The following is a 265,413-nucleotide window of genomic DNA, read 5'->3' on the forward strand; positions in this document are numbered from 1 at the left end:
TTAACTGGGGGAATTATGGGTCAATAAGGAAATCATTTTAGGTCAGGGACCCCATTAGGATCCACCATCTCAGTACTTCCTGAAGACCTGTTTTTTTCCCACATGGGATAGGCCACCTCCTCTAAGACCTCACCCAACCTTAGGATGACTTTCACTGTTTAATGGACCATTCCTGATTTTGCTCTTCAGGAGTCATTGTCATTGCTGTAGATGTTGTACTGTTATTATTATTATTTTTTTAATTCCACATCTTAAAAATAGTTGACAGAAACTCAAGTAAATAAATTCAAAACATCAAGAGGCTGGCAATGTAGTTAAATAATAGAGCACATGCTTAACATGCACAAGGCCCTGGGTTCGTTGCCCAGCACAAAAGAAAAAGAATTTACAGTGAAAAGAAAAATCTCCCTCAGGCCCTATCCATTCTTACCTAAGGGTACCTTTCTCCAGTGTACAGCCCCTGTTTCCTATGTTGCCTTTCACATTTATTCTATGCCATCAGTTCTCGATTATGGCTGCACATTAGACTCTCTTAGGGAAATTTCTAAAAGATACCAGTGTTTGGGTTCCATCTCCAGATATTGTATGTAGTATAGAGTGAGTTCACGCATCAATAGTTTTAAAAAAAAAAAACCCTCTCCATGAGTACACTTGGGATCAGCAAACCAATGTTCTATGCATATACAAGACTGCATGTGTATTTTTAAAATAAAAGTGGCATGTAGTATACACTAACCTGTACTTTAAAAAAGTAATATACCTTTAAGATTGTTTCATATAAAGGTACAAAAAGCTGCCTTTTGACTATATTGCTTAGTAAATCACTCTACAACTTAGAGAATTTATATATATATATATATATATATATATATATATATAACAGTTTCTGAGGGTCAGGAATTTGGTAAGCTCTGCCTGGTAGCTTCTAGCAGATTAACTCTAGAGAGTGGCTAGAAGTAGGGTAGAATTGGGATAGAAAAGGGGCTCAGTGCTGGGAGCCATTAGCCAAGTAGGTATGACAATTTCCTTGCCAGCGTACCCCATGTTGCAGTGACATTGAATGTAGGTGACCTTGCTCAAGGACCAGGGCAGATTAGGGTGTTCCTGGTTTAGGATAATTGGGTTTAGGGCATTCCAGTTTAGGGCGTTCCAGGTTTAAGATTATTCCTCCTGGGAATAGGGCGTATCCTGCTGCCTGAGTTTCCCTTGAGTTCTCACGGGATTCAGACAGTAATTTTTGGGAGATAGAAGCCCAGTGGAGGTGGATTTGGGCAGAGAACGTGGATTTCCCCAGAACGTGTTTGTAGACGGCTGGTGTGAGTTTGGGAATAAAGAGTTGCTGTTTGAATCTACAAGCTGTGTGGTGGCTCGTGATTGTGTGCCCAGCCAGACTGCGGCATTTGTGCCCAGCCAGACTGCGGCATTTGGCGTCCCGTGCGGGGAACTTCTGAAGCTTGGAGGTAAGTGAAATTGCTCGTCCCTGAGGAAGAGCAAAAGAATGGGTGACCATTTCAAAAAAAACCAGTGTGTTCTTGTTTTGATTTACCTTGTTTTTGTTTCAAGCTGCCTATCCCTAGAAATTTCTCAGGCAAACTGGAAAAAATGGTTGACTAAAGGTTTGAAGTTTGTTGGCCCTGAGGAAGAGAAAATTGATACAATGATTTTTTATTCCGTTTTTGTTTCATTCAGTTTCGGTTTTGTTTTGTGTTATCTTATTGGGTTGCGTTATCTTTATAGTAGATTAGAAATTAGTAAAAAAACAAACCGAAAAGATGTTAAGTAAATTGTTAGAGGTTCAGACCATGGAGAAAGACATTTTAGATCAAGCAAAAGAGAAGGTCTCTCGAGCTAGTCAGACAGAGGAAGAAAATTTAAAGGAAAAGGGGTTGTTAGGAAAAAGGCCACAACAGGAGGCTGTTACTAACTCCGTTTTATCACAAGAGGGCATAATTCAACCAACAGCCCCACCGATGGAGACAGCTGAGTGGCGCTCAAACCCCGTAGTTGATAAATGGGATCCTGAGACAGGACCTCAAAGATTAGCATGCCCTGTACTTGAACAGGCAGGAGGGCAGCGAATTCACCGTGCTTTAGATTTTAAAACAGTGAAGCAGTTAAAGGAGGCTGTAACAACCTATGGTCCCCAAGCTCCCTTCACGGTAAGCATGGTTGAGTCCATTACTAACTTGGACATGACACCAGCAGATTGGGCTAGCATGTGTAAATCTGTACTAAATGGAGGACAATATTTGTTATGGAAGGTTGCCAATGAGGAATTTTGTGCGGAGACAGCTAGGCGAAATGCAGCAGCCGGTTACCCTCAAAGAAATCTAGATATGTTGTTAGGAAAAGGACCTTATGAGGGTCAACGGCAACAAATTGAATATGATCCTGCTATATATGCACAAATTGCTGCAGACGCAGTTAGGGCATGGAAGACTTTACAAGGACATGGAGATTTACAAGGTCAGCTATTCAAGGTAATACAGAGAGCTAATGAACCTTACGCTGACTTTGTAGATAGGCTAATTCAAAAGGCTGCCAAAATTTTGGGGGATACATAACAAGCAATGCCATTAATAAAACAACTGGCTTATGACCAAGCAAATCGTTGCTGCAGAGAGGTTATTAGACCATGGAGGCATGAAGATTTAAACACATATATTAAATTATGTAGAGATATTAATGAACAAGGGCAGGTCTTGGCAGCTGCAGTACAACAGGCTTTAGATGCCAGGCCAAAAACATGCTATGATTGTGAACAAACAGGACATTTTAAAAGGAATTGCCCCATAGGAGGAGGGTTTAACAAAAGTAGGTATCAAAGGAATAGAATACCGGGTATTTGCCCACGATGCCGTAGAGGGAGACATTGGGCTAATGAATGCCGTTCTCAAACCACCATAGAGGGTACTCCCTTATCAAAAAACGGACAAAGACCAGGTATTTATCCACGATATCGTGGAGAAAGGCATCAGGCTCCATTGCCAAAAAACGGACAGGGGGGCCCAATGCTCCGGGGCCCACAACCACAAATATACGGGGCAGTGGAGGATCCCAGCAACACCATCAGGGTAGTGCCCAGGACACATTGTCCATTAAATCCCTCATCAGACAAACCCGAGGGAGCACAGGGTTGGACATCTGTGCCTCTGCCAGAGCAGTATTAACTCCAGAGATGGGAGTTCAAATCATTCCCACAGGAGTAAAAGGACCTCTTCCCCAAGGAACAGTAGGCTTATTATTGGGACGTAGTTCATCTACATTAAAAGGACTTATGATAAGTCCTGGGGTAATTGATCCCGATTATGTAGGTGAAATAAAAATTATAGCTAGTTCTCCAAGAGGTATATCAGTAATTTCACCTAGAGATAGAATAGCACAGTTGTTAATAATACCCAGCCTACATAATACATTTCCTAGTCATAGTGTAGAAAGAGGTTCCAGGGGATTAGGCTCCACAGGTGTAGATTGGGCTATGTTGTCTTTAAATTTAGATTCTCGCCCAATGCTAAAACTAAATATTCAAGGTCATGAGTTTAATGGGCTACTGGACACAGGAGCTGACCTTAGCATCATATCTCGTCAAGAATGGCCAAAACATTGGCCATTACAACAAGCCACTCAAACGCTTCGGGGCCTAGGAGTGGCGACTAATCCCCATAGAAGTTCTATGATATTAGATTGGAAGGATCCTGAAGGATGTGAAGGAACTATACAGCCATATGTATTGGATCATCTTCCTATAAATTTATGGGGACGAGATGTCCTAGATCAATTAGGTTTGACGTTAACAAATAATATCAATCCTAATGCGCCCACTACTAGAGCTAGACAAGGCTTTAGGAAAGAAAAAAGATTAGGAAAACAAGGGCAAGGTATAGCAGCACCAATACAAATAGATCAAGGAACAGACAGACATGGGTTGGATTTTCAGAAAGGGCCACTGAGACAATCAAAATTACTTGGAAATCAGAAAGACCAGTGTGGGTTCCTCAGTGGCCCCTGACTAAAGAAAAGACACAAGTAGCCCATGATCTGGTCAAACAACAATTAGCGGAAGGACATATACAACCTTCCATATCTCCCCATAATACTCCCATTTTTGTCATCAAAAAGAAATCTGGTAAATGGAGATTATTGCAAGATTTAAGAGCCATTAATAATGAGATGGTTATTATGGGACCTGCTCAATCAGGGATTCCTCAATTGTCTGCTTTGCCAAAAACCTGGCATGTTTTAGCTATAGATATTAAAGATTGTTTTTTTTCAATTCCAATTCATCCCGAGGATAGTCCACGTTTTGCATTTACTATCCCTGCATTAAATCATGAAGGTCCTGATCAGAGATATGAGTGGAAAGTACTCACTCAAGGGATGGCTAACAGTCCAACTATGTGTCAAATATATATTAACAAAGCAATCCAGCCACTTAGAAATCAAAATCCTGAACTACAAATATTTCACTATATGGATGATGTATTATTGGCACATAAAGATAAAAACATATTGCTGGAATGTTATGCCACACTTACAAACTTATTAAAAAATTATAATCTAGAGATAGCAATAGATAAAGTACAATTAAATTTTCCAATTAATTATTTAGGAGTTCTATTATCCTCAACCATGGTCCATCCACCAAAAATTCAAATACGAGTAGATCAACTCAAATCACTTAACGACTTTCAAAAGTTATTGGGAGACATAAATTGGATAAGGTCTTATCTAGGTATACCAACAGGAGAGTTGGGACCTTTATTTGATATTCTAAAAGGTCCATCAGATCCAAATTCACCCCGCATGTTAACTCCTAAAGCAAGAAAGGCATTAAAAATTATTGAAACATATATGGAAAATATACATTTGGATAGAATTGATGTAAGTTTGCCTTTATTATTTATTGTACTACCAACAAAAAATATTCCTACAGGAGTATTTTGGCAAGAAGATCCATTATTGTGGATACATTTATCTTATTCTCCTAACACTATTCTTACTAGGTATCCTGAGGCTGTAGGACAATTAATACTCAAAGGAATAAAAGCAGCGAAGGGAGTGTTTGGAATTTCTCCCAATAAAATTATTACTCCATATACTATGGATCAAATTGATGAGTTAGCTAATGAGTTAAATACTTGGGCAATAATCATGTGTAAATCTAATGATACATTTGATAATCATTTACCATCTAATCCTTTGTTGTCTTTTTGGTCTAAGCATCCTGTAGTTTTTCCTAAAATGACAAGAAAAACACCTATCATGAATGCTCCAAATATATTCACTGATGGGTCTAATAATGGTACAGCAGCAGTAGTTACCCCAGATCGAACTTTTACATTTTTAGTACCCAAACAATCAGCTCAAAAGGTAGAGCTTAATGCAGTTTTACAAGCTTTTTTGATGTTTAAAGATTCTGTATTTAATTTATTTTCTGATAGTCAGTATGTAGTTAATGCTATAGTATCTCTTGAAGATGCTGGTAGGATTTCCCCTTCTTCTACTGTTTTCTCTTTGTTTTCCACTATACAAAGTCTAATCTGGGACAGAAAAGATCCATTCTTTATAGGACATATTAGGTCACATACAGGATTGCCTGGAGCCCTTAGTTTAGGCAATGATTTAGCAGATAAAACTACACATGACATACATATTTTCTCTACATTTGAAGAAGCTACAAATTTTCATAAAAGGTTTCATGTTAATGCTAATACTTTACAAAAGCGTTTTAAAATAACTAAGGAACAAGCCAGACATATAATAAAACAATGTCAAAATTGTGTGACATTTTTACCACAAGTTAATCTTGGAGTCAATCCTAGAGGACTGATACCTAACCATATTTGGCAGATGGACGTCACACACTTGCCAGAATTTGGAAAATTAAAATATTTACATGTTACAGTTGATACTTCTTCCGGATTTTTGATGGGCTCCCTTCATGCCGGAGAAAAAACTAAAGATGTTATAGCTCATTGCTTACAAAATTTTGCCACTGTGGGCATTCCTAAACAGTTAAAAACCGATAATGGTCCTGGCTATACCTCTACCTCTTTTAAACAATTTTGCTCATCATTTGGTATTACTCATATAACAGGAATCCCATACAATCCACAGGGACAAGGCATAGTTGAAAGAGCTCATCAAACCATTAAAACATACTTATTAAAGCAAAAAGAGGGAATTGGAAGGGGGTATATATCCCCCAAAGATAAACTTAAAATAACGCTTTTTACTCTAAACTTTTTAAATTTGGATTCATCAGGACTTAGTGCTGCGGAAAGGCATATGTATCCAAAAAATGTACATAAGCCTAAAGTACTTTGGAAAGATATTCTAACAGGACAATGGAAAGGTCCTAACCCAGTGATTGTCTGGAGTCGGGGGTCTGTTTGTGTTTTTCCACAGGGAGAACAGCAGCCGATTTGGATTCCAGAGAGATTAACTAAAACAATTTCTACAGATCGAAAAGAAGATGATTTGACTCAAATCCATAACCGCTGATATCCAGAACTCCAGCTTGGCCATTCTTACATCTGCGACAGTGATTAACCAGGATGCTTTTTTCAATAGCTATTTTATTATTGCATTTTTCCACATCATAAGGTTCTATTTTTATTTTTTGAGCTCATACAAACCTAGGTTAATGTTTTTCTGATCAGTTTTATTTTTTGACTGTGGAGTTTTTAAACATTGCAATGGAGATTTCACCCAGGTAAAGCTACAAGGCCTTTACTATTGTCTTATGTGTTGTACGTTTGTGTGCACTCTTCTGTTTTGTGTTGTATGTCTGTATGTGCGTATGTCCATTTCTTATGAGGAGTGCTCATGAAAAATGGATCCGAATTATTATTATTTTTTTTTATTCACGTGATTTAAATGGTTTAATTTAAATTAGGTAAACAGCTGTTAAGGATTGTTTTTAAAGGTGGTTAACAGATCTGTTTGTTTACTAATTTAAATTAGGTAAACAGCTATTAAGGATTGTTTTTAAAGTAGGTTAACAGATCTGTTTGTTTACTTTCACCTTTCCTTTTCATTATATTTAATAATTCTTTTCAGGATAATGTCTCTTTAGCATCATTGCCAGAATTCCTATCTTCATCCCAGTGCCAGTGAAGACAAAGATAAAATCAAACTACAGCTTCTATGATAGCTATCACAGTAAACTGTATAAACTGATGCATCAATGAATATAACTCAACAAGTAATGCTCAATCAAGGAGTCAACTTACTTTGGGAGGAAACGGATTTTGGGAGGAAATGGACATATTGATAGATTCCTCTGCTTTGAACTGCTTGCAGAACTTGCCTGGACTACGTAACTATCGTTTGGTGCAGCGAATTGTGTTAATGCTGGCATATCTTTGCTGATGGTGTCACTAGTGATGCAATTTTTATTTCCTTGCCAGCGCACCCCATGTTAATTGTGGTAGTGCTGACATATCTTTGCTGATGGTGTCACCAGTGATGCAATTTTTACCAAGGAGCCATCAATTGGCTTGGTGTTGTGGCATTTCTGTATCCTCCTCCCTTCTGCTAGTGATGGTCTAAAATTTGGGGGCCAATGGCTATATGCTGGACCAGTAGTCAGTGACGGGTATGATCCAATTGCAGTGGTATCAACCTAAGACAGGAGGCTGACGCCTAAAGGTCAGTTTTCCGATGACGGGTAAGAACCATATGTTGAATTGGACAACCTACCAGGCACGGTCCATAAGCCACATTAACCTCACTCCCCCACTGGCACCAAGGCAAAATTTGGGGGCCAACAGAGGTGAGGCAAAGAACCTCACCCCCCAACTGGTGCATAGACCTATCCACAAGTATGGCTGTATGCTGGACCGGTAGTCAGTGACTGGTATGATTCAATTGCAGTGGTATCAACCTAAGACAGGAGGCTGACGCCTAAAGGTCAGTTTTCCGATGACGGGTAAGAACCATATGTTGAATTGGACAACCTACCAGGCACGGTCCTTAAGCCACATTGCTTGTTGTTTAATTAATCAGAAGGGGGGAGATGCTGGGAGCCATTAGCCAAGTAGGTATGACAATTTCCTTGCCAGCATACCCCATGTTGCAGTGACATTGAATGTAGGTGACCTTGCTCAAGGACCAGGGCGGATTAGGGTGTTCCTGGTTTAGGATAATTGGGTTTAGGGCATTCCAGTTTAGGGCGTTCCAGGTTTATGATTATTCCTCCTGGGAATAGGGCGTATCCTGCTGCCTGAGTTCCCCTTGAGTTCTCACGGGATTCAGACAGTAATTTTTGGGAGATAGAAGCCCAGTGGAGGTGGATTTGGGCAGAGAACGTGGATTTCCCCAGAACGTGTTTGTAGATGGCTGGTGTGAGTTCGGGAATAAAGAGTTGCTGTTTGAGTCTACAAGCTGTGTGGTGGCTCGTGATTGTGTGCCCAGCCAGACTGCGGCATTTGTGCCCAGCCAGACTGCGGCATTTGTGCCCAGCCAGACTGCGGCAGCTCAGCCTTTTCCTTTCATGGAATCTCAGGGTCACTCCTGTGCTTCTCTATGGGCCAGTGTCAGCTTCCCCACAGCACAACAGTTTCAGGGCAGTCCATGCTGATGTGGTAGCTAAAGTTTTCAAGATCCAGTGTCCCTGCAAGTAAGGAGATCACAGCTTTTTATGACCTAACCTCAAAAATCATTCAGGATCATTCTATTGCAGTCTGTTAGTTTAACGTGATAAAAAGCCTTTCCAATTTCAAGGGGGGAAGGAAATATATATCAAGTGTCAATAGAAGAAGTGTCAAAATCACATTGTATAGGATGAAAAATATCATCATGGCCATCTTTGACCTCAGCAACTTCCAACATCCCATTGTTTGGATGTGTTAAATAAAAATCATAGGAGGCCATTGTTTTGGACTAAGATCCCACACTGGGCCCCAACAGACCAGACTAAAAATCAAAATGGAGTCACCCATGCTGAAGTTCCATATCATGCAATGAAAAATAAGTTCTTATCTGACCTAAAAATTCAGGAGAATGAGACAACCAAATTTCCCAAACAGTCCCATTGGTGTGACAATGAAGTTCCCTCTGCATATATCCTTCAATATTTTAATCCTTGCAAAAACTAACCTAGAGTAATCTGATATTAACTACTGAGTAAGAGCCTGTCTCAAAACAAAAAAATATATATATATTAAAAGGACTCGGAATGTAGCTCAGTGGTAGAGTACCCCTAGGTTCAATCCCAGTACTACAAAAGTAACTTTAAATAATCAATCTACTTTGTGGAGAAAGCAATGTCTTGATGTACACCAGTACACCAGGGATTCCGGTCATACAAACAAATTAAACAAACTAAACAAGCTAATGCTGATGATGTCACTGTTTCTACAGCCTAACATATAAAACCCTTCTCTCAGTGGCAACTGGTGTGGAACTGAGGGCACTGTGGGAAGGATACTTGTCACTTATCCAGCCTGCCACCACTGGATAAAATACCATGAAGGAAAGCAGGTCTGCGACGTGAATCACCTTGAGGAAAAAAAAAAATGCTATATTTTCAGCCTATCACAGCTAACTCTAATTGGAGCAGTCATTGATCTCTTGTAAGCTTTCCCTAATAAATCCTGTCTAGCATGCTGTCTCTGGGCACTTTATTTGGCCTTTCAGCCACCTACCCCATTAACCTGGCACAGCTGAATTGTGGACACTATTCCATCAAAACATTTATTCTATTTTATGGAGTGATAAAGCTAATCAAGATCTTTAAATTGTTGTGTAGTTCTGTCTTTTGTTGGGCATATTGTCACTTATTTAGGCATTGATGGACTTTCATGTTGCTTAGATTCTTACAAAATTCTTAGATTTTATAGTTGTTACTATTATAATTTTTGAGGTGACAGGGATCACACCCAGGGCATCACACATGGTAGGCAAGTGCTCTACCACTGAGCCGCATCCCCTGCCCCGTTCTTTTAATATCACAAATAGTGCCTTGCATTCATAGGTGTTTTTCTTCTGCTCCGTCTCCCACAATTCTGAGTAGGGATTGGTTCTTCATGATGACTTGTGTCTACTGTGTGGCAGGGGGAAAAGCAACCATTCTCGCTATTGGTCTTGAAGGGAAATTAGGCCAAATTATTCCAGAATGAGAGAAAATGAAAGGCCAAATAGCTAGGGAAAGAGAAGATTTTTGGAAGCTTCCCCCAAAACTGAAAAGGAAATTGAGTTTTTCATGATCCTTGAGTGAAGAGGCCCTTTTCCCTCTCCTGCATGGGTGGCTATTGGGAGTCTGGGAGTAGAAAGCCCTAGCCACAGCAAGAAGATTTGACCCCCCAACTGACAGCTGAACTGCTCCTGGCCTTTCAGGGCCCTGGATGAGGGGCGTATTTGTGGTAGCAGAGTGGACTGAAAGCCAGAGAGCTTTTATGGGACTAGACTAGTTTAGACCAGCAGGGCTTCACATGACCTGGGGTGAACCATCCGTCATAATAATCATTGGGATTGCATGTCCTGCCAGCACTGTTGGGTGGGGTATTGGAGCATATAAAATTTGACTTGGAGAAAGGAAAGAAATGTGACTCTTAGATCCAGGGGGAAGGGAACACAGATTACTTCTGATATAAATATTTAGGCACTGAAAACGATCTGTTATTTGACGTTTCATGGAGATGGCAAACCCTAGCATCCAGATCTCTTCTTTCAGAAACATGGGTTAAGAGCTGTGGGAAATGGTCACTCAAAATGAAATAGGATCTTTGCATTAACATACTGACTTACTTAGGATTTCTTTATATAAACTCAAATTTTTGGATGGCCAGGATAACATCTTAAAGAATTAGTGATGATCTTGTTCTATCTTTCTGGTCAAGTTTTTGGTTAAGAAGAAAAAAACAAATTTGCAAAGATTTAGTACACAAATATTTATTTATGAGGGGCTGGAGTTGTGGCTCAGTGGTAACTCACACGTCTGGCATGTGTGAGGCACTGGGTTCAATCCTCAGCACCACATAAAAATTAATTAATTAATTAATTAAATAAAAGTATTGTGTCCATCTACAACTTAAAAAAAGTATTAAAAAAAAGAAGAAAAAAATTAGAAACAGTCTAAATAATAGTTGTAAATATGTTGAATAAATTATGGTACATCCACCCAGTGAAAGACTATGAGGCCATTAAAAATTAATTGGTAAGCTCAATATGGTGACACACACCATGCTTGGGAGGCTGAGGTAGGAGGATTGTGAGTTCAAAGTCAGCCTCAGCAACTTAGCAAGACCTTAAGTAATTTGGTGAGACCCTGTCTCTAAATAAAACATAAAAAAGGGCTAGGGATGTAGCTCAGTGGTAAAGCACCCCTGGATTCACTCCCCAGTACCAAAGGAAAAAAAAAATCAATTGGTAAACCAGACATGGTGGCATATACCTCTAACCCCAGCAATTTAGGAGGCAAGCCAGGAGAACCAAAAGTTCCAGGCCAGCCTCAAAACTTAGTGAGACCCTGTCTCAAAATAAAAATACTACATGAGGATGTAGCTCAGTGGCAAATGCCCCTGGGTTCAAACTCCAATACCAAAAAAAAAAAAAAAAAAAAAAAATCAACTAGTAAAAAGGAACATTTAATGGCAGAGAAAGATGTTTATGTATTGTTAAACAAACAAACCACAGCACAACCATAGTTTTGTTTAAAAAATTATATGATTGGAGGGGCTGGGGATGTGGCTCAGCGGTAGAATGCTCTCCTAGCACGTGCAAGGCCCTGGGTTTGATCCTCAGCACCACATAAAAATAAATAAATAAAATAAAGATATTGTGTCCAAATACAACTAAAAAAATTTTTTTTAATTATATGATTGGGAAAAAAGGTTGCATATCAAGATGTTTCTCTGGGTTATGTTCTTTTTGTTTACCTATATTTTTTCAATTTTCTACACCACAAAGACATATTACTTTATAAAGAGATAATTAAATTTAATCATAAAGATAATTAAAGTTTTGAGTTTAAAAAATGATAGGGAGATAAATACAGCTGTATTACTTTTGCTTTCTACCAAGTATTACTGCCTCATACTTAGCTTACATTATTAATTTGCTACATTTATTGATAACCAGCTGTCAACAAGGTTTAATATATAATCCTCACAACAGTTCTATAAGTAAGTATCATTGTTCCCCTCAACTTGCAAACAAATATAATAAGAGCAGAGACTAATAGTTCTCCCCCAATCAAAGTTTGAAAATTATAGGAAAAGAATTTGAATTCAATTCAGCTGTCTCTGGTTCCAAAGCCTGAGTGTCCCCTTCTGTCCCTTGTCTTTTTGCTACTGTTGTCAAAACACATATATTTAAGACCTGATTATACCTGACTTTTCAGGATCACCCTACTATGGTTTGGATATTGTTTGAAAGTGTCCCCCAAAAGTTCATGTTCTAGAAGCTTGGTCCCCAATGTGATGGAGCTGAGGTAATGGAACTTTGAAGACATAGACCTAGGCTTTTCTTAATTTTAGTACTGAATTCCTCATTTTAACATAAGTGCTCTTTCTAATCCAAAAGTTATGTTCTTTGGGGATTCTATGCATGGGGTTAAACTGATGTTAAAATAGTTTGAAAAAAAAGCATCAGTTTAAGTCCTGTAATCATTTCAAGTGTATTATCCATCCTTCAAAATTAAGTTTATGAGATTTAAGACAATTATGTTTTCATTAAGTTCTTTTGTTATGCATGTAAATTTCTTTTTTGTATGATTAAAGAAAGATTATGATAAAATGATTAGTTCATTTATATTCATTTTTAGCAATTACATAAGAATTTGAATTTCCATATTTGAATTTGTTCATTCCTGTGAATGATTTTCTTTCTTTTTTTTGAAACCCTCAAAGATTAAAAAGAACTATCGGGTTTCCTTAAAAATTACTCATTCATTTAAAATAAAAAAGAAAGAGATGGGATCTAGTGGAAGGAGATTAGGTCATTGGAAGCACTGGCCTTTAAATGGATTAATGTAGATTTTGAGGTAACCTAAGATAGCAGATTATTATAAAAAGAGAAAGCCAGGTCCCTGAATCCCTGTGGCTCCCTGTCTGTCTCACATGTCATTAGCCAGAAAGTCCGCACTAGGGCCGAGCAGATGCTAGCACTATACTCCTGGGTCTCCAGACTATAAGCTAAATAAACTCTTTATAAGTTTCCCAGCATCAGGGGGTTTGTTTGTTTGGTTTTGGTTTTGGTTTTTGCTCGGGGTTCTTTATTTTTACAGTACTTGGGGATTGAACCTAGAGATGTTCTACCTTTGAACTACATGCTCACTTACCCACCCACCCACCCACCTGTTTTAAAATTTTGGGACAGGCTCTTGCTAATTTGCCCAGGCTGTTCTTGAACTTGCAAAACCTCCTATCTCAGCCTTCTGCGTAACTAGAAAACAGGCTTGTGCCATTGTGATAAGCTTCACCATCAGGTGTTTTTCTGTTATAGTAACAGAAAACATACTAAAACATACTCCAGTTTTCCAATGTTTTAATAATAGATTCCTTTGAGAATCTGAACTTGAAAAAAAATGTACATAGGTTAAAATGCACATAAGGACAAATTTTTAAGGCCTGAACCATGGACCCAGGTTAGACTCTTAAGGTAAAACAAAGAGGACTTTGCAAACCGGCTAAGCTCTACATATACAGACCCAACAGGAAATCCATCCAGCTGAATATAAAGTCACTAAGTCAGCAGGTGACCGTACAATTAGAAAGTGACATCAACTCAAGGTCAAGGGTAAAATGAATGCAATATGGAAGTGAGCCACAGAATGTATAAAAAGAGGGTGGAGACCAATAAGGGTATTCTGGAACTTGTAAGGGCTGGCTGACCTAGGAGGGAACCAGTCTCCTGTGGTTTCACAGAGGAAGAGGAGTTGGGCGAGCCATGGAGGAGAAAGGTCTTCCTTGAAGAAGTAGAGGCTAAATCAGGATATAATGCCAGGGAAGTGTCCTGAAGCAGGAGGCCCAGTGCTGAGTTTCCCACAAAGGCACAATGCACACAGATTCCCAAGTCCACACCACTGCTTCTCGTGCCTCCCTCTCCCACTCAGTCAGCATGTCCTCCACATTCTATATCTTGCTTCTACACTGTCTCAGTTCTCTCTCTTGTTTGCACCTGCTTGCTGACTTTTAGCCTCAGGTTTATCTGCCTATAAAAATACTTATGGGTAAATCCCCTTTACCATGTCCTCCTCTTACATACCTGCAATGGCATGACACTTACCCCCTATAAGGTAATCCAGATCTTTTATAGTGAAAATAACTAATATAATAATTATTGAATATCTACACTAAATTAAACAATAGAAAATCGCTTTTTGGGTAGGATGAATATAGTCATTGGAAGTTTTAAAGGGTTTGACTTAATATACACCAGGTACATAACTTTACATTATACCCTGCATTATCTCATTCAATTTTCATAATATCCATGTAAAGTAAGTCTAATTTTACAGATAAGCAAAGCTAGGTCCAGGAAAAATTGACTAATTACACAGCTAGCAGATATCTGACCCAGACTCAGTCCCAGGTTTAACACTAAACTATCTCTTTTAAGTACTCTGGGTGCTGTGTTTTTATAATAACCTATGCCTCTGTCCTGATAGCTTATCCTGCTCTCTAGAACCTTCCTGAACAAATTGGCACATTACCCTCACTTTCAATAGGTTTTTAGAATTTCCTTCTAGTTGAGCACCCCCAGCTTCTTCACCATGGCTCTTGGCAGAAGTGATGAATATCTTTTGTTATTCATACACATCTTCTTCTAGGCAACTGGTAGAGCGCTTCGTACCCCACACTGGAATCTGTGGCCACTAATATGTCCACCAGTCCATTCACATTCAAGCAGGACCTCAATTTCAGAATTCTATTCTTTCCAAATTGATACCTCACAAAGAACCTCTTCTTAACCCATTCATTCCTTTCTTGTTCCTGTTATTTTCTTCTATTCTATCTTATTTACCTCTAAACTTGGACTCCAAAAAAAAAAAAAAAAACACCTGTGGGATGAATGGATAAAGAAAATGTGGTATATATACACAAAGGAATATTACCCAGCCATAATGAAGAATGAAATTATGGCACTTGCCAGTACATGGATGGCAGAACTCTATATTTATGCTTTTTTAAAAAAGATGCAGAACTCAAAAGGAATGAAAAAAATATTCAGAAAATAGTGAATGTTTTTACAAGAAATATAAAACTTCCTTACAACATTGTTCATAATGCTATAAAATCAGAAACAACCTAAATATCTAACTAAGGGACAATAGTTCTCAATTGAGGTGGTTTTGCTTCTCGAGGGGCATTTAGAAATGTCTGCAGATATTTTATTTATGGGAGGGGGGTGGTTACTGGGGATTGAACTCAAGGCACTTGACTATTGAGCCACATCCCCAGCACTATTTCATATTTTATTTAGAGACAGGGTCTCATCAAGTTGCTTAGCACCTCACTTTTGTTGAGGCTGGCCTTGAACTTGAGATCCTCTGCCTCAGGCTCCCAAACCACTTGTCAGCAGGTATTTTAGTTGTCATAACTTTTAGGAGTGATATTGGTATCTAGCAGGTCGAGGCCAAGGTAAGCATTCTCAGTGTCCAGGACTGCCTTTCACAACAAAGAATTACTGAATACAAAATGTTAATAGTGCCAAGGTTGAGAAACCCTGCTGTAGAGGGTGGTACTGTGTGGCATTATGGTCCCTCCATACAGAGGAGTGCTCTGTAGTCACCAGAATGAATGGGAGATCCTCGGAAAGATGTTCATATTTAGCAACACATGTTACAGTCTAGTATAGATATGTATTCTCAAACTTTTTAGAGAGGTGGGAAAGAGCATTTGGACAGAGTGCTCAGTTTACTTTGGGAGTGTTTGAAGCTTTTTAAAAAAAAAAAATGATGGGTAGAGTGCAGTCTGGAGACACTGACAAAGGAGTGTAGGAGCAGTCGCAGCTGCTTTCCGAGGATGCTTTGGAGCTTTTAACTGAAACTAAGAAAAATCCAAAATAGATCCGAGTCTGTAAAAACAGAAGCTGCAGCAAGAGGATTCAGTGCCAATGCATCAACAAAAAAGACAACCAGAGCTAATGGAAGGAAATCTTCCTGTTTTTGTGTTTCCCACAGAGCTAATATTTTATGCAGATGATCAGTCAACACATAAACAAGTGTTGACACTGTACAATCCCTATGAGTTCGCCTTGAAGTTCAAAGTTTTGTGTACTGCTCCAAATAAGTATGTTGTCGTTGATGCTGCAGGTGCAGTAAAGCCTCAGTGTTGTGTGGATATTGTGATTCGTCATAGAGATGTTCGATCCTGTCACTATGGTGTAATCGATAGATTCCGTCTCCAAGTTTCTGAGCAAAGCCAGAGGAAGGCTTTAGGAAGGAAAGAGGTTGTTGCTACTCTTCTCCCATCTGCAAAAGAACAACAAAAGGAAGAAGAGGAAAAAAGAATAAAGGAACATTTAACTGAAAGTTTATTTTTTGAACAATCGTTTCAACCAGGTCTTATCACAATGGCTATACTTAGAACGTGAGCAAGGATTTAAACCAACTTCTGAGTAAATTTATCTTGAAAATATGAATGTGGACTGCCTTTTATCTCTATTTCACTCCATTAACATGCTACAAACTATTGAATGATTTCAAATAACTGCAAATGTATAATATATATTTTAAATTTCTCTATAATTTTATTTGAAGGATGCCAGCACATTATGTTACAGACAGACAGCAAGGCTGCTTCTGAGTGACACCTAGGAAACTATTTGAAGAAACTTTTTTATATCTATACCTGTTATGCAAAAGACTTTAAAACATTAAAAAAAAATGATGGGTAAATAAATTGTAGCTTATTCATCTAGTGGAATACTATACAGCAAGGAGAATGAATGAAATTACTGTTACACATAGCATATAGATGAATATCACAAACATAACTTTGAATCTGAAATCTCACAAAACTAATCTGCAGTGTTTGGAGTTATAATGTTAACCATGGGTCAGGTGGACACCTTTGTACACGGTACTAAATGTGTCCAATGCCCAAAGAACTTATACTCTACAACAAAAGAAGTAATCTACTTTCCAATAAAGTTCATTTACAAAGTTCAAAGTGCCAGCCACTGTTTATGATCATGCATTCTACAGTGGTTACAATGTAGAGACATCAAGGAAGGGAAAGTAAGGTTCATCCAGGAAGTAAAGTGTTCTTTTGCTCCTTCCTGGTGTGCAGGAGGGGCACTTCAACAAGGATTCTGGTATTTTGAGATTCACTGGAAATGATAGTCTGTGGACCACTGGGTGTATTTCTGATGGACAGTCCAAGAAGTTACAGGCTGGAGCCAGAGAAAACATATTAAAGGTCAAGTGCATTGAAGGGAAACAGATTTTTAAAGGTAGGCCTCTATGGAAAGGACAGATTGTCTCTGAGTAGCAGAATTATGGATGATTTTAATTATCTTCTTCATGCGATTTTCTACAGAGAACATGTATATTTTTGTAATAAAAGAAGAACTATGAAAGGTGTGTTGTTTTTATAAGGACCCTTAGAACAACAGAATCCGAATCATTGAAATCTAAGATTGAGAAAAACTTTTGCGCAGAAATTGTGAAATCTGGCCCCTCAAGTGCCAGACCTGTAATGGATAGGAAGGAAGCAGTCTGAGTGGCCGCTGGGCAAAGTGAAGGCAGATACCCAAGAGGCTTTGGGGAAAGGGTGGGGCCTGGAAGAGCAGAGGAGGCTGGTGGACAGTCATCTCCCAGCTCCTGTCATTTCTGCCATGGAGGAATGTGGAAAGGGCTGTTAGATCTCATGATTCTCCAGGAGAAGCCAAACAAATCTCCTAAATAGCGTTAGGCTTTTGTGTCAAAGGTTTAAGGAAACGATCTTAAAGGACAGAAGAACACATACATAGATAATAGGCTAGGCTGTTCCTGTGAGGCCTATTGCAACCTCCTGCTTGAGTGGTGTTTAAGTTTGCCTCCTGCTCTGTGCAGAAATCTCTTCTCTGTTTTAGCAGATCAAGGTGAAGAGGGAACTCTCACCTCCCACCCTGGGCCCAGCAGCATCTGGAACACACTGATCCCCATAATCCTTGTTCTTGGGAAATATTAATGACTTAATCTCCCAAGCTCGCTCTCACTCCTATGTGTCTTTCTTTCTCAGTGAGATTTCCATGCAAGACCCAGAGAAGTCCAGATCAGAGCAGGGCACGTTCTGACTCTACTTGCCACAGACTGCAAAAGTGCCCTCGGAAGTCCTCCGTCCCAGCGCCTCCAGAGAAGTAGCCAGAGGGATTCCCAGCCATGGGTGAGGTGACAGCAGAGGAGGTGGAGAAGTTCCTGGACTCAAATATTGGCTTTGCCAAACGGTATTACGATCTCCACTACAGGGCCAAGGTTATCTCAGACCTCCTTGGGGCCAAGGAGGCAGCTGTGGACTTCAGCTACTACCACCCTCTGAGCAGCGTGGAGGAGAGTGAAATCATCTTTGATCTCCTGAGGGACCTTCAAGAGAACTTGCAGGCTGAGAAGTGTACCTTTAATGTCATGAAGAAGCTGTGCTTCCTCCTGCAGGCAGACCGTATGAGCCTGTTCATGTACAGGGCCCGAAATGGCATCGGGGAGCTAGCCACTCGACTCTTCAACGTCCACAAGGATGCCACCTTTGAGGAATGCCTGGTGATGCCCGATTCCGAGATCGTCTTCCCTCTGGACATGGGTGTCGTGGGCTATGTCGCACAGTCTAAGAAGGTCAACAATGTCCCCAACACAAAAGAGGTACTCTGTTCCCCATAAGAGAGGGTGGTGAGATATTATTCAGTGTGGCTCTGGGTACAAATGGGTGGGGAGCTGCTGGTCACCAAGTCTGGGCTGATGACAACATGGTGCCTCTAATTATTTACTTATTTTATTTTGAAAAAGTTCAGACTTAACAGAAAAGTTTAAAATACTACAGACAACTGGATATTTTCATCCAAATTCACCAATCATTTGTATCTTGTCAAATTTGTTTTCCGACCCACTTGAGAGGAAGTTGCAGACATATGCCCCTTTGTCCCTAAGTACTTCACTCTGGATTTCTAGAACAAAGAAAGGTTTTATATCGCCACAGTATAATGTCTGAATTCAGGAAATGCAACATTGCTGCAGTATCATCTTCTAACCCACAGGTCACTTTCAGGCTGTGCCAACATCCCGGTCATGCTCTACTTTAGCCGGAAACAAGTCCTCAGTCAATCTTTGTTTTCCATGGGGCTGATGTTCTTGGAAGTCACAGACCAAAATATATTTTCAGAAATGTCCTTCATTTGGCCTTGTCTGATGTTTCTCTATGATTAGATTCAGGTTGTGCACTCCTGGCGGGACTATCATTGGGGTGATATTGTTTTCCTGGTTGACATCAGGAGGCAGGATGGATGGCTGACTCTCTGGTTCCTGGAAATGTTAACATGGATCTCTTGGTTAAGCACTGGGCTCCTTCTAAGAGTCCAGCAGTCCACTGGATTCTACCAACAGTTATGACAAAGTTCTCTTTGGTTACCGTGGGCAAATCATGTCTCCTTTCTGGACATTAGCTTTCAAAATCTGCTATGCAGGGTCCACATACTCCTCTTCACCGGCCAACTCCAACACATCCTTTTAGATTGCTGCTTAAAAGTCACTTACTCAGACTGGGTATGGTGGTGCATCCCTGTAAACCCAGTGAATCAGGAGACTGGGAGGCTAAGTCAGGAGGATTGCAAGTTCAAGGCCAGTCTCAGCAATTTAGCTAGGCCCTAATTAGCAAGAACTTGTCTCAAAATTAAAATTTTAAAAAAAATCGGGGTCGGGGTGGTGGTGGGGTGGGGCTGGGAATGTGGCTCAGTGGGTAAGCACCCCTGGCTTCAATCCCCACTACCTTCCCACCCAAAAAGTGTCACTTACTCAGGAAGGCTCTCCTGATTCCCCTGTTATAGAGTGCCCTTCCTGAAATCGCTCATCGCAATAAGCCCGCAGCCAGGGCCCATGTCTGTCTTATTCCCCAGGCATTTATCCTAAGATCCAGCACAATGCAGGTGAGGAAACACAGCATAAAGATCACAGCCAGGTAATTATGCAGTAAATGTCTTGAGCCCGTGTCACACCCAAAAGAATGACTGCCCCATAGTGGAAGGCCCATGTGGGGCTCACTTGCCATCACATTGGCCAAACCAGGAGCCCAAGTTCAACTATTTCCAAGATTCAGAACCTGGACTTTTTGTGACTTTGTCCCTACCTTACTATGGCCTTATTTCAGATGAAGGGTCTTCTTAAGTTAAAAAAAAAAAAATGGAGAGGCATGGGGGCATCAGAGATAATTTTATTCAACTGTTTTATTTAATATTTAAGAAAAACAGATCCAGGAGATCTCAGAAAGGGGATCGTGCAGGATCACCAGAGAGTTATGGCCAAGCCAGGACTCCATACCTACTATTGCCAGTATTCAAGAAGGTCATCAAGTCCAGGCTTGAGCCTCTGTGGACACACACCAGATGGACTCCCTCATGGCGTTAGTTTCTCCTCTTATTTCCCCTGGGGCTTTCAGTTTTTCTATTTTTTTTATGATGAATACATAAATTGTAGTTTACTCATCCAATGGAGTACCATACAGCAATGAGAATGAATGAATTTACCACTATACATAATAATATAGATTAATATTGGACTCCAGATCCTACTCAAGAGTCTTTCAGGAGGACTTGTCTAACTGGATTGGAGTCTGTTATCTCTCCAATTCTCTCCAGACTTTAATTGTACCCCACAGGATTATCTTATTGCTTTCATAACCTTTGATAGCATAACTCTTAATATCTCTGTCCTATAGATGATGAAATTGAAGGCCAGAAATAATATTAAATAACTTTTTCAGAGTCACACAGTAGAAAGTAGCAGGCAGGGATTTTAAACTGGCTTTTTTTTTTTTTTTTTGGTACTAGGGATTGAACCCAAAGGTGCTTTACCTCTAATCAATATTCCCAGCCCTTTTTTATTTTGAAAAATAGCTTATAATAATTGCTGAGGCTATCCTTGAATTTGCAATCCTCCTGGCTCAGCTCCTGAGTCACTTGGATTATAGGTGTGTGCCTAGTTACTCTCTGGCCTTTAGACCATGGTCTTAACTCTGATGTTCTATACTTTCTCAGTATCTAAAACATGAGGGCATGGGACTGTGTGTCCAAGAAAGGTCATTTCTAATCAAAGAGAAGAGAGTTAAGATCTTATCCTTTGAGATGAGATCTGGGTGTGAAATCTGTCACTTTCTAAGAATATGTGCTTGGCAAATCACTTAGCCTGATTGGATGGATTTCCTTATTTATAAAACAGTGATAAGAGAAGCCTGGGGCCCTTCTTCCTTTCTGTAGCAGGAGGTTTTAATCATCTGACTCTTCATATAACTCCTCCATTATTTTGGGGGACTCCTGTGCATATATAATTAATTAAATGATCTTTTCTTCTGTTAAACTGTTGTACATAAATTTAATTTGTAGCCCAGGCAAAGAAGTCAGAAGGGCAGAGGGAAGCTATTTTTCCCTCCCTCTATTGACTCTCGAATTTGGGAGGTCTGCTTCAGTTTCCTCTGGTAAAAGAGGTTGAAAACACTAACATGTATCTCAGGGTTGTTATGAGGATTTAATTAATTAAAATTTATACACAGAACAGTGATTGGTATACAGTAAAAAAAAATCAAAGATTTTGATAAATTCTATTTTGATAGATAAGGAAACTGGCACAGAGGGCTTAGGTAATTTGCTTTAGATAACAGCTAGTTGCTGGGCATGGTGGCACATGTTTGTAATCCCAGCAATTCAGGAGGCTGAGTCAAGAGGATTGCAATTTCTAGGCCAGCCTCAGCAACGTAAGCAAGGTCCTAAGCAACTAAGAAAAACCCTGTCTTAAAATAAGAAATGAAAAGGGCTGGGATTTAGCCTAGTGGTAAAGCACCCCTGGGTTCAATCTCCAGGACCCAAAACTAAAAGCGAACAAATAAAAAGCCAACCGCAATAAGAGTTATCATCCAGCATTGTAAGGATTAAGCAAAATTATTGTTTCTCATCTAGTAGTGTTCTTGGCACATTGTAATGGCTCCCATTGGTGGCTCCCATTCCTTATTTGTATTATTATGTTGTTAAGGACTTATTCTAAGTGATAGGTACTTCCCTGGGTCTCTGTGGAATATGAAGAAAAATCTAGTCTTATCTTTCTAGAGCTCTCGGTTCAGATTCTGTTTGTGGGAAAGCAGAGAACAAAGGTGCTGAGAGCTTCTGTAGACTCTGGCACTATGGGATGGAGGATCTTAGAAAGGTCCTTGGATTTCCCATATCTAAGCCTAACAGTTTATGGAGCCACCGTGCTAAGGGATGGCCTGTTACTTTCTCTTCAACCCTCAAAGTTCACCCTGGCAGCCAAGCCTGTCCTTCCCTGGAAGCTCTTGAGTCTGGGACAGTCTCCCTAGCTGTAACTCAACCCCGAGGGCGAAGTCAGACCAGTATTTGTGTGTTGTTTGCTTCTGTCCTCCTTGGGAAATCTTACTCAGTTCTTGCCTTTGGGCAGGACACAGTCTTGGCTGCCAAATAGAAACTGGAAGTGAAGCAGGGGAGGAGGAAGATGTTATGGACCAGGGTCTGGGTTGTCCCTGAAACCTCAAGTCATACTTTTAGCCCTCAGTGTTGGCAAAACCTGGGGAACGATTACAATCACTGCACTGTTGGGATAGGAAAACACGAATGGAGTTTTCCACGCTCTAACGTACCTCCCCACCCTAGAAGACTCCTACTTATTCTTGGGGTCTCCTTAGGAAGACTTGCAGTTAGGATTGCCAAGTAAAATATAAGATGGCCAGTTACGTTTGAATTTTATATAAGAAAAGAATAGTATTTTGGTATGAATATGTTCCGTGCAATATTTAGAACATATGACTAAGGAATTATTTATTACTCACCTGAAATCCAAATTTAACTGGGTATCCTGTATTTCCTTACTAAATCTGAAAACCCTACTTGGCACTCAATATTTATGAGTGTATTAAGCTTTAATTCTTTTTCCTAGCAGGAAAGCCCATGAAGCTGTCTGTCCCCAAGCACAGTTGTCTTATTCACCACAGGTGACCAGCACCTAATCTAGTGACTGGGACAGAATGAGACGCTCTTTGCAATTGACTGAGTGAGTGAAAGAGTGGACAGCAGCCCTTTCCCAGCACCTCCTGTGGCCAACCAGTCCCATTTTTGAAGGCTGAACCCTGATAGGACAGCATTCTAAGACACTCACGTTTAGTCCTTCCCTTCCTGGAGATCTGGGACCTGGCAAACTAGACAAGGAAAAAACCTCCAGAAGGGCCAGAGCCCTCACTCTGTTTTTGCCAAAGGGGAAACCAAGGCTCAGAGGGATTCCAACTACTGACAGTGCATTGAGTAGCTCCTAAATCCAATCCTAGAACAAGCCCCTCCCTCTCTGGGGCCCCAAGCATTACCCATTCTGTGAAGGGCTGCTTCGTATTATGGTTTGAATTGTATGTTCATGTTTTACAGGATCCCCTACTATACTGTGAGAACCCAATAACCTCATATTATTGGTCTTGGCATCCTAGTGCCTGACCCAGAGCCAGGCTCAATAAATATGAATGAATGAATGGACTGATGAGCAAATCAATGGATAAACCAATAAGTCAGTGAATGAATGAGTGGAGTGACTGTGGCACTTAGCAGTAAAGGAGTTGGCTATAAAATGAGGGGGGTGAGAGTGTATTGTGGCAGGGCTGATGTAAATTACTGAGGCTATATGTGAAAATTGTCTGGCCCTGAGCCTAGCCCATCATTACTAAATCATTAACAGATCTCATCATGGGATACAATAAAGCTTAGCACTGTGAATGTTTGAAAAAGAGAATTGGGAATCAGGAATGAGAAGGGTGCTACATTGCTTTTCAAAATCTAAACTGTAAAATAAATAAATAAACAAACAAATAAATAATAAAATCTAAACTCTACAATGTCCTCCAAGACCCTGATGAATGTGGTTCCTGCCCCCTGTCTAACTTCCTCGCCCTCCATTCTCCCTCTCCTTCTAGATGCTTCAGCTACGCTGATCTTTCTGCTGGTCAGAGCTACCAGGCTCATTGCCACCTCTGTCTTGCATTCTTTGTGCCCCTTGCCTGGCTCCTTTCAGCTCTCGGCTCAGCATCACTTCTCTAGAGAAGCCTCCCTGACCACCATCATTAACCAAAGTGGCTTCGGCCTGTCACCTCTTCCATCACTTCCTACAGCATCACCCAGTTTATTTCCTTCAAAACTGTTATACCACACTCTAGAGGGAGAATGCTTACCCTGAACCTGCTTTTTGTTTGTCTTTCCCATTTAAATGTAACTTTTAGCACCCCTCTTGTTCACGGGTATGGCCCCAGGCTCCAGAGCAGTTCCTGCATATAGAAGGCACTTTGTTAATTCTAACCAAATAAATGGATGACTTTGTGCTTTTCCTAGCCAGGCCTCTGATTCCTGAGCTTTAAAATAAATGGTTTGAGCTAAATGTCATCTAAGTCCTCTTCTGCCTCTGATAATCTGAAAGTGTATAATATGATCATTTAAAACGTACTGAACACATGCAGATGACAATGATTGCATAGATGCCAGTCAGTTGGTAGCTGGAGTGCTCATGAGGGAGTTCCAGGGCTGGTAGATTCATGGAAAAGAGGATTCTGGTGGATTTAGAAACATCTGCTTCAAATGCAGGCAAGGCTCAAGAGTCTGCTTTTCCTATTAGAGGCAAACTCACTGCATGAAATGAATGTGAGCATGCCTTATCCTAACCTATACTCAGGAATTTGTCAGTGTCCTTAGAGAATGACACAGAAAACTCTTCTTGGCTAATGCCTCTTTAGAGATTTTGCTTAATCCTCAAATGCTAATTCAAGTAGAATGTTACAGGCTTCTCTTAATTCCTTTACCCTTCACCTGGTTTAAAACAGCTTCACTGACAAGGGCATTGTCTATTTAATCTCACTCTAACCAGAAGAAATCCAAAAACGAAGAATATACCCTCAGAATTTTTGAATCATGGAAAGATTTGGCAGACTTGGTTTTAGAAAAGTTCTATGAGCCAGGCACGGTGGCACACACCTGAAATCCCAGTGGTTTGGGAGGCTGAGGCAGGAGGATTATGAGCTCAAAGCCAGCCTCAGCAACAGCAAGGCGCTAAGCAACTCAGTGAGACCCTGTCTCTAAATAAAATACAAAATAGGGCTGGGGATGTGGCTCAGTGGCCAAGTGCCCTGAGTTCAATACCTGGTAACCCCTGGAAAAACGTCAAGTTCTATGAATTGGCTCTGTGAAATACATTTCCATTCTCACAAAGGCATGTGCTGTGCATGTTTGGGTTGGCTTGTGTCCTAAGCCACACTGAGAGTTGGGAAACTCATGGAGGCACCAGCAGCAGAAAGGTGCATTCTTTCAAATTCAAGATAACAATCCAGGCTCTGTCTCTTCATTCTGCACACATGGACTGCACCACAGCGTCGACTGGCTTCCCAGGCTGCTTTCAGTGGGGGATGTGAGGGGATGTCTCCTCTGCATCCCTATAACTTTGAGTCAAGCTCTATGTCCCTATGTTACTATTACTGATTTATCCGTGAGGGGCCTGAATCTTAGTCATCTCATATTCCTGGTGTTTGGCAGAGGTCTGACACATAGTAGGGCTTCCATTGAGATTTATGGGGAGGGGATATCTGTTGAACTGGCTATGTGGTACTGAAACTAGATGTTAGAAAAGCTGAAAATAACAAATCCTTTTGTTCAATGACCTTGACCCCATGCTATCCACATCCCGATTTCTGTGAGAGGTAGCAGAACTGAGGACAGGTTCTGAAGTCAAACACACACACACACACACACGCACACACGTAACAAACATTAGCTTCGAGTTAGTTCCCCCTTCTGTAAGATGGGCTCATGGTACCTATTTCATTAGCTATTAGGGAAGAATGTCTTACTTAGCTTTTCATTGCTGTGACGAAAATACCCAACAAGAAGAACTTAGAGGAAAAAAAAATGTTTTTGACTCACAGTTTCAGAGGTTCAGCCCATGATTGTCTGAATCTATTGCTCCAGGCCCAAGGAGGAGCAGAACATCATGGCAGAATGGCGTGGTGGAAGAGAGAGCTGCTCAGCTCACAACAGAGGGGAAGCAGAGAAAGAAAGTGCTCTGCTCACCAGGGACAAAATATAAACCCCAAAGGCACAACCCCCTTACCTACTTCCTCCAGCCACACTCTACCTGCCTACAGTTATAACCCAGTCAGTCCTTTTAAATTATTAATCCATCAAATGGACTAATCCACTGGTTGGGTTACAGCTCTCTGATCATTTCATCTCCTGCATTAACACAGGAGTTCTGGGGGGGACACCTCATACATATCAGGAAATGAAAACGAGATGATGAAGGTAAAGCGACATGCGCAAATACCTGCAAGTGATCGTCATTATTATACTCATCCAAGATTCTATTTTGGGCTTAATTGTCCTGATCTCAAAAGCCTCCTCCAAACCTCCCTCTCTAGAATGTCCCCCCTCCCATCCTCAGGCCCCTACAGGTCTGTGTCTCAGACCTTCTGGATTTTGGAGACTTCATCTCTGGCAGGAGTCATCTCTGGTGGCCCTGCTCTTGCCCCAGGGGAGTAGATGGCAATGCCTTCATTCCCTCCTCAATGAAGGGCTCTGGGTCATTTTATTGTCCTCGCTCTGCATTTGCCTCCTCATGTTGGTCTCTGCTTTCCTTCAGGATGAGCATTTTTGTGACTTCGTGGACAACCTCACAGAGTACCAGACCAAGAACATTCTGGCTTCCCCTATAATGAATGGGAAGGACTTGGTGGCTGTATTGATGGCTGTGAATAAAGTAGATGGACCCCACTTCACCAAGGGAGATGAAGAGGTAAGAATGCTTTAGAAGCTGCTGGGGTGACCATGCTGGCACATTCTCCTAGCTCATGAGGTCCCCCAAACTGTGCTATTTGGCTGGCCTCAGTTTTCCCAACTGTAAGACGGGGATTGGTCTGAGGCTCTCTGAAAAGGTGGGATAGGATAATGGTGAAGACGCTAGGTTTTGCAGTCAGGAATAAAGGAAAAATTGTTCTTGCTTTTCCAATCTCTCACTGACTTGGGCAGGTCACATAGCTTCTCTGAACCTGTTTTCTTATTTGTAAAATGGTGATGATTTTACAGAAAGTAATAGCTGTCATTAATATCCTCACATCAACATTCTATATTCTGTGAGTTTTACATTCATAATGCAACATTTTATGAGTTTGCTTTCTAAATAATCCTTCTTCTTAAATCATTTCTGATGAAGCTTTTAAAATATTCAGACATTTGCTGATGGCAAAAGTGGCCAGAGTGTGGATTTTTCCTTCTCATCTGCTCCTCCTATGCTGTTTGATTTTTTAGATTCTTCTCAAGTACCTCAATTTTGCAAATCTACTCATGAAGGTTTACCACTTGAGTTACCTGTACAACTGTGAGACTCGGCGTGGCCAGGTAAGGGTTTGGCTCTAGGAATGGACTGGACATGTCCTTTTACTGAAGCACTGATGTGGTTAGAACTGGCAGGACAGGTCAGAACGAAGGTGCCTGGGAACCATTCTACAGTCTCCAGTGAGATCCCCAGTGGTATCAGGCAGAAGAGGTTTGTAAAGCTGAAACCCAGAGTGATTATATACACAAAGTTTCAAGTTAAACAGCTTGGATTTTAATTCCTGCTCATTACGTACTCCTACACCCTGAGCATATCAGATGGCCTCTGAGCTTTAGTCTTCTCTTTTGAAAAGCAGAGCTAGTTATGGTACCAACCTCAAAAGATTCCTATCAATAGTAAATTATGCCAGGCTGGATGGCATACACTAAAATCTCAGCTACTTTGGAGTCTGAGGCGGGAGGATCATAAGTTGTCCAACTTGGGTAACTTAGCAAGACCCTGTTTTAGTTATCTAGCATGCTTAAGGCCCTAAGTTGAATCCCCAGTACCACCACTCCCCCTCATCCACATAAATGAGATAATATATGTAGGGCATTTGTGTCCAATTAATATTCATTAGTTTTTTGGGTTTTTTTTGGTAGTACTGGGAATCAAACCTGGGGCCTTGTGCATGCTTGGCAAGTGCTTTACTACAAAGCTACATTCCCAGGCCCTTTTTATTAATATGTTTATTAATAACATATAAGATAGAAAACGTACAGAGTTGATCACATATAAATCAGCCAGTTAATTCACCTCTTCAAGCCTCAGTTTCTCAATCTATAATATCTATTTCTTCAGGTTATTCTTCTTCAGGTTATTGTGTCAATTAGATGAAATAAACTCAAAAAAAAAAAAAAACAACAACTTAAAAACTTTACAGGATTGTTATTTTTATCTAACTGAGTGAACTACTGCTCTGTGCCTCAAAAGCTCTGTATACTTTTTTGTATTTCTGTAGATACTGCTGTGGTCTGGGAGCAAAGTCTTTGAAGAACTTACAGACATTGAGAGACAGTTCCACAAAGCCCTGTACACAGTCCGTGCCTTCCTCAACTGTGACAGATATTCTGTGGGTCTCTTAGACATGACCAAGCAGAAGGTGAGAAAACTTCAAGGTCAGACATTTCCAAAGAAAATCACTGCCATGACCAGTGTGTCCAGTCTAGCAGGTTCTGGCAAGGGGCTATGGGGGATTAGAAAAATAAAGACTCACAGATGCAGATTTTGAAGATAAATAGCTTGGGATCAGGTGGAGTGCTGCTCTCTGATGGAGAAGCAGATCTAAAGAGATATGCCAGCAATCTTTATTTATATATATCTCATTATCAGGCTAAAGACTATGCAAGTATTATTCTTGGTATCCAGAAAGTTACAGGGATGGAAACATTTATGTAGCTTTTACACATTTGAAGTTTATCGTTGCAGTATTAGGAGCTTTGTGTAGTTCTCAAAAAAGTCCATTGTTTAAAATTACTGTTAAGTGGGCAGCTTCCAAAGCAGTGGACCTGGTGAAACACTGTTGTTGTCTAGCAGGAGAGTCCCTCAATTCCCAGGAACTATGTGCCTGATATCAATGTCGAGGCTGATAAGACTCGGCATCCTGCACCCTTGCAAAGGAACACTCCCAGGCCCTAGGCTTGCCACAGCCATGAGGTCATCAGAGACCCCATCTCAGACACTGTTCTCCATTCTCTGTCACTGCTTTCCCAAAGAAGAGTCTTTTTTTTTTTTTTTTTGTCACGCATGCCATCGCACAGGGAAGAGGCTGGGGAGTTTGCATGTTGTGAAATTCTTACACAGGTCCTAACTGAACATAGGCATTCTGGCCTTTAAAGGGGAAAGGTTACTCTAGAGCTCAGGTGGGTTAAAACAAGCCTACACTCCCTGGTCATTTAGAAAGGAAAGTGTAAGTGAGAAGAAGGTTGGTGAGGTGAGTGAGAAGTTTTATTGGCTGGCAGTCCAGAAGAAGATTGCCAACCTCTGGATTTCTTAGAAAATGTACTGAAAGCTGGGTATAAAACTTTCCTATAGTTTGTCAAACCCAAGGTCAATGGAAGTAGAGACAGGTGCTTCATCAGGTCCTTAAAATGCTCAGGGGCCAGATTTGTAGCCCACATGGCATCTAAGGAGGCAGAGTTTGATGCGATCCCAAGCAATGGTTCTCAACTATGTTCTCCCACACTAGTTCTCCCATTCCTTTATTCATCTCTCTACTTCCTGAGACTAATCATTTTCTGTTTTAGAGGAGAGCTTCTGATTGTCCAGATTTTTCCTGCACAAGGTACAGGAGGACTCAATTTCCTTTTATGTGCCTTGTTCTACTGAGCATGGTGCATAGACCATTGCGTACCCTCCTCATATGGAGTGGAGTGCATCACAGAATCTGGGGTTGGAAAAGATCTTAGTTTAGTCCAAAGGCCTCCAGATTTGACAGTTCATCAGAATCTACTGAGTGGCTGAGTCAAATTGCTGGGCCACATTTTCTGATAGTCTACATCTTTTGCTTAGTGTTTTATAAACATCTGTCCATACCAATACACATCAATTCTTTTTAATAAGCCTTTATATTGAAGCATAACATAGACCCAGAAAGGGGAATTATCACAGACTGAATATCCCTGTGTAATCACTATCAAAACTAAGCAATGTTACCAGCCCCTCAGCAGTTTCTTTCAAACCCTCTTCAATATTCCCACAGCTGCCTCCCTGAAGGTAACCACCATTAGACATTGACCACTATATTTGTTCTGCCTATTTTGAGGTACATTAAATGGAATCATACAACACACATTTTCCTGTGCCAGGTTTCTTTTGCCCAACATTTTGGTTATAAGGTTCATCTTTATTGATCTATGTAGCAGTTTAAACTTGTGGAATGTTCCAACATATGAATAATCCACAACAATTTATTGATTTCTACTGTTGAGGAAATTTGAATTTTCAGATCTCGAATGGTACGAATATTGCTATTGTGAACGTTCTAGTATGTGTCTTTTTTGATCAGTTGTACCTGTTTCTGTTAGGTATTTAGCTAGAGTGCATTTTGGGGTAATAGCTTTAGAAGCCATTGCCTATCTGATTTTCCAAATGATTGAACCACATTTTGTACTCCCACCAGCAACGCATAGGGTTTCCACTCCCATACTTGGTGTTGTCATTTTTACTAACTTTCCACTCTGGTGGATATGTGGTGTTTTTCCTTTTGATGGTAACATGTATTTCCCTAATGACTGATGAGGTTGAACACTTTTTCATGTTTACTGGCCATTTGGATATCCTTTGTTGTGAACTGACTGTTCCAATCTCTCCCCATTTTTAAAAATTATGTTGTCTTTTTAAAAAAATCATTGATTTGTAGATATTCTTTACAAATTCTGAACACAGGTCTTCTGTTGATTATATGCATTACAAATATCTCCCCGTGCTCTGTGCTTCATTCTCTTAATGATGTTTTTATTGTTGTTATTTGGTACTGGGATTTGAACCCAGGGGTTCAAATCCCAGTACCAAATAACCACGGAGCCATATCCCCAGCCCTTTTTTATATTTTATTTAGAGACAGGGTCTCATTGAGTTGCTTAGGGCCTCACTAAATTGCTGAGGCTGGCTTTGAGCTCATAATCCTGCCTCAGCCTCCCAAGCTGCTGGGATTACAGACATGTGCCACCATGCCGGACTTAATAGTGTGTTTTGATTAATATAAGTTCTGAATTATAATGTAATCCAGCTTATAAATTTTTTTATGGTTATTGATTTTTGTGCCACATTTAAGAACTATTTCTTATCTCTAAGGTCATAAAGATATTTTTCTGTGTCAACTTCTAAGAGTTGTATTGTGTTAACTTTTACATGTAGTTCTACAATCTACCTAAATTTTTTAATGTATAGTGTGAGTAAGGCAAATATTAATTTTTCCATATTGATATCTAATTGGCCCAGTACCTTTTATTGAAAAAAAGCCTCCTTTTCCTACTATTCAGTTGAAAAGATCATCTTTCTCTATCATACCTTTATCATCAGTCAAATATGTGGGGGTCTATTTCTGGATTTTTGTCTCATCGGTATGTTTATATATTCTTCTATAATACCTTACTGCCTTGATTTTTTAATTTGCAAACATACTTCCTAGTTATAAAAGTAGCTGTAAATTTTTTGCTATATGTTAGATATTTTCACCATGTTTTATGTCTCTTATATGACTTTCTGTATTTTTATTTTCATATTTTTGTTCTTCAACTTGAATATTTCTTCTGTTTTATCTTTTATTAATCACCTAGCCTCTCTTTGATTGTGTCTAATTGACTGTAAAACTTTATATTGAATTCTTCATTTCAGCTATTTTTTTTGTTATTTTGTTTTCTTGGTGTGAGGAATCAACCCAGGGCCATGCATATGCTAAACACTGGACTACTAAGCTATATCCCCAGTCTTCGTGTATGTTTTTTTCAATTTTAGATTTTCCATTTTATTCATACACACTTTCTCTTTCTCTCTGTAATTTTCAGTTTTTTGTTAAGATTCTCTCCCTTTGTTTTTCCTTCCTCCTCCTCCTCCCCCTCCTCCTCCTTCTCTTCTTCCTCCTCCTCCTCTTTCTTCTTCTTTCTCTCTCTCTCTCTCTCTCTCTATCGATCTTGCTCTTGCTCTTGCTCTCTTTGTTCATTTGTGGTGCTGGGGATCAAGCCCAGGGCTTTAAGCATGCTAAGGAAGTGCTCTGCTACTGAGCTATATTCCCAGTCCTCTATATTATATTTAATTTCTTAGACATAAACACGATTACTTTAGAATCTGAGCCAGCACTGTGGCACATGCCTGTGATCTTGGTACTTTGAAAGCTGAGGCAGGAGTATCACAGATTCAAGGCCAGTCTCAGCAACAAACAAACAAACAAACAAAAGACCAAGGTAGAGTCTGTATCTGAGAGCAACAGTATCTGTGGATACCTTCTATAGACCTGTTTCTATGATCTGTTTCCCTTCTTGATCTTTTAGTTAATTCTTATCTTTCACATTTCTAATCATTTTTGTTAGACCATTAGAGGTATATATGAAAAATTATAGAGATGATTTAAAACTCTGGAACAATGTTATTTCCTTCCAAAATGGATGATTTTACTTCTGGCAAGCAATTAGGTTGCTTAATCAGGGATTATGCTGCTTTCAAGCGGGTTTGCAGTCTCTGTGAGAGCTGGTCTGCTTCCGGTTCAGTTGTACTCCAGGATATAAACTTTGCAGGAGGGTGTGGATCCCAGCCTAGGGTGTTTTCAAGGATTTCTCTTCCTTGACAGGTCCTGAATTACAATTTTGTCCTTGACCAGTGAGTCATCTGTCAGCTTTTATCAGTTTCTTAGCTTCTCAACACCTTTGGCGTCAGCAAGTGGGTTGAAATGAAAAGTAGAATCTGGTCAGGCTTCTAGCACTGGCATCTTGGCTCATTAAGTGCTTGCTGCCTTGCTAGCTCTATGATTCCTTAAATCAATGTTTTTACATACATACACCCCAAATTTTGCAATTTTCCTATTGAGAGGCTTGATTTGAAATAAATAGCCATGATTAATCAAAGTAAAAATCCCCTTCTTTGTTCTGTAGTTCATATCTGAGGTTTTTGAATAGTCTGGTTAATTTATCTTTCCCCTGTTGTTGGGCATTAAATGTATTTCTAAATATTCTTGCAATTAAAGACAAAGCTGCAATAACAACCTTAAAGTTGAGTCCTTATGTACTTAAGTGAAAATGTCTATAGAGTTGTAAAAGTGAAATTATTAATTTTTATTTTGCTTTTCTCAAAATTTTTTGTCTAAGGGTTATACAATTTTCATTCTCACTCATACTGCATTAGAGTCTTTTTTACCAAAACTCTTACCACCCCCTATTCATATGGGTAAAAACTGGTGTCTTTTTTCTTCCAGTTGTTTTTTTTTTTCCACTGATTACTCAGAAGAGGAACTATGTCCTTTTGTTTGTGATTTGATTTTTCTTTCTCCGTGCACTTCCGGACATATCACATGTCAATTGTTAAGAGTTGTCTATTTCTTGTTAATTCATAGGAGTGCTTTGTATATGATGGAGATCATACATCTGTAACATGTGCTGTAAACTTTTTTTTCCCTATAAATTATATTTTAACTTTGTTTATGATATCTTTCAACATACAGAAGATTTAAAATTTATTTTATGGCTTCTGAGCTCTAGTTTTTATTTAGTAAAACTTCCTTACTGCCAATGTTATAAAGATAATCTGAAAAAAATCTCATGTGTTGACTTTTAGTGTTTTTGTAGTATTTTGGGTGGTGGTTGTTGTTTTGGTACTGGAGAATAAACCCAGGGGGTGCTTTACAACCTACATTCCCAGGGATTTTTATTTTTATTTATTTTTTTTAATTTTGAGACAGTGTCTTGCTAAATTGCTGAGATTGGCCTCAAACTTGTGATCTTCTTGCCTTAGCCTCCCAAATTTCTGGGATTACAGGTGTGCACTAACCCAGCCTTATAGTTTTGATTAATATAATTTAATCTTTTATTTATCTTGAAATTAAGTTTATGATGTGAGAGAGGGGTATATATTTTTTTCCTTCTATGTTTCTCCACTTAAAAAACAGCCTACCTTCAGGATTGGGGATTCAGTGGCAGAGTGCTTGCTTTGTACATGAAAGGTCCTGGTTTTGATTTTTGGCACTGAAAAAAAAATAGAAGAAAAGAATGGTCTACCCTTTAGCCATTCTTTAGCATGCCACCATTTTGAATCCTCTTTATTATATATATTGCATTTCCATGTACCACATAGGCTTATTTTTCTGATTTTACCTTTAAAAATAAATAGCTCCTTACACGATTCTGGTGTAGTTGGCCATATACTATGATATTAGTATACGGACTCTAATTCTAGTGCAAATATTTATATGACTTTTATACTCTTGAGTCATATATTTTTGCCAAATATTACTAATTCCAGCAATATACTCTTGGCTTCTCCTTCAGGAAGTAGCAAATAAATTAATCATACGGATAAATGATTCCTTTTTAACCAAAATAATTTGTTTTCCTACCTTTCCCGCCTTCCTTCTTTCCCTTCTTATTTTAATTTAAAAAATTTTTTGATAGAGTCTCACTATGTTACCCAGAATGACTTAGAACTCCTAAGCTTAAGTGATCCTAATCCTGAGTAGCTGGGACTATAGGTGTGCACCACTATGCCCAGTTCTCCCCCCCCCTTCAGCATATTTATTTGCAGTACTGGGGATTACCCCCAGGGCCTCGTGCATACTAAGTACACAGTATACTACTGAGCTATATTCAGAATGCAATCAAAAGAATTTCCAAGCTGGGCACATGCTGGTAATTCCAGCAACTCTGGAGGCTGAGTTAGGAGGATCATAAATTCAAGGCCAGCCTCTTATTTTTGAGACCCTGTCTCAAAATAAAATAAAAATGTGTTGGAGGTGAAGTTCATGGTAGAACACTTGCCTAGTATATGCAAAGCCCTGGGTATAATTCTCAGTACTGCAAAAACAAATAAACATCAACAACAAAAAAATTCTGAATAGTCAAATTTCCACCAGGCGCACACCTTAATCCCAGTGGCTCGAGTGGCTGAGGCAGAAGGATCAAGAGTTCAAAGCCAGCCTCTGCAAAAGCAAGGCGCTAAGCAACTCAGTGAGACCCTCTCTCTAAATAAAATACAAAATAGGGCTGGGGATGTGGCTCAGTGGCTGAGTGCCCCTGAGTTCAATCCCTGATACCAGGGATTGTATACTTCAAGTGGATTCATTTTATAGTATCTTAGCTCAGTTTCTGTTGCTATAACAAAATTCATGAAGCTACATACTTTTTAAAGAAAAGAGGTTTATTTAGCTCATAGTTCTGGAGCTGAAAGTCTTAAGATTGGGCACCCCCATCTGTTTGGCCTCTGGTGAGGAACCAGTGGCAGACAGGAACACATGTGTATAACATCACATAGTGAGAGAAGCCAGAAAAATCCAGGGGCCAGGTTCTCTCTTTATAACAACCTGGTCTCTCAGGAACTAACTCCGGTCCGTCAAAAATTAAATGACAAGGGCAGCATTACATATTACCTAGCCACCTTCCACAAGGCCCCACCTCCTCAGGGTTCCATTACCTCTACATTGTCACACTGGGGACCAAGTCTCCAGCACAGGAAGCTTTGGGGGATATACTGAAAGCATATCCTAACCATAGTCTATGATACATCAGTTGTATCTCAATAAAGCAATTAAGAACGAAAAGAGAAGAAGGGAGGGGAGGGAGCAAATGAGGGAGAGAAATTTGCCCCACTCTCCACCCAACCCTGCTTGGCCATTCTCTTCTCCTGGTACAGCCTTCAGATCCACTCAGTGTTTGGCCACACAAAGCATCAGCCCAATGTACTTGTTCTTCTGGGCTCCTCTGGCCTCTCCAATCTCCTTCCACCACTGTTTCAGTTCTTGCTCCATCTACCTGAGTACTCTATTGTCTCCTTTGTGGAGTGGTGAGTTCCTCCAGGAATAAATCGTGCCTTATTTATCTCTGTATATCTAGCAACAAACAGGTTGTGGGGCTCAGCTAGGCCCCAGTTTAGATCTTCATTCAGAACTGAATTTCTTCCTGTTGCTAGTCATCTAGAAAAAGGGCCCAACTGGGCAGAAGGCTGAGGACATGAAGGCTGAGTTCCATGTGGACTCCCTTGTGCTTGTCCTTTGGATGGTATGAGAACAAGCAAACCATCACGCTAAGATGTGTTGTTCAAACAGGAGAGAAGCAAAGGAAAAGTGCGGTTGGCCTCCTACCCATAATAACCCAGGCTAGCCAAGTACAGTTTGTGCCTACATATTACAGCTTAATGAACAGCCCTGGAGGTGGGAGGACCCAGACTTGACCCAACACAAGGTTTGCAGCTCTGCCTGCAAAGGAAACCCAGCGCAGTAGCAGGCCAGAGACTGTGTGGGGTCCCACTGGCTTCTCCTCTTGAGACTGCGTGACCATACAGATCCTCTCCAGGCTCTTTTCTCTCTTCTCTGCCTGTCTTGACCATGTGAAAAGAAAACTTGAGGATAAAATTGATGTAATAGAGCTTTCTTGAGTAAAGAATGATTCATGAATTGGGCAGCACTCAGGGCCAAACGATGTCCAAGAGACATCTGTTCTGCAGCATGCTCACTGAGGTTTTTTAGATTGAACTAAGAGGTAAAATACAGACATAACTTGACTTGTTAAAGGTAGACATTTGCCTGATTTGGACCTGATCCAGTCAGTTGGCTGCCTGGGATTGGCTGAAACTTCTATTTGCTGTGAAAATATGTTCCTAAATTGGGTTTTTGTTCTTTTATATAATAAGTTAGGTTTCACTTTGTATTGTGGGAACTCAAATTGCTATGCAGGAACCCAAAGCACAGAGACAGCCTCAGGCTAATAACCTCCTACTTATTTTGATTTAATAGCTCCTCATTTTAGAGGCCGCAACCTTTCTTGTTGGATTTATCTGTTACATTTGGCACCATTGTGTATTTTTTTCTTTCTTTCCTTCTTGTTTTTTTCTTTCATTCTTTCTTCCTCCTTCTTTCCTTCCTTCCTTCCTGTACTCAGGATTGAATTGACTGAACCATATCTTCAGCCCTTTTGGCTCAGGGTCTCACTAAGTTGTTTAGGGACTAGAGCCTCATTTGGTTGCCAAGGCTGGTCTTGAAATTGCCATCCTCCTGCCTCAGCTTCCCAAGTCCCTGGGATTGCAGGTGTACACCACTGTGCCCAGTTTGGGCACCTTTCCAATCAGTACACACACATCTGTAACATCATTTTTAATAGATTATTATCTACTAATGTTGTTAATAATTATGTGCCATATTTATTTTAATAAGTCCATCTGGTTGAACATTTAAATTGTTTCTTATTTTTCACTGCTATCAATGGTATTGCAGAGGGTAATTCTTCCCATCATGTGTTAGTGTGTCTTTATGGTAAATTCCTAAGCCGTGGAGACCCCACTTTCCCTCTTGCGTCCCACAACACTGAGGGTGCCCCAACTCAGCTCCAATGTTTTGGCTAACAATTAGACAAGCCCGGTTCATCAGTATTTTGTAGGGCAGATGTGATTATCACGTAACTGCAATTAGTGATTCTAGTGAGTCTCACTGCTCTTCCATGCTTGGATCCCAGCAAGCTCTTCCCACCTTCTGGATTTTAGTGAACAGATGATTCATATCTGTTAACCTTCTTTTATTAGTCTCTTTTTCTTTTTTTTTTTTTAAATATTTATTTAGTTTTTAGTTTTCGGTGGACACAACATCTTTGTTTGTATGTGGTGCTGAGGATCGAACCCAGGCCGCATGCTTGCCAGGCGAGCGTGCTACCGCTTGAGCCACATCCCAGCCCAGTCTCTTTTTCTTTACCTATTTTCAAAACACCTAAACTGATTCCTTCATTCCTAGGAATTTTTCGATGTCTGGCCAGTTCTGATGGGTGAAGCACCTCCCTATACCGGTCCCAGGACCCCGGATGGAAGGGTAAGTCTCTCTCTAGCCTTTTCAATATAAACAAATGCTTAATAAAATTCAAATATAAGACACAGTAGACTGCTGAAGGACATTTCTTTTTTACACAGGCTTTTATCTTCTCTGGGTTTGTTTGTCTCTCTTGAGTTAGAATAATTCTTCACAATCACCCAGGCCTGTCTTTTGCAGGGTTATCTTTAAAAACTTACTGAAGTTTCACAGTAACCTGGTGACGTAGATTAAGGAAGAAATCAGTATCCTCATTTCACAGGTCTTCTAAATTCTAAATTCTAGAAAGACTTTTTTTGTTGTTGTTGTTCAATGCTGGGGTCAAATTCAGTGTCTCATGCATGCTAGGCAAGCACCCTACACCAAGCTATATCCCCATCCTGCATCTTGCAATAGGGGCTCATTCTAAAAATGAGGTTCAATATTTAGAATGAAAAATTGAGATGCCAAAAAGATGTGCATGGGATGTGGATGTGACACATGGCACATAGAACTGGCACTCAAACGGCCTACAGAACCTGTTGAATAACTGAAGAAGCTTAGCAGGAACCTCAGAGGATCAGAAAATGTGTTAGTCAATTTTCCATTGCTGTGATAAAATACTTTATAAAATCAACTGAAAGAGGGAAAATTTCTTTTGGCTCATGGTTTCAGAAACTTTACTTCGTGGTCACTGGACTCTGTTGTTTCTGGCCCTGTGGTCAAGAAGACCATCATGGCAGGGAGCATGTGGTGGAGTAAAGCTGCTCAACTCATGGTAGCCAGGAAATGGGGGGGGAGAGAGAGAGAGAGAGAGAGAGAGAGAGAAGCCTTATAACAAAGGCCCTCTGCCCAGGCCCACTAAGCTAGGAATCCATCAATGGATTAATCCATTCTTGAGATCAGACCCCTCATACTTCCATCACTTCCCAAGGCCCCCCATCTGAACATGGCTGCTTGGGGACCAAGTCTTCAACACAGGAACTTTGAAGGAACATTTAAGATTCAAACCAAGCTGGGTGCCATGGTGCACACCTACAATCCCAGTGCTCAGAAGGCTGAGGCAGGAGGATCACGAGTTCAAAGCCAGCCTCAGCAACTTAATGAAGCCCTAACAACTCAGAGAGACTCTGTCTGTAAATAAAACATTTTTATAAAGGGCTAGGGATGTGGCTTAGTGGTTAAGTGCCCCTAGGTTCAATCCCAGGTATAAAATAATAATTATGATAATAATGATGACCATGATGATGATGATAAGATCCAAATCATAACAGTAAGAAAGACAGTCTTATTCTGAATTGAGTATTAGTTCAGCTCTCTTCCCATAAGAATCTTCATTCTGTGTGAAATAGTATATCAATTTCTCCCAGAGGCCTGATTCCACCCAAATAAAGAGCCCAGAGTGTGCACTCACACATGCCTGTATGACTGTGAATGATAAAGAGTCTTAATTCAAACTCTGGAAATTCAAAATTAACACCTTTGTGAGCTTCATATACACGACAGATGAGATTTCAAACTTGGAATTTATTTTGTCTGCTATATTTTATCCAAAATGACCTTTGTAATCTGTTGCCATCCAGTTTCAAATTATGTTTTTGCCCACACAATTTTATGATTGCATTTCCAAGGCTGAATCAATGCTGGGGATGTAGCTCTGTGGTTGAGTTCTTGCCTAGCATGTGCAAGATCCTGTTGTACCATCTATGGGGGCTGGCTTCGTAGTCTCCATTTAGCAAAGAATTGAAGAACAGTACACAGAGACAGCAAATAGGAAGTAGGCTTATTGCAAAGATGACAGAGATACAGAGATAGACATCTCCCCAAAACCCTAAAGCTGGGAATCCAGTGGGGGAGTTTTGGCCTATTCTTTTTATGGACTCTGGAATTTCCTCCTTTCCTTATCTACTCCCTTGTCCATGTGCTCCTCACTATTATTGATTAGTGCCTTCTCTGTCCACGTGTCTGTTTTTGTTTTTCTGTTGGATCCCCCACTTAGGAGCACAAGTACAGAATTATCAGTTTGTTTGGGTCCCCCATTTGTGTCCATGAGCACTTTTATCAAGCAGGAAGTTGACATCATCAGAAGACCTTCTCCATGCTCATTTGTTCTGGCCCAGCTCCCAACCTCCTCACTCGACATCTTGCCCTGACCACCTAAGCACTTCTACATCTCCCTCACTGGGTTTGCACAAAAAAATAAAATAAATTTTTTAAAAAATGCATCATGTCTTGCTGTCAATACTATTTCAAAAATACTTTGTCACGATGGGCACGATGGTGCATGCCTGTAATCCCAGCGCCTTGGGAGGCTAAGGCAGGAGGATCACGAGTTCAAAGCCAGCCTCAGCAAAAATGAGGTGCTAAGCAACTCAGTGTCTCTAAAGAAATACAAAATAGGGCTGGGGATGTAGCTCAGTGGTCGAGTGCCCTTGAGTTCAATCCTAGGTACCTCCCACCCAAAATATTATTTGGGTTATCCTCCTTTTTTCTTTTTCTCTCCTTTGGTGCTGGGAATGAAATCAAGGGCCTTGCACATGGTAGGCAAGTGTTCTGCCACTGAGCTAAGGCCTCAGCCTGATGCCTTTCCTTTTCAAAGACAGCTTTTAATGTGCAGCTTTTCCATGTTGGCAGAGTTGATGTGTTCTCACAGGGCTTTTTTTTTTTTTTTTTTTTTTTAAGAGAGAGCAGAGAGATAGAGAGAGAGAGAGAGAGAATTTTTAATATTTATTTTTTAGTTTTCGGCGACACAACATCTTTATTTGTATGTGGTGCTGAGGATCAAACCCGGGCCGCACACATGCCAGGCGAGCACACTACCGCTTGAGCCACATCCCCAGCCCTCACAGGGCTTTTTCTCCAGCTCATGTACAATGTGAACCTATATATTTTGGAAAGCTAGAAGCTGGAGAACTGGAATAGAGATCCTCATAACGTTCGACAATACCAGCTTTAATACACTCTCATTGCCTTGGCTGCGTTGATATTCAGCTCTCAGAGCTGAGCCCTTAGGTCAGAGGTCAGAGACCATCTCCAGCTCCAGGTCAGCCAGAGAAATGTCAGGAGCTAATTCTTCACCCTCAAGCAGATTGCAGCACGTGTAGTAGCCTAGAGCTAGGGAGCCCCCCACCCAGGACCCAGGAGGCCAAGAGGCCCAGGGGAATCTGGAAGATCAAGAAGCTCTTAAGAGCTTAGAGGCGGCCATGCAATGGCACAGCATGATATCATTGTCCAAGTGGCAAAAATGTTATCTGATGGCTTTGGAACTACATCTAACATGAAGTCACAAGTAGACTGCCTTTCAGTCCTGCAACAAAAGGAGGAGAGGAAAAGAAAGACAACATGGACTTTGACCCTTTCAAATCAATTGATGTGTCGCTTTATTGTGTGCCAGGAAGTTCTATATAGAGGCTCTTACAGCACTGCTTTCAGATCATGGTCAAGTGCAGCTCCACTGGAACAGATGGCAGTGTGTGTTCTGGGGTGAGTTCCAAGGACACCTGAGAGAAGTCCTGCACAAATCCATGGTGAATCTACTGAAGAAACACAGCAGAGGAGGCCAGTCAGCCTTGCATTTTGCCCATTTAAGAATGACACGTAACTGTGTTCTGAAAGTAGCAGAGACTGCAGACAGCTGTTTATTTCTGGGGACAAAGAACGTGATTAGTCCTGCTTTAACTGGATCAGCTGATTTTATCATTCTGATATGTTTGATCAGAGGTCACAATGAAAGCTTTAGAATTAATGGATGCAGGTGCCAGGCTTGGTGGCACACATCTGTAATCCCAGCAGCTTGGGAGGCTGAGACAGGAGGATCACCAGTTCAAGGCCAGCCTCAGTAACTTAGCAAGGCCCTAAGCAACTTAGCAAGGCCCTGACTCTAGATAAAAAAATAAAATAAAAATTGCTGAGAATGTGGCTCAGTGGTTAAGTGCCCCTGAGTTCAATCTCTAGTACAAAAGAAAAGAAAAGAAAAGAAAAAATTAGTTGATGCATCCTATGGTAGTGAAACGGATCCAACCAGCTATTGAGTTACCCACTGAAATCCTCTCTAGCTTGAAATCATTCAAGAGAAGAAATTAATAGACAATATAACCATCCAGGACAGGGACAAGTACTCTTGGAGTTAGAGATACACTAAAAGCTTTTGAAAATGGAAGCTATAGAGATTCTAATAGTCTGAAAATTTGGATATATTGAGATACTTTCTTCATTGCTAAAGCATGGAAAAGGACAAAATTCTCCAATTCTGGAACAAGAGAATGATAAATCTCACTTCACAAAAAGGACAGAAACATGGGCTGGTTGAGAGCACACCTCTGTTGGAGTAGTTTGCAAACAACTATAAAAAAATGGGGGCTACATTGAAAATTGTCACAAACTGAGCATGGTGGGGCACGCCTGCAATCCCAGACACTTGAGAGGCTGAGGCAGGAGGATCACAGGTTCAAGGTCAGTTAGAGCAACTTAGTAAGTCCCCGTTTCAAAATTTAAAAAAAATGAAAAGGGCTGGCATAAAGCTCAGTGGCAGAATGCCCCTGGGTTCAATCCCCAGTACACACACACACACACAGAGAGAGAGAGAGAGAGAGAGAGGGGAAAAATAAAGAAAATTGCTACAGTTAAGTCACAAGAAGGATCCCAGTTTGTGAAAGAATTTGGTAGAATTACAAGTATTTCACAGTACTGAGCAGACTTCCAGGGAAAGGGAGACCAAAGAGGAGATGATAAATGCTTTGACCTTGATGACCACTAGTAGTCAACATGGGTCCAGTGAAATGTGCCTCGCCCTCCAGCGTCTGTCCCAAGGAGCATATCAGTGGTAGAATCCCAGCAGATCCCTGACTTACAATTAGAATATATCTAGAACTTAATCCATGAGCTTTGACTGTTAAGAAAACCGGAACAAAGCCAGACCCAACCCTACACTTTAGTTTGTTATGGTGTTAGCACAGCCGTCAACGATGAAGATCCTAAATGCCACTTTGGACAACTTAAAAAAGAGGATTATCTTACTTTACCTTTACTCCATGGTGAAATTGTTCTTTTATCTTGTGGGAAAAAATGATTTTTAAAAAACCTTCATACATACAAGCAAAAATACTTTTTATCTGCTATAAATCTTCAAAAGTTAATAGAAGTAGTGAAAAAAAAATTTCTTTCCTCAAATCCTTCCCCATCTCAGTCATCTGAGGTTTAGTCTTTGCAAGAGTAAAGTTGTCATGGAAAAGACCATGGTCCAGGAAACGAGGATTGGGGTTTGGCTGGTTGCTTGATTTTAGGCTGAGCTTGACCAAATAGCTCCTCAGGTCCTCCACCTCCCCAGCCACTGGGTGTTGTCCATGAACTCATCTCTGAAGTCAGCCCCAGGCCTTAGACACAACTGTGAGGAACACACGCAGGGGCCTGAGCTGGGGACCAGACAGATATCCACAGGACTGGCCAGAAGTGGATCTTCTGGCAAGGGTGTGGGCTTGGTGGGAGAAAGCCTGAGTTCTAGCCTTTGCTCCACTAGCTCATCTCTCTGTCTTGGAGAACAAACCTCCAGATGGCTGGCCTTCCTCATCTGACACACCTGCCAATTAGGCTTACCTAGCAGGGCCTGGTTCTAACTCAGAATGCTTTTCCCTGTGGTAACCGTAATTGCCATCATGCCTTTCATGTTCCCTGTTATCATTGATCAGGACTCTCACATTCATCTCCCACATTCATCTCAGAGATACGACTTTTGTTTGGGAGCGGTGGTGCATCCCTATAGTCCCAGTGACTCCAGAGGCTGAGTCAGGAGAATCCCAAGTTCAAGGCCAGACTCAGCAACTTAGCCAGGCCCGACTCAGCAACTTAGCCAGGCCCTAAACAACTAAGTGAGACCCTGCCTCAAAATTAAAAAAATAAAAAAGGCTGAGGATGTGGATTATAGCTTATATATCTTTTTGTTTGAATTCCAACCCCTTGAGTCTCCCCAAATCTTGGATCTAAAACTCCCTCATAGCAGCTACATCTTGCTTCATCTCCTTTAAAAATTAAAATGGTGTGTATTTTTTTTAATTATTAAAAAATTATATAGGCTAATTAGGCTTCATGAAAAAGCAAAGTTTTTTTAAAAAGCGTTAGTTTTTAAACTGCTGCATCTCTGTGCACCATGGTCTGGCAACAGCTATACTGGTGACTTTTCCAAAGCTCCTTGTGTTACAGTGTTAGTCACTTAGTTCAAGGTAACAAAGGTGCCCTTGATGGTTCTGTTTGGATTTCCCAGAGTCTGGTGAATTTGAGTGTGAATGTGGCCTTGTAGGCAACAGACTAAGCTATAGTATGTTGAAAAAGTCCTGTTTACCTAAAGCACACTGGTTTTCTTGTTGCTTTTTCTGAAAGCACATTGATTGATTCTGCTGTGGGTTAAAAAAAAAAAAAAACCGTTCTAGAGAGTCTCATGGAGACATAGGTAAGGCAGCTTGCCAGGCACGGGAACCTAGGGCTTGCTGGGGAGTATAGCAAGCAGCCAGACCAAGGGCAGATGGCCTTAAGGCAAAGACATGAAGGTAGTCAGGAAGGTCCTAGAACTCCCTGGCCAGGGGGAAACAGTTTTGCCAAAGCCCCAGCAGATGACATGACTATCTTTTCTTTTCTTTTTGGCACTAGGGATGAAGCCCAGAGATGCCACTGTGTTACTTCTCAGGTTCTAATTGTTTATTTTGAGACAGGGTTTCACTACATTGCTGAGAGGCTCACTAAATTGCTGAGGCTGGCCTCAAACTTGTGATCCTCCTGCCTCAGCCTCCCAAGCTCCTGGGATTACAGGTGTGTGACAGGCACTATCTTTGCTTTTTTAGAAAACCATTTACAGGATGCAACTTGACTATTTAAAATGCTTTGAGTTAGAGGGAGCTCAGTCATAGGGTGTTTGCCTAGCATGCACGAGGCCCTGAGTTTGACCCCCAATACCTACCTCCCCTCAAAATTCTATACTATTTATTGAAAAAGCAATACATGAGCACAATGAAAAGCTCAACTCTTACACATTGAAGCTTCCCTCCCTCCTGTTCAGCCTCCCCAGGCAGCCACAGTGCTAGATCCATCTTTCTGGGAACGTCTGTCTACACACACATCCAGATATTCAGAAGTACGTATTCTACCATCACCACCCTCAATAAATGTGGTGATTCTATTTTGTGCCTTTCTTTCTGAAGTGCATATCTGGGCATCTTTCACTATCAGCACAGGTGCAGCTGGAAAATTGCTAATCATCCCTGTATGGGCACAGATAGTTCGTGGCTTATGATGGTTCAGCTTACAATTTTTTGACATTAGGATGGTGGAAAGTGATCTTCATTCAGTAGAAACTGAACTTTGAATTTGAATCTCTGTCCTGGGCTAGCACCATACAGTATTGTATTCACTCACAATGCCGGGCAGCAGCAGGGTGCCATGGCTCCAGCCAGCCCCCGGGGTCATGAAGGTAAACTGCTGACACTCCTGTTGCTAGGCTAGAGTGTTCAGTAGGTTGGGTGAATTTAATGCATTTTGACTTAATGATATTTCCAACTTACAATGGGTCTATTAGGATGGAATCCAGCACAGATTGAAAAGCATCTGTACTCAATTTTGTTTAATCCCCTTCCTAATGATAGATACACAACTGTCTCCGGGCTTTTTGTTTTATTTTATTTTTTATTAGTTCATTTTAGTTATACATTATATTGGGGTTCATTTTGACTTAATTATACCAACATAAGATAAAATTTGCTCAATTCAGTCCCCAGTACTTTCCCTTCCCTCTCCGCCTCCATCCTCTGTTCCCTTTTCTTTCTTGATCTTTCTTGTATTTATTTATTGCTTTTTTTAAAATTTGCATGCTATGGAGATACATAAAGGTGAAATTCACTATGGCAAATTCATGTATATGTACTTAGAAATCTCCAGGCTTTTTAGAGCAGTGTGGATGAGACCCCTGGATGGGGCAAACCATACTTCCACTCATAGTTGGGGATGTATCTACAGGATCACTGCCATATGTGGAGTCACTAGCTTAAAAGAAATGTGCATTTTAATCTGGAGGGATATTGCTAACTATTCAACTGCATTCTTAGGGTCACAGCTGGGAAGAACTTTAAAGATTATCCAGTCCATTTTTTTTAAATCTCTTCCATTTGCCTTTAAAACAGTCAAGTTGACTGGGCACGGTGGCACACTCCTGTAATCCCAGTGGCTCGGGAGGCTGAGGCAGGAGGATCATGAGTTCAAAGCCAGCCTCAGCAACTTTGTAAGGCCCTAAGCAACTTAGCAAGACCCTGTCTCTAAATAAAATATAAAAAAGGACTGGGGATGTAGCTCAGAGGCTAAACACCCTTGGGTTCAATCTCCAGTGCCAAAAAAAAAAAAAAAATCAACAGAACAAAACAAAAAAACAGTAAAAGTTGGCAGCAGCTGCCTTGACCAGGAGAAAACAGAGAGGAGGAGGTGAGGAATAGGAGTGGGAGAGAACACAGAGAGCTACAGGACCTGTGTATCCAACTTGGCTTCTATTTTATGTACTTTATGTGATAAGATCCTGAGCTTTGTTTGGCGAAAGAGGTCTGCTGCTTAGCAACAGCTTCGAACACTAACTTAATGTTACAGCTGGAGACACTGAGGCCAGAGAGCGCGCATCATACAACCAAGACTGGACCCAGTCTTTTCGACTCAGTGGAGTCCTAGCTCCATGCCAGTCCTTATGCTGTGGGGTCACCTCGCCTCCCACTTCGATGCTTCCTATCCTGGGGAGCTCTCCACTCCCAGGGCAGCCTACACATTGGGGCAGTGCAAAAGCTCTGCCTTTGTTGGTCCAAGTTTGCCTCTTGGAAATGTTCAGTCCCGGCACCATGACCAGCAGTGGGCTTTAAGGAGCAAGGCCTCAATTGCAGGAGGCTGAAGAAGGTCATGATCATCACTTTCCTGTCACCAAATGGGCATTCAGACATTCTTGCCTGGGTCAGGAATTCTCTGAGCCTGGAGGACTGGGGTTGCACCCACGTATCTACATTTAAATATCTAGGACGGAAATGACACAGCAAAAAGTCAGCTGATGGTAGGTGTGGAGGAGAAAGGGGGCCAGAGCCAAGGAGGCCCCCTGTGTGGAGGCTGGCTGGGTGAACTATCATTCTAAATGGATGGGAACCTCCGTTCACCTTCCCCTCCCTTTTCTGGACTCTAGCAGCAGTCTTTATCTCTTTCTTCTTGCCCTCCAAGTTCAGATCCCCTTGGAAAAGGTCCCATCCCTCTTCTCAGCCTCAGATCCCACTGTCAGCTGGTTGCACAGAGAAGCACACTGAATCCTGAGGGTCAGCTGAGGACAGTGATCACCAGAAGCTAGCAGGGAGCACCCTCAGAGGGAGGCATGGCAAGCTGGGTGCTTCCTGAAAACCACAGGGCAAGTGACAGAACAAGATCTGGGAGTCCAGTACTCCCCTGCCCTGGGCATGTAACAAATCCTGTGTGTTCTTTTCCCTCTAAAACAACAACATCAAAAACAGCAAGATCTGTCTCATGGTCACACTCCTTTTGAAGTTCTGTCTCTCAATCTTAATGTACTATTTTTCTATCTATTTTGCCAGGAAATTAACTTTTACAAGGTCATTGACTACATCCTGCATGGCAAAGAAGACATCAAAGTAATTCCGTAAGTTTCATCTCAAAACATGCAGAATTGTGGGCACCTTACCTACGTCCATAGGATACTCATTCCCGGATGAACAGCAACCCAACCCAACGTAGCCAGGCTCTTGGTTAGAGGCAGAGAAAGCAGTGGAGGCATTGTGGAAAGGTAATGACGCAGGGTAGGAGATGAGACCTGATAGGGGAAGGGATTTCATCCAAGTCGCAAGGGGCCAGTTGTTAATCAGGGGTTCTGAGTTCCAGGCTCAGAGCCAGTGTTAATAAGTAGGCTGTAGGGGCCTCAGTTTCCCATCTATGGAATCAGTGTATGGGATCAAGTCAGGGTGTGTTCTTTTCTCTCCTTCCCTGTCTTTCTTTCGTTTGTTTGTTTTTTTACAGTCTAGAGGATCAAACCCAGGGCCTCCCATATGCAAAGCAAGCACTCTAGCATAAAGTGGCATCCCCAGCCCTTTTAATTTTATTTTGAGACAGCGTCTTGCTAAGTTACAGGAGTGTGCCCCCACACCTGGCAGATCAGGACTTTTCAGTAGTTTTCCAAGGAGCTGCTTCTGGGGTCCAAGAATGGAGTGCAAAAGCATGATACTGGCAAAGAAAGTGACTCAGCCAGAAGGAAAGGTTATTTTCTACTATTCTCTTCAAATGTGACCAAGAAGGATAATGAAGAGGACAGGAAAGGACTCTATAGAACCTGATTGTAGGTAGCAGGGACTCAAAGACTGTTGAAGAATTGAACAGTGCACTCCTGTAATCCCAGCCACCCAGGAGGCTGAGGTTTGAGGATTACAGTCAAGGCCAGCCTGGGCAATTCAGCGAGATCCCATTTGAAAATAAAAAAATTAAAAGGGCTGGGAGTGTAGCTCTGTAGTAGAGCACCCCTGGGTTCAAAACTCAGGACCGTGAAAAGAAAAAAAAGAATTAAACATTGGCAGCCCTTTGTAGCATTGACCTGATCTCTTGCCTGCAGAGCATTTGCAAAAACTTTGTCACCTTCTTATCTATTTGAATCCTCTCCTTGTTCCAGGATCCACACCCACAGAGCTGTCTTGAGACAGGGCTCTCTTTCTCAACTTACTTGCTCGATCCTTGAGACTGCAGTCAAGCTCTGTGAGAGAGTCGTGCCTTTTGTCTCTTTCCCCTGACCTCTAGTTCACCTGAAGGGACTGACTCTATATTGTCCTAATCCTCAAACCAATCCTCAAACTGCGGGTGTAATTGGAAACGCTGATTGTACCCTGGCCACCAGACCAAAACTAACGATTTTTTATCTTTTGCTAGTTGAGGATGAGAAGTTGTGTCAAGTTCTTCTGTTTCTAGTTTTTTTTATTATCTTCCATTCCTGCTTGAGTAAGAACTGACTCTGATTCTGGTCTGAGCTCATCTCTTCTTTTTAACCTTGTCAAATGCATATTCATCTGCCATTCTGTTTTCTAACCCCTTTTCTAGAACTACAAGTTTATTAAACTCATTCCCTGGGTTGGAAATGATCAGTGGTCAGTAACTAGCTCCCCCATGTTTTATCATCACTTGTCAAACATCACATCTGACTAGCCTCTGTTAGCATTACCTTCCACAAAAGTAACCTATTTTAGACTTTTTTTTAATGGCAGTATTCTGTTTCTAATACTTTTTTCCCCTTTGGCTAAACTTGGTATTGAATCCAGGGGTACTCTACCACTGAACTACATTCCCCAGTATTTTGTTTGGTTTTTGAGACAGGATCTTGCTAAATTACCCAGGCTGGTGTGAATTGCAATCCTCCTGCGTCACCCTCCTGAGTAGCTGGGATCATAGTTATGCACCACCATGCCCGCCTAATATAAATTTTGAATCAGCAGGATAGGCTACGTTGTGCTGTGGTAACAAGACCTTGAGATCTCCATGTTATAAACAACAGAGTTTTATTGTCCCATCCCCTGTGTTGCCATTGCCATTTGGTGGGTGTGGTTGGAGCTATAATGAATGGAATTGTGGTCAGACAGGGACCAAAGCTGATATATCAGCTATCATTTTGAACCTTGAAGTTTCAAACCCAGAGGAAAGAGAGAAATGAGGAAACACCCTGGCTTGTAAAGTGTCCATCTGAAGGTGACACATCACTTCCACTCACTCACATTTCAATGGCCAAAGCTAGTCACACAGTCATACTTAACTTCAAGGGATAGACAGTGCAACCCGACTATGTGCCCAGAAGAAGGACAGCCAGGATGTTGATAAATACTCTGAATGGCTCACAGCATTTGCCACTCACACTAACAGAGGGGAAAACTGAACAGTAAATCAATAATTCATCTAACCAAAAGAAGGCCAAATATGGGTTTAGGAAAAAACTGAAAGGTAGGAAAAATAGAAAGTACAAGTAAAATTGATATTTAAATCCAAATATAGCAATAGTTTCTTTAACTATAAATCAACTAGATGTTCTATCTATAGAATAAAGATTGACAGACTGGATAAGGAAAAAAACCTATTGCATTTCATTGATTCTGAGAGGCACAAGTTTCTACTTTTTGACATTTATGAAGCAAAATCAATGATATTGTACAGTTGCTGTGAGCCACACAGCAGTCTCCACGTAGTTATCTTTGCCTGTGTATGTGTGAACTTGGTCATAAGCATATATAACTTCACTTGAGTTAGTGTTGAGCAACCACTACTGGATGCTATCCACAGGGAATTTAATTGCCACATAAAGTAACAGGAAGAGCTGGGTGTGGTGGTGCATGCCTGTAATCCCAGTGACTCAGGAGGTTGAAGCAGGAGGATTTCAAATTCGAAGCCAGTCCCGGCAACTTAATGAGGCCCTAAGCAATTTAGGGAGACCCTGCCTCAAAATAAAAAAAAATAAAAAGGGCTGGGGATGCAGCTCAGCAGTTAAGCACCCCTGGATTCAATCCCTGGCACCAAAAGAAAAGAAAAAAAGTATCTGGAAGAGACAATGCTATGAACCGGGTACAGTAATATGACTAATTCCAGTCACTCAGGAGTCTGAGGCAGGAGGATCCTAAGTTTGAGGCCAGCCTGGGAAACTTAGAGAGATCTTGTCTCTAAATAAAAATATTTGGAGATGTAGCTCAATGGTAGAGCACCCCTGGGTTCAATCCCCCATACTGAAAAGAAAATGATTTTGCTCTAGGGGTATTGAAACAAAAGTTGTCTTGAATGGCACAGTAAAAATAAAATTTCAAGTGAAAAGCACTACAACGCAGATCAATCGGCAGCATTTTATCTTTCTCCGTCACACAAAAAAATTGGTTCCTAAAAAATGATTATTTCCAGTGGACAAAGTGGTGTATACCTATAATTATGAGGAAGTTAAGGCAGAAGGATCACAGGTTCAAAAACAGCCTGGACAACTTATCGAGACCCTGTCTCAAAACAAAAAGGACTGGAGAGGAGATGTATCTCAGTAATAGAGCGCTTGCCAGCATATGAGAAGCCCTGGTTCAGTTCCTAGTCTCTCTCTCTCTCTCTCTCTCTCTCTCTCTCTCTCTCTCTCTCTCTCTCTCTCTTTCACACACACACACACACACACACACACATATTACTTCCTAGATACAATGAAATACCATATACCTTGTCCAGTACTGGGGATTGAACCCCGGGGGCACTCTACTACTGAGCTACATACACCCCTGCCTTTTAATTTTTTATTTTGGGACAGGGTCTTGATAACTTGCTTAGGCCTGCCTCAAACTTGGGATCCTCCTGCCTCAGCTTCCTAAGGCTGGGATTACAGGCATGTGCAAATGTGCCTGGCTATAGAAGACTTATTGGAAGGATAAGAATAAAGAAGTTGAAAATAAAAGCTTAAAAAGATGCATCATATGAATGCTAACCAAAAGAAAACTGGCATAACTATATTATGCTTTTTTTTTTTTTTTTTAGTGCTAGGAATTGAACCCAGGGACTTGTGCATACACTAAGCATGCCCTTACCACTGAGCTGCACTTCAGCTCTGGTGAAACTATTTAATATGAAATTTAAAAAGATGTTATACTGAATAACATTAATAGAGATAAAGGTAGTCCCTTTTTAAAAATATTAGTTGTAGACGAACACAATACCTTTATTTTATTTATTTATATGTGGTGCCGAGGATTGAACCCAATGCCTCACACATGCTAGGCAAGTGCACTACCCCTGAGCCACAACCTGCACCCAGATAGTCCCTTCTTAATAATAAAGGGATCAATCCACTTTGATCATACAGGAAGACATTATACTCCTAAATTTGCATATATCTAAAAAATATAAAGCAAAAACTGGCCAAAATACAAGAATATATAGACAAATACAGGTTCACTAGTCACTAGGAGGAGAGTAGGACAGAGTATACAATATCTGCATAGCACAGATAGCAAACATAACCTAATGCATCTATAGAGAACATTGCTCCCAACCTCCCAAAGTATAGAACACTCAGTTTTTTTCAAGCATATAGGCAATGTTTATAATATTTGCTTATATACTGATCCATAAAGCAAACCTTAATAACTTTCAAAAGATTGAAATCATACTGGGAATGTCCTTTGCTCATAATAAAAATATGAAATTCCAATTACAAAAAAATAATCAGAATCTGGATGCGGTGGTGCACACCTGTAATTCCAGTAGCTGGGGGTTAAGTTGGGAGGATGGCAAGTTCAAGGCCTGCCTCAGCAACTTAATGAGACCCTGTCTCAAGAAAAAAGACTGGAGATGTAGCTCAGTAACAAAGCATCTGTGGGTTCAATCCCTCGTATCTCAGAAAGCACAAACACAAACAAAAAATAATCAGTAATGGGCTGGGGTTGTGGCTCAGCAGTAGACCGCTCGCTTAGCACGTAGGGCAAGTGCCCTACCACTGAGCTAATCCCCCAGCACAGTGACAAATACATTTATAGAAGAGACTCCATTTCATTAATTTTGCAGAGAAATGAAAAAGAGAACCACAATGTGTCACCATTAGAATCCACCAGAAGGGTTATGATTAAAAAGCATGGAAATACTAAGTACTGGCAGAGACTTAGAGCAAAGGTAACTCCCCCTGATGGGAGTGTCAATCACTTTGGAAAGCAGTTTGACCTTTGAAGAGATGCACAATTTTTTTTTTCCAATCCTGGGGATTGAACCCAGGTGTACTCTGCCACTGAGCTGCCTCCCTAGCTATTTTTATTTTTATTTTGCTATAGGGTCTTACTAAGTTGTCAAGACTACCTTCAAATTTGTGACCTCCTGCCTCAGCTTCCCACATCACTGAGATTACAGGCATGCACCACCATACCCAGCTGAGATATGAACATCTTATGACCCAGTATTTCTACTCCTAGGAATATGCCATATAAAAGTGAGAGCATATACTTATTGGAGTGTTCCTAGAGGCACTGTTCACATTATCTGTTTACATTGACAGAGGAGATGCCCATCAACCCTTGAATGGATAAATTGTTCTATTGTTCTGCATGGGGAAATTGCATGTCAATAAAATGAATGAATTATAGCAATATGAAAAAGAAGCCAACCAGGTGTGGTGGCAGGAGAATTACAAGTTCAAGGCCAGTCTAGGCAACTTGTCTTAAAATAGAAAATATGAAGGACTAGGGGTGACTTAAAATAGAAAATATGAAGGACTAGGGGTGTAGCTCAGTGGTAGAGGCCCCTGGATTCAATTCCCAGTTCTGCAAAAGAAGAAGATAAATGAAAAGGAGAAGGATCCAGATAGAATAAAATAATTATACATTGTGTAATTCTATCTAAATGAAGTTGGAAAACAGGCAAAATCAAATTAGAAGGTATAAGACATCATACTTAGGTGGTACAACTGAAGAAAAGCAAGAGTGTAATGATCATACTAGAATAATTATTACGTTTGGGGTTAGGGAGAAGGCTATGATTGGGAGGGGCATGTCAGGGATCTCCAAGGTGCTGAGAATGCTGTTCTTGACATCTATATGGCTTCATATGTATTCGTATTCTAATGCTCAATGAATTTTAATGCATTTTTCTCTGCATATTTTTCTCCCAATAAACAATCAAAAAGTAATGAAATTATGCATCACTTAAGAAAGGGGACACATTGATTTAGTTAATTAGTTGCTTATTGTACTGGAGATTAAACCCAGGTGTGCACTACCACTGAGCCACATTCCCAGCCTTTCTCATTTTTATTTTGAGATAGCCTCTCTCTAAGTTCCGGAGCCCATCCTTAAACTTGCAATCTTTCTGCCTTAGCCTCCTAAGTTGCTGGGGTTACAGGTGTGTACCACTGCACGCAGCTAGGAAGGGGACACGTTTAGAGAAATGCTGGGCAATTTTGTCATGGTGTGAACATCATAGAGTGTGCTTACACAAAGTAAGATGGCTATGACATCACTAGATGATATGATCTTATGGGACTTTGTTCATATGTGTGGTCCACTGTTGACCAAAACATCATCATTTATGACACATAACTATAGTACCAAAAATTATAATATTATTATTATCTCCACCAAATATAAAGCATTTAGCTTAGTCACTAGTGCCTGGCAGGAGCTCACTGTAGATGAATTTTCAACTCTCTATATAGTATGAAGCTACTAAATCCATGAGGAAAGTAATGGTTTGTGTTTTTGCTCAGCAGTCAATAATAATCTGTGAAATGGATGTTGTCACTTTTCTTCGGTCCCCAAAAGACCCTACATTGAACTTCACCATTTGTCTTTACAGGAATCCACCTCCTGACCACTGGGCTTTAGTAAGTGGTCTCCCCACTTATGTTGCCCAAAATGGCCTGGTAAGTAACACAACTTGAAAAGGGGAAAAGTTTGATTGAGATGAAAGAATGAAGGGATTTCGGATGCAGCAAGTGGAAAAAATGGGGGGAAGTGTGGATCTCCAAAGCCCGAGTCTCTTGTTTTTCAATTTACTCGATAGAAGGTCCCTAGAGATAAACAGAGAATTGACATTTGGGCAAATATGAAACGCAGAGAAATAATCTTTAGATGAAAAGATGGTCACTGACAAATGTGTCAGGGACAAAGTCATGACTGGGTGGTCTACCAGGCTCCCCAGGGACTAAGTCTCAATCTCATGTCAGACTTAATTGCCATTGTCCACCTCCCATCCCCATTGTTTCCAGCCATGTCACACAAAGCAGAGCTCCAGAGCTTTACCTCCCACCTTGCCCCATTCACTAAGGCCAAGGGTGAAGCAGTGGTGTCTCCTGCGCCCGAGATTAGGGTCATGTCTGCTGCACATCACCCCCATATTTGGTCCTGGTCACGCCTATATCCTTTCCCCAGAACATACTACACAATGGTGCCCTGTGGCAAGGTGTTTATTTATTGAGCATTTTCTATTACAGACACTGTCATAGGCTCTGAGGATGTAAAGGTAGATGGACCATGATGTACTGTTTCTCTTCTGAAACTCATAATCGAATGATGAGATGCCTTTATTAACAGATATTTATACTGCGATGTGATAAAGCCACGATAGAGGATACAGAATAGGGGACTCATAAACCAGTCTTCATTTCCTAGAGTGTGTTGGTCTGAGTTGAATTTGAAATCATTAGTTCTTAGGCAGGTGGGGGCAGGAAACAGGATTCCAGGTAGAGGAAACCTCATGGGTGTCAGTCAACTCTCCATTATTGTAACAAAACCCTGAGATAATCAGCTTATAAAAAGGAGAGTTTTATTTTGGTTTCAGCCCGTGGTTGGTTGGCTTTGTTGCCTTGGGGCCTCTGGTGATACATCATGGTGGAAAGCTTAAGGTGGAGCTAAGCTGCTCACCTCATGGCCAGGAGGCAAAGAAGAGAAAGAGGAGCGGTGGGTCCCACAATCCCCTTCAAGGACACGCCCTCCAATGTCCGTAAGACCTCTCACTTAGGTCCCACCTCTTCCCAATAGTTTCCATCACTTCCTAAGATCCCTGAGTTGGGGGCAGAGCCTTTAGTATATTGGCTTTTCAATCCATATCCAAACTATGGACAAGCAACATGGGCATAGGAGTTTGGAGCAGCACACTGTGTGCAGTTTAGTGTTGCTGCTGTGTTAAGTTTAAGACAGCAAGACAGGGAGAGAGGGGGCCAGATAAGGCTTTGGATGCCATGTCCAGAGGGTAGGACTTGAATCTACAGGTGATGGCTTTTAAAGCAGGAGACCAGTACAGATGCTTTTCATCTTATTTCTTTGGGTCTTATTGTTGTTGTTTGCAATACCAGAGGTTGAACCCAGGGCTTGGTGCATGCTAGGCAAGTGCTGTGCCACTAAACTACCTCCCCAGCCCTGCTTTTCATTTTAGCAGGATAATGCTGGCAGGTCCATAGAAAATGGATCAGAAGAACTAGGACTGGAGGCAGAGTGACCAGTGCATGATTCAAGTAAGGGATGAGGAGAATGTCAACAAATGCAGTCACCGTGAAGAATACTGTCATCACTGCCCATGGCCATCTACATAGTGCTACAATGATGCACCACATAGATGTTCTCTTTTAATACAATATTCAACAAAGACAAGATGATAAGGAGATAAAAGGCTGACCTGATATCCAGAGGGCAAAACTAGCAGGACTTAGCCTTGGTGGGGAGCAGAGAGGATGGAAGAGAGAAGAGTCAGAGCTCATTTTAAGCTTCCAGACTGAGAGTGCTGCCATCAGGTTTGGATGTAAGATGAGGAGGTCAGCTTTAAACAAGGTGAGATTGAGACATTCTTCAGGAGCAAGTGATCATCAGGTAGATAAAAGTACAGTCCCCACGCTATGGAGAGAGAGGAGGGGTGGATTAGGAAGCTATCAGGACCAGGTAGTATTTGAAACTATGGTGTTGACAAAGTCACCCAGGGAGATGTGAGGAGCAGTGGGTTCCCAGGGTGCAATATTGGAGGATTTCAGAATTTCCAGAGCAGGTAGAGAAAGGGGTGTATGTAAAGGGGGGAAGCAGGAGGAGAATTCAGAGGTGTTTGCAGACCCAGGAGAGGCAGTCATGGAAACCAAAGAAGTAGAAAGTTTCAACAAGGAGAGAGACCAGCCAGGTGTGGTGGTGCACATCCATCCTCCCAGCTACTCGGAGGCTGAGGCAGGAGGATTCCGAGTTCAAGGCCAGTCTGGTCAGTTAATTCAGACATTGGAGGGATGATGAGAGGATGAAGAAAAGACAAACAGACACACATAGAGAAAAATCTGGGGCCAGGTGGTTTAAGCCATGGCCTGGTGAGGCTTGTTTGACACCAGAGCTAGCTCAGCACATTTATTATACAGGTTTTGTCATCAGAAGGTTATTTGTGAGACAGTTTTAGCAGAGCAGGTAGTCTGAAGGATGCAGCGAAACTTGGGAGACATAGAGGTCATCTTGTTATGCCCAGAATTCTCTACCCCCGGGAGTTGGTGTCTGAATCCAAGGTTCTGACTGTTAGAGCCACACACCTTTGCACATAGCCACCCCTGGCCGGCATTACCATAGCAACTGGGGAGTCTTGACCTGCACTTTTGCACAGTCAGCTCCCAGAGCAAATGCAGCCATAAGGGAATCAGGGACCAGGGTTCAAATCACTTCTCTCCACAGTGAGACTCTGTCTAAAATAAAAAGGGCTGGGGATGTAGCTCAGTGGTACAGCACTTGCCCCACATGAGCACATGGATTCAGACCCCAATGCAGAAAGAAAAAAAAAAAAAGGAAACGAGAAAGAAAGACAGGCAGATAGACCAAATGCAGCACAGTGATCTGGTGAGACAAGAACTGAAGGCCCCATCATATTTGTCAATTAAGAGGTCTTGGTGGCCCAGATAAAAGCAAATTTGGTGGCAAAGTGGAGGCAGAAACTAGCATGTGGTCCACTGAGAAGTGGTGTGCAGTAAAAGGTAGAGAAGGCAAGAGAAAAAGGGAGAGTACCTGTGGGTGGTTGCTATGGAGACCACGCTGTGTGAGGGAAGCATTTTGAGGATGGGAGATACCCAAGCTAGCTCGTGGGCTGAGGGAAAAGGGCCCTCGGAGAGGTTGCTGACCAGGAGAGAACAATGGGAATGGACGGACCAGGTCCAAGGAGAGGCAGGAGGATGATAGAGTGAGTAGGCAGTCCTTGGACAGGATCTGGGCAGCTCAGCCTCTGACACCAGACAGTCCACGTCTGTGTTGACGGGCAGGGTTGCTGCAAGCCCATGTAGTAGCCTTTTGAGAAGTGAAAGCAGGCCCTCTTCTCAAGGGAAGACTACAGCGAGGTCAGGAGCATGGCTCTGCCAGCAGAGCCCAGGCTGGATCTCAGGGCCAGCCGCCCCTCAGCAGGTGCAGTATGTATACTACCCAACTGCAACGGCGGCCAGCCGCAGGAGGGATCAGATAAGTGTCATTTGGTTCCTTTTCTATTCTCATCTTTTTGGAAGAGAAATCTAGCAATGTAGAAGCCAAATTACAACACCTGCCATTTCTTGTTCTACTTTGAGGTTTCTACCCCAAGGAAAAATGCCTTCCTGCCCAAGAAAGCAAAACAGAACCCCAAATGTACATGAATCAAATATGTTTTGCATATAGAAAAAGCAACCTGGATACAACCCAAATGCTCAACAAAAGAGGAACGGCAAAATGATGGCAGCACTCTCAGACTGGAAGCTTGAAATTAAGGGTACGGCAGCTTGTACCCTTAATTTTTGCAAAGTTTAGAAATAATTCGAGGTGGAGACAATCCTGAGAAGTAAGGTTTACAAGGGGACTTTTCTTTCCAGTATCCTCTCTTAATAATCCAAAAGGATCTCCGGTGTAGCTACCTGTGAAAAAAAATGTGAATGCTGTTGGCAAGGACATGGTGTTTGTGAAAAGAGCAGGCCCTTTACCAGGTGCCCCTCGGGGCTAATGGCAGTCCCTCTTCCCTCCACTGCTTTTAGATTTGCAATATCATGAATGCACCTGCCGAGGACCTTTTTGCATTTCAGGTAAGTCGTTTTGGATTTGTTCTCTTAGTCACATGACTTCCTTCTCCATTCGAATCCACCTGCTTCCTTGGGAAGCCGTCTAAATGGAGTGAAACCAGGATGGAAAAAAGCCATGTGCCAGTGGAGGTGGGGAGGGAGCTGGCTGGGCCAATTCCAAGGTCTTGTTCTATTTCAACACTCGCACTCTTTGCCTTCTGGCCTCAGGACCTTCACTTATGCTGTTCTCTCAGCCACCACCCTCTCCTGTCCAAATTCCCCGTGTCCTTCAGTAACAATCTCAAATGCTACCACTTCTATGAAGTTTTATTCTGATTTTTGTGGCTGTGTATAATTTCTTTTTGAAAAGTGCATGGAATATCGTTTAGAATTCCATTCGGCTTTGGCTTTTATCATGTAAGAAATGCTGGTGGAAGCCATCTTCTGGGCCAGGCTTTGGCACAATCTACTCTGGCTACCATAGTGGAACAGAGAGACCTGGTGGTTGTCTTCGTGGGGCTCATAAGAGAGACACCTGAGTAATGGTCAGTAGAAATGTAGGGGCTAGCCTGGTGCAATGGCACAGGCTTGTAATCCCAGCAGCTCGGGAGGCTGAGGCAGGAGGATCATGAGTTCAAAGACACCCTCAGCAACCTAGTGAAGCACTTAGCAACTTGGTGAGACCCTGTCTCTAAATAAAATATTTAAAAAGGGCTGGGGATGTGGCTCAGTGGTTAAGCACCCATGGCTTCAATCCCCAGTACCAAAAAAGGAAGGAAGGAAGGAAGATAGAGGATAGAGAATGTGGAGAGGAACTCTCAGGAGCCCTGACCTGACCTGAGAGAAATCAAGGAACATGTCCTTGAGGAAATTATTTGTGAGTAAGGAGAGGGGAGAAGGCTGCAGCAAAGAGACGGATAACTGGAAGGGATAGCGTTGGCCAGCAAGTGAGAGACTTGCTGAGTGAGAGACTGAGAAGGTGTGGCAGGAGCCGATTCTAGAGAAGTGGATAAAAAACAGATCGTACAGGGCCTGGAAGGGCATACCAAAGGAGAGTTCGTCTCTCTTACTATTTTCCCCTTATTTCATCTTTTATTATCCTTAGTTTTGCCTTGGACTAATTTCTGCCAGTATAATATTGGCTTTCTTTGATCAAGGAAGGGTTGGTTCTTACCTTTCTTGACATCCTCAGCTCTAGATGTCTTGTCAATGTTCTTTGGGTTGAGCATGCCAACCATAAGAAAAACAAATCATTAGCAATCAGGACACAATTAAGAAGGAGATAAAAATCACTCAAGAAAAATCTGTGCTTTTTTTTTTTAACTTTCCAGTTTATTCAAATACAAATAACAAGTATCATCTCACCACCTTAAGAATCTTGACAATTCAGAAATGGAAGATACCTACTCCAGGAAAGATACCTACTTCCTTGACTTCTGTCTTTCCTCTGGCTCCTAGGGGACCATAAAATACCACACTGCAGTGACATTGCTGGTTTACTTTACGGAAGATGAGCCACCTGAGGAACATCTGCCTTACTTGCCTTGGTATCCCCAGCTGGTAGCTTGGTTTCTTGTACATTGTAAATATTGATGAATCAGTGAAAATAGAATCTAGAAATGAGTCACGTTATCTCTGTTTGATAATGATGAAAGCAAGGCTCCCCACAGGCATCCTCAGCTGACCAAGAACCTCATTGCTTAGCAAGGCACACACTCTTCCCCATCTGTAGGTAGGAAAATCAAGGCCTAAGGAAATAAAATTCCAAGCCAAAATTACACAGAAAGTCAGGCCAAGGGCAAAGAGTTAGAGGATATAGCCAGGTGATTCATTCAAAATTATGAAAACCACCAGCATTTGTTTTTTCAGTGCTGGGGGTTGAACCCAGCGGCTCTTTACCACTGAGCCATACCCCCAGAGCTATTTATTTTTTTTTTGTTTTGAGGCAGGGTCTTACTAAGTTGCTGAGACTGGCCTTGTACTTGTGATCCTCCTGCCTCAGCCTTCCAAGTGGGATCACAGGCGTGTGCCGCCACAACTGACCCAGAATTGTTCTCTGAAGCCAGCCAGTGCCCTGTGGTTTTCTCCTATATATGAAAGAGAACTACACTCCCTGGCATGTTTCTGCACATTACTGTATCCCTGGTACACAGTCCACTGCCAGGCACCTACAGCCCTGAGATCACAGGGACAGAGACAACGTGGCTACCTGGTTTTGTATCAGGCACTCCACCAGATGGGCTGTTTGCTCAGGCTTCTGTGGCTGATACTAAATCCATACAAAATCCAACAAGCTCCACCCTCTTGCCAACCCCTCTCAGCCAATCAGGGTCACACCACAGCCCAGAGTCCATCACAGCTGCCTATACAGCCCAGACCCAGAAGAGAACCTAAGATCTGCCCCTCTCTTTAGAAAGAGCCTCTGGATGATTCTGGATGGATGATCAAAAATGTCCTTTCAATGCCGATTGTGAACAAGAAGGAAGAAATTGTTGGGGTGGCCACGTTCTACAATCGCAAAGATGGGAAGCCCTTTGATGAAATGGATGAGACCCTCATGGAGGTATGGCGTGCTGGGAGGTCCTTGCAGCTGGGATTCAGAGTCTGCTTGCGGCCAGGTGTGGCTTTCAGAGCTGCACATTGCGACAGGAAGGCCACCTGAGGCAGCCTCGACCACCACCTTCTTCACTCTCGCTTCTGCCCCACGTGTCATCAGAGAGATCCATATTCTGCTTTTAAATACCATATTTTAGAGTAGTTTTAGGTCCATAGAGAAATTGAGCAGAAAGTACAGAGTTTGCACATAGTCCTTGTCCCCATGTGGCAAAGAAGAGTCCCTTTTTGTGAAGCTCTTACACATAAAAATGATGCTTAATGTCTGTTAGTGCTTTAAGAAGGCGCATTCACACCATTGTTTTACCTTGTCCTCACAACAGCTCTGCATTGTGGGCCGCGCACAACCCCTGTTATAGCTGAGTAAAGAGAGTCCCAGGGAGTCTTGCTCTAAGAGTCAGGATCAAAGCTGGGTGTTCTGTCTCTGATTCTTCCTTTCTTTCTTTTCAGTCTTTGACTCAATTCCTGGGCTGGTCTGTCTTGAATCCTGACACCTATGAGTCTATGAACAAACTTGAAAATCGGAAGGATATTTTCCAAGACATTGTAAAATATCATGTAAAGTGTGACAATGAAGAAATTCAGAAAATCTTGGTGCGTAATATTCTTTACTTGATTTCACCTTAGTAGAGACTAGCAGAGTTGAAGTGAGACTTGAAGTCCACAAAGGCACAGCTTGGGTGTGAGTTTGCTCAGTCATGTCTCTCCAGCTTAGCACAGAGATGTGGCAGCCCTCAGATGACGGATGGATGAGTCCCCAGAAGGTGGTGCGTACTAACAGCTCTTTGTGGCCTGAAGACAGGTATCCCTTGCAGGGTTATCTCAATCTGGGGCCTGACCCTGGCTTAAGAGCTCTAGAAACTCCACTTTTCACTGAATCCAGTGTTGACTTTGTACTGGAGACAAGATCAACCAACATAGCCCCTAATATGAGAAGAAGCCTTATCTGATATAGACCAATGGACCATGGTCAGTTTCTCAGAGCCTCACTCTGTGGTTAGCTCACAGAAGACCCAAGAAAGTCACAGAAGAGTTTGGTGTGCAAAGAAGTAGTTCATAATGAATAAGGAGTCCTTATCACTTTACAGTTTATAAAGCAAATTCACATTTGGGCTCTTTTTTGATGCTTTCAAGTTATTAGTCCCATAAGATGGGCAGGATAAAGATTTCTATCTTTATTGTAAAAAAATGAAGAAATCAAGGCCCCCAAAGTGGAAAGAACTTGTCCCCAAATCACCTAGACTGTGAATAGGTCTCACTTAACCTTTATCATAATAATGAATAAATTCTCCACTTCTCTCATGAATGGGCTGTCTCAGGAGGTGATGAGCACCCCAACATAAGAGTTATCCACATAGACATTGGATAGCATGTATCAGGGATGCTGTAGAGAACATTGCTCCCTGGAGTGGGAAATTGGACTAAATGCTTTCAAGGATATGTGAGAATTGTTGATTCATTGTTCCTGAGGTTTTGGTCTTAAAGAGACCAAGGTCTTAATAGTACACTGAGTTAGCCAAGTGGTATTGGCTATGATGCCCAGCCAAGCTCCCAAGACCTTGGCTTATAGACCTCTCAAATTGAAAAAAACATAGGTCAGTATTCTCAAAGAAAGTTTCTTAAGCTGTGAAAATAATGTAACAAATTGATCATTTAATACCAATATCTGATAAATTCTGAGGACAAAATATCCAGTTTGGATGATTTTCCTCATGGTTAGCTTGACTCAGTTCATAAGTTTCAGTCAAATGATGGATATGTATGGAGGTTTAGCCTAAGTTGAAAGCTAACAGATTTTACTCTGAGCCAAGAAATCAGAAACAAATAACTGGGTCCAGGTTCCCTGCTCCTCTGGCATCTAGGGAATAAGCCCAGAGAGAGAAGTCACCCAGAGAGAAAGTGCCAGGATCATGGCCAAATCCTTCTTACTCTCAGTCAGTAATTAAAACAATAAAAATATTAGCAGCATTATTTTATTTTGGTGCATACTATGTGCCACATACCATGCTAAGTGCTTTACATGCATTATTTAATTCAGTTGTGCATATTTTTTAAAAAATGACTCTGTGGCTGGAGGTGGTGGTACATACCTGTCATCCCAACCACAGGAGAGACTGAGGTGGGAGGATCACAAGTCAGAAGCCAGCCTTTGCAACTGAGAAAGACCCTATCACATTAAAAAGTAAAATAAAATAAAAGGAAAGAATTGGGATGTAGCTCAGTGGTAGAGGACCCTAGGGTTCAATCCCCAGTACTGGAAAAAAAATAATAAAAATTAGAAAAAAAAAATTACCTTGCACAATTGATATGTGCTGTATGTGCTACAATGTCCGATTGCACAAATTTTAACTTACTGGTTAAAGGCTTTAATTATCCCCATTTTATAGGTGAAGAAACTGAGCTTCAAATGCATTTGATAATGCAGAGCTGAAATTTGGATGCAGGTCTCCATAGCGCCAAATCCCGTGACTTTGAATATGCTCATCAATGAATGTTGAATGGCAGTTTCTTTGAGTGGGTGGTTCTGATGCAAAGACTTTGAAGGAAGGGGAAAAATGGAAATGGAAAAGTGGAGGCATATCAAGTTTTCAATATAATAACATTTCTTTTTCTCTCCTGTTTTGGGGCTGGCAGAAAACCAGAGAGGTGTATGGGAAGGAGCCATGGGATTGTGAGGAAGAGGAGCTAACTGAGATCCTGGTAAGAGGAGCTGGCACAGAACAGGCCCTGATGTGTTATCTGCTCAGGGTGCTCCTGAGCGTGTGTGCGTTACTCTCTTCAAAGCGTGTTCCTACCACTCTATTCTGATCCTCCCAGGACCCCAGGATGGAAACAGGGTGGTGGGTAGCAGGGGGACCCAGGAACACTTCCTATCCCCTAATCCCTTGACTCCATTCCTTTTTCAGCGGGGAGAGCTGCCAGATGTAGAGAAATATGAAATTAATAAATTCCACTTCAGTGACTTGCCCCTCACAGAACTGGAGCTGGTGAAATGTGGAATACAGATGTATTATGAGCTCAAAGTGGTGGAGAAATTCCACATTCCACAAGAGGTGAGATCAAAACAAACATCTGTGATTTTTCCGTTTTTTTTTTTCCCCCTTGCTTAGGAAAAAAATAAATAAAGATCCCTCCATTTGTAAAGTACCTTTAAAAGAGTGTGCCCTCAGGTGTTTGGGGTTTAAAGCAGTCGTCATGTTGCATGGTTGAATTTTTTATTAGAAAAGAGACACGCTGTTCCTCTGAACTTGGGATCTTCAGAGCTTTGGTTTCTTGCAGTGGGTTCTGAGCACTGCGTTCTGAAGGCAGGGAAAAAATAGATATCTGACCAGGGTGGGAAACGTGGGCTAAATCCATTTTAATCAGGGCTCTTTCCCTGCAGGATTCCTTATGAGTGTTCACTGAGTCTGGGTGATGGGGACTGGCTAAGACAGTGGGATGGGAGGTATGCATGGTCTTCAGAGTTTCCCAGACTTTCATTAAGTAATGGTTCTCAAAGTGTTGCTTCAGAGTACATCAGCACCATCTAAGAAGTTTCTCTCTATCTCTCTCTCTCATACACACACACACACACACACATACACACACACACACACACACCCCTAGAACCGATTTTAATAAACCCTCTAAGGTAATTTTGATGTTCTCACAAATTGGAGAACCACAGGATTAAAGAACCCTTTTTTGCTGCTGCTGCTGCTGCTGTGAAGCACCTGTGTCTCTGAGGACAATTGCTCTCTGAGGCACAATTTGGGAATCACTGATGGACGCTCGACCCGCGGGATAAGGGGGATGATTCTCTCTTACTTTGTTTCTAGCAACAACAGACATCTTCATAGCATGGAGCAAAGTGCTTTCATAGCATTTCCACATCTGTTGCTAGTTCCCACCTCCTAGTGTCTTCTAGCAATGGAGAGCCCTGGACACCTGGGCAGGTGTGCACTGTCTCGCTGACATGGGTGTATTCGCAGGCCCTGGTGCGGTTCATGTACTCCCTGAGTAAGGGCTATCGCAAGATCACCTACCACAACTGGCGGCACGGCTTCAACGTGGGACAGACCATGTTCTCCTTGCTGGTGGTAAGCAGGGCAGGCCTGGTCCGCAGGGTGAGAGGATCTGCCTGGGCTGTGGGCCCAGGTCACGTGGGACAACCTCATGCAGACTCCATATGGCAGTGACAGCATTGTTATCCTCTACTGCCTTTTAAGAATTCCAAAAGTAGTACATGCATAAAAGAATCCCAAGAATAAAGAAATGAAGAGAATACAACATGAAAGGAAGCTGCAGTCTATCCCAATCCTGGTCTGTTATTTGGAGATAACCAAAGCACAAGTCCTTCCAAATTTTCTTTTTGTATACACTTGCATACACACACACACACACACACACACGTACAGAAACATGCACACCATTTATTTTGTTTATAAGCAATGGGATATTATTCTGTTTTTCATTTGAAAATGTATATTATCACATTCTTCCATTTTATAGGTAAATCATACTCTTTCATTATATATGCATACATACATATAAAACACATTTTCTATTATATGCAACACACCAATTTTACCATTTTAATCAATTTTGCATGTATGATTCAGAGACATCAAGTACATTCACAGTGTCATACAACATGTACACTAAAACTTTTCATTGTTTCAAACTCTATACCCATTAAATAATAACTGCAACTCTCTCTATTCTGCAGTCCCTGATAGCCCCTATTCTGTTTCCTATCTCTATGAATTTGACTACTCTAGGCCTTCATGTAGTGGAATCACACAGTATTTATTCTTTTCTCTCTGGCTTAATGTCTTCAAGGTTCATCCATGTTTTAATTTTACAGCTGCATAAAACAGTCATCCTTGATATCCATGGGTTTTTTTTTTTTTTTCTAGGACTCTCCTCCCCACACATACTAAAATCTGCAGATGCTCAAGTCCCTTATATAATGGCATAGTATTTCCATATAAGCTGCACAATCCTCTTATATACATTAAATCATCTCTAGATCACATTTAGTACCTAATAAAATGTGCCGCAGTCTGGCTGGGCACAATTCAGGAGCCACTTGTCAAAAGAAATGATTAGAACCACACACGCCAAACAAAACTGCTCCTGAGAAAAACCCTCAGAGCCCACCTGCCACCACAGGCTTCCCACAAGCCTCTCTCTCAACCTCAAGCCTCTCCACCTCCCACAATCCTCCTGCTCTTGAGGCCGATTGGCTGGGTCGTGTGGGCGGAGCCAAAAAAGTCCCCCAATGAGCAGCTCCCTGGTCTGAAAGGGCAGGGAAACAGCCCAATGAGCATCACCGCAGAGGAGCCAATCAGCTAGATGTTGCTGGGGCGCTGTGAGCCAATCATCAGCTGGCAGTCTGAAAGTTTGCTGGGGCCCCTTCAGCTGTGGCTCTCAACAAAAATGGAAATGTAAGTGGCTGGGCATAGTGGTGTGTGCCTGTAATTCCAGCAATTTAGGAGGCTGAGGCAGGAGGATCACAAGTTCCAGGCCAGCCTCAGTAACATAGCAAGGCCCTAAGCAACTTATGAGAATGTGTCTGAAAATAAAATATAAAAAGGGCTGGGGATGGGCTCAGTGGTTAAGTGCCCCTGGGTTCAATTTTCAGTACCAAGAAAGAAAGAAAGAGAAACAAAAGAAAAAAAAATGATATTAAAAATAGTTATTATGTTGTAATGTTTAGGGAACAACTACAGAAAAAAGTTAGTATATGTTTAGTACAGACAGATTTTTAAAAATACATATTTTTGGTCTGTAGGTGATTGAATCCACAGATGTGGAGCCCACAGATGCAGAGATAGGGCTGGTTTTTTTTGTTGTTGTTGTTTAAATATACCATGATTTCTTCACCCAGCACCCAATTGTGGGTGTGGACATTGTTTTCAATCTTTGCTGTGACAAACAGTGCTACTGTACCCTCTGGGGGACAGACCTTCATGCATTTGTATCAGTACTTTGGGCTCAAAGGGTTCCAGCCCTTTATCTTTCATTGGAAAGCGTTCCCCATGCAGGGCATGACACAAGTCTGCTTGGGCTCACATTCCCTGTCCTCATTCCTTTCCCTTCAGGGCTGGAAATGTCAGGTCAGAGCAGGTACTGGAACCCAGAGGTAGGCATTCTAGCCAGGCCACTGCCAGAGGTGACAAGGACACAGCTTAGATCTGGTTTATTCCGTAGGATCAAATTCAGCATTGCCTCTCCAGAACCCTTCCCCAACCCTTCTCCAGCCTCTTCTCCAGCACCAGCAGGAACAAGGGTTAACTATGTGGAGAAGCCTCAGGAAAGGAGGATTCCTCCGGGCTGTGCTTAAACCAGTAGACCAGGTTTGGGAGGTTTGCTTTACCCATCTGGCCACGTTCATAAACTTTCCAAATCCTGAAACCTGATAGTTCCAAGTTTCTCAAAAATCATCCAGAGCAACATCCTCTACCCCCACTGTGCAGATTGGGATACTGAGGCCCAGAGGCGCATGAACCCAGCTAAGGTCACCTAGTAATAAGTGGCCAGCTCTCCCTGTTTGCCTGGGATCATCCCAGTTTCAGTATGGAAAGTCCAACTTCCTGGAAAACTCAGCCTGTGGTAAAGCTCTGCTCACCTCAAGGTCAGAACCATGTCGGTCAGCGCCAGGCTTTCCCCCAATCTGCCCTCTCAGCCCTGCTTCCAGCCCCCCACAACACAGGAGTGACTTGTACCTCTGATTGTCCTTCCAGACAGGAAAGCTGAAGCGATACTTCACGGACCTAGAGGCCCTTGCCATGGTCACTGCTGCCTTCTGCCATGACATTGACCACAGAGGCACCAACAACCTCTACCAGATGAAGTGAGTTAGCCCTTACTGGCTCCCCGCCCCTCCCCAACCCTCATCCCAGGATTTATCACCTAGGTCTTTATGGTCCTCAGGCTGGGTGACCAAGGAAAAGGCCCACTGTCCACATCTTCCCACTTCCTTTTGCCCTTGGGATCCAGCTCTACTCCTATGATAGACAGAATAATGGCCTCCTAAAGACGTTCACATCCCAAACCCCAGAGCACGGAAATATGTTATGTTGACTTACATTCAAAACAGACTTGCAGCCAGGTGCGGTGGCTCACGCCTGTTACCACAGTGACTTGGGACACTGAGGCAACTCAGTGGAGAATTGCAAGTTTGAGGCCAGCCTGGGCAACTTAGTGAGACTCTGGGTCAAAATTAAGTTTTTTAAAGGGTCGGAAGTCAGTTAGCTTGTGCAAGGACCTGGATTTAATCCCTAGGGCTGGGGGAAAAAGAAAAGGTGGGAGGGGGACTTGGCTGATGTGGTAAAGGAACTTGAGGTATAGGAATGGTCTAGATGGACCCCTTAGAGTCCAAAGGGTTCTTGTAAGAGGGAGGCAGAAGGTCAGAGAGGAGAGAAGATTCTCCCCTAGGGTCTCCAGAAGGAGACCACCCTGTGGACTACTTTAGACTTCTGAACTCCAAATCTGAAAGATAATCCATTTTTACTGTTTTCAGACATTAAGTCTGGGGCAGTTTGTTACAACAGCAATAGGAAACTAGGACATTAACTCCCGCACTCTCTCCTCCCCGTCCTAGTTTGAGCCAAGATGTTAGTAACCGATAATGTTCATTTGTTCACGTGTATTCATAATGCTTCTCATGTAGTTGGTGAACTACGCTGGCCAAAGGAAGTACCATGGTGAGCAGAACACACAGTGCCTGTCCTCATAGTGCTTATATTCCAGCCTGCCTCTGAAGCACAGTCCTTGAACTGGTCTCATTGGATCCTTCTGATCACCACATGGGCTGGACAGAGTAGGGGCTAGTGTTATCCCCATGACACTGATGCAGAAATGGAGGCCTGTAACTCACTAATAAGCACTAGGATTCATTCTTCTGAGTTTTTTCAATAGTCCACGCTGCTCCAAGGGTGAAGGTTGTGTTTACAGTTTACACTGTGGGAATCCAAGTATGGAGTGTAGTGCTCATCGCATAGTAAGTGTTCAACAAATATTTATTACACTTAAAAAACGAACAAACACACTGCTGGAGGGAATTCAGTGGCTTCCCCTTACGAATGGAGGACTAGGGCTTTGCTGATCTTCAAAGCATGGCCCGTGCCAGGATGAATGGATGGCTTCAGGGGATCCATAAATCTCTGTAGCTGTGTGTGGTATGATATGGGTTTGTTACTTTTTCTGAGGGTAAGGGTCTACACTGCTCAGCAAATTCCCTAAAGAGTCCATGAGCCAGACTAGGTCAGAATCACTTGTGGAGAAAAGCTAAAGACAGAGCCAAGAGATTTGGTGTTTGGTCCTAATTTTCCCTCGTCTCACTGTGCAAGGACCCGTGCAGAATCCTTCTCAATCTTGAACTTCAGCCGTTCTACTTGCAGATTTAGAGGTGTTGGGACTGGATAATAAAGTCCTTAACCTCCATCTTGACCCTTCCATGTTGATTTAACCTCCCTCCCTCTTTTTCTTTCTCTTTCTCTCTCAGATCCCAGAACCCACTGGCCAAGCTCCATGGGTCCTCCATCTTGGAAAGACATCACTTGGAGTTTGGCAAGACACTGCTGAGAGATGAGGTAGGACGGGGCTGAGGCCTCATCTCAGAAGAAGCCTGAGCGCACCCAGGCAGCCTTCTTGCATTGGCCTAGGCTGCCACGAACTCCCGCCATCTAAGGTGACCACTGGGAGGTGGCTTACTACAGCCAGCATCGTTTCTCATATCTCCCCGCTGGTTTTCTCTTTAGAGCCTGAATATCTTTCAAAACCTCAACCGCCGACAGCATGAGCACGCAATCCACATGATGGACATCGCAATCATTGCCACGGACCTCGCCCTGTATTTCAAGTTGGTATTTTTTTCTCACTTTAATAACAAGAAGACCAATGATTATGAAAACAATAACAAACATAGTTCCAATTGATCTTTATTATGTGCCAGGCTCAACACTATAGCCCTGTGAGTTATCATTCCTCTCATCCTGTGGATGGGGAAACTGAGACCCAGGGTAGGAGATTTGCTAAAATCCAATAGCAAATCGGCACAGTTAGAGCCTGTCTTCACTCCCAGCCATTGTTCTAGTTTGGCTAAGTGTGTCGATTTCATCAGTCCCCATCTGAAATGAGAAGTGTTAGCAGCACAGGTATGTCTTAACCTAAGACTTGCTTCCTTTAAAAAGCTGATGTGTTTCGTAGGAAGAGGACGATGTTCCAGAAGATCGTGGATCAGTCTAAGACATATGAAAATGAACAGGAATGGACACAGTACATGATGTTGGAGCAGACGCGAAAGGAAATTGTTATGTGAGTTGAAACGGGGCTAAGCCCTGACCCTCGACAGCTAGGGTCGTGAGGTGGGAGGCTGCATTGGTAGATCTTGCTGCTTTTAAAAGATCTGGGACATCTTCCATTTTGGAGGCCTCCAGTATATTGGGGAGGGGGCAGTTATTCCCAAACCAAATAGCACAAGTTATAATAGAGGTTTAGTCTTTATTTTAGCACTAAAAATATAAGAAACCACATCATTTATTTCTCTGTACACAAAAAGTGTAAAATACAGGATTTGGGTGGCAAAGTGATATAACTTTCAAGTTTTGATAAAACAACAACAAAAATACTATTCTATCGATGGTTTGTGTGATAGCTATGTGTCACTTAAAATATGTAGGCTTGAGCCAGGCAGAGTGGCACATGCCTATAATCCCACCCAACTGCTCAGGAGGCTGAGGCAGGAGGATTGCAAGTTCAAAGTGAGCCTCAACAGAGTCCATGAGCAACTTAGTGAGACCCTGTCTCAAATTAAAAAATAAAAAGGGTTGGGGATGTAACTCAGTGGTAAAGCACCCTGGGTTCAATACCCTGTACCAAAAAAATAAATAAAATATATAGATTTAATGTTTTAGGTGTTCCTTTATATATGATAATGTCCCACCATATTGTTGTGCTATCCACAAATTAGTTTTATGTTTTGAATAAAATTTATAGTGCATGCATTTCAGTTTGTGTATCTCCTTTCAATTCTCACAAAGTGCTTCTGTGATTCATCTCGATTGATGATGAGGTGAAAAGTATAAATCTGTGGTCTTTTTGCAAATATGTAGCCCAGGCCAAATGGTTCCTGCTTTTCTTTGATGGGTTCACAGCAATGATGTTGGTAATCAAGAAGGGTCTCAAGGGAGGATCACCAGGTCCCAAGGAAGCATTTCCTTGTTTATTCATCCCCTGATCTTTCTGTGGAAGTGAGCTGTGATTAAGTCACAGCACTGCAAATTTCTGTACAGAGGAGAGACAGCCACTGGGACAGGGAAAGGAGGGCCAAGATGCTCCTGCTGCGGCCCTTTAGCTGTCCAGTCAGGCCTCTAGAAAGGTCCCCTGATCCTGGGGAGCAGCATGACCGGGTCCTACTCAACAAGGGTGCAGATTCAGGTTGGGACTGTTCCCAGGAAGACCAGGAGCTGTCCCATCAGACATTTCAAAATGGTCCAGCAAAGAATTGAATCCATTGTAAGATTGGGAAAAATTATCTGTTCTCCTAATTAGGTATTCATTTAAAGTGATTCCAAGAAAAATACCTACTGTGCTTTGGAGGAATTAGGAAGCTGATTCCAAAACTCTCATGAGGAATATGTATGCAGAAATCATCAGAAAATTCTGAACTAGAGCAGTAATAAGGCAGGTCGGTCCTAGGCATGGTTAGTTGTCAGGTCAATGGAACACGCTTGAAAGACCACGCGTGTGCTAAAAGCGGATCTCCTACCGACGGAGAAAGCATAAGATCTTAAAGGGCACTGGGACAACTGGGTGGCCTGTACAACAAAGTAAATTCCAGACAAATAAAGAATTTTTAAATAATAAGGGAAAGAGAGAGACAGGATGGGGAAAGTATGAGAGAATTAAAAAGAATAATTTCAGAGAGCGTTTTCCTAAGTACGGACTAAAATTCACATCATAAAAATAGGTGGATAGATTTGATGGCATAAAAATTAAGAATTTCTGCACAACACAGAAATTCAAGGCCAAAGTCACAAGGCACGTGATAGGCTGTAGAAAACATTGCAACACTTCTGACAGAAAAAAAAAAAAAAGAACTCATCTCCTCAGCAAAGTGTTAATACAATTCAAGAAAGATTAACCCAATCAAAAATGGACAAAAGACATGAACAGATGTTTCCAGAAAACTTATTTTCAGAGGGATGAAAAAAACCAATGAAAAATGATGACCTTACTCCAGAGAAGTTCAAAACAGAACTGCAGCAAGTTGCAATTTCTCGCCCCTCCTCTTGGCAAAGATGAAAATATTTAACCCACTGTGTTGGCCAGAGCCAGGGGAAACAAGCGATCTCATTCACTATGGTGGAAGTATACAGAGGCATAGTCCTTATGGAGGACAACTGAACATTACCATCAAAATTGCAAATGACCCTACTCTTCAACCCTTCAGTCCCACATATTTCCCCACCAGGCATTCTCCTACATGTGCACCAAAGAGTGCATACACACCAGGTGTGGTGGTACACACCTATAATCCCAGCAACTCAAGAGGCTGAGGCAGGAGGATCAGAAGTTTGAGGCCTGCCTTAACAACTTAGTGAGGCTCTAAGCAATTTAGGGAGCCCCTGTCTCAACTTTAAAAATAAAAAGAGCTGGAGAGGTGGCATAGTGGCTAAGTACCCCTGGGTTCGATACCAAGTATCTTAAGAAAAAAAAGTAAATATATGTGTGTGTGTGTGTCTGAGTGTCTCTGTGTGTGTATACATATACATAAAATATATATCTAAAAATATGTATATATGTACGCACACATGATTTGTGTTCCCAGAAAATATTGAAAACAACCTGGTACACAACTGGTACCCAAGTTACAGAAGTGACAGTGCTTTCATACAATGGAATGTCATACAACCTTTGCAAACAAATGATATCATATAAAAGATGTGATGTTCAATTTTTTTCAAAAGCCAGGAGCAGGACTTCGGTTGTAAAAGGCAAGATAGTCTTAAGCAGGAGTCTTCAGGCTGAGACGCACGTGTTCCCAAGGGAACCCCAAATCTCCCAAACATGAATGGGCATCAATAGCTTTAAGGGAATCAGTGTTCTTTCTTAATACTAATCACCTGGAGAATGCAGACGCACAGTGGGTGGGGCATTCCTTCTCCTCCCACTTTAACAAAAGAAGATAGGTGATACTAGGTGGTAATACGAGGAATGGAACCCAGGGCCTGCAAGCATGCCAAGCAAGTGTTCCACCACCTAGCCACATGATAAGCCTTCATTTCACCCTTTCTTGTAGTGTATTGGCCCAGTGCAAAAATCTTTGGGTCATCAAAACAGAGGTATTCTTTGAAATATTGGTGACTTTTAAAAATTTTAATTTAATTTAAAGGTTTCTTTTTTTGTACTGGGGATTAAACCCAGGAGTACTTTACCACTGAGCTACATACCCAACCCTTTTTATCTTTTATTTTGAGACAGGATCTTGCCAAGTTGCTTAGGGTCTCAGTAAGTTGCTGAAGCTGTTTCAAACTTGTGATCCTCCTACCTCAGCCTCCGGAATTGCTGGGATTATAGACATGCACCCAGCCTAAAGTTTTTTGTTGTTTTAAAAGCAAAACAAGGTATTGAGAATGGAGGATTTTGTCCTGGGATATACGATGAGTTGGCAGCATCTTTCATTTAAAATCATAGTTCCTTTAATAATCATAATTCTTTCAGAAAATATATCACTGCCCAGGGACCATAATATTAGAGCAAAGGCACATCAGAATAAGTACTGAAGGTGGCAGCTCCTGATTTTATACAGACTTCTATCTACATTCTATAGCTGTCTGTCTTAGTCAGCTTTCTGTTACTGTAACCAAATACCTGAGATAATCAACTAAAAAAGAGGAAAGGCTTTGGTTTTTGGTTCATGGTTTCAGAGGTTTTAGTCCATGATCTCTTGGATCTGTTGCTTTGCAGCTGTAGTGGCAAAATATATCATGTAGTATTGCATGGCAGGGGAGGCCCGTTCACCTCACGGTGGCCAGGAAGCAGAAAGCTAGGAAGAGGAAGACCCAGGATACAAATTCCCCTTTAAGTATATGCCACCACTATCTCTCTTCTATCTTCTGTCTTCATGTCTGTCTATCTAATTTACCTATAAACCTGTTCATCTATCTATCTCTACCTTCCTTAGAATTAAAAATAGAAAAGAAAATAAATGAAAAAACTTAAAAAAAAGATAAAGTGAGTATCATTGGGACACACTCTAACATGCTTATTTGAGTTGAAAAATAAAGTCAACTTCTTTCTGAGAGAAACAAGCCTGATCTGGTTGCTTTAGTGACAGCGAAAGGCTGGCATTTCCTATGACATTGGATGGCAAACATTTTAATAAATTAAATAAGTGAAACCTGCAGCTTCCAAGTCTTGAAGAAAACACAATTGAAACGCATCATAAGATAAAAGCATTTTATTAAAAAGCACTGCAAATATATATTAAAATTAACATTTTTAATTTATCTAACCCATTCTCAGTGTCTACAGCTAACCCAAGTATTGCTGAGAAAATGTCAGGGGTGTCATATGAAAAGTCTTGGCTAAATCTTTATGGCGTGCTTCCCAGAAATTGAAGAAATAAAAGATTCTTAAGCTTTCTTTCAATTAAATGGAAGGAAAACATAATTGAATTGTCAGCTGATAGGTCATTCAACATAATGATCACAGTATAATTTTTTAACAGTTTACTTGGAAGAATTCAAAGAATTGAGTGATGTTGTTATAACTAAACTCCATTTTCAGGGGTTTTAAGTACTTACACTTATAAAAATGAAAAATGGGCATAAAATAGATGCTGATTCAGTCTAGCAATAAGAAATGTTCATTACTTAATTGATTGTTAAAAAATAACTGTGTCCTGCAGGGAACAGTGACTCACGCCTGTAATCCCACTGACAATGGAGGCTGAGACAGGAGGATTCCAAGTTAGAGGGCAGCCAAGGCAACTTAGGGAGACCCCTGTCTCAAATCAGTGAAAAGCCTGGGATATAGCTCAGTGGTTGGTAGCCCCGGTGGGTTCAATCCTCAGTATAGAAAAAAAAAGAAAATCCTATCTCATTAAAAGATAAATTCCTAAAAACAAACTAGTTTTGAGTTTTAATAATTATTATAGGAATAGAAAATATATTTTGGTGATTTTTTTATTAATTTTGTAATAACAAAAGAAAAATTCTGAACACTTAAAGGCTTATTGTCAAAGAAAACAATCTTAATTATATAATTTCAACTAATGAATGTATTCAGTTACAGATAAGTGTGAAAGGGTATCAGTGAAAGATTCTCTGGCATATGTTTGCATACATACAGGCAGACACACACATCCATACGAATGTACACACACAATATCAGGATCAAATTCTAAGGGGGAGGTCAAGTAGAACTGTGAGTTTACAGAGAAGACCTTGTGTGTGTGTGTGTATATATATATATATATATATATATATATATATATATATATATATATATTTTTTTTAAACCATGGATGATGGGTTTATTATCAAATTGCTGTGCTCTTTAGATTCCTTTGGACCTAAAGAATGATGTAGCTGTGCATGGTGGTGCTTGCCTGAAATCTCAGTGCCAGGAGGATCTCAAGTTTAGGGCCAGCCACGGCAACTTAAAGAGATCCTGTCTCAAAATAAAAAATAAAAAGGGATAAGGATGTAGCTCAGTGGTAAAGCACCCTTGAGCTCAATCCCTTGTACCGCCCCCCCCCCCGACACACACACGCACACGCACACAATCACACTCACTGATGTAACAGTTTTATTTTTAAATGTCAGTATTTATAATATGGCATAAAGGGCATAAATTAGACCCTTGGTAAATATTTGAACCTGTGATAAAATAGTTTAAGAGGTACAAGAAGGTAAGCACTTTTCAAAAATGTTCAAGCTAAGCATGTTCAAAATGCTGAAGATCTAGAAAGCAGGGTTTTGCAACCTCAGCACGGTGGACATTTGGGGCCAATAACTCTTTGCTGTGGGGGCTGGTGGGATGCTGAGCAGCATCCCTGGTCTCTCCTACTAGAGGCCAGGAACAGCCCCTCCTCCCCAGGGGTGACTGTTGATTATCTCCTGAGAAGCACTCTATAGAGCAGTTTGGGGTCCATCCATTAGTTGTATAATTAGAACTGCTTTTGTCCCGGGTAGAATGGGACAGTCATACACTGGGGGCTTTGGTGCCAGACAGCCTGGGTTCCAGTCTTGGCTCTCACTGTATTGGTTGCCTGACCTTGAATTGTTTACTTCACCTGAGCCGCAGGTCTTCAGCTGCTCAAAGAAGATAATGGCCCAGCTCATGGACCTGGTTTTCCCAGTATGAGTCTAATAAGCCCCTCCATCCATGTGATTCTGATTGATATGATAAATTCAGACGTGGTCATTCTTATTAACATGATTGGAACTCAGAGCAGAGCATGGCCTGATCTCCACACGCCAATATTCCCTGTGCTTGTGCATTGCCCTTGAATCATGTTACATTTTGCAATCAAGGGTGTAGATCAAGGATGAGAGCTGGGTTTTGCATCTCCAAGGTTCTAGGGTTTCTGGGCATTTCTGCATTCTAGCAGTTCATGGGCACTTCTCTTTTGAAACTCAGCATATCTTTTTCTGTGTCCCACAGTCTCTCCCCTGACAGTACATATTTTGTGGATTTTTGAGCTGGGGGTAGGTGGAGTGTTCTGCAGCATTGCTTAGGTAGAAGGTGGTGGTAGGCACTTCCTGTCATATAATAAGACATATGCATTTGGCCTTTGTCCCCAGTTCCTCACACAGAGTTCATCAGACCCTTGGAATTTCCTGAGTGATGGGAGTATCTTTTGTTCTAATGAGGTCACTCTTGGCAAGACCCTAGGTAACTTCATGATGGGGGCTGGTCACCAGAAAGACCAGGCCTTTGTTAGAACTTGGTGTGTCAGCCCTGCCTCCAACCTCTAGGGAGGGGACAGGCTAGAAATGGAGTCATCCTCCATGGCTCGTGGTGTAAGCCATCATGCCTGTGTGAGAAAACCTTCAGGAAAACCTCTGTACCTGGGAGTTTGGAGAACTTCTGGCTTGGCAGGCACACAGAGGCTGGCATGTCTGCGTGCTCCCCTTCTTCTGCCCCGCATCTGTCATCTGGCTTTTCCTGAAATCCGTCCCTCAAAGTAAACTGGAAAGGAGAAGTAAAGTGTTTCCATGAGTTCTGTGAGTCGATCCAGAAAAATCATTGAACCTGAAAGAGGATTATGGAGATCTCATCATCCCAACATGGTAGCCAAGAGAGACAGATACGTGGTGACCTGGGATGTGACACACAGCCAGCCTCTGAAGTAAGGGTGGGCTTCAAGGCCTGAGCCCTTATACCCATGGAGTATAACTCCCGGTAGTTAGCGTTGGGATTGAATCGAATTGTGATAAACAGAAACATTCTGAGATGTCCTAAATTTAGTTACAAGGTGAGGGACGGGGGAGAGGAGAGGTAAGAGAAACTATTCAGCTAACAACTTCAGCCAAATCAGCAACAACAACAAAATACCTACTCCATGTTGCTAACCAGGTGTGGGGGTGCACACCTGGAATCCCAGTGATTCTGGAGGCTGAGGCAAGAGAATTGAAAGTCTGAGGCCAGCCTGGGCAGCTTAGAGAAACCTTGTCTCAAAATAAATAAAAGGAAATAAAAGAGGCTGGGGATAAAGCTCACAAGTAAAATGTCCCTGGACTCTATCCTCAGTGCAGCCGAAAAACAAGCAAACCCTATCTATTCTGTGTTCCTACATATATTGAAACCATAACTCAAAACCTTGGGAGAATGACCTTGAAGGTGCCATCACATTCTGCTTATATCCCCAAGTGAGAAGCAAGTGCATCTCCGTGCAGACTATTCTATTTCCAAATTTACCCACTTCACATTGCCCACCCCTCTTATCTCTAGCCCATGTGGGTTATAGAGCTTTCAATCCCCCAAATTTAAAAAAAAATACTCTTTACTCTGGCTACAGACATTTTTCCAGCTGCTGCTGGTAGTTGTGGGAACTTGTCCCAGAACCTAACCCTTTTCCTGGCTAACATCTGTCATGGCTCAATAAACCTTCTTATTTCAGAGATCCCTTGATCTGTAGTCTTGGTTTTACGAGAGGAAACCCCAGTGGTCCTTCCAGTGCTTTATCTCAGAGTGCTCATGTCATGAGCTTCCTGTGGTCTGACGTCCACGCCTGACCCCTTGATGTGTCAGGAACCAATGGACAGCCGCTGGACTCTTGCACAGCAGTTTCTCGTGTTGGTCGCCCTACTTCAACGTGTTTAGTCTTGGGCCAGGTTGCCCAGGAACTCTAGAGAAAGAGTGTGGCTGCCCAGGCATCTCCAAGCCCTTTAGTGTCTTTACTTAATTCCAGCTTTTATTCTTTATTTTCCCCCTAAGTACTGGGGATTGAACCCAGGGCCTTGCAGACATGCTAGGCAAGTGCTTTATCCCTGAGCTACATCTCCAGACTTTTCTTGTTTGGAGACAGGGTCTCTCTATAAGATGCTGAGGCTGACCTTAAATTTGTAATTCTTCTGTGACTCTTTGGGATTGCAGGCATGTGCCACTGTGCCTAGCTGAACTTCCGTCTTAGATGCCATGTCTACCTGGACACTTCTATCACCACCTCCATGTCTTGCCCAGACTTTGCAATGACTGTTTTGCTGGGCTCTCCAAGTATGTTCAGTCCCTTCTGCAGGAATTTTGCAAATCTGACTGTGTCACTCTTCTGCTCAAATGTTCAGTACCTTTTCCTATTGCCCTGAAGATGCAGACCTGCCCCTCCCTCTGCCCAGGCCCTGCTTAGGCTGCACCTGCACATCACTGGGGCTCCTCTCCCATCGCTCCCTCCTGCTCACCGAGCTCCTCCCACTGCTCTGACAGTGCCAGGCTCCCTTCACCAGGCCTCTGGCTCCAAGCATTCTCTTTGCCTAGAATTCATCTAGAATTTTTCCTTCATTCTGTCGCTACCAAGTTAATGGATTCACATCCTATAGTTGTCAGCTCAAAGGACACTTCATCAGTGAAACCCTCCTGACCTCCCAGGTCCACATTGTCATCCCCAAGAATGGACCCCCTTTCCTCCAGAGCTTGTGTTTTTAGGTGTGCAGATCCTCAACACATCTGCAAGCTCTTGGAGTGCAGGGATTACACAAACTCACCCCCACGCGGCATCTGGCACACATCTCTGCATAGGATGGATAGATGGGTGCTCCCTGTGGTCTACCTCCTGATGGCCCCCTGTCCCCATGCTCTCCACTGCACCTCTGCCATGGTATCCTTTCTTCTGTCCCCATCTTGGAGAGTGTCATAGTCAGCTTGAGCTGCCATAAAAAATAATCATAGACTGAGTGGCTTGAACAGTAGACATTTATCTCTCCCAGTTCTGGAGGCTGGAAGTCCAAGATCAAAGTGCCTGCTGAATTGGTTCTTCTGTTGCTGTTGTTTTTTTTTTCCGGGGTTGGGGGAGGTTGCTGGGGATTGAACCCAGGGATGCTCTACCCCTGAGCCATACCTCCAGCCTTTTCATTTTTCTGTTTTGAGACAGGGCCTTACTAGTTGCGTAGGGCCTTGCTAAATTGCTGAGACTGCCTTTGAACTTGCAATGCTCCTGCCTCAGCCTCCCGAGTTGGTAGGATTACAGACATGGCACCACCGTGCCTGGCCAGAGTTGGCTTTTGCTGAGGGCTTCCTAGCTGCAGACAGCTGCCTCTGACTGTACCCTCACGTGGCAGGAAGAGGAAGCTCTGAGGTTTCTTTCTCTTCTTATATGAGCACTAATCCATCATGAGGTCTCGACCCTCATGACCTCATCTAAAACGAATTATCTTCAAAGATCCCGCTTCCTAATACCATCACATTGGGGGTTAGGAATTTTATATGAATTTGGGGAGACTTGAGCTTCAATCTGTATCTATGAGCTCCTATGCACCCCCAAGTTCCTGCTCTACTGTCATCTCCTAGATGCCCTCCGGGCTGAGCCAGTGGCTCTCACCTTTGGATTTTTTCTTTTCGGTGACTTTGAGCTCCTCCACACCTCTCATTCATGCCCAGCCTAGCTCCCAGGGCTCCAGTTCATGTTCAGCGATGGTGCTGCCATGAATGTAATGCCTGTCTTTAGGGCCTGAGGTTTCTGATTTGCTGTTCTGGCACCTAGGTATCTGCCCCCAACCCTCTGCACACACTGAATCTCTGTCTATAAAACAGTTGGGTGCGTTTCCCCACCTCTGGGAGTGTTTTTCATGTGATCTCTTTTGTCAAGGAAAACAAACATCCAATGCTCCCCTAAAGCCACATCCTTAAACTTAATATGTGAACAATGACAGTTACAGGAAGACAGAGACTTTTGCATGCATGGCTGAGCATGATTGATTTAATCTAGTTGCTAGTGAGCTTCACATGTCCATGACACATGACCCTAAGCATAGGCCATGTATTCTGCTGTCACTCTAAAGCATGAAGGTGTTTCTAAATGTTTGCATTTCTGAAAGCTTAAAGAATTATGTGAATTTTTGAGGCTAATGTAATTAAAGATTTTATTTAAACTTCTTAATACTTGATGAGTGACTTTTTTCTTACAGCCTCCCAGACTAGCCTCTGTGAAATGTGCCAGGTTCAGCTGATTGATTGCAAAATCACTCAAGCAGCAAGTTAAATCCAGAGCTCCAGCCTCCTTTAACTGTTCCCTCTCCTCTGCTCCTGCCCGGCCTGCAGGTCTCACCTATGGCACTCCCTGCTGCAGACAGGGGCTGCTGCAGGTCAGCCCTGTAGCCCTCCTGCTGCTGCCTGGGTTGCTGCTCCCTCCTTCTTTCCCACTTTCTCCTTTCGACTCCTTCCTCTGTGGGCTCCCAACACTCCTTCTTACGGCGCAGCTCTGAGGAAGTGGTGGTAGGCTCCGAACCTTCTCATACCCTCCACTGCTTACCAGATACAGGGTACACACCACGTGGCCCTGGATTATCTTCTCTGAAATGCCTTCTCAAATCTCTGCCCCACCTCGTGCTCCGATTCTTTGTTTCTCTCCCCTCCCTTTCATTTTATGTTCTCTCCACCAATGTCGGAACACCTGTCCACCTTTCCATCAGTGAGAAACTCTGCTGAGAGTTCACCTCGGGACCCTTTCTCCCACCCCATCCCGTTCTGCTCTCCTTCACACACAGGGCCCTTGCTCTGCCGGTCCTACTGCTCTCTACCCCATGCCTATTCAACAGGGGTGCATAGCCTCTGGTGGAGCCAAAGGTGGTTCTTGAGGGGAAGAGGGGAAGATCTTAGATGTTACAATGGTCTGTGGCTGTCTGAGCAGATATACACTGTATCTGTGGAATTAAGAGTTCATAGGGCTGGGGATATAGCTCAGTTGGTAGAGTGTTCGTCTCACATGCACAAGGCCCTGGGTTCAATCCCCAGCAACACACACAACACACACATAAAAGAGTTCACTGTGAGGGCAATTTAAATATATATATATATCTAAAAAGGATTTTTGGCAGTTAGGGCAGGGGACAGAAATGAGAAAAAAAATTGAGAAACATTGCTCTTTATGCTCAGCCAGGGAGAGGGATTCTGCAGGTGTGATGAGATTTAAATGAAATTGATGGACCTGTGTGGTGGGGCACACCTATAATCCCAGCGGCTCAGGAGCCTGAGACAGGAGGATCACCAGTTCAAAGCCAGCCTCAGCAAAAACAAGGTGTTTAGCAACTCAGTGAGACCCTGTCTCTAAATAAAATACAAAATAGGGATGAATATGTGGCTCACTGGTCGCGTGCCCCTGAGTTCAGTCTCTGATACCACCCCCACAAAGTAAAATAAAATTAAATTGATAGTTATTCAGTGCTTAGAATGGTGCCCAGTGCATAGAAAAAACACAATATGTTTTTATTGTGCACATACGGTGTCTGGGCACTACACAGAGATTTTTACATATATCGTCTCATTTAATGTCATACTTACCCTGTGAGGGAACTACCATTATCATCAGACAGGCTTAGGGAGCTTGGTTTCCTGGTTTAATGTCAAATCTCTGATAACCAAGAGGCAGGAATAAAACCTCTGTCTGACTTCAATGCCTGACCCAAGACCCAATAGGGAAGTGAGCTCTGTCCTCACAACAGGGTGAAGTCACCTACTATTGGGGGACAGAGAAAGAGAGAGCAGTGAATTACCCATACATGCAGCCTGAAATTGCCTTGATCTGATGGAACTCCCCTGTGTGCCCAGGGCCATGATGATGACAGCCTGTGATCTCTCAGCCATCACCAAGCCCTGGGAGGTGCAGAGCAAGGTATGGGCCCCTCTTGACCCAGAGGCGGGGAGCCCATCCTGCTGACAGCAGGTAATGAGGCCTGGAGTCTCTCAAGTCTGACCCAGAGTTCATGCACCTTTGCTCCAGCCGCCTCTGCCAAGACTGAGGAATTTGCTTTCTGTTTTTTCCAGTGACAATAAAAAGTGGGGGTGGCAGGGCAGGGGTGGGTTTATCTTTGTTGCTAAGTTGGAAACACAAGTGGGGTGGAAGCAGGGACAGGATTGGGGTTGGGGCTCTGACCTGGAGTGTGTGTGTGTGACAGTGTCTATCTGTTGCAGGTGGCTCTGCTGGTGGCAGCGGAGTTCTGGGAGCAAGGCGACCTGGAGCGCACAGTGCTGCAGCAGAGTCCCATTGTGAGTAGACAGGGGACGTTGGCTGATTGCTAGACACGTGTGATCTCATCCTGACCCAAAGACATAACCCCTGGCATAGAGATGCATGACCTTACCCTAATGCACGGCGCCCAGAGGGTCCCTGATGGCCCTCAACCTCATTGCCTGAGAACAGATTAGAGATGCAGATTCACAGGCCTTCCTTCCAGAAGCTGGGCGGGGGGGCAGCTAGCAATATGTGCTCTGATGAGCCCTCCTATTGGAGGACCTTGTTCTGGTGCAAGTGTCCTTAGCTCACTCAGCTGCACAGAGCCTGAGAAGTGGACACCACGACTTAGAGTCTTGTCACTCTTTCAGTGCCAACAGTGTAGGGGTCCACCTCCCCTGGGCCGGTGCTGACAGTGCAGAGTGAACAAGGGAAGACTTCGTGAAGCTGTGAGCCTGACACACTTGAAAGTTCCCTTGGCTGGGACAGTCAGCTGGCTTCCTGGGAGGCCAGATACAGGGTGTCTCAAAGACCCTGAGGGCAGAGCTCCGAAGTAGAGGAGAGTTTGGAGAGGAGGGGGACAAATCACTCATGGGGAACCAACTAAACCAAGAGTGTGTAGGGGTGAGGGGCCTCCCATAGGAGAGAGCAAGAGGAACAGGTAGGGTCATGAATGGGAGCCTTGAGGGCCAAAAAGAGTTGCGGTTCTTGCTGGGAGCAGTGGTGCCTGCCTGTAATCCTAGTGGCTGGGGAGGCTGAGGCAGGAGGATCTCAAGTTCAAAGTCAGCCTCAGCAACTTAGTGAGGCCCTCAGCAATTCAGTGAAAGCTCCTTCTAAATAAAATATTTAAAAAGGGCTGGGGATATGGCTCAGTGTTAAGTGCCTCTGGGTTCAATCCTTGGTACTAAAAATAATAATGTGTATAATCATAATATAGACAAAAACATGCATACATGCATATAACCACAATATCCTCACCACACTCACAAGATTAATAATTATACTTTAATATCATCCAATCCTCAATCTCTGCTCTTTTTTCTTGATTGAGAAAAAGAATTCAGTTGATTTGTTCAAATCAGGACCCAGTCAAGGAACAGACTGTCCCCAGTTATTATGTCTATTAAGTCTCTTTTAAATCAATAGTAGGTTCTCCATTCCTACCTGCTCCCTGGCTTTTTTTTTTTTATGACCTTTACTTATTGAAGACCATAGGTCTTTTGTTGTGTAGTTTCCTACATTCTGGATTTTATAGATTTTACCCTTAGGGTATTATTTGACGTGGTCCCTATTCCCTCTTATTTCTTGCAAAGTGCTAGTCAGATCTGAAAACTTGGTGAGTTTAGGATTTAAATTCTGTTTAACTTTTTACTATTTATTTATTTATTTGGAGGGGAGACATTTGTTGAGTATTTTTCAGAAAGTAAATGCATATTAAAGGGGAAAACATCCACCTTATCATAATATCTAGTGTGAAGATCTTCCCCCCTCCCTATTTATTTCTTTTTAGCAAGAATGCTTCATTAGGTAGCGTGGGCTCTTACTGCCCAGTGCTGTTAACTCTTTCTCCCCCTGACAGCCCATGATGGACAGAAACAAGGCGGATGAACTCCCTAAGCTTCAAGTCGGCTTCATTGACTTTGTGTGCACCTTTGTCTACAAGGTAGGCCCTGGGCTTCCTCAAACCCAGATAGATGTCTTTGTTAAGCCTGGGATCCCTAAGACTTCAGGGATAATAAACACAGCAAGGTAACCAGGGGGGATACTTCACGAAGTGCTTTCCATCTCCAGTGGCATTTGGACCTCAGAGCAGCTCTAGAGGGACAGGGTGATTGTGTCACCAGGCTGGAGCCTGGAGCTTAGCACACCTTAGTTGTTCAGTAAATTTTTGGGGGCCAGATGATTCAGCCTGGTTTCAGACAGGGGAAGAGGAAAGAGCACACACATAGCCTCCTAAACTGGTGGGAATGTGACAGGCCAAAGTCCAGAATTTTTCTTGGATTTTTTGTTCAAGGTTAAAGTCTCCCTCTAGAAACCCACTGCTTTTAAATGCACCTCTGCTCTCCACACCCTTTAAATTTTTTTATTTTGGTGACATGATAGGTGAAGAGACAGAGTTTAGAGATGAGCAATGCCAGGTCCACCTTCCCTGGACCCAGCCATGAGGCAGACTCAGTAGTCCAGGGCTCTGGGCTCTGTTAGCAGCCCCTCTTCTGCTAGGAAGGAGATGCGCAGATACCCCCAGAGGGCCCGAGTGACCCTCTGGTGCAATGCAAACCCACGGGGCCCCTGGTCCACAGGGCTGTGTGCTGACACTCGCCCTACCAGCGGTATTATGATGAAATGAGGGAGGCTGGGCTTTACCTGCGTAATCACAGCTGTCCTTAGGGTAGGCACAGTTCCTGTTCTAATTTCTGGCTGAAAATGACCTGCCCGAGGTCACAGAGCTTGTGGCAGAGCTTAAACACCTACCCAGGCATCTCTGAGCTCAGCTGGCTCTGGCGGGGACTCTGCTGTAGTGTGTCCTTACCAGGGAAATCCACTCCATCCGCCTGCATGTTTCCTCCCCTATACATGCAGGAGTGGTGGATCTTACACATCCTGGGATCTTCCCAGGACCAAAGGAAATAAACTGCTTCATGAACTGTAATTTGCTGTGCTCACAGCATCATTTTAAAAAAAAAAAATTTTGTTAGTTGTATATGGACACGATAACTTTATTTATTTGTAAGTGGTGCTGAGGGTTGAACCTAGTGCCTCACATGTTCTAGGCAAGCACTCTACCACTGAGCTACAACTCCAGCCCCAACAGCATCATTTTTTATCCTTAGCATTGTAAGAACCCTGAAGAGTCACCTCAACATCTCAAAATCCCAATTGCATTCTGCACATGTTTACAGTATTTTTGTGGCCCAGACCCTGGGGTCTACCAGGGCCACGCCAAGAGATGAGGCTGTAACGTTCCTGCCCTCTCCAGGTGTCAGCCTCTGGGTGAGGCAGGCCAGGGGAATCATTTCTAGCAAGTGAGATATGATATGAAAGGGCTTTGGGAGCTGGGCGCTGCGGCGCATGACTGTAATTCCAGTGGCTAGGGAGGCTGAGGCAGAGGGTCGCAAGTTCAAAGCCAGCTTTAGCAACTAAGTGAGGCTCTAAGCAACTCAGTGAGATCCTGTCTCTAAATAAAATATAAAAAGGGCTGGGGAGGTTGCTCAGTGGTTAGGGCCTCTGGGTTCAAACCCCGGTACCAAAACCAAACCAAACAAAACAAAAAAATGGGGTAGGGGTGCTCTGAGAGGGTCCAATAGGGAGTCTGATTTACCTAGGGGGTCAGAGCCCACAGTTACAGGACACTGAGGAACAGAGACTTGGAGTGCCCAGAGGGCTCCTGGTGGAGAGAGGCAGGGGGCCCTGAGCTGTGGAGGGCGTAGACACCCTGGTGAGGGAAGGCTCTGCAGAGCACATTACCTGGGGAGGAAAGGCATCATGGGATCCCGTGGATGGGAGGCCCAGTGGGCGCACCTGCATCCAGAGACAGCGCATTCTGGTGTCCTGCATTCCTAACCGTGCCTGACCTCAGGCTGGGCCCCTGGGGCATGGCCTCTGGGCCAGAGGCTCATTCTCTCTCTGTCCCAGGAATTCTCCCGTTTCCATGAGGAGATCACCCCCATGCTGGATGGGATCACCAACAACCGCAAGGAGTGGAAGGCGCTAGCTGACGAATATGAGGCCAAGATGAAGGCGCTGGAGGAGGAGAAGCAGAAGCAGCAGGAGGCCCAGCAAGGTCTGCCCAGGGAAGGACAGGAATCCATAGCCTGCTGCACCTGCTTTGTCCCTATTCTGTGTAGGAGGGCACTGAGGCCAGTGGTCACTGTCAGCTAAGTGGCAGAGCCTGGTTATCAGATGGAGGCCAAGGGGGCTCCAGGCCTCCCAGCTAGAGAGGCTGACTGAGGCTATGGATACCCCACCCCAAGGCAAAGGAAAGATCTAGAAAGGTCAGTTGGAAGGGATTTTAGAGGCCATGTTTCCAGCCTTCTGAATCCTGCCTGTGCGTACTACAGAGGCTCTGTGCCTGACACGAGACTCCCACTCAGCGCCAGTTAGGTCTTCCTTGAACTCACCTGATCCTCTTTGTTGAAGCTTCCATCCAGCTTCAAGTGGGATTTGTCTGCTCCAACTCTTCCCCAGTGACACTGCCACTCGTCATTTCTTTGATCAGCTCCTCCTAGGACTTGGCTTTGAGTCCCTGCCCCACCCTGAGTGCAATCTGTACTCTGTCCCTCTTACACATGGTCGCAGTCAGATCCACAGCTCTGCTCTGCTCTGGGCACTGAGATATGATCCTACATGGGCAGCTGCAAATATGGAGGCACCCTGTTGATTTTGCCAGTTGTTCTTTTCATACCTCTGAGGGCCTCCTACCCATCACAGTCATCACAGATACCTACAGCTATTGCAGTTTTCCAGAAAATGGCAGCAAAGTCTCTGGAGGAAGAAGTGTTTTTCTCTAATTTGCATAAATTATCTTTTGAGCTTGTGGCAGGTTTGTGTGAACTTGTGGCCTGCATTTTTTTTTTCAAATATATACGTGTGTGTGTGTGTGTGTGTGTGTGTGTGTATTTGAAGTGCTTAAGACTTTCAGGACCTTACACAGGCTAGGCGAGTGCCCCACCACTGAGCTATGCCTTGAGCCCCTGCATTTTATTTTTAATGTGAATCTCCCATCCATATTTTAAAATTTGGATAGTTCAAATTTAAAAATACAGATTTCCAGCTTTTCTTTTTAAAAGATCAAGGCCTGGCCACATCAGCCTTTCATTTCTGCATAAGTGATTGAAGCTGAGTGGGTCTCTCCAGTTTGTCACAGTTGCTAGTCCCCCCGACTCCCATGTCTCCCAGACATTAATGCCAAATGTGGATCGTCATTTGTTATCATCTCTGTCCTATTTGTGTGTGTGTGGCGGTGGGCGGGGGGACTGGGGAATTGAACCCAGGGGGTGCTCTACCACTGAGCTACATTCCCAGTCCTTTCTATTTCTTTGAGACAGGGTCTCCCTAAGTTGCCTAGGCTGGGCTTCAATTTGGGATTCTCCTGTCTCAGCCTCCCAAGTAGCTAGGATTTCAGGTGTGTGCCACCCACTTACATGTGGTTTGCCTTCTGCATGTGTGGTTATCTGTTGGTGTCCTAAAGCCCTTGAGTTTTCAACTCTTAGAACAAACCAGGTCAAAGGGGAAGCCCACTGCAGCCTCAAACCAGAGTGCTTAACCACTGAGTCACATCCCCAGCTGTTTTTATATTGTATTTAGAGACAGGGTCTCACTAAGTTGCTGAGGCTGGGTTTGAACTCATGATCCTCCTGCCTCAGGCTCCCAAGCCACTGGGATTATAGGTGTGTTCCACCAGACCAGCTGCAACCTCCTTTTAATCTGTCATGATCTCTTTCCTGTCTGATTACAGCAGCCTACGGAAACCAGCCTGCAGGGAATCCTAACCCTGGGGGTGCACCTGCATCCAAGTCCTGCTGCATCCAGTAGCACCTCCGGCCACTGCTGGTCAGAATGGCACCATCTATTCAAGGAAAGAGGTCACCCAAGCCATCAGAAAGTCACACACCTTGAAAAGTGAAAGCGTCGCGGGATTTGAGTGATGATGGACAATCCATTTACATCTCATCTAGTGGGTTTTGAACATTTTTGTTTTCTAGCCTTGAGAATTGTCCATTAAGCTAAAACCAATATTCTAAGTTTCATAGACATCAATTAGATTCCAGGTTCACCTGCTTGCATAGAGTCATTTTTGTTCTTATACTTCTGTTTAATGTTTCATTATACAAGTTCTTGGTTACTCTCAAAAGTAGAAAATTATAAATTGAGGGCTGGGGTTGTGGCTCAGCGGTAGAGCGCTTGCCTAGCATGTGTGAGTCACTGGATTCGATTCTCAGCAGCATATATAAATAAATGAATAAAATAAAGGCATCTAAAAATAATATTTAAAAAAAAAGAAAATTACAAATCGAATCCCCAGGTACCCATCACCCGGATATGAATATCAAGATTTGGCTACATTTACTTCATCTTCCTTTTTACATTTCTTTTTTTCTCTTTTCTTAGCTGAAATACTTTAAGGTAAATGTGACATACCTTTTCACTCCATATCTTTTCACTCTTCCAACACATCTTGAAAGGACTAAGGGATTTTTCCAGCATAAGCAGGGATTCACACATAGCACAGGAACAGCTCGTGTACGCAGAGATAGCCGTGCAGACCAGTCCTGAATGACAAAGTCCTTCAATACTGGACATGGAGCCCCAGTAACTGTGAGTGCTGTCAGCCGACAGCCTCAGCGCCAGCCCCTTCAGGGTTCTCCTCAGGCACAGGGATACTCTTTGCATTTCCGGAAATCAGCCTGCGGGGAATGAGTGCCCTATACCCAGCGACTGACTCATGCTGGAGAAGCCTGGCCATCTTGACCCACCATGAGGAACTCTGAAAGGCCTTTCTAGCTCCAGGTCTCCCGCGGGGTCCATCAAGGCTGTTGATAAGTTCCCATCACCACTCCCCTCCCTTCCTCTCCCCAGGTAAATCGCCAGGCTTTCCTTACTAAGCATCCTGCAGTCCAAGTATCCCTTTGAGAGTCTGCTTCCTGGGGAACCCAACTTGTGGCAACAACCCTTCATCAACTTCCCCTATTGTCACAAAAATGTCTTTGAGAGCTGATCTGCTTGAATCTGACCCAAACAATTTTCACACATTGAATTTAGTTGCTGTGTTCCTTTATACTTGCTAGATTTTAGGAAGACAGACGTATTCTTGAATCTTCCATTGATTTCAAGGTGTATAAATAAGTTAAGGTAAATCATTCTTAATTGCAGACCTTCAGTTTCGATTCATGGCATTCTGTCGGTTTAAAAATAGAGATTATTTCTTTAAAACCAAATCAAAGTACACTCTGGTGGGTCAGCAATGCCTGCCTGGTACAAGTAGTATTCATGCTATAGTAACCGTGTTGAAAAAGGCAAAAGAAAATGAAAGTGTGGTTCAATCCCCAGCACCAAAAAGAAAACGAAAGTTGAAATTGGCAAAAAGATGGCTGAAAAGTCTGCTCTAAGCTTCTGCTAATTGTCCAAACTCGAATTTTCTTTCTACTGTTTTCCTCTCCCCAGCTTTATTGAAGTAGAACTGACAAATAAAAATGACTTCTATTCAAGGTGATGATGTTCTGATAGACCTATATACGGGGGACTGTCACATGATGGAGCCAACTCATGTCACTACCTCGCACAGTACTGTGGTTCTGACTCTAAGTCTCTATCAGTGACCAACAGTGGTTCTTTCCTCTTTTCCTTCTCCAGTGACTCATGTAGAAGCGAGGTCACTGTCCCACATTCTGGACTGATGTCTTTGTTTCTGTGATGGTGTACAACACATTCCTGTCCCCTATTCTCTTGCAAACAGACATTTCTCCCAAGTAGGTTTTGCAGAAGCTGATGGGTTAAAGCAGTTGCTTTGAGGAGGCGGAACCACATGGTTTCCCGAACTATTCATAAATCCCCAGTCTACTCTAACTCCTCTTTTTATATAAAGGGGGAAATTGAAGACCAGTGAGAGGCTGGAGCTGGGCCAAGTTCATGCGGTTTCCAGGCTTCCCTCTAGCACACAAGAACGCAGTATGCAGGACACACACCACTGTGATTTCCATAGCAGATCAATCTGGGTTCCTGATGCACAAGCCCTGACCTTATTTGCAGGCCATGTCAAAAGGGAGATGGGCCTGGCCTCCCGATTTTGTCCTGCCACACACAAGAGCATTGGTCTTTTAAGCAGGGGCATGTCCCTAAGCATATTATGTGTTGTGGTTAAGTGGCAGAGTGGAGAGGAAAAAAAAAATTGTCACTCATAAACACACAAGCATTGCTGCTGGTAGTCTTGGCTTTGCTACTACATTACTGAGTCCCTGGGACAAGTTCCTTCTGTTCTATTTCTCAGCCTTCTCAACCCACCAACTGAATATCAGGCAAGGGCCCTGCCTCTCAAACAGGGCTAAGGTTAGCACCAAATGAAACTGCAATGATGAGGCTCATGGTTAATGTTTACCAAGTGCTTACAGTGTGCTAGGTACTGTGTATATTCAACTTTGTCCCCACAACAACCCTAGCCCCATTTATCACATGAAGAGCAAACTCAGAGAGGTTAAGAAACTGGTTGCCATTCTGTTCCTTGCTCCATGGGTGGTGCCCACTCAGACGGCTGGTTGGTGGGGCGGGTGAATAGAGCAGAGTCCCGTTCTCCCAGGGCTTACTTCCCATCTAATGGGGTAAGGGGCAACAGACATGGGGCAGCAGTCACACAGAGGCCCTTCCTAATGAATCAATTCACACTGGAGAGCTCTTCTCTATGTAGAAACATCCCTGTTCATTTTAATGGGAAAAATTATGATCCACTCCCCTCCAACTTGAGAAATCCAAACAATTTTCGTAGACTGAAAATTATCACCTGAACAAGGAGAAATGCTTATATACATAATAAACAACAATTTGAGCTGGACATGGTGGCACATGTCTGTAATCCCAGCAGTGAGGCCCTGTCTCTAAAATAAAATATAAAAAGGGCTGGGGATGTGGCTTAGTAGTTAAGCTTCCCCTGGTTCAATCCCCAGTACCAAATAAATAAACAACAATTTGAAAATGGTTTGCACATGACACGAAATGTAACAGGTCATTGTACCTGTTCTTGTTTGTGTGTAATTATCTTCATTGACATTTTGACCTTTGGGGGGCTCATGGGCATCTTGTATACAGACTGAATTTAAAAATCAAGTTCAATTACCAAAAAGCAACTTTAGGGCAAAATGAAAGTTAAACTCTTTTAAATAACGTACATGCATGGGATGCTCTTGGAAGATGACCCTTGCTCACCCAAACATGGCACACGGTTCAGATCTGCTCTCCATGAGACACTTTTGTAATTATGGGGTGGTGAGTGGTTTTGCCTGAAACTGTCAAAATATCTCCTAGAGTACATTTATGTAGTGTGTGTGAAAAACAGAACAAGGAGGTCTTTGTTCAGGAAGTGCCACATGAGACTGCCTGTGAGGTTATTATGAACCGTGAAGAGTACAGTAAAGAAAGGCAGAATAGCTAAGAGAAAGTGACACTGGAACTGGAATTGAGTCCCCATTTAGTGGCCAGAGTGTCCTCAATGAGCTCACAGAACCAATAAAGAAAGACACACCTGGGCAGGGCTGTGGGTGGTATTGTCTTTTTAATCTCCATAGTGTATTTGTTAAGTTTATTTATAAGCAGATCACTTCACTATTTACAGTACATGAGCATAGAGATTCTACAGTTTTTGTGATGTAAACAATAACTCCACCGTGGGAGCTTGAGAAAAGAAGCCAGTTCTGAAGTATTTACAGACGTTAAAATAGAACTTTATACTCACAGAATAATAATACATAGAGCAATTTGGTTAAATTATCTATGAAACTATAGAATCTGACAATGTACAAATACAGGAAAACATTTTCTCATTTAGAAGGTAAGACAGATAAATCACACCAGAAATAAAATAGGGACGATGACAACCACAGGAATTAAAAGCAAAGAAGGTTTCTTCCTTGCCTCTTACGGATAAAGTATTTATATAAATAAGGACACAACCCAACAAAATGGAAAAAATATATAAAAATCCTCTACCAATTAAAAAAAATAGCAAAACTAAAAACTCGATTCTCAATCATTAGCAGTGTCCTTTAAAAAATTAAAGTTTAGCTTTCTATTATAAATAACAAAGCAGATGTGTCCCTCTGTGTAGGTGAAATTCTTGCACCTTTCTCAAGAAATGCATCAATGTAATTTCCACTCACACACTACACACACACACACACACACACAGGTACAGATGTGTGTCCACGTGCATACGCAAGTGCACATGCGCTTGCACACACACACACACACACATACACACACACTTCACAAACACAGCCTTACACTCACACACCCCAGGCTGTAGTTACCTTTGTTGAGCTTCCTAATAAATAATGCCCCCTACAGTAGTATCCCTGGGGATGACAAAACCTCACAAGTTTAGCCACTCCCTGGTTTGACCCTGTCACAGAGCCAGGGAAAGCCCTGGCTCCCTATTGCTCAGAATTCTCTAGGCTGCATGGTCACACCAAGAGAAAAGGATTTTGAGTCCAAGATTTGGAAATGCTGGAAGGGACCATAGGGACCACCTTGCCCCATCGATTAAGGCTAGCTACAGACACCGTCTCTAGACGCCTGGGGGTGGGGAGAGGGAGCTTGTGTTGGTTTCAACATTAGCAGCTGCCTCTGGAGGAAGCAGACTCGCTAAGCCAAAGTTAACAACATGGCACAAGGAGGTGAGGGGGTGGGCGTGAATTTCCGGAGCAGATTGTACTGAGCTGGACTTCCGGATGGTCACCTTCCCCCCAAACCATCTGGAAATCCAGTGTTCCATTGCCCTGTGCCACACAGCACCCGACCACACTCCCCTTGGGATTTCCAACTAGTTTCAATCGGAATCAGAACATCCCTCAAGAAACAAAGTTGGGAATAGTTTATGACTTTGTATTCCTAACATAAATACATTGGACAAGAGTTTTAAATACAAGATACAAAAACAAACAAAAAAACCTGTTTGGCTATTTGGTGGACCACATCAAAGGTCATGGCCAGCGCGCCCCCCAAATCCCACCAATCCTCTTTGCTTGACCTGAAGGTATAATGTGGGCCACTAGCAGAGGTTCACTTAACAAGGTCAGCAGCTGGGCTGCCAGTATTGCAGTTACAGTAAACCCCTCCCGGGCACCTGGATGTAGGGTTCACTCTTATCTTCTCTACTCACAGGATACCTAATGCATTTCTCAGATTGCATGAGTCTAAGTGGCTGCTTCTAGAATCTTCTGACCCTGGTGTCACAGTGGGCTCTGAACACACAAACAGTTCACTCATGCCATTATATTTAATTCCCACAGTTGGAGCTGGAACCGCAATACAGCCAGCGCAAGGGATTTATTTGTCTTCTCTCTGAGTAGTGCTGATAGATACGGTCTTGGCCACTAGATGGCGAACGCGTATTGATAAGGCAAAGTGCGGAGGTGGAAGCTGACCAATTCCCTTCACAAGTACCCACTGAACAGGGTTGGCAAAGCGAAAAAGGAGGCTCTTGGGGAAACCTTTGATAAAAAAAAAATCACAGCATGGAGGGGGTTCTAGCTATATGAACACCTCTTTGAGGAACTGTGGCACAGCATAGGCACTGACCACTGACAAAACCATATTTTACAGGCCCCCAATTTGGATAGTTAGATTTCTGTACTCCTGGATGTAACAAGCCATTCTTATGAAAGAATTTGCAAAAAGCTGTCCCCCTCAATCCTGAAGCCTCAGTCACTGCTGCTATACCATTAGAAACAAAAAAACAAAAGCTGCCCTAAACATATGCAGTGTGATCCGTGCCTCCTGTTGCCCCATATGTTTTACAATCATTTGAAAGAAATGTGTGAAAAGTGCCTAAGTTAAGCTGTTGGGGGTGGGGGGGAATAGTGTATTGCTAGAATTGTCTGAGAAGAGAGAAACAGCCAGTGGTCACAACAAACATTCAGATTAAAAGCTATTCGAAGGGGACAATGACAGGGTTAATGTGAGATTTGACATCACCACCTAACCACGCAGGGGAGAACTACAAGTTCCTTACTGTCCCCACTAGAAACTATGGCTTAGATCTGTCCTGGGGAGCTGGCCTCCTCACATAAGGCAACTCGGCCAGGACCATGTGGGGCCTGCTGCGGGCTGGCGACCGTGCAGAGAGCCCTTACCCTGGACCGGAACTGGGCTCGGCCAGAGAATGGAATTGGTTTCACAGGGAGTGATGAACTCCTCATGTTCCAGGATGGGAATGCACATATCATTCAACAGTCTCATTTGCTGGATGAAGAAGCAGGGGCCTAGGGCCACACCTTGGGGTTTCTTATTCTCAGATGGCTTATAGATAAATGATTTGCTCCATGAACCCATTTTAATCAACGGGGCTATTTTTAATCTTTCTACAAAATTAGGTATCAAGACCTAAACCCATCATTCCCTGTTTCTAGGGCTTCCAACAAAGGCTAGCAAAGGGCGGCTCCTCCTACTGGCTCCCTGCTGGGGCTGCCATCTTGGAAGGCCCCTCTGCTTTCCTCCCTCACACCTGCCACCCTGTCCCAATGCCTAGGACAGCACCTCACATGGTCATAGGAGACCTATATTTGCCAGTGCAGAAACATGGAGCCAGGCTGAAGTGTTGGAGTTTTCTCAAAGTGCTTTTATTGGTGAATGCAAAGTCAGCTTCTGCCTACTTCCTGGGTGTCCTGCAGCTGGCACCCAGGGCTCCCCTTTACCCCACGTCTGTTCTGGGTCAAGGGCACCCCTGTGCATGTTGACTTTTCCAGCTCACAGGCTCTCCCTCCATTTACCCTGTACCTCCAGACTCTGCAAACAGTCCTGGAGCCCATCTCTGTGTGCAAACACCTCAGGAACTTTGGGACCAGCTTTAACATATTGCACATAGATACTGGTTGGTTTCCTACTGCCCCATTGGGAAGAGGTGAGAGAGTCCTTCTTTGGCCAATGAAACAGTTTCACTTTACTTTGCTATTCTACATCCGATTTCTTTCCTTGGTCATATCTGACACTGGAATATGGGATTCCCGCAAACTGAGGACAGTTGCTAAATCTCAAATGCTAAGAAAAATACTGAAATTTTGACATGAGTAAGTCAGATGGACACATCTCTAGGTTGATTCTCCTTCCTGTTTGGGATGACCCAACTCTCAAGATACAGGCTCAGCTGACAATTCAGCTGAACTCAAGGCCTACGATGGATCATGGCCGGAGCTGTCCATGCAGAAGGATGGGCTTCAATGCCTGCCCTTCCCCTCCACTCACCTCCAGCACAGGGGCCTCAATCGGTATACTGCATGTCGAGGAAAAGTCACTCTTGAAAATCTGACCAGCAAGGCTTTAGGCCATGAAAGACATCAGGACTTGGGGACTCAGTCCTTGAGGCTCAGAGCATTCTTCCTTCCCACATTTCACTCTCGGAACCCTGCTGCTTTCCTGAGGCTCCATACTGCGGGCTACCAGATCTCTGGGCAGAAGTAGACACCAGATAGGTGCTATCTGGCTCAGAGCAGTTTTCTGGTTGGGGTGGGGCAGGACGTGAGGGGGAGGGAGTGGGGGCCTGAGCTGCACGCCATCCACTCATATCCTTTACCTCTTTGATGCATTTTCCTTCAGTAACCAGAGCCCCCTAGAGTGAGGATTCTGATTCAGCCTTGTACCGACTGAGGAAGGAGATGGAAGAATTCCACTTAGTGGTTGGATCAGACAGTTCTGGAAAACACCAGCACGGCACAGAGATGGACAGTACAGCTTGCCCTGCCAGGGCGGCTGTCGACACAGTCTACAGGAAGCTGTTATGGCAAATTACATGTAAACATCATTGAGAGCAAACACTAGGACAGAGCTACAATGAGATGGTTGCCAATGGCAGCTGCTCCCTCTGGGTTACTCCTTAATTTGGTGGGAAAAAGACCAAGGTTGCCTCATCCTGGAGAAACCTTGGAGTCTCCTTGGTAAATAATACACAGCACCGAATGGGTCTTCCAGATAGAGGTTGTCTACAAGGCTGATCAATGATAGGCCTTGTTGCCTTTGTTCTATGGGATGACAAGCAGAGACTACTGGACGCCCTTAGCAGGCATCCTCTCTATCAGCAGCCCCCAGCCTGACCCTAGGCACCTTAGGGTCCAATGCCAGCCACACTCAGGTCCCTGTTCTGCTCAAGGATGTTGTCTAAGTGACTTCAAGTGCCCTATACTGAACTGGTGTAAAGGGGCAGCTTCAGCTAACCCTGAAGCAGGGGAGAGACTCGTCTTTTGCTAAAAACAAAAAACAACAACAACAACAAAAAACTGCATTTCTTTAAGCTCAGGAACCACTGGCCCAAAGTAAAACCTCTGGCCTAGTGCAATGGAGGAAAAAGCAGACATGGGGCTTTGAGATCATCTGGACTACTTTTCCCGAACTCTGTGGCCTAGAGAGGAAAGAGGCTGAGCAAAGTTACCAAGGAAATTCTTGGTGGTGTCGGGACTCAGCCAGTTCTCCAGATGTGAATCTAGTGTCTTTCCCATCCACAGGGTGAAATCTCAAGTTTCCTCCTTGATGCATGCCAACTAGGTCTTAGTGGAAGCAGCAGCAGGATTTTAATTCTGTTTCATTCCATAACCATTGATTATGTGCCTTCCATGTGTGATGCAGTGAATGGCTATGAAGGAATTTAGAATGATCTGTAGAAAGTCCCTTTTTTGGTTGATCCTTATAAGCCTCGCCTTCTCTAAATATGTTCCTGTCTGCTTGCACTCCCTACCTTCTCTGTGTGTCACAGTAGAATTGAGAACCTGTTGCTGAGGAATGGCTTTAGGAAAGTTTTCTTTCATAGATTGAGGGCATGACAGACAGGTATGGGCAAGCATGAACCCTAGTCAACATATGGCTCTGTATGATTGATGAAAATCTCCAAAGATTAGACCAGGATATCGAATAGATTAAACTCTGATCAATTTGTAATGACTGCCCAGAGCACTGTGTTGTGGACTAATAGCACATCTAAGGTTCAAAGAATCAGAGTGCTATGATCAATTAGTTATGTCTGCATTGGCCAAGGATGTGGGAATAGTTGTACATGTGCTGGGTATTTGCCATCTTGAGCTAGACATTGCCTTAACAGAAGTTAAGACTGTTAGAACTGCCTAATTCTCCCTCTCAATGTATTTTATAGAGAAGGAAACTGGGGTTCAAAGAGGCCAAATGACTTGATGCACGTGAGTTCAAATTCCCTATGTCTGCAAAAGCCATCTCCTCCAGCCTTATCTGGGGGCAGGGAGTAAGTTCACAACCCAGAACAAGAGAGTAGGCTCAGTTTACCTACTGAGGTATTTTTTTTTTTTTTTAAATCAACTACCAATCTCCAAAGACTAGGCCTGGCATTAGCAACAGATTAATTTGGCTAGTTTAGATTTTATGAATCACTTTCAAACTTTTTTAAAGTGGCAGGACCTTTTTCTTTCCCTTCCAGATGCAAAAATGTCCCAATAAATCCTGATGCATGAAAGAGATCAGGAGGAGTCACTGTATGAAGCAGAATCAGTGAGCTCATATTCTGCCTGGTCACAGTCTCCCTCCTGAATGGCTCCAAGGCACCCTTAGAACATTAAGCTGGACGTGGCTTTGACGTCGCTCAAGAACACAAAGTTTGAAGCAAGCTTGGGGAATGCTTGTTGATCCCCAGTCCTTGGGGCCTCCTCCTGCTCCCATGCCCTACCCCACCAAACAATGTTACAGATGAAGAAAGGCAAAGGCAGGAGGATGGGCTGGCATCTGGCCCCCAAAGGATAACTGCTCCTAGCCTATCTGTTTATCCCACCACCAGGTATGTCTCAAAGCCCTGATGGTATGTCCATAGGCTGAGGTAAGCCCCAGGCCTGCTCAGGATCAGAGCCAATGGCATGCCCAAGCACGTGCTGGAGCTGGAGTTCACCCAGGGCTGGTAATGTTGAGCTGGCCCCAAAGGAGTCCTTAAGCCTCTCTGGACTGTTGCCCCATTGAGCTGAACTCACCTCTACCAATGCCTGAGCTTTGTGTCTTTACCCAGCTACCACAGCAGCCTGGGACCGAGAATCAGAAGGCTGGTGTGGGTCACTGCTCTGCCTTCTCTCTGGCTATAGGACCTCTGGCAAGTCATTGTGCCTCACAGCACACTGCCTGCCTCTCCTGGAAACAGGTACAACGTGCTCACCCTGCCTTCCTCTCAAGGCACGAGGGTGTGAGCACTCACAGGCAGGCACTCTTCAAGTGTGAGCTGGACACTAGACAAGGGCTGTCATTGTAATTTGACCCAAATTGCTCAAAACAGGGCAAGGCTTGGTAGAAAAGATGGAGAACCTTTCTCCATGGCTCCTAGTCATGGCTGCAGGCCACGGTCCCCATGATTCCTGGGGATCAGCCTATCAGTTACCCAGCACCCAGGGCAATCTGGCCAGGGGAGCAGAGCAGCTCAATGGCAAACACCTCATGACAGTGCATAGTTAAAAATCAAGGAAGCAATACAATAATCCCAGGCACAGTACATCTGAGCCATAAATACATTATTTTAAGGATATACTTTTTTTTTCTTCAATTAAAAATGAGTTTATAATCCTGATTCTATTCACAAGTGACAATTTCATCATCACACACTACAGACAAGAGATGTTATGGTGAACACAGCTGCAGGTCTACAAGAGGAAGTCAGTCGGGCAGGAAGGGCAGAGGGTGACTGACCCGGCACTTCGAGGCGCACCCAGGACAACCCGTCAGAAGCGGGGACTCTAATGTGGCAGTGGAACATCAACACCATGGAAACTCACAGACAGAAGCAGCTTTGTGCAATGTAAACATTGATCTGTTTTTTGTTTTTTTTTTTTAAAAGGACAGCAGTTTCAAGTCTCTCACGCTCGCTCGCTTGCTCTCCTTCTCGTATACTTGTTTCTTTGAAAACGTAAACATATTAGAAGGGCCTTGTCTGAGGTATTGAGGTATTCCTCGAAGGTTAAGGCTGTGATCAATGCAGGCTCTGCTGGGCCTCTTTCAGTAAGCTGTCGAAATCCATGGCTTCGTACTTGTTTTTCCCGGAGGCGGGAAGGGCCTCTTCTGGATTGCAATCTGGGGGTCAGGGAGAGGGGAAGGCGTGAGCACCGTGGAAATGTGGGATGCCCAGCAAATCCATGCTTGTCCATGGCTCTGTGGAGCGGATTTGGCCCCAGGCATCAGAGAGCAGGGATGAACCCTGGGTAGTGATCATTGATGCCATCCTGCTATGGTGTCTCTGCCACACCATCAGCATCTCAGAGCCTCCACGGCCCTGTTGTAGAACAAGGGGCCCCTGAACTAGGACATTCCAGAGCTCCTTTCCAGCTATGACATCCTAGAGTCCTCCTTCCTCACAGCTTCTTGCCCTTTAGTTTCCTGTTATTGAGTCACACATGAGGGAGGGCCAGCAAAGCTTGGATCTTGACCTTGTGCAGACAAGGGAACCCAATCTTACAAGCCTCCTGACACTCACCCTGTACTCTGAAGCCCACTTCATGCTCTCCCCTACAAAGAATTCTTTCCTACACTGCACTTCTGTGTCCGTCTTCACCAATATGTACCCAGAAGGCAAGTGCATGATGATGGTATTATTATACCAAGGTCCACTAAGGGGCACAGCTACTGCCTTGTCAGGGGTCACCATGGAAAGCCCCTTCCTGGACCAAGGCAGCAGTGGCCCTGTGAGTTAAGAGGGCCAGCAGAGCCAGGGTTCCCAGAGGCCAAGGGAGATTCGACAGTCCTTAGTGCAAGTCACAGAACAGGACCCAGTGGGCCAGAAACCAGAAGAAAAACAACCTGGTAATAGATCAAGAGCTGCAATTATACCCAGTCAGCACACAGGGCTTGGGCACGGAGCCACGTCTAGAAGGGGCATTAGGTCAGGGTATCATTAGAGGAAGTCGTTGCCCCTGATGCTCTGGGTCTTACCAGATGTGGCAGGGTACTTACCATAGTCAGTGTATCTGGGCCAGCAGAAGTGCCGGAGCCCCCCAGAGCTCAGCTGGAAGGAGGGCTCATTGCGCTTGCTCAGGGCAGCGCCATTCCTCAGGGAGAGGGCTGCATGCTCAGAACACCGGTAGGTGATGAAGCCGTACTTCTCGCCTCTGGGGGGAAAAGACAAGGGGACCGTGTTTCCAGGCTGGCCTGGTGGACATTGTCAGAGCACGCATTACAAGAAAAACACAAAGCCACAAGGATCTGCTGCCCACATCACCCAGCCCCCTAGTCAGAGAAGATGACGTTTGCTGGGCTGATCTCTGCTACATGATAATGAGAAGATGAGGTCATTGGTTGAATGTTTGTGAGGTCAGGTGTGAGGCACGTGTTTGGCTCTTTAGGTGACCCTGTAAGGTGTGTCATCTGCACCTTATCATAAGGAAATCACTTGCTGGATTCAAGGAGCTACTCAAGGGCAAGCCACAGAGCAGGGATTCAACCCAGTCCTCCCAAGGTTAAGGTCAGTGCTCCAGGCACTCCCTGCATCTCCCACTCTTGCTGCCCCTGCCCCTGACCTGTACCATCCTACTACTGTGCCATTCCCACCCACAGTAACTAAGGGGCCCGACTTCTCCACATCCTCACTAGCACTTATTTGCTGTTTTTTCAAGCCATCTAATGGACATGAAACGTGTGACCGAGAAACTATTTCCTTTGATACTGGGGATTGAACCCAGGGGTGCCTTCCCACGGAGAAATATCCCAGCCCTCTTTATTTCTTTATTTTGAGGCAGGACCTTGCTAAGTTACTAAAGTTAACCTGGAACTTGAAATCTCCCTTCCAGAGTTACTAGGATTACAGGTGTGTGCTATCCTGTCAGTAAGAAACGGTTTTATTATTGATGTTCTTCATTATTTTTATTTATTTTGTTGGTACCAGGGATTCAATACAGGTGAGAATTGAGACAGGGTCTCATTAAGTTGCTGAGACTGGTCTCCAATTTGCAATTCTCCTGCCTCAACCTCCCAAACTGCTGGCATGACAGGCACTTGCCACCAAGCCAGGCACTCATTATTATTTTTAAGTCACAATTTAAAAATGCTAATAACTTAGTTTGCAGGTGTAATGGGAGATAATTTAGAAAAATTTCAAAACTGATAGTTTTGACATCTCAATTGTACATTCATAGGCAGCCTGTTCTTTTTGCAGTTTCCCTGACAGACGAAACACAGTTTCCCAAGTGAATGAGGAAAAACCAGAGCTGCCTGCAGAAAGGAGGCCCAGTATTTCTACTGCAGAGGAAGGAAGTGGTGTGAGTGGCATCAGGACCAGGCGGGGCAAGGCCCCTGTGCAAGTGTGTCTTCCAGCTGCCAACGGCTGTTGTCCTGCACTATCTCCAGGGCAAAGGCCCTGGAGTGGACACATGGGTTTCAGTTTTGTTTTTTCCAGGAAGGTGCTGCTCAGTTAACTTGTCTGAGTGCCCCCAGAAGGAGAGTAACAGAAAGAATAAGCATGCCTGTCATGGGTGTTCAAAGTTTAGACAAAGGAACACATGGGGACTGCCTGGCACGTAGTAAACCCTCAGCCATTACTGGCTTCATGACCAATGCTGCAGGCTAAGGTTGGATGTTGTTGCATTTGTTACACACAGACCTTCTCAGGTGCCTCCTATGCACCCAGCCCTGGATGGGGACCTGAGTCTGACCTGCCTGTCTTGACTCACCTCTTACTTCTTGTCAGCACCTGACACTCTACAATCTCGCCAAACACCTCGAAGCGCTTCTTCAGCTCTCGGGAGCTCATGTCACTGGAGAGATTTCGAACGTATACCACGCGGCCTTCACCCTGCTCGAGAAGGAGGACAGAGAGGGACTCGGTCATGGTCATTGCTCCCATAGTCTCCTCATCCCTGTCTATGCCTGGCCGAGCAGCAACACCAGCTAGAATCAGAAAGAGGACAACACCAGAGGACCTGCCCTTGTATGGAGCAGGGGCTGTGGCGTATGGAGGGAAGTGGCCTCCAGAGGGAGCAACTGTACATATGAAGGCGGCCAGCAGAGGCTGGCTGGGAGGGAGGGGGCTTATCACCCTCAACTGAATTGCACATTAGGAGCTTTCTTGCTCATGTTTGGAGTGTGACAGAGAGAAGCTGGGTGGAACCACAGGACACTAAGGACGAGTTAAGAGCCAGGTGGTTTTGCAGGGGTCACAGCGGGCTGGAAGGAAGGGGGCCTTAGGGCTATGACAGCCACCATTGTCTTTGATTTTTCCTGCAGGGTAAGGTGGTTGAAGCCGCAGAACAGATATTGTGACAGAGAGGTCACCTCTAGGAGAGCTTGGTGCTATGCCAGTAGGTGCTCAGAACAGCCTGGCAGAAAGAGGGGGTGGGAAAGCCCAGGCTGCAATCTCCCTCTTCCCCTTAAGATCTGTGATTTGATCTGGTTGAAATCACTGCCTGGACACCTGTGCTCCTGTAGGCAAAAGAGCAGAGTGTGGTTTGGACACACTGTATTTCTCCAGGAATAGGCCATACTCAGCACTCCTCTAGCCACCCCACCTGGACACCCATAGTGTCCAGATGGCAAGAAAGAAAAGCAGGCCTGGGCTCCACAGCAGAATCGTGACAATGGTCACAGGAACTGTAAGCCTCATACCATGACATGTCTGCGTGCAGCTCTCTAGAGAAAGCCCCTCCTCCCAGCCTTCTGGAAGTTTCTGGCATGCTTAAAGCCCTTTCCTGCCCCCACCCAAACATTCTGCTCCTGAGTTTTGCTTGTTGCTCCTTTTCACGCCCCCAGACCTGGCTCCATGAGACCCCTTCTCCCAGAGACCCCTTCTCCCCAACCACTCATGCAAATGTACCTCTTAATAGTCCAAACAGAAATGTAAATTTCAGACATTTTAGACACGATGTTAATTTCACAGTGCTTATCCCAATCCTTAATTCCATTGCTTTCTCCTTCGTTTACAAGTCTATTGTCTTTCCCTTCTGCCCCAACCATGTGATGAGGGGGCCCTTGTCTGTTTTACATGTTGATACTGCCCAAAGCATAGGCTGGCACTAGGCTTGTCAAGACAGAGGCTTGTCAAGCAGGGGAGGCTTGTCAATCATGGGCTAGAGAAGATGCCATGCTCAGCTGTGGTTGTAAGCACTGCTTGCACACAGCTATGCACCTCTGGGGCATGCATCTCTGGTGTGTACCCTGCTCCCTGAAGCACAGCATCCAGTGGGAGTCATCTGTCCTTTTGCATTTCTGTCCTACTTTCCCTCCCTCCTCTCTAGTGGTACCACACAGCTGGCTGGCTACAGCTCCCCACTGCAGGCTACTGATGGATCTTCCACAGCCTGGGGACAAACTCTGGGAGAAGATCAGGGAGGTGGGTAGAGAGGGGGGAAGGCTCTCTTGGTCTTTTCGCTCTGATTAAGTTGGGGGAAACCTTAGGAAGCACCAAGCCCAGCGTCCTCATGTGCAGATGACAAAACTGAGGCTCAAGGAAGATTAGGACCTGTCCAAGATCACACAGAGGGTGGTGGCAGGGCTGGCTTGTGACATAGTCAGCCTGGTTCTGCTTCCCACTACTCCACCTCTCCTCTTGGCCTCCTCAAGAACCCTGAAGCTAAGCTCTAAATCACCACCAACTGTGTACCTCATGTCCAGCCTATTGGCTGAACTCTGCCTGGTTGCCACTTTTAATAGCCTTAGGTGACCCTGGTGATATTCAGATGAGAAGATAAAACTGTGTTCTGTGGGCCACAGTCCCTTAGTCCAAAGGCAGGGGTTGAAGGCTGAGCGGCTCAGCGCTCTCAAGCCTGCTAGCCCCATTTGCTCAGGGCTCCTGGGGGCTCGGGGCTGGGGGGGGGGGGGGCCCAGATCACTTACAATGGCCTTTTCCCGCCGCTTCCTGGCGTGCCGGATGCTTGGGGTTCCGTCTGAACACGGCCCTCTGCTCTCACATCTGTCAGTGAAAAGCAAAGCAGAGGCACTCACTCTCCGGAAGGAGCTGGACGGGCGGGCGGGGCACAGGACTCCTGGGGGCGGGACTGCTGGGAGGCAGAGCTTCTGGGGGCGGGGCAAGGACTTCTCTAGGGTCCATCAGAAGTCCCGCTTCCCCTGGGCGATGAGAGCCCAGGGTCTTGCACTGGCCTCTAGGCCTAGACACCTGGACCGCTGGGGCACTAATTATGACCCCACCCTTCTGTGCCTTGCCTTTCTCTGCCATTAGGGGTGGAAAGGGCTAAAAATCCTATGAAGCATGTTTTCCAGATGAAACACCAGAGCCTCAGGTTCAGGATGGGATCTGCCTAAAGCTAGAAAAGGGAGAGGTCTGAGTGAAGAGATATTCTGGCTCCAGAACCAATGCTCTCTACTGATTGGTGCCCTAGCCAGGAACAGCTCCCCTCTTGCCCTTCCCAGCTCCCTGTGTCTGGCTGAGCTCTGGGGCTTATCATCCACATACTGCAGCCCTCCCCACTCTTCCCTACTCCAGTCTGAGTCCTTGAGAACAGAACTTAGAGGATAAGAACACTGGCTCAAATAGCCAGTGTTAGGGCCGGGCTCCATCGCCTGCTGCTGGGTGGCCTTGGACCAGTCACTTAAGCCCTCTCAGCTCTACTTCTTTACCTATAAAATAGAGATAATCAATTGAGTCCACCTCCTCCTTGGTCATTGGTGAGGATTAAATTTTTTTTAAATGCACATAAATGCTCCACCCAGGAACTACAATAAACACTTGCTCAGTTTTTTTTTTTTAAATTTAACCTCTCTAAGCCTTAGCTACCTCATCTATAAAATGAGGATAAAAAACAGCTAGGCCCTCCACATGCATCTTTGAGGCTCAAATAGGGTAAGAGGTATGTGATTTGCAAATTTTAAAGTGCTATAGAATAGGGCTGGGGTTGTGGCTTAGTGGTGGGGCACTTGCCTTGTACATGTGAGGCACTGGGTTCGATCCTCAGCGCCACATAAAAACAAAATAAACAAAGATATTGTATCCATTAAAAAAAAGTGCTATAGAATAACTGGTCACCACTCATTTGCAACAGAATTGGTCAACATTCCCCACCTAAAGGGCTAAGAGTGTCTGGAAGGTGTTGTGGAGTTCAATTTATGCTATTAAACTAGCCTCGACATGCTGCTTATTGCCTGAGACTGGATAATGGTGAAGACAGTGGGGCTGGAGAAGGCCAAGTAGTTTGCCAGGCTCGTCAGGTACCCAGCCCTGCCCAGCAGCTGAGCAGGGACTGAGATAACCAATTTATTCCTTCTAGTGAGCAGACAAAGCCAAACCTCCACATGACCCAAAAGTGAGATGAGAAAAGGAGAACCTAGGGGAGTTCCAGAGAGGGTCTCAGCTCTGGGCCTGGGATTGCAGGCCCAGCTCTAAACCTGAGCCAAGCAAGTCAGAAAGAGGTCAGAGAGCTTCTGCTCTGGTCATGGGGAATGGCTTCAAGGTCAGGAGAGCTCTGGAAGTACTCTGAGCAAACCTTCACAAAGGATCCTGTCTTGTGTGGAAATCAGTTATTTCACAGCAAAGCAAGGCTAGAACTGAACCTTGACCATGGAGGGTTTCAAGGCCAAAGCTGCCCCTGGAAAGAAGAATGCAGCCAGAAAGACAGGCCCAGAAAGACATCCTCAGAGAGGTCTGCTGGAAGACAACCGGGACCCATGTCTCCCGCCTTAGTACGGAAAAGGGCTGATTAGAGAAAGTGCTAGGGAACTCATTTTGAGTAACAGATGATTTAGGGCTTCTCAATGTTGGTTTTGTGAGGAGTTCACGAATCCCTAAAATTGATGTTTATGCACAATTTAATGGGGATAAAGGCCTTTACTTTAAGGAGATATTCAAACAATTAAGAGCCATGGGTATAAATGTGCAATTATAAAGCTGACTTTTTCTAAGAAAAGGTACATCTATATGACCTGAATTCTGATCTCAGAGGATGGCACTTTGGCAATATCATCATTACCTGGGAACTGGCTAGAAATGCAAATTCTCCTCCCCCCGCAGACTCAGGTACTTGGTGGAGCTTCCAAAGCAGCGCCCTAAACCATCCAGGTGATTCTGCTGCTCTGGAACCAGGAAGGCCACCTAGTGGCCACTCAGGCACACCTTGGGCACAGGGGCAGGAAGGGCACTGATCGCCCATACCCCTGCCCAGGATGAATCAGAGAGCAGCCAGTTCCTCCAAATGTGCCAAGCCTCCATGCTCTTTGCCTAGCTCCCCAGCTGACTTTTGGACTGGCTCCCTCTCTTGTCTGGTTCAGTGCACAAAGATGGTGTGAGCAAACAAGCTCATGACGCATAATCTCTCCACTGGGCTTTTAGAGGGGCGGCTCATGCTGAAGTCAGGAAGCAATGCACAGTTTAGGAGGACCAAGAAATGGGAATAAAGTTCATCACTGCTTTAATCCAGGTATTTTTCAGAACACTAATTATTTTTTTTCCTTGTGATACTGGAGATTGAGTCCAAGAATGAATGAATGGCCAAGAGACCTGGAACACACCTGAGTGCCACATGCCAGGCTTTGCTTGCCTCCAGGAACACACCACAACTCACCCAAGAGGGGGCTATCTTCAGGGCCTCTGACCAGCACACAGCCACACCAGGAGATGCAGCCCTAGTATCAGAGGACTTTTCCCACATCTCCTTCCTCCTCTGGCACCCTGGGGAAGGGAGCCCTCAGCTGTCCACTGCCCCTCCCGAGGTCGCCCAGCCTTACCTGAAGTTCCTCCGGGTGGCTGGTGACCAGGAGCGGCAGGATGAGGAGCCAGAGCTAGAGCGGCTTCTGGAACAGAGCTGCCGACTGGCCTTGCTGGGTGGGCTCTGGTAGGGGCAGTGGTCAGAGCGAGGGGGGCTGACCCCTGAGTCCTCTTCTTCATCGTCCTCCTCCTCCCTCTCCTCATCTTCCTCCTCCAGGAGGAAGCTGCTCTCACCACTGCTGCTACTGCTGTCCTCAAAGACCGTGTCATATTCAGGACTCTTGCACGAAGCCAAGTCTTCATCCTCCAGAGCCGTCTCCAGCAGCCCAAAGTGCTTGGTGAGGCTGGCGCGGATCTCGTGGTCTCTCAGCTGAGCGCTGTCCTTGGGTGGGGCGCTGGCCTCACAGCTTCTGGCTTCCTCCTTCCTAGAGGCCTGCATTTCAGCCTTTGAGGAGGCACCTTGCTGGGGCCAGTCCTCAAGATGGACCCCAGATGGCTCCCAGGACCTCAGCACCTTCCTCTGCATAGTGCCCTCTGGTCTGAGCACCTGGCAGTAATCATGGTCTCCAAAGGAACAGGAGAAGGGGCGCTTCTGGCCAGCCTGGGAGGCCGGCTGGGCCGTGGCATGCCGCAGGTGGGACAGAAGCTCGCTGCGCTCTGGGTGCTTCTTGGGCAGCTTGTGGGCAGGCCCGGTGGTGGCCATGAGCTGGAGAGCCTCAGGGGCGGGGGTGCTGGGGGCTGTGTCTTGGCCCAGGCTGTGCTTGATGTCCGGCTTGAAGGGGTCCTCCTCGGTGGGCTTGTATGGGGGTGTGGTGGGTGGAGTGAGTCCTGCCCAGCAAGGGGAGAAACACATGCAGTGAAGGCAGCTTCCTTCTCCAAGGAACAAATCCCAAGCCTTAATTTGGAATTTAGGATGGCAAAGAAGTGGCTATGTGCCACCCCAACAGACAGAGGGTAGGCCTCACTAACTGATCCTGCACTACTGCTTCAATTCTGTGGAGATGGCATGTGACAAAACGAGTGTGCTGTCCCTTCTGTGGGTTGGTAATGGTAGCAAAAGCCCCCAAGTCATCAGAGAGCTTTTCCTGTTCCACCTCCCATCATCCAAAGGGGCCTGTTCCAGGTGTCTTCCAGCATGCATCAGGGCAGGCTGCATGGGCAAAACTGCCCACCTGGATCTGACTACCATCGTGTTCTTGCTGCTCCTGCACCTGACCCTGGCTTCCGTTCTCCCCAATGCACCAGAGGAACTTGCCCAGCTCCTCCTCTCTGGAGCTTCTGAAGGCCTACAGGGTAAAGACCAGACACCTCTGCATTTTAGCCCCCTTGTGGCTGCTTTTCCTGACCTGCCCTCTACCACTTAGAAAGACCAGGTGACCAGCATCTCCAGTGTGCCCTGGGAATTCCACTCCTCCACACCTCCACCCCTCTGCCTGGCTGAGTCTCTTGCCAGGCACACCCTTCCCCTTTGTCTTTCCAATGTCCATTCATCCTTGGAGGCAACTCATGCCCCTTGCCCTGCACTCTGCCCAGCCCTGACCCTCCTGTGCTGTCAAAGCTTTTATGAAATAAACGCACATCAAACAGCGCTTGACAGGGCGTGAATCTGTCCCTCACAAGACTGCGGGCTCCTCCAGGGAAGGAGGAGGACGTGGGACATGCATGGCCAGGAGTCTTGCCACGCCCCCAAAGGCACTCCCCCAGCTGCGCCCCCTGCTCACCTGCCGTGCCACAAAGCTCCACTGTCAAGGTCTGCTCAAAGCTCTTCTTGCCAAAAGGAGGGTCACTGATGGGGGCAGGGAAGACAGAAAGGAAAAGAGGGGGTCAGTAGCAGGCTCCCACTGCCCTGAGCATTTGGGGGAGGGGGGGTGAGGAGATACTAAGATGGATCCTGGTTATGCTGCCATGGAAGGGGTGTGGGGCACTGGGAGAACTTGCTGGGGGACCCTACCCTGGCTGTCGGAGGAGTTCAAGTTGCTTTTAGGAAACTCAGGCAAGGTTTGCTGGAGGGTGAGGAGAGGACAAGGTTGGCCTCCTTATTTTGACAGATGGGGCCACTGAGGTACAGAGGGGGAATGGAACTTGCCCCAAGTCACACGGCATTATCAGCTTTTCCCTCGGGAGAAAAGCACTCTTTGCAGTGTCCTGGGAAGGGCAGCTTATGAAATGGCCTGATGAACCCCTCCCCAACACACAAGTCTAACAAGACAAAAGCTCACAGAATAATATACCAATAATTTCTAAAAATCTACCTTTGTGACAAGGCCAGCATGAGGCACCCGGGAGAGTCTGAAAATAAGACAAAAAAAAAAGAAAAATGAGCTTCCCTAACATGGCATCATGAGCAGACGTTTCCCCTCCAGAGACCTCAAATTTCCAGGGGGGGGGGGGCGGCAAGCACAAAAGCCCTTTGGGCAGGTGACCCAAACACCGTGGCCATGTTAAGGAAGGACAGGAATAGCTCAAGTCCACCTCCATCCCGGGGTCTTGGCAGGCCCATCACCTTGACTCTACAGAAAGAGTAGATGGGCACAAGGTCAACCCCTTCTGGCCACTGAGTAGCACAGTGGCAAAGAGCTCAGACCCCCTTGCCCCTGTGGGTTCTGGACAGTCCTGCTCAGAGCGGATCACTACACAGCTCTGGGCCTCACTTTCTGTGTCTTCAAATGGAGATGATCACCGTGCCTACCACACAGGTTTCTTGGAGAAATCAAAGGGGAGATCTGTGTCACATTTCAGACCAGTGCCTGGCATGGGATGTACCCAATAGAAGACGATCACCACTGTCATTAGCATTTAAAATTCAACTCCACTGTGGAGCTGAACTTACGGACACATCTCTGCCACATCAGCCCTGGTCAGTCTTCTTCGGGCACCTACCGCAATTTGTGATCATCCTCCTTTCTGTTTACTTTTGGATTGCCTGTCCCCCTCACTGAAACAGGCCCCAGGAAGGCCAGCATCTTGCTCTCTGTTCTTTAAGCAGTACCTTGACCACGCGTGATGAAAAACTCAGAGGTGTCTTCCTGAAAGTCTGCCCCAAAAGCCCAGTGTACAGACAGGAAAGTGGGAAGAAATCCAGAGAGGGAAAGGGACCTGCCACATGGGGTTGGGGACTTGAGCATGGGGGCTCCAGGGCACACCCACCCTGCCCCTCTCTCGTAGACCACTGACACTTACCACCTCTGGAAGGGAGGCGCGGGCAGCTGGGGTCCTCATCCGTGTCCCCACACCCACTCTCACAGGGGCTCTCCAGGGCAGAGATCTGGGGTCCTCGTAAGAGCTGCTGGTCTTGGCCATTGTCCTCGTCTGTGGGGCTGCCCAGCTCTCCTGCCATGTCATAGGCCTTGGGAGCCAGGCATAGCGAAGGCAGAGCACCTTGGGGCTCTGAGGAGACCAGCAACTCATCAGTGAATGTCAGCCAGGGGCCCAGCTCGGGGTTCAGTCTCCGGGAGCGGCGCACTGGGCACACAGAGCTCTCCAGCTTCTTCCCCAGCCTGGCCCACGGCAGGCCTCGGCCCGGCCTCTTCCTGCCCCACTCCTCCTCCTCCTCTTCCTCCTCCTCCTCCTCCTCTTCTTTTTCTTCTTCTTCCTCCTCCTCTTCTTCCTCCTCCTCTTCCTCCTCCTGCTGTAGCCGGGTAGAGCGGCTAACGTCCCCCTTCACCTCCAGGCGCAGCGGGCGCAGGCTTGGCCTGGGCCCAGTGTTCTTGGGGGAAGCCGCCACCCTCACCTCCTCCACTGGGGAAGGGTGAGCGGGGGAGGCCTGGTTGTCCTTGGGGGGCCTGGACCTCGGCCGGGGAGTGAGGGAGGCATAGACAGGCGTGGCCAGGCGGTAGGGTTTGCTGACATCGCAGAGGACATCTTGAGCCAAGAGTTCCCGCAGGATGGAGAACTCAGCCCAGGAGGCTTTGGAGTGGTGCCGGGGCCTGACCCTGGAGGGGCTGCTGCATGGCTGGGGGGGTGGCTCTGGGGCCTGTGGGGGCAGCTTCCTCTGGGGGAGGCAGTAGGTGTGCATGTATCGAATGAGCTGCACCATGGCCTGCACGTCCTCCTGGGGAACCTGGGCACTGGGGCTCGCCCTGCCCGGTGGCAGGGAGTCCCGGGGAGAGGCTGGAGCTGGCTGGGGACTCAGGCAGTCCTCCCCTGGCTCCTCCTCCTTCTTGGCAAGGAGCTGGGGACTCGGGGGCAGTGCTGGCTGCAGTCCCCTGTCGGGGGAGGAGGCTTTTGCCTGGGAGCAGGACGGCACGGAGGTGAGGTGCTTATGCAGTTCTGCACAACTCCTGTTGGGAGACCGCTGCATGGGGGCCTTCTTATCCTGGGTGCTGTCCGTCTAGAATGAGAAAGAGGCCAGAGTGAGGAGGGAGGGACACACTACTCCCTCTGCCCCATCCCCACGGCCAGAGCTGGCCCAGTGTGTTGCGCTGCATCATGGAAATAGCTAGGTTTCCTTCCCTACATTCCCTGCCTTCAGCCCAGAGCCTGGCACCCAGCCATATTTGGTTGGTAAAGAATGAAAGAATACCCAGCCCCTAACATGTCTCCCAGCCATGGAATTTGGCCCTTGCAGACCCTGCCAGATGTACCAGAGGCCTGCTGTGAGCATCCCACATCCCCACCCCACACCCATCAGCAATAGGGCCAGGAAGTGGATTGGTGGCCGCCTGGGGTGGGCTGTGGGAAGGATTCGCAATAAACAGGGATGTCGGGAAGCATTCTGGGATGATGGGTATGTTCTAAAACTGGACCATGGTCATGACTGCCCAAGCCTACAGAATTACTAAAAATCATAGAATCGTTCTTTTTAAATAGGTGGCTTTCCAACACTCTGGGGGCTGAGGCGGGATGATCACTTGAGCCCAGCCTGGGCAACCCAGTGTGATTCCCACTCAAAAACAACAAACAGGGGGCTTTCATGATGTACAAATGGCACTCGAATAAAGTTGTTATAAAAAGAAAACAATTTAGCAGCTTCCCAGAGCCCAAAGGATAAGGGGAGGCTCCTTGGGCAGGTATCTGAGGTCCTCTGTAATCTAGCACCAGCTGATGTCACTTGAGCCTTCTCTGCCCCCCTTGCCGTCCACTTCCCTCCCAGGCCCAAATGTGGTTTTGCTGGGGCTTTCTAACAAAGGCTGCCAGCTGTCTCTCTTTCTGCTGGGCCTCCCAGCCCTGCAAAGGGCAGCACTGGCTCATGGAGGGGCTTGGTTGCTGCCCCTTGAAAAATGAAACACACAAGAGGGAAGGCCTTTGGGAGGTAGTGTAGGGACAGGGGCCTGCCCCCTGGGGACCCCAGCAAGGGGAGAGGCTCCCACACTGCACCCCTGTCAGGCAGGCACCTGATTCTGCTTCTAGAGTGCAGAACCATGTGCAGCTGTCCCCTGGAGGAGTGTGCAGGGGCAGGAGGCAGAAGACTGAATGTGGCTTTGAGGAGCAGAAACCCCTCCTCCTTAGGCTTGGACAATGAAGACCAAGAAAGAAAGGGGACATGCTTTAGCCCTTGGAGTTCAGAGCACCAAACTCTCCAATGGCTTCCCAGGAAAGAAATCCTAGTGCTCTGTTGACTGTGGCCTTCACCTCTGAGGATGATCCTACTTTGGTCTGTCACCCTGTTAGAACTTGAGCCCCACACTGGCCGCACCTTCCTCGGTCAGCTCTAACCTGTGTTAATGTCTATCAGTGCCTGACGCACAGAGGCATGTCAAAGCCCAAGCCCTCCTTCCAGGAGCGCACTCTGCAAGGTCTATGTGAGCAGCAGCAAGAGAGGCTGCTGGGGACCAAACCTGCCATCCCTAGCCAGGGGTGACGGTGGTGCCCTAAGAGGCCGCCTGGGGTCTCAGGTAGACTTCTGGGCAGGTGCAGAAATACCTTGACACAAGACCGCTGACTTCTAGACCTGAGGCTGGCCTGGCGCCAGGTGGTCCCCTCCTTCTGGATGTCAGAGCTTGATGTCGGGGAAGATGTAGCCAGGAGAAGCTTCTGCAACTGGGGGAGAAGCAGAGGGAGAGATGCTGGGGCCCGGCCATGGCCAGAGATACAGAGGACCAGACAGCCAGACCCAAGGCTGACCACGCCCTGATCCAGCACCACCAGACTATGGGGAGAGCATGTGACAGTCTAGAATGATGCTCCCAATACAGTAAGTACAGGAAGTTGATTGGCTAGTGATCCTAAACACACACAAATGTCCCACTATCTTGTAAGTCCTTTCAGAATCACCAACCCAAGAGCTTAGCAATGATTTTGAGAAACCCAAACACATCATGGGCAATGCCTACCCATCCTGCTGTTAAAACAGTACCAGGCAATCTGCATACACTTGCACTAGACACATACATGCACGCGAGTGCACACACACACACACACACAAAATCTGGGAGATTAGGTACCAAAATGATTCTCTGATGTGAGATTCCAGCTGATTTCCCTTTTGTTCATTCACACTACCTTTAAAAATTTAATTTCTTTGATTATGTAAGTAATACTTATAAATGTCACACACACATACCACAAACACTAAAATGGAAAATTAAAAGAAAGGCTTCCTCCTAGCAGGGTGCAGTGGCTCATGCCTGAAATCCCAGTGACTCAGGAGGCTGAGGCAGGAGGATCAAAAATTTGGAAGCCAGCCTCAGCAAATTAATGAGATCCTGCCTCAAAACAAACAAACAAACAAAAATAAATAAAAATAAAAACAACTGAAGATGTGGCTCAGTGGTAGAGCACTTCAGGGTTCTACACACACATGCATACACACAGAGAGTCTTCCTCCTGCCCAAGGTCCCTTTCTCCTTCTCGGAGGCAAGTGCCACTAATTACTTTCTTGTGACCCTATCCCGGAGGTGGTGACACTGATCATACAAGAATACACATGGATATGTCACATCCAACCCACTCAGATATTTTTACACAGGTGGAATAGTGTTACAGTTAGCTCGTTAGACTTTTGTTCCAGGTTTTTTTTTTTTTTTCTACAAAGATTGTTGAACTCCCCTGCTTCTGAGCCCCGTGAGCAGGCGCACAATGCATCCAAGCTGAGAGAACAGAGGCTGAGCACATCTGCAGGTTCTGCCCAGGATCCATCAGAGCCGAGAACTAGGCAAGAAATGTGATGGAATTTTACATCCTGGGGGACATGCCCCCAAAGCACCCAGCGAACACTAAAGGCTGGGCCTCCTGAGGAGCCCATGATCTTGCTATACCCCAAACCACACACAGGCCTGTGACTCTCTGATTTTGGATTGGAAAAGACCCTTGGCATAACAAGGACAGGGAGGCAAAAATGAATGGACCAGAACCTTCTTTTTGACTCTCAGAATATAACAGAAACTGCTGACCTCAGAAAACACAGAGTCATGCAGAGGTCCATGGATCCTTCGAAGTCCATGGGTGGATATTCTGGGATCCAGGACAAGACCTAGGGTCTGGATGACTTCATTTGGCCTTTCTAGAACTGGCAGTATACTGAGAGCCTAGACAGTGAGTCTGGTTCCTAGAAGCGTGAGCCTAGAAGCGTCTCTAACAGAACACTCTGAGGAGTGTGGGGTGAAGGCAGATGGAGACTTGGCCTGGAAACCACTTTTGACCAGCAGGGGTCGCTCTTTGCCTCTTTAAGAATCGGCACTGAGGATTCTTGTTACTTCCAAGGGTTGTGCCAGGACTATGAATTAGCTAATGTCTACTGAGCAAGCATATATGCCAGGTACTGTTCTAAATGCTCCCTATGTAATACCTGCTGTATAGTCTCCTAATAGCCTTTGAGATGGAACTATTATCCAACCCGCATGGGTCAGTAAACTGAGTCAGAGAGGCTTAGGGAGGCTGTGTGCCTCAGGGAACCACAAGCACTGATTGGCAGGGATGGGATTCACACTCAGGCAGCCTTAGAGTTGGGCTTGGTGGTCACCAAGGACCTTTCCAGCTCCAACTCCCTGAGACCTAAGAACCCTCCCAGCCCTGACAGGTTCTGGTTTTCCGGCTGTGCCTCATTGGCCCCCAGGAGCCACAGATCCAACGTGAGGGAAGAGCCCAAGACAGGCAGCACGACTCAGCCTGAGTGGAGGGCAGCCCCAGCAGTAACCCACGAGGTCCAAACCCTTTGAAAATCTGATCAAAGCTGACATCTTCTCCCCAGGAAGCTGCTCTTCCAAGCACACATTCCGACACTCCTCAGACACTCTCACAGAAGGCATTTAACATGCTGGTGGGAGTGTAAGTTGGCATGATCTCTTTGACGGGTAATCTGGAAAGATCTGTCTAAACTGAAAAATCCTATCTCCACGGACCTAGGGGATCTGTTTCTAGGAATTTATCCATTTACCCGGGGCAAAGGCCTACATATGACGGCAGCACTATTGGGGACAATGGTGGAGTTAAAGGAATATAAATATCCATCTGCAGGGACATGGTTAAACAGATGTGACACATCCTCAACCAGGAACACTATGCAGCCACAAGAGGGACAGCACAGCTCCATACGTTCATTTGGAAGAGTTCCCAAGACACATGTTAAGTGAGAAAGTAAGGTGCAGAAGGGTGGAGGAGCAGGCTTCCTTTTGTAGTAAAAAGAAAAAAAAATTAGGTGAAGAGGAAAGTCACATAACAGATCGGTAACCATGGTTACCTCTGGGGAAGGACAAAGCAATTGTGAGAGGGCTGAGGAGGTTTTGCTTTTAACCGTCCACACTTCCTGCCTGGATGTTTACCATGTGTACATAATCTTTAGGAAAATGTTTGCATGCAATTTCAAGGATTTAACATAGGACTAAGGTCAGTCTTTGAAATCCCAAGGAGCCTACAGAATGTAGATGAAGCGTAGTCCCACTGCACAGGAGGGAAAGGTGAGACCCAGAGAGGCCTCCCACCTCCAGTCCAGGCCCTCCTCTGGAAACCACATCACCGTGATGCACAGGGACCCAGGTTGGGCTGGACTGATGCTTTGCACTCCCACCCCTGCAGACAGATCCAAATGGCAGCCTCCACCACTGTCTCACTGGAAATAGGTTCTCACCAGCGAGAGCTCATCCACGTCTGAGGCTGGGGCTGGGGGCCTCTCCCTAGCGGGGCTGGGGGGCGCAGACAAGGGGACGGGTGAAGCTGCGGGGCGGCATGGTGCATCTCCTCCATCCAGGACCGGGAAGGCAGCCAGCCCCACGTCATCTTCAGGGATGTCATCCAGGGTCTTGGTGAGCGCGGCCAGGAGGGCCTCATTCTCACTGTCGATCTGGAAGGAAGTGGTAGAGAGGGTCAGTCACCTGGGACATAGCTGCTCACCCTGCTGGACCACCACCCTCCTCCTGCCAACCCTCCCCTCCGAGTCGCCGACTCCAAGGATCACAGAATTTTGTCAGCAGGCAGTAGGTGGGAATGGAAAGGGATCTGCTCTGGAGTGGAAGACGTGGGGCAGAAGTCTGTCCACCTGAGTGAGGCTGCTCTAAACATGAAGAGCAGGAGCTCAGTGCAGGCCCTAGCCACCAGGACCCTGGGGCCCAGGCAAGGTGAAGTTCAGAGCTCAACAGTGACAATGATAAGCAGAACAACAAGAAGCCAGCTACCATTTCTTTCCCTGGGGGACCCCAGGGCTTGCTGTCCTTGCTCACGCTGGGTGAAGGGGTGGGTATGGTGGTCAGGAGCTCTGGGTGAATCCCAGGGTCCACACTTAACAACAGTGGGCCCCTGGGCAAGTCAGTTTCCTCCCCTGTCAAACGGGGAACAGTTCCTACTCCAAGAGCTTCTTGTTGGGGACTAGATAAGTTAATATAGGTAAGATGCTTCCAAAGCAGTTCCTGGCACAAAACAAGCACTCTCTATGGCTTCTGCGCCATGATGACTATACCGCCATGCTCCCATGTCTATGCTCATGACAACGAGGTGGGGGGCGGGGTGGTGACGATTCTCCCACCTTCCCTCCCCTACCACATGCCTACTCTGCACCCAGCTTTGTGCTGGACACTGGTACACTGGTAATACAGCCCCTACCCTCCCTGCGCTTACCCTCCAAAGGAGAGTAGAGGAAAACAAGGAAAGAATCAAGACCATTTCGGAACGTGGGAAAAGCCATTAGGAAAATAAAAGGACGCTGTAATGGAAAGAAAGAAGCTGGCCGAGGCTGAGGGCTATTTAGGCGGGCCACAGGAGCCCTCTATGTACAGCTGACAAACTTAGGCTCAAAAGACAGGCAAAGAGCTTAGGAAAGAAGACCTGGGCAGAGGGGAAAGCCAGTGCAGAGGCCTGACTGAGGGACGGAGGGAAAGGCTTTGTCAGTGCCACCTCAATCATCCTACACCTCCAACGAGGGCAGCACTTTCTAATCTTCATTTTCCAGGTGAGGAAACTGGCTCCCGGCATTTCAGAAACCTGTCAAGGGCAACCCAGCAAATGTGGGGCAGAGCCAGGTCCTGGACCAAGGGCCCCACACACAGGTGCTCTGATCTCTGAGGGTGAGCATGCACAGCCCAGCCCTGGGCCAGAGGTGGGAGCAGAGATCACATTGCTTCCAGGTAAGCCATGGGGGCCTCAGTCGGGAACCCCTGCTTCCCAAGCCTGTCCTGGCAGAAGCACATGCTGTCACATGATGCCTCCCGCAGCACGCGTTCCCACCCCGGGTCAGGCTGTTTATCCCTTCCTCAGGAAGTTCATCTGAAATACACATCTCGTGACGGCCTTTTGGCTGCACTAAATCTGTTCCAAGCCTTGCAGCCGGAGCAGCAGCTGAGTAACTGGAAGGGGGGACACGGGGAGAGGAGAACAAACGCATTTGTAATTTTTAGAACAGAGCTAAGAATAAAAGAAGGGTCAAAAGAAGAACTTGACGTGGCCAGCCCGGCTCAGCCCTGGGGCTAGGGGCCCAGAGACTGTGGCTCTGGCGAAGGCTCACCTGGCTGCCCCCATGCCCTACCTGCCGGCCTCCCGGGCACTCAGGCCAGACGCCCAGTGTTGCGTTCCCAGAACAATTTGTCCCACCTGATGGTGAGTTAAGATCTGGGAACTCGGGGCCCAGTGGCCATGTTTGGAGCTGGTCACACAGGGCTCTGCCACTGACAGGGTAACCCTGATCAGATTGTTCCCCTCGTCTAAATCTCATTCCCTTTCCCACAGAATGGCAAGATATGGCCCCTTCTGGTGTCCCCTGCAGGGCTCCAGGCAGGCCACGCCTGGAGTGGTGACGACAGCACCTAGCTCTGTGCCCTAGCAGCCGTTAGGGAACAGCCGGGTTGTTGAATGAAGGAATGAATGAACCGAACAATGAACAATGGCGGGAGACTGGGTTCTTCCGTGTCTCAGAGGCCAGCGTCTAGAGGGAAGCCATCCAGAAATGACATCACCGGTGCTGGATGGGATGAGAATTCCCACTCTTTCCCAGGAACTGCAGTAAATGGCCCAGAATTATTGTGGATTATCACACATATCAGAGCTGAAAGGGCTCAGAGTGATGTAGTGACCAGGCGTGTCAAACACGTGGCACCATACCACGAGGTGACCGTGGTGCTGGTGGCTTCCATGCCAGTTTCTCTCTCTTGACACAGGGCTCCAGGCTACAACTACTAATCAATCGTGGTCGGTGCTCCTGAGCAAACCTAGCTGCTACTCTTTGGGCTGGAGGGGCCTGAGACCCCAGGAAACAGATCTGTCAAGGTCATTAAGCCAGTCAGGGATGGAGTCAAGGATGAGAACCTGGAACTTAGAGCGCTAACAATGGTTTTCCAAGTGCCAGGCCCAGGGCAGAAATGAGTAGGAAATGGCAGAGACCTCAAGAAGCACCAACCAGGTTAGGTGAAAATAAAAATGACTGATGAAAGCCCAGTCCCCAAGACTGCTCAGCTTGGGAACAGGCCGGTGGGGCTAGAGGCGCAGAGTCAGCTGGGAAGAAAGGCCACACCTGCCCAGGCCGGCCCAGCTCCCTCCAGAATAGGCCATCCCATAGGCACCCTAAGATAACACATCCCAGGGAGCTGGCCACCCTCTTCTTTTTTCCCTGGGCCCATTAGCTCAGCTCCCCCTGCTCCGCTTAGAAGCCGAGTGCAAATTAATGGAGAGTTAATCAGCTGAGGGAGGATATTAATAGACCCAGCCCCACCCCCAGCCTTCCTGAGCTGATCTCAAGCTGGAGGAAAAGGAGCCTTCGAGATGCTTCACTGGGGAACTAGAGTGGCTTGAAGGAATGGCTCAGAACAGCCTTTGGGCTGTCAGGGCTAAAAGAACACTTGGAGATCCTCCACTATCCAGGGCCTTTCACTGAGGCCAAGAAACTCAGAATTACCTCTCCCCCATTTTTCTGGGGGAAGGTCCATGATCTCATCAGAGTCTAAAAGAACTCAGGGACTCTCCTTTGTCCCCAACAGATTAAAAGCTACTGATCCAGTCCATGTTCCCTCTTCACGCACACATGGGAAAACAGAGGCCCACCAAAGGGCGCTACCGGACCAAGGTCACACAGCACGGAATGGTCCAACACCTGCTTCATCTAGAAACAGTTACCAAGTGCCCTTGTGCTCCAGCCCTAAGAACCCCGAGGCACACAGAGAAATGGAACACAATGTCCCTGCCCCCAAAAGTTGTCAATCTTTATAACTGTAGCTTGTTCTTCACCCTCCCAGACTGTTTCCATGGCAATAGTGCCACTCAATTGTTAGAACACAGCTCGGACGCAGGCAGCCAGGCGCGGTGATTCCCACTCGTCTCAGGGGGCCCCCCGGATCCCAGCCCAAGGCTTTTTGTTTGGTTTGGTTTGGTTTAAAATAAATAAATATATATATATTTAGTTGTTGATAGACCTTTATTTTATCTATTTACATGTGGTACTGAGAATCGAACCTAGGCAAGTGCTCTATGGCTGAGCGCCAGCCCCAGCCCATTCAAGGTTTTGATACTGGTTGTGTCTGACCTGTGGCAGGAAAGAAAACGCTACAATCGAGTCAGTGTGTGAGGGCCCCAGATGAAGATCACATTGTCCCACGGTCTGAAGACACATGTGTACTAGCTGGTCACCCACAGAGGAAGCCACTGCCCAGCTGCTTCAGGAGGAGGCAACTCTAGAGCCAGGAGTCGAAGGGTGTGTTCACTGGATGACCACGTAATAGGCCCTGACAGCGTGCAATGCCCAGGTCATGACCCACAGTATGGACACAGACCCACAGAGTATGACGGCTGCGTGGGGGTGAGGGCGGGCCCTACGCACACAATCAAATGCACAGCAGGTGCACAGGTGAGAAATGGACAGAGCCGGCCTTGGGCAGAGCTCTGCCAGCTGGGAGGACCATCTTCCTCACTGAGCTGGGGCCCAGGGGCTATGTGGGGCTTACTTGGGTCTGAAGCCATTCCATGCAATACAGGACTACAGCAGAGACCTGCTGGGGGGGGGGGAGTCTGGCCAGAAGGAGTAGGGGGGCCAGTGCTGTCTAGGTGAGGACTGTCTCAGGAAGCAGTCAACACGCTCTGCACATCAGCTCCGCGCAACTCGAAAGCATTTTCAGAAGTTGGCCTCCTAAAGAGGGAAGGAGCCACACAGGGAGAGCTGCATCCTTGGTATTCAGAGAAGAAAACAGAGGCCCCGGATGGAGCCAGGACCTCGGCCCAATCCAGTTGACTCCTCACGGGCGTGGCAAAGGGGTTCAGTGTAGCAGTGATGGTATGGGCTCCTTGATTTTAGCCTTTTCCCTGACCCTTCCTATTGTGTGACTTTGGGCAAGTTCCTTCATGTCATTGAACTTCACTTTTCTCACCTGTAAAAACTTACAGCTAGAACAGCATCAGGGAAAATCTAGACTCTTGGCCTGGTGCACAAGATTGCATGGTCAGGCCCTGCCTAACTCTCCTGCCCTTTGACCTTCACGTGGCTGCCTCCTTCTCTTCCTTGGGAGGCCTTTCCTGACCACCAGCCTGCAGAACCTTTTCTATTCCTGGGCTCATTTCCTCTAGTTCCCTGTCACAAGTGACTGCAGCTGTTTCCTGGTCTGGGGAAATGTCTCCTGCCAGCCCGTGAAGTGCACTGATGGACACGGTGCCTGACACACAGGGAGTTGCGTGGCCCAACCTATTTCATCCCCTGCCCTCCATGCCTCACCCCCACACCCACGCACACAGAGCTTGCTTTGTCCCAGGCCACATATTCTTCCACCTAAGAGATCAACCACCGTGAGCCCCCAGGGCACGCAGGGTTGAGAGGTCTATGCACAGTGGTTCTTGGCACTGCCTTTTGTTAAGCGTACGCAGTGCCAGTGCCACTGTAGGCCCCACCTGGAAGATGGGGACAGCTGTATTTACAATTGAGACTTGTCAGGAGAATTAAATGAGTTAATACATACACAGGGTAGTCCTACCACAGAACAGGTGCTCAAGAAATGTGAGTCCTTCTCAGAACGTCCTGGCTCAAAAGGCAGACTGGGTTTGAGTCAAGTTCAGCTACTGACTTAACTCTCCAAGCCTCAGTTTCCCTATCTGGAAAATAATGGTGCTGCTTCATGGGGGTTCAATGAGACAATGTAGGAAACAGACTTTGGAGCCCCCAGCCCCAGAGGGTATGACTCTGGGAGGTATAGAGGGACAGGTTACCCCAACCGTTACTTTCCTTTTTTGTACCAGGGATTGAACCCAGGGGGGCTTAACCTCTGAGCCACATCCCCAGCCCTTTTTACATTTTTTATTTAGAGATAGGGTCTTGCTAAGTTGCTCTGGGACTCACTAAGTTGCTGAGGCTGGCTTTGAACTCATGATATTCCTGCCTCATCCTCCCAATGTAAGCCATTGGGATTACAGACGAGCACCACAGTGCCCGGCTCTAGCCCTTACTTTATGGAAGTGACAACACAGGCCAGATAAGTGGGTGACAACTGGCCCAAGTCAGGTATAGATCCAGAGGAAACAAGGTCTCAAGAGACTGGGTGGGCAGGAGACTCTTGGCATGAGAGGGTATAGAAGGTAATGCAGCAGGGCCAAGGACCTTGGGGGCAGACAGGAGTGCTGGCACTGTGGTGGGCTGGTGAGGCTGGGAGGGCCTACCTGGAAGAGCTCGGAGTCGTCGGGGCTGTACTGGCTGGGCTCAGTCTCAGAGGTCTCTGGGCACCACTGCAGCTCCCCAAAGCAGGTGGCAGAGTCAAAGTCGCTGGCGTCCAGCTGGGAGAGGTCGAGCTCAGGAAAGTCAGCGCAGAGTTGCTCCTCCCCAGAACCCCCACCCTGCGGAGACAGGAAGGAAAAAGACAGATCAGAGCTGAGCACAGCTTGACCCATGCAGGGCCCTCCTACACAGGATGCTGCCAACCCGGACCCTTGGCCATGGCCAGATTTTGCCAAATGACCCAAAACTATTAAGATCCACCCCCCGCCCCACAATCATCAAATCTACCAGTAGCTAAGCCAAACCTGGGGGTACAACCTCCCTGGGGCTCTCGCTCCTCCTCCTCTGCACTCCTACACATCCCTCAAGCCCTGCCCACACGGCACCTCTTTCCTTTTACTGAAACTGTTTTGTTGAAAACTTGACTAGAGCCTGTAAACAGAGTTACTCCTTTATACAGCTGCCCCCACCTTCAAGAAAATTTCTTCTTTTTTTTTTTTAAAGAGAGAGAGAGAAGAGAGAATTTTTAAATATTTATTTTTCAGTTTTTGGTGGACACAACATCTTTATTTTATGTGGTGCTGAAGATCGAACCCAGCGCCCCGCGCATGTCAGGCGAGCGCGCTACCGCTTGAGCCACATCCCCAGCCCCTGCAAGAAAACTTCTTAAAGCTAACAATCCTCAATATTAATGAGGAAACAAAATATAGCAGCAATAATAGCTGACATTATTGAATGATGACCAGATTCTGGAGAAACACTCATGTTCTCAGGGACTTTAGAGGGTTATCTGTGATATCTAAAACACACAAGGCCACCCATTTCAGAAGGCAAGAGGCAAATAAAACCATAGCACCCCTGTATCCTGAAACACTGTAGAGAATAAGGCAGATCTATGGATCATCTCCGAGATAAATCAAATAAAAGACTAAGTTGTAGAATATCCACAGGAATATAATCCCACATGTATAAACAGAACGAAACAACAATCAAGCTACAGATTGCTCTATGCCGCATAATAAATATCCAAACACACCTGCCTGGCAGTGGGGGGTGGGGAGAAGGGGGTCAGTGGGACTCTGTAACAGCAGGTGGTCCCAGGACCAGTTATATCAGCATCACCTGGGAACTTCTTATGTCAGAAATAATGCAAATTCTCAGGTGAGGACCAGCCCTACTGAATCAGGGGCAATCACTTTCTCCCTCCATTTCCCAAGTTTAACTGTCACCCACAGAAGGGCTGCAGACTCAGAGCAGCCTTGCTGGGAGGCTGACACAGCAGTGGAACACCACAGGGACAAGGAGGGCTGCCCGGGCTGGCAGATCTGAGTCGAGATTTCCCCCTCCTCAGCCATGAGACTCTGGCAGATCCCTTCATCCCTCTGAAACCCAACTGCCTCATCTGTAGAATGGGGACAGAAACAGCAGTACCTGCCTTATGGAGCCAAGAGCAACTTACAGCCTGCTCCAGTAGGTGCTCAGTAAGTCAGCTAACAGTAATGACACCTAATAATGGTGACGACAACCACGATGATAAAAAAGGTGTTTCACGGCAGGCAGAGAGGGTGGGACCTGCCGCAGCAAAAAAAGAAAAAAAAAAAAGGCAAATGGGTGACACTTAAGAGAAACAGGTTTTGCTCAGGCCTTTTCCTTAATTGTTCCCACTTACAAGACTTCATCAATTATGAATAAATGTATATTATTAGCTCAACTTGACACAGGAAAAAGGCTTTTATCCAAATTTGGGTCAAATGTCTTAATTGGCATTTTGCAAGAGTCCTGCCTGTACGGGCAACATCACAGCCACATCCTCACAAGTGGCCCATCTCTGGCTTTCAAGCCAGGCAGCACTGCGCCCAACAAGTCTCTGTCTACAAGGCCATACCCCACCCCTGCGCTCCACCTGCCCCTTCTTTCTCCAATCTACACACATTCAGCAGTCCTAAATATTAAGTTCTGAGTTACTGTGAGCTGGGCCCTGTGCCAGCAGCTGCAGCCAGGGGTGAAAGAGACACCACTGTCCTCTTGAAGCTCATATGTTGGGGGGACAGGAGGATGATATTAACAAATAATCACTTAAATAAAATGCAATTACAGTTGTACTCCCTTATCTGTGTTTTCAGTTGCCTGTTGATCCACTGTAGTCTGAAAATATTTAAAAGAAACTTCCAGAAATAAGCAACTCACTAAGTTTTACATGGGGTGGGGGGGGGGCGCATTCTGAGTAGTATGATGAAATCTTGAGTAGTTCTGCTCTGTCCCACCAGGACATGAGTCATTCCTTTGTCCAGTGTATCCATGCCGTATAACTACCCACCCCTTAGTCACTTAGTAGCCATCCTAATTATCAGATACACTATCACAGTATTGCAGTGCTTGCATTCAAATCCAAGTAACTTATTTTACTGACTAATGGTCCCAAAGTGCAAGAGTAGTGACACTGGCAACTCAGATACACCAAAGAGAAGCCATGAAGTATTTCCTCTAGGTAAAAAGGTGGAAGTTATCCACTTAATGAGGAAAGGGGAAAAAAAAACAAAAACAAAAAACCCTGTGCTGTGGTTGCTAAGATCTACAATAAGAATGAATCTTCTATCTATGAATCTGTGAGGAAGGAAAAGAAATTCATACTAGTTTTGCAATTGTACCTCAAACTGCAAAAATTATGATCACTGTGCTCAGAAATGCTTAGTTAAGATGGAAAAGGCATTAAATATGTGTATGTACGCATTGGGAAAAAACCAGAGTCCATAAAGGACTTGGTACTATCTATGGTTTCAGGAATGTATCCCCTGAGGAGAAGGGGGAACTACCTTACAAATTGCAACTCCCGGAGGAATAGATGAACACTTCTGAACCTGGTTGGGAACCTGAAGACGAGAGGGAATTGGAGCTGCCTTACCCTGTGGGTCCCCAAGGCAACCCCAGTCCCCTGCAAGCTCCTGTCTGTCAACCACTTCAGTTATAAAGCACCATCACTCAACAGCTGCCCCCACCCCAGGAGACTTAGGCAGATCCTCTCCTCTCCTCCTGGAAGCTCTGTCTCCTTCACACCCAATCAGACTGAAAGGATGTAGCAGCTTTTGCCTGTTCTAGGCAGACATTTGATTTGTTTCTAATTTTCGGTCATTATGAGTTAAGTCTTCAATATTTGTGTGCAAGTCTTTGTGTGGACATATGTCTTTGTTTCTCTTGGGTAAATATCCAGGAGTGGAATTGCTGAGTTATTTGGTAAGTTTATGTATAACTTTGTAAAAATGACAAACTGTTCTCCAAAATGTTGTAGCACTGAACACTGCCATCGGCTGTAGGAGAGCCCAGCTGTTCCATACCCTCACCAAGACCTGGTATTGTCAGTTGTTTTAATTTTAAGCATTTATCCAGGGGGATGATGAGCAAAGGCACTGCAATATACAGACTCGGTCCCTTCCTTTGTTTGATGCCATCTTAGTGGGGGTAGGGGATCTCATCAATATTTCATGCAAGATGGGGAGCAGCGTTCAGGGGAGAGGAACCTGCAGGGGCAAAGACAGTAAGGACTAAGCTGGAGGTGTCAGTGAGGGGAAAGGCAGGTGGGGATGGGATCAGGGAGGGATTGTAAGGGATTTGTTTTTTCATTTGTTTGTTTGTTTGTTTTGGTACTGGGGATTGACTCCAGGACCTCTTAGCCACTGAGCCACATCCCCAGCACTTTTTATGTTTTATTTTGAGACAGGGTCTTGCTGAGTTGCTTAGGGCCTAGCTAAGTTGCTGAGGCTGGCTTTGAACTCACTATCCTCCTGCCTCAGCCTTGCTCGGGTCACAGGCATGCACCATCACACCTGGCAGGATTGGGTACTACTCCAAGTGAGATGGGGTGGGGTAGCCCAGAGGCAGGAAATAGCTGAGGCCATTGGAGCCATCCAAGACAGGTTAGGCAGGGGCTGGTCATCACCTAGGGCCCGTGGGACACAAGGGAGGGCCAAAAGCAGCGATACAAGGGTGCCGGGCAAGAGGGGGCCTCCCTGGCCAAAAAAAGTCCCCCCATGATAAGCTCTCTGGGGAGCTCTTTCACTGTGCTCCTGGTTTGTCCCTCACCCCAGTTACTCAGAGTGGCTACCTTTGTAAATCTGTTTCCTGCAAATAACCTTAGAAGCAGAGTCACAGAATCAGACCAGCCAGGTGGCAGCAGCTCGGAGAGGTGACGGGGTAGAGGTTGGGGGTCATGGTGGGCAATTTGGGAGGTAGTGACCCTCCAAGAACCAGTTAAAGCTCCAGGCACACTCTCCCAAGATGCATGTGCACACACAAAATTTATATACAACTTTCAGGCCTTCACAGATGTGGCTTAAGAACCTCTGGCCTGGCTGATCTTCACTCTGCAGATATGGAAACTGAGGTTCAAGGAGGGAAATGGATTTGCTCAGGGTCATTAGTGAGTATCCTTCCCTTGAAACCATGCCATGCCTTCTTTACAAAATGCTCATAAATGGCCAAGACGACTGCACTTATTGATCACCCATAGGGGCTTGACATACTGCAAGTGTAACCAGCATGTGAAAACCAAGAAACCTCAGCTTCACGGCCTTGTCAATTAGGCCTAAGACCACTCTCTGGCTAGAAAGCATCAAGCACTGCATTAATGGTGATTTCTGGCCTTCTCTGTACTGGAGAGGCTTTTGAAGGGGTGCCTTGAGTGACCCAGTTCTCTTCAGTCTGCACTGAGGTCTTCTCGCCCATCCTGGCTGCTTTCCTCCCAGAGGCTCTGCTAGTGGGGCTGGGCGGGCAATGCAGGACTAATAGCCTCTCCACTCACGATCCTCCAAGGGCTGTGCTCAGCGCCACATGCGCTTCCTCTTATCAGTCACAAACAACCATGCAAGGCAGGTGCTGCTGTCCCCTCGTCACTAGCATTACTAGTGGAGAAACTCCAAGATGGAGCCACTAGTGTTAGTACGCTAGGGCTGCCGAAACAAAGCACTACATCTGGGTGGCGTCAACAGAAACGTCTTATGCACAGCTCTGGAGGCTGAAGTCTGAGACCAAGCTGTCAGCAGGCGTGGCTCCTTCTGAGAACCCAGGGAAGGTCTGTGCCAGACCTCTCCTGGACTTTTTTTTTTTTTGGGGGGGGGCAGTTACTGGGGATTGAATCCAGGGCACTCGACCACTAAGCCACACTCCCAGCCCTATTTTGTATTTTTTAAATTTAGAGACAGGGTCTCACTGAGTTGCTTAGCACCTTGCTTTTGCTGAGGCTGGCTTTGAACTCACGATCTTCCTGCCTCAGTCTCCTAAGCTGCTGGCATTAGAGGCATGTGCCATGGCGCCCAGCTCTCCTGGTCTCTTTGATGGCAATCTTCTCCTGTCTTTTCACACTGTCTTTTCCCTCTATTGGAATCTGCGTTTATCCAAATTTCCCATATTGGATCAGGGTTCACCCTAAAGACCTCATTTTAACCTAATTATCACTGTAAAGATCCTGTCTCCAAAAAAAGTTCCATTCTGCGGTCCTGGGCATTGGAACTTCAATGTGTCTTTTTTGGGAAGACAACTGAAAAGCCACAGCACCCCAGATGTCAGAAAGGTGAAGCTGAGATTCAAATCCAAGTCTTTTCTCTCCGTACAAGGCCATCACCCACAACCTGTTTCTGCAAATGAGAAGCACCATTCAAGGCCATTTATTCAGAGTTACAGATGGGGAGGTAAAACTTCAGACCCAAGCTGGGAATGGCCCAAGTCACATGGCAAGTTCATGGATGAGCGAAGTCGAGTCTAGGACCAGATGTGCTGCACTGTGCCCAGCTCCTACCAGCCTCTCACCATGTCTGCTGGTCTCCTGGTGCCATGCCTTCAGCAACACCATGCCCCCCTATTTGAAAGGGCTGAAGCTTCCTCAAGCCAGGGAGATAAATGACCCTGACAGGGGATTAATGGTGTTTCATCCAGACTCTCACATAAGTGGCTTCATTGGAAGCTTGTGTATCTTGTTGGAAATCGATTCCCTGCTTAAGAAAGAATGCATCTTCAGGAAAAATTGGTGGCTCCACTTTCCTGGCTGCAATCAGCAGATGGCCGAGCTTGGTGCCTGGTCCAGAGCCGATTTTTAGAATTATTGGTAGAAGGAAGCAGAAGGGGCGGGAGGGTGGCCCCAGTGGCAGCTTGGGTTCCAGACCTGTCCGGTATTCACCATGCGTCCTTCAGCAGGTCACCTTCCCTCTGGTTCTCACTGTCCCTCTGGAATAGAGAACTTAAAACTAGCCAGACCCTCTGGACCCTGCCTGCACACATCTTTCTTTTAATCCATCTCATTTCTGGGATCCACGGAGGCTTTGGGGAACTATTTTGGCAGAACTCAGCATCTAATGAACAGATCAATGAGTGACTTAATAAGTAAATTTCCAGGGGGAGGCAACGGGCAGAAAGAAGGTCTTGAAATGGGAAGAAACCTAGAAAAGGTGGGCAGAAGGGCAGGCCCTGGCTCCGCTTCTGACCGAAGACTTCGAGATCAAGACATCAGCTTTCACTGCTTGTTTCTTTCTTTCTTTTGATACCAGGGATTGAACCCAGGGGCACTTAACCACTGAGCCACATCCCCAGCCCTTTTTCTATTTTTCATTTCGAGACAGGCTCTCACTAAGTTGCCTACGGCCTTGCTAAATTGCTGAGGCTGGCTTTGAACTTGAAATCCTCCTGCCTCAGCCTCCTGAGCCACTGGGATTACAGGCATGAGCCACCACACCCAGCCATTGCCTGTTTCTAAATGCAAAGTAGGGATTTTTTTTTTTTTTTAATTAATCATACCTTTCCCCGGGGCTCTTACAAAGGTAAAGTAACATAGGTTGGGAGCCCAACATGTGTCGGACACACCATGAATGGTAGTCACAGGTTGCTATGGTCTGACTGTGTCCCCACAGAACTCATCCCCATGGTAACAGTATCAGGAGGTAGGGCCTTTGTGAGGTGGGTGGTCAAGATAGACACAGCCTGGCCAAGTGAGTCTGAGTAGATACCAAGAATGGCTGGAGTGTCTGTTGGGACAAGGGGGCTCAGTTGGTTGAGTTCCACTACTTGTGAAGAGCCTGCCTGAAGAGGAAGCCAGCATGGGCGACGTGGAGAGAAGTGGGGAGAGGGGGGGCTTCTGACAAAATAATCTGTCACTTGTCACACTTGGAGCCAGCTGTGCTTGAAGCCAGCAATTCTCTGTGCTTTGCCATTAGGAGAGCAAATCAATTCCCTTTCTAGATTTCATACCAGTGGGAATTTCTATCACCTATCAATGAAAACGTGATGACTAATTTATCTCTCCCATTAGAAAAAAAACAAGATTCCCACTGTCTTCTAAGTTAATACAAAACTGCTAAAGAAGATTCCAGAAGGACAGTAGCAAGAGTAGCTGAGCTTAGTCCCCAATGAAATATTAAACAGCATCACCAAACCATGCACATAAAGTAAAACTCCAGGAAAAGTTGAAGAAAGGAGGGGCTCTAAGCCCAGCCTGAAAGGACCAAGCACCATGAACTCGGAGATAAACCAGGTCACTGGAAGGGCATCCCCTCCCCCACCAAAACTCTCAAGACTAAAACCTTCAACCTGGCACTCAAGACCCCTTCCCCATGGAAGCATCTGGCCTTGGGCCTACCAAACCTGGTGATGGTCAGTCCTTTACAGCAGATCCCAAGCTCCAGCCAAACAGGTACCTGATCAGGGTTTGGTTTAAGGTAACCCAAGAAAAAGTCCCCAGGTAAGAATGAGTCCTCCTGTTCAGAGAGCAAGATGGGCCGTGCTCAGAACTAGGCCACTTGGCTGTGCCTGACCTGGCCAACTGTGAAGGAGCCAGTCACCAGTGTGCAGCTCTTAATGATAGGCAGAACAAGAGGGAAGAAGCCTGGGTCCTGAACACCGCCCTTGGCCTCTATCTGTCTTGGGGTCCCAGAAGACTCAACTTGGAGCTCATCTGGCCTCTGGCCATGTTGGGAGTTTTCTGTTACTTGCAACCAAACCTAATCCTATCCAGGTCCCCTCAGACTTTAGTATAATGCCTACCATCTCTTACCCGACCAGCTGGTTGGGTTTACCAATGCTCTCTGTCCTCCCATCCACATCCTTCAATATATATGGCACCCACCAGTGGGCCTGCTCCCACCAGCTGAGCTGTCTGTGTACCGGGAGCCAGTACCCATTTATTACTACAATCACAAAATTCAATTAAATTGTTTAAACACAGAAAATATGAGGACAAAAGAAGAATTCTCAATGAAAACTAAGTAGAAGGCTGTGGAAGGATCCAATAAACTTGAGTTGCTAACACAAAAACCTGCTGTCAGATTCTTTGTGGATGAGATCATGGTGAAAGATTAGGAGACACCTGTAATCATCTAGGATTCTGCGCTCACACAGCTTGACCAATGTCTAGTGAGTTCTTGGTCTGTTGGCATAAATACTCAAACTGGAAATTGGAGCCCTGGCACTGTGGGTGTGGACCCTGCAGGAAAAATGACTTAGAATTTCAATCCTGGCACCACAAAGAGTCCTGTACTGAAAGACCAGCAAAAAATGAACGTGCAGGTCATAGGCCTTCATTAAGATGATGTTAGGCATTAAGTTCTGTGATTCAGTGCTTTACCTGACCTTTTCCCAGGAATTCCTCTCCCCAGCCTCCCCCTGACCTCCCAACTACAGTTCCCCTCTCATCAGATAAGAAGGTGCCGATTATACAGGATTCCAGCCTTCCTAGCACAGGAAATATAGCCTCAGGCCAGACTCCCGGAACACAGCGGGGTGTGGGCACTGGAATTGTCTGCAGTCACTGCAGTCACACTTTTAGAGACCAGTATCTTATTTTGCAGATGATGAAATGGAGGTTCACAGAGAGGAAAGGAGGAGTCACCCAAGATCCACACAGCCAGCTCCTGGCAGGCTCAGGACAAACTGGGATCTCCCATGTCTCTTGTCCAAAGCTCTTTCCAAGGCCAAGTGTGGTGGCGCACGCCTGTAATCCAGCGGCTCTGGAGGCTGAAGCAGGAGGAGCGGAGTTCAAAGCCAGCCTCAGCCATTTAGCAAGGTCCTAAAGCTACTCAGTGAGACCCTGTCTCTAAATAAAATATTAAAAAGGGCTGGGGATGTGGCTCAGGGGTTAAGCACCACTGGGTTCAATTCCTGGTACCAAAAAACAAAACAAAACAAAAAAAAAAACCAAAGCTCTTTCCAAAATGACAGTCCACTCACTTTCTCAACCGCTGTGGCCCATATACCCACATTAGATTCACACCCCCCACCTCACCCCACCCCACCTTAAAAGGTGAGGGAAAAGATAGAAAAGGAAGAGTCCTGGGGCAGCTTTATTTTCTTGGTCCTCTTCTTCTCTGCCCCTGTTGCCCCCAGGCAGCCCCCATCCCACAGGGGTCCGAGGCCTTGGGGTTACCTGAGGTGGCGCAGCTCCAGGATAGCCTGGCAGATCCCAAGACCAGCCTGCTCTCCTCTGGCACTGAGGTCTCAGAGGGCACCCCCTCTCCACCTTTGGCAGCATGGATCCTGGCATCTGACCAGGCTCAGGAAAGCGATGGTGTTTTTAAACAAGTAAAGGTTGAATTATATTCTGACACAAGTGCAGGGCGTTTGGGGGGCTGCGTGCTCTGCACATTGTGTTTGCCTGCACTTACAGTCAATTTTAGGCACTTGAACTCAAGGGCCTCTTGAATTCAAAGGCGAGTGCCGGAAAGGCACTATAGCTGCCAAGTGATGGGCAGGTAGAGTAGGCAGGATCCATGCAGCCAGGGCTGCCCTGGCCCTGGCTTTAATGGCTAGTTACAGGGTGCTAAGGCTCTGCGTCTGCAGACCAGCCTCCTGCATGAAGTGCTGTGGGGCCTCAGCCCTGGCCCAGCCCTCACCTCCCCAGACAGCTCCCTTATCATCCCCAATGAAGTGTCGCTCCCACGTGGGCTTCCCCGGCCACTGGACCCAGCTCTGGCTTCCCAACACCCTGCTGCAGTTCCCTCATTTTTCACCTGCCATTCCCTGAGATTCCCTCCACTGGCCCTTTCACTGTGTTTTAAATTGTGAGAAACAGCCAGGCGTGGTGTTGCACGCCTGTAATCCAAGGCTTGAGAGGCAGAGGCAGGAGGATTGTGAGTTCAAAGCCAGCCTCAGCAACAGTGAGGCTCACTAAGCAACTCAGTGAGACCCTGTCTCTAAATAAAATACAAAATAGGGCTGGGGATGTGGCTCAGTGGTCAGGGGCCCCTGGGGTCAATCCCTGGTATTAAAAAAAAAAGTGGGAAATACACATATACAACATGAAATTGACCATTTTAACCATTTTAATAATTTTTGGCATTAAATACATCCACACTGCTGTTTGCTCATCACCACCATCCCCTCCAGAATTTTCTCCCATTTTAAATTCATCTACTTGTTTATTGTTGGCTCCCTCAACCACACGGCAGAGGCCGTGTCTATCTTGTCCCCTGGGGTATCCCCAGTGCCTGGCACACAGTAGGTACTCAATAAAGATGTGCTCAATAAACCTAATGAGTGCCATGTAAACTGTCAAGAGAGTTACACAGAAGCGAAAGAGCACAACTGTGGGAACTGTTTCCATATAGCCCCAAGACAAGGTCAATTGCCTGGTAGCCTCAGTTACCAGATAACAATTTCATGTCTTGTCAAACTCTACGGGGACAGAACCGCTGAGAGCTCCTTTTCTCTCCTGGTTCTAGACCCCTCTGCGAGGTCAAGAATGAAGACATACGATCACATGAGCCACCTGACATCAACACTCCCCATTTCAACACCTCAGCTCTACCCAAGACGGCATTTTATCAGTGGCTGAAGGGCGGACACAAAAATAGACTGTAGGGATCAGATGCCACCCTCAGCTGCTCTCTGGACACTCAGGAATGGTTGAAAAGCCTTGGAAGGCCTGGGGACCCGGGGCCGGGGTGGGGTGGGAATGCACAGTAGTACACAGGGATCAGAAGGTAGAGCCAGAGTCAAGAATAGGGTGCCTTGGGCACCCAAAATTTCCGTAGTCAATTTTTAAATGCGATATTTTTAAAATAGGCATCGATGCAAAAATTCCATCCATAATTAATATAAATACTTACATCCTAAATAAAGGCAGGATCAGCACTGCCCCTTTTTCCTTTGGCCTCAAGTTCCAGTATGGCTATGCGTGACACTTGTGTTGTTCCTGCCTTTAAAATTTTTATATTTTGTTCAGCATGTACACATTCCCCCCAATTATTATGTTTTTTAAACACTGAGTTAAAATATCATTTATTTTGATTGCTGAATTTTTTGACATTCCCTTAACTTGCCTGGAGCCAAGTGCCTCTTGGCCTCACCCCAGTCTCCACCTGGGGAAGGGGGAACTGTTTGTCCAGGTGACTGAAATGGAAGTGCACCCTTGGTCATGTCACTTGGGCCTCTGATTCAGTATCTCCACAAAGGGACCTATGAACCTGGACTTGCCATGAGATTGTCCAAGCCAGGTCTGGTGAGGTGTTTTGGGTAGAAAAGTGTTTGGAAAACTGAGTCCTTCTCGAGGGTAGTGCATGGACTCTCAGGCAGCGGGTGCTGATGGTTTTGAGGAGAGCTGCAGAACATTCGCCCTATTTACAATGGAGTGAATATTGCTAAATGAATAGTTTGCTTAAGGAGAGTCAGAAATGACAGCAGATCCCTGGTTCTTCTCCAAATCAGGACACCCTCTCCCATACCCACCTGCTTCCTGAATGAGAAGGAAAGCAGAGCCAGGCACGTTGGTGCGCATGCCTGTAATCCCAGTGGTTTGGGAGGCTGAGGCAGGAGGATCTCGAGTTCAAAGCCAGCCTCAGCAATTTAGCCAAGCCCTAAGCAACTCAGTGAGACCCTGTCTCTAAAGAAAATATGAAAAAGGGCTGGGGATGTGGCTCGGTGGTTAAGTGCCCCGGGTTTAATCCCCAGTGTCAATCACTCACTCAATCAATCAATCAAGGAAAGCAGAGTTTTGGTTGGCCCTCAGGAATGTGCCATTCAACAGACGAAAGGGCCATCATCAACATTCCAATCACACACTGGCAGCCGCTTTCCTTCCTTGCAATAATTTCTGGGGTTTTCTTAAACATGGAGTGTGCCTGGAGGAAGGGTGGAAGGCAGCCCTCCTACTGTTTTAGGTGGATGAAGGTATCTGGTTTGAGTTAATGAGAAAGTTCTGGAAATGGAGACTGGAGATGACTGCATGGCATGGGGAACATACTTATTGTAAATATCACATGTATTTTGCTATGGTAAAACAAAAATTTTAAAACGTCTCAGAGACCTAAAGACTTGCCAACCCTGCCAGGTGTGGTGGTGGACACCTGTAATTCCAGCCACCCCGGAGGCTGAGGCAGCAGGATTGCAAATCTGGGGCTAGCCTCAGCAACTTAGTGAGACCCTGTCTCAAAATGGAAAATAAAAAGGAGCTCAGTGGTACAGCAACCCTGGGTTCAATCTCCAGTAGCACCAGAAATTAAAAAAAAAAAAAAAAGGAAAAGAGAAGAAAAAAGGTAGCACATTCGCCCAGAGGCCTTCTCCAGGGTGCTGCCGTGTCCCTGTTCCCTGTCTCTGTTCCCATGTCTCGAGTCCTGCCTGCCAGGAGGAGAGAGGCTGAGGGAGCCGGGCCAGGGCTGGGCTGCACAGCCCTTGGCCTCTTAGCACTGTTATAAATAACACAGAGACAGGCAAGAAGGGGGTCCTGGCAGAAGAGTGAAGGTCACGCAGCCCCTTTGTAGCATCTGAGGAAATGTCACACTCAACAGGCCAGGGAGGTTCAAGCTCCCGTCTTCAGGCTGGGGCTGCCAGGATGACTGTGGCCTTGCTATGGAGCCAAAGCCCTGGGGAAACACGCCTGCTCAGGACGGGCAGCCTCGAGGTGGTGGCTCTTGGGGGTTCTGAGCAGGGAGGGACAGTAGGTCCCTGAGGAGTCCCCCTTCCCAGTGGGCTGGGGCCTGGGCAGGCAGAGCCCAGGCCAGGGCTACACACCTGGGCTTGTCAGCCAACACACACTGTGACCTCCCCAGGGAGAGGTGACTCAGCAGTCCTCCCCCACCACTGCCCCTGCAGCTGCACAGGGACGGCAGGGGACCTACAGCCCCATCTGCTCTGTGGTTCCCATGCTGGGCTCCCTGGGAAACCCCTGCCTGTTCTCCACTCCCACAGCCCAGCCAAGGCCCTGGGCTTTGAACAGGGAGGGTTTAGGAGGGAGTTAATGAGGTTTTGCGTTTTTATGAACCAAGAGCCGGCCATCCAGTAGAAAGCCATCATACTCCTGTTTAACCTCAGTGAATTCAATAGTATGTGCTTGGCAAAAGCCACATTTCTATCTCTTTCTTACACAGGAGAAATAAGGCAATGCATTTTGCGTCTGGACTCTATATTTGCACAGACTCACACACACATACCTATTATTCATACACACTATTTCATGGACAATTTAAGAGCTTTATGAGGTTAATTTGACCAAAACCCCAGATTAAACCACCACTTCCCAAGTACATAGTTCCTACCATTCAGTCTCTAAGCAGCTCATAGGAGCCCAGCAAAGTGGGCGCGCCCCCATATTACAGATGGAGAAGCTAAGGCAGGGAGGGGAGGGGATAACACGCTTTGCTGAGCTAGAATGTGAATCCAGACACAAGTCCCAAACCTATTACTGCCCCCTACTCAGGTTGACCCCAGCAATTAATGACACTGCAGGAAGAGTTCATATCCTTGCTCTGTGCAAGTTCATGTTCAGCAGACTTAGAAATAATGGAGATGGGACAAAGTCTTCAAGGCCTTTTTGTACCTTTGGGTGTCTTCTTGGGTTCAGGAAGCCCAGGCCACAGACCTTCGAGGGATGCCCAAGGAGGACCCGGCAGGGGCTTGCCCACCACCCCAGCACTCAAGGCAGGACTGAGAAGGGTTCACCCTCCTATGGAGAACACTCCCCTGAGATCGCAAAACTTGGAAGTCTTCATGAGGCCTATAAGGCCAAGATCAGGCCACCCCAGGGCCTGGCCTGCCTGCTCACCCACCATCTGGACCCAGCCAGGAGGCCATCCCAACACCCAGATCCTCCTCCCTCACGATGGCTGTGGGTTAGCCTCGGCACCAACTCAGTGACGGGCTCCCCTCCAGAACACAAGCTGTGAGGGGAGGGCCACCGTGTCCTCCACCGAATCCCCGGGACCTTCAGCAGGTGCTCCCTGAACCTTGGTGGGAGGTGGTGGGGCCACTCCCAGGTCCCCTGGCATCTTGCCTCCCGCCTGCCCCTGCACAGTGTGGGAGAGGGTCCTTCTGCCTCTGTGTGTCCCCATGGACAGCCTGCTTCCCTTCTGCAGCCAGATGATGAGAAACACAGACCCACGGCTCCCAGATAAAGCTGGTGGGAAACAGATTCTCTCTGTCCCCAGCAGGCCCTCCTTGTCATGTGGCCAGTGAGGGCCAGAGGCCAGGGGGGAGGCTCAGCAGGCCCTGCGGCCCAAGGCACTGGCTGCTTCTGGCCACCATGGAGTCCACTTGTGCAGAGTGAGAACTGAGCATGCCCAGGAGCCTGTGTCCAGCGACTGGGTCCCAGGGTGGGCGCCGGTGTTCCCACACTCCCCGCCCCCAGTCTCCGCACTGCACACTGATGGACAGAGGCACCCAGACTAAGGCAGACGGGGACACAATCCTACAACGCCTGATTTCATCTAAGCCTGACAGGCCACAGGCAGGGAGTCAGGAGTCCTCAAACACACAACAGTGAGATGGAGCCCCTCAAATCCCTGCATGCATGTGACACCAGAATCTACTTTTCTGCCCTACTAGGATTTTCCTGACCCACTGGGATTGGGGATCCTGGGGCTCAAAAAATCCTTTCAGCTCTAAAGTAGACATTCTCCCATTTGTTTCTCACAACAGGGTCAAGGTTAAGCCACTTTCCCAATAGGAAAGCTGAGGTTCAGAGAGGGAAGTGACTTGCCTAAAATCACACAGCTAAATTAAAAGGAAGCATGGAACTAGAATCCCAAGACCTCTGGCTCCTAGTTGAAACAGTAACAAAAAACACTGACCTGGGAATCACAACGCTGAATTCTTTGTGCTAATGGCAAGGGAATGTGGACGGGTTCCTCTACATCTCTGAGCCTCAGTTCTTTGTGTTCCAACACTGGCCAGCCTTGGAGACCATGATCAGTCAAATGGGGCCCTGGGACATGCAGGGTCAGCATGTGACATCTGTGCATGATTGAAAGTATATACCAAGGGGAGGAACCAACCTAGATGCCCTTCAATAGATGAATGGACAAAGAAACTGTGGTATATATACACAATGGAATACTATTCAGCATAAAAAGAGAATAAAATCATGGCATTTGCAGGTAAATGGATGGAGTTGGAGACTATTATGCTAAGTGAAGTTAGCCAAATCCCAAAAAACCAAACGCTGAATGTTCTCTCTGATAAGTGGATGCTGATCCATAACGGGGGCAGGCGGGGGGCTGGGGGGAGCATGGGAGGAATAGAGCAACTTTGGATAGAGCACAGGGGAGGGTGAGGGAGGGAGGGGACAGGGCGGGTAGGAAAGACGGTGGAATGAAATGGACATCATTACCCTAAGTACATGTATGAAGACACGAATGGTGAGACTCTACTTTGTGCACAACCAGAGAAGTGGAAAAATTATGCTCCATATGTATACTATGAATTGAAATGCATCCTGCTGTCATGTATAACAAATTAGGATAAATAAATAAAATTTTTTTTAAAAAGTATGTACCGAGGGACGGAGCGTCGCGGTGGTGCATGCTGCATGGTGGGCAGATGTATGGGAGATCTGCTTGCTCCTTGATGAGCTCCTCAAAGTGTGGTCCCCAGAGCAGCAGCCGCAGTCTCTCCTGGAGCGTGTTAAATACCACAGCCTCTGTGCTGCACCTCAAGCCTCCCCTGCCCATCAGGATCCACTTGACAAGATCCCCCGGAACATGCGCACATTCAGAGTTCACAGGCAAGAAGTTCAGAATCAGTGAGACCCAGAGAGCGATGAGGTGCCAGCCCCAAGTCCCCCCAGCCTGCTCTCCCCATTAGTGGAGGGGAGACCACACTGCACTCCAAGACACTAAAGGCCAGCAGGCCAGAGACAGTGACCGAAGTTTTCTCTCCCTCCCAAGAGGCCGGAAGGAAGGAGACCTCTGCGTTCACTGTGTATCTGGGAGGCCAGGAAAAGACCCCACAGGGACAGCAACAGATGGGGACGGGGTGGGAGCACAGAGGAAGGAGGACAGGGAAGGAAGTCAGCAATAAAAAATAAAAGCGACTGCGGGGCCCAGGCAGCTCCCAGGAGGCAGGCGACATGGGAAGCCCTGGGCCCCGGCTCACATGCTCAGTCAGGAGCTGCCAGAAGCCAGCAGGCCAGGAGGGGCAGAGGAGTAAGGCCCCCACAGCCAGGCCAGACACAGCACTCAGAGTCACTGCAGGAACCATGCAGGAGCCGGGCAGTGGACCTCACCCCAACAAGGGCCAGCCTGGAGAACATTATGTCAACCAGAAAAGCTAGACAGTGGGACTGAGAGGTGTAATCCTGGCCAAAGATGGAACCTCTTTGGGCTCAGTAAAACAGCATGAGAATTGTCCCCTCTACTCCCTTAGAGTCTTCATGAGGAATTAATGAGCAGAGATTTTGCAAAGCACGTGGTGCCAAGTGCTCAAAAGACAGTGGCCATTAGTGAGTCCTGAAACAACAGCTGGAACAGCAGCAGCCTCTCTGGGCAGAAGAGCCTTTTTGCAGCTTCCTTACCACCCCATCACTGATCAGACCCTTAAATTCTGAGACTGGCTCCATCCACACCACCACCAACTCACACCCTGAGGTAGCCATGGCTTCCTGCCTCTGCTTGGGCCCCCCTTCTAGGCTGCTGGACATAGAGCAGCCACGGCCACAGATGTAAGGTGTAGATCTGAACCACTGGCCCCTCCATTCCATCCCAGGCAAAGACCAGATCTCTGTCTGTGGTCTGCAAGGTCCTGAAGGGTCTGGTCCTGCGCTCTGTGAATCTGCAGACCATGCGAGGAGCCCTGAACCTTCTAGAGCTTATCACAGTGGTAATGGAATTTTTAGTAACACCCACTATCGTATCCCTGGCTCCCAGCACATAGTAAGTGTTCAGTAAACACTCGGGGAGCAAATGACTAGGCGCCCGTGTGTTCTCTGTCCGCCATATCACCATGGGTCTTACAAGGTCAGGACATCCCCCCATCTACACGGGGGGAAAACCCTGAGGGTGCCTGATCTTCAACCCACGCCCGTGACCCCCAGGGCCAGCACCAGAGGTCCAAATGTTTCTAGATCTGATTTTCTTGAAAGCAGCTTTGGGCCACAGCCAGGGAAGGCGTGTGCCGCCGGCCTCGGAGCGAGCGCAGATGAAGCCGTCTGGCCCGGTTGAGCCAAGACCGGGACATGCCAAGATTTAAAAGCATCCGGAACCCATTTATTTATTGTTGTTCTTGCACTTCCAGGCTATTTTGAGCTTCAGATCGATTAGTCGTCCCTCCTCCCTCCAAATAATCGCTCCTGAAACACCCAAGATGCACCTGGCCCCACCTGGCAGGGCTCAGCTACCCCACCCTATCCATCACAGGACAGGTCAACGGCAGGAGCCCAAACAGGACTGTCTGTTCTCCATCATCGGAGGCCTCTGTGAGTAGTAAGTGCTTTCCCTGAGAAGTCCCCAACAGTCCCCAAGGGAGGTATTATTAGCGCCAGTTGAGAAGTAGGGAAGTTGGAACTCAGAGAGGTGAAGAAACTTGTCCTGGATCACACAGCTAGGAAGTGCTCAGGCTGGCATATGACCCCAAATCTTCCACATACAAACGCCAGCCTCCTGGTACCTTGGCAAGACTGCCTCCCTAGTTCTCTTGTCGAAGCTCCCCACATGTCCCCTGGGTTGCTCATCTCTGAGTTCTTGGTACCACCTCTGTCACCACATGCAATGGCCACCAGTGCTGTTGCACCACTGGAGAAAAGGTACCCTCTCCACACGCACGACTGTGGCCACATGGGCTGAGTGGAAATGCAGGTGACACTGAGTGACCCCACTTGTTATTCAAGCGAGGAGTGGATGAGTGGGTCATCTAGCTGTCACAGCTGCACACACAAGGAAACAGTTAAGAGTCTGAGCCGGGGGACGTAGCACACGCCTGTAATCCCAGCGGCTTGAGAGGCTGAGGCTTGAGAGGCTGGTGCTGGCCCTGGGGGTCACGGGCGTGGGTTGAAGATCAGGCACCCTCAGGGTTTTCCCCCCGTGTAGATGGGGGGATGTCCTGACCTTGTAAGACCCATGGTGATATGGCGGACAGAGAACACACGGGCGCCTAGTCATTTGCTCCCCGAGTGTTTACTGAACACTTACTATGTGCTGGGAGCCAGGGATACGATAGTGGGTGTTACTAAAAATTCCATTACCACTGTGATAAGCTCTAGAAGGTTCAGGGCTCCTCGCATGGTCTGCAGATTCACAGAGCGCAGGACCAGACCCTTCAGGACCTTGCAGACCACAGACAGAGATCTGGTCTTTGCCTGGGATGGAATGGAGGGGCCAGTGGTTCAGATCTACACCTTACATATGTCCAAAGCCAGCCTCGGCAACAGCGAGGGCTGAGCAACTCAGTGAGACCCTGTCTCTAAATAAAATACAAAATGGCAGCTCAGTGGTCGAGTGGCCCTGAGTTCAATCCCCAGAACCAAAAACAAAAAAAAGTCTGAGGGAAGAGGAATGAGGAGTTGATTGGGGTGGAGGAGAGCAGAGAATATTCACTTTCTAGTTAATGTCCTTTGCTCTTTGAAGGTTTTTATTTACTATAGACAGGCCTCAACCCAACCTTCAAACCCTACTGCTATCCCCATGGAGGCGGCGTCCCTCGTCACCCCAGCTTGTCCCTCCTCTCGGGATCTCTCTGGACATTTAGGCCACTGGGCCTGGTCCTCCAAGGCCTCAGGAGGGCAGAAGGCCCAGCGTCTCCCTCCACACCGGGCTGGGCCTCTGCTGGAGGCAGGGTGGGAGCGGGCCTCAGAATCCTGAGGAGTAAATAAATAGCTGCTTTCTATCTTGGTCCATGGCCTCCTGAAGCCAGAGGAGCTGGGAGGTGGGGAGGAGAAGAGGACAGCAGAGACTCAGGGTAAATTCCTCTCCTGGCTGCCTGCCCAGTGCTTGTCCCTGGGAAATGACTCAAGCCCCACTGATGCCAGCAGACAGTCCATTTGGGCCCTGAGGTCACCAAACCTCATCATGGCCCTGCTTATTAAATACAGAGGTGCATGAGATAAAGCCACCACTTCTTGTACTGAGGCAGGGATAGATGGGGAATCTGTCTCCGTCCCTCTCTCCCCCTCTGCTCACCGAAGGTGCTTTCTGCCATGGCTGAGGTGGCTCTGTTTGGCTCTTGGCCTTGGTTGGAGCTTTGCACCTGTCCCATCTCCCCCAGATGGCCGGAAAGGATCTGTTCTGGGCAGCAGACCCCCTCCTGAGGCCATCGGAGAGCTGGGCAAGATTTGGCCCCTAACCGTTGAGCCTCTCCTGCGTGCCAAGTACTTCACTGTCCAACAACCAAGTAAAGGCAGGCAGATAGGCCATCCGGCCCATTTTGCAGATGAGGAAACGGAATCCCAGGGATGGGAAGTAACATGCTGGAGATCACAGAGCTAAGGCAGTGGTAGTCGGAGCTCGACCAAGGTCTAGCAAGGGAAGGGCCAGAGCTAACTGCACCAGCCAGGCTACATGCCCACGGCCCTCTGCCTTGGCTCAGTGAACACCTGCTCTCAAGGAAGCATGGGGCCAACAGTGGGGATAGGACAAGGTGTACCCCTACTCAGAGCTCCATTTACCCCCAAGATTGACCACCATGGAAAGGTAGGTCATTTAACTGGTAAGGAAAACATTTCCTATTATTAAAAAAAACAAGAGCACATTAATGACTAGGCAGTAAAGGCTACATTACTGTTTTGACAGATAAGATATAAAATGTTTTTTTTGCAGTGTGGGCTCTGTTTAAACCAGCTGTAGATTTAGCAGTGACAGACTGTTAAGAACATTGATTTTGGAATCAGAAAGATCTACATTAATTTTTGGCTTAATCACTCAACCAGCTGTGTGACCATGACTAAGATACTCAACCGCTCTGAGTCTTAGCTCCTTCATTTGTAAAGTGGGAATGAAGGGTAAGATCAGGGTCACATAGTAAGGGGCCTGGTCTTTTCATTGAGCCAAGGGTCCCTCTGCAATGGTAAAGCCTATAAACTACTCAGAATGTTCACGGATGCATAAAGTAAAAATAAATGTTTTTAAATGCATAAAATTAGGATTATAAAGGAAACCAATAATAAAACAATACATTTATAAAAGATTAAAAGAGTGAATTTCTGGTACATTTTCCTTATTAACATATTAAGTAATGAAAGCGAGTGGCAAGTCTAATTATTACCTATAATTTCAAAGTAGCAATGAGCCTAAATATTTCTAGAAAACTGCAACAATTATAATGTGATATGAAAATATCTGTGACTTGTGATGGTGATAGTCATTGGCACCACTGGTACTGGTTTCCCCCGCCACACCCCCCCCCCACCTACATTCAAGGAAATGCTAGATTTCAGTTAGAGGTTAATGCAAATGAACACAATTCCCCCCCACACCCCCCACCCCACCCCCTCCAGTTCAAAGACCTGGCTGGCTAGGCCAGGCTCTATCCCCAGACACAACAGGGCTGGTGGTCCCACCCGTGCGCCCACAGGGGTAGCTCTGCGCCTGTGCAGGGCTCAGGGTAGGATGTGGGTCAGGCCAGGCTGCTGGGGAGAGAGGGAGGTCCGCACAGCTAATCCAGAGCTTAGGCCAGAAGAGGGATAAGCCCCTGCCAAACACGCACAGGGGCGGCCTCGGCCCAGAGCAAGCGTACATGAGGTCCCCTAGCCTGTCCCATCCCGCGCCTTGGTTTGTCCCCTTGGAATGCTACTCCCGCCCAGTCCGTTTCCCTTCGGATTTCCCAAGTGGGGAACTGGCCTGGCAAACCCCACTCAGCTGCTCTCAGCAAACTTAGGCCCCGCCCTGGCCCTCGCCCCGCCCACTGTAGCCCACCCATTGGCCAGTGTCCAAGACACAGCACTCTCATTCCTATCCCATACCCGCCCACGCTGTCACTATCTCTTACAAAGACTTGGAATAGATGCTTACCTAGTGTTCCTCTCCCACCCTGGTCACTCCAAGTTGGCCTCTCCCAGAGTCACCAAAACCACCTTTAAAACATGGAAATAGACAATGTCCTCCCACTCTCTGATCAGAATGCTCCCAAGATTCTCCTACTGCACAGAGAAACCCAAATGCTTCCTGCTCCCGGGGCCCTTGCTGGCCTCCAGCATCCTCTCCTGCCACTTTCTGACTCATCTCCCCCACCCCAGGCACCCTGACATTCTTTACATTTGTAGCTGGCCACTGCCCCCACCCCTGGGCCTTTGCACAAGCCATTTTTGCCTGGCTGGCTCCTTCCTCATGTTTGGATGCAATGTTACCCCTTCCCAGAGGCCCTCCCAGACCACTTCAGAATGACCCCTCCCATCCCCTCCCTCACACTTTCCCTCCTGGGGTCTAAATAAATGGCTTCCTGATCCATATCATTGTCTGCAATGATCCCGTCCACTCTGCTCACAGTGTGTTGTTTGTCCACCCCCACCAGACTGAAAGCCCCTGAATGAATGCTGTCTTGCTTCCCACTGGATCTCAGCACACAGTAGGCACTCTTCAGATTGCACAGAGTGGACATATTTTGTGTGGGGAAAATGAGCTAAGCTCTTGGCATGTATCATGTCATTTAATCCAGCGACGGGCATCGTTCCGGTTTTACAGAAGACGAAACTGAGGAGCCCAGTGGGGTTCCCCAGCTGGTTGAGGGATGTCTGAGCCCAAAGCCGGGTTCTCAATCACTGTTATTACACTGCTTAAAAAGAAACAAAATCATGCGCCCCACTCCTACTTAAATCATCCCCACAGAAGACGCAGGAAGGAGCCCACAGAAAAACAGGGACAGGTGGGAATATGACACTGCATCCCAGGTCCCCTGATGTGTCACCTCATCCTGCTCAGAAGCTGCAGCCCCCAGGACCCTGTGCCAAGGGCAGCGGGCTGCAGGCTACAGCACCCACGTTGGCCTCAGATGCGCAGGCAGCGCCCTGGAAGCTGCCCCTGCTGCCCTCTCCTGGGTGCCTTTTCAGGGCCTCCAACCTCCCCATCAGGTTTCCAGAGCTGTGTTGTGCCCTTGGCTTAGGAAATTCCCCAGGGAGACCTGCCTGAGAAGCTGGAGGGCCAGACCACACACAACCCCCAACCCTGCCCCCCCCCACACACATACACACAGGCACAGACCTTGGAAGCCACTTCGTCCAACCTCCTCCACCTGAAGCTTTACTGGCTGCCAGGGCTGCAGGCACCTCATGGGGGAGGTCCTGGCTCATCTCCATTCTCATCTCCACTTACAGGAAAGGAAACCTGAGGCCCAGAGAGGTTTGCTAACTTCCCTGGGAGACACCCAGCTCAATGCGTAGCTGAGCTGGGTTTGGAACCCAGGAAATCGGATGCCCTCCACCCTTACATCTAACCATTATGCTTGAGTAAGAACAAAGGCTTTTAGCAGCTCAAAGGGAGGCCCAGGTGGCAGAATTCCAGAAACGCAGAGTGACAAGGAACCTGAGCCACAAGGGGCGCCATGCTCCTGTTGTTCATGGGAGGAAACTGAGGCCTGGAATGGGGGAGTCTCCTATGGAGGATCTGGCTGACCCTCTGACCACATCAAGCTGTCCCCAGAGCCCCCAACTCCAGGTAGGGCACAAGGGGGAAGGCACATGCACGGGGCACCAGCACAGGACCACAGCCCCATGGAGAGGGCTGCATTCCGATGTGGTTACGGCAGGGAGGGCAGGTGCTGGGCAGGCAGCGCCCATCACAGCGGCCGAGAGGCAGCTGCTGCGCGGAGCTTGCCCTGAACAGAACTCCCTGTGACCGTGTTAGCCCTGTTGCCGTGGGATGGGCTTGGCCAGGACAATGGCCTTCTTATATAGGGTAACACAGGAATCCTTCCAGTTCAAAGGCATTGGGCACAGAGAAGACAGGCTCCATCTCTGCCCTTTAGAGGCAAGCACACATCTGGGCCGGCTCACTCTTGGGAGTTGGCTTGTGCGTATGGTAGGCACCAGCGCACACGACAGAGCCAAGCAGAACACAGTGCACTGGCTCGGCCTTCCCAGACTGAGCTCCACCACCACGGGCTCCCGAGAAGGCCCCTTGCCTCTGGGGGCCTTGGTTTGCCCACCTAGATACACAGGATTCCAACTAGACCCTAACCCCCTTCCTGGCATGAATCTACAGTAACTATGGATCCCAGACCTCCTGAAACTTCCCGTGCCCTGAAGCATCAACATGGGGGCCACAACACCTGCCAGACTGCGGGATTTCACCCCTCTCTGGCCCTTGTTTAACCGAAGCTGTATTTGAACCCTCCTGAGATACTCAAATCGTTGAGGGCTGGCAAACGCTTTCTGTAACGAGCCAGGCAGTGAATAGTTTAGATTTTTGAGCATTGATTCTCTAACTACTCCACTCTGGGGTGCAAAAGCAGTCACAGACCACCCATCCCACAGGGGCAGGGCCAGTTTCCAATAAAACTTTATTTATAAAAGCAGGTGGCTGACTGGATTTGGTCCATGGAGCTGTATCATAGTTTGTCAATCCCTAGAATCATCACTGCCTACCCCCCCTGACACACACACACACACACACACACACATTCTTTTCTTTGAGACCATGCTGTGCTGTCTTGGGGCACTGAGGTCTTGAGAGCAGATCTCTGTTCAGCAGGTCAGGCTGAGTGCCACCTCCCAGCCCACCTCCAACCCCTGCAGACACACGCATTCGACTATCTCCATGCCAGGAACTGTTATGCTATATCCTGGGGACTTCCAACCCTCTCTGCTTAGATACTGTTTCCAGTCTGCAATGACTGGTCAAGAATCATCTCGGGAACAGCACAGCCTGGTCCGTGATGGTGTTCTGGCCACTCAGAGACGGAGGCTGCGGGGGAGGCTGCACTCCGAGATGGAGGCTGCGGATGAGATGCATCAGGAGGCACCAACACTGGCAGCCCGAGGTGCGGCGGTGCAGGGCTCTGGGGTTTTCCAGAGGACAGAGGATGTCCTCATGAAGCCACTTCCTCCTGTCTTCCGCTGGGACTGAGTGATACATTTCTCCCTTCTGGCAGGAAAACGTCTCCTCTGAGTCAGGGGCTCCTCCTGCCAGGCAGAGCCACCCTCCTGCCCACGAGGAGCTGCCCGGAGCCTCCACCCTGTTCTCAGGAAGGCAAAGAGGAAAAAGCAGCAGCAGCCACCCCACAGGACCAGTGAGGGGTCACCGGGCCAGCAACACCCAGGGTGGAGGCAGAGGGACCCCGGGGAACCCACAGGGGGTGGGGTGGAGAGTATGCCCACCTCCTGCCCCGCTGACCAGAGGGAGCAGCTAGCACCTCTGCGTCTTCAAGGATAAGAGCCACAGATGTCTTTTGTGGGGTTCAAGGGCAGATGCACAACACCAGCAGGTGGAAGCCATTTCCCCATAGGAGGAAGAATGTCCAAGTGAAGGTGGCGACACCCCCTTTGCTGGGATTTATAGAGAGGTTGGCACTGCTGACCTCAAAGGGGGACCTGAGCGCCGTGGACGGCTTGAATCAATCCACACAACGCGGTAATGAGATTGTACTCCATCCTGGCTCTCATCCTCAGCATCCATCTCAAGGTAGAAATTAATATTAGCCCACCTTGCAGATGGGAAGACTCCAAAATGTTATAAGAGGGAGTCAACAGTAGTCCAGCCAGCCAGAATTACCCACCCCAGCTCCCCAGTGCCAGCGCCTACACCAAATCACCCTCCTGAGCCAGTCCCGGTGGTGGCACACCTAAAATCTCAGCCACTCTGGAGGCTGAGGCAGAAGGGTGGCAAGTTTGAGGCCAGCCTCAGCAATTCAGCAAGACCCTGTCTCAAATTAAAAAATAAATAAAAAGGACTGGGGAACGTAGCTCAGTGGTAGAGTGCCTCTGGGTTAAATCTCCAGTGCAAATAAATAAAAATAAAATTCGCACTCCTTAAATGAAACCAAGAGCCCCAGCCCCACCCCCATTCCAGTCCTCTCCTCCCCAACCCAGCCTCACCCCCATCCCACAGGTGGAATGAGTTTGTTCTGGAATAAAGTCTTAGGTTTTCTTTGACCCCTCTTCCTGCTGGGAAATCTTCCATATCTTGAAGATTTCTGCCCGCCTCCCACTTCCCCATTCTACTCCATAAGCCTCCTGGGGGAGATCTGGAAGAGCCCTGAGCACTATTGATGCAAAGTCTATTTGCTAACTCCTGTTTTACAGCAGAGTCCTGCCCCTCCTCACCCCTTATTCCAAAGGCTCAGAACAGCACCCAGCACCACCTCGGTGCCTCCGTACATGCTGTTCCACCTTCCCCCACCACGCCCTGCCAGGTGAAGCTGTTCTCTGCACAACTTCTTCAACCCTCTGCCCCTCAGCGTCTTGCCCAAGGGTCCCCCCAACCTCGTGCCCTGCTGACTCCCACCCCCATGGCTTCAGCATCACTGCTAACAGGGAAGCTTGGACCCCAGGCAGTGAGTTGCCATGTGCCCCAGGGATCCCCCCCGGGGCCTGGCAGGCACTCGTTCATCCCATGTTTGTTGAGTGACTGAATTTTATAGACATATCCTTTTATATATAAACGGAAAACCAGCCGGCTCTGGGATATGGCCCTTGTTATCTTAATCTCTAAAAAGTTATAAAAAGAAAGGAAGGGTACCAGGGAACACCAGACCAACCTGAGTAAAGGCCACTTGCTGTCTCTTTCCTCACTGGGCCTTCGTTCCAGACTGTTTGCAGAGGGCAGTCCCCCAGGAGAAACTCCCTCTAGCCCTAAGGATCCCTGCAGTCCATTCTGCAGAAATGGATTCTTGCTGCGAAAGCAAACCCCAGCACCACAGTACCAAAGGCGAGGACGTGGCCAGCTTGCCACCCGCCACCCAGACCAGCCACACTGAAGCTCCTTGCACACCTCCAGGGACAGGGAGCTCTGAGAGGCAGGCGCTTCTCCAGAAACTCCAGCAGGGACTCGGGCTTAGAGCTTTGCCGGGTCCTTCTGCAGCCCCAAGAGAATGGAGCCCAAGAAAACCCAAAGGAATCAAAGTTTATTTGTTTTTTGGGGTGCTAGGAATCAAAGAATACTCTTTTTTAAAAAATTTGTTTTGATTAGTTACACATCAAAGAATATTCTTAAGAAGAGACTCGGGCAAGGTGGGGTGGTGCACACCTGCAACCCCAGCAACTCAGGGGGCTGAGGCAGGAGGATAGCAAGCTCAAGCCAGTCTCAGCAACTTAGTGCCCTTGGATTCAATATCCAGTACCAAAAATAAAAAAGAGACTCAGGATTCCTCCAGGTTTGGCTCTAACCAACTGCTGCAGAATCTTTCTGGGGAAGCTTGTAAAACTGTGGTGTCCTGGGCTTCCCCCACCAGAGGTCCTGAATTCCTGCGGAGACCCAGGAATCTGCATTTTACCCAGCTCCCAACTGGAGAAGTAACCATTTTTGTCCACCCCCAGGTTCCTGGGGCCAGGAATCTGTGTCTCTCTCACCGCGTGGAGACTGGGCACAGCTGGGCTCCCTGAGTGACTGACAGGAAGCTCCTCAGTAAGAGCTTCCTACTTGCTCTTGGCTTATCTCACCAGGATTCCAAATGCAGGCACCTGCACAGGACACCCAGCACCAAGGGACTCCCCCAGGTGTGCTTCTCTTGCTGCCATTTCTTAAGCAGCAAAGGCTTCCAGGAAGCAGGCTGCAATCCAGCTCACTCTGGATCTGGCTGGTTTGGGGCTGTGGCAGCAGGAGTCTGGGTCCAGCTGCTGACTGCAAGGCTGAGCAGGGCCAAGGCAAAGGCACAGCCCCCAGGGTTAGTGAGTCCCATGTTCTGTGGGTGGGAGAGCGGTGGCTTCCGCCCACCCAGGAAGGGAGAGTCTGCTCAGAGCTGACCAGAGCATCATTATTGATGAGGCCGCAGAAAGGTCCTGGTCCTGAGAAGGAAAGACATGCTGACCACTTTGGGTCCCTTTGACCTCTGCACTGTCACCCTCCATCCCCCCCCCCACCCATGCTGAGTATTTCATATTACCAATCATAACCCTTAGGTTATCCCATTTATTCCCTACAGTAATCCTACACAGTAAGTAGGATTACCCTCTCTATTTATAGATGAGGAAACCAAGGCTCAGAGATGTTAAGTAACTTGCCCCAGGTCATCCAGAGAGGAAGGAGTAGAGCCAGGAAGCCACCCAGCAGTTTGATGGATGATTGGGGGCAGATCCTTAGGTTCTACTGCTTCCCCTTCCTCATCTCCCTCAAGGTCTTGGAAAAGTGACTCAGAATCCTGCAAGGTGACACACAGACCAGAGCAGACTCATTTCGCCTCCATGAGGGTAAGGAGGGTTGGATTAATGAGGCATCCCCTGAGCAAGGAAGGACTTGGAAGTGCTGCTTTGAGAGAAGTACCTTAATGAAGGAATTCAGAGCAGTGACATCAGAGTCTGGGTCTGAATCTGCTCTACAGCTGTATGATCTTGGGCATGGGACCTGACATTTGTGCCCAAGTGTTATTTTCTACGAAATAAGGCCAACGATAGAAACGACTTCATAGGGTTGTTCCAGGGATCAAATGAGGCTATAAACAAAGCACTTAGAATAGTGTCTGGCATGTAAAAAGTATCATTTAACTGCCTGCTGCTATTTTAGGTAGGACAAAGTGATTTCATACTTATTACTTCCTTCAGTCCTCACCAACAACCCTGCTTCGTTCACGGGGCCAAAGGGTTTGTCCCACCTTGCAGATGAGGAAAGTGAGTTTCAGCAAGGAAAATGACATCCACGAGAACATACACCCAGGAGCGTAAGTCTCCGAATTTGCAGGTCACTTCCCAGGTGAGCCCCTACCTTGCACTGGTCTCTTTTGAGCTGGGAGATTGCCCTAATCTGTTCTGTTGATGCATGTCTAATGTCAAAGAGCTGAAGGAAGTCCATGAATGGCCCACACACAAGGAACAGGCCAAGAATCTCAATGGCCTTCCCCAGAGCAGACATTACTAATCAATCTCAAGCTTCCCTCCCAGTAAGCCACAGCAGAGCCCTGGATTCCAACACACAACTCTTTTTCGGGAGGGTTGGAGGGAGGCAGGTACCAGGGATTGAACTCAGGGGCACTCAACCACTGAGCCACACCCCCAGCCCAATTTTAGATTTTATTTAGAGACAAGGTCTCGCTGAGTTGCTTAGCGCATCAGAGGCTAAGTCACCAAGGCTGGCTTTGAACTCGCCATCCTCTTGCCTTAGCCTCCCAAGCCACTGGGATTACAGGCGTGCACCACCGCGTCTGGCTTCCAAAAACGAAACTCTGGACAGACATTATCAGTTGATCATAGATGGGAGACAACCAGACCCAAACTTTCTATGGTATATGCAGAGCCTTGTATCCAAACTCAGGTTATTTCTGAATCTACTTATGACTGGAAGACAGGATCTGTCAGTCCTTGTCCCTACACATGTCAACCTTTCTGCAGTTCCCACTCATAAAATATAGTGTCCCCGTGGGCAGAACGTGATCACAGCAGCATCCATCTTCCACCTGGCTTAGCGCTGTCCCCACAGCTCCCATCAGGACTGCTGACTCACATCTGCAGATGGTCTTGGCATTCCGCATCAGCGGGTCTCCATGGCATGACTGTGGACACTGGTGAAATGTGTGACAAGCAATCTGTCACTAGTCACACTTTAAAATCTTAATCTGAAGAATGATTGGGTATTTAATATAAAATATAAAAGTGAGGTGGTTTGCAGGCATGTTCTTGTCCCTCCGACACCTCTGAGGAACAAGACCTCCCATCCCAGGTCTCGTGGGTCAGTGAGACTGGGCCCATGTACATCCTCTTACTCCGGTCCTGGGCACTCAGAGAGCCATCATGACTGGCTCAGGTCTGTACGCACAGCCCGCCTCCAGTCATCCCATGGACATTAGCTAGTGCTATTGTAAAAGAAATACTCTTCTGTTGTCGTTGCTAAACCGATTCACACAAAACCTTGTAGCCATTTCTTCCATTGACTGGAAAAGCCCATAAGAAAATGGAGCCCCCATAGAGGAAAGTAGAGGTGACTGATAGAGTTCCTGGACCCAACCCAACCAGAACCTCACATATTCAGTTATGGGATCCAATCAATTCCTTTTGGAGGGATGACTTTTAATCAGCTCTCTGACACTTATAACCAAGAGAACCGACAGCTAAATACATTCTGATGTGGGTGGGAAAGAAATCGAGAGGGGACGTGGCACCTGCAGTTTCTTCTACCTGTGCTACAGTTGGTGGTAACCTGGGCATGCCCAGGCAGGCAAGTCTGTGTTCTCCAGCATGCATGTTGCCACAGGGAAAGAATAGGTTTGAGAACCAGTGACCTTAACCCAGTGGTTTTATTCTAATGTCTTTTGTCTACTACTGACTTTGGGCACCTAATAAAAGCCAGAGAGGTTGATGCTCAGGCCTGGAAGGAGATTCTGCTTTTATTGGAAGGTGTTGATTCATTTCCCAACATTACTGCTGGTTGCTAGTTTCCACTCTAACCCTGTGAATTCTCCACCTTTTCTACTATGAAAGGGATTCCTCCTCTCGACCTCCCAACCTTCAGTTCTGCAGACTGTCCGCAACATGCATGTGGTGCAGGCTAGACATGAGGCCACCCCTGTGCCAAGGTGTCTAGGAAAACATCTGCACAAATACCTGTCTCTTTACCTTGGCACCTGCCTCTGGGACATCTTCCCATGGCTACTCCCTAGGCCAGTTCGTGACAGTGGGCACCAGGTGGAAGGGAAGAGAGATGGGCAGGTTGAACTATGTGTGGTCTGTATTCTGGGGTAGGATTGATGAGACCCAGTACTGGGCAAATCGAGGGCCACAGGGAAAGAGAGTTAAGGAGTACACCTTGGCGTCAGGCCTCAGTGCCTGGTAGAACTAGAGAGGCAGGATGGGAATGCAGGGCTACAGGGAGGAGCTCCATCTTGCATTTGCTGAGTTAGAAGTACCTAAAAGTGGGTAAGCAGAGCCATCTGCCTCTCAGGTGATCTGTCACACTCACCTGGCCCAGGCTAAACTGAACATGCGTGCAAGTGTGCAGGCACTGAGATGAGGCGGGACAGGGAGAGCAGGGGTGTTAAGATACTCCATTTTATAAAAAACTACAGGGCAGAGGCACATGCTCTCTCCTCTGATCCCCAAAACATCCCTGTGAAGCTGTCTCCCCATTTCCCAGATGAGGAGCCCAAGACCCAACAAGATCAGATGAGTCCTCCAAGGTCACAAGTCCAGCCCATGTTTTCTGTCTCTCAGGTCCTATGCAGTTGTGGTTAAGGTCACTGGATCCCCTTTATTCTGACACCTACTCTTAACGAAAAACTATGCCCAGGCTTAACTGAGTTCCAACAGGAAAAACGGGGCACAAAGGCTGGGGGTTGGGGACACATTGCATCTCTAGTCTCATTTGTGTCTGTGTGTCTGAGAGGAAGTTAACTAATTGGCTTCTGGGGTGTTGAGGGTGGCAGGCAGGGGAACAGTGGTGAGGACAGCCTAAGCAGTCCAATGATCTCTTTCTCTCTTATCCCCGTGTGACATCAATACTAGGACCCAGGAGTTCCAGTGCCTGCTCCAGAGACCTCTGCTCTGTGTGCCCTGTCCTTCTGTCTCTCTGCAGGCTCAGAACGCTTGGCCGGGCGGCCCCACTGGCTGCCTGCACACAAGCCCTTTCTTCCTTTCTTCCCTTGTGCCCCCCTACCTCTGTCCCAGTGGACACTTGGCAGCCCCCCAGAGGCCCGCTGGGAGTCAGAAGGGAATGCTGAGCATCTGGCCAGAGCCCAGGCCAGTGCTGTAGGGTCACATCAGGGCACCTGCTAATGTGTGAGACCCTGGGGCCAGCGGCACTGTGATTGGCTGGCGAGGCCAGGCACCCAGCCGCCTCAGCACCCAGGACCACATGACCCCAAATCCCAGCTATAAATAGATGAGAACCTGTCAGCCCCCCTGCCCATATGCCTCTCCCCTCCCTATTGGCCAAGAACAGAAAGAAGGGCGCCGTGAAATGATGCAGAGGGCCCGGATGCTCAGCTCAGCAGCTCTGGGCCCAAACCCTCTGCTGACCTCAAGGCAAATACTCCATTTTCTAGAAATCCAGAAATCTGTCAGCTCTCCAGGCCCTGCTCAGCCCACGTCTTTGCCTCTTCCCCCGGTAACTATCTTGGTGTCGCTACTGCTTTCAGCCCCCAGATTTCTGAGTCATTTGGATCTCACTTTTATAGGCTGCCACCAACCAGGCATTCATTAGGAACTGGATCTGGGGAGAAGGAAGGGTAGGCATGGGCACATGTGGATTGCCAACATCAGCCTTTGGGAAAAAAAAAATAAAATAAATAAATAAAATAAAATTGAAAAATCAGCGTTTTTACACCTTACTGAAGATCATAGAGCACATGGGTGCAGAGAAGGGATCAGACTACTTGGCCCGGTCATCCCCAGGATGACCACGAGCCCTACCTAGCCCACCACTTAAGCTTCTGCTTAGGCATGCTAGTCCAGAGTACCCTCCTTGCTTCTCTTCTCTTGATCCTCCCCTGGCCCCTTCCTGGGCTTAGCTCACGACCACCTTCACTAGAAGATGTTCCAGGCTGATTCAATTTAGCTCACAGCTGCCCCAACCCCACTCACTACCCGCCAACGCACGCTCCCCTTAATGCACCGACTGAGTCACTTGCTCGGCCCTGGCCAAGAATGACAATAATGGTTATTTTCCTTTCTTTAAGAATGGTAAATAGACCTACCTCATAGGTCAAGCCCTATCAGTAGTAGCTGTCACCGTATGGGTAAAGATCAGAGGGACAGCGTGGGGATGGGTCGGTGGCGCTGTCTCCCCCAGTGACTCCATCAGCACACATGCCAGGTCTGCTACGCCTGCCTCAGTACTGGCCCTCCACTCTGCTGCCCCCAAGACTCCAATCCCTAAAGCAGAAACGCAGCTATCTAGATCAGCCAGCTTGGGCTGGGAGAACAGGGATTTGCCCCACCCTGCCCGGCTCCTAAATGCCAGCGTGGTAGCAAACACAACTGGGGACTGGGGCAGGTGGAACCATAATGATCCCCTGCTGGCCTCAGTACACGCAAAACACAGAGGACACCGGAGCGGGCGCCTCTGCTCATCAGCAATGTGCCTAGAGACAGACACGCGTTCTGTCTCCCTTTCACAGGAGGAAACACAGGTTAAATGACTGTCCCGAGGTCATTCAACAGGCCTGGGCCTGGACCCAGATTCCAGAATGGCAGCCACCCAGAATCAGCAGAAATCACCCAGTCCAGTGCCCCAAAGGACCAAGGATAGCCAACCTGTCAGGTGACCACCCCATGTGCCCTGTCATGCTTCCCATGACAGGAAACTCCCTACCATCCACAGCAGGCCAGCTCATCCGACTGGGGGTTCTTCCGGCTGCCTGGAAAGCTCCTCCTCAGCCCACACTAGATCCTCTCCTGTGACCCCCATTCACCAGGGCACCCCTCTCCTGTGGTGAATATCTGCAGGAGGCTCTCACACCCTCCGTGGAAGCTAGTGTCCCTCCAGATCATACAGAAGAGCTGGCTCAGGGTCCCCTTGCTTTTTTTTAATATTGTTTTAGTTGTTAATGGATCTTTTATTTTATTTTTTTAATTTATATGCAGTGCTGAGGATTGAACACAGGGCCTCACACATGCCAGGCAAGTGCTCTACCACTGAGCCCCAACCCCACCCCCGCTTGCTTTTTAGTCCGTGTTCTCTGAGAGCGCATCTGTTTGCCCACTGTGGATGGAGTCACCTCCCTAGTTCTAGGCCCCAGGCTGCTATTAATGTAACCTAATGTTAGAACTATCCGTACTTTTTTGAGATTCCTGTTTCACACTATCCATCCTCCTACCTCCACGTGAAAACACCCCTTCTCTGCCAAGGATCTGCAAAACCACAAGAGGAATAACAGCCATTAAAGCCAGAAGGCCTTACAGACCCTCATCTAAACCTCTCTAGGCCTCATAGTCCCTGCACAGATGGGAGCTGTGAGGCCTAGAGAGGGAGAAGAGCCCTGTCTCAGGCCTGGTGATGACAGTGCACAGTCAGACCCCAGAGATCTTCCCCAGACAAGGCCTCTACCCCAAAAGTCATGCTCAACTTGAAACCCTGCACCCAATGCCAGGTCAGGAGGGTCCCACTGAGGGCTGGGAACCAGGGAGGTTGAGAATGTGAACCCTACAGCCTGGGGCAGGCCTTGGCCACACGTGGCTCCTGCTGCCCTCCCCATACAGCCCATGGTAAGCTGGAAGCTGGGCTGGGGGTGTGCTCTACCCTGACAAAATTCTACTCTCCACTCCTGCCTGCCCCCCCACCCGCCCCCCACTCTGCAGCTCTGTAGTAGTGGCCTTGTTCCTGTGGGCCTAAGGAGTCCATCCTTTGCAGCCTGCCCAGCATGGGAAGCCCTTTCACCCAGATCTCTTTTCAGCTTCTCCAGCTAGGGGCAATCACTGGCTGCCAGGCAGAGGGGTTAGGAAACACCACCATGAGACGGGAGCCATCTGGCCCAGCTCAGTCCACATGGAGGGGCTGGGAAGGGGCTTCATCTACTCCTTTATCAAATGTCACAGGGAACAACACCCCCCCCAGCTCCCCTCCCACGCTATCCTAGATATACCCAGGACCAAGACACCAGGACACAGGGTGCAGCACTGTCCTACATTCCCACCCTGGGGTGGGGACCTTTCTTGTGTCTCCCTATGTTCTTGCCACACCAGCCTCCTCCCGCGTTCCCTCTGGGCTCTTTCAGAAAGATATTCTAACATGAGGTTACTCAAGAAAGAGTCAAATGCTCTTCTTGGCAAGAGGTCTCAAAAGTCCCTCCTGGAACACGCCTTTCCTGATGCCCCACACCGTTTCCTCCCTCCCTCATCTCCCCACAGCTGTCTGATTAGCCACTGTGTTTCTGTGTCTCTCAACAGCCCCCCCACACACGGCAGTCTATTGCTCATGGTCGGGTCCTCCGCGCCTGGTATGCAGGAGTCCCTCAATACAGACCTTCCAGAGGCACAAATGTTGCAGTGGGGCCTGAGGTGGTGCTGTGACACTTTGGGGTGAGGGTGCCAAAACTGAACCTGGAGGGAGGAAGAGGCAGCCCCTTCCCCAGACACAAGAGAACCTGATGCTTTCCAGTCACTGAGAACAGGCAGGCATGGGGCACCCTCACCCTCTACACCCTCCCACCCCACACCCCTGCCTCTGGGCCTCGCGCATGCTAGGCGGGCACTCCACGGAGCCCCATGCCCAGCCCCCTCGCCTCTGTCTTAACAATGAGAAGACAAGTTCAGAAAGGTTCGGATCTGTTTGAAATGGTGCAGGCAAGATGCTGCAGTGAAGGGATTCAAAATTCAGGGCTCTCCCACAGGCTGCCACTGGATTGTCCTGAGGAGGAATCTGGACTTTATCCAGAAGCTAATGGAAATCCCAGGAAGACCCTTCTAAAAACCAGGTCTTGTTGGAAATGGCAGATTTCTAGGGTACTGACTCCCTGGAAGACTGGTCTGGGAGTAAGATTCCCCCACAAACACAGAGGCAAGGTCTGGGTCATCACCACCATGAGATATTTCTAGAATTTTCTGGATGATCTCTTTCCACTGAATCCTAGAAACTTGAAGACTGGTTCATGATTATACAGTCTGCCACACTTCTGTGTTCTCAACAAGGAAACTGAGGTCACGAGGGCCAGATTTTGCCTGAGATCACCCAACTTCAACTAGGCAGTGACAGATCCAAGCTGTCTTGTCTGGGGTGCTGTTGGGAGAACCCAGAAAGAAGGGGCATGAAAGCCTGTGACCTGCAGGAGGTCCCAGGAGGCTGAGCTGGGGCCTTGGGTGGAAGCTGAAGTTATTACTTGTGTCTCGTAAGGAAGCCCTTGTGACAGTCAGAGCTGCCCAAAGATGGTCACAGGCAGCCTTACGAAGTGGTGAGGCCTCTGTGACTGGGCGTGTGCACCATGACTACCCAGAGGGAGGGCAGGATGCAAGCACCAGTGGCCAGCAGTCTAGATGAGACAGCTTTGACTTTGAGAGCCTAGCTTCTGCCCTGGTCTCCTCCTGCTGCCTCCAGGGTCTCTCTGGCCACTAGAGATCTAGGGCAAGTCAGGGAAACCCATAGACCTTTTCGCCTCTTGCCACCTTCCAGGCTGAGAGTAAGGACCAAGAGACTGAAGGCTCTGGCCAGGAGCATGGGCCTCTTCTCACACCCTTGCCTTGGGGGCTCCCTTTCTTCTGTCGTGCCTACAGACCCAGGCCTGTGCGGAGTCCCGAGGCAGGCTCGTACATGTGGGCAGCCGGATCCCGTGTGAGTGTTTAAGAAGAGAGCTTGGAAATCCCTGCTTCTAAGTGCTCCCCTCTTGGGAGGCTTGAGGCCCTGGGGGGAGGATGGGGTGGTGCAGCTCTCATGGGGAGAGGACCAAAGAAGGCAAGAAGTTAGGATGCAGGGGGAGGGAGGCTGCCTAGCCGTTTCCTGAGGAGACCCAGGCTGTAAAAGGAGAGAAGAGGCCTCTGTGATCCATGGGGGACGAGGCAGCCACTTAACTCTTCCGCCCAGCCCAGCCCAGCGTGGGAGGGGAGTGGAATTTCCCAACGCATTCCTGGGCTCCCAGCCAAACGGCCCCCTCCCACCCCTGGCTCTCAGCACAACTCAGGCAGGGGCAGCCAGTGGCCCAGCGGGCGGTGGCTAATGCAAGGAGGGGTGGGCAGAAGAGGAGCAGGGCTCTAGAGACTGGGGAAAGGGGCAATAGGGGCACAGGTCTCTGGACTTCTCTCTGAAGAGCAGGTTGCACATCTGCAAAGCGGGCGAAGCACGCGGGAGTGCACGGTCCCTACGTGTGCGTGCACATGTCATGGGATAACTGAGAGAACAACTCTAAAGCCAGAGCACATGCTAAGTGCTTGGTAAATGGTACACGAAACACACCACGAAGCTGCCTCAGAACCAGTAACAGCAGCAGATCTGTCCCCGCTGACTCCAGCCCTGGCCTCAGACAAGTCGAAGTCCCTTTCTGAGTCCACAGCGACACAATGCAATGCCAACCTCCCTCTGCAGACTGAAAAGAGCGGCCTGGGAAGGAGAGCTGGGCAGAGGGTGGGGCAGGTGCTGGGTGGCCAGAGCAAGGGTGTGTGCACACGTGTGTGCACAGAGTTCAGGGGCCTGGCCAGCCTCGCCCTCTTGACTGTCAAAGGGAAAAGGTTACTGGGCTGTTTCCCTCATAAACCGAGAACCACACACTGTTCAAACTTGCCGAAAGACCCAGAGCTAGCCAGTGCCGACCAGGGACCGGATCTCAGGTCACTCTGCATGGGGGCTCTGGTAGGTCACCCCCTGAAAGTCTTCATTGCATTCTAAATGCAGCTGGCACCAAAGCGCCCCCAACCCTCCCCAAGCCCCCAACCCTCCCCATACCTCAAACGTAATTTCAAGATCCTCTGGGGTCAACAGGTGCCAACCACAGGTGGCACCACTGCCGGGGAGCATTTGGGTTCCACCTCAGCACAGCAGTGTGATTCAGGGGCTGAGGATAAGAAGTGTCTTAACTGCATGGAACAGTCCCACACGATGAAAAATGGCCCAGCCTAAAAAACTATGGCTTCCCTTTTTGGGAAACACTTTTCCTAGTGCAGAGGGAAACAAAAGCCCAGGGAGGGAAGGCAATTTCCCCACAACCACACAGCAAGCAAGCAATGGAAATGAGGCTAGAGTTCACGCCTTTCTATTTCCCATCCAGTGTTCTATGACCTTCACCAACCATGCCGTTGCCTTTTCTATGATCCATATTATAACCACAGCAGTGCGGAAAGGGTCTGCAAGAAATAGACTAGTATGGGGAACTTTATAAGCTCGGAGGACAAGGAGTGGCGGGGGTGGGGAACAGCAGGGAAGGAAGGAGGTGGAGGGGAAGAGGGGTGGGCAGTCTGTGCTCCTGGCGCTAAGCACTAGGGGGCAGTGTTGGCCTCAGACAGCTTGGTTGTGTAGGGAGAATGTTAAAAGGAGGCCAGCCAGGGGGAGATGAAAGGACTCCATTAAATATTGATTTCTATTACACTTGATTTACTTTCCTTACAGACAGTCCAGTGAGTCTATTGCCACAACTCCCTCCAGCGTTGCCTGGGGAGGGAGGTTTGAGCAGAGAGAGAGAGAGAGAGAGAGAGAATTGGATCCAAAGATGGCTGCAGATCAGAAAAGCCAGAGCTCCAGAGCTCTGGGGACTTCCTGCTTCCCCTCCTAGGACACAGGAAGGAGAGTGGCTGTCACTAGCCAAAGGTCTCACCACAAAGTGCACCCAGCAGCCAACTCTGTGGCCCTTTCTAGATTGCTTAGATGTCTCATCTCAGAGGCGTCTGAGGCCCAGCCATGCTCAGAGGTGCAGTGACTGATTAGCCCCTCTTCCATGGGTGCTGGAAGTGGCATTTCAGCCCTTGTGCCATCTCAGTCGTGACCTTTATTCTGTCCACAAAACACCAAGTGCCTGGCCCTGCTGCATCCTCCAAGCAACCTAGGCAGCGGGCAGGGCAGGGGCTCTCTGGAGCCCCTTCAAAAGGAAACTGCAAGGTCACACAAGTCCATGAGGTGGTGGGAGCGAGAAGCTGGGACTTCACGGCTCCGGCATGACCCAGAAGTGCATTTTCACAGCTGCAGTTACTGCTCTACAGTAAAAACCAACGAGGGGCGAGAGTTCAGCCACGCGGGGCTGTCAGGAGGCTGTAAGAGTCCCCAGGCAGGGAAATGCCCTGCCCTGTCCCTACACACCCCTCACACACCCTTCAGCTGCCCATGAGCACACCCATCAAGGCAGGGCGGGGGCAATTCAAGGTAGAGTTGCATAACCAGTTCCATCCTTGGCATCTACCCTAGAGCCGCCAGTGCCTGTGCAGCGCTCCCTGCTCTCCAACAGCAGGGACCTGCTGCTCAGCTGAGCTCCTAGGAGCCCATCTAGAACCAGGGAAGTGCGGAGAGGCAGAACCCAGCCTCCGAGCACACAGCTCCAAACTAGCAGCCTCATCTCCATGACTCCCTCGAGCAGGTCCTGAAGAATGCCAGTCACTTTCTGAGAAGGCTGACAGGGACTGGCTGCAAATGGCATGTTGATGCCAGTGCTGGGGCAGGAGGGAGAAGGGACGGGGCTCAGGCCTTACCCAGCAACCAGATTACAAATGAGGCAGGACCCCAGTCATGTTCATCCACGAGGGCCTCACACCCCAGAAGAGCCTGGCTCCTAAGGCATATGGCCTGCATGTGGGATGAATGAATGAAAAAACAAATGAATGTCACAGCTGGGAGTCAGAGATCAGCCCAAACTCCAGGAGTGAGGTGTGCACCTTGTAATCCCAATGGCTCAGGAGGCTAAAGGAGGAGGCTAAAGCCAGCCTCAGCAACTCAGCGAGGCCTTGTGTCTAAAATAAAATATAAAAAAGGGCTGGGGATGTAACTCAGTGGTTAAGTGCCTCTGGGTTCAATCCCAGTACCAAAGAAAGAGAGAGAGAGAAAGATTTCCCAACCCATTCCCCACAATGCTGAGATGCCAGTAACTGGACAGGTGGGTCACCATGGATACAGAAGGATAACAGGAACAGCACATCTTTACTGGGTCCTTTCTATGTGCTAGGCCCATCACTGAGCGCTTCCCTCTACTGTCTCATTCCAACTTTGCAAGCTTCCAGGGTATGTAACATTGTGCCACCCGCCCCACCCCACCCCATGCTTTGAACTCTCTACTGTGGTGTCCCCTCATGGCTGCTGCACTGTGCTGCCCCCAGATTTCCCATGGGGCCTTGGATGCTCATGTCATCATGGCTCTCCAAGAGGACATTCAGGTCAGAGCAGAGAGGGGAACCCAGGACAAACGCCTCATCTGCTCTTCTAACTGGGCTAAAATGGCCAAACCGTCGTGTAGTCTGGGCTGGAGTCCTGAGGCACATGGCCAGAACTTTCGGTGCTGCCTGACAGGTGTACCGTCTGCCATGGTGCCCAGCATAGGGCAGCCTGGCAGGAGGGGCTAGGCATGCTGAGCCCTGCCGGCAGTCACCCAGTTCTATGGGTCACCATCCAGCAGGCAGCCCTGTCCTTCCTGCAGAAGTACACTATGCTCCCACAACCAAAGACCTCCCTGCTCTTCCGAAGCTGCTTCTCCCCAGGCTCCAGTTGCCAGCCGGCCCCACCTTGGTCCTCCCTGGCTGTTCTAGCTTCATGACACTCTCAGTGTGCACTCCCACAGATGGGGACACTTGATTACTGTCCATCCTCCCCCCGCCCCTACCCCTTCCAGGAAGGCAGAGATGCTAGGGATCCTGTTCATTTGCTCAGTTCTGCAAATGGTGGGCAATCAAAACTGCTTATTCAAGCAAGGAGCAAACCCCAGTGGGGAGATCAAATGCACAGGAAGTTTGGTAGTGACTGTTCCCAACAGCAAGGGCCAGCAAGAGCCCAAACGGGCAGAGATTCAGGGCTTGGACAGGCAGTGAAGAAGGAGCCAGAACAGGCCTCCTAGAAAAGGAGCTAGGTTTTGCAGGGTGGAGAAGAGTTCAGTCATTTGAAGAGTAGAACCTCTCAAGAGGCTGAGGTACAGCTTCTTTCCGTGGGGAAGGTCAGGCTGGAAGAAAGTAGCTGGGTAGAGACCAGGCTGGGAAACAGTCTCTGAGACTAGAAGCTGGCATGCCCACCCTTGCCCAGAGCAGGAGCCAGAGTGTCTTCCCTTCTATGGGCAGCAATGGCGGAGGAAGGTCAGTGGCCAGGGGCTGTGCACCAATCCCACAAAACTTGCTGTGGACAGGTGCTAATGGGAAGCCAGGGGCAAGTGTTGCCTCCCAGGGGCTTCAAGAAGCACAGCTGTGCTTCCTCTGCAAGTGGATTTGAAAAGACATATAGGTCTCACCCATCTATTCAAGCCACCACCACAGTGATCCCTGCCCCATGACCCCAGTGACAGCCTGTATAGTCATCCCAAATACCAAGAAGGTGCCAACCGAAAACACCAAGCCTGGACACGGCCAGCAGAGTGCAGGATGATGTCCAATGAATACCAAGCACCGTGCTCTGGAAGAAAACAGCATTGCCACAAAGACCAGCACCCCTGACACCCTCCTGTGACAGACATCAGCACAGCCCAAGCCACACCTTGCACACTAGGTATGGTCACCATCTGTCCGCTGACGCAGGATACGGTCAGGGTGAACACGGCACAGTATCTTCACAAGGTCACAAGCACTTTCCCATCAAATCCCACTGTAAAACCACCACCACCCCGTAGGCTGTGCTGGACCCTCTAGAATCCAGGTGGACACCCGACTGTACTGACGGGGCCACCTCCAGCCCTGCTCCCCATGCAGAAGCCAGAGCCAGCAGGAAGGCAGGGGCACCTGTGGCCTAGGAAGGTGGCTTAGGTGCTGTGGAGAAAGGTTAACTGCAGGGGGCTCTGGGGATGAGGGGCCCATCCCCACTACAAGGTGAATCATGTCACCCAATAATGTCCACAACCTAATCCCCCAGAACTGAGAAGATGCTACCTTCAGGGCAAAAGGAAATTTCAGATGTGATAAAAAATAAGAATCTTGAAATGGGGAGACAATCCTGGATTCCTTGGGTGGGTCTTTATAAGAGGGAAGCAGAAGGGCCCCAGTCAGAAGGGAGATGTAATGACGGAAGCAGAGGTTGAAGCCACGTGACCGTGACCGAGGAAAGTGGGCAGCCCTGAGAAGCTGGAAAGGCAAGGGAATGGATTCTGTCCTGCAGCCCCAAGGAAGGAACGCAGCCCGGCTAACATCTTCACTCCGCCCAGTGAACCCCATTCTGGACTTTTGCCATCCAACACGACAAGATAATAAATCTGTGTTAGGCCACTAAGTTGGTGATGACGTGTTACAGCAGCCATAGGAAGCTAATACAACCCACATTCAATGTGTAAGTGAAAAAACTAAATCCCAGAGAAAGGGGAGTGGCTGGGGGTCCCTCAGCTGTGAAGAAAGACCAAAGGACAGGCAAGGCTCATTCCTGCACCCTGAAGGGAAGAGCTTAGACTGTCAGGTGTCCAAAGGGGACACCATGCTCCAGGGAGAACATCCCCCTATAGCTGCTCAGTGGAGCAGACACAGCACTGTCCAGGGAGGCCACGAGAAGCTCTTACCTGGGGAAAAAAAACAATAGCAAAAGATATCCATGAGTCCATGATTTCAGAAGGTTTTAGATTTCTGGAACTCTGCTATATTGTGAATGAACCTCAAGTCTCCCCCCGTAATTCTAAGATCTGACTCCGCTGATGCTGCTGAGACTCGAGATCATCTCACCACACCCTCCAGGCTTCCCAGTGCCTCTGTGGCCTCAGAAGAAAAATCAGGAAGAAGAACTCCCCTGAGTCCTGAATAAACCATCACTTCTAAACAATTATTTTATTATCAAGGAATCTTTCCAGTCCGCCTCACCCAGACCACATTCCCGGAGCAGGGTAAAGAGCCAGAGGCACAAGAACACATGTGTAGGCTCTGGCCCTTCGCTGCACAAACACCCCCTGGTACCTCCCTGCACAAACACCCCCTCAGGTCCCAGCGTCACCTCCCTAAACCTGACACCCCAACCTACACCCTGTTCTCCCAGCAAAACCAGCATGGGAAATGGCCCTGCATGTCCAACTTTCTAGAAAGAGAACTGTTGTTCTGCAATACAGGGCAGACTTCCTTCCCTGGTGTTGGGGGACATCCTTGCCAGGGGACAGGGAGTCACTAGAACAGCTGTCTCCCCACTCATTGAGGGGACCTGGTCCTCATTTCCATGACACCCACACCAGGCTAGTACCACCAGCCAAACTGACTTGGGAAGGAAGAGGCTGGTTCTACCCCCTGCTTTCAGCCCTGCCACCCTCTCCATGCACTGGGATGGTTCCCGTCCCAGGTTCTCAAAGTGCAAGCAGGAACCTGGCTTGTCTCAGAGCCACTCAGATAAATAACATCCACTTTCCTCAAAGAGGCCACCTGCCTGATTTGGAGGGAGACAGATAATCATCCCACATTTGTCTCTGGTGGGATCCAGTGAAATCAAGTGGCAGAGTTGTTGGGAGAACCCCAGCCCCTAGGGCCAAATCCAAAAGCACAGTCCTTAAATACTGTGGGAGCCAGCAACAGGACAGATTATTGGCCTCACCATGGTTGAGAGGTTATTTACTTACTAGTTGAATCACAGTGTCTAGTCCAAATTTTAACTCTGTCTTAAACAAGCTGTTTGTTGTCAGGCAAGTTAGTAACTTCTCAGTTCCCTTTTTGAAACATGATGCTAATAATATTGTGCTCTTGCCAGGCACAGTAGTGCACGCCTGCAATCTCAGTGGCTTGGGAGGCTGAGACAGGGGGATTGCAAGTTCAAAGCCAGCCTCAGCAATGGTGAGGTGCTAAGCAACTCAGTGAGAACCTGTCTTTCTAAATAAAATTCAAAATAGGGCTGGGGATGTGGCTTAGTGGTTTGAGTGTCCCTGAGTTCAATCCCCGGTATCCCCCCGAAAAAATACATACACACACACACACACACAGTGCTCTTGTTGTAGAGGAAGGACTTGGAAGGATAGATGCAAAGTATTAATCAGATTGTCTGGCTTACAGAAAGTACTGTAAATGTGGATTAGTCAATCATTAGGGCTCTGCTAGGCCTGATATTCTGTAGTTAACTTGATAAAAATACATTATTTTAGCCTGTCTTTCCTCAATACCCTGTAACCACATAACTTTAAATTTTCTGATTGATTTGCTTCATTTGGACTCCTCCATTTTATTAAAAAAAATAATGAGCATAATAAATTATAAAGAATTTTTAATTATTTTTAAGATTTGTTTTGTTGTTGTTGTTTTACAAATACTAAACTTGCAATTTGGGTGGCAGATTTCTTGAGGGCAAAGTTAACTATAAAGTCCAACATTTGCATGAGAATTCAGAGGTAATAGAACTGTACATGTCACAAAGAAATTTCCATATGCATTCTTTTTTATTTAAAAAAAAGAAAACTATGGGGCTGGGCATGTGGCTCAAGTGGTAGCACACTCACCTGGCATGCGTGTGGCCCAGGTTCTATCCTCAGCACCACATACAAACAAAGATGTTGTGTCTGCCGAAAACTAAAAAATAAATATAAAAAAAAAAATTCTCTCTCTCTCTCTCTCTCTCTCTCTTTAAAAAAAAAAAAGAAAACTATTAAAATGGCAACCTTAAATAAATTAAACAATTACTATGTGCAAGGTAATGTTAAAAACATTAATTCATTTAAACCCAAAACCAACCTCAAAGATTGGTGTCTTGTTATCCCCCATTTTGGAAGTAAGGAACTGAAGGTTCAACAGGGTGGAAAGACTCGCCTGTGACCCGAGACCTGGGTCCATCCTGGGTTTGGCCCTAAGCAGCTCTTCCAGCAACCCCTATACCTTACAGGTCAGGGAAGTGGCATTGACCCTCCCACTTTCTCAGTCACACAGCTAGGAGTAGCCTGGGTTTGACCTCAGTTCTGTCTCTGAACCCTGGGTTGGAGACGGCTGCTCTGTTGGGTTGGAGGAAGCCTAAACTCAGAGTTCCAGAAAGAAACCTAAATTATGACACCCCATCCCCACCCCCAGGTCCTGTCTTCTCTGCATTATTTTTGGGAAGTAGCCCATCCCAGAAAGAAAATAGGACATAGGTATTTGAGTTGTGCCTTCTGCCCTAAGGAGACGCACCCTAGGGAGTTCAGGGACTAGACAGGTGGAAGCTGTCCATCCAATCCAGTCGGGTCTTGTGCCTTGGTTCCCAAGTGCCAACCTCCGGACTGTTAATATAGCTTTATACTCCTCTACTATTTTTACTTAATATGTGTTTAAATCCACTCATTTTTTGCCTCTTAGACTTGTCCTTAGCAATAAGTTATATGTACTTAGTTATATCCTCTCAAACATGCATTTTAAATAAAAACTTAGTTACTAGAACAGAACAATCTAAATTGTTGGCCACCTCAGATCACCAAGTAGAGCCCCCGTGCCATGCTTTGAGGCTGAGTTAACTCATCCACACGCACTGCCCTAATCCCAGTCCCCTGCCCTACTATGCCTATTTGTTCTGTTAAATTCTCATCTTTGAGGTCTTTCAAGTCAACATGTGACCTGCCTAGGTCTCCTAACTTAAATAGCCAAGGATCACACCATCCCCATACTATAGTCTGTTAGGAGTCCCCCGCTAATTGACAGATTCCACAAATTTAATCTCTTCTCAGCAGCCCACCTCGGCCTCCATGTTTGGAGGCCCCCCTCCTCTGCAGGCCCTGAGGCCATTTTCCCTGGCCAGGTTCTTTCTCCTGGCCCATCTCCCACTCCCATCCACACAGGGTGGGGCCCTGCCTCTGGCTGAGTCACCCCAGGGTCCCACCACCACACTCCTAGTGATGACTGTGAAGTGTGGGGTGCTTCTCTGGGCCTCAGTTTCATTGTCTGCAAAGAAAGGTACAGGGCCCAAATAGAACTTACTCTGGGCCCGTGCATGACTTTCAGGGAATCTGAAATCACAGGCAAACTTTTGTGTGCAGTGTCATTCTTACATAGAGAGTCTATCTCTCTCCAGTCTCCGGTCGGGGATCCAGGACCAAATAAAAAGTAAAGCTCTAGGAGGAACTGTCCCCAAGGCCCTCAGGCACTTCTGCTCTGACTCCTCCAGACCCACACATTCCACTCAGCCAGGCCCAGGACCAGCAGGTACAGCACCCAGTAAAGGATTTAAAATGCCCTCCCCCTCCCTGAACTCCACCCTTATCCCTAACATTCTCAGCAATAAGAAAGAAAAACACACCAAAGTCAGAAGTCTTTCATTCAACTAAAGATCCAAGGTGAGCTGTCACTTTAATAGGAGTAAGAAAGGTCTAAGAGTCACCCAGGGACCTGGGGCCAGGGTGGAGCTACCTGGAGGAATTCAGAATGGGACCAGCAAGACTAGAGCCAAAGGCATGAGGGAGGGAGGCTGCAGGACAGAGAAGGGGCCAGGGAGGGGTGTGGAGGACAGCAGTTCATCTTTCTAAGGAATCTAAGAAGGCTCAGGGGCCTTCATACCCAGGGTAAGAGCCAGAGGATGGAAGCTGGATTCAGTTCCACACCTGAATTGCCAACACAGTTTCCAAAACAATACAGGCTGCCTCTGGAGATAGCAAGCATCCAGTCCTCCTGTGTGTGCAATTAGCAGGCAGATAACCAAAGCCTGCCCCCAGAAGATGTTGGGTAAGATGCCTCCTTTCCATTCCTGAGAGCCTTGGAATTCTCCCTCTGGACAAAGAAAAGACTGGGGTCTTAGAGGCTTGGTGGAGTAGGTCAGGATCCCCAGGGAGGCACGAGGAGGCTGCACAGGAGACACATCTGTGTGACTCCTGACCTAGGTCACCTACCTGCTCTCTGTTAACCACTGCCTCTCACCTGACACCCATCCTATGAGAAGTCTACACAAAGATCTGGGAAGCAGCCTCAGCTTCTCTGGAAAGGAGAAGCAGAAATCTGAGTCATGAGGGCAAAAACTGAGTGCTTAGCACTGTGCTAAGTTCTTTAAATGTGTGCTATCTCGCTTCTCCCTGGCGAGATCACAATGAAGCTGGAGCTACTGTCAACTAGGCATGCACGGGTGTCCGTGAGCCAATATGCTGCTCCCCCAGTGATGGTGGGGATTCTGAGGACAGCAGGGAGGGTACTCTGGCAAGTTTATACATCACAACCTTTTTAAGAGTCCACATATAAACAAGAGTGTTGGTCTTTCTGCACCTGGCTTATTTCACTTGGCATAATGTCCTCCAGCTGCATCCACGTTACTGCAAGTGACAAGGTTTCCTTCTTTTTTAAGGCTGAATAACATTCCATTGAGTACAACATTTTATTTGTCCACTGGTGGCTATGTGGGTTACCCCATATCTTGGCTATTGTAAATAATGCTGCAATGGATGTGGGCATGCAGCTATTTCTTTAAGGGCCTACTTTTCATTTCCTTTGGATACTTACCCAGAAGCAGGACACACAGAGAATGGCGGTAAGCAGGAATAGGGGTGGGGGAAATGAGAGGCCTTAGCTGAAGGATACAATGTTTCCATTATACAGGATGAATAAGTTCTAGGCATCTAAAGTAAAGCAATGTGACTACAGTTAACACTATATTGTATCCTTGAAATTTATCACGCACCTCCGATACAGCATTAGTCTCTAGGACATATAAAGAACACAAAAAACTTAACACCAAAAAAACAAATACCCCAATCAATAAATGGGCTAAGGAACTGAAAGACACTTCCCAGAAGAAGAAATGCAATTGATCAACAAATATATGAAAAAGTGTTCAACATCTGTAGCCACTAGAGAAATGCAAATCATAACTACTCTAAGATTTCATCTCACTCCTATCAGAATGGCAATCATCAAGCATACAGCAACAATAAATGTTGGCAAGGATGTGGGGGGAAAGGTACACTCATACATTGCTGGTGGGCCTTCAAATTGATGCAACCACTATGGAAAGCAGTATGGGGATCCTCAGAAAACTGGGAATGGAACCACCATTTGACCCAGCTATCCCACTCCTTGGTTTACACCCAAAGGACTTAAAATCAGCATAGTATAGTGACACAGCTACATCAATGTTTATAGCAGCTCAATTCACAATAACTAGACTATGGAACCAACCTATGTGTTCCTTAATAGATGAATGGATTAAAAAAAAGTGGTACATATACTCGATGGAATATTACTCAGCTTTAAAGAAGAGTGAAATTATGGCATTTGCCAGTAAATGATTGGAGTTGGAGAATATCATGCTAAGCGAAATAAACTGATCTCACAAAACCAAAGGCTGAATGTTTTCTGTAATATGCTAATTCACAATAAGGCAGAAGTGGGGAAGTAGTGGGGTGGGGAGGCACTAGGGAAGAATAGTATTACCTTAGATTTGGTAGAGGGAACTGAGGGAGGGGAGGGGAGGGGAGGGGATTTGGGGATAGGAAAGATAGTAGAATGAAATAGACATTATTACTGTATGTATATATATGACTTTATGACCAATGACTCTGCAACATGTACACTCAGAAAAATGAGAAATTATATCCCATCTATGTATGATATATCAAAGTGCATGAATGCATTCTACTATCATGTATAACTAATTAAGACAAATTTTAAAATTTTTTTTAAAAAGTAAATTGCAAATGCTCTCTTAACACACACACACACTACCTTAACTGTAAGATGGTGGCTATGTTCATTAGCTTGATTGGGGATCATTTACAATATATAGGTACACCTTCAGAATGGACTTTTTTATTCTTGGTACCAGGGATTGAACCCAGGGTTGCTTAACCACTGAGCCACATCCCCAGTCCTTTTTTTATATTTTATCTTGAGTCAGGGTCTCGCTGAATTGTTTGGGGCCTTGCTAAATTGCTGAGGCTGGCTTTGAACTTGCGATCCTCCTGTCTTAGCCTCCCAAGCCACTGGGATTATAGGCATGTGCCACCGCACCCAGCAGAATGACAACTTTTGTCAAGCGCCTTAATAAAGCTGGAAAAAGAATAAAATAATCACAGAGTCAGAATTGGATCCCAAGCAGTCTGTCTTCAGGACCCACAAAACCTTACTCTTAATGATGGCCAAGGCTGTTCTTGACTGTTGGGCAGCCCAGGTCAATGGGATCCTGCCACACACTGAACCAAAGCCCAGAAAGAAATTCCACTCCTCCCCTCTCCTCCCTGGAGGCAGCCTGCACAGCCCCTGGTGCCTTTTGTGACTGCAGGGCAGGTGCAGGAGAACTTCCGTAGGACAATGTGCCACATTTGCATAGCATTTGAGCTCTACTTTCACTTTACAATGTACACAACCTCAACCCAAGTCTGTCCCAGGCTTCTCCACACCTGCTTCCCTTCCCCATAACTGGCGATGATGACCCCATGGCTGCGGAAATACATTATTCCTCTTCTTCTCATTTAATTTTTGAAACTACCCCAAGGTAGATGCCATAGCACCCTCTTTAAATAAGGAGGAACAGCTCGGAACTGCAGCAGAAGCCTATAATCCCAGCAACTAGGAATGCTGAGGCAGGAGGATGGCCAAGTTCAAGGCCAGCCTGGGGAAATTTAGGGAGACCCTGTCTCAAAAAATAAAAGGGGGGGGGCGGGGTTGGAGGAGCTGGGTATATGTCTCAGTGGTAGAGCAACGCCCACCCCCAACTCAGTTCCCAGTATTGAAAAAAATTTTAAATAAAAATAAACAGGAAGGAAACTCAGCTACTTGCCTCAGGTCACACAGCTTGTCAAATAGCAGACTACTAATATCAAGGTTGTGTCCCTGGTTTAGGGGCACTGCAGCAGGGGTAGCCCCATCTTTGTCCCCACTGCAGTAATTCTTCCCAGGTGCCTCTGCCCAGAGCCCTCTGCCACCAACACAGTGCTTTCTGCCTGGCTGGAGCCTCCAACAGCGTGCTGTTTGCTGTTCCACTGAGGGCCACTGGCTCAGGCTGTGTCCACAAGGCTGAGCCCAGGCCTGGAATGGTGTGTACAGAGGACTCTCCTGCTTCCTCCACACCCACTCCTCGGTTTTCTTCCCAAAATAACACTTCAACCCACCAGATGAGTGAGCCGAACAGGAGACATGTAGCAGAAAAGTCCTGGGTTCAAATCACCGCTCTGCCACTAACAAGCTGCCTGACAAGGAAATGGCTCAGCCACGCTCACTGAGGCTCAAGATCCAAGGCAGGTGTGGGTGGTCTCTTGGTGGCCAAGTCCCTCCCCAACTCCAAGGCCCAGCCCTGCAGCTGGCCCACACTCCTGGAAGCCTGGTGAGGGTGGATCATTCTTAACCAAATGCACTTCCTCCCGTTTGTGAGGATGGGGCAGGAGGAGTCCCATCTTTGCAATGAACCAGACCACCCCACTCGGGGCTCAGTCCTGCCTTCATTTGTATGCAGATCAGTGTGACACTGGTCAACAGCCGGTAAGGCAGGTGACTTAACCCTCAGCCTGGGCTCTGGCCGGGAATAGGAAATGGCAGTGTCTCCTCTGCCTCCTGTTCCTGGGAGTCCCCCTCACCAGGACTCCTGAGACAGGCACTGCCCCTTTTCCAAGTAAATAAAGAGGCAAACAAGTGCCAATTACTCGCCTGAGGTCATGAGTAAAACTTAACTGGCTCCCAAAGAAGAGAAAGAAAAAAACCACAAAACAGAATCTCAAGCCTGGTCCACGAGGAATCCTACCTGCTGTCATCAAAACGGCAAGTTAAAAAACTGAAGGCCATGGAAAAGACCTTCTATAAACCTTAATGAAGATTAATAAGACCTTAATAAGGACATATTATACAACAAAATGCGAAATGAAAATGTCGCAAAGACAGCATGAGCAGATTTTTTTTTTAAAAATTTTTTTGGTTGTAGATGGACACAATATCTTTATTTTATTTATTATTATTTTTTATGTGGTGCTCAAGATCAAACCCAGGGCCCCGCACGTGCTGGGCAAGCGCTCTCCTGCTGAGCCACAATCCCGGGCCCCATGAGTGGATATTTTTTAAAAGGAAAAATGTATATGGGAAGAAAAAAAATGTTCATAGTGGTCCTTCTACACAAAGAAATCATGAGTGGTTTTTACTTCCTTTGGAAGAATGTATCTGTACTTTAATTTTCTTTAATAAAGATTTAATTCCTTTAAAATTTAATAAAATTTTAAAAGTAAGTTTGTGTTTTAAATTTCAAAAACAAAACAGGAAGTCTCGAATGAGACAAAGGAATTGTGAATGTAGAAAATTAATAGCCAATTCTTTAATTATGTCTTCTAAAATGTGACAAAATGTACAATTATTCAATATTTGTCAAATTAAACTCAAAGCAAGATGCAACCTCACAACAGAGATGCAAGACATCATGGAGCCTGAAAGGAAGACTCTAGAATATGGGCAGGGCTGGCCTGTGCCATCGCTGAATGCCCAGTTGATGAACTACTGGGAAGCAAACCCTAACCTCCCCACCACTCCTCCTCCCAAAAGATGGCACTGCCTGGGCGCATGACCACACAGAAGATTCCACGAGGAAGTGCATCCGTCAGCCAGGTCCCAGTATGTGTCTTTGAAGGTTATGTCTCCCAACATGAGCTAATGTGCAGCGTCAGTGATAAAATATAATCCTAATCTAACAATCATGCAATTCACAAGGCTGCTTCTTCCTCTTCCCAGTAGACTTCATTACACTCTGTACAGGGATAACCTGCTCCCAGCACTCATGGAGCCCTTCATGGGCTGTGATTCCATAAGTATTTGTTAAATAAGTGAACAAAGTATGTATGATGGATAAAGACAAATGAAAAGTGAATGAATAGATGAATGAGTGAATTCTGATCTACCATGATCTACCATGAAGGGAATGACTGGACTTGCCCCAGTGACAGGGTTAACCCAGCCCCGGTCCACCACGAGGTGTGTGACCTTTGGCCTTACCACGGTGAGCTGTACCCGCACATGGCCTTACACTGCAGACCTATCCCAGCACCCACTAGCGCTGACCACAGACAGTGCTGTGTGTGCAGCTTTGGGAGCAAGGGTCATGGGATTAGGGGAGACAAGGAGAAAGGTAGCCACTTCTCAGGCTGTGGGAGGGAAAGATGAATCCAGGCCAGAAAATGTCCCAAGTTGCCCACCTAGACTTTTTCTAGAACTCAAAACTCCAGGGATCTGAAGACTCCCTATCAGAATAGCAGCGTCAGTGGCACCCAAGGCGCATATACTGGCCTCACCCCTCCAGCCCTGTGATGGTGGGAAGGGCCCTGGGTCTGGCTACACAGGTTTCTCTGTGTGGTGACCCTGCCTTGCACCCAGCTTCCAGCTCTAGGAAACTCCCGTTCATTAAGCTACCCAATTAGCCCCTCTGACCTCCACTCTGCACAGGTCTCTGAGCAGCTGGGCATTCAATTGCAGATCCAAGAGTGAAAATTGACTTTGTGTCTACGGTGGCTGCAGACGCTGACACCATTCGATGGAGGGCCAGCGAGGAAACCCTCATCCATCAGGACAGCCTGCCAGGGACCCTCTGACTCCAGGAAGACCTTGATTCTGCAACTCACAGAAGCCTTGTGGATTTTATTCACTTCAAGTAAACAGTGGAGCGCAAGCGATGGCCCCAAATGTATTTATCCACTCACTTCTCATGGCTGACGTGGCCATCCTCTCAGGAGCGGCCTGCACGCACTTAGACCTAGCACATCACCTGCTCTGAACAAATGCTCCAACACACCAGCGCTCTTTCCGTAACCTCCCTGTTGTTTGTGTCCTTTGTGAAGAAGGACAAACTCCACAACTCAGGGCCTTTGCACTTGCTTTCCCACTGCCCAGAATGCCTTTTCCCCAAAAAATGGCTCCCTTTTTGATTTCTCAACCTTGGGCATGAGCATCACCTCAGAGAGGCCCCTGGACACCCTTCTCTAGTGCACCCTTCTACATCACATGTCCTTTTTATTGACTTCACAGGCTTGAGCCTAGCTGGAATCTTCTTGTGAATTATCTGGCTCCCTGTGACAGCTCAAGGAGAGTCCTGGGAGTGAGTGAGCCAGTGCTATAATCCTCAGGTCCAAGCACAGTCGTCGGGCCACAGAAAACAGCATTAAGCACAGACAGGAAGGGCAGCATGCTTCCCTTCCAGGACAATTAATAACCAGGAAACACAGGTCAAGAGGTCCAGGAGCCAGACCCGGCCCAGGAAGCATCCAAAAGCCACCAGATCACAGGGCAGTCAAGGAATCTCAGGTGGCCTCTGCTCATAGGCCAGCCAGGAAGGGCCCAGCCACTTGTGGTGGGGAAGGGGTGGGGTGGAGGCTGAGTCAAGTTTCCTAGGGTTAAACAAAAGGAGCATCTCAGAGGACGATCAGTAGAGCCTACTGTGACAGTAAAAATCCCCAAATTTCCTCAGGACATGTGTCCTACAGCTTTTAGGAGGGGCCCCACAGAATCTACATCAAGACCCAATGGTGGACCCCAAGGCCAGGGCTCTACTTCTTTTCTATTAAATCCCCAATATCTAGACAGTATTGGCACATAACAGGCACTTCAGTATGTTTTTTTATTATTATTATTTTTTAAATAACATTAATTTATGAAGTACTACTCAACATGCAAAACTCACTGATTCTTCAGACAGGACTCCTGTTACTACCTCAGGGAGATGAAGTAATATGCCCAAAGGCATGAGAGGGCCAAGAGAGGCCTTGAACTCAGCCATTCAGGCCGCCACACCTCCTGCAAGGCCAAGAATACAAATGACACCATCTACCAAGCTCCCAGCAGGTGCCAGGTGGGCAGGGCTTTGGCATTATGGTCTCAGTGACCCTCTCCATGGCTCTGTGCCCTCCACAAAGAAGACAACCAAGGCCCACAAAGGTTGAGCCCCCTGAGCAGGGTCTGGAGCTAAGATCTAGCTGAACAGGGGTGCCATCCTAGGCATTTTTCAGCTCTGAAGATCAGCCATGAAACAGAAATGCTGTCATAGTTGTTGGGATCATTTATTGTGAAAATAAGAATGCTCTCAAAGAAACTCCACATTGCCCATGGCTCCTCCTAGAGCAAGACAGATCAGGGCCTGGTTACCCATCAGGCCCAGCCTCTGAGGTGTGAACTCTGCAAGGACCTTCTTTCTCTCAGCCTCGGTCTGTCGACCTGTTTAACCAGATGACTCAGCTCTAAGGTGTTGGGTATCTAAAATCTAATCACTCAGAAATCAAGCGAATATTAATGTGATATTATGTTGCGACAGCTTTCTATAGTTTATAAAAACACTTTCATATGGAGTATCTCATCCAACAACTGTGCTATGGAACTAATATGTGCACTTTACAGCACAGAAAAGCATGTCTCAACTTAAGTGACAGTCACACTCCCATAGTAGATAGGTGGTGAACCAGAGTAGGGACCCTAGCCCTAGTCCAGGGAACTTTCTGCTCCAAACAGGGCTGCCAGAGGAAAGAGGGGCACCCAAGAAGGGTGCAGGTTCATATCAGGTTATGTGGGGTACAATAAGCTCAACCACACAAATTGATAAGGGACGAAATCAACAGCCTGACAGGCAGTTCATAGGAAAGTAAACACAAGTGAGTCTTCTCCATGCAAGAAAGACTACAAATCAAAACCCCAGAGAGAGACACCAGATTGACAGAGATCAAAAAAGTTGATTAACATAACAGGTTGGGGATGATGTGAAGAAACAAAATTTGTCATTCATTTCTCTGGAAACAAACTGATAGAATTTTTGTGAGAAATTCTAGAGAAATATGGCAACATTCATCAAAATTTAAAAAGCATACATCCTTGGACTGGGAAGAGGGGTCCAGGTATTTATCCTATGCATAAACTCACATGTGTGCAAAATGATACCCTACAAAGATATCACTGCAGACCAGTAGCATGAAATTAAGAATAACCTGACTGTCCAACAGAAGACTAAACAAACACTCTGGCCAAAAAAAATGAGGTGGAGCTTTACATATTGATATGAGAAGATCTTTACAAAATAGCAAATGGAAAAATGCAAGCTGCATAAACTAAGCAGTTCGGAGTTTGCTTCTGTTGCTATTTAAAAAAAAAAAAAAAAAGAGGCAGGAAGTCAGACCATTTATCTGCATGTGTCTGCATGGCTTATCTCTGGAAGAACACCTTAGAAATTGGTAGAGAATTGCTCTGGGGATGGCAACACAGGAATGGGAATACAGGGGATGATTTCCATTTGCAACTCTTATAATTTTTTAAACCAGGGCCTTTATTACATTTTCAAAATACATAACAGCAAATCCATTTGTCTCTTTCCCACTGAACCATGGTGTATGCTGAAACTGGCATGAAAATTAGCTGATTGAGCAGCTGGATCTTCCTGGGGGAGGGGGTCTGCTCCCCCACCCCTACCCCCCTGACCCTCACCAGTCTCTTCCCCTTGGGTCTGCTCCAATTGCAGCCCGCATCACAAGGTGGATCAGTTAACACTTCCAACAGCCTGGGTGAGTAACAGATTCTAAATCAGGAAGCCTGGGTTTGAATGCCTTCCCTCCCAGCAAGGCTGTTTATCTTGATCTGTACCCATCAACAAAACTATGCAGAGACAGATGCAGTATGCAGTGTGGACTCAAAGCTGCACCTTGAGGGTAACTGAAGCCTGAGGTAAATGGCTACCAATCATGTGAAAGACTTGGAGGTGATCTGATATTGTCTAAACCAAGTTATTATCTGAATTACAACAGGGAGCCGCAGCAGGAGCCCTGGTGTGCACAGGCTGCTAAAGGCACAGCCCAGCCATACCTCTGCTTATGACTCTGTCTTGGAATGAGCTTCCAGATCCAAGATGAGTGTGTTCTGACTACTAATACTGCAGTAACTGTTCCCATTTTATAGAGGAGGAGATAGAGGTTCACATGGTGGGGCAATAAACTATGACTACATTCTTGTTCTATCTCAAGGCCGCGGGCAGAAATCAGCCCATAAATGAGGGCTGGGAAGCAGGAAAAGTGTGCTCAAGGAGGGAAGAAGCTTGCCTTGATACAGCTTACAACGTTACGTTTTTTTGTTTTTTAAAGCACTGCTTAAGACTGATTGTTTCTGGGTGCAGGGATTATTTTTACTTTGTTTCCTTTGTCTATTTGTATCCTCTGAACTTTCAACAAATTAACATTTGCCACTTTTCTTTTCACAAGAAAAAATACAGTGCAGGGGCTGGAGATGAAACTCAGTGGTAGAACATTTGCTTATCATGTGCAAAGTCCTGGGTTCAATTCCCAGTAACAAAAATAAATAAATATGTACATACAGATGTGCATGCACACACACACACACACACATACACACAATTTCTATCAAAAAGTTGAAACACCAACTGCTAAGGACTATTTCCTCAAAAGAAGAGACTATGGGGTAGGGACAGCCTCGTTTTCTCTGACAAATTAGTCCCTATCATTGGAAATGTTTAAAATATCACTTTAAAAGATGTTTCAGACATTAATGTTTAGTTTTTAAAAATACATGTTCCGGGGCTGGGGCTGGGGCTGAGCGGTAGTGCACTTGCCTGGCATGCATAAGGCACTGGATTCGATTCTCAGCACCACATAAAATAAATGAAGGTCTATCAACAACTAAAAAAAAAAAAAATTAAAAAGTGAAAAAAAAAATACATGTTCCATTTGTTGAATAAAACAATCAAGATACAAATGAAAAAAAATCCCAGGCAAGAGATAATTTCTCCGAAACACTTTGAGCTTGATGATAAACTATGGCACAATTAAATAAATGTCTGAGTTATATCAATGTAAAATTTTTTGTTTTAAATTTCATAATTTTGAGCTTCCGTTTCCTAGACAAAATTGCTTGTACATTAGCTTGTTTTGTTCAGCTCGGAACAGAGCCTCCACTGTATATGGGTAGATCCCATCTTCCAGGCTGAAGTGGGGCCAGGCCGCCTGCCCGGTACCCACTTGGTGCCCTTGGACCTGCCTGTCAGCCCACAGTCACCTAACTCACCGGGCTGCCCAATCCTGTATCTGGCAAGGGCCAGGCAGAGATGGGTGCCTCTGGTGTTGAGTTGCCTCTTGGCCACATGGTACAGAGATTATGGTCACTCTTTCCACTTGATGTGAGCTTTCTTTAAATAATTACAGACCTCATAGTTGAGCTGACAAGTGGCTCTGTGTGAAAGACACCAGGGACAGGGCCCTAATAATGGCCATCCTGAGTCTCAAAGAGCACCCACAGCCAAGTCTAAACCCCCGAGATATCTGAGAGTTCACGAACCACCTTCCCTCCCCTATTAAAATACTTTTTAAACTAAAACAGAGAGAAGAGTTATAAGGCAATTGGATTTATAGATTAAAATAAATTTTCAATACAGATAAAATAGTACTGTGAGGAAAAAGAAAGAAATCATTTTAAACATATAATCTATCACTGGAGGACAGATTATATATTTGAATGACTCGCTCTTTAAAAAAAAAAAAAATCTGGCCTAAAGTTCCCAATTTTCACCCAATCTTGCCACCCCCGTTAATGACTTATCCAATGTTCCATGATTCACTGGGGAGGTTGGGAATTGGGGATTCTCTTGCCTGGAGTTCCTCCTCCGCTATCTCCTCCTTCCAACCCACTGTTTTTGGCACATGATCCCTTGACAAATTTCTTCCAAAGAGCAGTTCAAAGAGAAGTAGCACCTGTCACCAGGAAAGGGGATCCAATCAGGGCAGCTAAGCACCTGCAAGTGTCTTTGCCTACTGCCTATGGGGGAAACACATCACCCATCCTAGATGGGCCTGTTCCCTGACTCCATCTGTCTGCAGAAAGTCCCCTCTCTCCTCTCTAATACCTGGCAGTCCTGCTCCAAGCAGCATTGACCAAAGCAACACAGCCCGGTGATTCATAATCTCAGGCTTGTGACACTAAAACAGCTGCTATATAGAAAGATGAGACACAGATGGCAGAGATAGGAGAGAGAGGAACTCAAGCCCAGAGAGGGGACAAGATTTGTCCAAAGTCACACGGCAAAGAGGGACAGCCCAGGCGGGCCCCCCTCCAGACTCCCAGGCACAGCACAGCTCTCCCGGCTCAGGGCTAATCTCCAGAGCAGCTGCAACATTCTATTTGTTCTTCCCTAACTCACAATCAAGAGGAATCCATGGAAGTTACATTTTTCTGGGGGAGTTTCACAGTTGCAACTGTTACAAAATCACACAATGAGAGGATGTTGCAACTCCAGAAAGTCTGGCGTTTATTGCTCCAAGGAGAATTGGAGATAATTTGGGGAACTCAGCCGAGGCCAGGCCCAGACAGGAATGGCTGAGGGGCTCCTTTCAAAAATCATCCCTTCTCCACCAGGCAGACTTGAGGGGTCAAAAACCTCACATTGCTGTTAAGTTCCTGCAACGGTGACCTTATTGAGCAAGACACTTCAACATCCCTGGACCTTAAGCTCTTCACCTACAAAATGGAAACGAAAAGCCTCACAAGGGTATGAATTATGGATGAGCAAACGCTGTGTGAATTTCACAGCGATGTGCCACGAGGCATAACAGTAGTGGTCATAATTATTATGGCAATAATTATCATCATCATTAAGTCGGCTGAGGGCTTACTCCATAAAGTAACCTTCACCAACGACAGAGACTATTCCTCTATTGGACAAGGACTTTGAGGCAGGACTACTGAAGAGAACTTGGGCCCCAGGCTTCCTGTCCATCCTAGGGCAAATCCCACATGGCTTCCCCTCAGCTTGGGGCCTGCACTGAGCTGTGCAGATCACAGGTGACACCACTCATTCCACCAGCCTATGAGACCCAGGGGAAACCTAGTCACTCTCAAAGTCACCCTCCTCCTGAAACCCTCCCAAGACTTCACTTCTCCAGAACAGCCACCAGCTGGGACTGGAGCTGGAAAGCTTAGTGTCACTACTCGTGACTCTTCTAGGCACTTGGTTCATCCTGTTCTGCACCCTCCCGGGTATCCTCCAGGAAGCTCAAATCTTCCAGCCCCACCGCCTACCCTGTCACCCACTGCTCATGCACCAGCCACACAGGCTGCTCCTTCCCTCCCCCACCACGTCAGCCAGCTCCTGCTCACCCTTCAACACCCTTCTGCTACAAGAGCTATCTGGACATTCTCCACTGGCCACCCTCCAGGGTCTTCTGCAGATCTGTTTCCAGGGCAAGGAGCAGGGCTTGCTCAAATCTGCAATCCCATTTTCCCGCAGAGTGAGGGATTGCTTCATAGATAGAAAAAGAATAAGGAATCCAATGCTTGTCCACAGTTCTGAACTCATGGGATCAACAGGTTCCCTCCACAAGCTGTCATCAGGCCATCCAATCGCTGGTGATTAGTGATTATTAATGATAATAACAACACCCAGATGCCACGCCACGCTCTCCAGAGACTGTATCTGCTCATTTTCAACCACCCTTTGAGATGCATAGTTTTACCCCATTTCACAGGTGAGGAAACTGAGGCCAAGGCAGAGTAAGTGACATGCTACATGTCGCTCAGTTGCTAGTGTCAGACCCTGTTGTCACCTGACTCAACTGTTCTCGGCCTCTGTTCTATTCTGCCTACTCTGACCCTCCAAACCCCAAGCCCCAGCTGTGCTCATCACCTGGGACAGTGGCTGTCTCACACCTGGATCATTAAATTTCTAATTCTGGGTAAAGGAAGGATTTCTTCTGGGGTGCACTCTCAGCACACCCTCCCCCCCTGCCGCTTGTCTCTGTACTTCATCCTGGAGCCCACCCTGATCTCCCCAGGACTTCCCCGACCCATCTGGCTACTCCGGTCGATCTGGGTCTACTCTGGCTCCAAGGAAACTGTGGCAAAGCAGTCTCCACCCAAGACACCCTAATTGTCCTCTGGGCTTTCCAGCTATAGTGACTGGCCCAGGACCACCACCCCTACCACCCCAGGAAGGCGAGGCTACAGACCACAGGAGAAGGTTGTCACATTCCTGCGGAGGGGGACAGGGAACAGACCAGAAAGTACAAGCCAGGCAGCCTCTCCCTCAGCCACTAGGACAAAGAGCAAGAGCCAGAGAGAACTGGAGGCCCAGGGCTCTGCAGGGCAGGTACCTGGGCCACACCCACAGGATAGGGAGGAGCTGCGGCCTGACCCCAGGGAGAAAGTGCTGTGAGGTCACTGGGGCACTGGGGCAGGGCTTCTGAGCAGGACCCTGATCCCTCCTGCCTTCTGGCCCCTGGGGACCTCTGCATGGTTTGGTCAACAAAGGAACAATACCCCCCAGCCCTACTACTCCCCTCTGAGCCCTAGGTCTCTCAAGTGAAAAACAGGGTGCCAGAAGGGTTCAATGAGCTCAGCATAGTGGCCAGTCCAGATTAAGGGATTAGCTCATTCATTCAGTGATACACAAGAATAAAGTGAGCTCTTACCTAACAGCTTAAGCAAAACATAGCTCAAAATGGTTCAAAGAGCTGGGCGCTGTGGTGCTCACCTGTAATCCCAGTGGCTTGGGAGGCTGAGGCAGGAGGATCAAGAGTTCAAAGCCAGCCTCAGCAACAGCGAGGCGCTAAGTAACTCAGTGAGCTCCTGTCTCTAAATAAAATACAAAATAGGGCTGGGGATGTGGCTCAGTGATCGAGTACCCCCGAGTTCAATCCCTGGTACCTTCCCCCCCACCCCCACAAAGCTCCAAGGCCTAAATGAAAGACCTAAAACTGTAAAATACTTAGGAGAAAACACAAAAGGCAAAAGACTCATGACATTGGATTAAATCATTTTCTTAGACACAACACCAAAGGCACAGGCAACAAAAGAGAAAATTGATAAACTGGACTTCATGAAATTTTTAAAACTTTATGAATCAAAAGACCCTATCAACAGGGTAAAAAGGCAACTCACCAAAAGGGAGAAAAAATTTGCAAATCACACACCTGATAAGAGATTAATATCCTGAATACATAAAGACCTAAAACTCAACAACAAAAACCCAAACAACCTAATTCAAAATGGCCAAAGATATGCAAATGACCAACAAGTGCAAGAAAAAACAGCTCAATCACTGGGGAACTGCAAATCAAAACTATAATGAGATAACACCTCACATTCATGAGAATGACTCGTATCAAAAAAAAAACAAGTATTGTCCAGTGTGTAGAGAAACTGGAAGCCTGGAGCACTGGTGGTGGGAACATGAAACAGTGTGGCCCATGGGAAATAGCATGGTAGTTCCTCAAACAGCTAAAAATAGAGCAACCATAGGATCCTGCAGTTCTACCCCTGGGTATATACTCAAAAGCACTGAAAGCAGAGGCTCAAAGTAGATCTTTATACTCATGTTTGTGGCAGCACCATTCATAATAGCTAAAACATAAAAACAACCAAAGGTCTCTCAATGAACACAGAAACGAGATTTAAGCACAAGCCCTCAAAGGAATATTCTTCCACCTTATTAAAAAGGAAAGAAATTTTGACACATGCTACCATGTGGATGAACATTGAGGACATTATGCTAAATGGAAATAAGCTATTTCAAATAAATAAATAGAGAAATATTGTATGAGTCCATTTACACAAGACACCCAGGGGAGTCAGAGCAGACAGGCGGTGCAAGCGTGGCTGTCCAGATTGAGGAGGTGGGTGGGCAGTTATTGCATACAAAGTTTCAGTCTTACAAGGTGAAAAGAGTTGTGGAAATGGATAGAGGTGATGATTGTACAATATCAAGAATATTTAATGTCGCTGAACTGTACCCTTCAAATAGCTAAGATGGTGAATTTTATGTTACATGTATTTTGCTACAGTGAAAACAAATCAGTTGAGGGGAAAGGAAGGAAGGAAGAAAAACATTGGGTGAGTGCCCAGCATGTGCAGGGCCCCAGTCTAGGTTCTAGGGATGCAGTGGGAGCCACACAGGCAGCACTACCCTGCAGAATTTCCTTGCATGTCCTGGAGTATGACATGCCTTAAAGAGAACTGGGTCCTGGAATATATGGTGGTGGGGAACGGAGGGTCAGGGAAGGCCTCTCTGAGCAGGTGGCACTTAAGGACCTGAAGGAGGGGAAGGGGCATTTCAGCAAAGAGCCTCATGGCAGAGGGAACAGCAAGTGCAAAGGACCCTGTCACCAGCAGGCAGACTCCGGAGCCCCAGCAGCATGGGCAGCTGATGGCCGTGACGTGAGCATCAGAAGTGGATTCGTCTGCTGCTCTCCCTAAACTGCTCTCTGGCCTGGGACATTGACCAGCACCCTCTAATCTCTAAGGGTCCTGATAAGTCAAATGACCACTGGTCTAAGGGTCTGTAGATGGTATACATTCCCTCTGGCTCCCTCTTTCCCCCCCTCTTTCAACCCACCTGCCTCTTAAAGTAGTCCCCATTCAAATAGGCTGTCCCACATGCGGGCCTGTGGCTGAGGCTTGAGGAAGGTAGATGAGCGATAAAGATAAATATCTGAAAATGAATTAGCGGTAGCATCCTATCATGTCACCCTGGGGAACTCCGTGTTCCCATCCGTAAAATGGGAACACTACCTCTTGTTCCCACAGGACTGATGTGAAAATCCAATAGAAATACCAGCAGATAAGGAGGCTAACCTGCTTTATTCAGGCTCTATAACTCCGCTTTTCATCTGTCCCCTGGTCATTCATCAGCTAAATGCTATCCTTTGTTCTTAACTATAGCGGGAAAAACAGGGAGAGGAGGGAACCAACAGAGTTACTGCCAGACACTCTACAAATAGTATCCCGCCTTTAGGGCCGGAGCAGGGGTGTCATTGGAGGGAGCTTTTAAAAACAGAAGTTCAAGGGCCTGTGCACAAAGATTCTCTTTCAAAAGGTCTGGGACAGCCCCCAGATGCGTAATTACAGGTGTTTTAACTGCAGAGCTGATTCTGATGTGCACTCATGGTGGAGAGCTACTGATTAGCTCTCCTGAGCCTGGAAGGTAAGTCCTATTATTACTCTCATTTGGGAGCTGGCTAACTAGAGCACAGAACAGCTACCTAACTCTGTAGATCACACAGCTAAAAAGTCATAAAGCTAAAGTTTGAACCAGACAGGTGGACTCTGAAGCCAAGCTCCATTAATCACTAAGCTACACTATCTTCCGAGGCCAATCAGTGTCCCCAACGCCCGGACGCACACTGTCCCCCCCATGCAGCCTTGGAAATCTGAGAGACAATATCTCATTTTCAGTCTGTGCTAACTTTCAAAGAAAACTTTATGGCCGGTCTAACTCCTCATTCATCTGGCATCATGGAGGGATAACGTGCACAGTAAGCAAAGTTTATAAGTCACTTCAAAGGCTAAACTTTTTTTTTTTTTTCTGCTTTGGATAGACTTCCTATTTTTTATGGTAATATTGAAATACACGGCATGATCCTCACTCCCTCAGAGAACACTGAGCAGAACAGACCTGTCCTCAGGCACCAGACACCGTTTTTATGGCCAATTCACTTTGCACTTTCATATGTTAAGATATTCAGAAAGCAGGGGATGGTGTTAGGTTCCTCTGCCCCTTCACTAACTGGGGCCCCCAACGTCACCAGGGCAGCTATTCATAGGTCTGCCCCTGGTACACCTCACCCCTCACCCCAGGACTACAGAATCACACTAACAGAACAGATTGGCTGCCTCTCATGTCATGAGGCCTGGACCTGACAACCAAGCTTGAGAGAACTGTGTGCAAACTAAAAGTGAACTGGCCCTAAAGTAGGAGGGCCAAGGGGTGGCACATACAAGGGGATTCAAAGAAGCAAGGACAGGTCAACACAGCATGGAGCTAACCCTCTTGGAGACTATGATCACTGAGTTCCCCCTTGCCCTTCACCTCCCAGGGCCCCTCTTTCTTCTCCTGAGGCCAGTTCCTCTGCAGTAAGCAGCTAGGTCATGAGCATGAGGCTCCTTGTGAACTACTGGTTTCAATTTCCCTAGAACATGGGGACATTTGACCAAGCACCTCCCTGTACTCTCAAGGTTCCTAAAGCTCAAAGCCCCTCCCCAGTGGGATCAGAGCCACTGGCTGGATTCCTGACAGTGGTTTGACATTCCACCAAGCCCTGCCCTCTACAGGGGTATTCTGATAGGGGTTCTAGAGGCTCCACAGAGTGTTTGCCTTTGATTCCTCTGTGTGCAAGGCTTATCTTTGGTGACAAGGGTAGTGTGCCTCTTATATAATACCCCCACACTCATATCACCCACTTATCATAGCAAGGCTCCAAGTACAGAGAAGGAGCCTATGGGGACAGGCAAATGTTGGGTGAATTTTCTGAAAAGTCAAACAGCATTTGTTCATTCATTGAGTCATTCAACAAATATCTATTGGGGGCCTCTGGGGTGCCAGACACTGTTAAGACCCTGGGGGATTTGATGGTGAGGCCCGCTTGCAAGGTCTCCTTTCCTTAGGGAACTCCAGTCATGACTGGGTAGAGAAGAGAGGAAGGCAAAGAATAAACATGAACAAAGGTTGTAAGAGGCAGAGGCCTTGGTGTCACGTTTAACCAAGCTCGGGAGAATACCAGGGATGGGGACAGGCCTGTGCACGGTGGGTCCTGAGCAAACAGGTACCCTCCCCAAAGAATCCTCTCCAAACCAAATCCTGCACCCCATCTTGGCTGGTGGGCTTCTCTCCCACATCCAACTCACTTCCATGAGATCTACTGCAGAGGCACACAAGCGCACCGCCACCCACTGGCTGCACCTCGGACGCCTCGTCACCCCATTTCCCATTCCAGTCCTTTCTGTGTGCTCAGCCAGATTAGCCACACTGCAGTGGTCAGGACCATGTGCTTAGAAGACAGGCAGTTCCTCTGCAGTAAGCAGCTAGGCCATGAGCATGAGGTTGAAATCCCAGCCCCTCCCCCCCACTGCCTGGTCAGGTGATTTGGGGAAAGTCACTGAAATTCTCTAAGCCTCTTCTTCCTCATGCATCACAGAGGTGACCTCCCTGGCAGGATGAGGTTCAACACGACAGTGCACCTAAAGGTCCTTGATTAGGTCCCGGCACATACCAGGTCATTTCACATGATTACTCTTAACGACGATGATGGTGGGGCGACAAGCTCTGCATACTCCTCATTGCCTGCCAAGTCAAACTCCTCACCAGGACAGAAAGGGGAGCAGCTCAGTGGTAGTAGAGCAGGTGCTGGCATGAAGGAAGCCCTCCCTGGGTTTGATCCATAGCACCAAAACCCAAAAAGGAAAAAAAAAAAATCCCTCAGCAGAGTAACAGAGAGCACAAGGCAGAGAGTGCAACACACGACTCTAACACAGTGCAGAATCACAGAGCAAAAAAGAGCGCATTCGTGAGAGGGGAGAACCAGAGAAGGTGGCACTGGAGCTTGGCCTTGGGTCATGCAGCTGGAGATGACAGGAGTGAGGAGAACAGATACTTCACAGGAGGAGCTCCAGAAGCTGCCTGGTCTAGGAGAGGACCTGCAGAATAGCACCAGTGCTACCAACTCTGGGCACAGCCTCTGTCCTCCCAACTGTGACATGGGATAATAGAGATGATCCCATTGAGATTAAAAGGGATGATACATGTGAAGAATTTAGCACAGGGGACTGGGGTGGTGGCTCAGCAGTAGAGCACTCACTTAGCACGTTCAAGGCCCCGGGTTCAATCCTTAGCACCACATAAAAAATAAAGGTATTGGGGCTGGAGATGTGGCTCAAGTGGTAGCGCGCTTGCCTAGCATGCGTGAGGCACTGGGTTCGATTCTCAGCACCACATAAAAATAAAATAAAGATACCACCTAAAACTAAAAAATAAATATTAAAATAAAATAAAACAAAGGTATTGTGTTCAACTACAACTAAAAAATAAAATATAAAATATATTTAAAAAAAAAGAATTTAGCACAGGGGCTGGCAGAGTGGTTTCCTTGAAAGTGTTAGTGATAAGGCCAGAGTTCACATTATGTGGTTGTGCTCTTGCCACAGGGGGTACAATGGAATTCTCTCTCTCTCTCTCTCTCTCTCTCTCTCTCTCTCCCTCTCTCTCTCTCTCTCTCTCTCTCATTTGATTTGACAAATAGATGGACACTTGGATGGATGGGCATTTGGGATCTCCAGTGCCCTGTCCAGGAGTCTACGTCCGCAGGCCATGCAGGGTGGGTTGCAGATGCTTTGAGCAGGGGCTGCTGTGTGGGATCACCAGCAGGATGAAGGCCAGGCCACCCTCAGTGCCAAGAAGCCAGGGCAGGGCCCTCTCCAGTGTTCTGGGTACCACACTTCCCCGGAAGGAGCCGGAGACCAGAAATAAAGGCGTGAGCAGCCACGTTGCCAAGGCTGTTTGCCATGGCAACATCAGGGAGCGACTGGTGGGCCGGCTGCTGCAACTGCTCAGGGCCTGGTTCCTAGCGTCTCCTCGCTCTCCCTCTGCTAAATGACTGTGTTCTGCCAGGCAATCACAGGGAAAAGGACGACTGCTGAGCTGTCGCGGAGCATCCATCTCAGCCAACAGGGCTCGCCCAGCTGAGTTTCCAGACAGTGGGTCCCAGACAGTTGAGTTCTGCTACACAGAGCCAGCCCTGGCCACGCAGACCCCAGCAGAGGAGCCTATTCTGCCTCTGACGGGGACCTGGGGGCATCCCTCATCTGTTCCCCGTCTGTATGCTCACTTAAAGGTAAGAACGTTAAGCATGTCGGTCTCTAAGGCACACCCAACTCCCTGAAAGCTCAAGTTGACATTTGTGGATTTTTTTATTTTATATCATTGTCATTGTCATCTTAATTTATTGAGTCAAGCAGTGCTATAAGCTTTCTGTGTCCTCTGCAATTACTTTGAATTATCCTAGGAAGCCTGTAATCCCAACAACTCCGGGAGGCTGAGGCAGGAGGATTGCAAGTTCAAAGCCAGCCTCAGTAATTTAGCAAAGTCACTAAGCAACTCAGGGAGACCCTGTCTCAAAATAAAATTTAAAAAATAAAGGGCTGGAGATGTAGTTTAATGGTTAAGCACCCCTAGGTTAAGTCCCCAATACCAAAACACACACACACACAAATGAAAAAAGTTATCCTAAGAAGAACACACTATTATTATCACCAATTGTGTATATGAAGCAACAAGGATCAGAGAGATTAAGACATTTGCTTAAGGTCACATAGCTAGGAAGTGGTAGAGCCCTGATTGAAAACTTAGGCAAACTCCAAAGCTTAGAATTCTTAACCACTATCTGTGTTTCTTCACCTCTTTTCAAGTGGCATCTAACTAGATTCAGTTTCCTAGAAGTCAGTATTGCAAAATTTGCTAAGGCGAGATTTCCTCCCCAAAATATAGGGGAAGCTGGGCGTGGTGGCACACGCCTGTAATCCCAGCAGTTCTGGAGGCTGAGGCAGGAGAATTGCAAGTTCAAAGCCAGTCTCAGCAACAGTGAGTGAGGTGCTAAGCAACACAGTGAGACCCTGTCTCTAAATAAGATACAAAATAGGGCTGGGGATGTGGTTCAGTGATCGAGTGCCCCTGAGTTCAATCCCCAGTACCACCCCAGACCACCACCAAAAAAAAAAAAAAAAAAGTACAGGGTGAGAAAATAAAATATTCTAATAGAGGAACCTCAGAGCCTAGACAGGATCAAGGGCCTAGAGTTCAGAGTCAAAAAAACAAAGAGTAGAGCTGGGGATGCAGCTCAGTGGCAGTGTGCTTGCCTAGCATGTGCAAGGCCTTGGGTTTGACTCCCAGCACCAAAAAAAAGGAAAAAAAAAGAAGAAGAAGAAGAAGAAGAAAAAAAAAATATATATATATAGTAAAGTTGCCCAAACCTGAATCCTAGCTGTTTGGAAGGCAGAGGCAGGAGGATCAAAAGTTTGAGGCTACCCTTGAAAACTTAGCAAGACCCTGTCTCAGTATAAAAATGAAAAGGGCTGCGGTATAGCTGAGTAGCAAAGCACCCCTGGATTCAATCCCTGGTCCCACAAATCAGTAAATAGCTGGGTCTACATTATATTCATCTCCTTCCATAGTAAGGGCTACTAGTGATTGAACATCTCTAAATACTTTCCAGGCACTGATTCAACTAGTCATCACCAAAACCTTTTAAAATGTATGCTATAAAATATCAGCCCCATTTTTTAAAAAATATTTTTTAGTTGTAGTTGTACACAATACTTTTATTTTTATTTATTTTTATGTGGTGCTGAGGATTGAACCCAGGATCTCACATGTGCTAGGCGAGTGCTCTACTGCTGAGCCCCAGCCCCAGCCCCCCAGCCCGGTTATTTAGATAAGAACCCTAAGGCACAAAGAAATCCTATGCCAAGGCCACAGGACTGACTGATCCTAAACAAAGCCAAATTCTAAAACTCAAAGTCCTCCAGGTCTTCTAAATGATTAGGGCAAATGTTTGTTTTCTTACCTTAAACACAGAGAAGTAATTAAAGCTTTGGGGATATTTAATCAATGACTTTTCCCTCCCATTTGTAAAAGTCTTTCTGGTCTACTCTAGACCAGGTGGCATCTCAGTCTCTGTCCTAAGAAAAGAGCAGCATGGGGAGTCTAGCTGCCACTGTGGCCCTGCGCACTGTGCCCAGCCCAGCTGTGTGACCTCAGGCCAGGGCCCTCCTCTCTGAGCTCTACTGACCCCACCCCACTGCTTCCGGGTGGGTCCTGCTTCTTTTACTGAATGGTCCTAATAAGACAATCCAGTCACCTGCAAGAGGCACAGGTGGGGCCTTCGACATTTAGTAACAATAAGAGCAGGAGGAAACTGTGGCCTGTCCAGAGGTGCTGGTGGACCTTACCCCAGTGGCCACCCAGTGTTTCTTACAGGGATTCCCACCCCAACCCTCCCTAAGAGCCATGTCCTAATGCTGAGCAGGAACTGATCAGGGAGTCAGAGGCTGGGGCCTCCCTGGGCACCTCAGTGCCTTCTCTGCTGAGAAAGCAAGCTGGATTTGGAGCTGTCCGAGGGCCCACCCAAGCCAGAGGGGAAGGAGCTGCTTGAAGTCCCAGGTCAGCCACTCACCAGCTGTGAGACCCTAAGCCAGTGATCCAACCTCTCTGCAACTCAATTTCATTACAAAGTGGAGAAAACAACCAACCTTCTGGGGTTACTGGGAGAAACCCATGTCATAGCATCAAAAGTCTCTTTACGGCTGGGCATGGTGGCGCATGCCTATAATCCTAGTGGCTCGGGAGGTTGAGGCAGGCGGATCATGAGTTCAAAGCCAGCCTCAGCAATTTAGCAAGGCCCTAAGCTACTCAGTGAAGCCCTGTCTCTAAACAAAATATGAAAAGGACTGGGGATATGGCTCAATGTTTAAGTGCCCCTGGGTTCAGTCCCTGGTACCAAAAAAAAAAAAAAAATGTCCCTAAGTCTCTTTACAGCTAAACTGCACTCTCAGGGGTGAGATGACATGACATGTGGGCAGATGAAACCAGAGTGGCCCAGGAGTCAGTAATGGTGGGAGTTGGGTGGTGGGGGCTGGGGGTTCACTACACTGTCTCACCACTGTCTACTCCGGGACAGGCGACATTCTCCATGGTAAATGTACAGAAGACAGAGTTCTTCTCAGAGCACACACAAACACACAACACTCTTCTGCACTAAAACTCATCCGTTCAATGGGCAACCACAATGCCGATCTGGGATAGAAACAGTTCTTTCTTGCCCTCCAGAGCCCTCGGTTGAGTTGCTGGTCCACTCTAGGGGCAGTGAGAAGCACAGCCTGGGGGTGGCAGAGGAGGACCATTGGCTAGAAGGGCATCCCAGAGGACAGGCTTTCCACCTGGGCTTAAAGTTCAGGGGGGCTCTGTATGCATTAGCAGGACAGGAGGACGGTGGCCGCGGACATTCCAGTTCCCTTCCTGGCACTCATCCACCCATCCATCCTTCCGCAGCACGCAGACTGCGGAGTGAGGAGGACTGTGTGCCTGAAGAGGCTCTGTCTAGCACATGCACTCGCTCCTGGGGACGAGCGCGAGGCTGGCTGTGTGCCGGGAACTCGCCTGTTCCATGCCGGCAAAATGGCAAAGGAATCGGACAAAATCCTTGCCCTGGTGGAGCTCAAGGTTCTGGAGTAACTCCCTAAGTGACACAACCCACACAAGTGTGTCTGTCCCTTCTGCTTCATGTACGCCAGGCACATGCCAGGTGACCTGAGCCCAGGTCGTCACTTGATTTTCACCCACTACTCCTCACCACCTCATCTGGCAAGCACCGTTACCCATTATCTTCCCAGATGAGGCCAAAGCTGGGGTAACTGACCCAGGGAGGGCTTACAGCCAGCAGGGTGCCACCGCATCAGGTGGCTCTGGAGGGCTGGGCCAGAGCAGCTGAGATCCAGCCAGAGCAAGGGAATCCCTCAGCAATGGCAGGGCAGCTGGGCCTTACAGGATGAGTGCATAAGTGTGGAAATGGAGACACAGGAGGCCCAAAGAACCCTGTGAGTCTATTCTCCTGCTTCCTGGAGGGAAATCCAGGGCATATTTTGGAGTGAGCCTCAGAAGAACATGCTGTTATTATCTCCAGTTTTTGTATATAAATCAACTGGGATCACAGAGGTTAAGTCACTTGCTCAAAGTCCCACTTCTAGTAAATGGTAAAGTCCTGATTTAAAAATTAAGGAAACTAGACAACTCAGGATAAAGAATAACTCTTCAACTTCAAGTACCTGAAGGCCCTCAAACACTAGGTTTAAAAGTCGGGGCTTCAATTGAAAAGCACTGGAGAGCTGAGCTATCAAGCCGTGAAAGACATGAAGGAGCTCTCGTGCAAATCACTAAGAAAAAAAGTCAACTAAAAGGTTCCATATTGGTTGATTCCAACTATATGACACTGTAAAAAGGCAAAACCATGGAGACAGCAAAAAAGATCAGTGGTTGCCAGGAAGGAGGGGACATAGGAATGAACAGGTGGAGCCAGAGGATTTTTAGGACAGTGAAACCACTGTGATACTACACTGAGGGATATGGGTCATTATACACCTGTCCAAACCCACAGAATGAACACCACCAAGAGTGAACACAACTGTAAACTGTGGGCTGTAGACAGTAACAACGTGTCCATGTAGGGTCATAAACTGAAACAGGTGGACCGCTCTGGTGGGGGCAGTGGGTAATGGGGAAGGCTGTGTTGGCAGGGATATATGAGAAACCTCTGGACCTTCCTCTCAATTTTGCTGTGAACTTAAAGTGTCTCTTAAAATAATAATATAATAATAATAATGCTGGACACGGTGGCACACACCTATAATCCCAGTAGCTCAGGAGGCTGAGGCAAGAGGATTGCAAGTTCAAAGTCAGCCTCAGCAACTTATTGAGGCCCTAAGCAACTCAGCAAGACCCTGTGTCTAATAAAAAGGGCTGGAGATGTGGCTCAGTGGATAAGCACTTTGGGTTCAATCTCTAATACCAAAAATAAATAAATAAATAAAAATATTTTAAAAATAGTGCTATCAGTCATGCACTCTAAGAGGACTGATCAGGACCAAGGACAAATAGGAGAAGGAAAGTCTAATAGGGCAAAGATCTATCCCATAGTAATTTTAAAAATCCAATTGTGAGTGGGACAAGGACCTAGACCAAAAGAATGGGAAAGAACAGAAAGATCAATCCAATCCTAATAAGTCTACATCAATCTAGTGTCCAAGGGATTAATCTGAAGCATCCATTCAATTACCTTGGAGGAAGACAAACAGGAACGGACCCTGCACATTATCTTCTAAATGATTTTATTTGGGTTCCATTCATTCTTACAAAATAAAAATTATGCTCCTCTTGTTTACATTTATTAAAAAAAAAAAAAGATTGCAGACAGAGTAGTTAGCTCTAGGCTTGATCCTGTCCTTCTAAAGTGTTTCAAAGACAGAATTCCAAGTTTTAAAGGCAATAGGTCAATGCTCATATTATATACATCATATTATTTCATTATAATGGGCCTGAGAGCAAAGGCCTGTTATACCCATTCCATAGATTATGAAACTGAGACCTAGAGAAGCAGAGGGAATTCAGAGTTCTGCCTTCTTCTCTACATATAATGTGCCTTTATTTGCCCAAGGTGCTGGAAAACAAGGATGAACAAAAGCAGAAAGCAATCCCTGTCTTCGGGGAGTCTGGGGTCAGGTGGGGTCATCACCCATTAATCTTGGCTCTTCCACTTACTCCAAGGCTGTGTTGGCAGGTACTCTTCAGTGAGTTCTCTCACACTGTGAAATCTGTAAAACTGTAAAAGAGCACCTACACTGTACAGCATCTTTGTGAGAATGAAATAGAACAGTGCAAACAAAAGGCTCGGCAGAGTGCAGTGATCTGGAGGATGCTCAACAACTGTGGCTGATGGTGACGATGAAGGAGAAGACAGCCCTGCATGCTGCAATGTTCTTGCCGTGACCTCACTTCCAAGCCCAAGGCCCATTTGCAAGGCTGCTTCTGACTCAAGCCAGTATTCCTTCTATTATTTCAGGGGGGAAAAAAAAAGGGTGACTCATACCATGAACTAGTGGAGCTCTAGGCTGGCCTGCACCAGCTGGAGAGAGGAAGGCCCCAAGGTGAAGAGGAAATATGAGCCCCCAGGGCCCGGCAGCTTTCCTGGGTTTCTTAGGCACCCAGATCATTAGCACCAGCCAGGGAGCCCAGGGAAAGTAGATCGGAGGTCTCTGGGGAATGTGTTCCTAGCTGAGCTCAGGTGAAGAAATTCCTTCCTCTGATCTCATGCAGACAAAGTGTGGGCAAATGCAGCCAACAAGGGCTACACTTCAACCTGCTGCTACGCATGGCAAGAACCCTGACTTGGCAGGTTGGCCCTGGCTTGCAGAGCTGTGGAGGCAGTGATATTCCAGACCTAGCAAGGAGGCACGAGGACTTCGAATCATTCTCCCAAGTCTTCCTTCCAGAGGCGAGGGCCCCTTCTGGGTGTTCAGTTCTAGCTTTAGAACCCAGAGACAGATACCAATTGCAAAATGCACCAAGTTCACAAACACAACTTTGCTGGTAATAGAACCACAAATGGCCATGATCCTATCGGGGAAAGCTCAGCATCACAAATTATCCAACAAAAACACATTAAAACAAGAAGGATGCCAATTTATTGATGAACAGACTGGTAAAAATGCAAATACCAAGAGTTATCTGGGTATGGATAAACAGCATTCCCACACACTGATGGGGAGTGTGTAAATGAGTACAATCTTTCTAGAAGGCAATCAGATGTATGTTTATCAAATGCCTGCATAGTTCCCTTGATGGAGTAATTTCACTTCTAGGAATTTATACAAAGGAAAGAAGGCATACACACAAAGATACTCATTTCAGTATTGCTTACAATAGCAAATAAAATAAAATAAAATGGTAAACAACTTGAATAAGCAAAAATTTAAAAAATTTGTTGAATACAATGAAAACCAATGAAATACATATAGCCATTAAGATATCAAGATATTAAGTAAAATATTTATTGATGTGGACAAACGTTCACAGCATACTGTTTAGAGGGAAAAAGGCAAGTTATAAAACAGGGTGAGTCCAAGTTACAAATTGGCATAAACAGAATGAATGACTCTTTTTAAAAAATTTTATTTTTTTAAAGAAGTGGCCAATATGAGTAGGAAATAAAAAAGTATGGAAATATATATATATAAAACTAACAGTGATTATCTTTGGATAATGTTACATATTATTTTTACACGTCTATTTTTTTCTTAATCCTTAGCAGTAAAAATGTTTTAACAATTCTATAATTATTTTTAAATAAGGTGTTGGACTAGATGATTTATAAAGTTCCTGCCATCTCTGACATTTTGGGCCTCCATGACTGATGCCCCAAGTGACTTCAAACAACCTATATTTAGTGTAGGCTTTTGCCCTCAGCTGCAGCTTCTGCATTCCTTTCTCCATGCACTCGCTGCCCAGCTGTCTCCCCTGTCAGCCTGGGAGCTTCTTCTTGGCAGGGCCCAGCTGTGCCCCTGTGTGTAATCCATGTGCCTAGCCAAGAGCTGAGCAAAGAACAGGGCTCAGCACACTGACAGGTGTCATGCCAGCTCAAAGAAATAAAAGGCACAATTCTAGCATCTAAAATCTTACTGGACACAGGACTCATACAATAAAGTGCTTGGTTGTAAAAGGCAATAAAAACCAGGAGAGAAAGCAGGGCAAGCAGGGCCAGGAAGGCCTATTAGAGGAGAAGGCCATGCAGGATAGGTGGGCAAGGCACTCACGGCAAGGGGCACAGCCTGAACAAAGGTGAAACCAGCCCAAAGTCCTTTGAGATGCATTCTTTAAACCTTTCCAAGAAACTTTCACAATCCTTGTTCTGCTAAATTTTTGTACTTTGGCCCCAATGGGTAAAAGTTGAGTCTATCCTAAACAGAAGTTCTCCCTCTAATTTAGCCCCAGGTTAGACATTAAAGACAACAAAAATCTTTTGGACAGGACAATGAATGAATTACATTTTTATCCACTTTCCCCAACCCTCCCAAGGCAAGAGACAGAGAAGGGAAGAGTTTAGGAAGGGTTGTGAGGAAGAAGGGGCTGTAGGAACAATCAGACATCTCACATGCAAACATTGCTCACCCCCACCACCAGTCATTGGATTCTCTTGCAGGCACCAAGTCCCATTTGACAGAGGGAGGAATGGAGGCTCCCAGAGTTACAATGGCTTGCTCCGGGGTCACCCAGCCAGAGAGTGGGGAAGGTGACTCCACTCAGGCCTTCTGACTCCAAGTCCAGTGCTATTTCGAGGTAACACACAGGACCTGGAGTCAGGAGCCCTGGGTGGCTCTGTCACCCGCTGGCTGAGTGGTCCTGTACAAACCGCTCACTCCTCGGAGCTTCTTTCCCCAACTGTAAAATGAGGAGGCGCGCGAAGGCCCGCCCAGGTCCTCTTCCGGCTGGGCTCTCTGAGCCTTCTAAGGGTGACAGCAAAGCTCGTCCTATCAATTACATTTCCCAAGTTGGGCCGGCAAAGATCATCATAAGATCCTCGGCTTGTCACGTGGTTAAAAAAAAAAAAAAAAGCAAACGTCCCAGATTAACTTTCACTGCACTGCTTCTGCTGACAACTGATTACCCAATTTTCTAGTTTCATTGGGTTAAATAGTCCTGCTGGGTAGTCTAACTGGCAGCTAAAAGAGCAAATAATTAATTATTGGTGAGTCAATGAAGATGGAGTTAAAACCCACGTCCAGACCGGACAGTCCTTGCGGAGAATCCTCACACCAGTCTTCTCAGTCTATTTCAGGCCTCCCTCACCCGTGTCTTAGTGTAAAGGGTTGGAAAAGACCCCAGGCAAGTGCGAGATTGGGGGGGGGGGGGAGGGCGGGGACAGCGTCTTCCCAGAGGCCGCTCCCCACTGTCACCGTCTCCAGCCCAGTCCTTATAGTCCCAGACTATCGTCAGGAGGTCCTGAGGCTGGGACCCGCCTTCGGCGCAGACACTGGCGCGGGGCGTGTGACGGAGCCCGGCGACGGCGGCGGGAGCTCCACCGCAGTTTCGTCAGAGGTAAAGGTACGCGCCCGGCGCGCGCAGCGTGTGCACACACAAACATACACACACAAACACACACACCCGCGCACAGCCCTCTTACCAAACACTCCCCACGACCTGGAGAAGCGCGATCACACGCACCAGCCCCTTCGGCTTCTGCCGAGAACCCAACCCATAGCGCCTGCCACCGACCACAGGGCCCCGGACGCAGGGGTGTCTGCAGAGGGCCAAGACCGGCCTTTTCCCGCGCGCGGCGGGCTTCTTCTCAGCTACACCCCGCGACGCCGCGCCGTCCTAGCCGCCAGCCCGAAGTCGCCACCCGGAGTCTACCGGGAGCCGAACGTCTCCGCTGCTGCGTCCCCCTCCAAGTCGCGTCTCACCGCAAGGAGTCAGCTTGCAAGCCTCTCCCCGCCCACCCGGTCCCATGACAGCTGCTACCGCCCAAAGACTGGCAGATTATAACAAGAAGCAAAGTTTCCCTCTCTCCTCCCACCTCCCGGCCCCCCTCCGTCTTCCCCCTCCCTTCCCGTGTTATGCAAAACGGGCCGGCACCGGCGTTCCCACTCCAGGTACCAAACCAGCCCCCGCGAGCCGCGCCCGGTTCAGCAAGGCGGCCCCTCTCCGCTCCCAGGCGTGTCCCCGCATCCGGGGTCTCCTCCAAGCATCCACGGCATCCCCAGCCTCCCGGCGTCCCGCAGTCGGGATCCCGCAGAAAAAGCCCCAACTCTGGAGCCAAACTTTATACTTGCAACAGGCATGGGGTGGGGAAAAGGGGGAAAAGGGTGGGGGGCGCACACGCCTTGCGCAGACATTTTCCGTAACTGCTAGTCCCAGCAGTACCCCCCCCCCAGGTCTCCAAAACACCAGCTTACTCGCCCTCCTCCTCCCCCGGCACACCAGAGCACCCTCTCCTGTCACGCGCGTGTCGCCAGTGGGGCTCCGGGGCTCACCCAGAGCCCGGGACGCCGCCTCGCCTTCCCTTCCCCCTGCATCAAGGAACGCGCGCCGGGGCCGCGCGCCGCAGGGGGACCCAGGCGCCCCCAGACAGTCCTTCCTCCCCCATCCTGCCTTGCTTTCCCCCTGGGGGGCTCCGCCGGATAGCGAAACCAGGAAGGCGCTATCTCCGCCCGCATGCCCACGTGCCCCGCAGACCCCTATGCCCTTACCCGGCAACTGGCAGGAAACTCCGCGCTGCTGGCGCGGGTGGGGAGCTATGGGGGACCAACAGCAGCACTTGGGGGACCGGAGGCTGGAAGACAGGGAGTCTCCGGGGATGGGGGTAAGAGCCGGTGCCGGGGCCACAAGTCCACGTGAAAGTACGGCAGCAAGTGCCGGGCGCTGAGGGCGCGCCTACAGCACCCCGCGCCAGCCTGAGGGTCCCTCACACCTTGGCGAGGCTCCACCTCCCCAAAGAGGCGCGGTGCCCCCAGATCTGCCCGCGGTGGGGGGGCAGACTCCAGGTGCCCCAGGCTAGACCTTCCCCAGCAGCCGTGCGCCCCCAGTGCTTCAGCACGCGCCGGGGGACCTCCACTTCCCTACCCCTGTAACGGTGCGCATCGCAAGGCGGTAGAAGGGGGGCTCTGCAGCCTGGAACCCCCGATCTCCCCAGTGCGCCCACCGCTGCATGCCGGCCTTCACCGCTGCAGCTGCAGCCCCTGCAGCTCGGCACTTCGGCCTCGGCTTGCGGCTCCGGCTGCCCGTACCTGCGTGTCGGCGAGATAGTTGAGGAAGAAGGAGGAGAGCTCTTCGTCCAGCAGCGCGCCGCAGTCGTTCCCCGCCATCTTCCAGCCGCGGCTGCAGCGTGCGGCGGAGTCAGCGCCGAGCCGGCCCGGGGGGAGGGAGCGAGCGAGCGAGGGAGGAGGCAGCGAGGCCGGCGGGAGGCGGAGGGCGGAGCTCGGGTCCCGGCTGCCGCAGGGCCTCTAGCTGCGGGGGCGGGGCCGCACAGCGGCCGCGCGAGCCAGGGGTCGCACCCCGACTTTCCTGCGCAGCGTCTGGCGCCCCGACCCGGTCCCGCAGCCCCCAGCAAGGAGAAAAGCACCCGCAGCCAGGTGGCTGTGCCCCAGCCAGCAGCCGGATGCCTGCGCAGCAATGCGGGCAGCCCCCCACTCCTGCCAGAGCGAATCACGTTGCGTTAGCGCTGGGCGGGCACTGCGAGACAACCTGCTTCTGCACAGCTTGGGAAACTGAGGCTCAAGGAAGCGTAGAATCTTCTTTGAAGCACAATGTGCTTCAGTCGCAGGAGGAAAAAAGCTCCGAAGGCCTGAGATTGTCTACCCGGTTGCAATACCAGAGAGGGAAGGAGATACACAAGTCAAAGGCAAAGAAATCGAGGGAGGCTCCACGGAGGAGGTGGCATTTTTATTCTTTCTTTGAAGAATGCGTTGACCCATAGTCCGCTAAACTCGATCATCTCTCTCTTCCAGTGTCACCCAATAACCACCATCACCACCACCCAAAAAAATCAATGACTTCTCTTCCATAACCAATAATGTCTTCAATTGACTGGGCTCCCATCAACTTCCCCAGACCGGATGGCTTTCCAGTTCTTGGGATGAAACCTCTCACAACAGGCCTCTATATCCAGCAGCTCTTCACCTAGTAAAGGCATCTTCTGGGCATCTTTTTCCACCACCCTTCAGACTATCAACCCAATGTCTCCCGTCCCTCCCTCATGGGCTCCCTTAGCTCTAGAAGCCTTTCTTTGAACACTGGTCACTTATCACTTTATGTTTTGTTTCAGTGAAGATGTCCGATTTATTTATTTATTTATTTTTGTGCCAGGAATTGAACTCAGAGGTACTCGGCGTTTGAGCCACATCCCCAGCCCTATTTTGTATTTTTTTTAGAGACAGGGTCTCACTGAGTTGCTTAGCGCCTCGCCATTGCTGAGGCTAGCTTTGAACTTGCCGTCTTCCTGCCTCAGCCTCTGGAGCCGCTAGGATTACAGGCATGTGCGCAGCTGAAATACATGATCTTTGAGTTTCTCCTTCCTGGACTCTTAAGACCCATGAAAGCAGGCCCCAAATCTGCTTCTGCGTTCTGTATATTTCCATAGCAGTTTGGTATATCTTCATAGTGGTGTTTAATAAATAGTATGTTCTCTGAAAAAGCTGGAGGACGTGGATGCCCCCACCACCACCATGCACATGGTACAGATGAGGAAACTGACAGTGGCAGGAAGTACAGAACCAGTGCTCAGGCCTCCTGACTTCAGTCTGGAGCTCTGTCATTAAGCCCTGCAGTCTGCCAGGCAGAAGGTGACATGCCACCTGGGTGAAGGCGGGAAGATAGAGGCCAGTTTTATTCGGCATGCCTGCCTCCTGCCCTATTCCCACCCTGTACTCATGAGGACTGCCCCACCCTGCACAGCCAGCAAGGCCTCCTTTCCAGCCAGAGGAGGAAAGAGTCCCCGGCTCACCTGCTCAGACTTGAACAGCAGAGCCAGAGCTTCCTTCTCCAGTCTGAGGTTCCCAGAACCGCAGGGTGTGATTTCACTCTTTGGGCTTCAGGCCAGCATGCCTTTAAGGAACAATGCATGCCAACCAGGAGCCTACATCTAGCCTTGGAGCACTGGACTGGGAGTCCTGGAGTCCTGGGTTCTGGTCCAACCCCCCTGCCACATCTTGTTCCAGTGTTGGCCATTCAGGAAGTGAAGAGCATGGGCAATGGAGTCACCCTGCCTTGTTTTGAATCCCAGAGAGTTATTTGGTCTCAGACTTTGGTTTCCTCATTTTATACAAACGCAGATCATAAAATTACTTACTTCATAGGGATGTTATGATGATCAAAGAGATAATATATGTAAAGTGCTTGGCACAGCGCCTGACCTAGGAGGGAAAATGCTAAGCTCTCTGGTCCTGTTTCCTCATCTGTAAAAATGGGGATAAATATAAATCCCTTGAAGGGACCACTGACATTACTTATTTGCCTTCCTCCCAGCACTTACAGCCTGATAGCTTAACTTGAACTTGAATCTTGGTGTAAACTAGCCAGGAGTTATTCTTTCACTTTAAACTAAAAAGATCATTTACTTAATCTCTCAGAGACCCCGTTTCCCCATCTATTAAAATGGTCACTGAGGGTGGCCTGTGGGGAAGGAACAAGAAGCTTTTGAAAAGAAAGCCGGATAACTCAGGTGAGGTGCCTTCTCACCTAAGTGCCTTGCCAGCCCCAAGCCTATTCCAAGGACACAGAGATTAGTGAGAAAATCCCAACAATGGTGCTGCTCCCCTTAGGGACCTTGTAAACACTGAAGGAAACATATATGATATACATGACCAGTGTGACTCTACATCAGCTCTACATCGTGTACCATCACAAGAATGGGAAGTCATATTCCATGTATGATATGTCAAAATACATTCTACTGTCATGCATAACTAAAAAGAACAAACTTTTTTAAAAAAGGAAAAAAATATATTGAATGAAAAAATTGTGTGTCAAATAAATTGCTTGGCCTCGAATATGGCAGATAGGAAGTGCCCGTCATCACCATCATCATCACCATCATCACCAAGGACTTGAACTCTCCCAAGGCCCTCTTTTGCTATTCCTGCTGGACACCAGTTTCCAGAGACATCCCCATGCAGCTCGGCTCTTGATAGCTGTGGTGCCCTTTATAATTCAAAGGCCAAACTGGGAGAGTCCCCCAGGCCAGGCATCTCTAGTCATGGTCACGCAGCAGCCTTCAGAGCCTTGCCAGGGAAGGCCTCCACACCACTTGCCCAGAAGCTTTTTCTTTTGTTTTTACAATGGCAATGTGGTTAGAAAAGTTATAAAATGCCCAGTTTCTGGGATTTTTTCACAATCTCTGTATCCTTGGAACAGGCAAAAACTTAAGGGAGAAGGTACCTCTCCCAAGTTATCCAGCTTCCTTTTCAAAAGCATCTTGTTCCAGGAATTCCTTCCTTTCAGGCCTCCTTCAGTCTCAGCCTATCAATCACCTCTCCAGTTCATGCAGGAATCTGAAGTTCTTCATTGAGATTCAAGACCCTCAAGAACCCTTAGAGCTGAGTGTGATGGTACAAGCCTGTAATCCCAGCAGCTCAGGAGGCTGAGATAGGAGGATCGCAAGTTCAAAGCCAGCCTCAGCAAAAAGCGAGATGCTAAGCAACTCATTGAGACCCTGTCTCTAAACAAAATACAAAAATGGGCTGGGGATGTGGCTCAGTGGTCGAGTGCCCTTGAGTTCTATCCCTGGTTCCCCCACCCCTCCCCCCAAAAAAATAAAAGGAAAAAAAAAAAAAAACCTTAGGTGCTAGACAATCTTAAGCCATTTGCCTGCTCTCTGCCCTCAGTGACTTTTCCCCCCTGGGAAATTTAAGAGGCCCAAGGCTGCAGGAGCCTCTGTAGACCTCCCAGCCCAGATGTGCTGGCAATTTATAGGTCTCAGCCAAAACTTTGCAGTCCTTCTGTAGTGAGCGTGTGCCAGACACCTGAGCTCACAACATCTCTAATCCTTTCAACAACCCTCAGCAGGGTGAATCATGATGTCCAGTTTATGACTGAGGAAACAAAAGCTTAAAAGGGGTTAAAGTGATTAGCTCCAGCGCAAGCAGCTAGAGACGCGGCTGAGATTTGAACAGAGATCTGTGCAGCTAACTGCCCCAGGGAGACTGGAACGGTGGCACATTTTTTATTTTATGACTTCCAAGTGAAGGGCAATATTAATGCCAAACTTGGACTTCATGTGGCTCCACTTCTACCTTCTCTGCCTTTTTATTGGCCTTGCCTCCCCGGAGAGTAGTGAAAGTGAGCCCTGAGCACAGTCTGCAAAACCCAGCCCTCTTCCAGCTCCTCAGCAATGGCAAGGGGAAAAGCAACCTACAGGGTTGGGCTTGACTATTTTAGTCTCTACCGGCAAATGCTCAAATGTGAAAACATCAGCATTTTCTCCCTTCTGATAATAGAAGAATGCTTTATTCAGATACTATGGCTGTGGTTCTCCAACTCTGGAGGGCATGACAGTCACCTGGGCCCTGTCACCAGAAATTCTAATTCAGTGGGTCTAATGGGATTCTAGTTCAGCCTTAATAGACTCCTCTAGATGACTCTTTTGCAAAAGACTACCCACCCACCATTCAGCAGATGTTTAATGAGCACCAGCTATGTGAGCTATGTGCCAGCCATGGAACTCGGTGCCACAGATAAATCAATGAACTCCACAGCCGCCATCCCTGCCCATGTTCAACACCAACTACTTTGTAAACTTGTATTGAATGAGGAAGGGAAGACATGGTCTTGATCATCACTGAGGTTTCTTGCCAGTGACCCACGACTCTGTGATTCTGTGGCCCAGGCCAGATTGCCAGGTGCTCACCAATTTCCCAGCTTCTGTCCAGGAGGCAGGGACTCCTGCCAAGAGAAAGCCATCTTCACCTTCCATTGAGCAACAGGACTTGGGAACTGTCGAAGAGCAATGGAAAGCGAGCTACCCACCTGCTTCATTGTAAAGACAGAGGAGTGCGGCCTGGTCACATGGCCCCTCAGTGGCACAGCCAAGACCGGAAGCCAGGACTCCAGATCATGTGTGAACTGCTCAGGCAGCCTCCATAGGACAAATTTCTTTTCAGAGATGATCCATTGGAAAGATATCACATAGATAGTGTCATTTAAGGGTCTCAGTTATGAACTTTTTTTTTGGTGAAGGGGACTACCAGGGATTGAATTCAGGGACTTTCGGCCACTGAGCCACATCCCCAGCCTTACTGTGTATTTTATTTAGAGACAGGGTCTCACTGAGTTGCTTAGTAACTTGCTTTTGCTGAGGCTGGCTTTGAACTCGAGATCCTCCTGTCTCAGCCTCTGGGGCCACTGGGATTACAGGTATGTGCCACCACACCCAGCAGAGTTAGGAACTCTTGAAAGCCCTTCATAAACAAGGCAATGTCTTCTTTTTCCTATGGCAGTAATCTGTGAATTCACCCATATATTTGGGGAAACATTTAACAACTCACTTTCTGTCTCACATGCTACAAATGTTTAAAGGTTTTCCAAATCCACAGGTAAGGGGCACAAAGTGCTCTCCAGTCAGCCAGGACTGTTTCTCAGTTTTGCAAGGACTGTTGTCCATGTACCCTCCCCTGCCTCATAAGTGTCAGTCAGCAGGAGTAGAAAAACATTCATTTTTTTCTTATCTCTTACAGGGAAAAAATCCTAGATAAAACAGATAAGATGATAAAACAGATAAGATGATGTTCCCCAAGGTAGGATTTTTATAGGGCTCTTCTTATACCCATTGAATAAAAGGAGAAAAAAAGACCCGAGATGTATTTTTTTGTGTTTACAGAGAGGCAAATTCCACCAGGTTATTGTTAAACATATATGTGTATTTTATATATGTACACATATATCTGTATTAGAATGGTATATAATATGTATGTAAACTAGAATGGCAACATTTTAAAGATACAGTAACTTAATATTAAAGGACAACATAATTATGTGTTGTTTCTATTAGATAAAATTTAGTAGACCTATCAAATAAGACAAGCAGATGGAACAAAGACCTTAGTTCACTGTCACTTACTGGTTTTGGGATCTTGGGGAAAATCACTCCTTGGGAAACATCGTCTTATCTGTTTTACTTGACCCAGAATTTTGTGTGGATCAAGTTCACCTTATGTAAGACTTGGAACTTGACATTCATTATTCTAAAGTATCAACAATGCTCCTTTGGGGGAGTTTACCTTAAGAGTTTGGTTCAAAACATGGTGTGTGTACATACTTTGATTCAACAAACACTTTTAATTCTGGGGCACCAGGCACCATGCTCCACGGTGATCACGATGCAGTCTTTCTTCTCACGTAACTCACAGCTCTGGTCTCCACAATGTGCGGAGGAGAGGAGACTTGCCGTGCAGTTTGGTAGGGTGCAGTAATTTCTTTAATGGAGAAAGTTGGGGGACCAGAAACTGGAGATGGTAATGACAAATCTTTTTTCCACTCTGAGATTCATATTGTCCCTCTACACAATGAAGGGCTTGAACTGGATCAGCCATCCCAAACCTCCTGCGGATGGGCATCTCCTGGGTCTCTGCCTGAACTGTGAGATGTTCGGGTTCCCTCTCTCATCTGCAGGAAAAGTCATCTGGACTGTCCGTAGTTTGGCAGCAGAGGCAGTTGGAGTCAGGATACTGAGAGGAGAATCCAGGTCAGTAGGCCACTCCAGGAGGTTTTTTATATGGGGAGTAATTGCTTGGGCTCTTAGAGCAGCCAGGAAGACTGCAGGATCCCAGAAAAAGGGCGCGGCTTCGCAGGCGCAGTATAACATCGTGGGGACAGCATCTGGAACAAGCAGGGAGAATCAAGGGTGGAGCGGAGCATCATGGGTACACTCCTGCTCTCTGGGCTTCCCCAAGAATCCTGATGGACACTTCAGGAAAAAAACAAGGAGAGAGTTGGTGTCGTAGCTCAGTGCTAGAGAGCTTCTAGAACGCACAAGGCCCTGAGTTCCATCCCTAGTACCAAACAAACAAACAACAACAACCAAAAAAAAAAAAAAAAAGTTGAGAGAGACTATTCCACCTTTGATCAGAGTTGTTTTATTGTTTCATTTTTAAATGATAAATTATTTTAAACTATACAGGTGATAGATACAATTATACTACCCTTGTATTAGAAACAGAAAAAGGACAAGTGTCTCTGACCACTCCCCTCTTAAGAGATGCCCACTATTAATGTTTCATGAGTGGTCCTCCAGATCTTTTGCTTGGATTTAGACTCATTTAGGTTTATAGAGAAACTCAGAGTTTTGTTTTTACAAAAATGGAAACTTACTGTAATTAGTATTTTGAAATTTCCTTCTTAGTGTGTTGTGAAAGTCTGTCCATATTAATATATATAGATCTTTATTTATTTTAACTTAAACTTATTTTCTAACTGGTACTAAAACATAAAAATTGTACATATTAGCCAGGTATGGTTGTGCATGCTCGTAATCCCAGTGCTTCAGGAGGCTGAGGCAGGAAGAATGCAAGTTCTAGGCCAGACTCAGCAACTTAGTGAGACCCTGTCTCTAAAGATAAAGGGCTAAGGATATGGTTCAGTGGTGGAGCACACCTGGGTTCAATCTTCAGTATGGGAAAAAAAAGGTACATATTAGTGGGGTACTTTGCAGTGTTTCAATACATGATTATATTGTGTAATGTTCAAATCAGGTTAAACATACCTTATCATTTCTCTAGATGAAAACATTCAGAATTCTTGCTTTTAGCTTCTTGTATCTCATCCTTTAAATGGCTGCATGCTATTCCCCCATGTGAGTGTAGCATGGACTTCCTTTGTAACTATGGGTCCATCATGATTCTAGACTTGCATTCTCTAGATGATAATATGGTTCTGGTTATATCACTGAAAATTAGGCATAGGGGGAGGGAAGAATGGATGAGACAAAAGGGAATGGAGTGGGCTGGGGTTGTGGCTCAGTGGTAGAGCACTTGCTTAGCATATGTGAGGCCCTGGGTTTGATCCTCAGCACCACATTTAAATAAATAAAATAAACATAAATAAAGGGAATGGAGTGGGGCTGGGGTTGTAGCTCAGTGGTAGAGCACCTGCCTGGCACATGTGAAGCACTGGGTTCAATCCTCAGTACCACATAAAAATAAATAAATAAAATAAAGGTATTGTGTCCATCTACATGTGTGTTTTAGAAGTTAGAGATTAGTTAAAAAAAAAAGAGTTATAATTTTTTTAAAAGGTGGAATGGGAGCTGGCACTATAGCTCAATAGGTAGAGTGCCTGCCTCGAATGCACAAGGCCCTGGGTTCAATCCCCAGCACCACAAAAGAAGAAAAGAAAGAAAGAAAAGGTGAAATGAAGGGAAGGGAGTGGGGATGGGAATAGAAAAGATAGTGAGATGAATCAGACATAACTTTTGTATGTTCATATATGCATAGACCACAGTGAATCTCCACATCATATATAACCACAACACCAGGACCCTAATTAGAGTAAGTTATATTCCATGTATAGGTAATATGTCAAAATATACTCTACTGTCATGTATATCTAAAAAGAACAAATTAAAAAATTATTATTAAAAAAAGGAAAAATATGCAGAGTTTACTCAGAAAATAATGACAATGGATTCATTCAGCTAACAAAAATCTTTGGAATACTTGCTTTGAGTCTTCATCTTTGAATACACAATGAAGCCAGATCTGCATGTATGTTTTCAGTGAAGAACATTAATCATGTTGCTGCCTTGTTTGAAATTCATTCATCATTCCTTCATGAGCAGCCTACTTTGTACCAGGCTCTCTGCTAAGCTTTGTGGAACCATGCGAGTTGTGACTCTTCTGATTGCAATAAACAGAAACCTCTGCTCAAACTGGCTTTAACAGATAACATATTGGCTCTCCTAGTGAGCACATGAAGAGGGAGGAGTGTTGTCAGGAAGAGGTGGATGCTCACTTCCAGCTCTGCTGTCCTCCGCGCTAGCTTTCATCTGGAGGCAGATGCTCTCCTGCCGATGGCAAGGTGATGTGTTCCCGACCCACGCCCCACCCTCTCAGCAAGGTCCACAGAAAGAGCCCTCATGGGCATCCAGCAAAATCTTCGATTCACTCTGCATCCATTTGGTACAAATGCTCATCCCTTGGCTGGTCTGGGCTCTAATTGGCCAATATTGGGTGATGTGCCTACTTCTGGATGCAGGAGTGAAGCAGCTCCATATAAATCCCTGAAACCAGGGATTCTTAAGGAATTTGTGGGGTTTTTTTAAATTTTTTTTTAATATTTACTTTTTTTTAGTTTTCGGCGGACACAACAGCTTTGTTTGTATGTGGTGCTGAGGATCGAACCCGGGCCGCACGCATGCCAGAAGAGCGCGCTACCACTTGAGCCACATCCTCAGCCCCATGGAACCATTAATTTGGATGAGAAAAAAAAATTATATCTCTTTTTACTAATTTCTAACTGAAACTTAGCATTTCCTTCTGTTATGATTGTGGTCAGCAAGTTACAATAGTATTAAATATAACCATATCTGGGCTGGGTTTGTGGCTCAGAGGTAGAGTGCTCACCTAGCATGCATGATGCACTGGGTTCGATCCTCAGCACCACATTAAAAAAATAAAATAAAGATATTGTGTCCACCTATAGCTAAAAAATAATTTTTTTAAAAAAAATACCCATATCTTTGGTCTGAGAATATAGCTCAGTGGTAGAGTGTGTGCTTAGCATACGCAAGACTCTAAGTTTTATTCCTAACACCAGAGAAAGAAAGTACATATAACTTTGTCATTAATAGAAATCACAGATATTTCATATTGCATTGCAGTTGTTACAGATCTCTCAAAATATCATTAGACCAACTAGATTTAATGTGTTAATGTGTTAGTAAAGAATTACATAGATTTTTATATATAAATTTTTCGTTCTATCAATTTCATGGCTAAGAATTTGATATTTAATAATTTGACAATTGCTTTCTTTTAGACCATATGCCATATATATTACACTTTCAAAAACATCAATCTAAAGAGAGTCCATAGGTTCTCATAAACTACCAGAGGGGGAAGACAGTAGAATGAACCTGATATAACCTTCCTGTGTCCATATATGAACACACGACCAGTATAACTCCACATTATGGACAACCACAAGAATGGGAAGTTATACTCCATGTATATGTCAAAATACATTTGTGTATGTCAAAATACATTCTACTGTCATATAAAACTAAAAATAACAAATACCTGTAATCTCAGCTGCTCAAGAGGCTGAGGCAGGAAGATCACAAGTTCAAAGCCAGCCTTAGCAACAGTGAGGTGCTGAAAACTCAGTGAGACTCTGTCTCTACATAAAATACAACATAGAGCCAGGGATGTGGCTCAGTGGTCGAGTGCCCCTGAGTTCAATCCCCAGTACCCCCAACCCAAAATAAGAACAAATAAAAAATAAACTACCAGAGAGATCAGAGTGGCCCACGGCAAAAAAAAAAAAAAAAAAAAAAGTCTGTATATAATGTAGGAGGTGGGTATCTCCCCAAAGAGAAAGCAGTTGCCTTTGCCAGAGGAGGAGAAAGGTGCTGAGCCAGCAGAAACAGCAGATGTCCACTCCAAAGATAGAGAAGAGCTGGATGGGAGCTCCCTCCAAGCCAGCTTGACTGCAAAGCTCCTGGAAATGCTTCAGTACAGCCTCTTCATTTAAAGATAAGACCAGCTAAGACTGAAGAGGACCAGGACTCACCAGAGGCCATTCAGCCAGTAGCAGTACCAGGTTCAGCCATGGCTCCCTGCATCTGTACCTGGCTGTCTCACTCCAGCCCCTTCAAGGTAAATGGTGAGGGTATATAATAAGACCCCCACACACATTCCAATAGTGTACATGACAGGAGAAAATGTGTATCCTGAAATGCTTATATTAAAGAAGAAGAAAGATCTCAGGTTGATAATGTAACCCTCCATCTTAAGACACCAGAAGAAGAGCAAACTCAACCTAAAGTGAGAAAAGGAAGGAAATAATAAAAATTTGAGCCAACATTAACCAATAAAACCAATAATTGCTCCTTTGAACAGATCAACCAGATCAATACAAATTTAGTCTGTGCTGGGGATGGTGACACATATCTGTAATCCCAGCAATTTGGGAGGCTAAGGCAAGAGGATGGCCAGGAGAGGCTGGCCTCAGCAATTTAACAAGGCCCCAAGCAACTTAGCAAGACCATATCTCAAAAGTTTAAAAAAAAAATTAAAGGGTTGGGGATGTAGTTTGTGGTAAAATCTCCAGTACCACAAACAAAACTTTAGTGAAGAAGAAAGAGGAGACTCATATTGCTAAAATAAGAAATAGGAGAGGGGACATAATTACTGATCTTATTGAAATAGAAAGGTTCATAGCAATAATTTAGAAAACCCAGAAAAAATGGACAGATTCTTACAAAAATACAGACTATTCTAACTTACTCAAGTAGAAACAGAAACTCTGAATAGGCCTTAAACAAGAGCTTGAACTAGTAATCAGAACACAACCACAAAGAAAAACCCAGACCCAGATGGCTCCACTGGGAATCTATCAAACATTTACAAAATTAATACCAACTCTTTACAACCTCATCCAAAAAAGTCAAAGAGGAGGGAACATTTGCTACCTCATTCTCTGAAGGCAGTATTTGCTTTGTTACCAAAACTAGACAAAAACACCACAAGAAAAAAGAACTATAAACCAATATATCTTACAAATATGGATCCCAAAACAGTGCACATGAGAATTTAATGGCAGAATTAAATATCATAATAGAAAGATATGTATAAAGATGTCTCTGGTTCCCAAAAGATTCCAATCACCAAATGCAATAAAAGATAATGGAGATATATCAAGTTAAATTTAAGTATAAAAGTACAGTGGGACCATTTTGGAAAAATATGCATGGACAATTCATAAGAATTTTTTGTTCCACCCAGGCACAGTGTCACATGCCTGTAATCTCAGTGGCTTGGGAAGCTGAGGCAGGAGGATCTCTAGTTCAAAGCCAGCCTCAGCAATTTAGTGAGACCATGTCTCTAAATAAAATATAAGGGCTGAAGATATTGCTCAATGGTTGAGTACCCTGGGTTCAATCACCAGTACCCCCCCCAAAAAAATGTTTCTTGTTCCATAGCAGGATTAATAATACTAATATGCCCTATGTCCCCTATCTTTTTGCAGTTATTTTGAGGATCATTTAAGATAAAGGAGGTGCAAGCATTTTAAAGCCCTCTAGTAGGATAATTAACACAGGGCTCTTCACAGTTAAAGAGCATAACGCTATTCATAAAATCCATTCTGTTTCTTTTTTTTTTTGGTAAGGGTTCTTGGGGATTGAACTCAGGGGCACTCAACCACTGAGCCACATCCCCAGTCCTATTTTATATATATATTAGAGACAGGGTCTCACTGAGTTGCTTGCTGCCTTGCTTTTGCTGAGGCTGGCTTTGAACTCGTGCTTCTCCTGCCTCAGCCTCCTGAGCCACTGGGATGATAGGTGTGTACCACCGCACCTGACCTCCATTCTGTTATTTACAGTGAATTTTCTGCTGCCTCTTGGCCTTTGCACCTGCTGTTTCCTTGACCTCAGATGCTCTCCCTCAGCTCCCCTCTAGCCTGCTCTCATCCTCATGCCTTTTCCAAGTCTCATTTCCGAGAGGCCTTACCTGGCAACCTGATATAAATTAAGTATCTCAAATGATCCTGGTTATTTATTTACTTGTAAGACCAGAGAAGGAGGAGGATCGGGAACCTTTATATCCTATGGTACCCACCAAGGCCCAAGACAACTGTTGCCTCATTGAAATGCCGTTAATGAAGAGTCATCCACATCTCTAGGAAGCAGAGAGCCAGGCCAGTTGTACAGATGAGGAAACTGACACTCTGGGAGAAATGACTTGCCCAAGTTCCAGAGACAGTGAGAACGATCATATAATTTATTATCCTACACAAGGAGGCTTTTGCTCTGGACAAATACTAAACTAGACAAGACGTGGGATGACAGGTATAAGGAGGGACAGCAAGCAAAGACATGTGCTTACATTTCAGAAGGAGGACTGCACACTGGCAAGTCTAAGCCACTGCATTCCTTCCACTATATCCCGAGTTCTGAGAAAAGTCAAGTTCAGCAAATTACTTTCCCCACGTGCGCCTGATCCACAGGGAGCACTGTCCTGCATAGCCCTTGGAGCGGCTGAACATCACGCCTCTTTGCTGACTTTATTGTTGCCCAGAAGTCGTGAAGAGGCTGTTCATAGCAGGAGCCAAGATTCCCTCCACTACAGCAGAGGCAACAATAGAATGAATAAAATTAAACCCACATCTCCTTTGTAAAGAGGAAGGACAAGGTGAAAAAAAGACTTAGCTAACTCAGTACTTACAGAGGGTTTGCTCTACAGAAGTCTTATCTCAGCACCAGCCCAACAGCGTCCCTGCCCTTTGACCAGGTCTCCCTGTTCTTAGGAATTCACCCCAAAGAATGAGGGAAAAGAAGAGAGAGCGCTAACTAGGCAAAAATGCTCTCTGAGGTGAGTGGGCAGGAGGACTGAGTTCAGAGCCCTGTGTCAATCAGGTGTTGGAGCCCCATTCTGCCAGTGGGAGGGTGTCAGCCTCCAGTCCCATCCATCCTCCTGGCACCAAGGGTAGGGGTCTATTTCCCTCTGGACTTTGACCAAAAGGATGCAGCAGAAAGGATGTTGTGCCAATTCTCGGGCTGGTTTTTAGGATGCCTGGGAAGTTCTGATTTTGCTCTCTAGGAAGCCAGCCACCATGGAAAGAAATCCAGCTAATCTGCTGCACACCGAACACATGGAAGGAAAAGAAAAAAAAACCTGGAAGATGAGAAACCGCACAGGGACAGAAACCCAGCCAGCCCTGGGCCATTTCAGCCTCCCTTGCTGAGGCACCAGGCATCGAGTGAACCGTCTTGGATCCTCCAGCCACGATACAAATACACAGGTTGGAACCCTGGGCAGCAGAGACGAGCCAGCTCCACCAAGCCTGTCCAAATTGTGGGATCATGAAGAAGTAAGTGGTTGTTGCAGCTTTGAAGCCACTATTTTTGGGGAGCAATTTGTTATAGAGCCTTAGATAAGTAAAGGACTGGCTGTATGAATTTTGGCAAGTTAATAGAGTAATCTGAGCCTTAGTTGCTTCATCTGTAAAACGGGATGATTTTAGTACTTACCTTATAGAATTGTGCTGATGCTCAAAGGCCTCATAGTAAATATTTAGTGATTTTGTGGATTATCTAAGATATAGCTGGACCTCGGGAGCTACAGATTCTGTATCCACAGGTTCCCTATTCCCAGATTCAACCTTCCAGGGATTCAACCAACTATGGATTGAAAATGTCAGGAAATATTCAGGGGAAAAATTGTACATGTATGGAACACATACAGACTTTTTTCTTATCATGATTCCCTTGACCATACAGTACAACAACTACCTACATAGTTTTAACATCGTACTGGGTATCATAAGTAATCAAGACGTGATTTAAAGTATATGAGAAGATGTGCATAGGGTATATGCAAACACAGTGTCATTTTATAAGAGGAATTTGAGCATCTTTGGATTTTGGTACCCTCAATGGGCCCTGGAATCAATAGCCTGAGCATACTGAGGGATGGATGAGAATGTGACGCGATTTCCTTCATGAGTTAAGTTTCCATGTTACTGATGGATTTCACTGAGTAAAATCATATGGAACCATTAGAAATCCCAAGCATACAGTTAATGCAGCAACTTAATTTATTGAATAATTGAAGTAAAATAATAAATTTTTAAAAAGAAGAGTAACACAAGTTGGGCATAGTGGCACATACCTGTAAATACCAAGGACTAGGGAGGCTAAAGCATGAGGATCACAAGTTCAAGGCCAGCTTCAGTAACTTAGTGAGACTCTAAAGCAACTTACCAAGACCCTGTCTCAAAATAATAAATAAAAAGGGCTGGAGATGTTGCTCAGTGATGAAAGTGTCCCTGGGGTCTATCCCCAATACCAAAAAAAAAAAGAAAAGAAAAAGAAGGAGGAGGAGGAGGAGAGGAAGGAAGGAAGGAAGAAAGGAAGGAAGGAAGGAAGGAAGGAAGGAAGGAAGGGTAACACAAAAGTCTGGTTAAATGTTGGAAAGCAATGTGAAGAAATAAAACTGTCAGTGGGTTTGAGTGGTCAGCTTTATATAAGAATTTACCTTTAGGATTTCCTTAATGCTGACTACAAGTTCTTATTAATAAATCATCGTAATGCAATTTCCAAATGGGAATAAAAAGATAAAAACATTGTATTTGAGTTCAGATTTTAGAGAAAATGTTCCCTACCAAAATTTACTTTAATTTGATCTTCATAAAAATAATTTAAGTGCAATTATTAAATAGAAAAACTGGTCATTATGTAATTTGTCCAGTGCTATTATGGGCCCAGCAGGGAAGTAAGTGTTTGCATTCCTTCCTTTATTCAATAAATAGCAAAATCCTGAGCCGGAGGGGAAGGTTTTCCATGCATTTGTTCTTTTTTTTTTTTTTTAATATTTATTCTTAAGGTTTTTTAGATGAATACAATATCCTTATTTTACATTTATATGGTGCTGAGGATCGAACCCAGTGCCTCATGCATGCTAGGCGAGCACTCTACTACAACCCCAGCCCCTCCATGCATTTGTTCTTTGATGCCTGTAGCAATTTTACAATGTCAATTCTGTTATTAGCTCCATTTCACAGATAAGGATATGATACTTTAAGAGTTTAAACTGCTTGCCAAGTCATTCAGCTTGGAAGAGGCAGAGCTGAGATTTGAGCTCAGAGCTCTGGAGTGTCTTCTCCCAGAAACCCTCACCTGGGCCTACAGCAGTACTCACTGTGCCAAATGTCTGTGGACTGAATAGGTGAACAGGGATGATCGTGCAAGTTAGTGAGCAACCAGAGGCCGCATTCTCACCAAGCAACAGTGCCGGGTCAGAAAACCTGGACTTGGTTCAGCCTCACTGTGCCGCCCATGCCACTGGCCTCAAGCTAGCCTCCCAGGCTGAATGAGGGATTTGGGAAGATATTTGGAAACGCCTGGCCCTGGGACCTTAATTTTAACTGATTATCATCAGTACTTTAATCCTAAAATCATACAAAAAATATGCCAATTGTACTCAAATTCTATTCAAAGTAGCAACAGTCCCAAGATACAGATTCAAAGAATGGTTCTACTTTTAAACTGCTTTGGGCCGTATTTCTGGTATACTGACTCTCACTTTCTTTTTCTTTTTTTTTTAGTTGTAGATGGACTCAATACCTTTAATTAATTAATTAATTAATTAATTTAATGTAGTGCTGAGAATCGAACCCAGTGCCTCATATGTGCTAGGCAAGTGCTCTACCACTGAGTCACGACCCCCGCAGGTCTCTCACTTTCAGACAGTAGCAAGCCCAACCTCTCTCACCAATCATGTGGACTGAGTGAAGTAACCACTGGAAATAACCAAGTACGCAGTAAATACATATGTATCAAATGAAGCCATCATAATGAAGAATCAATGGAAACTTACATAACCTTTACAATTAGCATAAATCTGTTTTGATGTTTTCTAATCACTTAGCAAATCTTAGACGTTTCAAACAGCAGAAATGATAGTTTTTGTTGTTGTTGTTGTTTTGGGTACTGGGGATTGAACTCAGGCACTTGACCACTGAGCCATATCCCCAGCCCTATTTTTTGTATTTTATTTAGACACAGGGTCTCACTGAGTTGCTTAGTGCCTCACCATTGCTGAAGCTGGCTTTGAACTCGTGATCCTCCTGCCTCAGCCTCCTGAACTGATTACAGGTGTGCACCACCATGCCCAGCACACTTGCCATGAGGAAAGGAAGTGAACTTGTAGCTCTCAAGTAGGATCCTTTAGACAGGGACAGGTCTGCGTGGTTCATGGTTGCCTTCTGGGTCAGCACAGGTCTGGACCACAGAAAGAGTTCAGTGAGTGTGTGAAGAATGAATGACCTCATGTCCACAGCTCTGTGATGTCACAGTCAGAGCCAGGGTGGAAGTACCTCTGAATACTCCCCAACCTCTACCAGCCACTGTCACCCTGCTGGGGAGAGTGCTCCTCCTCATTCCTCTCTGTACCTTGGGCTTAGTTCTATTGAGCACCAACACCTTGAGAGAGAAATTTTTCTTTTTTAAGTATCTGTCACCCCAAACAAGTCTGCAAACGGATCAAGGCCAGGGCTAGCTCTTCATCATCTTGGGTACATCAGATCTCACAGGGATTGACACAGAGTAACGGATCACTGAATATTTTTAAACTGAAATGAGTCAATAAACAGATCTTAGATATTTCAAACAGCAGAAATGATTGCCTTAAAGTTATGTCTAGTTTTTTTATTTGTGTGTTTATTTGATGCCTGTAGCAATTCCACAATGTAGCAATCCCTGCTTGGTACCAGGGATTGAACCCAGGGGCACTTAACCACTGAGCCACATCCCCAGCACCCCTACACACACACACACACCTTTTTTTGTATTTTATTAATAGACAGGGTCTCACTGAGTTGCTTAGGGTATCACTAAATTGCTGAGGCTGGCCTTGAACTATGATCCTCTTGCCTCAGCCTCCGGAGCCACTGGGATTGCAGGCCTGCACCACTGCACCCGGCTAAAGTTATATCTAATTTATATGAATTGCCAAAGCAAGTGGAAAGGTGTTCTATATTATTAATCATTATGGAAATGCCACAGGAAACTCACAAATACTATTACTACACATTCTCAGTGATGACTAAAATCTAAAAACTAACACTACCAACTGAAATTCAGCTCTGACCTTATTGGTCTCCTGCCTAAAAATTCTTTCATGATGTCTCACTACCCCAAACTGAAGTCCAAATTCTTCAACCTGGCTCACAGGGCCCTCTGTGACAGACAATGGATTGAAAGATCAGCTAGTGGGTATTGTTGTATCCCTGTGGGCTGGAGTCGAAGAAGGGACAGGAAAGAATGGAACTGAGAGATGTTTAGGGAGCAAACCACCCTGGATTCTGGCCCTTTCTATATAGCCCAAATCTCAGTTTCCCCAGATTATCCAGCCATGAGATGGGTGATCTCTCGAGGACCTTTCAGTTCCAGGGTTGTGATTTTATGCTTCTCACTATGTTGCTCTCTGACTCTGTCTCTCTGTGTGCTCTTATCACTCAACAGACACCTTTAAGAAAATTGTTATCTGCAGATATGAGTCAGAGATTATTACCGGCTCATCTGCAGGAGGCTTCACAGCCCATCCTGCTGACAAGATTCTCCGCCCAGAGGAGCTGACAAGACTCTCTACCCGGAGGGTCATGTTACTGACCTGAAGTGCAAAAGAAAGTCTGGTGAGTGTCCTTTGAAACAGGACAAGAGGGAATGCACTTAGAACCGTGGAGACTCTCCTAGAGGATGCATGTTCTCTGGAATCTAGAAAAAAGGATCGAGGAGGAGAAGGCCTGGCCCAGTGTCTCAGATCTCTCTGATGCTCTGTGTCTGAGGCACTGTAAACACTACTGGGAAGTGTTTTCTTCCTGGTCAAGTGGAAAGGTCACTGAACTGGCCATAAATCAATGGGTCACTCTGTCTTGGCTTTACCTTGACAATGTGGGTTGACCTCAAGCTCAATTTCTTTAGCAGCTAGTCAAACCCAATAAGGACAGCTCAAGCTCATCCAACATTTCACATTATTTTCAGATTCACACAAGCAGTAGATGTTGATTAAAGAAAAGTATAAAGCATGAATAATCAAAAAGAAAGAAAAAAAACCTCAATCTTACAATCCAGACATGAGCAGATGTTTTTCTATTTTAACCAAAATGGGATTGCAATTGCATATCCTCTTCTGTACCCGATTATTTTCTTTTAACAATATATTGTCAACATCTTTCCGCATCATTAAATGACACTTGATGTGATTGGATGCCCCTGGGTATTCTCCAGTTGAGGCCAGTCTCTGTATTTCATTTCACCCTCCAAAGACATAGATCCAGTCCCAAAGAGCTGCCAGGCGCTGTGTATTTACTGGACACTTTGTGGGCCACAGGGGAAAGAGTTAAAATGGTCACCATCCAATAAGCACCTGTAAACATCCCACTCATTAGCCATTTCTCTAAGGTCTGAGTTCCTTGCTCCCCACCCTAACCTCCCCAAACAACCCCCAGTTATTCCATTCTACTCTACCCCATGCAGCAAAACAACAGCCAGGCGGGATGCCCCTTGGAAGTTAATTGTTCCTCACTTACCCATTCAGTCCTTTGATAAATGCTGAGCGTTAAATGGTGGGCATTGTTTTGGGCGCTGAGGGACTCATCACTGAATAAGAGGAAAAAAATATTAGTTTTCATGGGACTTTAATTCTTCACTGCTCACAAGTTCATTGAGAGAAATCCTATTATTCATTTAACACTCTCCTCTTTTTGGACATGTAGGCCATTTCCAGTCTCCTACATCTCCATGACGAACAATACTGAGATAATGAAATATGTCATAATTTTCAAAGATCTTGCTTTTCTCATGATAATATTAAGAGATTTCACTAAAAAGAAAGAATAAAGGCTAAGAAAAACCAAGTCATTTCTTCAAGGTTATATATCTGGTTTCTTTTTTTGGTGGGGAGGGGGTGTACCAGGAGTTAAACTCAGAGGCACTCACCCACTGAGCCACATCTCCAGCCCTATTTATATTTATTTAGAGATAGGGTCTCAATTAGTTGCTTAGTGCCTCGCTTTTGCTGAGGCTGGCTTTGAACTTGCAATCCTCCTGCCTCAGCCTCCTAAATCACTGGGATCACAGGTGTATGCCACTGCACCGGTCTTTATATCTGGTTTCTTGGTGGCAGATAAAAAGCATATTTTCAGGAGGAAAACATAAATCCATGCCACCTTGAAGCACCTGTTTCTGAATTCTTTTCCCATGACCGTAGCAACTGGAATTTACAGAACACTTTCTATGAGCTACCAACAATTTACAGAACACTTTCTATGAGCTACCAACTCCAACAACTTCCATCTCACTTAATCCTCTTGCATTATCATTCCCATTCCACAGGTGAGTACAAGGACAACAAGTGACTAGAAGAAGCCCAGTGAGTCTGACAACAAAGTCCAGGCTCTGAAGAACTCCCCTTCCTTGGCTCATGGCTTTGGGGGTTCCTGACTCCCACCATAGCAACCTTGTCTTACAGTCTTAAAGCCTGCATGGAGGTTTGCTAATGCTTCTGACAAAGACCTTTCCTACACTGGCCAGTTATTCGAGGAAACCATTTTTACCAGAGTACCTTAATAATAAACATCATTCCTTCTCTGTGATATTTTTACATTTTCACAATCTCATATGCTATTGCTCGGTTGATTCTCAGAACAAAACAACAACAACAACAACAAAACTCATCCTTCAAGGCTCAATGGAGCATTTACCACCATACCATGGTGCTTTTGGACTATCTATCTGTTTCTGACCCTGAAAATAAGACCAGGTCTTATTCACTCCCAATGAATGCCAAGCACCATATTTGGCTCATAACAGGTATTTTATAAGAGTTTGTGAGTGAAGGAGCACATTAGACACTCTGCAGATTCCTGGGTGGGAAATGAAGGTTTGAAATCAGGGTTCTTCACTCCAATTCACCACCACAAGACTTTTTCCAACACCTTGAGCTCGGGCATTTCAGGTAGTGAGTTCTGTCTGATATTTTATTGCTGAAAATGGGTGGAAGAGTAGATAGAGGACAGAAAGGAAGGAATAATGGGAGAAAATGAGAGGAGGTAGTGAGAGAAGGGATGAGGGACGGGAAGGTGAACAGTGGATAGAAGCAAGAAGAATGGATGGACGGATGAGTGGATCCAGTGTTGGCTTATCTAGAACCTCCCTTTGGAATCACATGCCCAGAGAGCATCAAGTAGTGGAGTGCTCCTTTCATTGAGATTTTGCATTCTAAGCCTTAACCAATATTTCATATGCTAGGTGAACCCAGGGATCATAAAAGTGATTAAGTTTGTACAGATAGTCAAACTTGATAGTTAGGACTCCCAAACTGAATCTCTAAAGGGCAGTGAAATCGATTTTCATAGAAGCATTTGCTTTCTATTCCATCAAAGAGATAAAGTTATATGAGGCACGGAAGAGCAACAAGGAAACAGAAATCTTGAACAATGCTATAAACCAGCTCGACCTCATAAACATCTCTCGACCACTCCAATTAACCAAAGTAGAACATACATTCTTGTCTAGTGTACACAGGACATTCTCCAGGCTAGACCTGGAGAAAAACAAATTGAAAACAAATTTCAGTAAATTTAAAAGGGCTGAAACCATACAAAGTATGTTCCCTGGTAACAATGGAGTGAAATTCAAAATGAATGACAGAAATTTGGGAGATTCACAAATATGTGGAAATTATTTGTGGAGTTGGAGCATTAGTGTCGGGAAGGAGTTCAAGTTCACAGAACAGGAAGAACAAGGTGGCTCTCTAAAGGCCCATAGCCTGTCCAGGCACCAGGCACTGCTCAGAATGGCTGCAGGGGTGGTGAGTGGTGCTGGTAAGAGCTGGAGGGGGATCTGCACAGGTGGACTGCAGCCTAAGAGCTGAAGCTTGAGTCTGAAGTTTGGGAGCTGAGGACCTTATCTGAGCACAGAGGAGAGCCGAGCTGATATTCAGATGTATAGGTCAGCATATTCCCTGCCTAAGCTGGCTAGATGATAAGATCTTCTGAAGAGCTGGATGAAATGCAGATGTCCAGACTCAGGGACTGGAAGGTTTGATTCAGTCATTCTGGGAAATGTAGAGGGGAGGTTGGGTAGCAATCCGGGAGCGACAAGCGTGGTTTTGATCTGTGTCCTTCACATCAGGGCTGACCGAGTCCTCTGAGTCCTCTGTCTACCATGTGTCAAGTTTAACACTCTTCAGTTTTGTGGGACTGGTAGCTAAACAAAGCATGGCGATATGTTCTGTGGCGTGATATGCAGGAGAATCAATAGGAAAACATCTCCTACCCCAGTGACTCCAATCCCAATGAGCCCAGCCCAACACTCATGGGACTGTGGTCATCTCCTCTCCCTCCAGCCTCGTGTGTGCTGGGGAGAGGCAGCCCTGCCAACTGGTATGAACTTTGGCCCTTATGTTATCATTTTTCCTGAGAAATTTAAAAGTGGCCAAGCAATTCAAAGGTCTTTTATGACCAAGAGGACAAAAGTCAGCTCCAGCCATTAGCCATTGATTACTGCTCACCACACCTTGGGCGAGATCCTTGCTCTAGTTTGACAGAGTGAAACTCCATTCTCAGGGTTATTCCAGCAAATACCGGTATGACGTCAAGAGGCCTTATCACACTCGGGTTTGCTTGGAGAGGGAAGCCCTCTAACTTCATACTCATTAGAGTTGTGTACGCTGGAGGGAAAGAGACTCAATTTCCTGCCCCCAGACAACAGATTTACACTTAAAACAGAATTCTCCTTCTCCTCACAGGAGTGTCAATAGTCATCTGGATCAAGAACTTTAAAGAGATCCGGACCCCTTTGCTGCAGCATTTTCATTTCTGGAAAACTGGTGTAAGGAATGAGTTTCAATCTGGACAAGGCTCTAGACAAAGTGGTGGTTCATGTGGCCTTATTTGTGCTAGCAGCAAAATGAAATGTCTATGTTAGCAACGTACGGATTGCTAGCGTTTATTGCATCAGATTGTTGGCAAAAGCATTTTACCTGCATTATCTCACTGAATCCTTTCAGGAGTCCCATAAAGTAGATACTGGTGTTATATCCCATTCTACAGATAAGGAAACTAGCACACAGAGAGGTTGACCAAGATTACATAGCTAAAAACACATCAAAGCCATACTGTTAGCAGCATGAAAAATAGGTTTCTGTTAAGATGCTTTTAAAAGGATCAAAATTAATGTATGAAATGTCACGAGTAGATAAAAAAAAAACTGATTTATTTTTAAAGACTTCAATGAAATTTTCGAAAATACTATGGAGCTTCTCCTAGGTTGTATGACTTTTGGAGGTACAGTAGATGGAACCCAGGGGCTCTCCACCAATGAGTTACATCTCCAGCTCTTTATATTTTTCATTTTGAGAAGATCTCACTAAGTTGTGGAGGCTGGCCTTGAACTTGGAATCCTCCTATCTCAGTCTCCCGTGTTGCCACCATGCCTGGCATTTGTGTGACTTCTTTGGTGGGGAGTGAGATGGGTTATGTCTACTTTTAACAGTAGAAATACAGTAGAAATTCAGAGGGGGGATATGAACTTTTTTTGTTGTTTTATAATGGGAATGCATGCCAGGCATGGTGATACATGCCTCTAATCCCAGAAGCCTGAGACAGGAGGATTCCAAGTTCGAGGCCAGCCTTGGCAATTTAGTAAGAGCCTTGGCAACTTATTAAGACCCTCAACAACTTAGTGAGAACCTGTCTCAAAATTTAAAAAATTAACAAAGGCCTGGGGATGTAGCTTAGTGGTAAAGTACCCCTGGGTTTAATCCTCAGTACCAAATTAATTAATTAATTAAAATAGAAATGGAGAATTGATAATGCAAAAGGATGGTTCAGAGAGTGGGGGAGGATTCCAGGCAGCAGAAGAGCTACTGGGAGCAGTAAGGGCCTGGCTGGAGCAGCCCCCAAAGACCTTGGCAAGTTCCTGACTGGCCCACTTTCATTGACCTAGTGTCACCTCTGACATGTGCAGGAAATAACAGAGCAGAGAAGCCAAGATGGGGAAAGGTTCCGAATCCCAGATCCTGGGGCAGCCACAGGAGGTCTTCCAATGGCACCACTGGGCCCAAGAGGCTGGGAGGTTGTGCTTCCCTCATTCCTCTAGGGAGGGGTTGGGCAGTCAAACCTCACTGCATGCACATCATGGGGCCAGAGAGGGTGACTCAGGAGCTGGCCCACTTCTCCACCTCCATCTGGCTCCCCCCACCTGTCCAACCCCTTCCTTAACATGGACAAATAATGTTTGCTCAACCCAACATAAACCATGAATAACAATTTCTTTTGAAAATTTTATTTTTATTGGACTATAATATATTATCAAAGTGAAAATACAATGTTTGCTAAATAAACAGAGCTTCAAAATAGCCCTTGCACCCCCAGCAGAAATCTGAAAGCCCCCTGCCCTTGTCCCGCCCTGCCTCTGCCCAGGGAGTCCTGAGGGCTGGACCTGGCAGGCCGCACAGGGCCCGTGAGGGCAGCGGGACAGGCAGGGCCCAGGGTCTGTGCCAAGGAGGCTGCAGAGAGCAGGGCCAGAGGGGACTCCATGAAGGTCAAGGTCAGGCTATCACTGCTTTACCAGCTGCTCCAAACTCCTAGCTTTATGTTTAAAGCTCCGTTAATCAGGGACCTTTTCCTACATAAAATAATAGACACATTATAGAAAATTTATTTCTGTGATGCCTATATTTATTTTAAAATACTTTTTCTAATAAATATATTTTCCATTTGAACGTAAGCTGGAAGGAACGTTTTGTTTTTACTTTAAACACTTCTGGTTGTTCCAGTGTGCTAAGAAATATTTGCTGTTTTTACCTGTCAAGTAATGTCAATTGTTATAAAAATGTGGTAAATACAAAACAGGACAGAAACCAAAAAAAAAAAAAAGTAATATATTTCCCTTAAATATCTTTGATCTTATGATTCAGAAACTTGCTTTACAACATAACGCAGGAAAAAATATATCCCTTGGAAAGTACTAAATTCGTACTACCAAGTCAAAAGGCAGAGAGATGGTTTATACAGGGAAAAGTCTATTTCTCTCCCTCTCCGTTTCCCAACTACCCAGTTGCCTTCCTTGGTAAAAAACATTCTTGCTAGTTTTTACTCATTTGGGCAGAGTCTCTTTGCATCTGCAAACATATGTGTGTGCCCCCTTTAGTGATTGTGTGTGTGTGTGTGTGTGTGTGTGTGGTGTGCATCACACTTAATTGTGGTACTCTGTCTTAAATTTTGTTTTTACACAATATGCCTTGAGGATCTTCCATGGAACACACAAAAAGTTCTGTTGGCTGGTGACCCCATCCCTGGCCTGAAGGCCCTTTCTAGAAACCCTCCCAGCTCCCATCCTGATGCAAACCTGGGTACATCTCCAAGTGGAGGAGAGAAGAGGGGGTGAGGTCAGGGATTTCCCTCCCTTTCTTCCATTCCTTTCTTCTGTCTTTTCCTTCCTGATTTCTAAAATAAAACCAGCTTATTGTGTTTTTTTTCACTCTTATTATTAATGAAAAAGATGCTTATTATAAAGTTTTCAGGTAGTACAAAAAGAAAAAAGGAGAGAGTAAAAAGTCACAACTACTGTTTACCCCCAAATAGTTGCTAATAGTTTATAGTTTATTGTTCCAGTCATTTTTCTGGAATATCCACATTTTTTTCACCATTTTGGGGGGAGGGTACCAGGGATTGAACTAGGGTGCACTCAACCTCTGAGCCACATCCCCAACCCTATTTTGTATTTTATTTAGAGACAGAGTCTCACCGAGTTGCCTAGAGCCTTGCCATTGCTGAGGCTGGCTTTGAACTTGAGATTCTCCTGCCTCAGCCTCCTGAGTCTCTGGGATGACAGTCGTGAACCATCATGCCCAGCTTTTTTCCCTTTTTTAAAGTGTACAATTCAGTGGCATTCAGTACATTCACAGTATCATACAACTGTCACCACCATCTATTCTAGAACATTTTCATCACCCGAGAAGGAAACCCCATGAGTCACTCCTCTTTTTCCTCCATCCCAGTCCCTGGCAACCACTGATTGTGACCACTAATCTCTCCATGGATTGTGTATACAGGGCTTTGCATATAAATGCAGCAGGCAATATGTGGCCTTTTATGTCTTCTTTCACTTAGCCTAATGTTTTCAAGGGTGATCCATGTTATAGCACGACAGCACTTCATTCCCTTTTCTAGCCAAGCAATGTTCCATAATATGGATATGCCAGATTTTACTTATCCATTCATCATTTGAGGGACATGTGGATTATCTCCACCTTTTAACTGTTGTGAAGAGTGCTGCTGTTAACATGTATGTATGCGTTTTTATTTAAACACCTGTTTTTAATTGTTTGGGGCTTAGAGTGGGATTGCAGGGCCATTGTGTGGTTAGCTTACTGAGGAAACACCAACTATTCTCAGTGTGGCTGTGCTCCCACCACCAATGTACGAGGCTTCCAATTTCTCACCATCCTTACCAACACTTGCTATTTTCCCTTCTTGTGTTTGTTTGTATCATTCCGACTGCCATCCTAGTGAGTATGAAGTAGCATCTTATTGTGGCTTTGAATTGCATTTCCCTAATGGCTAATGGTATTCAGCATCTTCTCGTGCGCTTGTTGACCATTTGTATAAATTCTTTGGAGAAATATTTATTCATGGTCTTTGCTCGCTCTTCCCCACCCCCAACTCCAGTTTTGGTGATTGAACCCAGGGCCACACACATACAATCCAAACCCTCTACCACTGAGGTACACACCCAGCCCTTTATTTTCTTTATTTTATTTTATTAGTAGTATATTATTTGTACTGGGGATTGAACCCAGTGGTGCTTTACCACTGAACTTTATCCCTAGTCCTTTTTATTTTGAGACAGGTTCTTGCTAAGAATCTCACTAAGCTGCTGATGCTGACCTCAAATTTTTGACCCTCCTGTCTTTGGGATTATACGCACATGACACCATGCCTGGTGTATTTTCAATTTTGACGAAGCCCAATTTGTCAATTTTTGTTGCTATTGCTCCTTTTTCTTTTGGTCTAAGAATCTGTTGCCAAATTGAAGATTATGAAGATTTGTCTCCTAAAAGCTTTATAGTTTTAGGTATTATATTTAGGTCTTTATTCATTTTGAATTAGTTTTTGCACATGGTGTGATGTAAGGTCCAGCTTTATCCTTTGGTATGTACATAACCAGTTGTTCTAGCACTATTTCTTGAAGAAGCTGTTCCTTCCCCCATTGAATGATCTTGGTAAGCTGGTTGAAAATCAATTGACCATCATTGTGTAAGTATATTTCTTTCTTTTTTTATTTTTTTTAGGTTTTTATTGCTTTGCTAGTAAAGGAGAAACACAGGGCATCTTTAATTCTGTCCATCAGTAGGAACAGGTATTTTCTTTCTGTTTTTGTTTTTTTTTTTTTTTTTTTTTTTTAGCAGGGCTGGGGATTCATCCCAGGGCCTTTTACATGGGAGATAAACACTCTACCAACTGAGCTATATCCCCAGCCCGTGTATGTATATTTCTGGCCTCTTAATTTGATTCCTTTCATCTATGTGTGACTATCCTTATACCAGTACCACATGATTTTGATTACTATATCTTTGTAGTAATCTTTGAAATTGGGAAGTGTGTGAGTCTTCATGTCTTGGTCTTCTTTTTCAAAACAGTTTTGGCTATTTGAGATCCCTCGAAATTCCAAACAAACTTCATAATCAGTGTTATCCACTTTGGCAAAATGGCAACTGCAAGACATAGGGATTTTGATAGAGTTTATATTCAATCTGCAAGTTATTTGAAGGAGTTTTGCTATCTTAACAAAATAAGTCTCCTAGCCCTTGGATAAGCAATGTCTATTAAGGTCTCAGTTCACTAACTTTTTTAACCTTGTACATGCTAGGCTCAACACTTTTTTTTTCAGTTTTAATAAACAGGGCCTGCATCTCCTTGGTTAAATTTATTCCTAAAGCCAATGCGGTGGTACACTCCTGTAATCCCAGCAATTTGGGAGATCAAGGAACCGAGGAAAGAGGATCTCAGATTCAAGGCCAGCCTAGCAACTTCATGATGTCCTAAGCGAGACTTAGCAAGAATATGTCTCAAAATAAAAAACAAAAGGGCTGGGGATATAGCTCAGTGGCTAAGCACCCCTAGGTCAAATCCCTAGTATAATCAATCAATCAATCAATTTGTTCCTGAGTGTTTTGTTCTGTATAGTACCGTTACCCACAATTTATTTTATCTTATTTATTTATTTATTTACTTACTTACCTATTTTTGGTGCTGGGGCTGAAGCCCGGGGCCTTGTGCAGGATGGACAAAAGCTCTATCACTGAACTATACCAATGTATACACAACTTTTTAAACCAACTTTTAAAAAAAAAAAAAACTTATCATGTACATATCTTCATGTTAGTAATATAGAGATCAAAATTATTTTACATCACTTACTGAATATACTACAATTTGTTTCAACAATCTCTTATTATTAACTATATTGGTCATTTCAAATTTTTAACTATCAGAAAGAAGGATGCAATGAGCTTCTTTGTAATGTACATCTTTGTGCACTTATCCAATTATTTCCTTTGGATAAATTCCCAGAAGCTAACTTATTAGGTCAAAGGAGAGGCATACTTTTAAAGCTTTGATGAATGTTGCCAAATTTTCCTCCAAAAATATCAGACCAACACCCACTCTGAACAGCAGGGATGTTCAAATTGCTTTTCCCCAATGTCACTTCCAGGGGAGAAAACAGGGGCCCTGGCATGCTCCGTCACTGGGCAGAAATTTTGAATAGGATGGCAACAGTCCCCAGTCAACAGAGATGACTTCCTCTTAGACCAGGAAGGGCCCTTCACAAACCTTTATGGGAATTTTTATTTCAATGAAATTTGAGATTTTGGTCTGTTTCTCCCTGTAGACTACAAGCTACATGTGGCCAGAGACTGCCTGGCTTGTTCACCATGTGGGCCTAGAGTCTTTAAAGTGCCTGGCACAGAGAAAGTCCTCAGAAAATGTAAATTATCACTAGGATGGGGGTCAAGGCAGCTTACCCTAAGTTCAAATTCCACAAGGTTAGCAATAGCATCTTTCCCTTTTGTGTCTCCAGTGCTAGCACAGATTTTGGCATACAGCTGCTCAGGATTTGTTGTTGACTGAATAAATGAAAGCAGCTGGCTTTAGAGAGTCAGTGGTAGTAAGAGATCTGAAAACTCCTGAATCCTTGTTGTTTCTGCCTGCTGCACCCCCTTAATTATTTACTTTTGGGGGAGGGTACTGAGCTAGAGTTGGCAGGTGGTGGGGTATGGCAGGAAGTGTGAGGGGCCAATGGTGAATTTCATTCATTATGTATTTAGTGAGCATCTACTGTATGTCAGGCTTTGGGCTAAAGGCTTGCTTAGATTAGGAAGAGCATTTGGGACAGGAGTCCAGAGCGTCTTGAATGCTATCTACTGTTTTTCCAATAAAACACAATTGAGATCAAAATGTGGTGGTGGACACCTTACCACATCCCTGAACTACATCCCCAGCCCTTTATATTTTTATTTTGAGATGGGGTCTCACTAAGGTGCTTAGGATATTTATAAGTTGCTGAGGCTGGCCTCAAACTTGTAATCCTCCTGCCTCAGCCTCCTGATTAGCTGAGATTACAGGCATGTGCCATCACATTGCGCTCTCTTACTTTTATTCTAATGTTTGCTGCACCTTTCAATATTCATGTTCTTTTGTTTTCTGTGCTTCAATAAACAACTATATTTCTGCTTGAAGTATGGAACATCACCTGTCAGTAGTTGTAAGTCCCCTCTAACACTCTCAAATGATTTTCCAGTGGTGAGGACCAGGAAGGGAATTTCCCCGTGTGTGCTCAGCTCTGGCTCATCTGTGTCCCCTTCCCTTGGATGCTGTCCTGTGGGCTGGAGTCAGCATGAAAGCTATTTTTGACTAAGTGGCTACCTAATCTTACATAACCCTCAGTGATTCAGGCCAAGGTCATTCGACTTAGTGCATGAAAGACACTTCAGACGCCAGTGATCACCCTTCCCCAGAGTCCCTCTAGAGACCCAGAGCTGGGAGGGCAGCACTCAAGATGGTGGCTCTAGGCCTGCACTGCAAAGCCCAGCTAGGACGGTGGTAGCACAGTGCGCCTGTGCAACAGCCCCTGGGAGAGTCACCCAAAGGGCTTCTTCTCCATTTTTTCTGGAACTTCAGTAGAATTATGAACTCAGGAATTAGGGTGTCAGAACACTTGCTCCACTTCTTCTTTCCTGAGACACATGACCTGAGTAAGAAAGACATGGATTCCTCCTATGGAGAAGCAATTAAAACCCACATTTTTATCTCAATTTAATTTTATTGGAAAAACAGTAGAATAGCATTCAAGACTTTCTGACTCCTGTCCCAAATGCTCTTCCTAATCTAAGCAGGCCCTTAGCCCAAAGCCTGACATATAGTAGATGCTCACTAAATACACAATGAATGAAATTCACCATTGGCCCCTCACACTTCCTGTCACACCCCGCCACCTGCCAACTCCAGAGCCTGCTGGTGGACCCTATGCATGCTCTAAGTGCATGCCCAGTTCAAACCCCAATATCTCAAGATTATCTTTCCAGATCCCCCTAAATAGAACTGGTTGTCCCTTGGTCTATATGTTCCTAACACATTGCTCCCACTCCTGCCCTGAGCTGGTTAACATACTGCCTAACCAGTGTGTACTCATCTCTCTTCCACCAGACCATGAGCTTCTGGAGGGCAGGATATGGCCCTTAGTGGACACTGTGTCTCCAGCACAAATCACCTCCTGCCACTTCCTGGGCCCCTGTGAATATCCACTTATTGGCTTAGATGCATGCCTTGGATGACTGGCAAGGAGAATCAGGGCTTCAGCTCACAGCATTCCGTGCATTTCGAATCCAACAGGAGCCGACAGAGGAAGAGACACATGGCCGGCGGCTCGAGTGCACGTTCCCAAGCCACAGTCAATACAGCATCTCTATTTCAAAAATGTAATCTCGCTAATAATTGGTATTCATTGTCAAGAACACAGCCCAGCCGCAGGAAAGCCACTTTAAACATTTTAGAATTGTCTTAGAATTTTGCCACTATGTATCCCTGACTCCTATCTTTACTGAAACGGTGCCTGTCAACAGGTAGGAGGCAAAGGAGTTTATCAGCCCTGCTCTGTTTCCTGGGTACCCATCTTCCCCTTCTCTGTTTAATTCAGGGGCCCCCAGATGAAATCAAAGATACCTGCTCCCTGGTCTTCATTGATTGGCCCAGGGGCAGGTCTTGACCCAAGCTGGACAAATCACAGCCCCCAGCGGCACCTCTCATAGCTGACTTGAGGTACTTGACATGAGGTGGCCAAGTAGTCCTTGCTTGCGATTTCTGGATTTGGGGTTAGAGAAAGCTTCAGGTAGACTGTTTCCTGTGTCCCCAACCTTGTTAACACTATCTGGACTGAGCGAGGAAGTGAGGCAAACACAGTGGATGGAGAGGGGGTCCATCTTGGATTCTAGTTGTTCTTTAGCTCTGGCCATACTGTGGTCCTTCCCCATGCTAATCAGCAGCTGCTAACACACACACAATGTGTCACAGATACAAGTTCATGAACATGATAACATGCACATCACTTATTATTTTTTTTTTGGTACCAGAGATTAAATTCAGGGGCACTCAACCACTGAGCCACATCCCAGCCCTGTTTAGTATTTTATTTAGAGACAGGGTCTCACTGAGTTGCTTAGCACCTCCCTGTTGATGAGGCTGGCTTTGAACTCTCCATCCTCCTGCCTCAGCCTCCCGAGCTGCTGGGACTACAGGCATGCGCCCCTGCACCTGGCAGCACATCACCTTTAAAGGTAACAGGGTGTTGCCTGGATTTCCACTTTTGGCTAATCACCTGTGGATGGATATCTTGATTGTTTTTTTTTTTCCCACTGTGATGAGCAATGCTGCGATAAACATTCTCATAAATTCATTTTTGCTCCCATGAATTATTTTATTAGAAAGGATTTGGGGGGCGCGGTTTGCTATGGCAAAGGGTGTTCAAGGACTGCCTCAATGCCCTGTGCCTAGTGCCTCTTTCAGGGTCATTGGACACCTTCACGGATTATACTATTACAGACTGAGTTGACCCAATGTTTGACCCTTGTTTGTCCTTTGGGAAGAGGGTCCAGGCTTTGGGTGCAATCTGCCCATAAACTGTGCCCAAAAATTCTGTTGAAAAAGTAGGTGTGAGGTCATCCATGGTCATGAGAATGTCCAGGGGATTTGGAGAGCACAAGGACAAGTCCCTGAGTGCACAGCGGACCATGGGTCTTGCTGGGCCTGGGGGTGTGGACAAAGGAATGCCCAGCTTCAGGGTCACTGTTTGGATCCCTAGGGGTTATCCCTGAAGGCAAGGGAAGAACATGGCTCTGAGGACACACGTGGCATGCAATAGCAGGGCACAGGGCACAGTCCTCAGCCTGGGAGATCAGGGGACAAATCGGTCAAACCCTCCCCTTCCTGGCCACCCCCCACATTGTGACTTCTGTGCTAGTGCTGGATGGCAGTAGGGAACAAGGAGGCACTGGAGCTCCCAGATCATCTGCAAAGACTGATGCTGTAAGGAGAGCGAAGGTTCACGCCGGGACAGAGCTGGTGACTTGGGTGAACAGGCAGCAGCGCATCCTGCTCAGGGAGTGTGAAACCTTCCTGGGAAAACACTGGCTTTGACCTGAGTCTTGAAGAATGTGCACTGGTAAGTCCAATGAAGAGTGAACAGTGGCCCAGACACAAGACGAAGCCTACCCCAGGCTGGAACCCAGAGTCTTCAGCAGAAAGCCCTGCCTGATTTAAATCAGAAGAACCCATTAGAAGACCGAGGAGCAGCAGGCACAGCAGTACCCCTTCTGTAATCCCAGTGACTCTGGAGGGTGAGGCTGGAGGATCACAAGTTTGAGTGAGATCCTGTCTCAAAATTAAAAATAAAAACTGGGTGTAGTGGCCCACACCCTTGATCCTACTGACTCCCGAGACTGAGGCGGAAGGATTATAAATTCAAGTTCTGTCTCAGCCATTTAGTGAGGCCTAAGCAACTTAGCCAGACCCTGTCTCAAAAAATAAAGAGCTGGGTATGTGGCTCAGTGGCAGAGCATCCCTGGGGTTCCCAGTAACACCTGTCCCTTACACACAGAAAGTGGCAAATGCTCCCACCTGGCCTGGGGGCTCATGCTAAAGATTCTCATCTGGGAGGAATGGGGAGCCTTGGAGGATTGTAGAAAGAGAGAGGTATGATCTCTGTTCTCCAGGGGCAGGTATGAATAGATATTCAATCAAAAGGTAATGGAAGCTAGGCATGGGGGTGCACACCTGTATTGTCAGCGACTCAGGAGGCCAAGGCAGAAAGATCACAAGTTTGAGGTCAGCCTCAGTAATTTAGCAAGGCCCTAAGCAACTCAATGAAATCCTATCTCAAGAATAAAAAACAAAAAGCTCAGAATGTGTCTCCGTGGTAAAGCATCCCTGGGTTCAATCCCCAGTACAAAAAAAAATTAAAATAATAAAAAGTAATGGAGTCCCTGTCTTTTTCAAATGTGGCCCATCCCGGTTCCCGAGGCTGTCTGAACGAGTCTCTGCATGCTACAATTGACCCCTTGGCTCAGCCTACTGTAGAGTGACCGGCCTCAACCATCTTTCCCAGGGTGGCTGGTGCTCCTACCCAGGGCCTGCTCGCTTTTAATAGATGGATAAGGCCTGCCCAAGTCACAGGGCTCACATTTCTAGAGAAGGACACAAAATTCCACAACTTGTCCACACCTTGCCTCCCATACAGACAAGTATCTTTGCCATGAAATAAAATGGAACAAGGTATTGGAAGTGAAAGTGCTTTGTAAAAAGAAAAGGGGCTACAGAACTTTATTTCTCTCTTAAGCAACCAAAGTTTTTTTTTGTTTTGTTTTTCACCAAATAAAATTTTACTGCACACCCACATGTGCAGCTGCTCCAATGAGGTTGCCCTTTGGAAATAACTGTGAATGTCACATGTTCAAAACTAAGGTTCTGGATTCTGCCATCTTTTCCAACTTCTCCTGCCTTTCCCTCTGCCTCTTGATTCTGACTCCTCCAGCCACCCAGGTGCTCAGTGCAGAAGCAGCATGGGTACCCCCGTTGTCACCAGCCCAGGGGGCTCTTCAACATGTGTCCCTGGTCCACCCTCACAGTTCCATGGCTGTCACCACCCCTCTGGCTGACCACCACTCACATAGATCCTGCAATAGCCTTACTTTGTCACCTGTCCCATTTGCAGTTCATCGCTCACATATTGGCCAGAGAATCAGGTACAAATCATAAGCCTTCAGCTTGACAAGTTTGCCTCCACCGGACTCACCTGTGGATCCAATGCCCGAATCAGGGCGCAGAGCATCAGCAGCCTTCCGGAAGCCCACCCTGTGCCCCTTGTCCCCCAGGACGACTCCTATCTTGACTTCCAGCACTATGGATTCATTTTGTCTGTTTTTGAACTTTGTATACATGGATTCATCCAATGTGCACATTTTATGTCAGCCTTAGTCCACTCGTCACTGTTTGTGAGAGTCATCGTGATGCTGTCCTTATCATTTGTTCATTTTCGTTGCATTATAGTGTTCCAATCTATGACAGTCTCCTGATTTATTCAATCAAGTACTGAGAGGCGTTTGAGTGGCCTATGGACTGAGGCTATGTTCTCTCGTTCATCGGTCGATCTTTCCTCCCTCCTTATTGGTAATTGAACCCAGGGGTGTTTTACCACTGAGTTATACCCCCAGTGGGTCTCCTTAAGTTGCTGAGACTAGTTTTGAACTTGTGATCTCCTGCCTCAGCCTCCCTGGTGGCTGAGATTATGGGTATGAGCCACTGCACAATGCTTGGGGCTGTTTCAAACAGAGGGTATTGTTTTTAGTCAAAACACTAAAAACTATGACCAAAGACCCAACAAGAACAGTTTAGAGGAGGGAAAGTTTCAGAGGGTTCCGTCTATAGAAGGCTTCCCCCACGGCTCTGAGCCTGAAGTGAGGCAAAATATCATGGCTAAGGATGTGGTGAAAGAAAGCAGCTCGGATACAGGATAGGTCAGGTGGGAAGCAGAGGAAGACAAAGAGCTCCATTCACAAAACATAACCCCAGAGGAACGCCCCAGAGACCAACTCCTTCCATCCTATCTACCTACAGTTACCACCCAGTTAATCCATATCAGTGGATTAATCCACCCATTGTGCTATAACTCGTAATCTAATCATTTTATCTCTGAAAATTCTTGCATTGTCTCACACATGAGCTTTGGGGAGAATACCACATATACAAACAGCAATGGGTTATCATCAATATTTTGTCTTTGGTGCACGTAAGTATGTGTTTCTGTTAGGCATCTAACAGAGGAGTCGACTTGCCTCATTATGAAGTATGTGTTCACACAGTGATGTTTTTAAAGCACAAACTGCGGCATTCCCTTGCTTGAACACTCCTTGGTTTCCTGTTGCATTTAGGTTAAGTCCACAATTTTGTCTCAGCCTACAAAGACCTGGTTTGCCTGGCACCCATCTTCCCATCTCAGATCCTGCCCTCTCAGAATCTGCTTTCCCAGCACATCGACCTTTTTCCCATTCTGGAGGATTGCCAAGCTCTCTCAAAAAGCCCACCCGCTCGATATGCCACCATTTCCACCTGACCTGCTCTGCTCATCCTTTATATCTAAGCTCAGTTAGAATTTTCTCAGGCCTCTCCTGATCCTCCAATCTGAACTAGCACTGTTTGTTACTGTCTCTAGTTGCTTAGTTACTTAGTGCACAATTGCAATTACCACAACTTCAAATTGATTGTTGATCACTGCCTCCTTGCTCAGTAGACTGTAAGCATCAAGAAACTGGGACTTGGGCAGGGGATGTGGCTCAAGCGGCATGCGTGCGGCCTGGGTTCGATCCTTAGCACCACATACAAAGAAAGATGTTGTGTCTGCCAAAAACTAAAAAAATAAATAAATATTAAAATTCTCTGTCTCTCTCTCTCTCTCTCTCTCTCTCTCTCTCTCTCTCTCTCTCAAAACAAAAAGAAAAGAAAAGAAACTGGGACTCACTCACATTTACCTGGCATTGAGCAGGAACATATTAGGTGTTCAATAAGCATCAATGGGCAAAGAGAGGGGACAAGATAAGAAGTCACACAAAGACCAGAGTAATGCCGGGTGCAGTAGTGCACCCCTGTAATTCCAGCGACTTTGGAGTCTAATGCAGTAGGATAATGAGTTCAAAGCCAGCCTCAGCAACTTAGCGAGGCCCTAAGCAACTCAGTGAAATCCTGTCTCTAAATAAAACACAAAAAAGGGCTGGGGACGTGGCTCAGTGGATTCAATCCCTGGTACTTTAAAAAAAAAAAAAAGATTAGGGTATAAATCTTAGCTCCATTCACATTACCCTTGTGCCTTTAGCCCCAGCCTCAGTTTCCTTCTGTAAAACAGAAATAATCCTGCTGGCCCCTTGGGCACCCAGACAATGTAAGGCTGAGTAAAAATGCATGCATGTACATACCCTACCATAGGGTTGAGCACATGGCAAGTGCTAATTAAGTGGTGGCTTCCATGTATCAACTCCCTGAAGCCTCCTCACAATCCTGGGGGCAGGTACTACTCAAAATCCTCATCTCACAGATGAAAAACCATAGAAACTAAGACCTATCAGGTGCAGTGGCACATGCCAGTAATCCAGCTGCTTGGGAGACAGAAGCAGGACGATCTCAAGTTCAGGGTGAGTCTGGGCAACTTAGTGAGGTCCTGTCTAAAAATAAAAAACAAAGAGGGTTGGGAATACAACTCAATGGTATAGCACCCCCGGGCTCAATCCCCAATATTAAAAAAAAAGAAAAGGAAGAAAGAAACTGAGGCCTGAACAGATATTAATTCCTGGCCCAATAATTCCAGCTCCAGAGCCTGGGCTGTCCCCCATTAAGGCTCTGGTGGTAACATGGGAAAGACCAGTGAAGAACAGAGGAAGGGGTGTTGGTGAGTCCCTAACCACCAACAGCCCAGTCACCCCTTCCCCTTGACATTCATTCATCCCCATGAAACCCTAAGGTTAGAACCCAGTATGAAAACCACCGGGTTACACAAACATCCGCAGTTATTAATAGCTAGAAAGAAAGGGGAAAAAATAGAAGGATCTGTTTACGTAAAATGTTAAACTTCTGTACAACAAAAGATACCACAAACAAGGTCAAAAGATAAATAAAAGTGTGGGAGAAAATATTTAAACTTCAGATGGCAAAGGCTTACTATCCCTGGTGTTAACACGCCCTTACTCATTAATTGGAAAAAAAAAAATCTATGAATGACCCAGTGGAAAAAGGGGAAAAGACAGTGAATAGTTTACAGAACAGGAAATGAAAATGGGTAACCAACATGTGTATAAGTAAGGAAATGGAAATTCAATAATGAGCTCCCGTATTTCTCTTAATACTGGCAAAAAAAGAAAAATACTGTGACAGGAGAAAACCAACTTAATCATCATCCCATAGTTGGACTGTGAAAATGTACAGACCCTTAGGAAAAATTTCCCAAAATATTGTTATAGAAAGTTTGACAATTTTTGGAAATAATAATGCACAATGATAGATAGTGTAGGTGCAAGAATATTCTTTGCAATGTCTTTGTAATAGCAAGAACAAAGAAACATCTGCTTCCATCAATAGAGTTGTATATGAAAACAATAAGGTGATTCCATGTGAAAACATCTGCAGTGAAAAAAGAATGTTAAAGAATAATGTCTACGGTTAGATATCATTTTTTAAAAAAATATATTTTTAGTTGTCAATGGATCTTTCTTTCTTTCTTTCTTTCTTTCTTTCTTTCTTTCTTTCTTTCTTTCTTTCTTTCTTTCTATTCGGTGCTGAGGATTGAACCCAGGGCCTCACACATGCCAGGCAACTACTCTACCCCTGAGCCACAACCTTTTGTTATCATTTTTATAGAAAACGAACACAACAAATATGGTCAAATCACACGAATACTTAAGCAAAGAAAAAAAAGTAAGAAAATCAAATTTCTAATTACAAACTGTGGCACACATCTATAATCCCAGTGACTGCAGAGGGTAAGGCAGGAGGATTGCAAGTTCCAGTCCAGCCTGAGCAACTTGGTAAGACCCTGTTCCCAAATTAAACAATAAAGTGAGCTGGGAATGTAGTTCAGTGCTTGAAGAATTCCCAATTCTGAAAAAAAATTTTTTTTTCTTCTAGTGTGTGTCAAAGGAGTTGGATTGGGTTGGAGGGTTTTAGTTTTGCTTCAGAGTCACTTTTAAGTTTGAATTGTTGCAATGAGCATATATTACCCTACAAATATTAATTGATAAACACTGCTCCTTAGTAATGACTTAGTGATGACTCAATGAATGTCACTTGTCCTTCTAGACTTACAAGACCTTCTTTCGCATTCACATTCACTCTGCTTCAGTTCCTACAAATCAGCTGCTTGTTGGAAAGAAGAAGCTAATTGTCTTGTGAAAAATTTCCTCTGATTAACCTCAGAGCTTGATCTGCTGCCTGGCCTCCTAGGGGAAGAGATCTTAAATCATTATTATTTTAAAAAGAAATATATCTGCTACATCGATGTTCATAGCAGCACAATTCACAATTGCTAGACTGTGGAACCAACCCAGATGCCCTTCAATAGATGAATGGATAAAAAAAATGTGGCATTTATACACCATGGAGTATTACGCAGCACTAAAAAATGACAAAATCATAGAATTTGCAGGGAAATGGATGGCACTAGAGCAGATTATGCTTAGTGAAGCTAGCCAATCCCTAAAAAACAAATACCAAATGTCTTCTTTGATATAAGGAGAGCAACTAAGAACAGAGCAGGGAGGAAGAGCAGGAAGAAAAGATTAACATTAAACAGATACATGAGGTGGGATGGAAAGGGAGAGAAAAGGGAAATTGCATGGTAATGGAGGGAGACCCTCATTGTTATACAAAATTACATATAAGAGGTTGTGAGGGGAATGGGAAAATAAACAAGGAGAGATATGAATTACAGTGGATGGGGTAGAGAGAGAAGATGGGAGGGGAGGGAGGGGGGATGGTAGAGGATAGGAAAGGTAGCAGAATACAACAGTTACTAATAGGGCATTATGTAAAAATGTGGATGTGTAACCGATGTGATTCTGCAATCTGTATTTGGGGTAAAATTGGGAGTTCATAACCAACTTGAATCTAATGTATGAAATATGATATGTGAAGAGCTTTATAATGTTTTGAACAACCAATAAAAAAAAATTAAAAAAAAAAAAAAAAAAAAAAGAAATATATGCTTTGAATATGTAATACATGCATATGGTAGAAAACTCAAAATGAACAAAGCGGTACATAGTGAACAGTAGGTCTCATCTCTTCCTAACATCCTAGCCAATATTCTAGCCCAGCTCTATCCCTGGAAAGCAATGAGAACACCAGCTTCTTTTGTATCCTTCTGTAGATATTCCATGCAAATATTAGCATAAATATGTGTATATTCTATTTTTTAAACACAAATGCTGTACATAATGCCTATACACACAAACGAGTATGTTCCTCTGGTTAATGCCTTTCCTTTCTCTCCAGCCAGGACCTGATTAGTTTGAAGGCTGCAGCTCCTTCCTGCCAAATCTCCCTAAGGGAGGCACCTCGGCTATGCATTCATCTACGCACTAACATTCACAAAGAAGTATTTATCGATCACCCACTCTGTGCCACACACTGGGCTAGAAACTCAGATAAAGAAGGTCCTTATGCTGGGTGCAGCGGTGTAAGCCTGTAACCCCAGTGACTCAGAAGGCTGAGGCAGGAGGATCCAAAGTTCAAGTCCAGCCTCAGCAACTTAGGGAGACTCTGTCTCAAATAAAAAATAAAAAGGGTTAGGGATGGGGCTCAATGGTAAAGTGCCTTGGGTTCAATCCTTAGAACAAAATAAATAATAAATAAATAAAAGATAAGGTCCTTGTTCTCACCCAGCTGAACTTGCAGTGGGAAAAAAAAGAAATGTTATGTAGAAGAAAACAAATAATAAAAGAAGACTAACAAATTTCAGGTAATGGAATGCACCATGGAGAGAGTCATTCTCAATTAAGAAGAGAGAACAGGGATGAGAGGGGCAGGGAGAAGACAGGGGGAAAGAGGGATGTTTTTTAGATGGGATGGCCGGGAAGGGAGATGGCATTTAAGCTAAGGACTGAACACTAGAAGCAATCAATTTCCCCGACTCCCTTGCCCTGATAACTTACCATGGACAGCAACTTGACCTGATCCTGGAGGTGAAGAGGGTGGGCTCTGAAGTCCTGGAGCATGTGTTTGAATCTCAGCTCTGCACTGAAGGCTGCGTTAGTCTTGGGAAATTATTTAAGCTTTCTGTTTCTCAGTTTCCTCACCAGTAATATGCAGTGATATAAAAATAGTCCCCACTTCCTAGGATTGTAGTGAAAATTAAGTGGTTATGTAACAAGGGCTGGCAGAAAGAAATGATCAAAAAAATGATGACATTAGATAAAGTCTCAGATATGACACCAAAATGATGACCTAGAAGAGAAAAAACTGATCAAAATGCTTTACACCAAAATTAGAAATGTTTGCTCTATGACAGACATCCTACTGATGTTTAGAGTCTGGAAAAAATATTTACAAATTACATATAGAAGACTTGTATTCAGGCCAGGCATGGTAGTGAGAGCCTATAGTCCCAGCTATTCAGGAGGCTGAGGCAGGAGGATCGCTTGAGACCAGAAGTTCTACAGACAACATAGTAAGACCCCCACCCCAATCATCTCAAAAAAAAAAAAAAAAGACTTATGTGCTTATATGCAGAATATAAAAGGAACTCAACAATAAGAAAACAGGCAACCTTCCGACCAGGGTTGTAGCTTAGCTGTAGAGTGCTTGCCTAGCACATGCGAGGCACAGGGTTTGATCCTCAGCACCACATAAAAATAAATAAATAAAATAAAATAAAGGTATTGTGTTCACTTACAACTAAAAAAACAGAGAGAGAGAGAGAGAGAGAGAGAGAGAGAGAAAAGAAGAACAACACAGGCAACCTAATTAAGAAAGCCCAAAGCTTGATCAGACAGTTCACCAGAGAAGATACAATGACGGTAAATAAGCACCTGGAGAGACATCCGGCAGCAGAAACTATTAGGTCAGCGCAAAATAAAACCACGATGACAGACCACTACATACCAATCACAGCGGCAAAGAAGGCAAAGGACAAAGAGGAGGAGGAGGAGGAGGAGGAGGAGGAGGAGGAGGAGGAGGAGGAGGAGGAGGAGGAGGAGGAGGGGAAGAAGGAGAGGAGGAGGAGAGGGGATGAAGAGGAGGAAGAGGAGGAGAGGAGGAAGAGGAGGAGAGGAGGAAGAGGAGGAGGAGGACAGGACAAGGACGAGGACAAGGAGGCAAAAACACAAACTGATACCACCAAATGCTGGACAGGACACCGATTGACCGCACCCCTCACACCTTGCTGGAATTTAATTTGGTGGTTTCTTATAAAGTTAAACCTACACCTAACATATAATTCAGCAATCCCATTTTGAAGTAATTTGCCAAGAGAAATGAAAACTTAAGTTCACATAAAAACCTGTTCATAAATGTTTATAGCTGCTCTATTCATAAACACCCCAAACTAGAAGCAACTCCAAAGTTCTTTAATGGGTGAACAGATGAACCATGGTACATTCATAGCACTAGAGAGCTACTCATCAGAAAAAAAGGTACAAACTACTGGTAGTGCAGCAACTGAACAAAAGAAAGAAGCATCTGGAAAGATGGTCTGCTACTTGACTTTATTACATACCTTCTTGAAAACAAATCTCGAGGGACCGGTTGGAGGGCCCACCAGGGGCTGCCAGGGCTCGGGCTGAGAAAGGCTGTGACTAAGGGTACAAATAGAAGGAGTGTTCTGGGCTGACAGAACAGCTATGTACCCTGATGTGGTGCTGGTCACACAACCCTACACCCAAGGTAAAATTCACAGAATCAGACATGTGTGAAAAAGTCAATGTTTCTGTATGTTATTTTAAAAAAATAAGGCAAATTAAAAGTGATCGAAGATATGGTCATTCTAACTCAGTTATTCCCTCCCAAGTCCTCCTCCGTCTTTTTTTCTCATGCTCTGCAACCAGAAACTTCTTTCACCTCTGGACAGCAGTTGGCCAAGTTCAGAGTAGAGGGAAGGGCACTGGAGGCAGAGGGAATGGTATATGCAAAACCCTGAGAGGCCACAGGGGCCCAAGCTTGCTATGCTATGTGCACCTGCAGAGGCTGGGGACACAGCAGTGGACACAGCACAATGACACCTCTCCAGGGAAACATTTTGGGCATTTTTGCTACTGATCTGGTAGGCTCGACTCCCTGCTCCCATTAGGGTCCTCCACCTGAACCACATCGTAGTGGGTAGGGGTGCAGTGTACCTGGTCTGGAGCCAGGCTGATGTAAACCATCAAGCCTGGGCTCAGTCACTCACCCTGAGTGTGCACACGGGCAATGCTACCATTCTGCGTGTCATTTTTCCCACCTGGAAAATGAGTAGAAAACTACAATATGGCCTTCTAGGGTTGTCATAAGGATTAAATGAGGCTCCATAAAGTCGTGCGACGTCCTGTTCACAGTGCTTGGTAATTCCAACAGAACTCAGTGCCTGGAAGCTGGTTTTGTTGCTATTAATATTAATCAGAGGCACCAGAGACCCTGACCCTAGAGGAGCTATCTCTATAGAGCCAAATATGGAATTAACACAGAATCAGAGAGGGGGCTCCCAGCCCTGGATGCCTGTAGACAAAAGTCTAGGAAAGGACTCAGTGGCAGTGACATTCCCTGAATCCGCAAGTAAGATTGGGGCGTGGACTTGTGTTTGTCAGGGACACAGGCAGGAGAGTGGAGGACAGCTAAGACCCAGGAAGGTTCCTTCGATGACAGATGTGTGCTGCCAGTTGACATGGGCCCCCACGTCCCACCCTGCCTCCCATCCCGAAAGCTGGACTGTCTTCCAAAGGATTCCAGCGATGCTGTGGGTAACAAGAGCCCTCTGAGGTCCTCCCTGAGCCGAGGAGTCACGGGTTCTGCCTTCCCAGAAAAGCACCTTTGCTCCAGTGGGAGAATGCCTTTGGACTGATAAAGACTCGCCGTGTCCAGTTATGGTAGGAATATTGCAAGGGGGTGAAGCTATTTTTTGCCACATGTCTATCTCTCCAGCAGGCACAGTGACATTACGTGGGATCCAAATAGCTCCAGCCGTAGAAGGTCATGGAGCTGAAGGCTACAAAGAGCCAGATTGGGGGTGGGGAGACTATTTGCATCATCAGTCAGGGGTCCTAAGACCTTGAACTGTCACCCCTTCTTCATGCTCCAGCCCCATCCCACTCTCCACAAGACTCCTGTTGAACCAATTTCCCCCTGGGCCCCAAGTCTGGTGGCAAGTGTTTATTTTTAGCCTATGATTCCCTGAGAATGAGGGTAGGCCCTTATGGAGCAGAGGGAGGGAGGAGGGAGGAGGAAGGGAAACTTGAGGGCTTGGAGGGCCAGGGAGGACACAGCTCAGTCCAAGCCCATTTTCAGCCCTGTGGCAGCCTGGGGCAGGGACAGGGCCAAGTCCTTTCCCTTCTCAGCCCACCCCTGGTTGGGCTTCTGTCCCTGTGTTCCCTTTTTCTTCTTCCCTGAGGGCCCTGGAGACCATGGGCTTTCCATTCCTCTTTCTAGCCTCCCTTGGCCTCTTGGTCCTTTGTGTTCTCCTTTTCAACCACAGTGGATACAGAGGAGGACCCCTCAACTCCTTACTCTCTGTCCCTACAGAAACATTCCCAGACCCATTTCCGTGCGGCTACCTGGCACCATTCTGGACACTTAGGAAATACGGGCAGGCCGAAGGATGGATTTCACTGCTTCTCCTCGTAAGCCAAAGGCCTGCAGGATGGACGAGCCAACAAGGGGAAGTTATGCAGGTTTAGAAACTCTCTCAAAATCTTTAGTCATTGTCCCTAGTTGCTAGTTCCTTTCTCTTTTCTGAGAAGTTCTCTGGAGGCTTCAGGGCCTCATCTTTGTCTCTGGGATCCAGAGAGATGCACGGCTTCCTCTTTAGTTCTTCCTGCACCTTCCCCTGACCTTCTCTCCAGCATACCAAGCTCTGCCCCAGAGCCTGCCTGCGTGAGAATCTCCTGAGCTGGCTCAAATCCCGGCTCCCCCACACACCCATGGTGTGGCCCAGGCAAGACACCCTTCTTCCTGCAAGCAAGTGAAAATCTCTCTGGGGGATGGTTGTGTCTAAAATGTGTGGGTGAAATGGCTGGCACATAGTAGGTGCTTAATAATGGCCTGTCGTTGTTGTTGTTAAGCATTCAATAAATGGCCCAGAAAACTAAGCCTTCTTTTTAAACATTTCTTTTTACTCTATACCTGATAATTTTTCCTATTTGTAGACTGCTTTAATATTTTATAAAGCACTTTCACGTCCATTAGCTCAGCTGAACCCCGAACGACCCCTGGAGGAGGGCCGAGTTATTATTGCAGGATTGTTATTCCCATTACACAGATAAAGACAGTCTTGCTCCAGAAAAACGCAGACCTGTCTGGCTTACCATCGTGTGTCCATGTGCTTAATGCAGGGCCGGGCCCAGAGTAGGTGCTTGAAACAGGACAAAGCAAAAAAAAACTTATGAAGGAATGGCCTGGGCGATGTCATCCTACATATCCTTTCCTCATCGGCAAAATGGGGATCCATGCTGTAGGATATACAAAGGAACTTAAAACCCTAGAATTCAGTTTCATTTTGAATAGGTGGAAAGGAGTGAGTCAGCCTTGTATTTGAGGGGAATAGCTAGGCAGGGCCTCTGACAGGGAGAGATGCGGCTGATTCCTTGCAGATATTCAATCTAATCTTCTGTCCTTACACCTGGGACTTTGGTTTCTCTAGTTAGAAGCTCAATGTAAGAGTGAGGAGCTGAGTCCAGACTGGGGAAGCTGCTCAGTGGTGCAGTACTCACCGAGCATGCTCAAGGCCCTGAGTTCAATCCCCAGCAACTGAGGGGGGCGGGGAGGGGGGAGGAGGGGCAGGCAGACAGGAGAGCAAGTGGCTGTGGAGGCTGAGGCAAGAGGATCTTGAGTTCAAAACCAGCTTCAGCAACTTAGTGAGGCTCTAGCAAGACCCTGTCTTTATATAAATAAAATATAAAAAAGTGCTAAGGATGTGACTCAGTGGTTAAGTGACTCTGGGTTCAATCCCTGGTACCAAAAGAGAGAGGGAGGGAGGGAGGGAGGGAGGGAGGGAGAGAGAGAGAGAGAGAGAGAGAGAGAGAGAGAGAGAGAGAGAGAAAAGGAGAGAAGAGGTCACCAGAGCAGAAATTAAGATCCCTACTAATATTGACACCCTGGGGCAAAGATTCTGCTGCATTTAGGAGAGATAGAGTGAGCTGGATGGAAAGTGAAGGAAGAATTGAAATATGTGCAATCCCTTTCTAGGTCAAAAATCATTTATTAATTTAAGGACATAAAAATGCATTATGTATAAGTTGATTTCCTCTGCAAATTGCCACAATCAGTATATTACATTTCAAAGTATAATCCTTCAGATAATAATTATAAATCTGGTTTACTTTTAATTTGTTGAATTTTTTAAAAAAACAAATGGAGCTATAGCTCTTAGATTTGAGGGAATTGAGTCTTGTGTTTGCCTATGGAGAAGCAAAAGTCAGCCATACTTAACTTCAGCAAAGCCTCTGCGTGCTTAAGATGTATAAACAGAGGCCATACTTTAAGAAAGTTGCTGAGACTGTGAAGAAGGGAAACCCCAGCTTGCTGATGACAATACGTGTCTATTGGAAATTATCTCATTATTGTAAGTGTACATTTTATTTGCTCGTAACAGTAAGTCATATTTTTCAGGATTTTACATTCATTTGGATAATTTTTTTTTTGGGGGGGGTATCATGGATTGAACCCAGGGGTGCTTAGCCACTGAGCCACATCCTCATTCCTCTTTATATTTTATTTTGAGACAAGATCTTGCTAAGTGGCTTAGGACCTTACTGAGTTGAGGCTGGCTTTGAACTTACGATCCTCCTGCCTCAGCCTCCTGAGCTGTTGGGGTTACAAGCAAATTCCACCATGCCCTACTTGTTTGGATAATTCTTACATAGCCCTATAACAGAGGCACCATTATTACCCCCATCTAAGGGGGTAATGTGACTTGCCTAATATCCCATGGTTACAAAGGGGCAGAACCAGGATTTGAACTTAGGTGGAAGGCAAAGATGTGGATAGTTTTGCTTGAAAATTAGGCATCAGTCAGTTTCACTTATTAAGTTGCATTAGCTCAAGAGGGAATGAGGGCAACTAATCCTCCTCCAGCCTAACTGTCCCATGGAACCATATGAAACTCTCTTGTCCCAGGTTCCACATATACATAAACTAAAAAATTAATGCAACAGTCTTGTGACTTGGGTAGCTAGTGAAAGTACACCAACGCTCCTTAAATTCTGTTTTAGATTTGGAACTCAAAGTAATGTTATTTATTTGTTTGTTTATTTATTTATTCGGTACTAGGAATCAAACCCAGGGGCACTTCACCACTGAGCTACATCCTCATTTTTATTTTGAGAAAGGGTTTCACTAAGTTGCTGAGGCTGACCCCAAACTTGGAATCCTCCTGTCTCAGCCTCCCGAATCACTGGGATTATAGGCATACTCCACCAAACCCAGGAAAGTCAAGGTAATTTTAAATACTTTCATTTAAAAAAAAAAAAGATTATATATTTAATTCTTTGGGTGGATTATGAGATCATGGGAACCAGAAAAAAGCCAATTTACAATGTCCTCCTAATTCTGCCCAGCAAAAAACGTTGGCACACAGGTGATACTGGGATGCAGATGACAATACTCTGTCCTCAGTTGGCTTACCTTCCAGCCAGGGACAACTGATGACAAGCCCCAAAACAAAGAGATGCACTCAACTACAGTGGCGCCTAGATGCCCTGGAGGACACCCTCTGAGCCCGAGTGCAGCACCAGGGCAGGAGGAGGGACACACCCGCCCACGTCCAGATGGAAAGGGAAGGAAGAAAGAGGGCACGGAGTTCTGTCTGGTCTTGCAACAGTGGCCATACCCAGGGCCACAGAGAGGCGCTTCCCCTTGCTGACCACCTACCCTGTGCCCAGGCGCCGCGCAGAGCGGACCCGCAGGACCCACAGACCATTCCGAGTTTCCCGAGGCCGGGTTTTGAGACATGGCTTCAGGAGGACAAAGTCTACTTGGAAGTGTTTGGACAACTTATCTTATTTTATCTTTGAGATTTGTTTTTCAGCCTTCTTTTCTTTCTTCCTCTTTATTTTTTATTTTTTGGAGGGGGGGATGGGGTACTAGGCATCAAATCTTGCACACGTGAGGCAAGTGCTTTACCACTGAGCTGCACCACCAGCCTGAGACTTCATTTCTTCAAAGAGCAAAAAAAAAAACCCTCCAAATAAAACATACATTAACCTCCCCCCACACCTCCATCTCTTCATCAGGCCTGAGACCCTGCTGGAGGACCAAGGTGGAGCTTTCTTGCCTTTTGTCATCTTGAGAAGAGGAATGTCCCGGGAACAGATCTCCTCCTCAAGGTTCCTGGAGCCCTTCCCTAGCCATGATATCCCCAAGCTCCCACAACAATGGCGAAGAGGAAGGCACCTGTGCTCACACAATTACGCAGGCGTCAGGACTCCAAACCCGATGCTCTTTTCCTATCCCAGGATCTGCTAGACTTCTGTCCTTCAAGTCCTTCCTTCCTGGTTTTTGCCATGTCCCCATTTCACCTGTATCATTTTTTACTTAACATATTTTTAAAAGTGTCCCTTTCCCCCCTTTAACTTCAGTGCCTTTGTTTAAAAACAAAATTTGAGATCACTGCTGGAACTGGAAATCTGTTTTCACTGACCATAAATAGAAGGCGGCCATAAAAATAAATGCAACAAAATGTTATCAAATCCCAGATGCTGTTGCCTGCTGCAGCCTCCCAGCCTGAGGCCTGCTCTCTCTTCGTTAAAAAGGGAGGCTCCAGAGAAGTGCTAAAAACTAGCTAGCACCCAACAAGGCTTTCCCCTTTGAGGAGCTGGAGGGGAACTGGGAAGGGGATACCCTTTCTCCCCAAGAGTGAGTCCTAGGTCAGGCTCATTTTCCTCTGGACACCAGGGGTGTTTATCTCACCCTCAGGAAAACACAGGGCAGGGCCACCTTCCCAGAGAAGAGGATCCACCCCTGCAACTCGGGCTCCATCCAACTGGTCTCCCCAGCCACAGCCCCAAAGCTACCTCCCTGGTCTCAGAAGCAAGTCTCTGTCTTCCAGCTCCATCCCTGCCCTCGATCACCCTAGCACAGGGCCTCCCCTCTGACCTGAGCCCTTAGCCTCCCCCAGGCAGCTGCAACACCCCAGGAAATGCTGCCTCTGCTTCCTATTCCTGTCCATTCCTTGAATCCACCATGCCCAGCCCAGGAACCTGTCCAAGCTCAGATCTGTCCTGTGGCATCCTTGTTCCAACGCCTCTTCCTCTCCTGCTGCCCTCAGGATGGAACCTTTCCTCCTCAGGCCTCCCAGGAAGAGGAAGGAAGATATAATTCCTACCAATGGAAAAATAAATTTCTGGACGATTTCTTTTCTTAAAAAGGCTGGTGAGTACAAGAGAGACAAGAGACTGAGATTACCATGCCTTTTCAGTTTCCCTCCCTAGGAAAAGATGAGATCCTAAGAAGAAGGCTTCTTCCAAACAGTCCTAGTATGCCAGATTGATGGACCTGGAGTTAGGTATAAATGGGGTGGAGACTCCTTTGCTCCAAATAACACAGTGAAGAGAGCTGCATTCCTGGGGAGCCCCAGGGGGTGACCTGGAAAACAGAATTTTGACTAAGGCATGCAGCCCAATCATCCACACAGAGAACTAGGGTCTGTAGAGGCAGGTGGCCAGGGAGGAGCCAGGCTAGGTGGCCTAAGGCCTCTGCCTGGGATTGAGGTTACAGTTGCTGGCCTTGCTGATCACACCCAACCATTGGTCAAATTGGCTGTACTCAAATCCCTGGAGGACAAGTTTTCAGAGGAAACAAGGAAAATTGCCCTAGAATCAAAACAGCCTCAGGGATTGCTGAACCTCAGGCCTGGGGACCCAGGAAGGTGGACAGAGGCTCCAGGGAATTTAGAGAAGCTTTTGGAGGGCACCGGGCTTCCCACATGAGGAAGGTTAGTATTCCAACCAATTCTGTTTGATTTCAAAGGACACACGACCTCGGGTAACATGGAGCGACACAGAGCCTTGCTCTTTGCCACGATCTTCTTGGCTTATTAATACTCTGCCTTCCTGATTAGACTGTAGGCTCTCTGAGGCCATGGACCTGGACTCATTTCCTCTTGTTCCACCCTCTCAACTCTTACTACCCACCCGTTCTATAACAATGAACTCAATACTGAACTCATTTCTTACGCTTTTTAAAAAAAATCATGCTAAAATACATATAACATAAAATTCACCACTTTAACTATTTTAAGTGTAGAGTATTAAATACATTCATAATATTGTGTTGCCATCACCACCATCTATTTCCAGAACTCTTTCCACCTTGTAAACTGCAACTATGTACCCACTAGACAATAACTCCCCATTCCCCTTCCAAAAAATCTCATTCTATTATCTCTGATTTTTTTCTTTTTAAATGTACTGGGGATTAAACTCAGGACCTTAAGCATACTAGGCAAGCACTGTACCACTGAGCTATATCCCCAGTACCCCCATCTTTTTTTTTTTTTAATTTTGAGGCAGGGTCTGGCTAAATTGCTGAGGCTGGCCTCAAACTTGCAATCCTCCTGCCTCAGCCTCCAAGTAGCTGGTATCAGGTATGTGCCACCAAGTCCTGCTTGTCTCGGTCATGTTCATTACTCTAAGTATTTTACGTAAGTAAAATCATATAGTATTTGTCTTTTCGTGGCTGGCACATTTCACTCAGCATAATGTCATCCAGGCTCATCCATGTGGTAGCACATTCTATTTTTAACTTTCTTGAGGAACTGCCATACTGTTTTCTACAGAGGGCCATTTTACATTCCTATCAATACAGTGCACAAAGGATCCAATTTTACCACATTCTCGCCAACACCTGGTATTTATTTATTTTTTTTATATAGTTTCATTATTTATTCATTCCCTTTCTTTCCTTTTTTCTTTTTTCTTTTTTTTTAGCCATTCTAATGGATGTGAGGCTGTATTTCATTGTAGTTTTGATTTGCATTTCTCTAATGATTAGTGACATTAAATAAATATCTTGTCATGTGTTTATTGGTTATTTGCACATTTTCTTTGGAGAAATGTCTATTCAAGTACTCTGTTCAATTTTAGATATGATTTATTGTTGTTTCTGGAGTTCCTCACATATTCTGGGTATTAATCCCTTAATTCATTTAAGATTTGCAAATATTTTCTCCCATTCTGTTTTTACTCTTCCCCCTCACGTCCTCCCAGCATGCTGGGGATTGAACCCAGGAGTGCTCTACCACTGAGCTGCATTTACGGCCCTTTTATTTATTTATTTATTTACTTATTTATTTGTTTTTATTTTTATTTTTGAAACTAGGTCTTACAATTGCTGAGGCTGGCCTGGAACTTATGATACTTCAGCCTCAGCCTCTCAAGCGGCCAGTATTATGGGTGTGCCCCACTGTGCCCAGCTTAAAAGTGCCTGGATACACAGAATTTTTAAAACTTTCATAACGTCCAGTTTTTCCATCTTTTTCTTTTGTCGCCTGTGACTTTGGTATCTTATCCAAGAAATCACTGCCAAATCTCATATGAAGCTTAGCACAAACCTATTTTTCAGGAAGCCCATTAGGTCCTCATTGAGAAAAGGACTGAGATTGAATGGTTCATATCTACCCATATCCACCCCTCTCCCCCCCACACCACCCCAGCACCTGGAAACAGCCCGCCGGAGAGAGAATGCACCACCTGGGCCTCAAGACCCCTGAGTGCTAGCTGGGGCTCGCTCCCAATGTGCCCTTTTCTGGGCAATATTGGGGCAAGGCCCTTGACCCACTCGACTTCTGCTTCTACACCCTTCAATCCACAGCTCAAAGAGCCACAAAGCAGTCTTTATGGCTGTCATCCTAGCTGGACTGTAGGAGAACAAATAAGGCTGTTTGCAGATAATTCCCACACTGTTCAGATAGGAGAGTGTAATGGGCAAAGACTGGCATCGGCCAGGGAGCCCGGCAAAGCAAGATTGCCAAAGGCCTTTGTAAATTCTTACTGTGACTGTGCTGGTCTGGAACCAGCTCCAAGTCAAATATATACACAAAGAGGAGGGTCCGAAGCCCTTCGGTGGGGTCAGCCCTGGCAGCCCTGCTGCCTCCACTGGGAAGATAAGGAAGCAAAGGGACAGAGAGGTTATTTAATAGGTACAGGAACAACAACAGGTCATCAAGAATTAACCTCGCTAGGCCAGCGTTCAGTTCGTGACTTTTTCCAGAAGTAACTTGGACTCCAAGTTACTGAATTTATGCCACATGGAGGTTTTTATTACTTTCCAGATCTTTTAAATTTATTTTTTAATTTAAAGTTTGTTTGGTACTGGAAATCAAACCCAGAGGTACTTAACCACTGAGTGACATTCCAGTCCTTTTTATTTTTTATTTTGACACAGGGTCTTGCTAAATTACCGAGGCTGGTCTTGAATTTGTGATCCTCCTGCTTCAGCCTCCTGAGTTATGGGATTACAGGTGTGCGCCACGGCATCCGGACCAAAGGAAAAAATTCTGCAAATGATACCACCGTTCTAATAATATTGTGGGGCTGGTGGAGCTTATGGGAAAACTAGCCAGCCCTTGGCTTGCTACCTTAGATTCATAGCAAGGTTCGGTTTGATGTTTAGTTTAAATTATTAGTGAGTGAACTAGAATGCTCGTGGCATATATTAATTTATCATTTTGTATCAGGAGTTTAACACACTAGAATAGCACCAGGAAGTGAGCCCAGCCTGCTGCCCAGAGGCTACATTTCAGCATTACTTTGTTGTCACTTGTCATGCACCCTGAAATTCTCAAGAAGTAATGTAAAAAGTTGGCTTTTGGATTGGAGATGTAGCTCAGTGGTAGAGAGCTCATCTAACATGTGTGAGATCCTGGGTTCAGTCCTCAGCACCACAAAAAAAAAAAAAAATGTGTGTGTGTGTGTGTGTGTATGTGTGTCTACTTTTAAAAAGTAGAGGTTTTGGATAAACTGTAGAGTGGAAGACAGGACTCAGTGGTGGCTCAGTTTCTAAAAGTGACAGAATCTACCTAATTCCTAAATAGCAATAAGAAAAAGCAACTTGAACAACAATTTCAAGCAATCAACAGCAACAACGATAACCATAACGACATCCATTCTTTGATAAGCAAGACAAGAACTTTTTTTAAGAAATATATATTTGTTTTTAGTTGTAGATGGACACAATACTTTTATTTCATTTATTTATTCATTTTTATTTGGTGCTGAGGATGGAACCCAGCGCCTCACACATGCTAGGCTCTACCACTGAGCCACAAACCTCCAAAGACAAGAACTTTTGGAGATGCTGAGAAGCATTTGATCTGTAGCCTGCTGATGTAACCCTGCATGAGAATGAGGTTCTGGATGGAGGCAACTACCTGAGCAAGTATTTCCATACACGTGAAGGCTCACAAAGGTCTCCAGCTGGAGAAGATTAGAGGCCCACTGGGGCGTCTTGCCTTATCCCATTAACGGACTCATCCCTCACTTTCACCCCCACTCCCAGACCAACCCGATTGGGGATGTCATAGCGGTGTGCCACCTAGTGGTCAGAGTGAGTACTGCATAAATCTGCCCCAGGTCTTGCTGTTTGGGTTTCTTAAACCTTCATTCACTCATTTCTCATTCATTGAATTGTTAACGAATGTCTGGTGCTGAGAATATGATACAGAACAAGACAGACAGAGGTATTCCTTCAGAACCTTTAGTCTAGGGGTGTGAATCAAAACACAAAATACCAGTGGTACAATCGAAACTCATGAAAGTGAGATAGGAGGAGGAGGCGTCTAACCCAGAATTGGTGGTCAGAGAAGGCTTCCCAGAGGAAGTGCCAGCCATGCTGAGGCTGAAGCATGTTGTAGAAATTTATCAAGCAAAGGAGGGGAAGGGAAGAGACAGCATTCCAAGCAGAGAGAATAGCATACCTAAAAGCCAGGCTTCAAGGGAGCCTGGCCAGATCCTGCTGAGTGATACGTTTTAAAACTTAGAACTTCATCCTTGAGGCCATGAGACTTGTTTCTTCTCAGGAAAAAAATGAAGAAAACGTGTATAATTTGAGTTTCTCCCAGACCCTGGCTTACAACTCTTACCTTTTATAGTTCATACCCTCACAACCACCCCCTGAGGAGTGGAATGATGTTATTCTTTAATTTGTTGTTTTTCTCTCCTGCATGAGTTGCTCATTCTTATGCCCTTGATCTCTCTTTTCCTTCTGTCAGCAGAGATGTTTGTCTTGTGTCATAATCATTCCTCAGCCAGGCCAGAACTTTGGCTCCTGCAAGAATAGATCTGGCAATACCAAACTCTTTTCTAGAGCCAAAGTCCTTGCTGGGGAAACAGTGGCTACTGTCAGGGTGAGGTCCTGGGGACCTCATACCTCAGGGTCCTCTAGAGCATTCATTTAACTAAATGGCTTTCCCTGCACATGGTGGCACAAACTTGTAATCACAGTGACTCAGAGGTTGAGGCAGGAGGGATCGTAAGTTTAAGACCAGCCTCAGAAGCTTAGTGAGACCCTGTCTCAAAATAAAATATAGGAAGAACTGGAGATGTAGCTCAGTGGAAAAGCACCTCTGGATTCAATACCAAGCACCAAACACAAACAAAACACAGTCCACCCCCCCCCCACACCCAAAAAAAAAAAAAGAAAAGAAAGAAAAGCCAGGCATCTTTCAGGCCTGCTCAGACCTGGCTTAGTGTTGAGGAGGAGGAGGAGGTTCTGGAATGGACACTTGCACTCAAATGGTCCTGGAGTCCACTCAGGTTAGAAGCACAAGTGCAGGGATCAGAGCAAGGCTCTGGGGTCAGTTCCCTCCAATGGCTCCGCCCAGCCGTGCTTCGTCCTAGATGTGACTCATCTGTTTGATTGCAGGCCATTTACCTCACCTTCCTAAGCCACTGCTTCCCATTTCTTGAAAAGGGAAAATAATCATAAAATAATCATAAAACTACTTGATAGGGTTATTGAGAAGATTACATGAGATTATACAGCAAATATTCTTTGCATGGAGTCTGCCATACAGGAAGTGTTCAATAAAGGTTAAAGAACAAAAACGGTCTCTGCATTTCAATCGTCAAGGGCAGGTAGGTGCGCAGGCACGCCTGTGTGTGTGTGTGTGTGTGCGCGCGCGCGAGAGAGCGCATGTGGGTGGGTGGGTGTGCGCCCACACACGCAGACAGCAGTCCTGGATAATCAAAGATTGGAATTTAGAGGAATGGACTGTGAGGCAGGTCAGACACCTCACCCAAAGCGAGGTTGGCAATCTGCATGCCAGAGAAGCAGCCTTCCCCGGGCATAGGGTAGGGTAACAGAGGGCCCTAAATGCACACAGCAAGCCTGGCGGGGCAGAGTGAGTGGCTGGAGGTGGGAGGGGGTATTTCCACGAAATGTGCACAATCCGACTGAAGCTTGGCTCCCCCAGTCCTGCGCCTTAGCCCACACTCTTGCCAATACAAACCAGCCTAAGAAAAAGAGGGAAGGGTAGATAAAGACTGCAGGCACAACTGAAATCCAGTTTGAACAATATCATCAGGAACCAGCCTCTAAGTTTCAGTGCCACTTCCTCCTATCTCAGGTCACTGGCTCTACACAGTGGCGAAAAGTCCAGCTCTAAAGGTGGCTCTGCGTGAAACAATCCCACCAAACACAGTTCCTCTCTTTTGATAGGGCCAGCAAAAAACCTAGGAATGATATTCATTGGCTTAGCTTGGTCACATGTCCCTCTCCGAACCAATCACAGTGGCCAGAGAAATGAAATGTTCCGATTGGCCAGGTCTGTACCACGTGCCCAATCTTGCATCCTAGGTTGGGTCAGTCCCACCCACACTAACTGGACTGACTATAAAGGGCTCCCTAAATAAAAATAGGGGCCTTGTTTCTGAAAGAAGAGGTGAGGATGAGGAAAACAAGAGGCATCCTCCAGTCTGTCCATGTGTGGGACACTGCTGTTGCTGGCTGTCCCCAGAGCCAGGCTATCTCAATGTCCTCCAGGTAGTTCTTCTGCAGCCCCCACAGGGTTGGTCCTTGGGCGTGGGATTCTTGCAGCCCTGGATAGCAGGCAGGAGGAGTCCCTCTTGCCCACCAGAGAGCAGTGACACCACAGATGGTGTTTGATGAAGGGCAGATCCAAGGAGCAATAGTGAGAGCCAGGCCTGCACAAGCCCCAGCTAGATTCCCTGGGGTCCTTCAAGAGACTGTAAAGGAAAAGCAGATTCAGGCACTCATCAGGTTCGTCCACCAAGGTGCCTGCAGACCACAGAGAACTGCAGCCCTGGGCCGGGAAGGCTTCAGGGATGGTGTTCCTGCTCTGCCAGGAGGGGCCCCATTTCCCAGGCCATCCCTGCAGAGCCCAGCACACTCTGAACTCCGCAGCCCTCTAAGGACACTCTCACTCTTGACACATCTCTGGAGCAGCTGTATTCATTCTATAACTAGATTAGCCCTATGGTAACCTGAGGTGGGCCACACCCTGTGCCAGGAGCTACAGTGAGGGACCTCGCAGAACACACAGCTCTAAAAGTACCATAAGGGCTATTTTTATGAAAGTATCTTGTTTTTTTCCTCTTTAACAAATTCATTATTTATTTTATTTATCTATTATTTTGGTCCTGGTGATTGAACCCAGGGGAAGTTTACCACTGAGCTATATTCCCAGTCCTTTGTATGTATTTATTTCCTGTACTCCCATGTCTGTTGCAGTACTATTTATAATAACTAAGATATGGACTCAACCAAGGTGTCCATCTACAGAGGAACAGAGGAAGAAAACTTGGTGTATGTTGATAATGGAATATTATTTACCCATATAAAGGAACGAAACCCTGTCATTTGCAACAATGTGAGTGAGCCCCAAGGATGTTAAATAAATATAATAATATTTTTTATTTTGAGACAGGATCTCCACTAAGTTGCTTAGGCCCTCACTAAGTTGCTGAGGCTGGCCTTGAAATTGAGACCCTCCTGTCTCAGCCTCCCAACACACTGGGATTATAAGCATGCACCACCACACTTGGCCTGCATTATCTTTTTCAATATATTTTTTTAGTTGTAGAGGGACACAATACTTTTATTTTATTTATTTATTTTTTCATGGTGCTGAGGATCGAACCCAGTGCCTCATAAGTGCTGAGCAGGTACTCAACCACTGAGCCACAATCCCAGCCCCTGCATCCTTTATTTTTAACTGCACAAGTTATACATTAAGTGATTCTCCTTGTGAAACATTGCAACAATATATTTAAATCACTTGAATCCTTTCTCCCCAACTAACCCTCTCCAACAAAGTAACCTCATTAACCATTTAGTGTATAGCTCCTGAAATATTTGTCTACATAAAAATATCCTAATATATTCACATACGTAAACCTATAGCTTTTGTTGACGTTTTTTGAATAAGTCCCAAAGGGTGCATGGGGAGATGTCTTGCTCCTACCCTTTGTCCCCAGCTGCCCAGTCCCCTCCCAGAGCAGCCTGCTGGGCACCAGTTCAGTGTTTCCTTCCAGAAAGGCCAGGCCAGGAATCAGCAAACCTCGTCTGTGAAGGGCCAGGTTGTAAATGTTTTAGGCTTTGCAGGCTTAAGGTCTCTGTCACAACTAATCATCTTTGTCATTATATTGAGAAAGCAGTCATAGACAAAATATAAATGAATAAGTGTGGCTATGTGCCAACCAAACTTTATTTATAGACACAAATTTTAATTTCATGCTATTATCATGTGCCTTGAATTCCTCTTTTGACTGTTTTTCAACTATGTAAAAATCTTGTTGCCATTCTAAGCTCACTGGCTGTGCCATAACTGATAGCCGGCTAAACTAGGCCTGTGGACCCTAGTTTGCTAACCCCTGCTCTATGCCTATAAAAAACAAGTATGCATGAGCATTTTTTTAAAAAATATTTATTTAGTTGTAGATGAACACACAGTATACTTCTTTTTATGTGGTGCTGAGGATTGAACCTAGTGCCTCACACAGGCAAGGCAAGTGCTTTACCACTGAGCTAGAGCCCCAGCCCCTGCATGAACATTCTTACCATTTTTTTTTTACATGAGAGATGCATGCTATACCACTGTCCTTCCTGCACCTTCTTTTTCTTAGTTTTTGATATATCTTAGAGATCATGCCACACCAGTCCACATACACGACCTCATTTTCACCATTGGATTTTTTTATCTCATGCCGGTACACTTTACCATAATTCCTTGGCCAATTATTTATTGATGAATACTTAGGTTATTTATTTATTATTTCTTCTTTCTGGTAGCAGGAATTGGACAGAGGGTTATTTAACCACTGAGCCACATTCCCAGCACTTTTTTATTTTATTCAGAGACAGGGTCTCACTAAGTTGCTTAAGGCCTCACTAAATTGCTGAGGCTGGTGATCCTCCTGTGTCAGCCTCCTGAGCCACTGGGATTACAGGCATGCACCACCATGCCCCTCAGGAAGCATTTATTAAGGATAGTCTTAGAAGTGAACTTGCTAGACTAAGAGGTACATACATTGAAATATTTTGAATATATTGCATGTTACCTTCTGTAAAACTGCACCAATTTTCAACCCACCAATGGTGTGCCAGAGTGCCCATTTCCCTGGTCATGGTGAGGCTGAGTACAGGGCCATGCCTGTACATGTGGCTCTTCTCCTTGGAGCTGGAATGCTGCCCCTTCATTCATCTCTGTGTCTTCCTTGCTCCCCAGCACAGAGCCATGTAGCAGGTTCTGATGAATGTTGATGGAATCAGGGCAGTCTCATTTTTGCAGTCTTAAATTATAAAAACATGTCTGAGACTTTACAAGTACTCTATAGAGTCTTCTTAGTCCTCCAAGATTAATTGTGAATATTAGACTTTCTATCTGAACTATATTGTTTTCTAAGCCTTGGGGTAGGGGGGACAGGAATCCTCCACTGGTATAAGAGTAATTGTGTGTGTGTGTGTGTGTGTGTGCACGCGCGCGCATGCTTGGGATTGAACCTTGGGCCTTTGCACATGCTAGACCAGTGCTCTACCACTGAGCTACATCCCTTCTTGTATTTTATTTTGAAACAGGCAGGACTTTCAATCTTCCTGCCTCAGCTTCCTAAGTGGCTAGGATTACAGATAGGTGCCACCTCATCCAACAAGAACTCTGAAGTAACGAGCAGCATGAGTCCAACACCTGGTCAAGCCAGAACATGGGAGTGCTTCAGATCAGGCCGCTAGGATCTCGGGAAGCAGATAAATCTGCTGGGAACTTCCTGATAACATCAGGGTTCAACTGAATGAGGCTTTAGTTTAGTGTGGTCCATTGTACAGAATGGAAGACTGAGGGCCCAGCGCCAAGTCACTTGTTCGAGGTCACAAAGCTAATCAAGGGTGGAACTGTGTGACCCAATTCTGATTTAGGCCCGTGCTCTTTCCACAAAAAGTGACATCAGAGGTCCACCTACAAACTCCTCCCCAAGCTCCTCTACCTCTAACTAGAAACAGGACATCCAGAAGGCAGCAGGAGTGGGGAATAAGGCTTGATTTTCAAACCAGAGGGCCCACCTTCAGATCACGAGCTCAAGTCAATTTACCCTTTGACCTCAGGGTCGTCTTCTCTGAAGTGAACATTCCCTACCACACAGGTAGTTTCCGGTGTGGTGCTACCTACCTTACAGTTTATATCCCTGCTTAACCTTGCCGACCCTGTGGTTCGTTCCAACTTAGTATAACCTGCCTCACAGGGTTACCTCTGATTTAAATGAGATAAATACATAAAGAACATTTGGGGAACATATTCAGTCGATTGTGTCACCCAATCTCTTGGGTGACTCAGTCCCTGTAGGGCTCGGCCTGTGAAACTGTATTTCCAACTGTCTTGGTGGGATGTTGCTGTGTCTGGTCCGGAACACACTCAGACAACCCTGAGGATGTGAGGGAATCTGTGGGTTTTCTCTTCTCAGCATCCCCCCACCCCTTTGTCACAGCTCCTGGTGTGGTGCTGAGGAACTGCCCCTGCTCAGCTCCTGGCTGTCACGTTGAGTGATTGGCACCCTACCTCCCCACTGCAGGGGAGGGAGCGTGACCTGAGTACTGCCAATCAACAGAATCCATCCCTCAGCTCCACTGAGTGAGGGTTCTGCAGGGGGCATGGATCCTAATATAGTATAGCAAGAATCCGGCTAGAAATTGGTGCAACCACTCTGCAAATCAGTGTGGAGATTCTTCAGAAAACTTGTAATGAAACCATTTGACCCAGCTATCCCACTTCTCCATTTATACCTAAAGGACTTAAAATCAGCATACTACAGTGACACAGCCACATCAATGTTTATGGCAGCTCAATTCACAATAGCTAAACTATGGAACCAACTGGTGTCCTTCATGGATGAATGGATAAAGAAAATGTGGTTTATATACACATTACTCAGCCATAAAGAAGAATGACTTTAAGACTTTGGCTGGTAAATAGATGGATCTGCAGATTGTCATGCTAAGTGAAATAAGTCAGTTCTAGTGTTCTCTGTGATATGTGAATACAAACACACAACAAGAGGCAGGGGAAAGACTAGACATTCAATGGATTAGACAAAAGAGAATGAAGGGAAGGAAGGGGCATGGGAAGAGGAAAGACAGTAGAACAAATTGGACCTAACTTTCTCACACTCATCTATGAAGGCAGTGAAACTCCACATCATGTACAATCACAAAAATGGGATCCTAATTAGAATAAGTCATACTCCATGTATGTATAATAGATCAACTTACACTTCAGTGTCATGCATATCTAAACAGAACAAAACAAATTTGCAAATCTATTTGTCTTTTATGTATTGTTTGAAATTTTAATGGTGATCAAAACACAAAGCTCATTTGTTACATATTGTCATGCACGGCTCAGAGAGTCCTGACCTTGTGGGACCCAAAAGGACCTCCCACCCAGAGGGCATGATTCCAGGGCTCTCCTGGGGCTGCTTCTTCCATCAGGCCCTGGTTCTCAACAAAGCCCCAGAATTAGGCAGCAGGACTCTTAGAGGTCACTTTGTTCCATCCTCTCCCCATCTATGTGGGGGAACTTGGGGTCAAGGAGGGCCAGGACTTGCTCTGAGTTATACACACAGCAAAGCCAACTGAGATATCCGCCTGGGGCTCTGTCAATAACTCCACCTTCATGTGGGGTGATAACAGCCAGTGGGCGGTGCCAAGAGGCTGCCCAAGTCTCCTTCTCAAGGACACCCCCTGCAGGGGCCTGCTTTTCTCCTTTTGGATGCAAAGGGTCTTATAACTCTTTCCTCAATGAATTCATTTCTGGAATGAAGGGAGCACACACATAAACACTGTGGTTTTAAATCATAAATGGAGGTTTTAAACATGGAAACAATTTTTTTGCAGGGGACACAGATGAGCAAAAAGGGGAAAATAAAATCCTCCAGGAATCTCATCACCCTGAGCTAATGCTGCCCAAATTTGGGGAGCATATTTTTTGGGGGGTTACTGGGAATTGAACCCAGTGATAACTGAGGTACACCCCCCGCTTTTTTTTTTTTACATTGTGATGAATTTACCAGACTTCTTCAGATTTTCTTTTGAGACAGGGTCTCACTAAGTTCCTGGGGGCTTGCTAAACTGCTAAAGCTGTCCTTGAACTTGTAATCTTCCTGCTCAACCTCCCAGTTCACTGGGATTACAGGCATGCATCATGGCACCTGGCTTTAGGCTTGTGTTCTGTGAAGATTTTTGTTATATATATGAGGCAAGGTGGAGATTTTCCCTGGGGGACCTAAACTATACTCTTGGGGAACAAATTGGGGCAAGTCTTGAGGGTGAGAGAGGAAGAGAAATTTCCCATTCTTGAGGGTTGGCTCAGACAAGGTTCTTGGTGCAAGCATCAGAAACCAGAGAGAAGGGGTTTAATTTGAAGGTCAATGTAAGCTTCCACAATTGATGAGAGGCGAGAAGAACAGGCTTGGATCAGCAGGAATTAAAGACACTCTGAAGGTCCAAGGAGCAGGAAGCAGGAAAAGTTCCCATTGTCTGTAATAGGCTGCTATCAAAGGCCTCCCCCCACCAACTGCTACTGTCACAGAACCCTGGACAGAAACCATGGCATTTTCACACCAGAATAGAAGTCCTGGGAAGGAGCATTTTAGATCCTGTGTCTCTGCTGACTTCCAAGAGGTGAGAGGAAGAGTCAGACCCCTCTGTCTTCAAGTGGAGGCGGCCAGCAGTGGGTGCAGGAGCTGAGAACCACCCCTGCTCCAGGACAGAGGGGAGGGGCAATCTCTCTTCATGGAATGGGGGTGTCTTCAGGAGGAGGAATGAATTCAGTGCATCCCAGAAAGGGCGAGCATACCGGAGGCTGCTGCTTCCAGGGACAGTCTGGAAGTGAGCCTGGAAACTGATCCCAACCTAGCCATCTAACAACTGTTGGTAAACCTGGGGAAATACACACTGGTATTTCAGTGTGTATATGTAAACAATAAACTGCAATATAAATTGTCCAGATCTATGTGTCATGGAGTCACCATACTTGTGTTAGAGATGTCTGTTCCTTTTCACAAAGCACTCTGACCAGCCAAATGCGGTGTGCCTTGACCAATGAAGTGGTTCCTATTATGGGTAGGCAAGGCATCTGGGGTTGGGCCTACAGATCTTTGGGATCTAATGTTTCTAGGTTCCTGCCTCTAGTCAACCAAGCTGCTTCTTTTCCACAGGGCCCCCATGTGGCAACATCAGCAACTGCAAAATATCTACAGATTAAGCTCCCTAGGTTTTCTCCTTCAGAAGCTAGGAGCTAAACTGACCCCTTGGCTTCAGAAACTACCCTGAGAGTTATTCTGGGAGATAGTGTCCCACATCAGGTAGAGAGCCATTCACAGAAATGGTGGAAGGGAGCTTAAGTCACACAATTTTAGTAATAAAAATTTTGGGACATAGCATCCTTGTATGTGAAAACTGAACCATGAGGATCCCTTGGCTCCCAATCTCCTACTGGCTATCATTCACCTACTTGCCATTGAAATCATCCCACAGTTTTCCAGCACGTTTGGCCACAAAGATATCATGTACTTGCTTGTCCATTGCCTTGCTCCTGTCACCATCCGTCCATTGCCAAAGAGACCCTAGGGTTTCACTTTGAAGGAAAGAGAGCAAATGCATTTCTCTGTATGTGCCCCTCAATGTATAAAATAACTGGTCCTTTAGAGAAAATGTCTGCCAACACTTGGCACAAGTTTAAGGGTGGAAACTACCCAGGTTCAAATTTCTGGTTTGTCACTGTGTCCCCTTTGTTCCTGGGCATGGTGTGTAGATGATTCATACTGCACTGGGAGTCAGGAGTGGTTGTGTGTGCATATGTGTGTTGGGGGGGGGGGTGTCTGTGTCTGTGTCTGTGTCTGTGTGGTGCTGAGCTGAGGACTGAACCCAGGGCCTTAGGCAGCCCTCTGCCACTGAGCTGCACCCCTGCTCCACCTGTCAGAAGTCTTGATATTTGGTCCCAGTTTGGGACTTGCTGTAAATTTTTGTTTTAGTACTGGGCATTGAACCCAGAGGTGCTTAACCACTGAGCCACATCTCCAGCCCTTTTTTATTTTGAGACAGGGTCTCTCTAAGTTTCTTATGGCCTCCCTAAGTTGCTGAGGCTGGCTTTGAATTTGGGATCCTCCTGCCTCAGGCTCCTGAGTTTCTGGGATTACAGGTGGGCACTCCCACGCCTGGTACTTGCTATAAACTCTTGAGCAAGGTGTTGGAGCTCTCTGAGTCCCCACATCTCTCCTCAGGTAAATAATCTCTTTAGTACTCAACTCAGAGGCCTGCTTATTGGTTTGAATGAAATTAAGGTTACAGAAACCCAGAAAATACAAATAAATATTAACAGTAAGTAACACAGGGAGATTTCCTGCTGCAATATTGGTTTTTCTGTCATCAGAGTTGGGGAATGAGGTAATAGGTTTCTGGTTCAGAGAAACAGCTCTTAAAGGATGTGTGTGTGCGCGCCTGGGTCTTCATCTCTCCGGGACTGTATCATTCTGTCTCTCATGTCCTCTGCTTGCTCTCCTTCCCCTCCCCCTGCCCCAGGCCAGAGCTGCAGTGTTCTCACAAGTGGCATCTCAGGGCCCTTTTAGATCAAGTCTGCCCTTCCTTAATGGCTGTGGTTGACAAGATCAGACCAAGTCAAGACAGCCTCTGGGTTTTTCTGGGATTCTGGCTCCAGGCTTGGAAGGCAGAGCATTTCTGTTGCCTACAAGTCCCAGGAGAGTGTGAAAATGGAACCACAGTGGCAGATCAGGGCAGAGGGGCCTCAGGCTACTGCACTCAGCGGCTGGGGTGGGAATGAGGTGGGGATGTTCTGCCAGCTCTCGGTGACTGATGTCTTCAGGCCCAGTTAAGCAGCAGTGCCACTGCCCCCAGCAGAGTCCTGCTTCCTGTCCACCTGCCACAGCTGGAGAGGCCAAGACAATGCTGAATGCAAATCCAGACTCCCCACCTCCTCACTGGGGAACCTTGAACAAGTCACCAGCCTCTCCAGGCCCCAGTTCTGCTGTTGGGAAATGGAAGAGAAAGGACCAGGTGAGAGCAGTGGCTCAGCAGGGGTGGAGGCCAAACCTGGCCCCACCTGTGTTTGTACAAGCTGTGAAGTCAAGATGCATTATAGGGATTTAGATGATCAGAGAACACGCCAAAAGAAAGGTACTGTTTCATAACATTAAAAAGGATATGAAATTCCAATTTCAGAGGCCATAAATAAAGTGTGGTTGGCACATAGCCATTCCCCATTCATCACGCATGGTCTAAGGCTGATTTTGCACTACAGGGGCAGAGATGAGGAGTGCGGCAGCGATCGGATGTGGCCCTCAATGTCTAAGTCCCATCTCACCCTTTATAGAGTTTGTCAACCCTTGGCACAGGTTTAAGGGTGCACACTACTCAGGTTCAAATTTCTGATCGGTCACTTACTGATCTTATGACTTGGGGAAGGCTGCTTAACCTGTATGTGCTTCAATTCTTTTTTTAAAGCAGTAGACTAATGTCTGCACATTGTATTATGGAAATCATCAAATGAGGTCATGTGTATGGAAAATTAAACATTTGTATTTTGGATTTGGTTGGAAGAAAATCAGAAGGAATGGGGGTCCCCGGTCCTGTCCTGGGCAAACGTTTTTTCAATGAGATACTCTGATGAACTCGGTGGAATCATTGAGGGGGCAAATGGAGGGGATAACTGGATAGAGGGAATTTTGTTTCTAGAAGTTCTGGCAGGAATGAATGCATGACTGTATCAGGTGACAATGGGAACCTAAGTGTGTTGTCCCAGGGTTTCCTTTTCCTTTTGTTTTGCCATTATTGAAGGATAAAAAAGAAGGAAAACTGTTTCCTTGTCTCCTCCTTGACCACCCCTCCTCCCCAAGAACACAAGATTTTTGACTCATGGAGTCTTGAAAAGTAGTTAAAGGTGGGGACAGCTCTTTCACAATGGGAGAGGGATTAGAGTGACCAGGGAGGCATGGCACATGTGTGACATCCATTTAAATGCAAAGCATAATGTGGAGCCACCAGAGTGAAGACGAGCTCAGGCTGCATTAATAGAAGCAAGTCTTTTAAGAGGGGAATGAGGGCTTTCCCTTTCCTCTGCCCACTCGAGTCCTATTCTGGGAATTTACGAGGAGGTACACAAACTTGCTGGCACCTCCAGTCCTGCTCATGGGTGGCACTGGGCTTCTCCCCACCTTCACCAGCCCTGATCTCAGGGGCAATTAAAAAATGCAAGCAGCTTTTATGCAGAACTCACCCAAATCTCCCCTGGGTCAAAGCTGCCTAGAGGATGGGTCTTGCTACAGATCAAGAATTCTACTTTATGAGCAGCTGCAGAAACATTAACCTGATCCCTGAGGGTAAAGTTTAGCCTGTGTGGAAAGTCCTGGGATTGCCTTGCCTCAGGAGATTCTATATCCTCCAGTGGCCTCAGAGACCCTATGGCCTATCACAGAGTTGGAGGGGTGGGGGGCACCCTATGGCTCCAGCCTAATCGCTCAAGCTTGTTACCCATTATTCCCTTTTACATATCCATGTCTGTAACAAGAAAGAGCACGGATCAGCTTTTTCAAAAACACATGCTATACTAGTTGCCTTTGGGTTATAAGGAATGCCAACACAGACTGGTTCAACCAGGAAAGGGACTCGAAACTCCTGTGAGTGAAAGGTATAGGGTGTTTTGGCTTTAGACTCAGCTGTCTCCAGGAGCTTAGGGTCTCTCTAATTCTGTCTCTTGGATGAGCTTCTTTCTTAGACTAGCTTTCCTCCAGGAAGTTGTGAAATGGTTTCTGAAAGCTCCAGGCTCAAATCTTGAAGCTTGTAGAAATGGAACTCACATTTCCCCCCAGGAGTCTGAGCCCAAGGCTTGGGAAGTGATTTTGCAGAACAGACTGGGATTACTGTCCATCTCAAACCACATCCTGTGGAAGAGGCACTAAACCCAGAGACTAAACAGACCAAAGTCTCGTACCCCAGGATTCAGGGGAAGAGACCCCATGAGAGTTGGGGGTCTTCTGAGGGCCTGGGTTGCTTACCCCACATGACTTGAGAGGAGAAAAGCTGAGTCCCTAAGGGGCAATGTGGATTCTTTGATTAGAAACAGGGAATCAGGTGACAAGCAGGAGACAGTAGGCATCCACCACCATATACCCTGCCTTGGTCCTCCCAGCCACCCAGAAACGGTGCCAACCCAATAGGAGAGAGAGAAATCGGGTCTCAATGAATACCTGGCAGTGTTTGAGGACTAGTCCTGTGTTTCTTCAGGATGCCAGACAGGGAGAGGACTGAAGGAAAGATGAGGAGCCATGGATGATGACCTTCTATCAAGAACTATGACTAGTAAAATGAGAGATGGCACCTGGGTCCAGAATGAGGGAGGAGGCTGTGTTATGTTAGTTAGCTTTCTGTCACTATAACAAACACCTGAGATAATCAACTTAAAAGAGAAAAAGGGTTACTTTGGCTCAGAGTTGGAGGTTTTAGTCCATCTTCAGTTGGCTTCATTGCTTTGGGCCTGTGGCATGCCAAAATCACTCACCTGGAGATTTGAAGGAAACAGGAAGAGGCTAGGGCCCCACAATCCCTTTGAAGGACATGCCCCCAATTACCTAAGGACCTCCCACTAAGTTCTACTTCCTAAAGGTTACACACACACACACACACACACACACACACACTAGCACCATGCTGGGGATCAAGACTTCAACACATGGACAAATATGGGACATTTGAGATCCAACTGTAGCAAAGACCCTGGGACTGCAGGAGTTGTGTGCCAGACACTGTCCAGCAACTCTGGTCCTCTTTCTCCCTTCTTGAAGAGGCCTGTACTTCTCAGGGTTGACTCAACTCCAACCTGAGTAGTGAAATCACATCAGAATTTCATGAGAAGCTTTTTGAGAAATATGGATTCTCCGACCCCATCCATGGAGATCATGATTAACAGGCCTAAGATGGGTTCTGCTCCGTGCATGACTCAGGACTCCCTCCATGGCAAGCAGCAGAAACCCAAGTCAAACTGACTGAAGAAAAAAAGGAGGGGAGGGGGATCTATAGGCTCATATATCTGAATAGCCCAAGGGAAAAAAACCTAAGGCTGGCTGGACCCAGGGGCTCATAGCATGTCAGGTATATCTGCCTGCCTGCCTCTAACATTCTGTTTCTTTCCCCTTCCTTCCTTCCTTCCTTCCTTCCTTCCTCCCTTCCTTCCTTCCTTCCTTCCTTTTTTTCTTTTCTGGAATTGTTGAGTTGCTGAGGCTCGCCTCAAACTTGCCATCCTTTTGCCTTCGCCTCCCAAGACCCTGTATTACAGACATGCACACTTGGCTCTGTTTCTCTCTGTCTCTCTTTCTCTGGCTCATCCCTTGTCCTCATTTGCCTGTGTTGGCTTTCCTCTTGGCCAGCAGTTCCAAACTAATAGTCACCAGCTTGGGACTTCTGAGAGAAGACAGCGTCTCTCCCTCCATAGTTCTGCCCAATCCTGGAGGCTGCTACTCCAGCCTTGGCCCTAGGCCGATCCCTCTGCTTAGCCAGGCCTGAGAGGTGTTTGCCCTTGGAGCTTCAGGGGACCAAGCAGGGTCTCCTTGCAAACCACATAGTGGAGTGTGGAGCAGGGTGGGCTTCCTCAGGGGAGGAAGAAATGGATGCCACCCAGTCAAAAGTGCTACAGGGCTCAGAGTCTGTGTTCTTTACCGCCAGCAGCTAATTCTGGTTCCCAGACAAGATTGGGAATGACATCTGAACACATCCCTGGCTTTAGGACTCATTGGAGCCTTCGAATCCCGTTCTTCCTAGGAAATCTGAAATAGGACTGAGTAAACAAAATAGACCCCCAAATGGCTCTGTTCTAGTGGAAAGGGGGCTGGGGGACCGTCCATTATCTCCCAAGCAGCCCCTAAGACCCCCTGGAGGGCCCCACTGAGTTCCCTTTACACACCTCTGGGATCTTATAGCCCTCATGAGACCCCTGAGCTCTGAATCATTATCCCGTGCAGCTGGTGCCATGGTCAGGGATGGGGGCTTGAGATGTCACCTAATGCCATCACTCTCTTCCACCCCAGCCCTCCCTAAAAAGCCAGTGGGGGAGGAGTCCACAGGGACAGGAGGCCCCGTAGCTGCTTAGAGGTGCGTCAGACACGCGCTCTGGATGCTCTGGCTTCAAAAGCCCAGCCTGGCCCTGGGCCAAATAACTCCCAGGCTCTGCAGAGGCTCCGGGGCTGCGTGGGCGCTGATGACG

At 46.1% G+C, this 265,413-nt stretch overlaps 3 protein-coding genes and 2 long non-coding RNA genes across 8 annotated transcripts; 3 read left to right on the forward strand and 2 right to left on the reverse strand.

Annotated features, from left to right (window-relative positions):
- Positions 1–16,012: 16,012 nt before the first annotated feature.
- Positions 16,013–16,760, forward strand: LOC124103758 (motile sperm domain-containing protein 1-like). The gene has a single exon (XM_046460462.2). It carries the CDS (start codon positions 16,063–16,065, stop codon positions 16,540–16,542), a length of 480 nt encoding a protein of 159 aa, XP_046316418.1. The 5' UTR covers positions 16,013–16,062; the 3' UTR covers positions 16,543–16,760.
- A 1,553-nt stretch (positions 16,761–18,313) lies between these two features.
- Pde6a (phosphodiesterase 6A) lies at positions 18,314–89,986 on the forward strand. Of its 2 annotated transcripts, XM_046460247.2 has the most exons (22): positions 18,314–18,787; positions 26,798–26,950; positions 27,463–27,552; positions 28,491–28,631; positions 37,950–38,024; positions 47,591–47,655; positions 54,339–54,405; positions 58,489–58,536; positions 60,926–61,075; positions 61,576–61,719; positions 63,760–63,825; positions 64,032–64,178; positions 65,097–65,204; positions 67,854–67,963; positions 69,617–69,704; positions 69,873–69,973; positions 70,321–70,428; positions 82,384–82,447; positions 82,747–82,821; positions 84,366–84,449; positions 86,420–86,567; positions 88,242–89,986. In XM_046460247.2, the coding sequence occupies exons 1-22, from the start codon at positions 18,314–18,316 to the stop codon at positions 88,316–88,318; spliced, it is 2,583 nt and encodes an 860-aa protein (XP_046316203.1). In that variant the 3' UTR covers positions 88,319–89,986. The 2 variants fall into 2 exon arrangements, with proteins under 2 accessions (XP_046316203.1, XP_058440209.1); XM_058584226.1 differs by lacking the exons at positions 26,798–26,950; positions 27,463–27,552.
- Positions 89,987–92,026: 2,040 nt separating this feature from the next.
- Ppargc1b (PPARG coactivator 1 beta) lies at positions 92,027–198,076 on the reverse strand. 2 transcript variants are annotated; one of them, XM_046460114.2, is made up of 12 exons: positions 197,930–198,076; positions 122,106–122,279; positions 116,119–116,331; positions 112,977–113,093; positions 110,295–111,444; positions 109,367–109,403; positions 108,836–108,900; positions 107,135–107,942; positions 104,294–104,369; positions 102,136–102,257; positions 100,424–100,578; positions 92,027–99,547 (listed from the first exon to the last, which is right to left on the reverse strand). In XM_046460114.2, exons 1-12 carry the CDS (start codon positions 198,005–198,007, stop codon positions 99,447–99,449), a joined length of 3,096 nt encoding a protein of 1,031 aa, XP_046316070.1. In that variant the 5' UTR covers positions 198,008–198,076; the 3' UTR covers positions 92,027–99,446. The 2 variants fall into 2 exon arrangements, with proteins under 2 accessions (XP_046316070.1, XP_046316069.1); XM_046460113.2 differs by having other exon boundaries at positions 102,136–102,260.
- Positions 198,077–211,033: 12,957 nt separating this feature from the next.
- On the forward strand, positions 211,034–218,511 carry LOC124103475 (uncharacterized). Its single transcript, XR_006855200.2, has 3 exons — positions 211,034–211,724; positions 215,878–216,047; positions 217,750–218,511. It is a non-coding gene; the product is annotated as an uncharacterized LOC124103475 (long non-coding RNA).
- Positions 218,512–229,374: 10,863 nt separating this feature from the next.
- On the reverse strand, positions 229,375–250,745 carry LOC124103392 (uncharacterized). 2 transcript variants are annotated; one of them, XR_006855182.2, is made up of 5 exons: positions 250,612–250,745; positions 237,668–237,848; positions 234,085–234,187; positions 233,218–233,379; positions 229,375–230,228 (listed from the first exon to the last, which is right to left on the reverse strand). It is a non-coding gene; the product is annotated as an uncharacterized LOC124103392 (long non-coding RNA). The 2 variants fall into 2 exon arrangements; XR_009228289.1 differs by having other exon boundaries at positions 233,942–234,187.
- Between the last annotated feature and the right edge of the window lie 14,668 nt (positions 250,746–265,413).

Source organism: Marmota monax, unplaced genomic scaffold, assembly GCF_021218885.2.
Source record: "Marmota monax isolate L192 unplaced genomic scaffold, Marmota_monax_Labrador192_F-V1.1 WCK01_AAM20220418_F8-fsc00006, whole genome shotgun sequence".
NCBI classification, from domain to species: Eukaryota; Metazoa; Chordata; class Mammalia; order Rodentia; family Sciuridae; genus Marmota; species Marmota monax.

Excerpts from the sequence above, each read along its gene's own strand:
- LOC124103758 (XM_046460462.2), top strand. The coding sequence starts at position 16,063 with ATGCATCAACAAAAAAGACAACCAGAGCTAATGGAAGGAAATCTTCCT.
- Pde6a (XM_046460247.2), top strand. The coding sequence starts at position 18,314 with ATGGGTGAGGTGACAGCAGAGGAGGTGGAGAAGTTCCTGGACTCAAAT. Across the intron at positions 47,656-54,338 it reads GAAGACATCAAAGTAATTCC|GAATCCACCTCCTGACCACT; the intron begins GTAAGTTTCATC and ends TTGTCTTTACAG. Across the intron at positions 61,720-63,759 it reads AAGAAATTCAGAAAATCTTG|AAAACCAGAGAGGTGTATGG; the intron begins GTGCGTAATATT and ends TGGGGCTGGCAG.
- Ppargc1b (XM_046460113.2), bottom strand. The coding sequence starts at position 198,007 with ATGGCGGGGAACGACTGCGGCGCGCTGCTGGACGAAGAGCTCTCCTCC. Across the intron at positions 109,404-110,294 it reads GCGCCTCCCTTCCAGAGGTG|ACTCTCCCGGGTGCCTCATG; the intron begins GTAAGTGTCAGT and ends TCTTATTTTCAG. Across the intron at positions 100,579-102,135 it reads GTGCTGACAAGAAGTAAGAG|AGGCGAGAAGTACGGCTTCA; the intron begins GTGAGTCAAGAC and ends TTTTCCCCCCAG.